We start from the raw sequence: 265,179 nt of genomic DNA, 5'->3' as shown, positions 1-265,179 counted from the left end.
GTTTGGATAGTTTGGTAATCTGGAAGTAATGAAAAGTTTTAGTTAAAAACCCTCCAGAGGACAGATGATCTGTTTTTACAATTTGTTCAATGATTGTCACCAGAAAAACGCATATTTGAGACTATCATTTAATATATTGCGATCCTATAATAATTTCAAAACTCTTGATAGAGTTACATATTGCAACTGAATTACAAATAAATTACTTCATTGGAATTGTTCATTCCATATTGGTTGATTGTGACGTTGTGAATCGTCTAATATCAAGTAGGTGCTGTATCTAGTGGCCAATTATTATACTAAGCTTCTGAGATAATTCTTCCTCAAGCTTAAAAAAAAGCGTAGCCGAGCGGTTAGAGGCGAGACCTGCGAAGCTAATATGTATTGAGGTACTGGGTTCGATTCCCGGTTTTAGGCCTTGGAATTTATTTAATGGTTAATAAAAGAAATTCGCAGTAAAGTATGTTTGCTAGTCGCCTCCGTCCACGACACCTAATTGGTAGTTGGACGTTAAGCCCCGCCTGAAAAAAATAGGCGGTTACTTTACTTTACTTACTTTAGAAGATTATTTTTAAGCATGAGCAGCAAGCCCGAGTGCCAGATCTGATCAAAGACCCGAGCCCCATGAGAAAGAAACCCGAACAGTATTGTTTGCACTCCAAGGGAGAGGATATAGTATCTTAAACACGGTGCAACTGTAGTGTTGTTGAGTGAAATGCGCGGAAACGCAGTTGATGTTCACTATTGTATAGGTATTAGAAATCAATGTGAAATGATACTTTTCTTAAAAGTAATATCAATTTCTTTTTTTCAGAATTACTTTCTCGAGTTTAATTTCACTTTTTGGAATTCATAGAGTTAAGAATCAATAGTAGGATTCGGTAGAGAAATAAAGCAATTAATTACGTTTATTGAAACTCAATAAAACTTGCTCAATTACACTTTAATAATAACCAAGAAGTAATATATTACCTTTTTCGGAGAGAAATCCATTTTTCAGACATCCTTAACTTAGACAAGGTGTGGGAAATCCCAAAATCTCTGGGGAGCTAGATGATTCAGCTGCATCTAAATATCTAAAGGAGAACTACCTCCTGCATCCTCTTTTGTTCTATTTCTTTAGTCCAATAAAAAGCACTTCCCTCTTCAATTGTCTTAAACAAGTTTCCAGCATCCGACGACTATATATACCATCAATCACCAGATATTAGTTCTTGCTTTATCATCAGAATCGTTCGACATAAACACTATGACATTTATAATGTCTGGTATTTAAGCTTAGCTCGTATTTGTAATTTATAAGATTGTATTACAAATGTTATAAAGGACATAGTTGATAAATACTTCATCAAAACAATCGCGAGAAAAAAACATAATTGCAAAGCCGCATCTATTTTCATTCTGAAATAACGTATAACCAAAACCATGTGAGCCTGGCATTAATAACCAAGTTGAAATTGCAGTGATACGGTGACATCGGAGTATGAATCAATATTTCCTTGAATAAGTTAATATAATTCTATCTTTTTCACTAACTTCACACAATTCTCTTTCAAACGAAGGCAGATAATACAAACTGATTGCATTTGGGAAATGTTCAGTATCTAAATCCAATAAAAGGCTTACTCCATTATTAGCGGCATTAACATTAAATAAAAATTTGTTTTTATTAATAGTGACTATTAAAGTGAGAAGTTTTATCCAAGCTAGGCTGTAAATTCATCTTTATTTCTGACTTCTTTATCCTGATGCTTTATTTTAGTAAACAAGCATACAATATCTTGTTTTTGTACCTCTAGAATATCGAACATTGCAGAAGTATAAAAAACGACCTTTAATGTTGCTTTTCTAGCCAGCACTGTACGAGGTACCTGTGTACATACACTTACATTTATATGTATTTGTTCCCTTGCTTTATCGTTAACTAGTTTATTTGCATTTAGGTCACCCACACAAACTACTTTATCTGATCTAAATAAAATATTTTTTTAGACCTACTGAGTCATTCGAAAAGTGATGAAATATTAATTTGAGTTACATTTTTATAGTGTGGTGGTTATGAATAATTATGTTTGTGTAAATTTTCTCTGTACACATCTTTCTTTATGACCTGCCTTTTTTTACTAATTCCGATGACAATTGACTCATTTAAATTTTACTTCTCAATAGACCTATTTACATAAGAATACTGTAACAATAAAGCATCGTCAGAAGCAGTAATCATAATAAAATAGTTATCATACCTTAAATGTAAATTTCTTCAATTACTATTTTATATTCAAATCAGTTTTGTTACATTTCTTTTGATATTAACTTAGAATAATAATCTTCTTAGTTCATCTACAGAGCATTGCAAAAGTAAGAGGTATCGGGTCAAATGACAGTTCATGACAAATTCTATCAATTCATTTTTAGTAATCAATTCACTCTCTTGGTTACACAGAAATAGTGTAGTAAAACTTCCTCCGGCTGCCAAGAGAGGAAGAATCGCTCAATTTTCGATTTTTGGATTCTTCAAAAAAGATCCTCTAAAAGTAAGATTGGTCTGTCCCTTTCTGTTTAACCCTTTGTGTGTATGATTGATGAAATCTACTACAATGGATGATTTGCTGGGTTAATAATGGATGAAGTCACATTGGAAGCCGTCTCAATCAAATTATTTGGTATACTCTCAATTTTTGGTAAAACTCATTCCCAAACATTTTGATGATGCACCACTACTCATTATATTGTACTCACATATATGAGAGACTTACCCTACCCACAATTTGGGAACAGTCATTCCACATTTATGTCGTCAATTAAATATTTAACCATATGAATTATTTCCTACAGCCTTATGTAAGGCTGATCCAAATCTGTCATGGACTAAGAATGCATTCTAAAGAAATAAGAAAGTTCCAAAGAATTTATTTTATTTAATTTTTTTATAAGTTTGTAAATATTATCCATTCTATGCCAATGAAGTGCCCCGAACAGAAGTTACTATGTATCTTTTTCATCAGAGTTTCTAATGTAGAGTACGTTTAGGCTGAAGTGTATGGCGGTCGTTGAGAACGATCTGGGCATATCCCTAATGTTTGGACCGCTAAGCTCCGCGGCTGTTCCGGGAGATTGTCATTTACAATCTCTTTTAACCAGACTTTTTATGCTGGACGTAGATAATTAGGGCCAGCATGCGATGTAAGATTCTGTTCTACTAGCCTCTACTCGAAAAAATGGCACAGCTTCAAAGCGATTAAGCTGGTTAATTGAAGCGTACCTCTATTTCAATCAGGATTGGTGCCCTGCCAACTCAATCTTCACACTGGATTGGACAATGAAAACTTGAAGACCTTTATAGATTATCAAAAGAAGAAGAAGATGCGACCTCTTCTTTCTTTTTTAATCCTAAGGGATTACAAAGTTCTTGTAAGTTTCTTATAGCTGATGTTCGTCGCGGTAAGGTTCCCTTCTTGTGTTTCAATCTATGTCAGTATGATATGTAGTGCTTACACATTTATATTAATACGTACACATGTATTAGAACATTATATCTTCACAATGCATTGCATAGTTCTTTTAAGGGAATTTCCCTAAATAAGCTAGTGGCTGAATCAATCAGTGGCTTCGTTTTGAACATTTGTATCTGAGGATATTTATGTAAACTCGGAAAGAGATAGCCTAATTTGTCAACAATGCAATTTAGTCGAGAACTATAGGAAAATCGTCATGGAATGTCCGAATTACGAAGAAGAAAGAAGAAACATGTTCGATATATCCTATCTTGAAGAGTCATTTAATTAAGAAGTTATAATATTCGAGGATAATTTTTTTTCTGAAAAAGTAAAGTGATCGCCTATTTTTTCAGACGAGACTTAACACCCAAACTACCAATTAGAAATCGTGGACGGGATTTTTTGTTCATTAATCTTTATTGGATTTTTATGTAGTGACAAGTTGTTCTTAGCTGACAAGAGTAGGAAGAAGGTAGTTGCCCTTGCGTACCTCTGACCTTAGGGAAGGAGACTTGGGTTAGCGCTTCCTTGGTTGTGCAGTTGTTAAATTAATTAGCAATACTATTTCTTGAATACTAATTTGCGCTGAGTCTCTTTTAAAAGTCAAAAATAGTCAGCTGGTTAAATTATAAAAAGCTTGGGAGAAAAGGCTTGTTGTGTTCATGAAAAAAAGTTCCAGTCAACTTTTTTTAAAGGACAACGATAACTTGCATAGTTCTTAGTGACAAATGAGCGATACTCTTTGATTTTTTGCCTCCAAATGTTTACTTTATTTGAATAAATTTCTTTAATTAATAAAACCTAATTATACAGAGAATCAACTGTACTGTTTGAGAATTCTAATAAAAGGAAGGAACACTTACATTACTTATTATTTATAAACAGGATACATAAAAAACTAATTTTCAAATAAAACGTTAAACAACCCTGAAAGTAATCGCCTATGATTTTCACAACCAGCTCGATAATATCTATTCTATAATATTTTACTCCTGTTAAATTTAAGTTTGCAGATTAAGTATAAAATAAAAGATCTCGCTACTACTTTCCTGTCTCCAGTTGTTACAATATCCCAGTTACAGCTCACGATCGTGCTCCATATTACTTTTGCCCCTAATACATTGCTCACTGTTGCTTCATCTTAAAACAGATTGTCGATTGCACTTTCAACAGCTAATGTATATAGAATTTAGTACCCCAAAAAATATTGTTTCCAACATAGCTGAATAATCGACAGAATCGACTGAATAATCAATGAGATTCTTTTTTCTTAATCTTTAACTTTCTCTTGCTGTGCTAAGAAAGTACTTCAATTGTCCTTTGTGTACACTCACGCAAAGGTAGGATAATTCCAAAACTGGGGCTTGCAAACTTTGACGGGTCAAGTAAAACTGAAGGAATAGTCTCGCAGCCTCCGTTATACAATTATTATTTAAGTCTCTGAACCTCACGCTAAAAGAATACACTAAACAATCAACCATTTCACTTAACATAATTTCTGGACGAAGTAATAAAAAAGTATTAGTAATAATATAATCAGAGAGGGCGCTATCGAAGTTTTTCAAGTAACCTGCAATCTGTAGCAGAAATGGATCAGATACTTCTTTAACTGCTGATAACTGTGGGCATCCCTGCACCAATCAGAATAATTGTATAATTACAAAATTCTCGCACTCTAATTACACAATTCACAAAATGCCGCCCAAAAGTTGCATGAAACCTCTTTGGTTAGCGGCTACACAGGTAAGCTGTAACTTGTCATTACACCTAAGTGCATTTATTTTCGGGGTAGAACATTTATCTGGCTCTTCATCTATGCAATGAGCACTTTCATTCAAACCATAATAGATATGTAGCAATGCAATACGTGGTCTTTATGTACTAACTCTGCGTAAATCATCACCGGTAGGTTTTTGAAACATTATAAAGACACTACTCTGTTCATTCTAGTACATACTATTAGCCAATGTAGTTTCAGTTTCTAAATTTTATCATACCATATTGAGAATCAGGATGATAAACTAATCTGAACCTTAAACCAGATTTCAAAACTACTCCTTATTGAGATAGTGCCGAGACGCAAATTGCAGAAGTTTGATCTAGAACAGAGAATGGAGAAAAGAAAGTTAGGAAAAAAACAAAAAGTTAAAATTTAATAAGGAAAATTATTAAAGATTTGTTATTGAAAAACAGATTTTTCTTTAAAAAAAATATAATTGTTTAGAATTCTTATGGAAAGGGAGAGGAGAAAATAAAATAAAATATGAGAATCAGAATAAAGAGGCACCCTGTGATAATGTTGGAAGCCAACAACTTTCGAAAATCCCCACTCTACATTGAGGTGTTTGAATCATAGGGAGCTTGATTCAAATCAAAATCTAAATAAAATTTAAATCTCAAAACGACTTACAGATCTTATTAAAGATATTTGCTGAATGTGAGGTAATTATATAAAACTTCGTTGAAATAAAAATCCGCAATAAGTGTTAATTACAATATTTATGTTTCTGTCATAATATTTGTTTCAGCCAATCAAATGTTATCAAAATACAAGCATTACTGTTAGTGCAAGTAATTGCGGTTGATTATAATTTTTTTCTATTTGTTATTTCGTTAGTGTTTATAGTTAGTTTTTATCTTTGATCAGTCAATAAAGTCCGGAGAAGGGTAGCCTATTGCTTTAAACTGTGGTCCGGTTAATTGGTGTAGTTGCAATTGCATTCCAACCTATTTCATCAAAAATAGATGTAAATAAAAAAAGTGGTAAAAAGATATTTTATTTCAAAATGTTGTAAATTTTTTCCAGTGAAACCAAGGACGTTCAATATTCTGTAAACAAAATTGCAATACTAACCCTTTCCCCATATAATATCATTTTCTCTATAAAGACAAAAAACAAAACAATAAATCTGTTATGAACACTTTTAGAATTTATATCTACAATTTGAATTAAATGCTCGTTAAATAAATAAATAGATAGGTGACTTCAATAAGTATACATCATTTGTTCACTGTAATAAAATGATATACATTGGAGAAATAGTGATGTCAAAGCTCCCAACAAAAATATGTAAGACTTAGATATTATTCCGTAAGAAAAAACTTCAAAGCAAAGTGATGATGGTCTGACAGGATAGTTATAGAAAAATAGAAAAAAATCTTACTTTCGTGGGTCAGACATTATTCCAACTTGCGTATTTCACTACAAACTTGTGACTATTATATCTTTGGAAATGGAATTATAATAGAGAGTATTGTGGATTATATTGATGAGGGATCGGTCAATAAAACAATTCCAATTTTTCAAAAAGTTTTGACAAATTTAGTGTCTCCTACATGACTCTATTTTGAGTTGGATGTGAGTTACAATACTTATTTACGACAGTTTCTATCCTAAATTGAATTTCTTATATCTCATATTAATAGAATCCTGACTACCTTGTTTTGACTCTGAAATAAGAACAAGTTCACAGTTGAAATAATTATTTTTTAAAAAAAGCAAGCATTAATATTTTTCTTTCGATCTCTTACCCCGTAAGATCTTTATTACATCTAAATATGAATCCATTACATATCTAAATCCATTTTTAGTTTCGCATTTTATTTCATAAATTTGAATGAAAAAAAAATTTACTGTCTAAAATTCAGGCAGTAATTTTTTTAGTTTTAGATTTTTAGTTCGACTTTATAAAAAATTGCTTCATATTACGTAATACTAAAACTGAGCCAACTAAAGTGAAGACTAATAGATGAATGTAAGTTAAGTATGAATAATGGAATAAAGCAATCTTAGTGTAGCCAAGTAGTGGGTGAATTTTGCTTGAACCTTGTTTGTAAATAAGTACATTCTGCTACTGTCAGTATCTACAGGATGTAAGTGGTATTCTTACTGCTCCTCCTAGACTGTGCACAACTGATTAATGTTATTTATACAATATAATTAAAAAAAAATGTAAAATGATTATATGTATATCTCATTTAAGAATGGAAAAATTTTAAAATAATAATTTCTTTCTTTTGCATTATATTACCTAGTTTAAAATATTCTCTAAAATGAATACAAATTTTGCTAAAACACTAGGTGACATTTTAAAAATATTCATAGTTTTTTTTTAAATATATTTTAGCCATTTATATTTCCGGTCATTTATTCACAAATTCGATGTCCTTCAAAAATATTCCTTTCATTTGAAATAAATCGAGCATGGTGAATGTCTGGCTCTTCATTTGTCTTCATTAGTGGTGAAATCTCGGTCACACGTTTTCTGTCCGACTAGTGATCTTTAATTTGGTATTATTAAAAGAAAGTGACCGCATTTTGATGATAAATTTTTTAGTCAATTTAATTAAAGAATAATTAACTTAAAAAAATTATTCTACTCTTTTAATGTTTCAATTTTAAACTCAGAATTAGTTAATTAGTCCTTTTCATAAATAAATATATATATAATGAACTTTTAAATAAACTTAGTAATTTATTTGGGTACTATTACAATCGTCACATGGACTTTGCACCAAAGCAGTTCCCAACGACGGCGAAATATACTAAGGGTTTAGCAATCTCTAGCTCAGCTATCCAGTATCATACGACTCGTGCCGAAGACTTAAGGCAACAGCGTCCCTTCAGAGCAAGTAGAATTATGGGAAGGCCTAGTTAGAGCTCATTCCGTTTTGATATTCCTCGTTCGCTCCACTCAACGAGTCAACGTTCTTGGTCGACCTCCTCAGTTTTGTAACTTAATCCTGCCGAAACCTCGGAAATCACTTAACAGTAGCGTTCAGAACTTGAAGGCACCTATGCATCCTACCCGAATTCATCTCCTCGATCTCTAAACCCAATCCTAACGCTGCTACCGAAAGTAATGCCTTATCTAGCGAGACCTCATAAAACTATCTACTCTAACAAAAAAAAAATTTTTTTGTTAAAAAAAAATAATTCAACAATAGCTTTTCCTGATTAAAGTGGTCTCAGGATGGCACTGTAACCTTCCTCAGAAAGTGTGGGTGTTGAAACGGAAAGAAGTATCTGACAACCAGAAGTTGGTGCTCCAACCCGCTGGTGCACCAATCCAGATTTTTTCCAGAGAAATTGCGTGGTTTTCAGGTTAAGATGGATGTATAAATTTTATAATTCATGATCTTTAAAATATCTGCAGACATTTTGATAATGGTTGCATATGGCAATTGGGAGTGGTTGAATATACACAACCATACGAAGAAGATTAAAGAATTTCATTAATTTCGGAAAGAGGATGCACTTAATTGGCAAAACCGAATGTAATTAAAATTCTCAAAGTGTACCAGGAAACAAAAAGTGCCGTCCAATCAAGTGAAAGGACTTCCTGCAATCCCGTAGGAAATTTGTTTATCGTTGCAGAGCTATTAGTAGCTTCTGGGGTCTGGCTGAAAATGAAAAGAAGTCATTCCCATCACAAACATTGGAACTCATGTCTATTTTAGTATTTTTTTTTTTATTGTTAATTATAAATACGGAAATATTTCACTACTTTCTTAGCGACCATACTCTCTGTGATGTTCTAAATCAGAAACCTCAAGAAATTTTGATTGTTCACAGACATAAATCAATTGGTTTCCTTCTTTAGCTAAAAATACTTATCTGTTTTCAGATGCCTTAAATATTTTTTTATTCGTGGATAAAGAGGTGTTCCCTGATTTCAACAGAATTAAAAGTGAACTGTAAGAATTTGACCTTGCTTTTTGGTAAAATGTGATACATATTGATAGGGTTTATTGCAAATATTGATCTATTTCACTTTGTTCTATAAAACATTAAATGTAACAATTTAGTTGTTTTTTTTTTTTTGTAATTTATTACATCTCATGATGTATTAGAACAAACTTTACTAAATCCAAAGAAGCGATAAGAAATAATTACCTGTTTTTGCAATGAGCAAACTGTAGCAATAAATAACCCAAACTAACCTTGAGTGAACCTTTTTTTAGATCAAGAAAGGTATATCTATAATAAAATGTGAAGCAAGGAAAACTAGAAGTAATATTACCTTTAACTTTCACAGCATACTTTTGAAAAATAGTTTAAGATAATAAAAACTAATTTAAACAACTAATTAACTTTGTTATGACGGTTAATCATTAATACTTAAAACATGATTCCCTGTTAAATTAAGTGCATGATCTATCTTGTTAACTTCTTATTTCTTTATAACTAACATCTTAAAAAAAATATACAGCAAACTTGTAAGTTCTGGAGATTATACAAAGCAGAAAGTCAATTGTTAATACACACAAAGTAAAAAGGAGAACGTAACAAAAGAAAAAAGCCGAACTTATCGGCGGTGTCTTGGTGCTTTAAAGGGGCGAACACTTGCCCACTGCCCTTGAACTAATCACTCTGAATCCCTGAAAGAGAGAAGGGGCCTTTAACTTTAATTAGAGCTATTGCTAGTCTAATGGTTACGTCAGTCCATCAGAACAAAGTTACTTTGCTCCATTCTTTATAGTTTAAAGGAAGTGAAAGGATAAGGATCAATATAATTATCAACTGTCATCCTTAACGAATTTGTGGAAAATATATCTCGCCTAAAGAAATTACCTAAAACAAAAAGCTCCTTGAACATGTCAATCTCTGCCTTACTTATTTATTTTCAAAAACTGTAATTTTGCAACAATCGTTGAGGTAGCACTGCCACTGATCCAATTTCTTTGGAATAAAAAGAAGGCTGTCAAAATAACTTCACAAAATCTGGTCTAACTTACGAGGAAATCGTATAAGGAAAACATTTTGTAACAAGGGATACCCTAAAAGAAGCGAGAGATGGTTAGAAAAGAAAAAAATTGCACAAATAACACATGGGCTGAAAAGTCCCGGAAACACGTTTTTTTTGTTCAAAATTAGCTTAATTCATCAACGTAATTTCCATCAAGAACAACGCAATCATTCCAGCGCCGCTCTAACATTTCAATACCACTTTTGTAGAACGATTTATCTTTTGCCTCAAAATAGGCCTAAGTTTCAGCGATAACCTCTTCATTCGAGCAAAATTTCTTACCGGCGAGCATTTTTTTTTAGGTCTGCGAACAGCCAGTAGTCGCTGGGAGCCAAATCTGGCGAATACGGTGGATTTCGGAGCAATTCGAAGTTCAATTCATGTAGTTTTGCCATTGTTTTGATTGACTTGTGACACGGTGCGTTGTCTTGATGAAACAAAATTTTTTTCTTTGCCATATGCGGTCGTTTCTTTGCAATTTCGGCCTTCAAACGCTCCAATAACGCTATATAATATTCACTGTTGATGGTATTTCCCTTCTCAAGATAGTCGATGAATATTACACCACGCACATCCCAAAATACCGAGGCCATAACCTTTCCAGCCGATTATTGTGCTTTCGGCCGCTTTGGACGAGTTTCACCAGATGCTGTCCACTCAGATGACTATCGTTTTGTTATATTTCTCAAATACAGAAATATACTTCTTGCATAAGGACTTGCTGGAAAATATTATTCGAAGAGGCAAAAAGGCTGTGCTGAATCTCTCGACAACTGCTCGGAGTCTTAGAGACTTAGAAGTTGCTTATAGTAAGAAGCATTCATCATCGACAAACTGACAGAGTACTACGTATTTTCAATGGTAAATGATTTTCGACATGAAATTAATAATAACAAAGTATTAATTACGTTTTATTTCAATTACAATTTACATATTATAATGAGTAATAAAATAAGAGCTCCAGCTGTATCATAAATAATTTTATAATCCGCAATTCCAAACAGATAATTTACAAATGAAATATACACATTGGGAAAAGGACGAAAGCACCCCAATGAAGTCGTTTCCAAATGTGAGAAAATGAAAAAAAAACAGTTTCTTTATTGTATTTTCTTTATGTTTATAACTACTTCGTTATAACTACTTCGTATCTTAATGGGCAGTACTTTTGAGGAGATATCCAGATTCTTTATCAAAAAACCGTTAACTAAGTTTGAACAACATGCCATGAACATATGAAAGATATAGCTCCCATATTTGCTAATTACAATAATACCCCGTACCTCAAATTAATTCACTTAACAATTATACTCAGACCATTACTATTTGTCTCATAAGCATGGACTCCCTGCAATAAGTAAGCTATAATTTTTCAAAAGTAAAGTGGTGCTATCGCCTTGGGAATGCTGTGGTTACTCCCAACAAAAGAACTAGGCAGCACACATACTTCTACAGAGGCTGAACACCACCTAATCGGAGGGAAACAGATCGACGACGGCTAAACCCTAAACCGCAAGAGGTACTTCCAAATTTAACAAATAAATATTTTTAGTACGGCATAGTTTATAATAGAATAGTACAATAAAGCTTTTAGTGAAGAATGAGCCAATCGACTAATTCTTCAGAACGTATGTTACGTTATACATTATTGTCAACATCCTTTCAACAAAACAAATATACCAGGCAGTTTGAAAATATTTTTCTATAATTTATATTTATGAAATTTCACTTTTAGCATTCTGCGTATGTATTTGGCTCTTTTCGATTTCTGCCAATTATGGGTGCTGGGGGTCTGTATCTTCAGAACGAATTGTTGTTAAGCCTATAATTAGTTCAATAATTCAAAAGCTTAATTCTGCTTTAGGCTGCAACCCCGACATTTTTAAGCAACAGTCGACATTATTCTCTATGATGAATTCCATTCTACATCCAACTGAAGCTGCCACACCAGAAATGCATTCATTCATCAATAAAAAAAAATGCATAAAACACAAAGAGGGTATAGCTCAGTGGTAGAGCATTCGATTGCACATGCATAAGATACAAAGAAAGCCTGTACTTTTAATAGTGTTAATAACCTCATTTACAAATACGAGCAGACTTTTACTTGGAGTGGCTGTTCATTTGGAACGCAGCAGAATAATAGTAACAAATGTGAGTTATGAATAATGTAACAAACTACAGGTATCTGTAAAACATCCTAGAACACACCTCATAGATACGTCTTTATTTCTATCAGAAGAGGAACAAAGTAAAACAACTGTAAAACTTCTAATATATGCTGGCAAATACACTAACGGAATATTAAAACTGGTGTTATATATAATGTGCCCTCCTAAGCTGTTCACTCTAGTTCTTACGTCATTTCAAGAAATTCTTGTGTTTTAACAATACGCTTTATTTGTTTACTTTCCTTTAAATCTCTTTCGGACCTTGCAGGAGGGTTAGAGACGTAGCATTTACTACTTTTTGAAAGAACCATTCATCTAGGGAAAATCGTCGCTTTAAAAGATTTTCGACGTAGATGTGTAAATTATTTTTGGATCGCCTTAACAAAGGAAATGTGAAACTTTAAACAGTACCACAATTCAGCAGATTAACCTATTCAAGGAGGCTCTTAAATATTTTAAATTTGATTACAAACTCACAACTATTTTTGAGCTTGCAGGGCAAGCCCTAAAAATTCAACTTTGATAATCCTTGCCTGGCGTAAAATTCGACTAAAAAGTGTACATGCACATAAACACACTTCCATTTTACAGACACAAAGGTACCATTCACAAAACTCTAAGGCATCTATAGTCCAAAATTCAGGTTACTGCCCCTAATAACCGTAAAAGTGGGCTCTAAAGAGGCATCATCTCCACCAAATTTGGGTGCTGAGGGCTAATCACTTCCAAACCCTAAATTTAATTAATTAGAACCTCGAAAGGTTAGATTACTGAAGAGATCCCCTCGAAACTTCTGGGTGAAACACAGAAGGAACTGGAATTCCTAGGTTGTGATGTCAGGAAGGATTGCCTAAAATGAAAACATTATCTTTAGAAGCCGCAACTAGTTGACACTGCAAAAGAGGGTCGACTTTAGCAATGAACGACGAAGGTACCATAGAAGCCAACACAAATACTTAGGATTGAAGCGCTAGAAAGGAAAAGACAAAGTAAAACTCTAATTTTTTTTACATTAGCATTATTTTTTCAAAGAATACATTAAAAATTGCATAAATACCCACATTCAGATAAGTTAAATTAAGTTAAGATTAAAGTTAAGTAATTAAAGATTAAGATTAAAGTAAGTAAAGATTAAGATAAGTTTAGATTAAAAAGAAGTAATACTGCACTCAATATGTTTATGAGCTGAGAAATGATTACTTTTGTACCAAAAAAGTAATCTAAATGAAGTAATTCCAAGGCCTAATTCAAAAATTGAAATAGGTAAAAATTAAGAAGGAAAAATTGGATTGCGTCGTTTACTTGAACAATAATCTAACTCTGAGAATTCTGCGGCTTTCTTAAGGAGTTTCCATTAGACTCTGAAGCTATCAAGACTTCGCTATTTGAGGAATATTGGATGAAATAGGAGAAGGGATGAACTTTTCCTGATCTTGTACAAAGTTCAGTTATAAGAAATATCAGAGAGGAAATTTCAGAAAGTTGATATTTATTCAGAAATAATATCTGACTAATTATAATTTAGTCGTACTTAATTAGATACAGTTCTGGGCTACATTTTTAGATCTACCGTGGGAGTGAAAACATGGCTAACTAATTAGACCATACGACTTCCATTTTGGCTTTTGGGTAATAGCATTAGCTCGCAGAAAATAGTCGAAAAGTAATAAGTCAAGATGAAATGTCTACACCGGATGGTGGGCCAAATAAAACTACCATTAACTCAAAGGCGTAATCACTGTTTATCTAGAACCGAAGCAGTGACGTACTAGGTATAACATCTGTTTGATGAACGAATACCTGTTACGTAAGAAATTGACCCTGCTAAATACTTAAAAGAAAGAAATTATAATTTTGGAAAACAGAATAATAATATGATGAGGTAGTAAAGTTAGCGTATCTCAATAATGATTACTTAGATAATTGCCAGGGTTATTTCCTGATTGTAGTAGATGCTCCAATAATTATTATTACGCGCGATATATGAATGTGTAAGTGTTGAAGGTCGTAGACATTGATAGTGAAAGGTATAGGTTGGAATTTAGTTCATTTTGGTTTTGACGGCTAAAACGATAACGAATCAATCGTAGAAGTATTTTATTTTTTCTTCCTTAGATATGTACTTCGCGTGGTACTTTACTATTGAGGCGTAAATAATAATAATGGGCTTAGAATATTGAAGCAGTATGTGTATAGCTTATTTTCTAACATTATCACGCGATACTAATTGATTTCCTTAAAGCAGAAAATTTATGAAAAGAACATATAATTATATAATTTAGCATTAAGTGTTCCTTTGCAAGAAAATGCCTTTTACTCCCTCGAAAAGTATCAGGCGAAGAGAAACCTCATAGTTATAAATAGTCGAACCATTGCAACCCTGTATTGTTAGAATTTGATGTATCACAGGGTTCCGATTCCTCCCGTTTCTTTTATTCATAATAATCTGAAGCTGACACTCAAATGTACCACTTTTTCCTCTTCTTCTATAACATTTTTCTGTATTTCCTCTTCCTCATAATGTTTCTTTGACTCCTTAAATCAACTGCTGTTGTTGACAGTATTTTTTAAATTGTGCACGGACAATGTATCGAAATAAACGTTGTTTAGTGCTGTGCAATTAGATTTACCAGGACTCATTCGCTTATAAATTAGCGATTAACTGAGCTAAAACGAGCCTCCATTACTTAATTACCTGGAATTAAATGTGATCGGAAACTTTATTTTTTTAGGGTATGTATATAGAGGAACTGAGGTCCCATTTACTTCACTCAGTGACTAACGCTTTAAGTAATCGAGAAAAAAGAGATTTTGTAACATTGGTAACGATGAGCGGCAGTTCTTAGCTAATCAAGATGGTCGAATAAACTGTACAGTTTTGTGGAAACTCCGAACTTGGTCAAAATAGTAGTTAAAATTGACACCGCAGTAATTGTGTGGCTAGACTACTTTACTAAGATGTATTGAGGAACAACTTCGATTGCTGGAGTTTGCCTTTCGTTTCACGATTCTATTTGGTAGTTGAAAATTACTAATCCTATATTTTGCATAACTCTTCGGCAGAACATGAGATTTTGTAATTCTAGATCTTCACCGTTTCGCACTTATTAATAATAATGCAAAAGGTACGTGAAAACTTGATCAGCCGTTAATTATTCTAATTTGGGATTTTTTTTTAACAAAATTCACTTTCACTTGTAGTCAAATTATGCAAGCTTTAAGCCAAATAATTTAAAGGTTTCACTGTTTTGATTATACTATGTCATAGCGTATATTTATCCTTAAATACTTTTAAGAGCATTGAGATTTTATATCTTCTGAGAAGGGTATTCATCAAGTTTAGATAGAAATCAGGACTCCCATTTACAACATCATTGCTGTCAAATTCAATATTACGGGAGACAGAAATTACAATGAATAGTTGTAGTTCCTTCTTATTTCTGTTGCAGATGTTGCGGACATTAAGTTGAGATCAATAACTAATTTAAAGATTATAACTCAAGTCACCGGGCGATTTCAGAGATATGATTGGAAAGAAGAAAACAGATAGTAAAAATAAGAGAGAAATAAAAACCCTGTTCCAGTTATGTTCAATGAACCTAAAGAAGTTGGCAACCTTGAAATCTTCTTTTCCTTGTTTTATTGAAATGTATTATGTATATGAATCACTAAATACAAACTTGAATGGAATTAGAATTCATTAATATTCATAAAGTCGACAAAATGTGTAAGTAGGTTTGTTTGAATTACTACATTTTATGAAGAGTAACTCTAGTGGTAGTAGGTAGACGCAGCGTCCTACGCTCAAGTATCACCCTTAGTTTTTAGTTCCGTGTCGTGATTTCTCGCAGTTGCTCTTCTTATTTAAGTAACTAACATTAACCAAATGTTATATTTCTTTTAATGCTTTAAAAAAAAACATATGAAAAACGTTTTTCAAAGACTTAATTATAGTTTGGATTACTACAAAATTTACGTTGCCTGTTATCCCAAATCGAAGAGGATAACTTTACCAGTTGGACGAAATATCTGTAGAGATAGAGCTTAATAATAACTTTTAGAAGTTTGTTTTCTTTCAAGAATAAATAATATGATAATGATGATAAAATGATATTTACATATGTAGGTTAATTCCAAAAGAGATTAAAAAGATTATGTGCTTTTTATTTATATCAACCCAAGTAAGAAAAAGCGCAGAGAGCTTTAATATTATGTTCATTTTAGGTACCATCAAATTCCGACCCGACGTCATCGGTTATCTCAGAACCGGATTTTCTAATTTATTTTTTTTTCGGAAATAGCTCTTAATATTTCTTTTTAACTTTGACTGCTCATTACATGTATTTACTTCTGTCCTAACTGGTACAATTTTTTTTCAGAAATGATCTGAAGGAGGGTGAAATTTTCAGTGATTTAAGTGATTGTCAGCACAATGTTTGTGAATTGTAAAACGTGCTAGATTTCCGAGTTTAAAATAAAAAACGAATGATTGGAAGTGCAAACTCCAGGTACTCCATTTTGTTTGGGGTTCCCAGGTTTCCTCGAACATGTTTCTTTGTGCCACGTAATGTGGTTTGTTCCAAGTAGGCTGTGAGGAGGAAGTGTTTCAAGAAACCAACTTCAGTTGCACTCTTTATAACAAAATAGGTTCTTCCAACTTATAATAATCAATGCTACTTTAGATAATACATAAAGTCTGAAGTCACTTAAGTCATTGAAGATTATGAAAATTGTAATAATTCAAATATCTTGGAGGTTTTCTCTCTAGAATGTTTGTTGTAAAGAAAGGAATTCAGATATATACAAACCAGAACTTAAGCTGAATAGGGCTCCTAAGTTATTGATCAAGCTCAATGTATCTGCTAATTTTGCTTTTATAATTTGGCTATTTACTTTTGTTTTTTATGCGATTATTAAACTATACCTTTTGAATTGGAAATGATGTTCATTGAAAAAAAAATGTCATGATTAAGGGAAAGATAAGTACATTTTAAAGGAATCGTAAAGTATGTTAATAACTGTGAGTGTTTTATATTACTGACATAATACTGTAACATTACAAATTGAGTCACTCTATAATTCCCACGATGTGATTCAGGATATTTATTATTCTTTATTTTATTACAATGAATTCATTAAAGATACTTAAAAAAAGAAAAACATAATTTATTAAAATCTATCAAAAAAAAAGAGAAAAATAATTACAGCTATTTAATAACAGAAGCTGCTATTATAAAAAATTCTATCTTATGACCATTAGCAAGATCAAAATTATACAGAATTGGCTGTATACGTAACAAGTGAGAGGTCAATGCTGAATGTCAAGGTCCTGGCGGCCTACAAAGGGCGAAAGTTTAGAACAGATTCCAAACTCAGAAAAGAAGAATTTGAATCTTTTCAAGGTGGAACAATTTAAAAATTATACCATCGAATGGTCGATACATTAATCAGCAATTGATTCCGGAAAATCATAAATTAGTTTCTTTCTTTTCTTCGTTAAGCATAAAGTTTCAAATTCTATTTTTCCCTGAAAAATAATGTTTACTTTTTCTTATTCCAATAAGAGGTAGTTGCATTGTGATTGAGAAGGTTTCACCAGCTTTAGTGGCCCTGTAGGTTCGAAAAAATGAGCGAAAGAAAATTTTATAGAGAAAACATCAAATGATCTTTGAATTGCTACAATTTTCACGGTCCCATGTGACTTCAGACTTAATGTATTGACTAAAGATTAAGGTGCTTTGATTATTATAAGTTGTCTTTCAAAGTTTCACAACAGTGTAATGTGTAATACTTCTTGTTTGATAAATATTATTACAAATACAACCTGCAATTGTATCTGCTAGGGTTACACCTAGGCAGAACAGTACTCAATTTACGGAAACAGCCCCTAGTGCCCATTGTTGCTTTGAAGAATCAGTCCCTCCAATGTACTGCGAGCTGTGTACCGATAACCCATTTCCATAAATTATTATATCATCTTTCTAGCTTATAAAGGTGAACTGATTCAATGGACAAGTGAAGTCTGCACAAGCAACCAAATAATTAAGAACAAAATCTAATAAATAGTAAAGAACTTGGTCAAGCAAGAACAAAAGTACCCTATTTCCCCATAAAAGGTCCCATTAGACAACTTGAACAGCGCCTGACGTCTTACTTCGAACTAAATTGATCATATACTAACAAAGCGTTTGACAATAAACATCATATGCTGGACGTGAGATTGTCCAGAGGGCTAAAGTAGTTTCAGGCCACTATTCATAGATTGATGAGTTGAGGGTCAGAATTGCTAACAAAGAAATTGAATCGGCCGAAAATGAAAAATGACGAAATCCCAGAGAGATTTCATGAACAAGTTGTGGATTGAGTTGATAATCAATAAGTAAGATGATTTAACGCTATCATTTAGGCAGCTCTTTGATACGTTTGTACATATTTATACGATTATTCAACAAAGTCGTTGGTTTGATGAAGATCTTAAGAATAGTAGAATAAAACAAACTATCAAATAGCAAAAAAAAGCTTCCGAGCCATCTAGGAAGAAATTACTAAAATGTTTTAGAAACTATTAAACATCTATTTTCTAGTTTGTTAAGATTGTATAGTTTTAAACACTGGCTAAGTAAATTTTTGGAAATAGAAAGTGCTAAATTTTGCATCTTAAAATGGTTGATTTCATTTTTATTAGTTATTAAATCATTCTGTAGCATTTAGTATTAAAGCAACCTTTTATTAACATGAGAATGGATCTACTTTGAACAAATTTATTATGCTATGATTAATGATTTTAACTATATATAAATAATAAAAATTTGATTCTTATTAGTAATGTTTGATGTAAGCTATGTGCGAAGTTATAAATTAAAGTATGAATCACCAAAATATCAAAATTGTAAGAACAATAACAGCCAGATAAAATTAGAAGCATCATATAACTCTAAGCTGTTCTTTTCTTTAATACAGATTATAAATTATCCATTGAAACATTAGATATAAAATTTATTGAGATTTATTTGAAAAAGATTGACCTATTGCATAATAGTACCTTTCCCTGATAAAGGGGAAAAACTGCTGCCGAACTATTAGAAACAGAAAAAACGTCATGCTGACTGTTCATCATCTGATTTAACTGATCATGAATTCTTTTTAAACCAATTTATTTATTGTTTATATGAGGAAAATGTTGAAGATGATTTGTTGTTAATATTTCCATAATTTATAGAAAGATCACTTCAAAGTTGAATTATTTTCTACTATCAACGGAACATGATAATTTTCATTGTTTAATAATAATAATAATAATAAAGTCTTTTATTTTTAGAACAAAACAATAAATACAAAAGTAATTTCATTCTAAACATAATAAATAAAAGACATTCTCTGGGTCCAAAGGACCATCCGTGGAATTGTTGCCTACAATAATATAGTTAAACATCACAAAAATTGCTTCAAACTTTGATTATAATAATACAGAATAAAAATTAATAAACATTAACAGAATTTTCATTGTTTATTCTAAGTATTAAATTAAAATTAAACTAAGGAATAAAAAGTCTGTTTAAACCAAATCTACGCACAAAGCAATGTCTTAGACCTCATATCAAGACCTCAAAATTGGAGGCATTTCAAGACGTCCACCTTCCCCAAAAAGTTATTTTAGCTATAGTCAATCTATATTGAAGCTAACATTTAGTTAAACTAAATGAAGTAAACTACGAGAAATAGAAAAGTAAGAAAAAGTCATGTTTGTATAAATACCAGATTTCGTATTAGTTTTATTATCTGCTTTAAGGATAACTACTTCTAGTAAAACTGAAAATAAATTGAAAATAAAAAGCAGTGAATTAGAATTGTGAATTTGTTTCGATATATCCACTTATCTTCTGAAGTTTACTACAGTAGATACTTTAATGATAATAGGTATAATGCAGATCTTTGTGGATTTCAATACCACCATTGGAAGATAAAATTACAATGACTTCCATTAATCTGGAATTATCTATCTATCTAATAGACCCAATCGCTACTGCATTAAAAACGTACTTAACGTTACCAACTGTTACTACATTATCGTTACAGATATATTACAATTTTATGAAGGTAATAAAAAAGTAGTATCTAGTTTTGCGCATTATCTTAATCACCAGCCCATTACGAGGCAAGGTTAAAGGACTGCAATTTGACAAATAACTATGCCACTTTTCAGTCGATCAGGAAAAAAAAAACGAAATATAGGTCTATTTTTAGAATGTTTCTATATATGTAATTAACTTATTAAATATTATTTTTTAGCGAATTTCAAATCAATTTATTTCAAAACTAATGTCAACAAATTAAAGATTATGCTCATAATTTTTATTACTTTGGACAAAAATTTTTCTTCTTTTTGTTTGTTTTTTTTCTCTCTAAATATTTATGTTGTGAAACTTCTGATACAATTCGTTTCAATAAGACGATTTTAGAACTTATCAGAATGCATCTCCATTTATTTATTTTTTATTTGTTTATTTATTTTGCAACTGCAATAGATACAACAAGCAAAAGAGATGAATGATAAGGATAGCTCAAATACACATGCACGTATATATATGTCCATATATATACGCGCACATGCATGTGCGCCAAGGGATTGAGTGGAGTGAACGACGACCATCCAGTGATGGAAGCCGTTAGTTCGCCAGATTCGCAAGCTTACGCAGCAACCATCCTAGGAGGTCGGCGTTAAATGATGAGATGATCGCGTGGCCACCGCCGCTTTAGTCTGCGCTGTGGATTTGAAGGAAGTGTTGTGGTAGACATGTTGTGAATCAGAGGGTTGTAGTGACTGTTTTGATTTGAGTGGAGTTTTGTGTAACGAGATTGTGCTATTTCAGAGACGAGAGGAATATTGAGATCAGAGTGTATAGTATGATTGGAGACATAGAAGGGAGCGTTAACTATTGTTCTTAGAATTTTTGATTGTAAGGTCTGAAGTTGGTTGATGTTCGATTTTTTAGCGCTTCCGTAGAGTTGTATTCCGTACGTCCATATTGGGGCAAGTAGAGCGGTATATAAAGTTCGTTTGTTCGTCAGGGTCAGTTTTGATCGTTTGTCGAGTAGTCTTTTCAATATTTTGTACCTCAGATTGAGGTCAGTTTGTTTGAGTCTCTTAAATAGAACATTATCTTTTTATATTTTTAAATGCATCAAAGCACTGGCACTTGTACATTTATTATATAAATATAAGAAAGTGCATTGGATTCTGAATTCGTAAATACAGATAATTTTACACTTTTAACTTTAGAAATAGTTTCAAAATCTTTACCCATAAAGCTTCGTTTATCAGTCTCGAGAAGACATATTCTTAAAAGAAGACTACCTTAAAAAATATTTTTAAAATGAGATTCCTGTTGACTTCTTTATCTGGAATTCCAACTTCCTTTCTAAACGAAAAACGCTTTCTTAAAAAGATTCAGTTTCAACATATCATTCTTATGAGATATAAAAATTCTTTTCATAACCAATTCTCTGTTGGGATTGTTGAATTGCCACCTGCAAAAATCCCGTTTGGGGGGTTCAGCTCATAGTTGTGTCGAAGTTTTGCCAAGTTCCTTGTTTTTAAAATTAAATAAGTTGTTTACTTTCACGAGCGCAATATTTCTCACATCTTCAATTTGTAAAGGTGTTATCCTACTTAAATGTCAGATATATAAGTTTCAACTAAATTAACCATTTATGTGGTACATATGTGCATATAATTTAAAGCATGAAAATTACTAATATTACACTGTTCGCTATTTTATTTTCTGCAGTTCTCTTTTGATAAGTAGGAAACGTGCAATTGTATTAGCAGTAACTATGTGGATAGTCACGTACTTTACATCCAGGAAAAAGAGTTAATGTAACAATATCGAGGAGGAAAAAAATGGGATCAACTGAAAGAGGAAATGGACACTCTTGCACTCTCAATGTCACGACCTTTTGTTTGGGCGCGCCTACTTCCCGTAGCTGTTCTCTTAGGGAATGCCTGAAATATAACGGTTTTTCAGTCTTGGAAATACAAATCCAACATGCATTATAATTATTGTACAATACATGCGCGTGTATATCAACTTTAAAAAATTGTAAATTCTAATTTGCATGATTTTTAGCGCAATGGTATCTGACTCAAATATTAACAATTATTTTGTTACATAAATGGCCGAGAAGTTAGAGGAAGGACCGCAATCTAAGATGCGTTTAGTATTTGGCGCCCTGTATATAAGGAAATTTAATTGAAATATGCTTGGAAATATGCCATCGTCGTCCGTGATCAGTAGTTGGACGTAAAGTCGTCGCGAACTTTGGAATGCCGCGATGCAATCTCTAGGCTGTGGTATCAAATCTGTGGCACTGTGTGACCAGAGGAGATCATATTGTAAAAACTACTAGTAGGAATCTCAAAGAGGGAGGTTATATCTACTATATCTTTCAAAGGAATGGTACAATGATCCTCTTTGGCAGCACTGTTCTGAGGGACAGGACCCGTCCCGTGTTCCAATAATGGTTGAAAAGAACTTTATGGTAAAGTTACGAAATGTTTCTTGTTACACCATTCATGACTGCTACCCCATCGTATCGCCGACTACTTGAATGTTCCCTAACTCCAAACTTTACAGAGATATAAATCCAACCTGAGGCCCTCTTTAACAACAGGTCTCAAGATTGCGTGCATCTAGTATTTGATTGTTATATTTGACGTTTCATCCAACACTATCGAGCCAAAAAAGCTGAATCAATTTAGTTTTTCATGGAATCTGTTAAATATTACATGGAATTGTTACCTTCTCTTACGGCTGCTTTACACTCGCCTGGTTCAAAGATGGGATGTTCTGGTTTAAGACAGTTTATTTTTTTTCTTCTGGATCTTGTCCGTATAATTTAATTATATGTATATATGTGTGCTAGTATAAGTTAATAAGGCAGAAATAACCACCTCTTCTTAATATAATTCCTAACCAATCAGTGCAATTTGGCGTTGAATAGAACTGAAAGGAATGCAAAACTTCATTTGAAATATAGAATAACGCTTATCCATGGTTCTACGAATATGCTTTGTCATTAAAGATATTTAAAGTGGAATGACAAAGGCAGAAATAATATATACTACAGTTATTTATGATTAGTTTCACGACCGTAATGATATGTAAGTGCAGGCACATTAATGTTTGTGACATGCCAAGGTTCTAGCCCATTGTCAAATTTAATCTCTATATACTCCATTTAACTTTATGCTCGTCATCAAGTGTAAATATGGCTTAATAACCTTAAACTTAGTCGAAAGACGTTAACATTCTGCTCTTATAATAATATATTTTCAATCAGCTTTTTAGGCTTCTAAGAAAACATGATCTTTGTTGAATAAATATGCGGTGGGATCCACAACGTTATCATTGTTGATTTTTAACCGTTACCACTTTATTTCTAACAAGTTACGGATAACATTATTTCAGAAAATGATTTAGAGGATTCAAGTAAAACTACCCTGAAAAGAATCCCTACAACTGCACTTGACGGTCGCATGCAGCAAACTAGGCTTTTTTATGCATCACAAACGCCTAGTTATGTATTTAGGATTTTAAAAAACTTGTAAAATGAGAATTTAATGCGCTTACCGGAGTTTCTAGATGAAAGAAGTAGATACCATGACAATACCACTTCATCAAAAACATGAATTAATTCGAATTTTAATGTATTTGAAAAGTAATGACACAGATGTTATTGTATGGCTGAAGAAATTGGTACGTTGTCTTAACAACTATGATTGCGCAAAAGAAATAGGTAATATCATAGTGCGATCTATTTGACAATACAAACAATGTACGGGACTAAAAAATAAAAAAGGTTAAGTTACGGAAGATCTAATTTAGGAGGATCTTTACAGTAATCGGATGGACGAATCACTGAAGATTGACAAAAAACCAGTCATTATTAAAGAACAAACGTATGACAAGATGAATTAAAATGCACTATAAAATAATAAGTTATAGGAATGTGATATGACTTCTTATAATTTTCTCACAATAAAATATGGTACCCTAGATTAGAGAAATAGAAGGCAGAATTACTGTAGCATAAAAACTGGAACAGAACATAGTTTGAAGAAGTGATAGTGAATCGTGACTTTGGTAGACATTTCAGAATTATAAAATGTTGTTGGGAATGCAACAATGTAAAACTGCATTTATAGTAAAATTGAATTATGTTTATTATTGGTTTCAGATAAACTCTTGTACTTTCCGTTATGTAAGATTTTTTTATTAACAGAGAGGGAGCAAATTATAATAATATACATGAAAGAAGATCTACCAGAAACTTTTTTTCTTCTTGCTGTGCTGTAGAGGCTTCAGTGCTGAATCGAAGAGTCTATTTGTGGGGCACAAATCTACTAAGCGAGGATTCTGTATGAGACGGTAACTGATCCGATTGATGATAATGGAGTACTGATGAACAGACAGAAGTATTGATGATTTGACGGCAATTTGATCTGAGAAAACCTAATTATTATCATTTTAATTTAAGGCGCGTCAACATGTGAGGTCATTGGCAAGACAACATTGTTCATCACCAGTAAGCTGTAAGAAGCTCCAAGAGAGAGAAATCTTATCAGCATACCTGAAAGTCAATCTGGGTTTCGCAAAAATAGAGGCTGTATAGATAATGTTTTTACATGTAACTCTGTGATTCAAATGCAAGTTGGTATTAAAAAGAAACCTTTATATGCCCTATTCGTAGATTTTGAGCGAGCTTTTGACTCGGTGAATCACGATTACCTGTGGTATAAGCTGGCAAACCTGGGTGTTTATGGAAAAGTATTTAGATTTATTAAGAAATTGTATGAATCCGCTAACATTAAAATTAAATGTGGTTACAATGTTACGTCAGAATTTAATTTAACTCAAGGCATAATACAGGGCGAAATTTTAAGCCCATGGGCGTTTAACCACTATATTAGTGATATAGAAATTTTTTTTATTAGTCATGGTGCGAATAATATTAGAATTAATAAAGAAAATGATATTTTAATGTTGGCATATGCGGATGATTTGACGATATTTGCTGATAGTTATACGGACTTAAACCATAAATTGCAAATTTTAGATAAATATTGTGATCAAAATTTTTTAAAAGTAAACGTCAAAAAAACAAAAACAAAAATTATGAAATTTAAATTGAATGGCAGACATTCTGTGTTAAAAAGAACTTTTATTTATAGAGGTGAGCCAATCGAGGTAGTCAACAATTATGTTTATTTAGGTGTAACTTTTTCATCTTCATGCATGTTTAGAGAAAACCTTGTGTCAGCCATCAGCAAAGCCAACATGGCTACCGGTAGTGTCTTTGATATTCTTAGTAAAGGAAAATCTAAGTCTTGGAGTTCGAGAATATACCTGTTCAAGTCAATAATTGGTAACATCCTTTTGTATGCGTCTCCAGTCTGGGCATTGAAGTATTTAAATGAAACTGACGCGGTTCAATTACGGTTTTTTAAGAGACTATTATGTCTTCCAAGAAATACCGCTAATCACTTGCTTAGGCTTGAAACTGGAGAATTGCATGTGAGTTTTTCTGTTTTAAAACAAGCTTTTAATTGGATCTCAAAAATAGAAACTATGGAGGAACATAGGTTGCCAAAAATCTGTTTCAATCAGTTAATTAACTATGACCAAAACAGTAATAATAAGAAAAACTCTTTGAAATACAATTGGTTTTCTCAAATTAAAAGTATTATTTCAAAAACATGTATTGATCATTTAGGTATTCTGACGGATCTTCTACGTACTAGTGACAACTTTAAAAATATTTTAAATTTAATTAAATTTTCCTTAGTAACAGCTGATTTGAACCGTTTGTACAAATCAAGCTTTTCCCAGCAGTTATACTCAATCCATACTCTTAAAGATTTTCTTACGTGTCATACATATCTCGAACTAAATGTACCTCTGAAATTTATTAAATTTTTTGCAGAATTTAGGCTATGTAATAATTATTTTATGAAATTTAATATTAATAATATAATTTACAAAATAGACCCTACAAAAACATGTATGTTGTGTAATCTGAATGAAAAGGAAGATCTTACACACATTCTATTAAATTGCACTTTGTACAATAATATGAGAGATGTAATAAATATTAACAGTAGTGACTCACCTCATCAAATTATAGTTAACTTCAAAAACAATTATTCTAAAGCTAATATTTTTAATTTATACAAATACTTCTCTGCCATTCTAAAAGTCCGCTCTTCTTCTATTTTAAACGATTAAAATAGAAAAAAAAAATTACTTTATACTTTCTATGAACTATTTTCTTTATTTGATGGTAAAAAATTATTTACAAGAAGTATTTTTTATTTTTTGTGTGATTATGTATTGTACTCATGTCAGCAATCAACTCACTTGTAACAAGCTATATGCTTAAATACAATAAAGTTTATCTATCTATCTATCTATCTTATCAGCAGCTGCATTCGTAAGCGGAATCTCCGTCTTATCATATTATTGACGCAATAAAACAGATTGATAGTTATAGGAGTCACAGGAGCAGCCTGACCCCGATGAAGGTTATTTGCAAGACCATCCTCTGAAATCTCATTTTCTTACTTTTTCTTGTAGGAGAGAAGAGGAATTGAGATCACAATTTCCTTGTTCACCTTATTTACAATATTTGAGGTTCTTGATTTCGAAAAAATGTTAATGGTTGAAATTTTTGGTTCAGTCGCTACATAAAATAAAACAATATTGTTACTGATTACCTTAAGGAGTAATAGCAGAACCATGTCCTTACGGCTCCGTACAGCCTCATACAAGACTGGCTGCTCAACATGACTGTCAAAATGAGAAACTCGCAAACTATGAGCCCGTCATATCAGTAATCAGAGGTCTTCATAAGAAACAACTAGCTTCTATTATCAGCAAAGTTTGGTGAAGATGGATAGAACAATGCATTGTGGATGCAACAAAAGAGTGATTTTGGCAAGTAAAACGGCACGCACCCGACTTGTTTATTCACCTCCGTCTCACAAAACGCTGAGCGAGCACTATTGAACCAGACTAAAGCTTATACAAGTTTTTGACGATCAACGCTTATACAACTGTTCTGCCGGACAGTTTAAATTCATTACACCGAGCCACATAATCCAAATTTATTGTTTCTTTAATTTAATTAATAATCTGTCATGGTTGCATTAAGGAAGATGTATTTGGAACATTGAATTCTTGGAGAAAGTATATAGTGCAACTGATCTTCTTTTGAACGGTGAGATTATCTAACAGCTAACATTATTTTCTTTTTTTACTTGATTATGATCGATTCAATTAGAGAGAATTTTCTCTTAAGTAACAGTTATTAATAATAAACGATTTTTGCAACCGCTAAAGCAATATTTCAAAATCACTTTGCTAATTGCATGTAGTGTTATTGAAGTTGCTGTCGAATTTCCACTTAAGAAACTCTAAAAATTAATTTACTGTTATAATTGAATGTAATAGTTATTTAAAAAAAAAGAAGAAAAATAATTAAACAGACCATAAACAGACTTTCTAGCAGGTGCATCATTCATCTAATTTCAAACAAAAGTGCTGCTCCACTTTAAAGTAAATTTAGAAGACAGACAAGATCATCGTGACAAGATCTATCAGTAGACCAGTGATTCTCGATAGCATCAGCTAAAAGGATTATTAACCTCTATCACGAACTTCTATTGTCTAACTGAGGAGGAGGCACTTGATAATGTTTTGGTAATAAAGTGTCTATTGTTTTCCAACAAGTGCATTAATTAAATATATGTTTACTTACAATACAGGAAATTTAAGTAAATCACTTTTCTTTTTTTTCAGAACGCTATCGAATACAGTGATGCTGAAATCTAGAAGTAGGAGCGTTAACTATAGAGCGAAGAATTTTATACTGCAAGGATTGGATCCTTTGGAGATTTAAGCGTTTGGTTAACCCTTCAGTTCGATTGCGTAGTCCCAGATGGGACATGAATAAATAAATAAATAAATCTTTTGTTGCCTAGAGAGAGTTTTGATCTGAGGACTGGTAGCGCTCCGTCACTTAACACAAGAGAAAGAAAGAAATCATTTCCTAAATTTAGCAGTACAAGCTTGAAATAATGAAAGTGATAGCAGCAGATTATAGCATCCGAAAAATCGGAAAAAAGTTGTTGCAGAAAAAAGAAATCTCATCTATACAAGACCATTATTATTACTATTATTATTAGTAACGCTTATTTAGATTTTTTGTTTTGTTTTGTGACGACTTCCTGAATATTGTTAGATTTAAGAATATTGGTAGATTTAAAATATTGATTTTTAATATTTTGTATTAAATAAGATACTTTTCTATGATCAAAGCGGACGGGGTTGCCTAGATTTTAATTAAGTAACATTGTCTTTGATAGTACTATGACAGAGAATAGAATGCACTCATACTATTGAATCAAAATCAATGCAATCATACTGCAAATACCGTAACCATATCTGCTGTTTTATATAATTGAATTGCTTCTTTTGAATGCAGTCATTAAATATGTTTACATTCCAATATACCTACTATTAAAATAAAAATTGAAAATGACATAATTAAAGCTACCTTGGGCTTACATAATAATGAAATCGCTATTTCAATGAACAATAAGATTGATTTTTAAAATATTATCTTATTATTTTATTTATTTATTTTTGTATAAAAGATTATTTTAATGGTTATTTAGGATTGTTTTATTTTATTTTTTTTTTTAATTTGTTACTATTATTTAATCGATATAAATTTGAGGAGTTATTTTATTTAATTAAAGACGCATCAAAATGTGAGGTCATAGTCGGTCATTGAGCTTTTTTCAGTGCACTGCTAGCTTCCAGGCAGGATTCTCTGTTGCAGGCTGTAAGAAACTCTTAGGTAGAGAAAATCGAAAGACTGGCTGGATTCGAACCTGGGATCTCCACATGGGAACCTAGTGTGCTACCTACTTAGCAATCCTTTCCCTGGCAATGATTACAATTATGAATATAATCTAGGCGCTAACGTCATTGAAATTGCTGAAAAAAATAATGGTTTAAGGTCACTTTTTAATATTAATTTAATCTGATTTTTTCTTTGAAGACGTTAGCTAATAGAAGACAATGGCATTTGACCCTTCTCAGGGCACCGAACTGGTCCCCTGGTTGCAGATAACTCTCTAGCAATAGCAATCTGATAGCGGTCAGTTGGGCCCTGCACGTTCTAGTGCACTAATAACTCCTTGGCTGTTGCTAACGCTTCAACGGGTACTTTAAGAAGAAGACAGATTGTTTCTGTTAGTAAAAAGTTCTGAATTTTTTAAAATAAGACTTGGTTTTCTGTAGCTTCACCTACTAAGTAAAGGGCGTGTAGCTAATTTTCTCGGTGTTCTGTAGTCTCCATTAAGTTTGGCTTCGATCACTTTTTTTTCAATTCGTTATTTTACAAATATTACTGTTTTTTGTTTTGTTTTGTTTTTTAATATGGCGGAAGTTAACGTAGATTTGATAATTTAAGCAACTAAACAAGCTAAATGGTCAATTTTTTTTGTTATCTAAATTCTTTAAGACTATGTGCCCAGAAAAGAATATCAGTTTTCTTCTGACCTAATACATTTCCTATACTAGCTTTGATTATTTCTTTCTTTGGACTTTTCTGGAACATAGTTGCAAATTGAAACATGTACAACTAAGACATTTTTTCGAACTGAGAGCAATGTTTACAGAAACTTTTCGCAAATTTGGATAATATTGCTGTTTTAGATATAATCAAATAAAACATTTTTACTAGGCTGTCGTACAAATTCTCTTTGCCATCTAGATTAATACTCACACCAATGATCAGAAGAAAATTAACTTATTTTTGCCTCTTTTTACAAGTTTGTTCAGTAAGTGGCACAGAAATTTATGTGTTTTGAATAGTTTAACGGATTTCTACATAATTTTACAAGGTAGCATTCTAATTGAATGTTCTATGCGCCAAGTGACGTTGAACAACTTTCTTGCATGAATAAATGATAAAACTGCAATATTTTTAGTATTTGCAAAGTAACTCTATAGCGGAAAGGTGGACCAAAATTTCTTTAAAGTAAAGAGCACATCCTCGCTTGTAAGTTTAAATTTTTACAAAAGCCCAGATTAAATAGAGAAAAAGTATGTTCAGAAATTAAACAATGTAGCGAGTAAAGGTTTAAACCAGATTTCATGAAAGAGGTGTCATTTGATTTACATTTAATAAGCTGTATAAGTATACAAATGTGATGCGAAGGCTTAGAGTATTGCAATTTATTTAGCCCGTTTATGAAAAAATGAAAATCAATTCTTTAGTTCCTAACAGTAAACAGTGTAATTGCATAGGTTTTAAAATTGAGAAAATTGTTATAAAAAGAAAAAGAAACTTTGCCCTCATTTTTTCCGTAATGTCCTTTATGAATCCAAGAAGTTTAATTTATACACCTGCTAATAGAAAGCAGTAAACAAAAATATATGTAAGTTTAAATTCACACTAAACACTAACACTCTGAAGTTCTTTCATGACGGACGTATCTTTGCAATCTGTGAAGCTGTTTATTCAGCTTCTAAAACTTCTAAAATAGCAGTACAAATTTTACATCGAACATTTCTGCATTCCTCACTTTCAAGAAACAAAATAAGAAAGTCTGTGGAACTGATGATTGGAACCGCATTCCTAAAAAAAAAAAATAATAATAATTTCATCTGTCAAGAAAATAACACGAATTGAATCATTGATTCTTCCTTCTATTCGTCCACCTATCTAATTTTTTATCCTCTATTATCGTAATACTACTGTAACTAATCAAACCAGTTCGGAAGATTTTGCGGAACTTGAACATTAGCCAATTGTAGCTAAATTCAACTAGAAAGAAATGTGAGTTAGATCTAAAATAATTTTGCTTTTATTTTGTTTTTAAATCTTTTCTGTTATGATGGCTTATCTTTTTTCTTCAGGAGGTCAAGGCACTCCTCCACTTCTGTCTGATTTTATAGTCATTATCCCGAATTATCCCGTATCATCCACAATTTTCCTCCTACTGCAGAGTTCAATCTTCCCACAATCACCCTCCTCACTTTTCTTACCTATCTATATATTTTGAAAGCTTCAATCCTTCTTAAGTGGCTATATCAGGTGTTTTTTTTCCTTATCACTTATTTGGTCATGTTCTCTTGAAGTTCCTTCACCTCACTTTTTTTTATTGCCTGTTTTTGTCCACCCTTATCGGCTCAAAGACCATCTCCAAAAAATAATCTCAACTTTCTTTATCCCTAAGATCCCCAGGTTTTCAGCGTCTGCTTTTGAAAGAAAGAAAATGCTTTAGAATTTTCGATTCGCTTGAAATTCTTGAAAGTTTCAGTAATTCGCAGTGGAGCAACCGACCGCAAGTACAGTTTTGCCAGATTTTAAGAAAATTATTTCATTTTTTTTAAAAATATGTTTATTACATAATTTTTTTAACCTAATTCTAAATTGGGAAAAGTACTTTATATTCAAATTTCTAGTTATATCACTTATATAAATATAAAATTAAAATTTATTTTTAATTATTTATTTGCCTAATGAATCCTGGCAGAAGAATATTCGCTATTGATCCTTCAAGGTCCTTAAGGACCTTCAAGTCCTTAATTTGTTTCTCTCCAATTCCCCTGATAATGTTGTGTTAGTTCCAGGTAGTGTTACGGCGGTCTCAGGGACCAGGAAGGTTGTTCAATTGATTTTTTGAATCAAGCTATTGTGTTTAAGGTAAGTTACCTTAACCTTAGTAACCCCTAAAAAAAATTGCTTAAAAAAAATTTGTTGTATAAACTCTCAAACTTTCCCTTACAATGATTATAATATAAGCCCTGAATTGTTTCTCAAATAAATGATTTACAATGACTTTTTAAATAATTATATCCATCTTAACTTATTACCTACAAATTTACATTTTAGACATTGTACAAAAATAGTTGGCAATTACCTACTGAATTCTGTAAAATAAAAATCAAAATATTCAATGTGAAATAAAGCTTGACATTTATATTTGGTCCATAAACAAGTAAGTAAAAAGGGGCGTCGTCCTTCAGTAAACGGAAGATATTCAAATCTCCGAATGAAGCAACTGTGGTTCAAAAAAACTTGTAACTTCTACAAAAAAAAAATTGCGACGTTACCCCACAATTTCACTGCAGTATTTAATTATTTACTTAATTACTAACTCTTAGTATCTAGGTTTTCATTTAAAAAGATAATAAATTCAATAATTTCTGCATAATTACATTCAAAAAATTATAAAATATTGTACAATTTGCATGATTTTTTTTTTTTTGGTAATTTATTGAAATTAAAACTGCAAGTCCAATACAATAAGCTAAATTGAATATGTGCTACTAATTACAAGCGTAGTATAAGATTTAGATAATGTAGATTCTATGCTCGTTTATTTATAATTATATTCAGTAAATTACCAAATTTCGCTTAATCATGGCGATGTTTAACTTCTATAATTACATTTTAATTCTGAATTGTTAGCTTGTTAAGCATTGCAAACAAGAGAAATATTTGCCTGAGGATTTGTATTACTATTGTCTGATCATTCTTAGGTAATTTTTAGATTATTTAGTAGATCGTTAGTCATTTTATTATTTTATTTTAATTTATTATTACATTTATTTATTTTCTTTTATTTATTTAACAAGAATTCGATAATCTTTGCTTGATTTCACTAACTCTGTTGATTTTAAAAGTGCAAGAATAATATATTATTCAAGGCTCCTTTGATCAACCGTTAAGCAGAATGTTTTCAACTTTGCTTAAATGTGCGATCTAATGGCAGAGGTTGGGTTTCGAGAAGCGGGATGAAAAAATCAGTACTTTCAGGAGCTAGTAGAACGCCTAGAATGAAGACTGAAGGGTGCTGAAGGACTCTACAGGGATGTGAGACCTACAGGTACCGGTGAGGTGGACCACTATCTTACTCAATTCCTTAATGAACATGGTTATTTTAGGTCGTACTTTATCGTATCGGCGCAATGTCTTTACTGCTTGTGCGCATGAGAACATCTTCTATTTTGTGTGATATGAGAGATGGGCTCGTAGATGGACGCACCCACTTGAATTTTCAGAAGAGAAGATAGAGGATTTTTCCTATAACTCCATCACCGAGAAGATACTCGGCTCAGGAGCCCCAGCGCAAACAATGCACACCATGTGCTCCGTGCGCAGAAGGATACCTGGTTCGGCTTCATTTAGTAGATCATTTTTTCAGCAATAGTTTTTACTTACGCACAAAGTGCTGTTTTTTGTATTATTTATTCGATCTGTAAGGATCTCTATACGTGAATTTCCCGTCTCAATATCATTTTTTAAAACTTCAATAGTATTTGATCGGATCGCAATACCCCCCTCTTGCCAGGAGAAAGAGAAAGTAGAAAGCAAGTTCAAATGTCATAAAAAGTTTACTCAAACATCGGTTTGCTAATAAATATAGAGTGACAGCGGTGAATACGATTATTGCTACATCAGCTACTGATCAAGTTTTATTCATTTGCAAGTCCTTGATATTATCTGACAATGAATAATAATTGAATCTGCAGGAAATTACAAATAAAAATATAATAACTACTGCTGAACGATCAATTTACGGTTTCTTAAAGTTCGGAAATAGGTCATTATAAATATATATGTATATATATATGTTGGTTTTATATTTTTCACAGAATAATTTGTTTAAAGAACTCCGTAACTAAATACTAGTTTTAAAAGTAATTATAAAATACCTTTATTTACGTCTTCTTTTCTACTTAGCCTTCAAGTCATGTCGGTCTTGACAGCTGGAGTTTTATCTAGTTTAATAAATACAAAATTAACAACTACTTTCTCTATGAAGTGCTATAAGTAGATCCAGGCGCCACCTGAGTGATTGGATGCGTGGGTCGCCAAGATAAGGTATGGAACTGGGTTCCATTGCTGGTATTGTCCTTCGATTGTATTTTATATATAAAAATGAGCAATACACTTTGGCTGGCTACCCACATTCGCCTTCTAATTCGGTTGTTGGAAGTAAAGTCGACCTGAAGATACAGGTTTACTTTAGTTTTAGGGTTTTTTAAATTTATTTTTGTATCTCCTTGAAAGTATGTAAGTTATTTATTATTAATCCTGTGCAATCTTAATTTCATGTACATTCACTCAGCGTCACAACTACTATTACAAATTGAAAAAAATATCACCACTTCTCTTCGTAAATAGATATTTTAAGTTACACGAGAGGCCCTTTGCTTTCAACTCCAATCTTTCATGATTTCGCTCTTTTTGAGACTAGTTTCAGTAATTTTACTTTCCAACCTTAGTCCAACCTCAAGTTCCTTTTCCTTCCTGTGGCGTTGCGCCCCTGCCCAGAACCTTGCCCTCCTTTTATAGAAAAACCCATATCTGCCAGTCTCCTCTTCTTCATAAATCATGCTCGAATTTCTATTCGTCCGAATTCTCCTCCACATTACCTTAAAATTTAAGCGCAATTTATCTCAGAGCAATCGCCTTACATGTTTTACTGTCGCACTCCTAACCATCCAAATCTTCATCCACTGTCGTACTCACATCTGTCCCAAATCTTCCTCGAGATAAACCAACCTTCTCTTAGGTTCTTAGGCATGGCCTACCTCGCGTCCTTCTTTCGCTCCCTGGAAAGCTTTCTTCTGTAGTCTCGTTCTACTCAGTTTGTCTTCTTCTTGGACTTCCGTTTGGACTTCTTTATTTAGTAGGTAAGTAAGTAATCGCCTATTTTTTCAGACGGGGCTTAACGTCCAACTACCAATTAGGTAACTTCTCTATTTACTCTAACAAAAAAAGAATTTTGGACAAAAATACGAAGCAGTTTTTATTAAAGTACTATCAACTTTAATAAAACAACTATCAACTGGTGATTTCGAAACAAATTAATAGTTGAATAAATAATTAAAAAAACTATATTTTAGAAAAATTGATTTTGGAATTTTTGGAAGAAAATGCAAAAAGAAGAAATAATTCTAACAAACGATTCTGTTTCTTCACTTTTAGTTAGGTATGTAAGTTTTATATAAATTTGTAAAATACCGACCTGAAAATTTGTACCATTTAAAGCATATTTACGTTTTATAACCACATAATTTGTTAGTATGGATGATAGTAAACATTTGTAACCGCAGGGTGTGGTGGGTGCCCTCAACATTTGGAATTTGGCCAGCTAAGCCAGTTTAGGAATCAAAGTACTTCTAGAAAGAGGGAAATAATAATGTAAGGTGGGGCTCCATGAACTGGCGACAAATAGGTCACCTGTTGGCCTCCAAGATGGTATTTATTTTTATTATGTATCATGCAAATACACAATTCCTTTTTAGAGTTTCACAGTATCATCTAACATATGTTCGTTATGATAATTAATAAATTAGATCTATTATTACAATTAGTACAATAAAGATCCATTTTTATTTATTTATTTCATCTCGATTTATAGTTTTAGGATTATTCTCTTATCGACACTCAGAACCGACTCTTAATGGACATTCTTAAAGTTAAAAGCCAAGTAGGTTTTCTAATAAGTTCTAATTCTCAATACAGGAGGATTTAAAGAATGATTAAGTTGTAATGGCATAGCTGTCATTCAGTTTTAAATGCACATCTACCTATTTGTTATGTAAATTACAATTATTCAATTTTATTAAAAAATTAGTACTTATTATCTACTTTACAAGTTATTTTTATATTTTATAAGAGTGGTGATCTGTTGCAGATATTTTGGCAAATGTGTGTGAGCAGAGAAAGAATAGATGAAAAATTCTAGTCTGATTCTCGCCGTATCATTTTATAGCTATTCTTTATTTACACGATGATTTGTTTTTTAATATATATTATTTAATTGTTTTACTTATGAATTGTCCAGAGGTCTGAAGCGACATTTGCAATGTTTACATCACATTGACTCGCTGGCCTTTGAGTGGTAGTGTTTCATGGATCCATTGGCAGTTTTTGTGGCCCCTCTTTAGTCCATAAATTTTTCTGTGGCTCCCCGAAATAATCCAGTGTCCTCCTGGTTGGAGTATTTTGTGGATTGTTGTTAGCTAAGTTTTCTGTTGTCTGTTGGAGAAAGGATTATTTGCTTGGTCTTCTCTCAGAATTGAAAGTGGAGGATGCTGCCTACAGAAATCGCCTACAGTCTTCCATTCTTCTTGTGTAATTATTTCTAAAGCTTCTAAACCACATTAAAAAAAAAAAAAAAAAAAATCATGACGATATACTTTATCATAATTCTCTATTAATATAAATTTAATCTTATGTGGGAAGAGTGCTTGATGTTTACACTTTTCATCTTAAAGAATATTTATGCATGCATTCAATAACTGACGATTCCAAATTAATGCTATATTTCGTTAAATAAATTCAAGCTTTTTAAAGATGTTTACACTTTATTTCAGATTATTACTTGAGAGACGACTGTTTAGCAGGGTATTAAGAATTGGTTTCCACGTTTGACATCTGAATTTATAGTATTATATTATTTCAATCTCCTTTTTTGTTTTAAGTAATTTTTACATATACCTTGATGATGGGATCCCTGCGACCCAGACTTTTTGTTGAGCAAGGTGAATGTGTACAAAGTGCAGTGATTTTATTAACGCTTGCTAGTATCCCACCTGCTTTAAATTATTAGAACTGCACATCGGAGTTATGATTCGATTTTTAGAGACTTTGTCAGGCAACCGCAATGTGCACAAGAAAAAAAAAATACTCCTTTGAGATTTCAGGGTTCTTTAATCTTAGGAAAATGATCTCTTACCTGGAGCTTTGTTTTAAATGGTATTCTTAAATCTTTTTAGAGTTTTTAATTCTTATTAGTTTTCTACCTGCACAATGTTAATAAGCAATTACAGAGCTCTTTTATTTCCCCTATAGCTCATCTAAAGGCTCTGTACTAGGGTTTGTTTAGCTGTGCCTTAAGTACTGGTTAGTGGGTGAAGCCGCTACACATTTAACATCTGTAAGGCATAAAATTATATATAAAAATTTAAGAAAATATGGCATGATATGGAAATTGAATTCTTAGTTGTATTAATTATGAGACAAAATTTGCAGTAAATGATTTACGAATAAATCAGAAACAATGACAATCTAAATTAATAAAATAATTAAGGTCACATACTACACCTCCATTCTTTAAAAAAATTAATTTAAAAAATTGCTCGCCTATTTATTTTAAAATTGGATGCCAAAAAAAAAAGCATCAATCAATTATTTTAATCAATTATCTTACGTAAATTGATTACATAGTAAAACACCAGTTTATTATTTTAATAATTTGTTAATAATCAACCTTGACTTTGTTTAGAAAAGAACAGTACATTAGATTGGAAATTAGTATTTATTAATTAGTCAAAGTTCCCATATCCTTGTATTAGTTAATTCTTTTGCAAATATAACATTTCACATAAAGTTTACCAATTTGAGAGGGAAAGGGAATACTGTATCTAGTATATTACACTTTATTTATTGTGTAATAATAATGTAATGAAGTCATTAAAATCTAGCCTGCCACATTTTTATGAACTTACGCGTCTTTGCCGCGTCTAGATATATCTCTCTGAGAGAACTTCTCAAACTAAGCATCCAAAATGTGCTATATCTTAATCAAAAATCAGTAAAAGCCATTCTGCGAACGCAAGCAACCACAAAGCAGTAGGTATTCCTTAATCCTTTTTAGTAAAAATAATCTAAATTGCAATCTAGAATTTCTTCATTTGCAAGATAATTTTCAAAAACTACTAAATAACTGTTTTGTCACTAATTTCTACTGTAAGTATCTCCTTAAATCATTACTAAGCTCTCCAAATCATAAATGTGACAAAGTAATGAAGCCATCAATAGTTCATGAGATTCACCATCAGGCTGCCCGCATGTAAATTAAGTTAAAACGTTCATCCGTAATATTAGTGAAAAAATCTCATCAAAATTTGATAAAACTACATATGCTCAAATCGTTATTTTGGACTCCTGGAAGCTGAAATGACATAAAGGAATCTTTGGAAATCTCAACACCCCTGAATGGAAGCACGTTATTTTACTTGCATTGATTTAGTGCTTTGATATCCAGTTAAAAATATTTCAAAAATTCTCATCAAGAGGATCCGATCATTCTTCACTTACAGACATGTTGATTGTTTGCAACAAATGAGTCAAAGCTACAGAATCTTTTACCAAAAATACTAACCTATGGTCTAACCAACTAGTAGACTTAAATTACTTCGGATATCACCACTTACCGATACTAGCATGTTGTATTGGATTGAAAAGAAAAAATTAGTAATGTGTTAACAATTTAATTATGATAAATGAGCATAACTACATATATTAATAGTGCTACTATGAGGCGAACTAAACTTGTTCAAAATATTCTTTTTTAAGTAAACAGTGTTCCCATGCCTCACAGTATTTTACTATTTACAACATTCTAAATCAGAAATTTCAATCAGTCCAGTAGATAAAGACAATGCGCATTATTCTCTATCAACTTATGGTTGTAAGCATCTTACGGTTAGTTCTGAATCGTTTTCGCCGATTCAGTTATAATCCTTGCTTTACCCAATTTATAGGGAGATAAGCCCATTACGTTATTTATTATTTATTTTTTTTAAATGTATATGTAAAGTGTAGTACAAAATAATAAAAAAACACATAGTAGACCAATTAAGAATTTGCAAATACAACCACCTACAGTATTTTATAAGATTAAATATATGTTACATGTTATTGATTCTGCTATGAGATGTTAGTAATTTAAATGCAGATAATGATCTTTCCCACTTTTTGTTGACTGCCCCATCTCTGAGGCGCCAAGAGAGAGGAAGATACATAAGTGTCTTATTACTTTAATCCAAATCAGTGTAAACTGGAAAAGCTTGAACTACTACGATTCTCAAATGATTTGGATAAGATAAATAATAAATCTTATTTGGTAACAATATTATCATTATACTTATTTATTTTTTAACGAGGTTAAACCCCTGTTAGGGAAATTCCAGGCACCCTAGTGCCAGCTGATGGGGATATCCACTACCTCAATCCTTCCCCATTTCACCCAGGGAGTTATCCCGCTACAACACCTTGAAACCACCCATCCTTTCCAAGGAGTCCCCAAGAAGAGAGGGAAGCCGGCTGATTGATCTTTAAAGCTTAACACTTTCCAAAGTTACGATATATCTTTACATCCCTAAATTTGGGGTAGGTTTCCGAAGTCAAAAGACCTCCACAATTAACTTTAACTGTGGTTGGAGGCGCTACGGTAGCCGAGCGGTTAGAGGCGAGACCTGCGAAGCTAATGTGTATTGTGGTACTGGGTTCGATTCCCGGTCTTAGGCCTTGGATTTTATTTAATGGTTAATAAAAGAAATTTACAGTAAAGTATGTTTGCTAGTCGCCTCCGTCCACGACACCTAATTGGTAGTTGGTCGTTAAGACCTGCCTGAAAAAATAGGCGATTACTTCACTTTACTTTTAACTGTGGTTGGATACTTACCGCAAGAGAGACCGCCCTGAAACTCAGAGGTTTTTCGATACAGTCCATCATTCTTCCGCACAGGTTGCAATCGGCTTGAAGTGCTAGAAACAAGGGGAACATTAGTTTGGGATTCCTCTTTATTTAACGCCATATGGTCACTTTTCACAAAATCAGTCACTTCTAGAAGTAGTTATCCAGCTGTCACCACCAGGAGGAAGAGTTCTTTTTAGAGATAACATTATGTATAGAAAGTGACAACCAAAAGTTTTATGTACTAAAATATTGCAAAAAGCATTAATTGTGTACTATATAACATAAATCAACTCCGTTCGAACAGTTTTGTGAAGTCAGATTCGCTTTAATAGAGCGAAAGGGAGTACTCTAGATTCTGTTTTAGATGTTTTTGAAAAAAAAAAGGTCCTTTTAAAATTATGGATACAGAAGCTAATCTGCTTAATGAATTCATCATTGAAATATTAAATTTATATAAATAAAAAAGTGGGTAAACAAATTGTAGACTAAGCAGTAGGGTGGATACAGTACGGTGGTAATGTATGGCGGGGGAGACAGAACAAGTACATTCACTCTTCGGCATCTTCCTTCACATTACGGTGTTACTATTACTTTGTTCACTGTATGAGTGAGTGTCTGTGCTGTTGTCTGGAGAGAACTGCAACAACCAAGGTTAGAATCCCTTCAGTCTATCAGCGGCTTTCATGAGATATGGACTTCCTTCTGGTAAGTCTGTTGATTCTTCTTTCTATTCGCGGCTTTCTGAGCTTTCTTCTGTTCTGTCTCTGTTTTTAGAAAAAAAAAAAGCTAAATTTTAAATCTATAATCAGCCGAACTAACTTCAGATGAACCTCCTTTAAAGGAATCTGGATAGTCTAAATAGATAAAACTATTTATGAGCTCCCTAACTTTCCACCCACACCATAAAATTCATTTAATATGGACATGCTTTGCTCAAAGAATCCTTGCAGAACATTTGTTTGTTTTCTTTGACTTAAATGTTTTATTTTTCATTAGAAACAAAACATTTCATATTATGGAAACATTATTTTCTATAAAGACTAATTTTACCATAGATGCTCTAAGCGGTATTGTTCTTTTTTAATTTTTCTTTAAGAAACCGCAAAGACCCTTGCCAGTTAGACCTTGTTACATTTCACATTCTGCCGTGTCAGCGTCCTAAGTCTCCTCGGCTAGTTACGCAAATGAACAAAGCTCCCATTCCTTTGATAAACGGAGTTTATTTTGATACCGTTTACAAGTTAGCTTTTCTATGTACGAATTAGGGATTATCCCCGTAATTCCTGTACGAGGTTTTATTGCAATTATTTTTTTTAATTTTCTACACTTTTATCCCCAAAACTTAGTTATGAGATCTACTTAGAGAAAGAAAAATCTAACAGATCACACCCTGGCTTTCTTCTATTGATTTAGGCACTTGTATAACTCAATACTCGAAATGTTAATGACTTGCACTTGTCCAGCATGTAGCTTTTCCTAAATTCAAATTCAAAATTGAAAACAAATCCACAGGAGGCAGCAAAAATAAATGACTTAATAGAAACCACAACACACATGTTTATTGAGAACCTAAATACTACTAAGGCTGAACCATATCACCGCTCAGCCTATCTATTTTTATCAAATAAGAAAATGACACATTGGCCAGGACGCCGGGACCGTACCGTCATACCGGGACGTATAATATGCTTGCCTATCTACGCACACCCACTGCTTCCCAATTATTTGGAGGAAATAATCATTTAAGAAAATTGTTCACTTATAATTGTAACAGTAATTGTATGTGTGCAATCTGGATTTTTTTTATTTATTTTTTACTAGTTTCTGTGAGTTTCAAAAATGCGTAATCTCTAGTCACTTTTTAGAACTATTTTTTATACATATTACCAAACAATCCAATCACTCTTGTAAAATAAAATAAAAATACAACCCTAACGTAAATATGATTACCACGTTTGGCCACTTGTCTTTAATTTCTTTGTGAAAATTCTGTAACTTAAATGTTCACCTTGTTCCTGATATTGCGAACCAAGAGAATAAATATTGAAGGAAAGTTCATAACTAACATTAAAATAATTATTCTTAAAAGCCCTCTAAGAATTTCATTCGCAAAATGAATTATTTAAAAGCTTTAAGTTTATCCTTAACACTTGACGTAGCTTGTATGTAAACCATGATTTTAAAATGGCATAAAAGTAAACCAGGTGCGTTAAATCACATCTATGGTGTAAACTGAATCATCTGAAAAGCAGATCTAAGTATAATAAATTGATTGTGTAAATAAATTTTACCCGCTATTCCATTATACCTCTAGGAAGTCCCCAAGAACAATGCCGTTACCAAACCAGTTATAAGTTTTACTTTTATTTGTGATGCTACTCTAATCTGGTAGTAATTTAAACTACAACGTAAGATACCTAGTCCCGCTATACCGGTTGTATGTGCGTGATTCACATATTACCAATTTAAGAAGACTTTCTGATATTCAAATATACATATACATCTGAATTATATATATACGTACAAAACCCTGAACTCCTAAGTGAAACTGCTTCACAACAGGAGTCACATAAAACCCGCATTTTGTCTCCAGACTTAGGTATTATACCTAGGTATTACCAAACAGCTCTCTAGGTTTGAAGTTCCACCAATCGATCTGATTACACCATAGGTATGTCCACGAAAGCCATTTTGCTTTGTAAATCATGTTCATCTTTAATGTACTGTACTTGTCAGACAACTTCTGTTTATATAACTATCCGAGACAAAGTCTACATTTCTTGTTTTTATGCGACGGGGTTGTTAATTTATATTTAATTCAATTTTTATTTTAAAAAAGTTTGCAAATGTATTGAATAAATACTATATTTGATGCATGACATACGCATGTTATCATATAATACCAGCTATAAGGAAAGAATTTTGATTCGATAATTGATTACGAAATGTAGCATAATCTTGGGATTATTTCCAGTCCTTTTAAGTAATCTGACGATCCTGCTATATAGCATCCAATTGCAACCAAAATTTATTATTGCAACTGCTCTAAAGAGTTTATTTTATGACTGAAAGTCTAGTTTAACAAATATAGTTGGTGAATAAATAATGTTTTCTACGTTCTCGTAGCGATGTTATAAATATTTTTTAAGATTATTCATTCTTAAAACTATCTTTATTTATTTAACTATCTTAAAATAAAAGATTCTATAAAGCTTCAAAATTTGCTTAAGGTGCGATATTTGTCCGCCTCACGATGCAATTTTTGAATCCGGAAAAATAATTTGGATATACACATCGCTCCCATGTACATATTTTTTTAGTATATAGATATTCTTCATTATTCTTTATTTAGTTTAAAAACAGTAGACGTTACGTAGAATCTGAATGTACCTACTTATAAACTTAATTTTAATTTTCGTTCTTTTTTTCTCCATTTATTTTAAATAAAATCATCATTCACCCAAATCACTTATTGTTCTTAAAATTGTTTTTCCTGAATTTGTTATAAGATTTGGACTGACTGTAATTTTAATAACTAAATAAAGAATGCTGGAGAATGATCTAAAGAAAAGCAATCTTTTCAGGGAAAGAGACCCATAAATTATACTCTGGATCCTTCGAATGCTAAAGGACTGTAAGGATAACTTTTCCAGCAAAATTTTAGTAATCTTCTGGGGAAGAGTATTTACACTTGTCTTTAAAATGTCATTAAAGAGTTATGCAAGATTTTATCTCATAAAGGGGATGATCCAACATACTAAATAATATTATAATAGAGAGTGTTAAGCACAAAAACTTCCGAGTTTGACGTATAAGGCGAGCAAAAGCCAATTTCTTAATTTTATGTTTTAGTTCTCTGTATATTTCTCTAAAACGTACCAGCCTACTTAGGAACCTCTTTTCCAAAGCAACCTCTTCCTAAAGAGACTTGTTGAGCTCTTGTATGGCCTCGAGACGGGACTTGTACACCAAGGCACAGCAATAATAAAGGCTTGGGTACCAATTTTTGAAAAGTCTAGAACACAGCATCCCCACTGTTTACGAGGTCCAGGATTTTTTACCCACCATACCTGAGATGGTCTTCTCTAGTCTCAAAAAGCCAGAGACCCATGCCGCTGCATGGCGAGATTGCATCATCGCCATAGCGAAAAGATTTCTAGCTTTTCCTTAAACTGTCTAGAGAACTAGTAGAAATACCTCGCCTTTTTACAAGGCCTATTATTTCTCTTCAGTAGTTTTGGTAAATTGTTTCCTTTGTAGAGACGTTTCTGCTCTTGTTATAGTTTACACAGGATCGTGTGTTTAGAAGAAAGTATAAACCAGGTTAAGTTGGCACGGAAATCGTGAACCAGTTACCAGCGAACCACTAGGATTAGTGCCTTCTTCCTTAGCTATCACAGGCTGGTGGCATGAACATGTTTGACGCATGCTGGTCCTAAGTAACAACCTCTCCAGCTCAAAAGCTAACAGGTGGAACTGGATCCGTCTCTCAAAATAGACGTTAGGTCCTCAACATCGGGCTGAATGCAGGATTGAAATCTATCTGCTCTAAATACTATTCCTGTTACATCTTCGTGACATATCAAGGTTACTTAAATAAAGGAAGGAACTCGAACATCGGAAAGAGCGTTCTCGGGTATCCAAAAATATGAAGCGTCTTCAATCAAATGTGTCTGCTCTGGAACTTAAGGACATCTCCTCATTTACTTATTTCTCTGAATCAAATTCCTACCTGTCATACCGATACTTCTGTGTTCCAGTCGCTACATCATGGTCTTCTACCCGCAGAGGCAAAGCGAGCAGGAAGTATCCTTTTCCTCTTAATTCTGTTTTTAGGAGAGGTATCCTTAATTTTCCTTTCCAAGTAGTAAAAGTTTCTTGCACAGAACACGGTTTCCTGGTTAAAGAACCTGTTTTCACGTTGAATTTCTGGCTTATCATTCTGTTGCTTATTTTTCTTTTTATGGCTTATGCATGAGAAATTACCCTGACTTCGCCCACAGCTTGTCAACATCTTCAGAATCAAGACAGCTACAAAAAAAAAAAAGAAGAAGTATATGTATCCTTAATGACTGGCCAAATTATTTTAAAAACACCCTCCTACAACAAAGATATTTATATCGGTTTTTCTGCAATTTATTGTGCAGAATAATCACTAATTTGTGAAATAGCAAAGTTAAGTAAATTAAAAAGTAGGCTTTGAGAAAGAAACTAACATGTTATCTGTATAAGTGTGTGAAAGAGAATAGTAAAGTGTTCTAGTGGGTCTCCTAGTTAGTATTGTGCATGAACTCCACAATCTTTCACATAAAGTGTGTTTACATTCTAGTAATAGATTGAGAACAGAAATACGATGCTAGAACTATTTTTTTTTTTAGTTTAGTGCACTGTTCAGACAGTATAATCGTAGAAATTCAATTGTTTTTAAGGATATGTTCTTAGGATACTATTATTCTAATATTTAAGGAGCAACAGAAGAATTTATAGGCCCGTATGATGTCTAAGGGTGGCCGTGTGCGCGTCAGTAGCCTTGAAGTGCACATTTTCGTCCGTACACCAGATCCATACCTTTCACCAGCTAAATACTCTCTCTCACTTGCCATCTCATTCTATCTCCTATAAATAGTGAAGAAGGTTTGGTATTATTCTACAAGATCGCCATTAAATTTACCACAATTCGCCCACATAGATAATTCATCAAGTTATTGATAATCAACTGAACATTAATTAACAATGATTTTAGATGAAATGATTATAGAAGTTTATTGCTATTTCACATTCTGTCGGTGTACAACTTTTTTACTCTCTTAAGATGTTGATTGCTAATTGTATTCATTAATTTTATTATTTTAATTTTAATAATTATTTTTAATTAAATCAGTAGTCATTAAGATTTTAATTTGTTTCCTACCGTCTAATATATAGTTCAGTAAATTGTTGAGTTAATCTTTGAAGTTGTCGTTTTCATAATTTCTATGAATTAAAACACTTTATAATCCATTGAGTTTTTAGGAGAATAAATAAATATTCTGTAATTTTTTGTAGAAACGTTTTCAACGTTTCAAAAATAAGTAGTAAATTATTTATTGAAATGAGCTTGGTTTTGAAAATGTCAACTAATCAAGAGTTGCCGTCTGTCACAGTAAATACATCATTTTATAATTAGGTTAGTGTAATCAACATATATTTAAAGGAAATTTTTAATGGTGATCAAACATTACCCAGAACATCAAACATCTAGGTTTTTGGTGTTTTGCAAGCGGAATTTTTTTGTTCAAAAAGCAACACATCTAATTCATTTATAAAAATATAGAAAGAAACAATTACCAAATAATTACATAATCGCACAAAAAAGCGTAAATTGATGTCAGTAAAAATGAAAATAATAAATGAACACAATCTTAAATTTATAGATCTGATGAAAAAATGATATCGTTATTTAATTTCACCTTAATGGAACTCTGGCGTCCATACTCAGAGATAAATAAAATAATAATCGTATCTTATGGACAATTAACTAATTACCGCAAATATTGTAATTATTTACTTTTTCTTCAACTTCGTTATTTTCGACATAATATCAGAAATAAATTCAAAATTTTTAAAGTTATAAACCTGTTCTTAAATGTCCCGTTTTGCTCGAAGGAAATCCTCAAAGGCTGCTTTTATTTATTTTAATGATTTCTAAAAACTGAATTTTGACATGATCAGAGTGCTGACTATTATACGCAGAGAATGTTTTGAAAATTGTCTAGAAAAACTTTCAAGATGCTAGCATTCATGTGTCACTATAGTTAGCAGATACAGATCCAAGATAAAGAGGATATTCTGATGAAAGAAATGTGATACAGTGGAGGAGACCCAATGACACATATTATAATGGAAGCGCGCGTGCTGTATATGTTTAACCTTTATTTAACAATGTAGAAGTATTCGTCATGTTAATGAAAACACTTGTTAACTAGAGTTAACGTTTTGAAGAAAAATATCCAAAAAATTATTCGACCACTTTTACAGGAATTATAGATTATTTATTACATAAAAAACAACCGTTAACCGTTTTAATTATTGAACATTTTCAAACTTTTATATTCACTTTAGAGCTTCTCTAAACAAATTATCAACTTTGAACATTTTTCGCTTTAAGAGAGGAAGAGAATACCAAAGCACGCAAACATTGCTGAAGGTGACAACGATTAGAATAACTAAAAATTATTGCATTGTGACCTAGAGTGCAAGAGCAATAACATTTGAGTAGTGTAGGTAATGAAACTAACATTTAACTGTTTTCTACATTCTGCAAACTATATTGAGTAGTAATATTTGTTACTTTTGTATTAGTAATTGCATGCTACTACTAACAGTCACTGGGTGTTTCAAATAAAATTAGTTCGAGATCTAGGTAACCAAGAATATTTCACATCACGAATTGTGAATAAAATAGTCTTCATTGTCACTGAAAAAAAAAAATGTATGTTCCATTTCTGGAATAAATTTCAGCATTAACTATAATCGTACTAAAGGATTTAAAAAAGAAAATAACAACTCTACAGGCAGAGTTGCAGTTACTAAAATAATCTTATGTGATCGCCCACCCGACCACTCTCAAGGTAAAAGTTTCTTCGAGCTACGAAGATTTGAATCATGATCAATAAATCGAGCACTAATCAAAATGAAAGAACATGTTGCATTCGACTTAGAGGTAAAATATGCAATTCGTCCCTACCCTTATTTCTTTCAAGGAAGAAATTAGAAGAATTAGTAAGATGAATTGAGTAATTCGGAGACATTTCTGGGAACTGTAGATTGAAACCCTTTAAAAGAAGAGATAGATGTAGAAGAGATCAAGGAAGTAACGCCACTTGGAAAAGAAGAGATAGAGAAATGTAAACCAGGTGGCATAAACAAAGTACCACAGAAGTGTTGGAAATGCGGCACACGGTCTGTTTCTCGAAATCAAGTCAGCTGTGACAGGATCAACATTTGTCTTCGATTTGTCTTCGATGTAAATAGCTTTTACTAAATATATCGTTAAAATTCGATGAATAAAATATATTGTTAATAAAGATAATCTTTCTGAGAATATAAAAGTGGATAGCTCTATATTTTGACCAAGGATTTCGCCGTAAATTGCCATCAAAACCAACTCGCAGGGGTCGGAAAATTTAATTGTATTACTCAGCCATCTATCTACGAAGACAATATCTTACTGAAGAGAACGCCAGATATCACATTACAGGAATTAGAGATCGAGTTGGAAATTAATTGATTTAATAAAGATTTTGTGGAAGCTCTTTCTTCCTTTTAAGAAAAATTTTATTACAATAATAGAAGTGTACGTGTACATTGATATTCCTGTGAAACACATTTGTTATCATAACAAACGATTTATGAAAAGTCTTATTTTAGTTGAAGAAATCCAAGAAACTGAAAATAGAACTCAATGATTTTAATAAAGGTAGTCACATAATAGAAATAACGACAAAAAGTCGCAATTTCCTCTTTGTACACTAATTTCTAGACGGAAATCTAAATGCTTTAGATTAATTTTTATGATTTCCGTTCTTATTATATGCCCGCATCAATAAATTCTTCCAATTTATGCTTGAAAATGTTTTAATAGTTAGAAATAAATTGTAATATTCCTAAATTGGCATGTTCGTATTATTCAGTTAGACTGTTCTAGTTAAAATGTATTACATAGTCAGTTTAATTTCAGAGACAAAATTTGAACTTTAAATATTCTCCATATTAGTGATAATGTTTCCTATTTAACTATGTACCATAAATCTCTCTCAATGCTAATAATTCTTAAAAATGAGGTGGAGCATTATTTGCTTTCTTTAATACCTTATTTAACGATTCAGACATTTTCCTTTATTAAAATTATGAGATCGAAATAATAACAAATAATATTCAATATAATAAATAAAATTAAGGGCAAGGTTGAAAAAAATGGTTCTTTTAGTTTGTGTTAAAGACAATGTTTCGATATGTTTTTTAATATTTGTAAGTTCTCACAATCTCCATAATGTTGATATGAAAATTGTCAATGAATACTTTCTTAGTATAGAAAACAACTTTTATTGCAATTACCATCAACAATAATCATAATACAATGCTGCTATTAAAACATATGTTACCCTAACTAAAACATTGATAACTCAACTTCGATCCCTTACATCTCCCTCTTTTAATTCGCTACTTTAAAGTTAAGAACAATCGTAGTCTTTATATTTTTCTGGCCTTTTAACCTTCCTTACGAATCGTCTATTCCGCCATAGTTCTCCTCCCTTATTCATCTTTACATCGTAAGATTTCTTCCTATCACCATGGTTCCCTTTTACTTTGCCTGGCTCCCATCTTCCTTCCCTCTGTACCATCACCTCTTCACCCTCCTGTAACATTGGTAACTCCTTCTTCCCTCTGTTATAGTAAACCTTCTGCATCTCATGCCTCTTCTTAAGAGCTTCTCTGATTCCTTCAAAGTTCCTATTTATAGGATTGTAGGGCAAAAGCCCCCTAACTTTACGTCCAAATAGTATCTCTGCCGGTGACGGTAATTCCTCACTAATTGGTGTGTTTCTATATTCTAATAGACATAGTTCCATCTCTTTTTTGTCTTCGCTCGCCTTCTTCATCATTTTCTTTATTGTTTGAATGTGCCTTTCTACCATTCCGTTTGACTGAGCATTGGTCGGGCTAGAGCATCGGTGTTCAAAGCTCCATTCCTCTGCAAATCTTCCAAATTCTCTTGAATCAAATTGTTTTCCACCATCTGACCTTACAATTTTTGGGATACCGAAACGTGCAAACACAGTTTTCAATAAGTTGATTACTCCTTGACTGCTTAATGAATTCAATACGCTTACTTCCACGAATTTTGAAAAGTAATCCACTATTAATAAATATGATTTTTCGTTGAACGCAAATAAATCAACACCAATAAGCTCCCATGGTCCCTGAGGTATCTCCAGACTTTGTAACGGTTCTCTAATATGTGCCTTTTGGTACTTCATGCAGACTGTACATTGCCGTACGAAATTTTCAATATCATTATTTATGTGCAACCAAAACACACACTCTCGTGCCCTGTATTTACATTTTTCTATTCCCAAATGGCTGTAATGTATTTTTTGTAACGTATCCTTCTTGAGGCTTTCAGGAATTATGATCTTATTATTTTTTAGCAAAGTTCCATTTACTTCTGTTATGTCCTCTTTTAGATCCCAGTATGGCTGCATTTTATCATTGAGCTCCGTTTTTTCTTCTGGCCAGTTTCCTATGAGCCTTTTTAATTCCATCAAACATGGATCTTTGTTTGTCTCCTCTCTTATTTGGTGCCACCTTTTGTCTGATATTGGTATGAAGTTATTAATTAGATTCACTTGAGCCACTAAACTGTTCTCTATCCATTTAACAAAGACGTTGTCTTCTTTCGCTCTCGTTCTACTCAAGGCATCTGCTAGTAGAAGGTCTCTTCCTGGTGTATATATCACTTGTATATCATACTGCTGTAAGGCTATTCTCATCCTTTGCAATCTCAACGGGCACTTTATCAATGGTTTCCTAAAGATTGTTTCTAGAGGTTTGTGGTCTGTTTCAACCACTACTTCTGATTTTCCGTATATGTATTGGTGAAATCTGTGGCAGGCAAAGACGATGGCAAGCATCTCTTTCTCTATCTGGGCATAATTTTGTTGCGTTTCCGTCATTGATTTGGAGGCGTATATAACGGGCAAATTGTCTTGTAACAGCACCGCAGCGACTGTATCTCTGGAAGCATCAACTGTTAGTCTACAAGGTTTTTTCCTATGGTAATACTGCAGGACTGGCTGACTGGTCAACATGTTTTTGATCTCATTCAGGGCCTTCTCTTGATCCGAACCCCACTGCCACGCAACATCATTTTTTAGTAGTTCCCGTAATGGTGCCGTCACCTTTGCAACATTTGGCAAGAATTTTCCAACGTAAGTCACCATTCCCAGTATTCTTTGCAACTCTTTCTTGTTGTTGGGTGTCTCTATTTGTATGATCGCTGCAATTTTATCTGCATCCGGTTGTACTCCCTTAGCCGTTATGATGTGACCCAAAAATTTTACCATGTCCTTTGCGAAACAACATTTTTCTATGTTAAATTTTATGTTAGCGTCTTGTGCTCTTTGCAACACACTCATCAGAATTTCATCATGCTCCTTTGCCGATTTGGCATAAATTAACAAGTCATCAATATATGTTATTATCCCTTCAATTCCTCGAAAAATATTCTTAAATCTTTTGTGGAAAACTTCCGGTGCACAGGAAATGCCGAATGGTAATCGCTTGAATTTATATCTTCCATTTGGCGTAGCAAATGTGCATAATTCTGAACTTCGTTCGCTTAGTTTTACTTGATAAAATCCTTGTGAAGCATCCAGAGTGCTGAAAATATTTGCACCCGCTAGTCTGCTCAAAATCTCTTCTTCCGTTGGCAGATCAATGTACTCCCTTTCAATATATTTATTTAAATTCTGTGGATCCATGCATAATCTCACATTGCCATTAGGTTTCTTTACTATTACCACCGGATTTACCCATTCAGTGGGTCTGTCCACTTTCTCAATTATCTCCAGCTGTTCTAATCTGCCTAACTCTTCCTCTAATTTATCTATGAGGGCAAATGGTATCTTGCGCGCAGTATGAACTACAGGATTATAATCCTCTTTTAACTTTATGTCAAATACCTCTGACATGCAACCAATACCTTCGAATACTCTTTTATATCTATTTACAATCTGTGTGCAATTATCCTGTCTAATTGCGCTTATGCGACGATCTATAAGATTTAATTTTTCGGAAGTTTTCAATCCTATAATTGGTGAACTATTGTTATTTCTTGTTTGGACGACATAAAACTCTTCGTTAGCTACAAAATTATTTTTCGTCTTGAGCTGTAAGTAACATTTCCCTAGCACATCTAATTCCTCATCATTGTAAGTGGTTAACTTAGCTTCCGTCTTATACAGAACTCCGTTGTTTGGAATTTTCTCATAAATATGTTTAGGTAATACATTAACCTGAGCTCCTGTGTCTATCTTAAAATTGATGAACACATTTGGTTGAACCTCAAATGGAACTTTCCATTCCACCATATTAATCCCCTCAATCGTAATGGCCTCCAGCCACAGACGTTCAGTTTCACTTTTGTTCCTTTCTTTAAGTTCTTTTATGGCTTTTCCTTCTGACTCACAACACCTCGCAAAATGGTTCATTCTATTACACCGATTACAGGACTTGCCAAATGCTGGACACTTATTCGCCAAATGAGTTAGACCACAATATCTACAGTTACTAGTAGTTTTTTCTTTTCTGGCAATGAAACTATTTTTCTTATTATAATTGTTTAAAGCATCCACACATGCTAAATTTTCGAAATTTTTCATCTGAACAACTGTATTCTCATGTAATTTGCAAATGTCTATCACTCTCTGTAAAGTAATATCGCCTTCCTTTAAAAGTTTTTCTCTTAATTTATCATCTTTTAACCCACAAATTACCCGTCCTCTGATGAGCATGTCTTCCATTTGTCCAAATTCGCAGGATTGGGCCAAATTCCTCAATTCTGCGACATATTTTTCTATATTTTCCTTTTTATTTAAGATTTTGGTGACCGCAAGTTTCGAGTGCGAAGTATTTGGTAAGGAACCCGATTTATCTCAAAACTAACTCTCATCTGCTTTTTGGAGTGGTCGACTTAAAGGACTTACAGTAGATCATTATAGATTCCATAGAAGAAAGTCAACACCTCATTTAAGGAACCTCATATGAAATGTCATATTAAGTTCCTTAAAAGCATAATGATGCTTCCAATGAATTTATATATTTATCCTTTTAATGGTATACCTTTTGTTAAATGTACATATGTATATCGTGATGACTGGTGTGTTGTTTTCTACCAACCCAAACCATTTAGTCAGCACTCAGCACTTTTGCAATCGAGCTCGGGATTTCCTGGCGTCTAATAATTGTTAGAAACTCTTTTATTGGAAAATATGAATGCTTCCATGAGGATTATGAGGTAATGAATGCACCAGAAAGCACTTTTTGCACATTTTAAAATGACACGTAAACTACATCTCTTACATAATAATGTAGGTCTGATTTGTGTAAATTCTTTGTTGTACAAACTCCATTTACCTACTCTTCTATTTAAATATTTTTTCTCTAAGAAGCCCATCCTCTGAGGATGATTAAAATTGTTTGAGGCATCGATTTAATGCCTAGAAAGTACGAGTATGTTAACATTAACATAAAATTTCTGTTAAAAATATAATTATACAATGGTTCATCTAGTCTAGTTCAAGCCAATACAGACGTCGTTGTAAGCAATACATGCACATAAATGCCTTGTAATAGGATGTTTTATTATTAGATTTTAACGACGGAAACAAATTGAAATGAAATAATCTACAGCGCTATAAAATCTTTTTTAAATAGCCAATAAGAAGATGTTACTTTTGAAAGATTAACCAATTTCAATTTTATAATCCGAATTTTTTTATGTAATCGATAAGGATACTTGTACAAATTTAGAAATATGTACATTAACCTAAATACGAAGTTACACAGTGCCATCGAATGTTCAAACAATTATTATATCGACATGTTGCAATTCTAAAGTAATATTAGATATGCATTCTTCAAATCGGGCAGATAAAACGTTGGTAACCGGATTAGAAATATACAAATCATCTTGCCCCTTTAAGTTATTGATACATTAGTAACATTACTTCTCAGCAAATAATTCAAACTTTTTTTTTCTTGTTTGAAGAGTAGAACGTTAATGATGAAATGCATCAGTAACTAGAAATGATACCTCGTCATGTAACATAGTATTGGTAGTGAAGTTTTAATATTACCATTCTAACGGTCTGCCATTATAACTAACTCAACACCCGACAATCTTCTCTCAGTTAAATTTTTACTCTTCAAATAAAGCCCATCCCTTCACCATTGAGCTGTAGGCAACTTTTGTCACTCAAGAATATTGAGGTGTAGCAATCTCTTTCTTGCATATATAATAAATCATAAAATACCCCTTTATAATCTAATGTTAATATTTATTAAATCATCTGTGGAGGAAGAATGTGTGAAGAAGGTCTTGAGTGAGATGGCTCGACAACGTTGAGGCTGATTTAAAGATGTTGAAGAAGCACAGATGGAGAAGATCCGGCCTAAGATCGAGCAGAATGACAGAGTATTATTGAAGAGACGAACGGTTCTTAAATAGTTGGTACGCTAAACAAAGAGGAGAAGTAGAATAATAAATAACTATAGTCGTTTGTCGTACCTCACTAATCACTGAAAATCTATGTACTTCAATTTTAAACAATAGCCAAACTATGACAACTTGTACTACAAAATCTTATAAAGAGAAATACTGCAATGAGTATTTTAGATAGATTGAATGACATAAACTCCAATCGACAATGAAAAGCATATACCTCACCGCAGACTGTAAACAGCATTATCTGTTACGGGCTTTAATGATCGCCACATTTTTATGGGTACAATGATTCATGTTCCAACCAAGAATATAAACCAGAGTCAACCACACCTGTTAGTTTATTAAAATAAAAACTTTCAACTACATAGACATGGAGGGGAAATCCTTGACTTTTACTAATTGTTCTCTTGTATTAGTTTGACTAGACCTTAATTTATTATCTGTCTCCTCGGTGGATCAAGTACTCCAGGCAAGTCAAGTTTCTGATCGTTTTATACAACAATAATTAGGTATTTCTCTTGAAGATAACCTTCAGAAAAGAAAATGGATCAAACTGACTTATTGTTCTAACATTGTGTGGAATTTTATGGTCCATTTATTTTTAAGCCATAACTTTTACACTATGACTAATCATTATTGAAAACAAAGAAAGACATTTAAAACTTGAGAGTGACTAAGTGAGACTTTACAAAATCATGATTTACAAAGATAACTTATGTTCATGAATTTGGACGTCCTAACTTAATGCGTATAATTTATTAAAATTTGATTTGAGGAAAGGTTAGCGAGGAAAGGCCTGTGAATAGATTATTTTTGACCCGTGGATTGATATTTTGTGTGAATTTATATAAAGAGTCGATAAATTTGAACATTTATTTCCAAAATCAAAAGATAAGTGTATAAAATTTGTTAAAGGTACCAAAGATTTTTGATTTTGACAAATTTTGGATCAAACTCTTAACTTGTATTGGAAGAAAATCTTTCATCAACTTTGTGTACATGTTGCACGCAGATCTAACTTATTTTTCCTACATTAGAGCCTACCCTCAAGGTGGCCTTGGCTTCCAACCCTTATTCTGGAACCAGAGCACTCCTTTACAATACGGCACCCTTGCGACTTCCCGATCTATTTACCTAAGCTGCACTTGCGCGCTTTGGCGATGTGAATCCCAAACCTCCTCCATTCACTAAATATACTCATGCCCAGCCCATCTTAAACTTTCTAATTTAATCCTTCTTAACTAAGAGTCCCCAATACAATGAATCTTTCTCTTTCATTTCATGTTCCATTATTGGGGTATGGTTCTTCCTTAGTATTTTCCGCCATAGACATTTTGAGGTTTGCAAAGTAAAACCTCTTTTTAAGGACCACATCTCAGCTTCATACATTAAAACTTATGATGGTATTGGTTTTCTACCGTTCTTATTAGATAACAGTTAACCAGAACTCTTGAATGCTTCTTTCCCAGAATCAATAAGTAACTCGTAGTGTCCGGATTAATTCCCTCTATAAACCTCTGAATACCTCTAATCTCCATCCAGTTCCTTTAGTGCCCTCTGCCTCCACTCACATCGCTATATCGCTTCGACATTGCCAAGGCAGGTTTGGATTCACAGAATAATTTGCCCTTATCCACCACTTTCTGACAAAAACAAGCTATATAGATAGATAGCTTTAACATTGCATTTTTAGATCTACAAGACCGTTTCATTAACGTCAATTTCCGAATGTTCAGGGATCCAAAAAAAAGTCTAACCATCCTTATCTGTGCCAATTAGTCAAAGCATTACCTGAATTCTCGTACTAGCTTAAAATCCTGCAAGTGCTAAAATTGGAACAGGATCTCCCCAGTTGGTTTTAAAAGCTCTTTCAAAAGCCAGATAAAAAATCAAAGAGTATCTGGCCGGACGTTATCACGAATTTGTACGACAGATTGCTTTGAACTTTCAGCCTGCTGAGTAACGCTCTCCAGACAACCTAACGACAGTCGTTTCTTCCAATCTTCTAATAAAAGACAAGCCCTTTCTTCATAAAACTGACCTGCTTCTTTGCCTACAAATAGATAATAATATTCAGTGTGTATTATAAGTTTTCACCAACATTAGAAGTAAGTCAGTAAAGATGTTATCTGTCGACCCCCATTCTAAATCCGCTATTACAGTAGAGGGTACTTCGTCACGTTATTTGAACTAAGTTCTTTAGTATATTTATGGTTGTTAAATAACATTTCATGGCTCAGTTTTATAGCTGTGTTATCAATCTCTGATTAATTTCTTTAAAAATTACAGAGTTTAAATTATTTTATGAGAATTTAATGAATATTCAAGTATATGGGTTCATAGAATATTCTATTAGAATAAAAAAGTAGTTTGGCAATCAGTTTTATTTATATATTTTGTTAAAAGCAGATTTATTTATTTTACACAAGATTTGGAAAACCTAAGTAGCATTAAATATATTTTCTTTTATTTGTACATTAATTATTTAATAATTTACTCAACGGTTATTGATATGTCTTATTTGGACAAATTAGCTCAATTTTGAACTTATCATTAATTTTATATAATTTTGAAATGTTTTTTAATGATAATAATTTGTTTACGTACAAAAATGCAATGAATATTTTTGAAGGATTTTGAATTTATGACTGAGCATGGTATATTTGCCGAATAGTTTCAGCTGTAAAAATAATAAAATATACTTCATACTTGAAACTGATTTATTCAAATGTGATATTTTATTGGGAGAGAATAATATATTTAAATATTACCAACCATTATGTAGTTTTAAATTAATCTGTTGTCTAATTTACAATTTTGCACCTATATTTTCAATTTTTTACTACAATGCATTCGTCTACGTATTCTTTTACGAGAACTTCATTGCTTTAAAAGTTGTTGATATTTGGCATTATTAAATGCTTATAATGATCTCTACTGCTACTCTGTTCATCTTACAAAACAATAGTTGACCTCTCTATTGAGTTTTTTATTGTCTCTTAATCCTAATAGAAGATATTACGAACATTTTTACGCAGATTTATTATTTTGAGTTTTTATGTTAAACATCGGCTTTGAGTCCTCTGAGTTTGAACAAAATATTTGTAAAAATTGATCTGTCTGAGTATATCTGTGCCAGTATATTTTAAAAAATAATGGGAGAAATGAAAAATAGATGTTTCGATTCGTAGCCGCGGGGCACTCACTATAATGGAAAGGGTTTTAAGAAGATCTGTCTATTAGAAGTGCCACTGAATAGAGTGGAGATTTTTCAGAAATTAGATAGATTTTTTTTGTTGATTCTAACCTAATATTGCAAATGTGAAGCTCTAAAAATTTTATTTGAAACGCATTCCCGGAGAATCTGTTCTATGAGTAGATCTTAAGGAGAAATGAAGTAAATGCTTCGCTCAAAAGTACCATTCAAGTCTAATGGATGTCCACAGTGCCTCTATAATAATAAAAAAAAATAGGAATAAAAAACAGGAAACAGCGACCTTAAAAATATTATAAATATATAATAATAATATTACAAAAGAGTGAAATGAGTAAATATTCTCTGTGGAGCGACACATTTTGCACAAATCAACCTTGACTTTATTTAACGCATAATTTTTTTGTCATCCAACTATTAACAAATTAGTCTTGGAATTATAAGTTTTATGCAATTTTAGATAATTATTGGATTTTATGAATAAAATATTAAAATTTATGTGTGAGTTAATCCTCAAGTTTGGTTTTACATGGACAATTGATTAAGTTTGAATTAGTAATCAGTATTTTCACTTTCTCTTCCTGTTGGAAGAGGAAATTTTGGCAATTTCATAAAATGTATGTTCGAATTTTTTGAATGCTACAGACTTAAATTCTATTGTACTTACAGCAACTTTGATCCATTTTCACATTACAATGTGGACAGAAAAAACTACGGAAAGCCATTGAATTCTGATATTGACTTGATACATTTAAATTTTTAAAAAAAAAGTTCTAATCCCTCCCACGACTTTGATTTAAAATTTTGGAGGTTCAACATTTGACAATCTCCGATTTCGAACCATATTTATGTATTACCTACAACTAAATCATAAAACTGCACATTACACGGAAATGTGACATTATGAGGAACGTATTTCCGCCGTCATAAAAAGAAATTATTCGAATTATAGTTATCAATCTACATCTGCGTAAAGTAAGTTCGATGTACAGAACTCTTGGCCACTCACTCCCTTCACACTGGCAGGAAATTTGAATACGGTTAGCGCGGTTTCTTCTTACTTTAATCTTACTTGCACAGGCTATGTATTCGTTGCAGGGATTACTCACTACACTAATACCCATCAAGAAGGCTGTGATCCGAATAATCACCCGGTCTTGTTGGATTAATGATGTAGTAATAAAGAACTTTATCCTCTGCCTTTGACCACGATTATTTATTCGCTGGTTATTCTATTGCGGCATTTTACTACCATAAATGGATGAGGTCCTTTGAGAATAGGTAGCATTTCCATGCCAAGCAGACTGCGGTCTCATTACGTTTTTTGTCCTGAATACCTGGGCACCCACACAATACTCTTCAGATCCAGCCAATATCTTTGCCATGAATTGCTGCATTCTCTGAAAGCGTGTAACCTATTTCCTTAGACTTAGCGATTTCATACCTCGGATCAGCGCCGTACTCATAGCTCCCATCTTTTTCTCTATCCTAGAATAGTCCGAGATCCTTACAGAGTCATAAGCTTTAAATGATTATTTAATCAATAATGAGTGTTAATTATTAATGTACAGTTTATAGCTTAAAGGGAAATATTGTCTAAACTATTTTGTAAACGTATTCTCTCAAACATCTCATTAGGAAAGTGATAGAGTTGTATCTTAAATTAAAAGAGTTTTTAGAGAAATTGAAAAGAAATGTATTTACTTCTCAATCCCAAATTCGCCGAATGTAATTCTAGATACATCCAAAAAGAATTTTCTTAGAAAATTATTCAAATTTAAAGAGCATTCAAACTGCCGAATAACACTTAGTTTTCAAAAGATCAAAAAGGATCATTTGCTACAGGTGCCTCTCTTCTTGTAGTGCGTGGAACATTTCTACAAAATAATGTCGCTGGAAAGGATGTCAAGGTTGGAACGTTGGAAAGATGTCCTGTACGGATAGGTCAATGTTGGGATGGTTAGCAGCTAAAAAACTAACATCACGCTGTTGAAAGAGGGTTCTTTAAACAGCTGCTATTGCAGAGGTGTTTTACTTTTGAGTCTCTCTGGAAACGAAACAAAGTTGTTTAGAGTTCAGTAGATCAAAAATGCTATTTTGGAAGAAGTTCTGTTTCGTTTGTGGGCAGAAAAATTGAAAAGGCTGTCTGTCTGAATGAATTTATCACTTCCACCAATCCCAATCCCAGAAAGCTCAGGGTTGATATTCCTAAAAGTACTCCAAGATATGGAGTTTTAAACCAGAGATCAGTCGACAATGTACTGAATTTTGTTCAAATGTTGTCTTTGCGCTTTATTTTCTTTTATTTTTTTTAACTGGAAACATCTAAACGGAAATCTCCTGTCACTTTTGCTTAAATCATGATTTTAGAAAATTAGAACTTAAATTTATAATACATACTTTTCGGTAGCCGGGATGTTTTGCTTTTCTTTGGAAAATGGCATTTCAATACAACACCTTGCATTACCTTCAGCTATGAATTATTAAATATTTGATGCTCTTAGAAAATCTATTTGCAAGAAGCGTACTCTAATAACATCTTTTTTATTCTATGAAATCAGAATTAGATACAAAGCTTTTTAACTCCAAAAAAATTAAATTAACTTGTTGAATTGAATTTGAAAATGTTTATTTACACTTTAAATTTTTTTATACAAATATATTTAAAAGGAGGTTTCAGGCTGCATGCCTATATCCTCTCCACAACATATCAACATTTACATTGGATACAAGTCGAACTTAATGCTAAGGCAAAAACTTTTTTAAAAAACTTGTTGAAAAAAGTGCTGAATAATGTATTTGATTTTATCAATCAGTCATAGTACGCATTTTTATTTCTAATTGTTTTCAGATTTTCATCCATCTTAGATTAATAAGTTTGTTGCAAAGATTTCTATTTCACTTACGTTACTGTCTCGTACTACACTTTGTCATTGATGAAAGGCCAAAACCGGGCAGAGATGCAATAAACATGCGAGCTAAGATGGAGAAAATCAAAGACAAACTTTTTTCTTCAAATAATTCATATTTTATCTTATATTTTTAATTAATTTTAGATTGTTCCTTTAAGATCTGCGGCCTTTTATTATTCTCTTTTCTCATTTTATAAAAGTAAAATACTGCTGCATTGATTTTTACAAGATAGTCAATTTCAGAAATGTTCCGTTAAAACAAGAGGAACCGATGGTCATCCGGTCAAGAATCCTCTGTATCTGTACAATTACACTTATGCTCGCATTTTTATAGTACAATAGCCTCAATAAAACTTTTAGGTTGCAGTGGTTTTGTATACAATTTTTACAGACACCTAATATTGCCTGCAAACTTATAAAATGAAATCTTCAACGAGATAAAATTTGTGAGATATTTCGTTTTATTTTTCACTCGAACACTTCACTTTTTGTTACTTTAAAAGAGATATCAGGTATTATTTATAGTAATTGTCGGAGATCACACTAACTGAATACTTAACAAAAAGTATCAAGTTTACGAGCAGAAATAGTGATTAGTTTGATTGAATTCTTATGTCCATTCTTTTGCCTTGTTACTTCTCTGTTTTTAATCAACTACCTTCAATGTTTAATGTTAAATATCCTGTTTAAACGTCCCGTTAAACGTTTTTAGAATCGTTTAAAGTAATTTTTCTGTAAAAAATAAATAAATAAATAAAATCAATAATTTGTACAGAGAAGAACTAAAATCACTTTACACTAAAGCACTATGTTATTTGAAGAAATAAAAAGCTTTGTTGTGTACCTGCAGGTATTTTTATTTTTAAATAGTGTACAAAAAAAAAGCAAAACAGAAATCGCTTTTGTTTTTATGAAGTTATTTTGTTCCAGTGAATGTAACCTTGGAATCGTTCGATCAGGCCATTTACACTGTCCGTTACTTTCAGCCAACGGTATTACCAAATTACCGAGTGGTTTTTAAAAAAATCCATTTGATCAAAATCCATTGATTTCCTTTAATGTTTCAAAAAAACAGAAAAATAAATACTGGCGTTTTCTGATTAATATCGAATTCATAACCACATTTTCAACGGATAGCATTGCCACATATGTGTAGGATGAAATCAAAGATTTAGAATTAATTCAAACAACTTTTCACTTCTAAAAGAAATAGGTGTGTCAGCAACTGAAGTCAACCAGTTTAAATTAAATTTTTACTTAACCAAAAAGAACCTTCATTTTTCTAAAAATCATTAAGACCAACACTTGAAGATAAGCCCGTAGTAATAATTCAGATTCTAAATTCGACAGGTAGGGAACTGAATCGCTGCTCGCACCACTGAGCTCTACTTGTTTACACGCTGGTTACCACCAATATTTGAGACACTTATAGTTTGAACATCAAGAAAATAGGAAAATTCAGTGATTGAAGTGTTGGGAGATTTATTTTTTAATTAGGGGCATGAACAACGCTTTTCTAGATAATATTCTCTTGTAGAAGACATTATATAAGGAGCTGTAACACCAAAATGAAAAAGAAAATTTGATGTTAAGCAGATTTGGGGAAGGATTAGTTCAGAAGAATTGCAATGACAGCAGGTCGCTCGGCTTGTTGCCCATAGTTTCGTTTTCAGATAAGACTAAGTGCCTTACTGTGCAGAGATGGAGAGCTTATCTATCCTGAAATCGGCTGTGCTCTAACGATGTTCGCTGCAGGCGTTGATTTATTTTTTAAAAAAATTGGTCAAACATTGCCTACATTACATCTTTCCTTGTTTATTTTATAAAAATTTGTATCTTTAAAGGCAGAGCACTGGATTCCCATGCGGAGATTTCTGGTTCGAATCCAGCTGACTGTACCTAGATTTCCTTTTTCTAAAACCTTCTTGCAACAAAAATATTTAAAAAAGTGTTCGGATGTCAATGAACTCAAATGTTATCACATCTTAAATCAGGTTCCCAAAAGGTATGTGCTGCACTTTTCTATTTCTACCTGAATAAATTGTTAAAGAACCAACATGATATGATGTATTTCATAATTTTTACGAATGGATACAAAAATAATATAATCATTAATGAGGTTCATGCTACTTAAATAAAAATCTAGAATTAAATAAGAAGGGCTTGGCGTCACACTTTCTTTCTTTAAGCAAATCTATCTTCTCCTTGTAACTAGATAAGAATCAGTGCTGCAAACTGGATTTCGCTACAGAGGAGATCAGTTCAAAAATAATCTCCTAAGCGAATTGCAACCTGGCATTTCCAAATATGTGCCGCGAGATTCAATAAACCAGGTGCCTTAAACCAGCTCGTACATCCCACTGGCATTGCTGAACTTTAAAGTACTTGGATACTTGTTTATTTTCTATCTGGTTTCCATTTTTTCAACGAAATATCCTTTTTAAACTGACATAAAAGTGAATACTGTAATATATTCTTTGTTGCATCACTTTACTGTGTACTTTTGTTATGTGTAACTAGGTATATGGGTATCTGTAAATGTAACAATTACTGACATGTATTTACTAATGGTAAATATGTAGGTCCTTAAAATGGTATTTCTTTCAAGATGCCCGTATTTGGTGTAGCATGCATGCTAATTCTTTTTCTACTTCTGACTGGTACTAGTTGTATTATTTTCACCAGAGGTTGATTCACCAGTTTGATTTTGAGAATTTGACTTCATGTTTTTTTTGTACAATATATTTGCTGAAAGTGTGTAGCACTTAAATTCTTAACACTAAACTGATGAATTTAGTTTCCGGTACTGGATGGAAACCTGAAATTGATCAGAAATAATAGATAAAATCTGCGGTATTATCCAGCACTGCAGAGCTAACCACATGTCGTAGTGTTCTAATGCTTTTACGACTTTTATACACTATTTAAACAGGGAAGGCTTGTCCAAATTTTGGCAGCAGCGCCATAAAAAAGTTTTAAACAACAGCTTTAAATGTTACCCCTCAAAATAATAATAAATAAAATACAAACAAGTAAAAATAAAATATATCGGAATTATTTGACCTATCGTACGCGTGAGTAGTGAAGGACCTTGGTAGATTGGATGGAGTCTGTGACACAACAGTGTTCTTCACCTGAGCTATTCGGATTATTACAGTGCTAGCATTCTTTGATAATAACATTCATTCATAACAGTTTGCTCAAATATCAGTTTGAGCATCTCTGGTAATCACATCACATATTAAACACAATGCAATAATGACAGTAGTTTTGATCATATTGAGGATTTGATGTTGGTGAGCATGAGTTAAGTCACGATTGTGTCCATGATGTACAGAAATGAAACATATAAATTATTGCTTAAAATATGGTGTGAGACCAGTGTGCTTATAACTTTCAACGTAACTGCATATACAATATTATTTATGCAATTTAAGTTGATTCAAGAAAATTAACATCTACCACATTTCTAGGCTAAAAAAAAGTAGGGTTCTAACCGCTAACATCTCATTCCTTGCCTCTTCTCGAGTTGGCAACTTGACCCAATTTATAACCATCATTAATTGGTGGTTACGTACAAAACTACCAGATTCCCATCTTTTCTGGGGCTTTCTCATAGAGGACATTGAATTGGAATTAGCATCCATCCCGTTTCTTTTAATTTAAAGGAGTCTAATTCAGAATATTTTGGAAGGCATTGGTGAAGTTTTTAGATACAAGTAGGTGTGATCCCTGATTACCGGCTCCTGCTGCTATTCCTCGAACTTCTCTACAGAACTATAGTTAATCACCTGGTAGTTCTTGGATGTGTGCTCTTAGAGAATGAGGCTCAATAAATCTATTTTGTAAGTAATGTAAATTCCGAAGCTTGGATACAAAATCTCTGCTAGAGAAAAGCAATAGTATTCCCCGTCAATGGAAAGTAAATGTATTAATGCGTAAAAATATGTCCCTAAATTTTTGACAATGCGCATTTTCAGTAAAGTGAAAACTCTGTGCTGTGCCAGACGGAATAAAATGTAGAATTTTGTGTGCCTCAGGTCTAGAAAGATTCGAAACAAGGTTCTAGACCTTCGGTGTTTTAGAGGTGTCCGTCGGGTTATTGAAAGTCTTATTAGAAAGATTGGTAGACTTTTCATAATTGTAATTATGATAATTGAAAGTGTTGTACGAAGTACAGGATAGCCTTTTGTTGAATTTGAAGCCGAGATATTTTAAGATTTCGACTGTTCTTTTCCATTAAACTTTAATAAAATATTTGGATAGATTTTTTGGATATTGCAGCTAATCGATATCTTATCTTAAACTTAAACAAATAATCGTTTTACACATAAATGAATTTTGATGAAAAGAATTCATATATACGGTCAGGTAAGCCGTTGATATCACGAATTTGAACTGTGACCTTCAATCTCATACCGTAGAAGGGAGAACATCTTCATACATTGTTATCAGTGGAGACACAAAAATATTTTAGGGAGGGGATGAAACATATTTCATTCTGACATGTATCAAAGTTCTTGGAGAACCTCGCTGAAGATTCTGCATTATTTTAACCATAATTAATCTCTCTATGATTTCTAAACAAACTTAAGAATTCATTACTATCAACGATTTAGAATTATTTGCAGATATATGTCCAAACATTAAATTCTATTACTAGTAATAGTAAATTTTCGTTGAATAACCTTGGACCAGAATGCAGTCTGTTAATAGGTATTTTACTTGTTAGAGGTCACAAAACAACTAATCGTGATTTTACAGTTTAATTCCTGGCGCTAACTCGATTATATGGCCCTAGCCCTCCCACATTTCTAATGTTTTAATAAATTGCATTAAAATTTGTTGGCATTAAAAGGTGATTTCTCATCAATTTTTACATTATACCTTTATTATTAATTCATGTTCCCCTACAAGTTTTGACTCAATTCCTCTTCCCTTATTAATTTAGTTCGCTACCTTGGGATGTACATCGACAAAAGATTAACGTGGAATCCGCACACTAAACTGAAAAGACTTGAACTCAACCGACAAAACAAATTATTGTTACGACTAATCGGCAGACAATCAAAACTACCACTGGAACATAAATGACTAATATACAACAGCGTACTCAAACCGATCTGGACTTATGGACTCGAACTGTGGGGTTCAGCCAAACTTTCCAATTCACAAAAGATCCAGTCCTTCCAAACCAAAATACTCCGTCAGATTACGAATACTCCATTTTATGTCTCTAACTCCACCCTCCATAACGATCTCAAAATCTCATACGTAACTGACGAATCTAAATCTAAATATAGGAAATTCTTTTACTCTCTTTCATTCTCTAAAAATCCTCTTGTTCAAAATCTCGCCTCCAAAACGATTCCAGATCGTCCTTCACGACGATTGAAACGCTGTTAGCCTCGTGACCAGCTTCAGTAGTGCAAGAAACTCCAGCGAGAGTGTTGCCGGTGGGCAGCTTCTCTCCTCAAGCTAATCCAGTCATGAAGTCTTCTTTTATCATATTCCCTAATTACATTTTATTTTTTTTTTTGTAGATTGTGAATAACAAAAAAAAAAATTATCAGTAGTTTATTGCACTCTAATTTTTTTTTTAATTACATGTATTTACTTTCACTTACGATAGTTAAGAGTAAGCATTGCGATTGTATCAGTTATTTGGTAGTTTTTATGGGCGTGGAGTTTAAGATAGTTAATTGAATCTATACTAAAAATTTAAAAAGTTACCAATAGACCTGCATCCAGTACCGGAATAATAAAATAAATTCTAGAATAAAGGGCATATTGGTTTCTCAACTTATACTTTTTCTCAATAGAAACAAAAATCTTATTCCTGTTCACTACAGTCTGCATGTTAAGTTAGAATTTTTTTCTTATATATAGGTAATAAAGGAAAGCAATTTGGGTATTTGCTACTTAGAATACTTTGAATTTGGATAGTAATGGCAGGCAAATCTTTAAAGTTTGGTCTTATTTCACTGTTCTAGAAGCGGTGCGAGAGTAATGTGCGAGATAAATTAGTACGAAAGACGAGAGTGTTCGTGTCAGCCTGCTGCAGCACGATCCTGCTGTTCACCGTGCTCCAGTAAACTTTTCTGCTTTTACCCAATATTTGCGCAATATGCTTTGTTTACTTTTCTCATTAATATCTCTTCTAATTAATCAGATTTTTTTTTTTAAGAATTGCACGTTTTCTTTAAAAAATAATACGCAAATATTTATACCATAAAATTTGGTATAAATAGAATTGAAATGCCGTTGTAAGTACATTAGAAGCAAAATTTTGTTATAACATGATATGGTTTATTGAATATGTATATTCTGCGAATTTTGACATAGTCTCAAACTGAGATGGCGCGTGCTAAATAAACTATGTGACTTCCATTCGTAATACCTTCATCTGCAAGGTAGAAGACGTAGTCCTAGTTTGCAAACTTCTGATGTTATCTTATCAGCTGTTGTTTCTCACACCCTTATTTTTATAAAATATGGTGTTTAAAAGTATGTAAAAGAAATTATATATAATTGCTTTTGAACTAACTTATGAATGATTTTCACAGAATCTGAGTGCTTAAGTACACACAGCAAGACATTACTTTTTTATTTGAAACGTTCACCTGACAAAATAAACTTTTTGAGAGTTTTCGATAAAATTTGATCTCTAACAGCTTTTCTCCTACAAAAAAAAACTAAAAGCATCGCCAAAATCATTTAATAAAAAGTCGATACTTTCAACAGGTGTCTCTTATTTATGTATATTTCTCTAGTAAAGGTTCCAACGATTAATCATAAACTTCAAAAGCTAAGTGCTGATCCCTACGCCCAATACTGGGCAAAATTTTTAATAAATTATTGCTTGAATGACTGAAATTATAAGAAGTAAAAAGTAATCGCCTATTTTTTCAGGCGGGGCTTAACGTCCAACTACCATTTACTAGGACGGAGGCGACTAGCAAACGTACTTTACTATTTCTCATTTAACCATTAAATAAAATCCAAGGTCAAGACTGGGAATCGAGAGAGAAATTATATCAAGCAGTCGTTATACCATCTATTCTATACGGAGCCCAAATTTGGGGACATCCTCATATAGAGACTTTAGAAAAATGTCACTTAACTATTATAAAAGCCTTCTGCGTTTGCACACAAATACCTCGAATTATACTGTCCGTCTCGAGACCGACTCAGTCCACATTAGTTGGTACGTGCTAAAGTATAGTTTACTTTGGTACCTCAAATTACTCAATACTAGTAGTGATAGATACCCTAGAGCATGCCTAGATAAAATGTTGTCCTGCACGCAGGGAAGTGATACTGTGTGCTCCCGAAAGTCTGCTAAGTACAATTGGGTTGTACGGTTGAAGGCTTTATTAGATCAGTTTGATGAGTCTAGCCTGTTAGGAATATCTGACCCTGAAGTTTTTTCAGCAATGATTTCTCCAACTTTGAAAAAATATAGGCACTTTCTTGTAAATCAGGATTTGGATAGATTACATAGCTCCACTTGTAGTATTCTTTACCCTCAGCTATACAACAATAGCTCGATCCCGCAACAATATCTCCTTACTCAATTACCCATATCATACACACGTTTATTTGCTCAACTTAGGAAAATTAATAAATACACATTTTCATTAAAATTAAAATAGCACTTACAGAATAGATTTAAACAGTAATTGCCTTTTATGTGGCACTGTTCTAAAAGAGGATTTGGTCCATATATTCATGGTTTGTCCTGCATATTTTAGCATCCGTGAAAAGTATAAGAACAGGGCTTCTTTCAGTTTTAACTCAGTGCAGTAGAGTTGTAATGAAAACTGTATTCTGTTATCTGTGAGAACGTTTCTCATTAAGAGAGGAGTTAATAAGTTAAAAAATTTATTTATGTTTTGTATTTTATTTATTTTTTAATTATTTTGGCTTTATTTATCTTTTTACTTATTTTCAAGGACTTAAAAAATACCATGAAATACCAGAAAGGAGCTATTCCTTTGAGCTTATTTCAATGACATAATTCAAAGTGTTTCTTTCAGTTTTTTGTGTGCTTATGTTTGTATATATTTGTATTAATTTAATGCTGTACCCAACTGTATTTGAGACAGGACGTGAGTCCTATAAATCAAATAAATAAATACCTCATAATTTTCTCTTACAATTAAATTTTTTACTCCTTTCGTAGGGTCAACTATGTACGAATAAATATCCTTATAATACTAATTTTTCTGCGTGTCTTGTCTTTGACGAAATTATTGATTTCTAGAATGAATTCCTACGCCATACTATGTCATTTTTACCTTGCATAGAATTCTTACCAAGTAATAACTGTTATAACTTAATTTAACGTGCAATAAAACCAAATTCTAATAAACCGTAACAATGTAATTATGTTACTGTGTATTTCTTTTAAGGCTTACACTTAGAACATCTAGTAATAATAATAATACTACTAATAATAGTAATAAATATTATGTTGTTTTTATTGTTGCAAAAATTAGTTACTTGTGACTGAAATAATTTCATGTGACAGGTTGTTTGCTCAGTCTCGCTAGTTCTAATCCAGTCAACTTCAGGAGAGCCAAGAATAGTGCACTATCACCAAAAATTTCCAACTTTAAGCGCTAATAATGAGGTACCTAACTAATATTTAAATCAGTGTTTCTTTTAAAATTAATAGTTTATATATTCAAATACAATTTAAACTCTAGAAAATAGCTCACAAAATTAACTATTTTGATGGTAGAAAATATCAAAAATGTATTATAAAAATTTATTTAATTTCACTTATTTATGTTTAATAACAGGAGTAAAATTGCAGGTACATTATTCTTATGCTTATGCAATTGATGACAAGGCATCTGGAGTAGTTAGTGATCGCTGGGAAGAAAGAAGAGGAGAATATGTGAAAGGTGCTTACAGTTTATTGGAGCCAGGGGGCAAAGTGAGAACAGTGGACTACCAGGTTGATGGCGATGGAGGATTTCAAGCCATTGTAAAAACTGTGGTCCCGGGTAAATATCTATGAGAAAGAAATTATTTACTAATAAATTTTAGTTTAATTTTCCCCATATGGAAAAGGGACTTGCTACTTTTTGGCGAACCAGTAGATGAGCTAGAAAAGCAACACAAACAAATAAATAAAATTATTACAGTGCCTGCCCCAAAACTCGCGCAGTGCCCTTAGTATTAGGAGTTATTGTTGTTCACGACACAGATACCATCACACACACACATTCTCTGAGGAGGCTACTCAGCTTAGCCACACTACTTAGGTACCTACTTGAAGATAGCGTACAGTAAGGCCCTTCCTACAGACGATTAATGGTGGTTAATTTTTATTTAATTGCCACTATTAATTGTTTATTAAGCTACTTCTTCAGATTAAGTTTTTCTTTTTGTATAAATATAAAACTTAAGTAATGCTTTTTTTTCTGGAGGGCTTTACGTTACAATTTCTTTTTATGGACTTTTTTATGACGATGTATGTTAGTGGATAAGGGGTATAGAACATTGTAACCAACTCTATTGGACTGCAATGATCTAAAATTAGATCATTTATCCTCAGCAACTTATTTAAAATATCTAAAAGACCTCAAAAGATATCTACTGCTAGGTATGTGATCCTCCTCCAGTACCTAGTAAATGCCAAGATTTCCAAATCGTCTTTTTGTCTTTCCAAAAAAGAAATTGGCATCGAAGTCCTTAGGATTAAATTTGATTCCTTTACCTTCCCACAGAATCTGCAGCTTTTCTTTAACCCTCAAGTGAGAAAACCTAATGATATTGCGAATTCCATTCTTATCTGGACAGGAAGCTTCACTTCTCCTCTCAGACAATCTTCGTCTGCCTCATTCCAGAGCTTAGCTTAAGCCCTTTATATTCTAAGGCGATTGTATTTTGTTTTCGATATGTCCTGTAGAGTAACTAATTCGCAACTTTCCATTGTGTGAATTTCTGCTTGAAAGATTCTGGAAAATTTCCGCCAAGTCCTTTTTCCAAACAAGCTGTCCAGTCCTCTCAAGGATTCTCGGCCTAACATGAACCACCGGATGTTTAATGTCATAGAGTTTACTGCTCCTCACTTTCATGGTGTCAGAATCGAAAAAGCTTTGTATCTCATCATGTCAATTGTAAGGAAGCAGCGAACCATCAATCAATCAGGTGTTACCACTCCCTGGAAAATTTATCTTTCATAGAAAATGTTATACACTTATAAGGCATGTGTAAAAATAAATTTAGCGAATGCGAGAGGGCAACTGGGCGAGGGAAAATACTGCCTTCGTGTACAACATTAAACTTTTTTTTGCGATCTTATTCATTAGAAAAATGCTCTGAAATTAAGTTATAAAGACTACCTATTAGATTGGGTTATAAAAATGTTTCAATCACCAATGATTAAAAGTATTTTTGGTTATGAATAATTGATAATTAATTTCTTTCCCTAATTTGGAACAATAATAGGTCCATTATTTAGCTACTTCTAAAAAAAAAAACTATATTTTACAGTTCCAATGTAAACTAGAGTCTAAGAGAGGATTTTCCATTTCAATAGTTTACTTTTCATTTATTTATAAGGCCTTAGAATTTCTGTGTTTACACTGTTTAGTGGAATTCATATTGGGTAGAATTTTTTCATGCTTTCACGGTCTGAGAGCCCTGGAGTCCGGAGGTGAACTTTCGGAAGCCCAACTGTTACGTTTTGAAGATTAAAAAACCTGTCTTTAAAGATCAATAATTAGATAAATAAAAATTCATAAGTTAGGGAACTTACATAACATGAATTAGAAAATACAGAACATTTTTAAATAATAATACTAAAATGTATTTTTTGAAGGAGGAACGCAATTTTATTTAGGTATGGTAGTATAAAATAATATTAAACTCAAAGAATTCGCAAACATAACGAGACTCACCCATCACTCATAATGAAAAACTTTTCTTGTATGATAAAAGTATTTTGTCAACAAAGGAGATATATTTTTTTGTCTAAATTGAGGAGGAATGTATTATTTTTTGAATAAAAAAAATATATATGTTTTACAAATGAGTTATATATGTTAAGTAAACTAATACATAAACAAGTGATAGAATTGATGATAGAATGGTTCTTAAATTGAGAAGACACGTTATAAATTCTTAAGACTTTATTTAAGCAAAACACTAATCACATAAAAGGGCACAATACAAAATACAGAACGTATTACAATTTACACTTAGTTAGAATAAGACTCCATGTTACCGACGCTATGTTCTGGCGGCAATTACTAGAATTTCCCTCTAACATTAAAATTTCCCTTTAACACTCCTCCTAAATTTTAATTATTCTTTAAAATAACTTTATTCACTTATTCCTAAGCAACTTCTAAAGTATTCGAATTTTCTTCTTTGAAGTGGCTTGGTCAATAAATCTCCAAGTTGTTCATTTGTACTGATGTGTTCGATTTCAATTTCTTCTCCTAGTTTCTCCTTAATAAAATGATACTTGGTGTCAATATATTTAGTACGTTTTGACGCTTTTCCATCTTCTTGATTAATCATATAAATTGCGCTTTGATTGTCTACGTATAGTGGTATAGGAAAATCATTCACTGCTTCCAATTCTAAGCCGAACTTTTTTATAAATAACACATCTCGAATAGCTTCACTTGCTGAGACGAACTCTGCTTCTGCAGTCGAAAGTGCCACTGTTTTCTGCTTTCTGGATGCCCACGATATTGCTCCTCCTGAATACATCAAAACATATCCAGATGTTGATCTTCGATCTTCCACGCTGCCTGCAAAATCTGCATCGCTGTACAGGATTAATTCACTTGCGCCATTGTAGTTGATACCATAGTTAATAGTACCACGGAGATACCTTAATATCCTTTTTGCTTGAAGCCAATGTTCTGACTTTGGACTCTCTACATATCTACTGAGATAGTTTACTGCGAATGATATGTCTGGTCTAGTCATAGTTGACAAATACAACAGGCTTCCTATCAGCTCACGATACGGTTTTCCTTTAGCAATTGTATCGGATGTATTTTTCAAAGTTTCCATCGGAGTGTAGGTTGAGTTTGCATAATTCATGTTAAAAGTGTGAAGAATTTTCTTCGTATACTGACTTTGGTTGATGAGAATTGATCCATCCTTCCGCTGTTTTATTTCAATACCTAAGTATTTATTAGCTTCTCCCCAGGTAGCTTCAAACGTTTTGTTTAATTCCAACATTAGTTGTTCCATTTCATACAGATTTTCTCCTATTACCAATCCATCATCTACATACAGAGCAATTATAATTCCTGATGACTTGTTAAAAAATACGCATGAATCGGACTTTAATACTTTAAAATTTTTAGTTTCAAGAAAAGATTTAAATTTTTCTCCCCATTTCCTTGGAGCTTGTTTTAATCCATAAAGACTTTTCTTTAGTAGACATACTTTGTTTTCATTACATTTCTTAACGAAACCTTCGGGTTGTGTAATATATATCGTTTCATCTAATTCTCCATGTAAGAAGGCCGTTTTTATATCAAACTGAAGTATTTTAAATTTTTTCTTTACTGCATGAGCAATTAGAAATCTTATAGAATCATGTTGTGCAACAGGAGCATATGTTTCTTGAAAATCTAATCCTTTTACCTGCTGAAAACCTCGCACAACCAACCTTGCTTTATGCTTCTCTATGGTGCCATCTTTCTTGTATTTCTTTCGAAAAACCCACTTAGTTGTTAACGGTACTTTATCTTCAGGTAGATCCACAATTTGCCATGTTTTATTTTTATGTAGTGCATCGATTTCTTCTTGCATTGCTTGTTTCCAATTTGGGTTAATTAAAGCTTCTGATGTAGTTAAATTCTCACATTCTCCAATTAATAGATAATTTTCCAAATCTGGTGGTTTCTTTAATAACCTTCTGTCTCTCAGATTATACTGCTCGTTTTCCTTTTTCTGTTCATTTTCTTGGTTTGTTTTTCGTTTTTCTTTATCTTCTCTTTCAATTTGTATAGTTTCAGTTTCATTCGTTTCTTTATTTTCTCCTCCCTGCTTTTCACCATATATATCTTCTTTCTCTTCAGACAACAATGTTGATTCCTTTTGTTCTTCATAATTCTTATATTCATTACTAATTTGGTTATTACAAATATCAAGGGATATTGCTTTCTCATGTGTTGATCGAACAAAGATGACGTCTCGTTCTACTTCAACTTCATCTTTTTCTGGGAAATAGATTCTAAAGCCTTTCGAAGATTCACTGTAACCAATAAATAGTCCTTTTTTACTTTTAGGGTCCCATTTAAGTCGCTTCTGCTTCGGCACATGCACAAAGACAGTTTCACCAAAAACATGTAACTTACCAATGTCTATCTTTCCTCCAGACCAAACTTCTAATGGAGTTTTCTTTTCTATACTGCTTTTGCCAGTCATGTTTATAGTATATACTGCAGTGTTTACTGCTTCTGCCCAAAGTGATTTCGGCAAGCTTTTGGCATGAATCAGGGTCCTAGCGGCTTCAACAATTGTTCTCATTTCTCTCTCTATTCTGCCGTTTTGTTCTGGTGAATACTTACAAGAGACTTGATGTAAAATACCTTCTTTATTTGTTATATCTTTTACATAAGAATTGAGTATTTCTGTTCCGTTGTCAGATCTTATGATTTTAATGCGATGATTCACATTGTATTTTACAAAATTTACACACATTTTAATTTTTTCTTTTACTTCACTTTTATTTCTTAAAAAATAAACCATTCTGAAGTGACTAAGATCATCCTTAACGAGTAAAAAATATCGAGATCCTCCTAAAGAATCTTCTTCCATCGGTCCACAAAGATCTATATGTAAAATTTCTCCAGGTTTAGTTGCTCTTGAAGCACTTGCTTTAAAGGGTAATCTATGTTGTTTGCCAATCATACAGGATTCGCAAAAGAAATTTTTATCATCTATGAACTCTGTTCCAGTTAATTCCAAAATTTTTCTGACTTGAGTGACATTTTGATGTGCAAATTTTTCATGATAGGTTCTTAAGCATTCAATCTTTTTTGCGCTGTGACAGGTTATAGAACTTGTAGGTAACTTAAAATCCATATAAAATAATTTTTCCTTTTTATTTCCAATTGCATAGACCAAATTATTCTTTATAATTTTACAATCATTTTTCTCATAGATCATACTATAGCCCATTTCTGTAGCTGCACTGGTAGAAAATAAATTAAATTTTAAGTTGGGGACATACAGTACTTTGGTAAGATCAGTAGGAATATAAGTTTTACCATTGTATGCTAATATTTCAACTTTACCTTGTCCAAGAGCTTGGAGAAAAGAACCATCTCCAATTTTAATTGATAAGGGTTCATCAAATTTCTTGTATTCTTCAAACCATTCCTTTTTGATACACATATGATCACTTGCTCCGCTGTCCGCAATCCAGGAGTGTTCATCAGCTAAGATTTCAATCAAATTTAAACTAATAAAGGCTGCTTTCTTCTTATGTTCATAATTAGTATTTCTATTGTGTTTATATTCTTCTTTTTGAGACTTAATCGGGCAATCAGCAATAAAGTGTCCTATACGACCACAAAAATGGCAAGGAAATTTCTTATTTGCCGGCTTCTGAAAGGTATTTGATTGTTGATACTTTTCCTTTTGTTTAGAGTACCTGTTCATCCTCTTTGAAGTAAAGGCATTTACGTTATTAACATTTAAACTTTCATTTTCTTTCATTCTACCTTCTTCAATAAATAGACGAGAAGTTAGGTTACTTAACGTTCTTTGTTCTTCAGATACAGATTCCCAAGCTGACACAAAATGTTTATATTCTGGTGGTAACGAAGACAAAATCTTGGTCATTAACATTGTATCACTAATGCTCTCTTTTTGTGCTTTCAATTTAGCTACTAAAATTTCTAAATCTGATATATGTGTTCCCAAACCTCGATTTTTAAACTGATATTCAAAAAATTGCTTCTGTAAAAGATAATTTCCTACATTTGATTGTTGCTCAAATAAGCTACATAATTTATTCCACATTTCATATGACGTTTTGCAGTTCAGCAAATATGATATAATTCTGTCCTCAATAAGTGTTATAATAAGTCCCTGAGCTCTTTCATCATTACGAACTTTTTCAGTTTCTCTAGCTTCAATTTGTGGATTTACTATACACTCTAACCAGCCCTTTGATTTCAGCAAAATTTCCACTTGGAATTTCCATAAGTTCCAATTTTCATTGCCTCTTAATTTATTAATAGGTAATGTTCCTTTTACTACTTCCATTTTGCTTTGATTCGACTCAGTAAAAAATATCAACTTCCACTGATTATAAACTATAACTTTTAAGAGATATTTCTGGGCTCATAACCTGATAGAATTGATGATAGAATGGTTCTTAAATTGAGAAGACACGTTATAAATTCTTAAGACTTTATTTAAGCAAAACACTAATCACATAAAAGGGCACAATACAAAATACAGAACGTATTACAATTTACACTTAGTTAGAATAAGACTCCATGTTACCGACGCTATGTTCTGGCGGCAATTACTAGAATTTCCCTCTAACATTAAAATTTCCCTTTAACAACAAGTAAGTATAGTGTTAGGAATGCTAGATACGGCCTAGTCTCGATATAAAGCCAAAACAAGTGTTAAATAAGAACAAAGACTTGGATGGTTCGGCCACCTATTGCAATTGGTAAACCCTTGTCTGACAAAAAAAGAGCTACCAGACTAAAGTGGTAGGAAGAAAACCGTGAAGAAAGCTTAGAATATCTAGAAAGATCTTCTCATGAAATCGGAATTATGGAATCTAATCCATTTTGTTTTTAGGATTTCCTAATCTATCCATAATCAATTTCATTTCTTTCACACTTATACCCTCTTGAGCTATTCACTTGTGAACAGCTCAGAGTCAACAGTAATTTATGTATTTTATACACATTTGTGTAGGTTGATTGAGCATTGTTTTAAAGCAAAAATAGTACAATATGCACTGTAAATCGCCTTACTGTTTGCCTTGCTGCTTCTTCTTCCTCTTCTCCTCCTAGATACTCTTGTCGTTCTTTTTTTATGTTGGGTGTGACCTCGATTTGTACCACAAGTAGTATCAATTGAGCTTTTATACCAACATCGTGTGAAAATAATTGTCTATTAGCTACCGGTACAGATTATAATAAATAATATATATTCCTCACAATATATAAATTATCTTCTTAGGCCCAGGAGAGCTACTGGCATTTTCCCTTCCTTGTGACAAAAATTCCCCGCTAAATGTTTTTTTTTATTTTGTTAATTCTTAATTTTTTATGTGGGCTAAGAGAGGTTAGACCCAGGAGGGTTTGGAACTCCACCTCTGATGGTTTTATTTATTTACAATAAATAGAAAACAAAAATTTAAATGTAAAAAACTAGATTATTGAAATTAACAAAATATAAATTTTATAGGACAATATTTGTTAAGCACTCAACAGTTTATGAAGTCAAAAGAAATTCATCCTCAACCTGCACCTGAACTTGACTTAGGACCCGTTTTTCCAAATTTACCAAGAAATGATGAAACAGTTCCTGTTAACTACCATGCCTTAAATGCCCAACATATTGGCTACCAGAGTAAGTTTTCATAAAATATAAGTAGTCTAGTCATCGTAGAACTTACGTACATCAGCGACGGCGTACCATGATCAAAGAAATAGCATATAAAAATTAAACATTTATTTCGGTAATGTGTACATTGAAAATATGACTAAAAATAAGTGTAATTAATAGAATATGAGATGAGGCCAGAAGATTTAATTTGATATTAACAATTTTTTAAGCAAAAAAAGAAAAAAAAAAGCAGTTTGAACTCTTACTCTAACCCTCATTACTAGAAATATTAATATTTTGCAAATTTCCGATTTTAAGGTGAAATAGTTTTTAGGTGAAAGTGGTTTTTATTTACACAAAATGGTTTCACAAAATGAGTGAATACCCATACTATTTGGTCTATGGTCAACAAACTCAAAAAAAAATAGAGAAAAATCAAAGATATCCTAACTTTGACTGTTGTATCCAATAGACCTGCAACAAGCTTTCTGACAAAATCAATTTACCGGAATAGGATTTTTTCAATATTTTGGGATTTTCTGAAGGCAATACCAGACATAATGCAGGTTTTTTACACATTAGGCAGATGTAGTTGTAAATGCCTCCTATTTTATTCGAGAGAAATGAAGTTGATGGCGCATAAAAAAAAGTCATAATTGCAGAATACGAAAAGGTGCAAGTGTTTCAAATCAGAGCCTTTTTTTATTTCGTGCGCCATCTACTCTGATAAAGTCTATCAATCCGTTTTTCTTTTCTTTTCAAGCAAACAGATAGATTTCATGAAAATGCTTTATTTGAATTTCATCAAAAGTTTCTCAAGAGTACCGTGTAAGAGAATATTGTATTGTACAAGAGAATATTGTATTGGAGCAACTAAAGCTTAGTCAAATTTTAAGTTTGGAGAAAATAAATTAATAACAACCACGAGAATATGAAAGTTGTGAGAGCGTTCACGCCTTTCTTAAACAAAAATAAAAATAATTCAAATTTAACTTTATGTTACCCAGAGAACATACGAGAATAAAATTAATTACATTTCTTTTATTTTCAGGATTATTTGGTTCTTCATTAAATAGGGTACATGCTCCATCAAGAAGTAATCTATACAAAAAACGAATTGCCCTGCGCCGATTTTGAAACCAGATTTAATTTAAGTTTTCTATTACGTTTTGTGAAAAACAAAAATTACTTAAATAAAAAATATGTAACAAGGAGACTGTAAAATAATTGTGTAAATATTTTGAAAATGGTAGAAGGACAAAGTACAAAAAACAATGCAATTTATAGGAAGAGAAGACGAGATAATGAGAGAATATTCAGCAGAGTAGTTTTTTTTTTGTGTGTGAGTTATAACTAGATTTTATAAGAAGTGACAGTAACAACATTAATAGGTCACCATAACTACATTAATTCCTAAAATGTAATAGCACCACACGTACCTATCGATTCATTTATAGATGTATAGTTTGAAAAATATTTATTTATGAATAAAATATATTTTTAAGAGTCAAAAATAATGAAGACGTAAATTAGATACACTTGATGCATAACTCCAATATTTGCATCAAATTTTGTTTTCTACATTTTTTTTTCTTTCTTTCTTTTGTATATAACACTTAAAGCCTAGTCTTCATGTATCATTTTGTAAATGTGAATTTCTTTAAATTAATTTTTTTTTTTTTTGTAAAAAAATTTCGTACATTTAAATTATATTACGTTATTTTAAATGATAAAGGGTTTTCTCACAATCAGTTAACATAACCAATTATTCCTTTTACAACTGAACATATTTTTATATACAAAACGTTTTTTTTAATTTGAAGTTACCAGAAATAAAATGTATGTAGATATGTACCAATGAAACCTCTAATTTCCAGAATATTTCTTGTATGATACATAAAATATTAAGATTAAAATAATGTTTTAATTATAAGAAATCAAGATTGAAATAAATTGATACTATAATAATTAAGTAAAAGAAATAATAAAACCTAATGACCGAATCCGAAAATAAATCAATTTCTTCATTTAATTTGTAACAAGCTAATCATTATAATCATTAAGTTTAGCAGTATGTCCATTGTTGTTATACTTAAAACTAAAGTTCAAAAACCTTTTTTACAATTAATCAGTGGGAACATCTTGAGTCGATACCAGTTCTAAAATAAATAATTATGAGATCCCAGGTTCGAATCCAGCTGCTGACCCTTAGATTTTCTATTCCTAGGAGCTTCTTACAGCTCACTGTCCGGTGATAAGACCACGTTGCTTCTAACGAGAGAACATAGTCTGAGGGCCGGCAGTGCACTGGAAAAAGCTTCTAGCGTCAATAACCTCAATTGCTGACGCGACTTAAATTAAATTATGATGTACAATGGAAAAATTATTATATATTTAACCTATCATAAATATATGTAATGCAAAAATATGGCTAATATCTTGTAACGATTTTACCGACGCTTTTAAAACTCACAGTTCAAGAAAATTGTAAGTATACTTATTTATAATAAGTGTAGGAACTGCGATAGTTAAAATTTCGAAATACAAAATTAATTTCAGATTTTGAGAATGGGCAACTTTTAAAGGGGTTAGTGGAATTCACGTCCCCAATGAATGCATCAGTTCTTAATTGTCGCTAACTACAAAGTCTCAAAACAAAGATCAGATAATAATTTATATAAAATATATATAGTTTGAACTTTTTCATACATTAGTAAAGAGTATACAAAACATTGGATATGTGAAAACTCCCTCTACAAAGGCATTCGTTATGAATTAAATAGAACATGTCAAATATCTCCATGAAAGAGCAAGGAAAGAAGCAATGCTGCCCTAAAGAAAAAATTAATTTAAGTAATTACCAACTTTATTTTACGAACCACACTCAATACAATGATCGATTCGTACTTTCACTGTTTAGTTTCGAAAAATAATAATAATAATAATAAATTCCAAATTATTTAAGACACGGTTTTTGAAGATAGTTAAATTCAATGTACTGCCAGGCTAAGTAGAATGTTCTCTCGTTAGGATAACATTGTCTGTTACCAGATAAATGGCTGATAAAACGATGAATCTAAAAATAATCAGCACTGAGCCATTCCCTTCCCTTTTTTAACTTAATACAATTATGCAGGGCAATGTTTAAGCGAATTAAGGATGATTAAACTGATAAAGCTCCTTATAGCAGCAATCTTTAACTGAAAAAAAAAAACAGTGGACTTAAAAAAAAATCTAACAATATTAGTCAGAATATTTTTCAAAATCTGGAATGTATTTTAAACATTGTACGGAATTAATAATTTCAAAAAGTAGTAATTAAGCTGCGATGAATAGTTTTATTATAGATACAATTATAATTGTTCATCAGTGGCTATTTCTCCAAATAATTTATTTTTTTAATTAAGAGTTATCATAATAATATTTCCAGTACAATTTATACAATATCGTTTTTCTTTCTTAAAATCACTGTAATAGATTAGTAATTCACATTAATTATTAACTAAGTACCAATAAACCATTACGAAAAGACTTTAGAGGATTAAACATGATCAGAAAATCATCTATTTTTTTTTGTTTAATTTATTTGTAAAAGAAGAAACCATAAATGAGTCAAAGTTTTGTTGAATAGTAGTAATAACAGATCGAAAATAAAAAAGTATTAATTTTTTATTTTTTTCAAATCGCCAGAGCGAAATTAAAATTATTGAGTATGATCAAGAATATACCCTTCGTTAGTTTTAATAAGAATTTGTTTTGTGAAAGATTGGTCTAACTCTTTACGTTGTGTACTGCACTGTCTTTGTGTTGGGGCAGTATTCTACGTGCTTGTTTCGTGTTATTTTGATGAATGCATGGTACACCTAGATATGGAAACCAGTGGGTCGCTATTCCAAAGGTTGTAGCATGTCTCCACCCTTTGGGAAGGAGGAAAGTTTCGAGGGCATATGAAGCTAAAGGTAAAAGGGGAAGGCCAAAAGGTAAAGGTAGAAGGGGCACAACTTGGAAGGAATGCATGGGAAAATTTCAGTGCTACGGGTTTGTAATAGAGCCATTGCAAGATATATACGGATATTAGGAAGTATGACTATCCAAAAAAGCTTCAGAGCTCTTAGCATCAGAACTACAAGAGAAAAAAGGGAGATGGATTTGTGTATTTCCATAACGTACGTGGTTTAATGAAAGAGATGGGAATTTCAGCTTATAACGAAACTGAATGGCGACTGTTTATCGACAGCTCAAAGCGGAGCTTTAAGAGTGCCTCCACACTGGAAATTTATTTGGTTCAGTTCGTTTGAGTAAAGAATATGAAGACATAAAGAGAGTCATTGATTTGTTGCAATATCACATGCACCAATGGATCATTTGTGTTTACCTTAAAATGGTCTGTTTCCTTTTTAGTCAGTAACGCGGATATTCCAAGAATCTCTGCTTTATGTGTATGTGGGACAGGAGAGTTCGTAAGAAGCATTGAGTGCAGTCGAATTGGCCGCTATGATCTGACCTGAAACCTGGTGATCCAAACATTCTACATCAGCCACTTGTCGACAGAAGGAACATTATATTTCCACCTCTGCAAGTAAAATTGGGTCTCAAGAAGCAATTCGTTAAAGCTTTGCCAATTGAAGAAGACGGTTTTAATCTCATTTCGGCATTTCCTAGCCTGTCATTTGAAAAGATAATGACCGGTGTTCTTGTAGGTCCACAGATTCGGCAGCTTGTTAAAAACATTGTTACAGACTTTCTTGGAAACACACAAGCACAGAATTACCCCAAAATTGTCCATCAAACTCTTAGAGAGCTTCAAACTGCTAGGTTGCAACATGAGCATCAAATTGCATTTTTTTACATAGCCACCAAGCTAACTTTCTGGAAAATCTTGGTGCAGCCAGTGATGAGCAGGGTGAGCGATTCCACCAAGATGTAACTTGCAGGGTATCATGGAGGCACGGTATCAAGGTAGATAAGATGTACGTACATAAGATAGATGACTAATGTTGAAGCATCAAGAATGTCCACAAAATAAACACTCCAGATAAGCTATAAGCGAAAATTTTTACCTTTCGATAAAGAAACAATTATTTTAATGATCATTATGTAACTTGCAGAAACTAATTTAGCCTTTGTATGAATAAAATGATTCTTTGTAAACGGTATATTTAGTACTTTTTGCTTTATTTTCCTTTATATGCACAATTTGTATTACTTGTGAGGGTATCCGGTAGCTTATAAAGTTGACGTGATAGACGAAATCTGCGGTTATTTCTGGATTCAAAGGCCACAAGTTAGTTGAAAACAATTCACAGATTTAAGACAACAAAATTGATGTTCCCTAGTGTAATTATAAAAAAAAGACCTCTGCACACGAGTTAGAGAGAGGAGAAGATTAAGAAAAAGAATGGTAAGGAATACTTTTCAAGAGACTATAAACATTAATTTAAAAAATGCAAATTTTAACACAAAATAACAAAAATAGAAGTAATAAAAAGAGAAATGCCTTTTTAAAGACGTTCTGTCTGCCAGCCTTCAATACACATCAGTCTAAGATGGCATTAGAACTAACAAAAATAATCACTAACGACAAAATAAAGTTCTTAAATAATAATAAAGCTTACTTAATCGATATATTAAGAAGAACCTCGAAATCTTTAAAAAACAAGGAACATTATCTTTAATTTTACTCATATTTTACTTTCCTTTTATACAAACACACATAAATTTAACAATCGATGATCGAAATTTGGTTAATAACAGTCACTTTTCTGTGTCATAATAATAATAATCTGTAATTTCTAGTAATGTTGCTACGATTTATCGTCGTTCAGTGCAAATGAATTTGAACTAATTGAATTAGAATGGTGCTTATACATATGTCTTTTTAATGTCGTACTTGAACGATAACTTTTAGAACATAAAAAACAAGTAAATGGCAATTCTCCCGTATGAACAGTGGCGTGTAACTGCAGTTCTCTTAATGTAACATATGATTTGGTACACTGATTGCAGGGATAAGGTTTGTTATCACAATGATATCTTTGGTTATGCTTATTTAAGTCAGATTGTTTTTTGAAACCTCTGTTACAAGTTATACACTTATATTCATGCAAGCCTTCATGGGATGAACGATGAGTTGATAAATCTAATTCAGTCTTGAACATTCTATCACAAATTTCACATTGAAACATTCTTAACCCACCCATATGCATCTCTTCGTGACTTTTAGCTGTAGAATATTGTGCAAAAGTCCTCGGACAATAGTTACACATGTAAGGGCGCTCCCCTGTGTGAACTCTTTCGTGAGCCATAAGGCTATTGAGATGAGCAAAACTTTTACTGCACATTTTGCAATCAAATGGTTTTTCTCCTGTATGGCTGCGCATGTGCGTCTTAAGCCCTGATCGTCTAGAAAATCTTCTTTTGCAAATATTACAACAGAAATCTTCTATGTCTTCATGTAACCGCTGATGATATTTTAACTCATATTTATCAAAAAACTTTCTAGGGCAATGTGGGCAAGTATATGGCCTAACGCAAACATGTTTTACTTGAATATGACGTTTCAAAAGTAATAACTGTTTAAAAACCTGGCCACAAGATTCGCAACAAAATTCTCTACCAGATGAACGTTTCTTTGATTTATTTTCTTCGTTCTCAATAACCTGTTTCTCTTCAACTGTTTCATTGACAGCGAGATCCTCATAACACACTTCATCTGAAAATTGGTTAGGTACAAAATCCTGGTTAAGAATTTTCATTGCATTATCTGCTTTTACATTTTCACATACATCCCAATGACTATCTAATTCTGATAACGATGCATAAACATGTTTACAATTCATACATTTAAATCGTCTATGCAATAAATCAGTATCTTTTGCGTTGGCACGCTGAGTATCCTCCCCATCTATTACAGGAATGTAGCATCCTACTTGAAACTGTCTAGAAGAATCTTCATTTATTTCAATTTGCTCGTGTAATTCTCCTTTAGGAGAGCTTGTACTAACAACTTTGTTTGCTCTTTTATCTACATCCACTGATTCAATTTCAACAGAACGTTCACTAAATATTTCCACTTCTGCAGTAGCTCTTATACCTTCATCTTTTTCCACATTTTCCTAAACAATGAACAAAATTAACTGCAACATAGAAGACCAATAATAAAATAATAAACATAAAGGGTGAGGAAATCATAAATTGGTTCTTACTTGGTCTGAGAGATTATATTTTGATGGAGGTATTCCATGTATCACATTGTACATTGAAATGTGGGTTTTCAAGCATGTATTTCGGAATTCGTAAAACAATTCAATCATTTGAACACAATTATGGCAAATATATTCCGAATATAAATCTTCTTGGGCCATCTGTAAACAAAAATAAATGTAATATATATAAAAAGACAACCACTGCTTTATTAAAATGTGAGAGATGCGAGATAGATAAATGAATTCAGTTTTCATATGTAACACACATCATTTTTTGAGCTTTACCTAGCTTTATCTAGTTACTGGGTTGCTTAAGTGATTAACAATCTTATGAGGAACCTGCATTTTATGTTACATGCTAGCAGTAGCATTTAACATATGTGCACGAAAGTAAATCATAAGTTAGAAGAATGTTTATTTAAAGCAAATTAGTACCGACTTTTTTTTTATTAATTCAAAGTTTTTTTTGGCCTTCTTGATCCCTTTAGCTCCAAGCTAAACAAATTTTAAAATGAATTTAAATTTCTACGCTAACCTTGTGATCAGTAATGAAACTGCATAATGAAAAATATGTCATATTCTAATTTCATTTTTTAAAATAGAAATTTTTTAGCTACCATAAGAGATGTGCATAAAACTATCTTCGTGCTGAGTGGAATTCCATTATCATCAACCATTTGAAATAAGGAATGTTCATTAACTTCTTCGCTGAAACACAATCTGCAATGACGAATATTGCACTCCATAAAGAAAATGCACAATCCAACTCAAAAGATAAATACATAAATCATGGAAGGTTCCAATTTTTAAGTAAACAACTAACAAATCGAACTAGTAGGTGTGAATACGATCACGAAATAAATCGAATCACAAAATTTTCGATTTGGTGTAGTAGCAGTTTGCTAGAAGTAAGGATTTGCAATTGAAAGTCGGAGATCTCCAGTTTGGTTACCGCGTGTGGCTACTTTTTAGTTGGTATAAAAAATGTTGGATGCCAGCAGCAAAAATGGGCGGTTTTTTTTGCTTAAATACAGGGTGATATATTTAAAACGCATCAATTGCCAATAACTTTTTAGGAAAGCGGAAATCCGGAAAAACCCACTATGCGTTTTTTTGGTCGTTTTCAAATTTTCCACCCCCCGATGCTGTATCTTCATTTTTGGCGGAGTTACGGCCAAAAAACTGGTCGGGGTTTCAAGGACCACTGGTTTTGACAATAATTATGAATACTGCATAAAAAATTGTGAAAAATGACGTTGGCCCCTTTTCGATATCCCTAATATTTGTTGAGATATTTCTGTACCTCGGAGGGAAAAAGCACCATGTCACAAAAATTAAATTTTACAGGGGAGCCAAATGAAGATATTTTTCCAAATTCATTTTTTGTTCCACTTTTCCGGTTATACTCTTTCCTGTACTTCTCACCATAATTATTATAGTTGGTATGGCCACTTTAACTCCCATATTTTAAAATATTTTATTTTGATCTCCATTGTGAAAAAAATGTATGCCCATGTAGTGCCTTTTACCCTTAAGTAATGAAGTATCATAGCGCTTTTTAAAAATACATAAATCGCTTAATAGTAAACATAGGTCATAATGCTTTACACCTGTGGAAAGAGCAACAAAAAATTTGTAGAATGATGCCAAAATCTGAAAATCGAAAAAATGGACATGGTGCCTTTTCCTTCCGAGGTACAGATTTAAGATCAAATTTACAATTTTATCTATTCGTGATAGGTTTTCAATATTAAATACACGTTTGGGAGGTTCTCTAACTGCAAAAAATGTTATTTGTGACGCAAAGAACAAAAATAATAATAATTGAAGATTTTAAAGATGTAGTGTAATGTAATGGTTGTGGGAAAACCAGGATAAATTTGTTTTATCATCTTATAAAAGCAACCATCACATCACTTTAATGTACCCCGTATGTAATACTTCTTGACCTATGATTGCGGGAAGATTATCATGCCAGGGTGTTGGTCTAGTGGTCATGAGCGTGGCTTTGTAAGTGGGAGATCCCCAGTTCGAATCCCGCTATGCAGTCATTCATAATACTTATACATATGACTACATTTTATTTAAAAAAAAGTGTTATGATTTATTACAAGCATTTCATTCGCTTTGCAACCTCGCTTATTTAAAAACCTGTTATTATTCTTCACCAGATGATCGTTAGAATTGGTTGGTCTTTAATAATTTTGAACTACTAAAAGGGCAATTTTCTTAATTTTTCAATATTTAATAAATAATTTAATTTACACTGATCTCTTGTTTGCAAAGAACTTTGTTCTTTAGTCTTGCTGCTATACAACACGGTACTTCGACGAAATTTCTTATCTGAACAGAAATTCTTGTATTACGCTAAAATCCCTACCAAAAGGGCATAAAGAGCATTACGGTATTAATTTGTAAAAAAAATGAATACAAGGGGCCTAGATCCTAAGCAATTGTTGAATAATAAATTTGCAATAATGAATTTTTTAAGCAATATTTTCATGATACAGATAAATGCAGTAGCGACGCGAGAAATTATGAATTGAGTAACAACTCCCTTCCGAATACAAATTTCTTTTATCCTTTTATTAAAAACCAGGAGACTGAATGTCATTGAATCAGTCGAAACGTCGGGAGAAACACACAGATAGTAACTAAACAAAAATAACATCAAATAGTAATACAAAATTTAAATGCGGTTCTAAAAAAATATTTACAAAATCTGATGTGATGGCAGACGAGTAATTAAAGTAATTTTGAATTACATTTCTTGAAGTTGTTTGCTCTATTGTGGTGAAATATGGCCATCTGAAGAGATAACAAAAGAGTTTGGTTAAAACAAATTAACAAAAATGTAAAAAAAGTTTTAATACAACCAACAGAGTTGACAAAATATTTCTTCTATTATCAACAGTTAAATTTAACATATTTTATTTTTAAGAGGCAAGAAATTAACTGAATACAAGTGTATTTTCTCTAGTCATTATTCAATTCGATTCATTCATAACTGTATTGAAAAACCCATCTTCATGAGGTGGGTGTAAATGGATGTCAGTTATCCATACATCATACATTAAATTGTATTCATTTGCTCTGTGATTATACGAATGTAAATCTATTTTATATTTCTACTTTATGGTAAATAAATTATCTCAGCGCTTTTCAGTAAAAAAAATATTTTCAAAAAGTAATAGAGGCAAATACAAACTGATTTTTTAAGTTGCCTATTGACAAAAAAGTTACAAGTTGATTAAATGAACATTTCTTAGAGGTGTCATGAATACTCTGAGCTTAAATTAATTCAAAAATTAGTTTTTAATTTTAAAATAAAGAGTGAATTCTTTAAACACCTGCCGCAAAGAATATACCAGCTATGATACCAAAACGTTTAATACCAAGTATTTTGCCTCAGCTCTATCACAACTTTTAAAGTCAAGAAGCCAGTACAGGTTAATAATTTTGGCCTGGCAGACTTCTTTGATATTTAATACATTTTTGTCTTTATCCTCGTGGCCCCGCTTAAAAATTAGTACATATAAGATTTACATTCAGTTTATAAAGAAGCAGGATATATTTAGATTCATGTTTTCTTAGGAAAGAGGAGTAGGCCAGCCAAGAACAAATCAAAATCGCCCCTACCATTTTGTACAAACATGAATTAACTGTAACCAACAGTTTACAATTAGCTAAAATTAGCCAAACCTGCTCTTACTAAAAAATATTCTGGTTTTGTTAACTCCTGTCAAAGAGAATTAATAATTTAATAACAAAAGCTTTGCTTATTTTGTAACTATTATAAAAAATATATGTTTAATAAATAAATAATTTACAAATAAATTATTTGAAGTTTCAAATAAAAGTAGAACATAATACGAAATCAAAATAGCATCCAAAGATTAAACTGATTTTAGATCACAGTCAGATACATGATTCTCTTCTATGTATGCACTCAGAATAGGCCTGCAAAAGTAAAGATAATTAGATTTTTAATATTTTACATATTTAAAGACATTTTCTATCATTTTATTTCTTTCTTACTTAAACTAGTATCTGTTTTTTGTTTTATTTTTTTAAATAAAAATTAGGAAAAGTAATTATTCTTCAAGCAAAAGTTATTTGGCAACGGCTTGTTTTATTGTGAGGATAGCAAAACATGTATTCAAATAAAATTTGTCAGAGAGTTTTGTTCTCAAGTGAACAGTATACTTTTACAAAACTTTAACTTAAAATCGAGAATTCTCTGGTAAGGAAAATGAGTTGCCCATTTCTTGATGAATACTGTTAGTAATTGATAAACCACAATGTCCTGTGAAACAATCACACGACTCTCTCTTATAGAACTATTGGCTGCAACTGACGAAAGTCTTCAAATTGATAAGGAGTGGGTATTTACATTAAGACTAGAGTGAGTTTGTTTAGAAATCCTGACGGAAATTGGTGGTAAAAAAAAATTAATCTTTTTTTCTCTGGGTACCCGTGCATTCGGGTTACAAGGGCAATGAGGCAGCGGATCACAAGGCCTAGGAAGAGTTTGTGCAGCTCTCACCGTCCCTGAACCCTTTTGCGAGGCGGGAAAATGCCTCCTCAGTACAACTATCAAAGAACTGAAGCATAATGTAGAGTCGCAAAAATCCCTGGCCAGAGATGGTAGAAAAAGTTGTTTTTAAAAGTTGAAAAAGTCGAGAAGTTTAGCTCTTTGCCTAACTTTATCACAGAATTATTCCAACAAAGAGTAATATGAATAATCGTACATCTTTTAAGTGGCCATTGTAACTTGAATAAATACTTGTATCGCACAAGCCTGGCGGAGAACACAGTCTGTAGTATATGTAAAGAAAAACATAAAACATCACTGTATGTTTTGTGCCAGTTTGAATCAAGGTTACGCTTCCAAATTAAGTAAGAAACCTTTTGTCTGAAAATTTTCCTACAAAATTTAATACAAAATCTACAGCAATATACATGAAGGCATCAGTTCTTTAAATAGCAAGTAGTACCAAATTGTTTTGATAAGTTCAATGGTTACATGAGGAAAATAGTCGAGTTAAAATTCGTTATTTGTCCCATAAAAAAATGTGTTTTGAAAAATACTGCACGTCACCATAGAAAAAAGCAAGACAGATCAATTTTTAATTTTTCCCTAGCTCAACAAAATAAAAAAAAAAATATCTTCCCTAAAATTTTTTGCAGAGTGACTTCTTAGAAGAACTTTATTTATCTCTGCTTTAAGACCCTTGCTTAAATTGAAATTCATAGCCTAAGCGAAATAGTTTAATCATTGTTAAATAGTCGTTTTATTTTACCTGGGATACCTTAATCTGTTTAATATTTTGGGTTAATTTATCTGATGTTGCATCTGTCATTGAAGGCATGCTTTTATTCCTTCATTCTGACATATCAGATTTTCCTCGAGCACCATAGCGTTGTAGATCTAGTTTGTGAAATTATGTTGAATAGTACTTCTGTCACTATTTTTCGTGATTTCCGACACCCAAGTATTGGGTGGGTATTTGATTAACACATTACAATGTGTGATAAAAATATTAACAATGAAAATCAAACGACTATTCACAAACAATATTTTGTTTGATAAAATGTGAAACAAAAAAAAATCAGAATTAAGGTATGTAATAGAAGAATGCTGACCGAGGCAATCTAGGATATTATCTAATATCGTGAATTTAATCGTTATTCGAATAATTTACCTGCGTAAGAAGAGCTTGGCGGTTTGCTGCTAAATGATTTGTAACCAGTTGCATAGGAAGGAGGGCGGCTGCTATAACTAATCTTCGTTCCGCTGTATGCTGGTCTCGAAGAACTATATTTACCTGGATATCTGGGATACCTTGGACTTTCACTAACGTATTTATAAGGTGGGCTAGGATATGACTCGAAGCTGTTTGGGGATTTATAACCTGCATAAGGTGAATGAGGCCTAGAGCTGTAGTAAAGGCTGGGACCACCTTTATAGTCTGAATAGTAGGGAGATTTATAACTTAAAGGGCCACCAATATGTGAAGTCGGTCCTGATGAGCTGCTTATGTAAGATGGAGGGCTAGAACTATACAAGCCAGGATGTCTGGGTGGTTTACTGCTGAGCCCACCATCGAAAGCACTATATGAGCTTAAACCACCCTTGTAGTTACTTATATATTGTGGTGAGCCTATTGGTTTCTCAAATGGATAAGGTGGACGATGAGGCAAAGAGGCTGGGATATTCTGTCCATGATGGCCTTCATAACTGCCGGCAGCAATATGAGTAGATGTACCACCGACAATAGAAGTTGGATAAGCAGCAGGACTTGAGCTGCCGTAGACACTATCTCCAGAGAAACCAGAGAAGCTATGAGGAGAATTAACATGTTTGACAGGTGTAGCTGCGTAAGGTACTGGATTTGTTCCATGTGCAACTATCGGAGTTGCAGCGAAAGTTGAATATGGAGGACTGCCATAGCCTGCGAAACCAACAGGATTGCCACTGTACGCTTGATAGTTACTAAAGCTGTTAGGTCCTTGCGCTCCACTGTAATCAACAACGCTAGCTTGTGAAGCGCCATAGGCCTGATTGTAATTTGCAACGGGGGAACTGTACGCTGAGCTAGTTGGAACACTGCTCACTGGTGACTTTTGTGCGAAAGTAAAAGGTGTACTGCTAGCTTTATATCGGTCTGGACTAGAACTCTGCCCTTGGTAGGTGTTGCCATAACCATAGGTAACACCTTTACTATTTACTCCTGCTGCCGTTTGATCATCGTCTAAGAAACTACTGATACTGTTAATATCAAATTCATCAGAAGATGAGCCATAAGCTGAAACAAAAAAGATGCTTTCTAAATATTTTAATAACAAAATTAAAAGAAAAATCTGTTACTTGTGACTGAAATCGTCAATATTTTTTCTTCCTTTTGGATTAATGAATCAGTCACCAAAATGATACCAAAATAAAGTAATGCCTATTTTCTGGGGCGGAGCTTAACGTCTAACTACCAAATTAGGGGTCCAGACGGGAACGGAATGCACAAAATTTACTATGAACTTTTTTTTTTTTTCTAACAAACAAAAAACTTATTTACACCGGGTCCCACACTGTGTACTTAATAAATTATCAGAAGCATTTAGAGAACAGTTTAACGTGTAAGTTCCCCAATACAACCTATAATGACTTTTAAAAGAAAATGTTTAGACATTTTGAGAAAATCTAAAAAGAAAAGTTGTTCTTTCAGTTCACCTATTTTTACCAAACTGTAACTGTCATCACCTTGTAGAAATATCAAATTTGAATTTTCTTTTCTTAATTTATGCTGGCCACACTCACCAAATTTAAAAAAAAAAAGTCAGGAAACCTCAAAATAGCAGTCTTTTTTAAACACAAAATCGAAAATTGCACTATTGTAACACATCCTTTTGCGGAAGGATAAGAAAAACTCTGGTATGAACGCTCACATGAAATTACCAAGGATCTACTCTGAGTACCAAGAACAAGTACACTGACGGTAACGTGAGTCTCTGATTTAATATCAGTTTTCATGAAAATTATTTCAAGCAAGGAATATACGTATGTATATACTCGTATGTATAAAGTAAGTTATAGTAAAAGTATGTGAAAATACGAACAATAAAGAGAAAGTAAATAATTCTCAAAATTGTAGCCATAAATCTTCGTATTTTAACAATATGTTAAAGATAATAAATGTTAAATGTTTGGATAAAACCATATTTGAGGGAACAGTGACTTTCAATCGTGTGATTACTCATTTAAATCTGTTTTCATGGAATGGTCTTTGACTGCCAGACGACATCTCCGGTCAAACAACTTTCAATAAACTACGAAGCTCTGTCTCATTTCAATTCTCACTGTTGTTTGGGTGATAAAATCATTTACTGACTTAAGACTTTACAGGGAAGTTAGATGCATCCCCTTCGGCTGGTTACCTCCTAAAAATAATTCATGGAAAAAAGTTTCGCCTAAAAATTAATAGCCTCCAGAGTCTAATGATTAGTATCTCAAATTTAAAGCAATCAGTTTAAGTGGTTTTCGAAAAAAAAATCGTGAAACATAAAAATTTCTTCAAGAAATTCGCATTTTTGGCCACGCCAGTTTCTTCAAAGTTGGAATTTTAGCAATAGATTTAAGAATCAACATTATTGTACAAGTAACAGGAGCACATAAGCAAATAATTCTGAAACCGGAAGTTTACATAAATATCTTTCCTCAAAACGACCATAAAATTTTCATTGGAAAATGTTTAAAAAAAAAAGTCGACACTGCAAGTGCGCAATAAGTTTAGAAAAAAAACAAAACTTCAAAAAATGCATTCAATAAAGTTTATTTCCAAGTTTTAATAGCAATTCTGCTTTTAGTTAGCTGAAATGCTGATCATACACTGACGGGAGGGTACTCATACAACTAACGAATTTGCATAAGATATTACATTAACGCTGCTTTATTCGTCAAAGAACGCGTTTTTGTACCATCGACCGGTTTTGGATTTTCATCTAACGTCACAACTTGATTAATCAGTTAGTTTTTTTTACTTCTAGAGAATTTTATTTTATGTTTTTGTCTCACCCTACACATACTAAGAGTGGGAACTCCATCTACAGATCTCAATAAATGACATTCTAGGCTACCAATAGATAAAAGACAAGATCAAGTATTGAGCAGGTGAGCGATTTCAAGTATCTAGTATGTCCGATTTCCCGATTAATTGTTAGACATAATTGACAACTGAGAAAAACTGTAGACAACCCACTTGATGTGTGGAACCATCAGAAGGAATGTAATTCCTAAGGTATGTGGCACATTCTTCATTTCTGGACTACAGGCAGATTGAAAACATTACAAGAGCAATGCGGATAGATCTGCTAATTCAGATAAGTTAACTCCTGAAGCAGGGCAGGGCCACATAGAAAGGATGAGCGAGGATTATATCCCACAAAGGATGTTGGGTTATCCTGTAGTTGCCACAGGAATTTGAGGCTGCTCTAGGACCCAGATGGCAAAATTAATTTAAGATTTTATTTTTTGTTCTAATTTAATCTATGGTTTTTTTCTCATTATTAAACTGTACATTGGCTTTTATAGTCTTTTTAGAACAAGTTTAAATTAATAGCAATGAATTGTTATTGAATGTTTCTGTAAATTATGGAAATACTTAACACTGTTCTTAGACGAACTTTTTAATTTTTCACGGGACATCAACTTATATATAATTTACATTACACTGCAAACAAAAAAAAAATAGCCTTATATGATTAAATTGACAAAACAGGGGAAAGTTATTGTGATAGAAGAAAGAAGACTAACAAGCGTCCGGCTGTCCGGTAAAAGGAGCCCCAATGGAAAGTAAACACTTTCTCCGATGTACGTTTTTTCCTGGCTACCATGATACGATGCAGTAGTTTAAAGTTAATTACTATAAACTAGACAATACATGTAGTAAACGAAATAAATATAAAAATAATTTAGAGCATATTACCTGGAGGTTCAGCCACTGTTTGTAATGCCAATAAAGCCAATACAGTCGCACTAAATATGCTCTGCAATTAAAAAAAAATAAAATAAAAAAAATAGTTTTCTTGTTTAGTTGAGTGCTGAGCCTTGTTAATTTGACAAAAAAAAAGTAAAAGAAATTTCAAATGGGTCAGATGAAAGTCTTTCTATCCAGCGGGTTATTGACATTGAAATGGTTACTAACTCAACCTTAACCTTGCCTTATTAGTGAAATCTACTTTATTTTGGTTGGCTATTGCATTCCTAATGTTTTTTATGCATGTATGGATTTCTTCATGTGATATCTAATTTTATCTAAAACTATATTTTATCAACTATATTTACTTTCACTTTCCCCGTAAGTATTTTCCTTTGTTTGAAGATATCCTTTTTACCTTACAAAATTGATATATGTAAAAATAACAGAAATAATTACAAAGAATCTTGTCTAAATAAGCAGGAAGTTGTTAAAAAATTACATGCTAACTTTTTTTTAAGGAAATTATAAATTTTCAGCTCATAACTAGTATTGCGATTATAACGGATTTTCGAAAATAATTTGTCTGGAAATTTATAAACTAAAGTCACCTAAGGTAGAAAATATATTAAAACTAACATTATGGATGTGAACAAAACCTTTCATAAATTGGAACTCGCAGGGTGCTGGACTCGATACTCGTTAAAAATAAGGTGGCACACTTAAAATGTGAATGTACGAGTATTTATCATAATTAATCAATCGGAAGTTATGCTTTCTTTTTTTTTTTTCTAGTCAAGAAAAAACTTGAAACATCAATTTTGAGATCTTTCTATGGCGTATAATCGAACGTATGTTACACACCATTGGATGCTGGTACCGCAGATGGAAGAAATCTTCACCGTTAAACAGAAAAAAAAAAAGCCTGTAGAAAATGAATTGAACAAATGACAGCATTTAAAACATTTATGCAATTCTCAGAAAGATAATCAAAGATCCAAGAGGTAAGAGAAAATATTAATTCATTCAAAATAAAAATTCCGAATAAGCTACCACAACACCAGTGGCTTTTGGCTCTTCACTTGAGTAGCTTGCTCTCTTATGGCCAAACTAAACCGCGATCAGTACTTCTTTTTTAGGTTTTCGCATTTGTGTAAAATAGATTTTTGCAGCTTTGTACACTAACTTCTACCAAAAAGCTAATAGCTTTTAATTAAAAGTTTCCAAAATAAATTAATTTTGGGTCTGTTCTCATGGAACCGACACGCTAAGGTTTCCTCTAAAGGGCATTTAGTGTTCCACTACTGTTTTGCAGTAGAGAAAAGTACAAGCATTATTCCAAATTTAATAACAATCGGTAAACCTTCTGAGCTAAGAATCTTCGATAACGACTTCACCTAATTTCATTAAACATGTGCTTTAATTCTGCCATTAGTCTTTTAAACATTTTAAATAAAATAATTGTAGAGGAGTTCAGGAAAATGTACAAACAAAGTGCAAGTTGCTGGCTGATCTCTGTCTCATATAATTACAATCAGACGAAAGTACTGCAAAAAAATCTCTATCCTCCATAACTTTCCACTTGCATATTGAAATTAAACCAGCTAAGTCCGCAGTAAAACTTAGTCAACTGTTAGAGTATAATTGCAGCAAAAGAAAGTTGTGCTAATAAAGTAATCAGTGTTTGTGACCGGAAGTGAGTGGTGAGCTAACTTAACTTTGATTTCTACAAATAAAATCCAGAGCCTTGAACCAAGAAATTAAACTACAACTACATCCGAAATTATCTATTTTCTGCAATACCACCACTCAGCATGGCTCTCCAGTTGTTTCAAAATTCCCTTAAGCGTTAAAGAATTATTTTGAATGAATGAGCATCTAGCAAAAAAAAAAATCGTAATTACCCTAACAAAGCTTGTAAGAGCATGTTCTTCATTTTAGCTATCGTCTGATGTAAACTGTTAATAATGAGAAAGTCTTGAAATTTTTGCAAAAAATCAATTATAGTGTAAGAATAGGTACAATATGTTACCGGTTCAACAATAGTTGGTAAACATTAAAACTTGTGGCAGCTTAAAAGAATATTAAACAAATAGTAGAGATTGCCTCTTCATAAATTTTTTTAATATCTTGCAGGATTATTGTAAAGTAAAAATGGCGCTTTACAGTGTGAGAGAAAAGCATTTTTAATGTGAAAAATGCAGTTAGTTCAAACTGGACAATAATTGTTCTTAGTTCATTAACCCGGAAGTGATTCTATTAAAGTTTCATGCTCTTCCATGCTTTTATAAAAAGTTATTGGAACTATTTTTCTTTAAACATCGCATTACTTTCTTATGCACGGCTCTTAAATGAGAATTAAATATGTTTAATGTCTCACATTTGAAAGTACCTCAAATGCGGCTCTACAGAATAGGGCTTTGTATTAGTATGGGTTTACATTAAACTTGTACTTCCGGGCACCACAAAGGGGATCGCCAAGCTAAGGTGAGTTTTGGAACTGAGCTTGATTTCCGGTCATTGACATTATTGAATGTGAAATAAGAATTATGTACATCAAGTATGTTTGTTATCCACCTCCGTCCATGATGTTATTTGATCGGTGGTTAAATATAAAAGCCCGCATAAATGATTAAGCATTACGTTATCTTTATTTTATCTCTAATAAAAACCTACCACACTCGTTCATATATGAAACATTCTTCTAAAAACGTTAAGTTTGGAGATTCTTGGGCTGATTGGTTCAACAGTTCCATCACTCAACGGGAGATACGCAGTTAAACATTTCGATTTTGTTTGAACTACAGAAAGAAGTCGTATGATAGTCACTCCAGATCATTCAAGTAGCTGATTACACCAGTTGCTTACCACTTTGGCAACACAATATCCAAAAATGCACATAATCCATTTGGAAAGAACGTAATGGAAAATTCTCTTGATTAGATATTCGTCCACTTATACACTTACCGAGAGTATAAATAAAACACTTTATTTTTTACAATATTTATTTATCTAAACGAAAATCTCCTTATGCCTTCTTCCTTTTTTAGGTTTCCCTAAAGAATTATTTTTCTCTGGTCTCTGCGTGATCAAAGTGCTAAGATATAAAATATATATGTAAGTATAAAATTATATGTATTTCAGAAAAGAAAAAAAAGTGCTCACCTGTTGCATGATGTATAGAGACTGGTTGCCAATAGCGAGGTGTATAGCTACTTATAGCGGGCATCCGCATCCGCAGGGTTGTGCTGAACAGGGAAAGTCTGATGTACCCCACTCCATTTCGCTTTTAGCGAGAGGATCGTTGGTATGCTTTTTGTGTATAATCTTTTGGTCATTTCTTTTTTGTTACTGTTATGATTTTTTGATTGCGTAAGACCTCAGAAATGCAAATATAAATAAAATTTAGATTTGATTTGGGATATCCGATGACTTTTTGATTTGTGTTAAATATATTTAGTTCTATTTTCAAAATAATGTGTGACTATTTGGCACATTTTGTGATTCATTTCCATTAGTAAGAGAGAGAATTTCTAGATATAGATGATATTCTATGAATTATAGTCTGTCGACACTATTCTCTTTCAGAAGGGAACTTAATCAGGCTTGATTCTTTATAATTATTTAGCTTTTATTTCTTTTAATTATTTGATTTTTCATTAATAAAGACGTGATTTTGCAGAGACTAAATTCAGACACATTTGTAATCTGCTTCATGATATTCTATGCAAAACTTGGAAATGGTTGTTAGTGCCACAAATAACGAAAGTTCATAGATGAAGAGATGAAAATAAAAGAATATAACTATGAAAATCGTTAAGTCAGGAATTAACTCAGTTTGTAGAGTTACAAGCTAGTGGTTATGGTTTAACACTTCCTTTATGAGCCTGAAAAGCTCACTGCCCAAGATAGAAAATGTGGTCTTAAGCGAGAGAACACTGCCACAAAGTCGGCATTGCATTGAGAAGACTTACGGAGACAGTAGCCTTAGCGGTGACGAACCTTAAAAAAAAATATAAAATTCTAAAAATTCAAAAATTCTAATTGCTTCAGTAAGTCGGTTTTAGTGTATAAACATTTCGAACTTTGACTAAAGAGTATTAAATTCATTTTGGCCGAAAGGTCGGTCTGATTTATAAGTGATGAACAACCAATGTGATGGGTCCACATTTTGGGATGCTTTTGAATCTAAGCTTACTATCAATAGTACGTTTACAATCTCCCTTAGAACTATTTAAGATCAGATTGAGATCATCGAATTTCACTTTGAAGTCCGTTTTTTTCTTTTTGTTTCTTAAATTAGTTATTAAGTGACCTAAAGTTTCACGGCAGTGGAGTTGCCAAAAAACATTGAGAATTTGAATAATTGTTCTGGGGAAATTCGTTTCAGTCATTTTGAGGTGTGTTTCTCTTAGTCAACAACCTGCAAATTTTAGTTAGAGAAAGTCTCTCACAGTTTGTGAAACTTCAGCCATCCTTATGGCTAATAGATGATAAATTTTGCTTTGTGGATATCATTATCTTTGAACAATCCACCTACATCCTCCAGGTATATGAATTCATTAGAATCTCTACCACCATGCTGCATAGTTCAGATGTTAGGTTATCTTTGACCCCCCGATACGATGCAGGTATATCCTGACCAGTAATTAACCTGAAAGTATCAGCAGCCTCACTTCCTTGAAGGTCATGATTATGCGAATCTCATTCCATCACTTTGCTTAGCTTGCAATGGACTAACCACAATTTTTTTGGGGCTCTTTTTTTCCGCTGTGGCATTGGGATCTCTGCAACTTGGCTTGTCAGTCTATGCACAGCTTTCCTTTCGTCTGCGATCGCATCGCTGGTTTCTGAATTGAGCAGAGATTAATGGCTGCTTGCAACTCTAAGAAAAATTCAGTATTTTTTAAAATTTCTACTCAGATGTTCTTTGGCTACCAACTTGCTCCATCGAAATTTAAGACAATCTTATTTTAGGTGCTAACATCTGAGATAAAGTGGTTTAGACTTCAGCAATATGGTTTTTTAATGTTATATTACATAATGAGTATATTACTAGAGCTTCAATGAAGATGGTGTGGGAAGACCCAGTTGTGAACTTCCATAACTTCTCAGAACACTTTAATGTCACCATAGAATTACGAACATTGTTCATTAAAGTAAAGTTCCAAACTGAAACTTGTGATTTCAAGTACAATTTTAATATGATAAAAAATGTATTGAAATTAAATTAAGTAAAATTAACATTGAATGCAATTCACCCATAAACAGTTTATTAATTTTTAATTTCAATTAAATTTTTAATCATTTTAAAATCGTACTTGAAATCACAAGTTTTAGTTTGAAACTTTACTTTTTTGTAAAGACAGCGAATTCATGTAAGCAATATTCATTAAGTTTACTTATTAAATTCGTAAAGAATTGTCGTACTTAATGCTGAAGTATCAATTGTTGCTAATAAAACTTGGTAAATCATTTTTAAAAAAACTTCTTGATATAAGTAATTGGTTGAATGAATTCATCACCAGTTTAATAATATTAATCTATATTGTCTTCAATTTTATTTACTTTCTACTTTAGCTGAAAAAAAAATCTGATACCTTGCAGTACTAAATGATTACATTCATTGTGATATGGTTGTTAAATTTTGTTTAACTTTTACTTTCATATAGCGAAGCAGCAGAGCAAATATACCTGAACACGAATAAACATAGACGCACTTTTACTTTTTTCTTTCATTCGGTTATACACATCTGCTGACCACTAGATGAGGAATTAAAAAACCAAACAAAAATCTTGCCCATTGAACTTTCATACCGCTGTATTAATATAATTTCACAGGATAGATTGTCAACAGAAAGTTAAATCTTATTTCCGTTGCTTAAAAATTATTATTTGAAGTTTATTTACTAGTGAAAGGGTTGAAATGAACGCTGGCATTCAACCAGAAAACATCTAACTACAATTATGTCAATTAATGAACAAAACAATATTTAAGGATTTAAACAATAGAAGATCAAAGGTCTTACGTGGGACTTGTATTAAAACATTTTAACAAAAAAAAAACCTAGGTTAGCTAAAGTTTGTATGTCAATTAATTATGTGATATGTGGTCTTTACATCTTTAGATACTGATTTGAAAGGATTGTCACAAACTTGCGCGAAATAGAATATCTGAGAGCTTTAAGTTTATATTACCAAATGGGGTTTATATCATTAATATAGCAAAACACAGGTGAAAGTTATTGTGTGTAGCAATTATTAAAAATTTGTCATTTGCTTTTATTTCTTATTAGCTTAGTTGAATACTTCACATAGTTCTAGTTCCCTCGTGAAAGAAAATAGCACTTTCGAAATGTCAAATCTTGAAGTCATTTCTTTCCCAAATCCAGAGAACTGAGCCCTCATTAAATTACCTCATTGAGACTACTGAATAATAAGTATCCCTCAATATTCCTTAGTCTATTTTTGGCACGCAGGCATAACGTCCATCTACCAGTCAATTGTAGAGTCTTTTTAGAAAATGAATGGTCGCTGGAAGTATATGTTTAAAGAAAACTATGTTTACGTACGGCCATCTGAGATTGCGGTGGGGGCAATGTGTATGTACACTAAGACCCGGGTAGGTCCTAAGATGGAGAAGGACCCAAAACATGTGCAACTGCATGAAAGAAATTATGTATAGGATAATTCATTCTACAAAGTTTGCTCTTAAAGATGAAATCACTGAGATTTACAGACATTCCCATATGCATGTAAACACATTTTAAAGTCAGCGGGAAGGGCGCTATTTAAAAGTACAAAAAATATTGCTACCATTTTTACACTGAGGAACGACTTGTGGAACTTTTGTTTAAAAAAAGGAAAAAAACTTAACACATTTTAAAGTTTTTTTTTTTTTTAATTTAAGGTCGGCCTTCAGGCAGTATTCTCTTGTTACTGACCATTACCGGACAGGATGAACTCTGTAAGAAACTAGTAGGAATAGAAAAATCATCATCTAAGGGCTAGTAACTGGATTCGAAGCCATGATCTCCGCGTTGGAATCTAGAATACGTTAACCACTGATCTAATCCCTTCCATAATTGAAAGTAATAAACCTAAAATTTTGTTTACAATTGGTTTTCTACTTTAGAGCATTTTGAGAAATGATTTTTTGTAGTTGTACTATTGCTGACGTATTCAGAGGGGATGATAATGTAGATACAGTCTTATGTCTTCTGGAAAAATAAGAAAATTGGTCAAACAGAATTACTCATATCTGCGCTAAGAACTAGTAAGAGAGAGTTTCCCATCTGTTCTTTTATTTGGTTTCAAGTTCGAATCGCCTTAATGAATTTAGACCCTGATTCAAAATTTTAAAATTGCCCAATTTATTTTCATTCAGTAAACTTTTAATTCCATTCAGTAAAAATGAAATATATTATTGGAGAAAGTAGGAACAAAAAGTACAATACTGAAAATAAGATAATGGTTTTATTTAAATGCGGGTCCCATTCGCTGACAGAGAATCCCATAGTGAATAGTATATTATTAACTTAATCGTTCTTTGCGGAAAGTAGAGGGAAAATGGCGGTTCTGGCGCACCTAAATTGTGCCAGGTCCAAACACCTCCAAATCTGACCGGGAAATCATCGAGTTCAACGAAGCTGTAAGCCATACCCATTAGCACCAAAAATTTTAAAGTATTTCACTGACCCGGTGATTGACATACCGAATATTCGGTGGTACCAGTGTTTGACATGGAGTGGGACCAGTGATTGACAACAAGTATATTCCTGAAACGAACTAAAAAATTCAAAATACCTAAATCACTTTTCCACTTAGATTTTTAACAAAAAAATCAGTCTTATTCTTAATTAATAACAATCGGTTTTTAAATTGGCCTACCTAAATAATGTAATATTTTTCAACATTACGCTTTTTCATGCAGTTATTGACGATCAACCCTTATACAACTATCCTACCGGAGAGTTTTAATTTCGTTTAAACCTTCTAGGGCATCTGCGTCATTCAATTATCGAGAAACTTCATTATACAAAACCTTCAAACTAGTATTGGTTACTTTGGCTCAAGAAACAGTTCACTTATCCTTCTTGCAATGATAGGATGACGGTTCCGGAATGCATTCTACCAAGATTTACCTGGAAGGTTATTATTGAAAGAGTTCGGTATATCTAGTTTATTAATAAGTTGCCACACACTCATCAGTAGATGGCTTTAAGTGATGGGAAACCCAGCTCTGGCAACGAACGTGAACCACAAAACTAAAAAAAATCCTCTTCCGCAGAGGAGAGTACTGTACTTGGCTCCATACGTCTGCTGACTGTAGATTTACCTTTCACTTTGTACAGTAGAGTAACTCGAGCGACTAGGTGCTTTTTAGCAGCTTTACTAATTGATGTTCCTTGACCTACAACTACCATTAACAACACATTATTAGCATGAAATTTTGTTCACTTACATACTACACTTTACTGAGTTATAAGTTATACGCTGTAGTTTCCTTGAGTACAGATCCATGAGTAGAGAAGATATTGAGAGTTGAAATTTTTTTGGGTCATGGTTTTGCTGTGAAATGGGGCCCTTGTAACTCCCTCAGTAAACAACATATTATTCGTATGAAATTTTGTGCTCTTACACACACTGTTTTACTGAGTAGTATGCTGTAGTTTTGTTGAGTACAGATCCATTAGTTGAGAAGATATTGAGAGTTGAAATTTTTTTGGGTCATGGTTTTGCTGTGAAATGGGGCCCTTGTAACTCCTTCAGTAAACAACAGATTATTCGTATGAAATTTTGTGCTCTTACACACACTGTTTTACTGAGTAGTATGCTATAGTTTTCTTGAGTACAGATCCATTAGTTGAGAAGATATTGAGAGTTGAAATTTTTTTGGGTCATGGTTTTGCTGTGAAATGAGGCCCTTGTAACTCCCTCAGTAAACAACAGATTATTCGTATGAAATTTTGTGCTCTTACACACACTGCTTTACTGAGTACTATGCTATAGTTTTCGTGAGTACAGATCCATTAGTTGAGAAGATATTGAGAGTTGAAATATTTTTGGGTCATGGTTTTGCTGTGAAATGGGGCCCTTGAAACTCCTTCAGTAAACAACAGATTATTCGTATAAAATTTTGTGCTCTTACACACACTGTTTTACTGAGTAGTATGCTATAGTTTTATTGAGTACAGATCCATTAATTGAGAAGATATTGAGAGTTGAAATTTTTTTGGGTCATGGTTTTGCTGTGAAATGGGGCCCTTGTAACTCCCACAGTAAACAACAGATTATTCGTATGAAATTTTGTGCTCTTAAACACACTGTTTTACTGAGTACTATGCTATAGTTTTGTTGAGTACAGATCCATTAGTTGAGAAGATATTAAGTGTTGAAATTTTTTTGGGTCATGGTTTTGTTGTAAAATGGGGCCCTTGTAACTCCCACAATAAACAACATATTATTCGTATAAAATTTTGTGCTCTTACACACACTGTTTTACTGAGCAGTATGCTGTAGTTTTGAAGAGTACAGATCCATTAGTTGAGAAGATATTGAGAGTTGAAATTTTTTTGGGTCATGGTTTTGCTGTGAAATGGGTCCCTTGTAACTCCCTCAGTAAACAACAGATTATTCGTATGAAATTTTGTGCTCTTACACACACTGTTTTACTGAGTAGTATGCTATAGTTTTCTTGAGTACAGATCCATGAGTAGAGAAGATATTGAGAGTTGAAATTTTTTTGGGTCATGGTTTTGCTGTGAAATGGGGCCCTTGTAACTCCCTCAGTAAACAACATATTATTCGTATGAAATTTTGTGCTCTTACACACACTGTTTTACTGAGTAGTATGCTATAGTTTTATTGAGTACAGATCCATTACTTGAGAAGATATTGAGATTTAAAATTTTTTTTGGTCATAGTTTTGCTGTGAAATGGGCCCTTGTAACTCCCACAATAAACAACAGATTATTCGTATGAAATTTTGTGCTCTTACACACACTATTTTACTGAGTAGTATGCTATAGTTTTGTTGAGTACAGATCCATTAGTTGAGAAGATATTGAGAGTTGAAATTTTTTTGGGTCATGGTTTTGTTGTGAAATGGGGCCCTTGTAACTCCCACAATAAACAACATATTATTCGTATAAAATTTTGTGCTCTTACACACACTGTTTTACTGAACAGTATGCTGTAGTTTTGAAGAGTACAGATCCATTAGTTGAGAAGATATTGAGAGTTGAAATTTTTTTAGGTCATGGTTTTGCTGTGAAATGGGGCCCTTGTAACTCCCTCAGTAAACAACAGATTATTCGTATGAAATTTTGTGCTCTTACACACACTGTTTTACTGAGTAGTATGCTATAGTTTTCTTGAGTACAGATCCATTAGTAGAGAAGATATTGAGAGTTGAAATTTTTTTGGGTCATGGTTTTGCTGTGAAATGGGGCCCTTGTAACTCCCTCAGTAAACAACATATTATTCGTATGAAATTTTGTGCTCTTACACACACTGTTTTACTGAGTAGTATGCTGTAGTTTTGTTGAGTACAGATCCATTAGTTGAGAAGATATTGAGAGTTGAAATTTTTTTGGGTCATGGTTTTGCTGTGAAATGGGGCCCTTGTAACTCCTTCAGTAAACAACAGATTATTCGTATGAAATTTTGTGCTCTTACACACACTGTTTTACTGAGTAGTATGCTATAGTTTTCTTGAGTACAGATCCATTAGTTGAGAAGATATTGAGAGTTGAAATTTTTTTGGGTCATGGTTTTGCTGTGAAATGAGGCCCTTGTAACTCCCTCAGTAAACAACAGATTATTCGTATGAAATTTTGTGCTCTTACACACACTGCTTTACTGAGTACTATGCTATAGTTTTCGTGAGTACAGATCCATTAGTTGAGAAGATATTGAGAGTTGAAATATTTTTGGGTCATGGTTTTGCTGTGAAATGGGGCCCTTGAAACTCCTTCAGTAAACAACAGATTATTCGTATAAAATTTTGTGCTCTTACACACACTGTTTTACTGAGTAGTATGCTATAGTTTTATTGAGTACAGATCCATTAATTGAGAAGATATTGAGAGTTGAAATTTTTTTGGGTCATGGTTTTGCTGTGAAATGGGGCCCTTGTAACTCCCACAGTAAACAACAGATTATTCGTATGAAATTTTGTGCTCTTAAACACACTGTTTTACTGAGTACTATGCTATAGTTTTGTTGAGTACAGATCCATTAGTTGAGAAGATATTAAGTGTTGAAATTTTTTTGGGTCATGGTTTTGTTGTGAAATGGGGCCCTTGTAACTCCCACAATAAACAACATATTATTCGTATAAAATTTTGTGCTCTTACACACACTGTTTTACTGAGCAGTATGCTGTAGTTTTGAAGAGTACAGATCCATTAGTTGAGAAGATATTGAGAGTTGAAATTTTTTTAGGTCATGGTTTTGCTGTGAAATGGGGCCCTTGTAACTCCCTCAGTAAACAACAGATTATTCGTATGAAATTTTGTGCTCTTACACACACTGTTTTACTGAGTAGTATGCTATAGTTTTCTTGAGTACAGATCCATTAGTAGAGAAGATATTGAGAGTTGAAATTTTTTTGGGTCATGGTTTTGCTGTGAAATGGGGCCCTTGTAACTCCCTCAGTAAACAACATATTATTCGTATGAAATTTTGTGCTCTTACACACACTGTTTTACTGAGTAGTATACTGTAGTTTTGTTGAGTACAGATCCATTAGTTGAGAAGATATTGAGAGTTGAAATTTTTTTGGGTCATGGTTTTGCTGTGAAATGGGGCCCTTGTAACTCCTTCAGTAAACAACAGATTATTCGTATGAAATTTTGTGCTCTTACACACACTGTTTTACTGAGTAGTATGCTATAGTTTTATTGAGTACAGATCCATTACTTGAGAAGGTTTTGAGATTTATAATTTTTTTTGGTCATAGTTTTGCTGTGAAATGGGCCCTTGTAACTCCCACAATAAACAACAGATTATTCGTATGAAATTTTGTGCTCTTACACACACTGTTTTACTGAGTAGTATGCTACAGTTTTGTTGAGTACAGATCCACTACTTGAAAAGATATTGAGAGTTGAAATTTTTTTGGGTCATGGTTTTGCTGTGAAATGGGGCCCTTGTAACTCCATCAGTAAACAACAGATTATTCGTATGAAATTTTGTGCTCTTACACACACTGTTTTACTGAGTACTATGCTATAGTTTTCTTGAGTACAGATCCATTAGTTGAGAAGATATTAAGTGTTGTAATTTTTTTGGGTCATGGTTTTGGTGTGAAATGGGGCCCTTGTAACTCCCTCAGTAAACAACAGATTCTTCGTATGAAATTTTGTGCTCTTAAACACACTGTTTTACTGAGTACTATGCTATAGTTTTCTTGAGTAGAGATCCATTAGTTGAGAAGATATTGAGAGTTGAAAGTTTTTTGGGTCATGGTTTTGCTGTGAAATGGGTCCCTTGTAACTCCCTCAGTAAACAACAGATTATTCGTATGAAATTTTGTGCTCCTACACACACTGTTTTACTGAGTACTATGCTATAGTTTTCTTGAGTACAGATCCATTACTTGAGATGATATTGAGAGTTGAAATTTTTTTGGGTCATGGTTTTGCTGTGAAATGGGGCCTTTGTAACTCCCTCAGTAAACAACAGATTATTCGTATGAAATTTTGTTCTCTTACAAACACTGTTTTACTGAGTAGTATGCTATAGTTTTCTTGAGTACAGATCCATTAGTTGAGAAGATATTGACAGTTGAAATTTTTTTGGGTCATGGTTTTGCTGTGAAATGGGCCTTTGTAACTCCCACAATAAACAACAGATTATTCGTATGAAATTTTGTGCTCTTACACACACTGTTTAACTATGCTATAGTTTTCTTGAGTACAGATCCATTAGTTGAGAAGATATTGAGAGTTGAAATTTTTTTGGGTCATGGTTTTGCTGTGAAATGGGGCCCTTGTAACTCCATCAGTAAACAACAGATTATTCGTATGAAATTTTGTGCTCTTACACACACTGTTTTACTGAGTAGTATGCTATAGTTTTCTTGAGTACAGATCCATTAGTTGAGAAGATATTGAGAGTTGAAATTTTTTTGGGTCATAGTTTTGCTGTGAAATGGGGCCCTTGTAACTCCCACAATAAACAACAGATTATTCGTATGAAATTTTGTGCTCCTACACACACTGTTTTACTGAGTACTATGCTATAGTTTTCTTGAGTACAGATCCATTAGTTGAGAAGATATTGAGAGTTGAAATTTTTTTGGGTCATGTTTTTGCTGTGAAATGGGGCCTTTGTAACTCCCTCAGTAAACAACAGATTATTCGTATGAAATTTTGTGCTCTTACACACACTGTTTTACTGAGTAGTATGCTATAGTTTTCTTGAGTACAGATCCATTAGTTGAGAAGATATTGAGAGTTGAAATTTTTTTAGGTCATAGTTTTGCTGTGAAATGGGGCCCTTGTATCTCCCTCAGTAATCAACAGATTATTCGTATGAAATTTTGTGCTCTTAAACACACTGTTTTACTGAGTACTATGCTATAGTTTTCTTGAGTACAGATCTATTAGTTGAGAAAATATTGAGATTTAAAATTTTTTTGGGTCATGGTTTTGCTGTGAAATGGGGCCCTTGTAACTCCCACAGTAAACAACAGATTATTCGTATGAAATTTTGTGCTCTTAAACACACTGTTTTACTCAGTACTGTGCTATAGTTTTCTTGAGTACAGATCCATTAGTTGAGAAGATATTGAGATTTAAAATTTTTTTTGGTCATGGTTTTGCTGTGAAATGGGCCCTTGTAACTCCCGCAATATTCAACAGATTATTCGTATGAAATTTTGTGCTCTTACACCCACTGTTTTACTGAGTGTTAGTAGAGAGAAAATTCTCTCTTTTAATTGGTGAAATTTTTCATAGTTTATTTTTTATTCATTTAATTTTGTTACTTTTTACGCGTATAATATCTTATTACCTATACCACAAAGTTGATAAATGTGATAGTGTGATGGCTATATGTTCGGACTTGGAGCATGTACAGGCAAATTAACGATTAAATAAAAACAGAAATAATATGAGTCATCCTATTGAGCAGGCAATAACGACATGTTAATACAGGTTTGCTTGGTTGGTAAATAGAAATAGCAAGAGTCACGCAGGTTGCGACAAATTTTGAATGTTATGAGTTCTTTATTTTTCTATATTTATTCAAAAATATAAATTAAACGGAAGTAATATGAGTCATCCTACTGAGACTACAACGTCATGTTCAGGTTTGTATAGTTGGTAAAGTGAAATAGTAAGCGATATGGAAATTAGTTAAGGTTGCAACAAGTTGCGTCATCAAGTTCTTATTTTATTTAATTTTTCAAAATATTAATAAGTGCAGCGCATATGAGTTTGAGTATAAAAATTATATTACTTATAGATTGTAGGGCGCCAATAACCTTAGATGTTGACGCGCCTTAAATCATTTAAACAAACTTATAGATTGTATCGATATTAATCAATACACATAACAATGTGGTAATCGATAGGAATAATCGATATTGCATCTGCCTTCTGTATAAATGTTTTAAGTTCAAAGTTCAGTTTACTTTTAACTTCATGATAACAAAATAAAATAATAATTAAAGAGAAAAAAGGAATATAACTACATGTCTAGACTTCTTGGAGCATGTACAGGCAAATTAACTATTAAATAAAAACGGAAATAATATGAGTTTTCCTATTGGAAAACACAGTAAACAGAAATAATAAGAGATATGCTAATTAGTTAAGGTTACTACAAGTTGCGTCATAATAAGTTCTGTTATTTAGTTTTTCAAAAATATTAATAAATGCAGCGCATATGTATTTGGGTGCAATTGCTTTCTGTATTAAGGTCTCACACTTCTGACTGGAGTTTACGCATGCGCAGTTGATTAAGTTATCAGTGTAAATCATTTTCCTATTTAAAAAACAGCTGTTGGCACATGTATGAATTAACAGAAAATATAAAAGCTGTGGAAAGAAGGGGGGGGCTTGCTACAGAGACATGTCCAGAGAGGTAATCATTTGGAAAAAAGACGCAATTCTATTGGCTAGTTAGAGTGTGACGTAATTGTGGTGGGGGGAGCATGCTAGAAGCTAGCTGGTAGGATAACCCAAGTGTTAGTTGGCGTTTACTTTTCAGTGAGTGTAGGTAGCCGCATCAGCAGAGGAAGCAGTCCAGGTGAAGCGGTAAGTAAATAATTTCCTTATAACCATTAGTTATACCATTTTTGTTTAAGTTGAATATTTTTGTGATAGGGGGGGGGGGCAATTTTAATTAAATAAAATGTTTTGGTAAGGGGGTAAAAATTTTTAAAAATAATTCCAATATAAGAGAACATTCAAAACTAGAGTAAGCGAGACTATGTGGTCTACTGGTTAAGATAACGTAATATCCAACACGAAGGTTGTAGGATCGACCCTCACGTGAGAAAGCCTTCCCATCGGGGGTGAGGGGGTGGAGGTTAAAGAAGAGATCGTTCATAACTAGAGTATGCTACTGTAGCCGACTGGTGAAGATGACGTGTCTTCCAACACGAAGGTTGTAGGATCGAATCTCAGGTAAGGAAAAAAAAAATGCACCCTCCCGTCTATCAATGGGCGAGGTGGTGGAGGTATGTTTTATCAACTGGTATGTGGTCCGCCATATTCTGTATTACAGGTGGTATGAAGCCCGCCATATTGACGTCATCAGCTGGTACGAGGTCCGCCATCTTGTGTACTACAGCGGTTAAGCCATCTTGTAGGAGGTTGATAGGCCAATGAATATGACGACTGATAGGTGGGGTAAAGGTAGGTGTCATGTAATAGAAGTATGGTTGGGTGGGTGAAGGTGGTGTCGTCGAATTCGCTGATTGGTCGATTAGGAAGGGGTGGGGGTAAAGGTGATGTCGTCGAAATCGATGATTGCCTGGGAGGGCGGCCATTTTGCACATTTTAGGTGTGTCGATGATTGATTGGAGGGGGTAGGGACGTGGCTTAAACCCTCGTCCAATTCGATGATCAGTCAATAAGGAGGGAGGGCGTGGCTTAAACCCTCGTCCAATTCGATGATTAGTCAATAAGGATTGGTGGGGTAGGTGTGGGCGGAGTGGGGATGGCGGCCATCTTGCACAAAAAAGGTGCACAGTTTTGGAATAGTCAATACTGGCAATCCATTGATTACTTATTTTTATTAGTAATGGTGCTTTAGTTAAAATTTACTATTGAGAGGACAGCTGAAAGTTAGTGGTTAAGTATGGATTTTCAATTTTGAGGTGATTTCAAAATGTATTCAGCCAGAACCTGGTCAACTGCAGAACTTCACGTAGAGCAAGCATGCTTTTTTCAAATGTGAATTTATAGTCCTGGTTTTTGCTTTTCATTAAGTTTTCCTTCTTTTTTAATATCTTTATAGACCAAGAATCGAATAACGTTAAAATTATTAATCTTTAACAATATATATAACATTACTTCAATTATAGTTGAAAAGATGGCTAATAAAAGCCGTATCATAATAGAAAAATAATAATAAGAAGAAGATTAAAACCAGAAAAATTAGTGACCATAATCGTTTTTACTCTATCGTTACATAAGCGTACTAATTATCATAGCTTAGAGTACTTTGACCACCTTGTCATTTTAAGTACATTCTTTGCAAAAGCTTTTTATACTTTGTTTTGTTTTGTTTTAGATATAGGTTTAGATATAGTGTGGAATGTAAATTAAATATTAAAATACAAAAATTAGAAAGGATATAATTTATTTATTAATTATTCAGAGGAGCACAACCAATGTACACCTAATAAGATCATGAAATCATTAATGAGACAGCAGTAAGGAGAAAGGAAAGGGTCTATTGTAGGATAGAAATGTTGAGGAGAATGGACAGGCGATGCATGAGCCTGGCAGAGGACATCCTGTGCTGGTTTTGTCAGGAAGAGAAGAGCTACTAAGACTCAGTGTACGGCTATTCGGAAAAATCTCCTTTCTTTCTATTCTTTGTCCAGAGATCCTACACTAGACTCCTAAGATTAATTAAATAAACAGGAATGGTAGAGGAACTCTTAAATCTATTTTGGGTGTCACAATAGATCTTTTAAGTCTCAGAGACGTAGTCTTACTTCTAACATTCACTGAATCTAGGTAAGGCGATGTAACAGAAGCTACAGAAGTAATATTAGTATCTACTAAAGAACAAAGATTTATTTGGTTTGATCATGGATGCAGAGAAGATGATACTGGGTTATGGTTCGAAAGCATTATATGCAAGAAAATAGATAGTTGGGAGGGAGGCTGGGAGAATAAAAATTCACTGAAAAAAAAGAACCTAGGAAAAGGAGAAACTATGATGCGTTAAAGTTCAATGTCCTCAAATAGTCAATTATTAGGTCGGAAGAAAAATTTTACGGATTTTGAAATGTGTACTATTCAAAACTTTTTAAGAACGAAATATTTATTTAATCTCTTATGGTTGGTTGACCATTTTCCTTTTTTAAAATGCGCCATTATTGCCAACATTACTGCGGCATCTCGACAACTTTCAGTAGCTTGTTCTTCATGGCACTTGCGCAACTAGTCACCCGAATTTTGAACCGAATCGGGACTTGAGATGAAAAGTGGGAATTTTACGACAGCAGGGAAGGTTACGCCTTATAGGCCAAAAATGATGGGGAAAAAAGGTAGGACATTTGTGTCATGCACTATACATGTTTAAAAGCGCGTAAAAGCTCGATATAGGATTATATTTTTTAAAGAAATCGACAAAATGTTCTGGAAATCACGGCAATGGTCAACAGAAAACACAATGCTCGCCCTAATGTTTCACAAATCACCATCTGAAAATTGAATGAGTTGGAGGTCCAAGTTCTGCTTCATCCATCGTACTCCCCATATCTATCGCCATCTGGTTGCCATCTTTTCAAGCGACTGGATAACTTTTTTAACCACTGAGGAATAGGCAATACGGTATTTATTGATTTTTTAAAATAAATTCCATGGACTCATTTATTGCAGTGAGTTTTATTAATGGGTTAAGTCGTTTGATGAAAATTGAGCTTGTTTTAATTAAATTGAAGGATAATTAGTTAGAATTATACAATTTTAAAGTGCACCTCTGAAATCCGCAAAACTTTCTTTTCAATTTTTTTGAAATGTTAATCGCAAGATCGGAAAGCCATCAAATTAAGCACTAAAATTTTATTTCCTTATTTACTTAAACTAGTAATAAATTTAGAGTAAAAATTAAAGAGATACTTCAGAAAAACAGGAATATAAACATAAGACTCAGAAATCAATTTGCTTTGGAAAACAATTTAAAATAAAAATGGTAGGCATTACGTCAAATAAATAGCATATGAAATTTTAAAAAATTGTTGAAGCCATTTTCGTTGGTGTAAAAGTAAAGTTGCATCTTTGATTTGATTCTAAGCCAAACCTTGGTGTCGAAAGCATGAAGAGGAACAATCCAGAAAACAAAGTTTAAGCTTTCTAAAACGTTTTATTTTTAAGATTCTTCATTCGAACTAACATTAAAAAATAATTGTTTTCTAGTGGACCCCAAAACTCATATTTCTGGTGAATGAATACTTAATTTCGGAGACTTGACACATTGGCTCAAAGAAATAATGTGTGAGAAATTTCTTGTAAAGAGTAGGAGAAATTAAATAGATGGTAACGGGTGGTTTTATAAATTTAACAACTAGCATAACATTAGTAGCTTGAACAAAATAACATTTATAATTGTAACATGAATAAAATTGTGTTGTATGTGAAAAGTGACAATAGCTACTAGCTACTTTCGCCCTTATAACTTTCGTTATCTCGTGAAATCGACTTCACCATTTGATGTAAACCGTTTAGTCCCCCTGTATTATCTTATTCAACTAACTATGAACTATTTCGAAATAAAAATTTAAAAGAATAGAAACAAAATTTATCGTTCTATGTACACAGTTTACTATTTTTGACAAAAATATTAAGAAATTCTAGTTTAAGGTACTCCTTGTGCTTAGAAACGCTTCCAAGTTTTTCGGTTGATTTGACCCAAGTACCCTCAATCATTTTTTTTTTAAGTGGCCGACACGTGTAGACACAGTTTAAATTTATCTAAACCGGAAGATATACAATTTATTGATGATATTTATTCAAGGGATACAAAATTTTTCACGGTGGTAAGAGAAACCTGGACGTAAAAATTGTTGACAAATGCTCAGTGATCAACTTTAGCAGAAGTCACTCGCCTTTAGTGTTTACGTTTAGCTTCAATGTTACTATTTAAATAAATCAAATGCTATTCCAGGTCTTGGAGTTTTATTTGAAAGTAATCCGCCTTTTAACAACCGTTTCTAATATTGTTAGGATGCTTATTGAGTATTTGGATTTCAATATGGTCTCATCAGTACAAAAAATATATTAATATAATTGCAAGAGAACAAAGTAAATTTCTAAAAATAGTTCATTACAGGTTAATAATTCATACGACATAAGTAAAAGGCAAAATTTTGACATTTTTCTTGTGAAGCTCGTAGAAACAGACGCACTTAATGTTACTTTAAGGCTTCTTAAACAATATAAATATTATATTACTTTAATTCCGACTATTTAATTTTGTGTACCATTGAAGAACGTTCTTGTTTATGAATGTTCTTAGTTCTAGCACATAAATAGTTATTATCACAACTTTGCTTTACGCTTAAGCAGTTCAGTTCTCTTTACGAGGATTTAGACACAACTTAAGTCTTTGAAAAAGCTTTGATACTTCTATTTGGCGATAGATTTTAAATATAAATATGAATTTCATTTTTTAAAAATTATGTATATTTTTATGTTTATGTAAGTGAGCAAATGTAAGTAAAGTAATCAGCAATTTTTTCAGGCTGGATTTGAATCCTACGTACAAATTATGTGAAAGGAATTTCTAATAATTGAAAAGTAGACATCGTGGATTTCGAACCAGAGACCATCCACTTATAAATCCACACTTTGTAACTACTACAGACAACATTAATAAATCGTGAATGATCTTCACAAACAATTTCGTGAATTCTCGAATGAACAAGTCAAGTTCATTGCCACTTCCGCTCACTAATTTAAAACTAATATTTACTAATAATTAGTTAATCTTTATTTATAACGTGGACTGTATCAATTGAGATTAACCAATTGATTTAGGGCACATCATTGTTCTATTTGTACATGTACTATATATCTTTTTGGAGCACAAAATGAAAGCAACGAATTCTCTTAAATAAATTATTCTAGATACATGCACATAATAATGAATGCCTAATAGAAATTAATGATTAATTAATTTTATTTTTTTTAAGAGTAAGCACTGAAGCAAAACATTCATTTTAGAATTATGAATGAATTATTAAATAAAATTTGTAGAAAAATAATTTCCACATTTTCTTTTACTATTTTGTTAATTTCAATTGATCAATTTACAATTTTTACCTCAATTTACAATTTTTTTCCCAATTTACAATTTTTATTTCAATTTGTTCATCCTTATAAAGGGCAGCAATCAGATTCCGGAAGTGGCCCCTGAAGAAAAGTGAAATGTATATCTGATGAAACACACCCTTATATTTCTATAGTACATTATTATAATATGTAATATTAGAACTATATACTAATATATATTTCTAAGTGTATACTATATCTATTTAAATTCAAATAATTTATATATTTAAATCTCGTCAACATATAAGTTCTTTACACTACTAAGAGCCTTCTTAATGATCTGGCAGCCTCCAGCATGAGATCTGCCTTTATATGAAACACTTTCCTTAGTCGGGCAGTGAGTTTAGTGGTTGATTCGGAGAGAAATTCTAAAGGTTACAACTTTCTCTTATTGCAGCGATTAATCTATAATTCTATTAAACAGAATTTTGCCCTACATACAATTTTTGGTAATCGTAGAAATCTGCGTTTTGGAAAGATCACAGCTGCTGTTTTTGGTTAACTCTGACCTAAAGGACCAGTTGGCAGCACCCTGTGCATTTCATCAGATCTCTGCGGACGTTAAAAAAAGTAAAGTAGGCAATGCGTATTTTTTATTTTTTACGTCCAACCATATTAGATGTCGTGAACGCCGGTAACCTTTCGCTACCGTGGCGCCTTGTGGAATAATACACTCTCCGTGGCCTTGCAGTAGAATTGATGACGTTTCGGTGTAACAGCTATATCATACGGTGCACCCGGTATATTAGTTCACATTAGTTACAATTTCACATCACACCGAATTAGGAAATTACTTTCGGATGCGAAAACTGCCTTTTCACACATACATTATTATATAAAGTGATTATTACTTTATGATTGCCAGACCACTTTACAATAGTTAATTTTAGTTGAATAATGAAGCACAGCGAGGTGACTTGGTTCTTTGTCATAACCAAGTCACAGAACAAATTTTACTTTAAAACTATAGTTTATAGAGATGAGTTTGTTTTTATCTCCCATTATGCTAACAAGTCTTATGCTGTTGCAGCGTCAAGCGAAATTACAAAAATTTGTTTGTAAATGTGTGACTTCATGTTGAATAAACTGAATAATAAACTATAAATAAAACATTAAGATAGATTGCAATTTTTCAGTTCTATTTTGAAAATTATGAAAACAAATCTGGGAAATTTGAAGTTAAAATTATTGTTCTTATGGTATTTAACTATTTAAAGTTGGGTATTGGGCTAAAACGATTCTCATTATTCAGTCTTGGTTTGCTGAACACACTCTAATTGCAGCAATTTGCTGCGAGAATAGTCGTGAAATTAGATTAAAGCGTTCTCTTTCCTAATGCTTACATTAAGTCTTCCTTTCAATTTAGTTAGTGCAATATACTGAAGGTAATGGTCTGGTACTATTAATGTATTCATTAATAAAGTGAGTCATATTTGTAACTTTGTTTTAGTCTCACTTCCAAGAATCATATTATCATATTATCTTTTAACCATATTGGGGGTGGAATTAGTTCACAGTGCGTTGAGTGTATGTATACATACCTTATTTATATACATACCTTATTTATGTACTTATATATATAATATGTAAGGTATGGATTGTGTGTATGTATGTGGTGAGAGTGAAGTAGCGTGAGAGTGAAAGAGAGGGATTGAATATCTCAAAACGAAAGATGCAGAAAAGTCAAACGCGATTAATTTTGACACAACTCTTCCTAAGATTTCAGCAAAAAGTGCAACTTTACTGATGCGATTTTTCAGTTTTTTTGCAATTTTCTCTAAGACGTACCTAATTATTTTCATTTAACCTTATATCTATTCACGCAATAGCCTTAGCATTTTTTGAAAATTTATTTTTTTGCGGTTCTTAACAAACTTTAAGCACTCCCCTAAAATACTGCTTTAGAACAAGATTTTGTTCGTCACCTTTATATTATTCGAGTAATATTAGAAGCATTACTAGAATTGGAGTTAACCAAAAAAAATCAGTTGGCAAAAGTGCAGTCCTAAGCTTAAATTTTTGAAAATAGATTTTGTTTAAAATTTAAAAGAATTATGTCTACATTGGTCACACAAAACATTTACGAGAAAAATTAATTTTAAACGGGTTTTAAGCAGGAGTTCTATGTCTTTTTTATTTCTATGTTTTGGTGGAGTTCTGACTGGTGAATACAGTTTTTCAGACTTGGGCTGTAATTATAAATGCAAGAGCCGCTACTGCATCGGCCTAATCTAAACTAAAGAAATATTATCTGTTATAATTAAAATATGTGCAGTGAGAGAATGTCGTCCAAGCGTTTCAGTCAAATTTTACTTCCTTAATAATGAACAAAAACTACTGGAATTCTGAAGATTCGTCTAATTCTGTTATCTATCACTATGGGCGAATAGAAAAGTTAAATATTAATATTTTATGAATAAAATATAAAGAATATGTGGGAATTAGTCTGCTTTGTTCTTTGGCTCTCTGAAACGGAAATTGTTATTTATGATTGAGTCATGTGCATCACCCACACACCCCCAAACATCACTGAGTCGCGAGTGTATTTTTCCTATGTTACCAGATCTTATCTCAAAATGGGTACACCTTTTTTTCACCCGACTAAAATAGGACATCGCGGACCCATGCCATGTCTATCATTCTGAAAAAATCCTCACCCGCATTAAATCCATTAAATCTCCTATCAGCAAAATCAAACACGCGATAATTATCCCAAAAGACTGAGGTTTTATGAAATTAGTTGGTACTCACATTTAAATTATTGCAAGCCTTTCTAGTTTTTAACATCATCTTTAATTATTATGTTGGCCGACATCGTGGCATAATTTTCATTATAATTTATTATCTTTATTCACCTAGATTATTGTGTTTGTGGGTCAAATTACTTTTTATAAACCATTCTGTTTAAATTTTTTCAAGAGGCCTCTCTGAATTTTCGGAGCCCATTGCTTCTACAATTCAACGAACTTCTTTCCCAAAAATTATGATAGTTTTCTTTCATTTATATTTTTCAATTTTGGGTGTGATTACATGTGAATCTTTGTTTGGAATTATATTTAGATTTAATGCCTTTCTAAAATGAACAATATCCTTTAGCCGGCGATTACATTTATAAAAACTCACTATACTTTTTAACTTGACTCATTATGGTCAAAAATGAAACTAAGAGAAGAATTACAAAATGAATTGGATACAGCTGCTTTAATTAACCGAAGAAAGCATTTAATTAACATGCTTTATGCTCTGTTAGATAATGTCACTTTTTCTAATACTGGTTTGCATACAAAATATTTTATTTGTAAGAGTTTTGCTTTTGGTAGTTGTTAAATAAATATAAATTTACGTTGATTTAGATCCACAATTGAAGCCAAAATTAAATCACCCTTATAATCTAAATATACAACACAGAAAATATTCATTTTTTTGCTTACACAGAGTTCCCCGTGAAATTTTAGTCCTACAGTGTCGTGAAAGGGGTTATCATTCTAATAAATTTAATAAAATATGACTTAAGGACAGAAATTTTAACAATGATCAGTTATTTGTTTTTGCCCTATTTTTAATTTCTAATTTTTTGTTAGAATTATCCCACAGTAAGAATAATAAACACACAGAAACATTTTTTAAATTGAACATTATAATTCATTCAAATGGAATGAAAGTTCACAAAATATTTACGTTTTTGGTAATTATGTAATTCAACAGTGATTATTTTAGGAAAAGATTTGTATATTTATCTTGTATGTTTTCTCCGAACGGACCGGTCTAATCAACTCTCCCTAGCAAGGTCAACAATCTCTGCTTTATAATAAAGTTATAATTTCTGTTTTTATCAATGAGTGTACTCTCTTAAGCGCGATGCTGAAGTAATCTACGTTATTCTTATTTGCTTCAGTGCTATTTGTTAAATCTAATGAATAAAAACTTGTAATAATTGATTTTAAAATTTCGTTCAAACTAATTTACATATAAAGTGTACGGAAAAAAGGTTTTCAGAAAATGGCTGTGTGTATAAGAACGTTTTAGTTCAAAAACTAAAAATCACAATCATTGAGCGCTGACACTCCATATTATGATTGGGTAACGCCATTGGCCTCGATGGCAAATTAGGATTAAAATCCTTCAACCGAAATAACCACTTTACTGAAAGAATTCTTTCGTTTTGTTGAGATTTGCTTCTTGAGAATAGCTTTTAGAATTTAGTTTAAAAACCTATTGCATATCTGTAGACCTTAAATTTTTATTCAAAATATTTTTCAATGAAATTCCTTTAAGGCTTTTTAAGGGATGGAAAAGGTTAGGCCTCCCTCTAAAATGTATTTCAATAATCGAACAAGCGTAACATCTGTACAATACTAACGAAAAAAATTTGTTCCTGTAATCCCGACTTTTATTGTCTACTAGAAGCGATTGTCCATAAATTTAAGCGAGTGGCTGATAATGAAATTTTTGCCCACCTATCGCTTGGGATTGTATCCACCATTGACTACTATTTGTGCATCTACACTTTTCTCCAGCACTAATTTTGTTTGTAAATTTTTTTTTGTAAGTTGATCAGATCCTTTCAAGTATCATGAGAAATCTCCTGATCTGCCAGTCCAGGTGGGCTGACGTCTCATAATGCTTTTGTCCTGGGCACAAATAAAAAGAACCTAGAGAGGACTTTAAAGCACATTCTAAGATCTACTTTGGCTTGGTCATTGGTCAGAATTAAGAATATTACAAACAATGCGTAATTTTGTTAAAAAAAGAAAAAAAAATCAAGTTTATCTATAAGAGAGAATTAATTTTTTTATGAAAATAATTTCTATCCTTTGTGCACATTATTATAAGTAAATAAACCACTGCGGTTACCTTTACCAAATCATTTTTTTGTTGTGTATAAACTTGTGGTAATAAATAATAATTCATGACATTACCAGCTCAAATAATATAACGGTTGTTCAGTGGTATACATAAAGTAGAGAGAGAGATCTCCTATACTTTCCCTAACTTTATATAAACATTTAAAATTATTTAATCTTGTAAAGAAAAAAACATTTTTCGTTGTGACCAACACTTTTTCAATAAGGTTCTACCAAACTAGTCATTAATCACCACAGTTAAACTAAGTAAATAAATGGTAGATATTTATCCATTGGTTTTTAATGGTTTCGCAGGTTTTCATCCTACAGTTTTGAGAAAAATTACGGATAAAATTTGAGATTTTAAGATTAAGATTTTTCTTCTTTTTTTTTTATTTTCAATAATTGATTAATTTCAGTCTACCCTCATTTTGAGTCTTATTAGCATGAATCCACTGCAAACTAAAAAAATTCTAAGTTACCTTTTGTATTTTATACAGACATTTCTCAAGTGTACAGAATAAATTATTAGAGGTGTCATTAGAAAATTATCAATATAAACTTCCCAGATGGAATGATTAGACCACTGCACAAGGTAACTGCTCGATAGATATGTCTGTCTGGAAAAATAGATCCACATTTATTTTTAGAAAATATTTTTGGATTAAAGGATACTCACATTTCACTTCTACATTTTTTTCAACAATTTATACTTTTACACAGAAAATAACTTGAAATTCGAATGGAGATAATGGACGGTTAACATTATCTAACTTATGATTGGTAAAAAATTGATTGTTTTCTTTTTTTCTCTTCTTTCTTGGATTTGTGGTGGTTATCACTTTTTGCTGATAATGATATTGCCAACTTTTTATCAATGTTTTTTATTCGTTTATTGTTATTTGAATATGTATACCGACTTATCAAATCTTGAACTTGCGAGTTTTTCTGAAAAACGATTATAAGAATTTCTTATAAGTAATATGTGCAGTTTTCCAGAAAGGTAGAATGGATAAAGGAACGGAGATCTAAATTCTCACAGAAGCTCTCTTTTCAAAAAATAAAAATTATGAAGGGATTTATCCCTCACTCCCTCTTAAATTGATTCTGAAGAAGTTAACTATATTAGGATTAAATATTTTTTCGCAAAAGTGTTTTCAGAAGTAATTATTATTATTTAATAAAACCATGCTATTGACAAACTTGTTAATAAGCTATCTCAGATACGACTACAAGTTTTAAGATGTCACGAAAATTATAAGTTAGTTATCATGGGTATTCAGATTCAAAATGTAGACTATTACTTAATCTTTAATTAAACAAACAGTATAACAACTGTAATAGTAATTTCATATAGAATTTAACTTTCAGTTAAAACGTTAACATTTAAAAATCACATAATTTGTATTAAAATGAGGCTATATTTATAAATTCAGTACCATCGTCACAACTAGTACCGTCAATAATCGCACTTAGAATGTCTCTAATGTATGGAAGTACTTGAATCGGAATTGTTATTTAATCTTCCTAAGAAAGGTATGTTAAGACTCAAATCAGGAGGTGTCAAACTCATTCTATCACTTTTTAAAGCATTAAATTTCCTTCGAAGTTCATCACTCACAATAGATGAAGAAGAAATTGGTTCAACAGTCTTCTTTGGTGTCGAATGAGAATGTCCTGTACTTCCTTTTAACTTACCAGTAGATTTGGACCGGCAACGTTCTATGATATGATTATTATTTTCATTACTGGTAGACGTAGTAGATGTACTATCTCGTTGTCGAGACTGTCTAGTTTTTTTAAAAGTAGATAAAGCCCAACCTACGCCTAAACTTCTAAATACTTCTTCAATATATTCAGACGGTGATTCCAAAAAACTATTTATGTCTTTTTCGGAAACATCTGTTCCTATTTCGATAAGAGATTCATTTGACATATGAGATAAAATTGATAAGCTAGAGTTGTCTGAAGGTATACAAAACTCACTGGTTCCAGCAACTGGTTCTTCTAATTGAGTTTTCTTCTTGCCCTTTTTTTGTACTATAGTTTTAGGCGTTCCAGGGTAAATAGAAGAAATATCTGACATTTCTGAATCCTGATCCTCCCGAAAATGAAGCTTATTATTCTCTTGTTTTAAATTTCTGGATTGTAATATTTCTGGTTCTGTGTGGCAAATGTGGGAAGATACTTCTGGAATAGCCGAAAGTTCATGCGGAAGAAGGTCTTGCATTCTGAAATAATTATTCAAGATATTAATAAAAATTTTGATCAGATGTAATTCTATATCTGGTCGAACTAAGAACTAAGTTTATTTAACATAATGACTTCTCCCAACGAATCCCTGAAGTTTTTTTACATTCACTATGAAGTAACCAAAATTTTTACTTTTATTGTTCTGGGACAATTATACATTGCTTTAACATAGTCATCTTTTATAAGTTTTCCAACTTTATTTTGACTTAATTGTGGTGTATGAGGAGCGATATGCTCCAGTATCCCTCAGCTCCATAATACTTCCGAGTGGAAGCTGTAAAGGACATAGCGAGGGAAGAAGAGGTGTCATCCCAAGTTTGTTCTTTTCTCTTTTGCTTGCCCTACTTCTAACCGTAGCACAAGTATGATCAAAAAGTTCAGTTGGAAGTAAATTTAAGTCAACTCGAGAGTGCTACCAACGGCAAGATTTTTTAAAAATAAATTCCAAGGTTCGTATGATTTACTTATTGTGTAGTTAACTAAACAGATTGTAAATTTCTACATAAATTAAAAAAAAATATATATAGGTATATACGTGAACAAAAAAGCGTGCGTTCTTAAGTCACTTATTTTGCGAACCAAGGATTGCTAGTTCGATCATCGAAAACACTTGCAATTGTTTTTTATTTATTTTGATTAACCATATTAACCTCATTCCCTAAAGTTATTTAGCTCTTTAGATTCTAATTTACTTACTTCTTACTTTCATTCTCCTTTACTGTCCTAATTTACCCCTTATTTTTAATAAATAATTCCTGGCTGTCTGAAACCCTCTTACTCAATTTCAATACCTCGAATATATTTTGTTCTATATATATAATGTATATACGAATAACTATACATAAGATTCTATATTATTATATAAATATAGAATATACATATATTTATATGTTTTCTTCTTCTCTTCGTATTTTTACATTTATAATTTATAGTATATAATATACCTGTATTTATTACTGGATACTGGTGGCTTATGCTTAGGCGGTGGTTCTCTTTCTGTAGCAGCTTCAGCTAAAGAAAATGGTTTCGGCAATAATTCAAAAGGAAGGCCTAGGGATGTAATATTATTCCTCACAAATGATGAATTTCCTACGTCTTCGAAATTAGAAATAGTTACTCTTTTTTTATTTAAACTGTCTGTAACTGTCCACCCATCACTTGCTGTTACACTTGCGTTGTAACACTCAAAATCCGCTATATCTGAATTAGTCTCTAACCTCTCGGATAAAGTGGGATATGCATAAGAAGATGTTGATTCATTGCACCTTAATTCTTCTCCATACCTTGGAGAAGCCTGATTTAACATTTCAATTAATTGCTGTAGACGAATTGAATATTCATCTGCTAGGTTGGATTGTAGAGAATCGTTACTTTTGACAGAGGCTTTCAAATTGGGAGTTCTTTCACCATTGGTTGATTCTTCTGAACTTGTGTTTAAATGAACGACTTTTTTCAATGGTTTCATTTCTGCGCTAGTGATTCCAGTTCGAGATTTAGATTCAGTAAAGACAATTTTTTTTTTAGATTTTGCTCTATTATCTTCGAGATAGTATGTACCAGTTATTTGATCCAATCTAATTTCTGAAAATATATCACTGTGAATAGAAATTTCACTGGAACTAGAAACAGGAAGGTTGTCAATATTTGCTTTGTTCATCAATAACAAACGTTTTATGTATTTATGCAGCTCTGGGTTGTTGTTCTTGAGGCACATTTTCAAAAGAATGGAGTTTAATACAGCTTCCTGAGCAGAAGTAAGTTTGCTTGGTGGGCTATAAAAAGATGAGCTGGAGTTTGTAAGGTCATTATCATTTTTTAAACGTCCATACCAAGGAATGTCGTTTCCTCCAATTTCACTAACCCGTTTAGGATTTATAGACTCCTGATCGTCTACTTTATTTGGACTAGAGTTCCTTTCTCTCACTGTAACTGTGACTTTTATTCCATTTTCAGAATTTCCAGATCCTGTTACTGGTTTAAAGCAACTATTTTGCTTTGCTTTTACACGAATCGATGAAATTTTATCTAACGAACATCTGTTCTTTTGTGTCACAATTACTTCTTGCTTGTCAGTTTTTGATTGATCTCTGGGATCTTCTATAGTATCGTCAGTAATACTTGGTTGCTGGCACTTTACATCATCATTCAAAACTGAAACTTTTAGAACAGAAGAAAGGCTATCCTTTTTCTGCGGTTTTTCAACGTTCTCAGAACTAATTAGATTCTTTTGCTGCTGTTGTGTGCAATTACAAGCCTCACAGCAATCACATAAAGGTTTGGTGATAACATTAACTTCTATTGGATGTGGAGCCTTCTCTTTACGCGAAGCATTTTTTGATGTTTCAAGTGAATCAATATTTTCTTCATTTTCCCTTTGAAGAAAAGAAGTTTTATGCGATGACAGTTCAATTTGTTTTTTAACTTTGACGGCAGCAATATTTTTTTCCGAAGTGCTAGCTTTATTTAAAGATTTATGTTTTGCCTTTTGAGAAAATTCCTGAGCATTAGAGTCGTGAAGACTTTGCCCTCTCTCACAACTTTCATCAAAATTTTTAGATGGTGAATTTTCTAGAGTAGAATTCAATAAAAGATCTCGTTCCTTCTCTAAATTTTCAATTAAATTCTTCAAAGTAAACGGCTTTTCACTCATCACATTTTTTTTTGTGTGTTTCTGCTCTTTCTGAATTTTTTTGGGACCGGAGAGTGATCCAATTTCGAAACATTTTTTCATATCTTTGTCTAAACAAAAGAAAAGTAAATAAAAATTACTTTATTTTAAAAACTAAAAAATATTTCTAATAACTTAAAATATGACTTTACAACAAGCAAAGGAAAAAATATAATAAAATCATAAGTTCCAGGATATTTTAGTAATTTGTTATAAAGCTTTAGTTAAAAGGTTTTATTATAGTGAATATGTAAGTGAATTTAGGATCTCAAATAGAAGGATTCTATAAGGTTGGGACGTTTATTTGCAGCAGATTTTATAGCGAGCTCACAGAATCGTTTTAATATTAATGAGAGATTCCATTTCTACTGCTCTATCAGATCTCTAAATTAGACTTATGCGCCTAGTTAAATGGTCTGCCCCAACTCTCACGTTAGCAAACTTTCTTACATCTCTGCTTCACTAAATAGATAAGTACACCTTAAAGAAAACTAATGTAATAAGGCGTAAAATGTCTTTTAAATGTAATAAACTCTTCCAAAAAATTGAGGAATGTAGGTTTGACAAACGATGAAAAATTAAACAATATTCAATTTCAATCGTCCTTAGAAAGAATTTTTTGTCACACACAGATACTTGCCGTTTCTACTTGTTATTATAATAATTTGAGTGTTTGAATGATATAAACTTGAAAATACTTTACATTTAGTAGAGTTAACTGTAATAATACTCACACACATCAACTTCTGGTTCTTTACTAGTAGATGGTCTCTTAAGTAAAGGCGACTTTTCAGGTTCTTTGCCTTTTGATGACTTAGGCGCCGTTATCTTAAAAAAAAATAGATAAATAAAATAAATAAAAAATAAGATAAAATTATATTATTCATACAAGATATCATCGAAACAAAAAGAAAATGAAGGAAACTATCAAAACTAAAAAAAAAATCTTAAAGGAATATATGTAAATAATGGACATATTACTTATTAAGATAATTACTGGATATGGAAATTCAAAAATTCTTGCTATTCGCTGTTGCTTATCTATTTCTGATAACTGGCTTGCCATGGATTTAAATTCTCTTTCTAGACGCTCCTTACTTAACGCTTTCTGTCCCCTAGAGGCACTTCTCTTTTTTACAGCCGCGTCAAATTCTGCCCTTTTAATAACTTCTTCCTCTTCTTTTTCCACATACTTTTCCATTGCCTTTATGAAATCGAAATAAAATTATTAAAAGGTCGTTAAATAGTAATAAATAAATAAAAAACCTCCAGAAAGTACCTACGTCACTGAACTTTGTTTCTAAATGTGTGACACTCTTCGCAGGTTTCACATATTCTTTAGAGATCCTTTCGTCATGGTTGTAGAATCTAACTTTTTGGGGAGATATATTTGTTTTTCTAACTCTTGCTGAACGTGGTGGCCAAGTAGCATTTGAATAATCGGTGCCATCAGATCCACAAATGGTAACTTGTTTTAAGTTTCCACTCTTACTTTAAACCAAACAAAAAATTTTAATTATAATTAAGGAAAAGATACTGAAGAATAGCACAACTGCAAGAAAAACGAATGCATAAAAATCTTTATCCAAGTATAATTATTGACGAATAGCTTAGCAGAAAGAAAGAAAGAAATAATTCCAAAAATTACCTACATCAATGAATTGTGGAAATATATGTACTTTATTTATTTATACTACATTATTATATTTATTTATGCTACAAATACTTAAAACCCATCCAACGGTGGTATTCAAACGAAATAAAACGTTGCAGCTTCTTGTGATTCATCGTTATTGTTGGATTGAAATACACCAAGCGAGGGGAGGGTGGTTTATAATAAAAAACAACATTTTCTGACTCAGGGAACCTCAACTGAAATAATCGCAATACTTCCTCTTAACAATTTCTGGAAATGAACGTTTGTAAAACTTCAAAAATATTAAATTTGAACACAATTATTATAATCTAATACTCTTAAAACAGTTATTTCCAGCTAACCGTAGGATCCATCATTAATGGATTGAAAAGCCGTCATTGATGACATAAGACAGGCGTGTAATTACAAAAAAAAAGGGCTCTCCTTTTTTTTATGAGCAACAGATTGCATTTGATATTTCTCGCATCGCAGACAATCAGCAAGCACTACCGTAATGAAATCAGATTATCATTCGACATCGCCAGAAAATTAATATTACTCTGAATTAGATTAAAGCTCACGCAGGAATTTAAGGAAACAAAGAAACAGATAAGTTAGCATCCTTTTTGTAGTGTTAATAAATATATTATATTTACGAATCACCAATCACAGCTAAATAAATTGCTATTAAAATTTATAAATGTATTAATCCAATACTCAGAAATGTTTATTTTTCATCCAAACCATTAGTTTGGGCGATCTGCCAGAGCCTGCAGTACTAACAGAGCAGTTAGTACACTTAGAACTCCTTTCTAAATTATGTTACTTTAAGTAGGCGGAGGAACAGTAAATAGTTCTACTAGAATATTTTGAGGAAAGTTTAACATCTCACTTCCACTGGTATCAATAAGAAATCAGTTTTTCTGGTGAGAATAATTCTTATAAAAGGGATATGAATTAAGATTCATAAACAGTGAGCGAACTTTTAACAAAATCATCAATGCAGTTTGTGAATAAATAGTTAAAACCTAAAAATCCATTCAGTAAAGGGCCAATCTCGATGGACTTACTTAGCTAAATCTCAGTATCTGAAAGACAATAATGTCAAAATGTAATTCCAAATTTGAGTTTTCTCAATCTTTTCGTTTTTTAAACATTCCGTTCACAGAAAAGCATATTGATCATGCCTAAACATTTTGCTCTTAATTAGAGGAACTTAAAACATGTATTAACTAACAACCCTTATAAAGAAAGGTAAATTCGAAAATTTGATATTAATCTACTTCTATCAAGCAATCATCCTGTAAGAATTAAAACTTTAAAACTAAGAAAGAATGCATAAGAAACTAACCTTGGTGAAGAAAAATTTTGCTGACGCATATTTGTGGCCTGCTTCTGCTGCAGTACAGGAATTCCAGGGCCCGTAACAATGCATTCGGTTGGATAATTTGTTTTTAAATCGATGGTAACTTGATTCCTATTTTCCTTAGATGAGAAAGGATTACTTTCAGAAGACTTAACTGGCGTTTTTTCTTTAATTTTATTTTTCTGAAAGCATTTTCGAGATTTATTCCTGAAAAAAAAGAAGCGAATAGAAATAAAAAAGCGCAACTCTTGGAAATGCTGAAACCTATTTTAGTGTAGCATTTATTTTTGGACTCAGACTTAAAAACTCAAGTTTATCCCCTTAATATGTTATGTTCTACGCAGTCAAATTTTATGAGAAATTCAGCAAAGCAAGCGTTTTATGAGGCACGACTATAAATTAACGATTTACCTCAATGCTCATATACTGTCAACACACCTCTTCCCTCTCGTAAACCCGACAGGGATTTAGAAGCTTTAAGGCGGGTTGTTAAAATCCACATAATTTTTAAATACTTTAATCATGCAGTAACCCTACAATTATACGACTTTTTCATCTCTCTTTAAGAACAACCTAAAAAAGTGGCACTTGATCGAATATTTAGAATTTTTGAACGAATTTTACTAAAAAAAAGAAGATACTATAAACTATACATAACCATAAATTTTGGGGCTTATTTTTTAGAAAAAAAAAGGCTCATCTGGACGGGGGACTGTCAATATCCTTGATTCATTTTCTGAAATAGAGTCATCAAACTGGGTATGGAACTCCAATCTAATGTTAACATTAAAATGAAAGAGATAAAAGTGATGGAAAAAATCTTCCACTAATTCTGTCCAATGTACTATAACGTAATTCTGCAATAGTTGGTCCAAACAATTAAGAATTACGAGATAATTGCATTAATTTACTCGAAAGTAGGTTTCCTTAACTTCTGTAGAGAAACATTTTAAGAACTAGAATAAAATTATTAGATTAAATACCTTTCATTCTGTTGACACATTTCTATTCTTTTGGCGGGAGAACGTTTGTTAGCCACACTGGTTGGTTTCGCTTGAACAGCACTTAATTTAGCTCTTTCGCGTGCTAAATCTCCTCTGGCTTTCGCTAGTGCTTCTCTGAGTTCTGCCTTCTCTTTTGCAATTTTTTCGTCTTCAACCTAAATAACAGTAATCAACGTGTTTATTTGTTTTCTAGCGTCTAGTAATAAAATATGGTACTCTAAGACTAGAACGGATAAAACTAGAAGTTTAAAATAATCTGTACGCATAAAAGCATTGGCCACTAAGACCTAATTAGATTGTTACAAACGGTAAATTTATTGCCGAGGAGAAAGTGAACTGGAAAAGTCGTAGTCACTTCTTCAGAGATCTTGGCGCTCCCTGCGTTCACATCTTAAACACGCGAACAACACTTTCAGAGACTTCATCGCGCCTAAGGCCTTCAGAGGTGTTTGTTGATGAGACGAACTACTTGGGTTTGCGAACCCAAGGCCAACTATAATCACTTTTTAAACTTATACATTTATACGTACAATTTACAGACACGTACATCTACGAATAAGAACTGACACCCAGCGGTCAGTTATATGGCCAATTCCGGCAAGCGGTGGTAAAAAAAAAGAAGTGAGGTACAGAATACTTTCAAAATAAACTTCAAATGACCATGACCTGAGCATGATAAGGACGAATGAGCTAGCTTAAACCAGTCCCTAATGTAAAATCCTAGAAGGCGTCTGGCAGGCGATTGTAGAATACCATTGCTCCTGTCAGTTGAACCTGGATGAGAGAATGCATGCCTATGAATCGATATGGAAAATTTGTAAAGCTTACTCTTCCTAAGAGCCTCTACAACTCACTATTCGGTGATGGACAAAGCTATTAGTAGCGAAAGAACACAATCCGAAAACTACATCTAGACATAAAATACCGCATTAATGTTACAAAAATTAATAAATACTGTGATTTTTATGACATTTAACCCTATATCTTTAAAGTCTTGGACTAATTCTGTATCTGGCTTATATTTTCTTACATACTTGACAAATGGCTGTTCTATGGCCAGTTCCAATTGCAGCAATACAATTATCGTATTCCTTTTGTAATTTCTGCAATCGTTTTGCCTGCCACTCCTTGAGCTCCTGCTCATTTTCTTCACATTCTTGTTTATGATTAAGTTCTTTCTCGGCGTCACATTTCTTTCGGAGATTTGAAGCTAAATCCCTCGCCTGTTGTCTTACCTATTCAAATAAAGTAACACATATCAAAGTTTATAAGCACTAAGAAGACGTCGCTCTAAATTACGTAGTAAGAAAAAGTATAAATGAAAGTGATGCAGGTATTAACGATTGCTGCAGTCAAGAGAGAAATATTTGTCACCAAAGGAAAGATATGCGTTCATTGGTCATACCTAAAAGATTTAGTTTTATTAATGGTCACGATTTTCTGAATTCTTACTGAATTGGTGTCGTTGGTTCACCGATAGCCTGATGGTGGCAAAGAAGAAATAAGTCACGTAGGCTCATGTTCTGCTTTACGGGGTTTAAAAAATAATTTGACACAACACAATAATGTAAGTAAAAGAAAATGTAAAAAAAATTCGTATAAACTGTACGTAAAAATAGTAAAACCTGTTGTAAACGTAGCTTTCTTCTTCGATTCCATTCGTTTTTCTTTGCTAATTCTAAATCACTTAATAAAACTTTACTTCGGTTTATGCAAAGTGGATTGCTGTTTACAGTAACATGAATAGACATAATTTGCAAGCATTTCTGTATCAGTACAAATACCCAGCCACTTTTCAGGATTTCCAATCTAGATTATCCAAATATAATCACTATCAAAATGAAAACGGAGAAAACCGCAAAGTTCAGACTTCCTACTTATTTCAAATTTGTGTCGTGAAATTGATCGCTCGTAACCTACAAAACATTGCCGTAAAAATAATCAATAAATAATGTCATGTTATACAAAATGATCTAAAGGCAAATTTACTAATGCAAAAAGAAATAAATTATGAAAAATGATAATTGCACAAAAACATAACCAAAACGAGTGCCGAAAACCGCTCGCGGGAATTGTATTCGAGGACGAACTCTATGAAGTAACTATTGCGACGAAAATTCAAATGGCATTGATAACTACTTACAAGCCCAATTTTCTAAAAATCGTCTTAAGATTATGTATAGGGGGGAATTTTGTACTAGTAATATTTTTAATCATGAAACAAATTTCTGATAATCGCAAATCTTTCACACTTACCAAAATAACTCCCGCAATTGACTTATTTTTACCACGCCATCTATCTTTGAGGGAATCAAATACCGTTATCTACGTTATGGCTGTTCAGTTACCTATCTTTTAAATTGTCGAGTACAGATTTTAGTCTACGAATTTCTAAAAGCTTTTACCATAATTGATATTATTGAAAAAGTTTGATAAACAGTAACTTAATTAAAACAGCAAAAACAAACTTAATAAATATATTCAGAAATTGAAACATCTGTTCCTGTTTATTCAATGGCGGGAAACTGGAGGATCTTCACCTAACCTTAGCCGTTACGTTACTTTAGTGTTTAAATCAAGTTTAAAAGTCTTTAAAGGGAAGGGATTTTTATGTTGCATAATAATTGTTGATTATGTTAATTATTCTTCTGACAGTGTGAGATTCCAGTTGTCTACGTATTCTAACGTAATTAAAGTGTTGATCTTGTTATGTATTACATTAGCTTGAAATAATTTTAGCAATGTTGACATTGGGTGAAAATGACCTACTTGCTGATTTTGTAGATTCTCTTAAATCACGCTACAGCAACAGAGTAAAAGAAATAAAACGTATTTTGGACGTACTTAATATAAAGTCGGATTGTTTTCATGAAAATGAAGTCATTCAGAATTGCATTGATGTGTTAAGCAGAAATGGTGCTGTTAATGTGGATCGTTTGTGTCTATTGTGTATGCATACCAAGAATATGCTAGAACATACAGCGAAGGTTGATTTATTGAAAAAACTACATTTAATGATTAAAGATCTATTCCTTTTATTGCATAATTGTTCAAACATATCACGGCAATTTCGAAGTGATACAAGGCATTATAAAAGTACAGTAGGAATGTTAGCAACTTTCACAGAAGAAGGAAACCCAAAAGATGAACAAGATACTCTTGAGCAACTTGAAAACTGCTGTATACCCAGCGCTCACAGTAAAGTATTGCAACTGCAACAAAAAATAAACCTAATAAGAACTGAAATAGAAAAATTGCAAACATGTGTGTCTAAATATGAGGATCTTCCTCCAGATTTAAATTTAGCTAAAAAATTAGTTGAAGAAAAAAAAATCAAATTAGACAAGATAAGTTACGATATAGAATGTGAAAGTGCCAACTCAATTTGTGATAGTTCATTATCTTCTTCATTTATCTAATGATTTTTTTTTTTTTTGGAAACACTTCAATGAGATTGTGTGCTCATTTTGATTTATAGTGTACTAATTAATTTTTTATTGATAATTTATGTGAGATGCTTAAGACAATACCAGTAAGTTCGGTATCTGTTATGTACAAGAAATAAATTATGTATAATATCGGGTTCAATATTATATTGTTATGCTTAAATAAATTAGCTTATGAAAAAAAATAAATAAATGAAAAGATTTTTGTAAGAATCAATAAGTAAGGAGTGGTAATAAATTGTAATTTAATAATTCGGCATTCATCTATTAATAAGTTAATTCTTTATTTTACCCAGAATGCTCTTCATTGAGATCTTTACATTTAAACCAGTAATTGTATTTTTATGGAGATTGTTTTGTTATTTAAAATATTTTCATGTCATGAAAAAAATTAAAATGAAATGTAACAAACCAATTTCTTTGCAAAGGGCTTAGCCGATGAAAGGAATAAAATAAATAAATAATACTGAAAATAAAAAATTATAATTGTATAATTACACTATTTCAATTATGTACAATGTAACTTTTGTTTTAAAAATTTCATTTTTTTTATAACTTTTTTCTTTTCATTTTGAGTATTAATTGCTGTTGATTTCGAAATAAGTGGTTTGGACAATAAATTGGCCAATTGCTTTTTATTAATCAGTAATTGATGTTTCGCGGATGAAACTTCTTTGTTGCTGACTTTTGGGCTGCAAAGAAAAAAAAAAAAAAAAACCATTTAAATGGAAAAATTAAACAAAATAAACCTCGTGAGTATAACACCACTAAATCTCTAAATTTCAACTTCCACAAGTATTTTATGAAATAGTTTTTTTAATAAATAAATGAATTTCTTGCGGAGTTCACCATTGCACAAAATCAATTTTGTGACACTTTAAACCGAAAAACCAGCGTTATTTTTAGCAAACTATTAGTTTGCAGTCTGGTAAGTCTGGAAGAATATACGCAAAGTATTCACACAGAAAATGGAAAAAATTACTTGAAGCAGGCTGTAGATCTACAGTTTCAAATCAGATAGATGAGAAGTTATTGTAATGTTATTAATTGTAATGAAGCTGGAGTAATTGCATGATTCTTCAAAGATACTTTAACATGAACTTCCCAGTCTAAATGTTTCAAGAGACATACATTTACGTTAGAGTGTACTTATCAAGCTAAAACTGGTAAAAACATTCGGTTAAGATATCGACTAGTCGATAATAGCAAAACCTCCGTCTCGGATGCTCTAGCAAGCGCTAAATTCTTTCTAATTTAAAATTTTTACAGATTTATATGGACAAAAATATAATTACGAGAAATTAAATTTAAAAAAAATTACATTTGTTCATCATCCAATACAAGATCCAATTCTTCAGCAGACTTCTCCAGCCAAGAGATGTTACTATTAAATTTAATTAATTTCCTCTCCAAAATATCCACATCTCTAGCAATTTTCACTCGTGATTTTGCCTCAAGCAGTAAATTTTGTTCGACCGGAAATTCATCCACATCTTTTTCTATCAAATTATTGTTTTTATCATTTGAAAGCAAATATAATTTTAAATAAAATATATTGATAATCATACCCTAAACTTTAAAAAAATATAATTGTATATCATGCTAAATATATATAAAAAACAAAACGAAATTAAAATAACCTCTGCCAAGTGTATTACAGATTTTTATGTAACTCTTGACTTCATTTGGTTCAATCAGAAGAATTGTAAGTCCTGTTTTGTTTGCTCTCGCGGTTCTTCCAGACCTATGGATGTACCCCTAAGAGTTGAAAAGCAATTTTATTGTGTAACTATTATGAAAAGACATTAAAGAGAAGATAGGAATTGAATTTCATACTTCTGAAGTCCTAGGAACTTGATAATGAATAACATGGTCTATATTAGGTATATCCAAACCTCTTGCTGCCACATCAGTTGATAACAGAACAGAGTTATCTTCTTTTTTAAACCTGTAAAGTTATTATGTTGAATTCATTAGCTGATTTCAGGAGCAACGAGATTTCTAGAACTTTACTAATCAGAGAAATTTAAATTTATTTTTTCACAAATACATAAAAATACAGTATCAAGAGAGGCCAATTGCTTATATAAACTAACCAAAAAAATTATAGAATTTTTGTTAAGTTAAATATTAAGCATATTCACAGGTAAAAGAAAAAATAAAACCATAAACGTGACAGTAACTTTATAGCAAGTCTTATATATGACTGTAAAACTGAATGCAAGTGGCTGCGCTGAGAAATATTTCTAAGACACTAAACAATGGACTGATTTGGCTGAAGCTTCAGAAAAAGATCCAATAATATCGAATTGAATTCGAAAGCACAGAATTTAATCGATGAAATATTGAAAGCTGATATGCTAGACAAATTACACACAGGGCATCCAGTATCAGAAGATAGTATGTACTGGCTGGGCATCACTCAAGACATTAAAACAATTATAAAAGCTTGCAGAACCTGATAAAAAAAATCGGAAAAATAAAATAAAGAAAGCGTTTACATCAAGAAAATTACCTCAGTGACCTCTGACGGAAGTTGGTTTTCACATATTAGAGTTCAAGCAAAAGCATTAACTAGAGAAATGAAAGCAATCTAAGAAGAATCCTGCTGAACCCGCCAGAGGATATACCTCGAGGTCTTGGCGTAAAGATATTTCAAGGTCTACAATATAGGATTAGAAATAGCGCGATCAAAGCCACTTGCGAGGCAAGATGTATGAATTCATATAAGATAAAAATCATATAAATATATAAATGTACAATTTTTTATTTATTTAAGGCGAGTCAACATCTGATGTTATTGGCACCCGGAGTTTTTTTTAAAGCACTGACGAGTATGATTTCTTTTTTGTTTATTCCCACAAGTTTATAACTTATAAATTCTTTATATTCTTTTCATGTTTATGTTTAATTGAATAATAAACTAATTGTTTTAATTTTATTCTACTTTTTGATTACTTAAATATAACCATGTGTACGGAATCGCTGAATACATGACAAGTTCTAGCTCATGCACAATAGGTCGTCCATGAAGAAATAGTGATGCTTAACGACTTTTTATTTTTTATTTTAATTAAGAAACATAACAACATTTGAGGCCACTCAATCTCAAAGATTTAGCCTTTCTCAAGGAAGTTTTAATATTTACTTACTTTTTTTTTAGCAATGGACAGAATCCCTAAACTGAGGGCTGAATAGCTTATAAAAAGAGAAAATATAGGGCATCATCACAGACCAGAATGTGCAGGTTATCGTTTTACAGGTGCAGCCTAGCATCACTGATTTAATTCCTTACCACTTCCATTATTTCACTAACTTAAAGATAAAAAATTACTAATTTATTATTTACCTATCCAAATTTTTTAATCGCTGCCTTTGTTGCATGTTTGCGTGAAGTGGGAGCGGTGAACATGACAATAAACTCAGCAACGAAGCCAGGCGTCTTACGCATGAAATACTGTTACAGAAAATAACTGTCCTTCCGTTATAAGCTTTTAGTAGATAGTAAATATAATAATCTTTTTCATCAAATGTGCAGCTTATTTTTGCTTCCTTCAGTGCTGCTGCGGTTCCTGAAAATGACAATTTTTGTTTCTGTTTTAGTAGTAAACTGAGAAATAATGAGAAGGAGGTGTTATAATCTACTTAAATGGAAGGTATTAATAAAAAATGAAAATATTAAAGTAATTAAAACTGTCCAGCAGGACAGTTGTATAAGTGTTGATAATCAGAAAGTGTTAAATATGTGCTAATGGTATTAGAAAGCAATTCAACTGTAGACGTGCATGTTACCCAAAACGGGTCCAGTCCACATTCTTGGGTTATACTGAACAACCTCCCTCCGGCTTTTTTAAGAATTTTTCATATGTAACGAGAAAATTAGAAAACAGGTAATAACAGGTCTCCTGTAATACTTATTTTAAATTAACAAACTCCAGTACACTTATAATTAGGCAAAGTTTTACATTTTAGACAAGAGGACCGCCAAGATTACTTCAATTTCTTCACTTTGTGGCTGAGAAAGGGCAAAGGAAGTCAACCTCAGAACAAGAGCCCTTAAGTTACATTTTCATTGAAGAAGATAATAGAAAAAGAGCTCACGTAACAATTTGTTGTCAAACACATTCAATAAGTTAGGAAGTTAAGAACGAAGAATCAAAAGGGTCTTATCCTCACCGTAAAATTTGAACTTTCCATAGAAGGTCTTGTTAACAAACCAATCAGACAGAGAGTGAGACGTCTAAGCCCCTATCTTTTCTTTGCAATAAGTCATAGAACACTAAGGGAACATGAGTTTCACGAAGGACACAGAAAGTAATACAATTTAGTACTTGCTAACAACCTAGTTAGTTGGTTTTGTTATAACTCTGGACCTACAATTTTCGCAGACAGAATTACAAACATAAATTACAATAATGGGTTATTGACCCATTATTAATAGCCCCGGCTATTATACGGCTATTGGCAAACAATAATATAGGATAAAGGCAAGAAAGTGTACGAGTAACACATTTTAACACCATATCTCGGAGCCTTCGACTAAGCTTTATCGATACGAGAAAAATGGATTAATGCTGTGCAAATATGTTCAGTGCTATTAAAGATTTCCTTAGAAGTGAGTTCTCCAAATAGATAAACACATTGATACTCTCTATGCCACAAATGACATCAATGAAGTATTAATGAAATGTTGGGTACTCGCTGATTTATGTACCTTTTAAAGTTTAATAAACCTTATACTTAACTTTTTAAACTGTGTTTGTTAAAGAGATTTTTGTGCTTTTTGGATAGATTTTTGTTTTGTCTAATCGGCAGAGTTACATACCTACTTTACAAATTTTCTTAACATTTGGAATAAGCAATACTTTAAGATCTTTTAAAAGAATGCTTATAGCTACGGCCCACAAAGAATCCACAAAAACAATTTTCTTAGGAAAACGTTTCAAAAAAAAATAGGAAGGTATTTTTACGTGAATATCAAAATTAAAGTGCGAATTCAGTACTTTCTCTCAAGAGAAGTAAAAAAAAAAAATTATTCACTACTTCCCTTAGTAGGAGTAAGAGCAAAATAACACTTCAATGTCACGTAAAGGTAATAATGACAAAATTTATCAAAATCGGGCTAAGATTCACAGAATATTAGTATTAAAAGTTTTAGAGGGGGGGGGACCACAGCCGTATCTTTTATTTAAAATTTAACCATCTATATCTCATTACCTATAATAACTACAAAATTGCAGCTTATACCAGTTACTAGAAACGGCACTACATGTGTTGTGTTATTGCGAAGGGCTTGTCTGGCTAACGGTGTTACTTCTCGGGGAGGAAATAACCAAGGCCTGAGAACTTTACCCAGGAACTGCTCTCCAGAATTAGGAGTCTGATTGAAAGGACGGGTCTGGAGAGTAAGCTCTAGAGTGGGGGAGCTACAAAAGATCCCAACGGGTCGCAGTGGCGTAGGCCTTGGGCCACCCTAATAGAATGTTATCTTATCTCTTAACGATGCCACTTGCCAGAGATAGTAATATTACGTTAGTTCGTGGGACAGATACTTCACGAAGAACCTTCGATCCAGTTCGGCAAGAGACTAAAGTGTAGTAAGCTTGAGCAAGAGCGATGAGATACATTACAAGGTGTAGTAGGTGAGATAATAATATGATGGGCTGAGATTTGGTTAGCAGGGTCGAAAATGGACGAGAATAGAGTAATGGAAAATTCTAACATCATCTAAATAGAGGGAGAAGGAATAGACGATCTTTCTCATAGATCCTTATTCCACCAGCAATTACAGCAGAAAGAAAGATTGCAAGACTTGTTTCGAACTGACAAGACATATTTTTTCTTACGTTTATCTTACCTGTTTTCTTCGTGATGTCAACAACTTTGTAATCTTTCATTCCAACTGCTTTGATCAATTTTTTGAGTTTATCATTTTGTGTTAACTGGGCTTTGTTATGTCTTTCTAAAAAAAAAATATTAAAAAGAAACTTTAAAAGGAAAATCATAACTATCAATAAACATAATAATAAAGCCTAAATTAGTGAACTATACTTCGCTTTATATATGATGGCGGTTCATGAACAAGTGTCAGTGTAGCTGAAAAAACAAAATTTTGTCGCTTAACTTTTTTGTGTTCTTGAAGAATTTCCAAAATTGAACGTAGTTCAGGAAAATGATCTCTTTCCAGCATTCTATCTGTTTCATCTATTGTGAAAAATCTATAACAAATATTCATAGTCAATTTAAAGGGAACGTGATGTACAAGTTATGAGTTCAGACTGGTAAGTGGGTGATAGCCAGATCAATCCTAGCAAGTCAAGTTCAGCTAATTTTTATATATTGGTAAAATATTAATAGTAAAATATATATTTTACCAGATTTGTTTATTTAACTTTGTTTCTGGTATTCATTAGGTTTTTATTTTTGCGTTCGATATAATTCTATTTTTTGATTATGAAGTACTAAAATAAATAGCAACAACCCCTCAGATGTTCAATGGCTATGAGTATGTCTTGTTGAATTAAGTATAGTGAAAACAAAATGTAACTCAAAATTTAAATAAAAACTGTTATTATTATTACCATATTATTAATAGTAAAGAACTTATGAGCTTCCGCCCTCCTTCACGACATAATTTGGAAGGTGGACTTTAAGCCACCTTTATTTTTTTATCATTTAATTCCAACCCATACCATAAATTTTAAAACTAATTAAAGGTTCATTTTATTTCATGACAAAATAATTAATATATCATTTATGCAAATTATAAAGAATTTAGGCTTGTTTTTAATTACTCGCTCTTATTAACAAATCTGCCAACTCTTTAAAAACAAAGCAACAGGGATTCTAAAAATATGTTCAAAGGACAATTTTTTTTTTGTACCTGAAAATCTTCAGACGAAGACCATAGCATGAATAGGTCAACTAAGAAGGCAAACGCATGTGTTTTTTCGCTCATTTTTACCCCAATTACTATTACTAATATAATTCATTCAAGAATGCAATAAGTTTTTCGGAACCTCGTTTGAAAGTGTTCCAACCCACATCGTTTCGCTCAAATACATATTAATCTGGTGAATAAAATCGCTTATTTTTAATATGGTGAATGCACCTTATTTTTTAATACGATTTTCAGCTTTAAAGGTTCAAACTATGAATTTTTAACACTTAATTCATTCTTCCCAACATAACACGGTTCGCGGAACTATATTCGTAGAAGGTCGCTAAACCCTCACTTCCCCAAAAGTATCCTAAATCTAAATTATTTGTTTTATTAATTACTATTTTAAAGTAAAATAATTGCAATTAAAGTTACTCAACTGAATGTTCATTAAATTTAGAGAAAATCATAAAGCTTTTCCAATTAAATCGCAAATAAAAGAAAAATCCATTTGTAAAGTAGTTCTTCCCTTAGTAAAGTAAATTTGGACTGTCTCTAAACAAATTAAATACTTTAAATTTTTATGATTTGAATTAAAGCATGTAATGTTTTATTCTGGGACCAATCAGAAACCAATTGAAGAACGCATTGCGACTGGGCTATTGTCTTGCGTTCTTCTTAAATGTCAGGAATAATTCAATGAAGTAAGAATAATGGAAAGATAAACGAGAGTTAGTTACATAACAAAGGCGTTGAAATTGCCCTCGGACAAAAATATTCTAGGGCACAAATGTAACGCAAGGTTTGATTTCCTTTGTTAAAAAGAAACCTTACCTTATATTATTTAAATTAACTAAATTTGGTTCTTGTGTCATTAATTCCCACAACCTTCCTGGAGTCGCAACTAGCAGATGAGGTTTTTTTTTTAATATTCTGATCTGCTTTTCCACTGACATGCCACCCACCACTACTGCTACCTAGAAAAAAATATATCACCTTCAAGCAAGTACTCATAAATTTAAAACTAAATTGTCATTAGAAAAATATAATTAATAAAAATATAATACCTTTACGGCAGTATACTTCGCAGTTATATCAAGATGATTCTTGATTTGCAGTGCTAGTTCCCTGGTGGGTGTCAACACAAGTCCTAACAAACTGCCAATTTTTTTTTCTGAACTTAAATGAATTACTCGAACACATTTTTTATTCTTAATAGGGGGTTCAAAATCTTCCTCTTCTGAATCGACCTCAACTGGCAATTCTAAAGAAATTAATATAATTTTACAAGTTTTGCAAAAAAAAAAACCAAGAAAAGCAAGTGTAAATTGAAGCATTTATTCTAACCATTTTCTAAGCACTTCAGAATTCCGTATAGCATCGGGATTCCAAATGCTAGTGTTTTACCGCTTCCGGTTTCCGCCGCACCGAGAATATCCCTTCTTCCTTTAATTGCTGCTGGAATACATTGTCTCTGTGACAAAAAAGAAAAGAAAAAAAACTTATTATATCTACAGCGCTTTAAGTCATCTGGAAAAAACAGCCATTTGAGACTGTCCCTTTTAACAAATTGTAACTTCAAAATGAACTCGGGTTATATATATATATATATGTGTGTGTGTGTGTGTGAGTATATATATATATTTGGGTTTAGGGAATCCATAGGCAAATCCTAGCTCAACGTCACACCCTCGAGCTCGTACTAACTGTAGGAGTCTAGGGGGAGCGAAATAAACCGTACCAAATTTAATGCAACATTTCTGCTTGAACAAATCTTTTCTATAGGCAAATGATAGGGACTATTTACTGTTATGTCACTTTATCCGTTAAAGACCATCACTAAAGATAATGATCGAGAAAATAACAAACCTAAGCAATTTTAAGTAAGAAAGTACCTGAATTTCAGTGGGATTTGAAAATCCTTGTTTAACCAAAGAGTTGGCTATTTCTTCAGGAACAAAAATATTTGTCCAAGGAAGAATATCACTTGGTTCAATTTCTAGATCTTGTACAACTTCGGTAGGTTCATTTTTCTGGTCCAAATTCTTTATTTTCTTATGCTTCTTCTTTAATTTCGATTTCCCTACATTATCTTTAAATTTATGCTTAGTCTCTTTAATTTCATAATCTGTTAATTCTTCAATTCCTACCAAGCCATCAAAATTCCCTATCCCTTCGATTTGAACATTTCCCCAGTTACTACCTTTTTTAGTTTGCACTATTCTCATCGTTAACATAAAAATGAGGTACCATAAACTAGTTGGTAGAAACGCAAATGCTGATGTAAGTGTAACCTTCCTCCTTCATTAACCTACACATATACAACCATTTGCTAAATAAAATATGGTTTCAAATAGTCACCAGAAGCGCCAACTTACTCAAAATAATGGGAGGGCCGATTAAATCATACCAATTTTTTTTTCTACGAGAAGTGACCGTTACGCTCCAATACTGGTGCCCCATTTACAGATCCCATTTATAGAAGAAATTCCACGATCTTCCGGAGAGATCCAGGGAGAGTGTGCCCCTCTCTCTGGCTATAACATTTTATTACAATTGATATTTAAGTATTTTTACTGCATTAAATTTTCATTAACTTCGTTTAGAATTTATTAAATGTCACAGACCCATATGCTGGCCATTTTCATATACAAAATATTTGTTCGGTAAAGAGTAAGTCCTCATATATTACCGCTAATTGGCATTCTACCGGGCTACCTAACCACCCCTCCCCCAAAAGTGCCCTTAATCGAATTATTTTAGAAAAATGTTTCTAATAAAAGTTTATAGAACTATGTGATAAAATTATACCGAATTTAGGTGAAGCTATATTGTAAAAAAATTTTATTGTTGTTTCCCATGTTGTCATTTAAACTTGAATTTAGTGCATGGAGTTTACAAATCGCTTTTTCAAACAAGTACTTGCCCATTTTCTAGCATACTTGGGGTAATCGAATCAAAGCAGTCGCTGTGTACATCATATCTATAGAGTACCAAATTTTGTGTTAACTCAACTTTCATTTAGAGATATTATATTCAACAATCACTCACTTGTAGGGCTAATCTCTTGTTTCCTGGGAAAACAAGAGTTTGGAAAACTTTAAATGATCGTGTCTTACTTTACAGAGAAAGTAAAAAAATGAAACTGTTCGAGGAATGCTATGCAAAACAATGTGAACGTAAATGTGTTCGTTCTTTTTCATTCTAGAGGTTCGGATTTTCTAGTCAAATATTTAAAATGAACAGTAAGGGAAGGGATTAGCTATGAGGTTAGCATACTGGACTCCCACGCGGAGGTCCCGGGTTCGAATCCAGCAGCTGACCCTTAGATTTTCTCTTCCTAGGAGCTTCTTACAGCTCACTGTCCGGTGATGGACAGTGTTGTCTGTAACGAGAGAACACTGTCCGGAGGCCGGCAGTGCACTGGAAAAAGCTCCGGGCGCTAATGACCTCAGCTGTTGATGCGCCAAAAAAAAAAAAAAAAAAAAAAAAAAAAAAAAAAATGAACAGTATTTTCCAATGAAAATTGAGACAAGAAAAAAAATTCATTATTACATTTAGTAAATAAAAATGGAATCACGATAAGGTTATAGACTGAAACAGATAATCTTAATGTAGATTTCTTTTTATATTTACATTACTTTCCAAAAACTAAAATACATCACCCAAGCATGTAATGAAAATGAAATTAATAATTACTTTAATTAATATTAAGTTCTAAATTTCTTGAATAAAGGATGTTTAATAGAGGAATTTGATTTTTTGTATTCCATATAAACAGCATCATCAGCTCCAGACATTGATCCTATAGAGCCTTGGGCTCTGCGTACACCTCCCCACTGCTTTGGACCTTCACCTGGAACCTTCTCTTCATCTGCATCAACCTCAGAAGCAGCTAATACTTGTTGAAGAAGGGCACCCTGTTCATCACGATCCGAATACATAATATCTGGATCCTAAAAAAGTAGTATGTTAGAACAAGAATACAAATTCGGTAACGCAATCCAAAACACTTAATCTAAGTGAAAACTCAATTTAAAATCGAATTGAAATCAAAAGTTCCAATCAGTATTTACTAACTGCTGAGAATAAGTTCCGCGATAACGACAGATTATTTGTATCAAACTAATTCACTAAAAGGGACAAAGAAAAAATAAAATTTTATAACTTATAATAGAAACTTGAAAAGAAAATGATGCTATTACATACACAAAAATAAAATACACATTAAAATCTCTATAATTAATAATTTCTGTAAAAACAAAAGTAATGTTATTCACTAAGAAACGAAAAAAGTGATAATATTTCATCAACAATTACATTTTTTAATGAAACTGAATCAGAAACTGTACTTTTGATCAAAACTGAGTTGAAACAAATTTTTCGCCAGACATCAGTTGAAATTCAAACAAAATGGGACATTCATTCAGAAAATTATACAAATGCATATGGCACATTATTCTTTGTCATTGCTATGTGCATTTTGTACATAATATACCTTTCAGATCAGTTAGTTTTAAATGAGAGACGTTTATGCATACACTGAGCTTACCACTCCGTCTCTAACAATGTCCTATAAAGAACGAAATGCTCAAAGTTCACGGTGCGATTCCTTTCAATCTTTTGCCTCAGCATCGAAAATTTGGACTCTACATATTAACTATTGGAAAAAAATTAAGACTAATTTTAGAGAATGTTAAAACATTCTTTGAATCGAAATTTGTTTTTGCTTGCATTTCACAAGCTACAATTTTAGAGAGGCGATTATTATCAGTGAAAGACAAAATCTTTACACAGAATTTAAAATGAGGGAGAGAAATGTAGACATTATCTAATTGAACAAGTTGAAACTTTTACCAATTTGTCAAAATAAATATTAAAAGAATGGGTGACCAACTAATTTCATGTTTAAATTAGGCGCACACCACAATTTTGTAGATGACATACTTTAAAAAAGGACTGGAATTCACTGATTCAGATCCTGACCACAAGTCAAAAAATAATATGTACCATTAAAATTAATTATGACCGACCTCAAACCTCACATCAAAATAAAAAAGTAAAAACTGACCTCATCAAGACCGGCAAGTTTTGTGATCACTTTGTAGCTGTATCCTTGGTTAATCAAAAATCTTTGTCTTTTTCTTGAGTATGCCATTTCTATTGTATCTTGAGAGACAAGTGTGTAAAAAAAAGCATTGTATTCTTCAGCTACAGCTCCTGCAAAGAAAAAAGTTCAGTTTCTTGAATGGTTCAGAGTTTCAAGGCAATTCTGTTAATGTAAACTAAAAAATGACGACAAAAATAAGGAATCAGAAAGGATGGAATACTGGATGTACTGTGATTGACTCATTAGACGGATATCCAAGGTAGAATATCTAGAAGAAGCCTCTAAAGCTCAAGGTCCGGTGATATACTAATTGTCTACAAATAGAACACCGTCAATGGACTATGTGTGGTGCACTGAAATGGATTCGAACTCCAATCCTTATCGAACCTTATCTCTAGACTTTCAACATGAACACATCCAAATAACAATGTTCCGCATTGATTTGTAGTCGTTTTTTGGTATGCAAACAAATCATTTTCAATCGAATTCTCCCGTTACTTACTGACAAGACATTCTATTACTCTTCAGTAGCAGTTACACTGGTTTGCCAGCCATTCTCTGTGAGGCTGGCGGCAGTGTATTACCCTCCTAAAGAGTGATTAAATCTCCAGAATTTAAAAGAAATGTTACTTCTCTAGGTGTCAGAGTAAAGAGGTCGTCAGAAAAAGCGTAAGCTTTAGAACTGCTCTTGAAGAGAAAAATAAAATTTAAAGCTTGTTGAAGATGCTTTGTCTCTTTGAAACTGACACCTCTTTAGAAACAAGCTGCATCTAAAGTAATGAAGAATAGAAACTATTTCACCTTACTGAAAATGAAGCTCATAGGTTTTTCGTCTTTTTGGAAGTGAAATTGTTGGTCTTAGGTTTACGTTATACATAACCGACAGATAATCACTCATTTTTTAAATTTAATTAAACCGTTAAATAGTTTTAATAATCTTACCTTTCTTTGCTCTGAGAATTCGCCCAAGTCTCTGGGCTTCCTGTCTTCGTGAACCTCCATGCGATGAAATTTGAATTAACACATTTGCTTCAGGTAAATCAAATGAAGTATCCGCTACTTTGCTAACAAAAATAGTGTTCACTTTTGGATTGAATTTGAAATTTTGCAAAATCTGAATACGTTCGTTCTATAATTTAAAAAACAAATTAATTCGTCAAAGTTAAATATTTCTAATTTCCATTAAATACAATTCACTAACAACTAGACATTACTTACCTGTAAAGTTGGTCCGTAAATGAAAGGTTTGTTCATTTTAATAGCGTAGTGACGGAGGGCAAAAACGTTGTCAGAAAAAACTATCGTTTTATCACCTCTTCTTTCATGGTACTTGATAAGAAACTGGGTCGCTCGAAATTTGTTTGGATTCATGACATATAGTAACTGTTGAACAAATAGTAACATGTTTTAATAATGTGTAAAATGAATATTCTCTCTGGACAGTCTCTTTGATGGTAAGTTAATATTATGTTCACTGTCTGTGTATTAACCAAACAGTAACTGTTGCTCTTTATTATTCTTTATCTTTATTTTCGAGAACGAAATTGCGGGGAGTTTAAAAATATTCAAGTAAAAGTGGTACCTTTAAAACTAACAGCTAGCCATAAAAAATTATAAAACTGCATATAGCGCCAAAATGGCACTTTAGGAGAGACAATCTTAGAAAAGTGGAAAATTCATTCAGTAAGGTACCGACTGTCAATTTTCTTCAAACTCAACAAATTTATTGCAGTTTTATAATGCACAACCAACTCAGGTTATTCATTATACAGAAATTGTTTATTTACGGAAAGGCTAGCGACCAGAATGACCGTTAAACGATTTTTTTAGGGAAAATGTTTGCGATAGAAGTTGTAGACTACCATGAGTACAAAGTGTTCATATAGTTTATAATTTTAAAGAAAATCAGGTAGCTATTTTCAAGAAAATCTCAAAAAGGTGAAAAATCTATTCAGTAAAGAGATTACTTCCGGCAGATAGATTCTGAACTCTAGGTTGCATTCAAATCCCTGGTAGGCTTATTCTAAAGTTTCAGCTCTTTTCGATTTTTAGTTTTTGAGATATTTTCTACACTCACTCACACAAATCATTTTAGAAAAGCTACTTCTTCGGACTTAAAAATACCTCAAATTGGATATTTCAAGTAAAAACTCTTAATCGAAAATTTGACATGACAGAAATGCTTTTCTTACTTAGTTAAGAGAAAAAAAATGTTCGAGATTGTACCCGTTCAATAACACAACTTACTAATTTTTTGGACGTTTTGCAGCTGAGATATTCTCGGTAGAATTCTGGAGTCATCGGACACCAAACCTCAGCACACTGTACTCGAGCAATGAATCCTCGCGACTGAAGCTCTAACCAATTGGCTTCGTAGAGCTTAGGCCCTGAAATGAATAATCTCATTTTCAATAAAATAATCTTAATAATAAGGAGTAACTTAAAGATTTTTCTTTCCTTTTTTTTTTTATCTTTCAATTAGATTATTGAACTCTTCATATAATCATAGTGTTGATATTGTATTTTTTTTCTCTTAATACTGTACTGTCACTTAATTTACCACCACCAAATTATTAGCTACAAATAATCTTACATTCGAGGTTCAAGGCAAAAGTACGATCTAGTAAATTACTTTTAAGGTAATTATTTATAACAAAGAAAAATAAATAAAAAAATATTTAACGCAAGAATTTAACAAAACATTAAATCATGAAAAATTATACCAACCGATGAGGAAGTTAAGATCTGCAATCTTGTCATCTTCCCTAAGAAGAGTTGCCGTAAGTCCTAGCTTACAATGTGATTGCACTATAGTTAAGACTCGACGAAACATCTTAGCCGGAATTGTGTGCACTTCTGAAGCAGTTAAATAATATAAATGATATAACTGATATACTTGGAAATTTCCAATGAATTCAAAATAATAATAAAAACCAACTATTTATAATCTGTTTCGCTTAAAAGAAAGGAGAGTTTTGTTCCTTAATTAAGAATCTAGCGAATTCACAGATCTTCATAAACTTGAAGTAAATTTAAAATAGATGAAATTCCGATTCCGATCAGAACAATAAATAAAACTAGCACTTAGAAGAATAAACTATGTAAGGTGGATTACAAAAATCTAACCAGCTACCAAGTAAAAGTAATAAATTTAAAGATAGACATGGACCATGGTAAAAGAAAGGAAGAAGGAGATTTTTTAACAGAAAAAAACAAATTAATATATCTTTCTCTAAAATGGCTCAATCGATTTTCTTTAAACTTAGTATACTAATTGTAAACGTAGAGATCTTTAACTTATATTTAAAACATTTTCTGAAGAAAATTCATTTAAGTGGATTCTAGTTGCAAGAGAAGAGGCAAGGTTTCCTCCAACAAGCTATTTCAGAGTAATGCACCATCTAATTAAATAGATAAAAATTAATGTGTAAGAGCAATTTCAAATCTAAAGCAAATCAGTTGATTGGTAGTGGCATTTTTCTTAATACTTTTAGCGATTTACTCGCTGATAAAATTCAGACAGTAGGTCTACATTTATTTGTGATATTTTTCATATAAACTTTAATCAAGTGGGCTTTTAAGGGAAAGTGAAATAAAAGGGCCATCCAGAATATCGAACATTTCTAACACTTGATGATATTTAATTACAAAATATTTAACATGAACTCTTAGAAGAATAACAATCCACCGGAAGTTCAACTGAACAGAGTACATGTTTCAATTTTCCTATAATTTTCTAAATATGAACTCGGACATATGATATGCCTATCACTTAAATCCCCATCTTTTACTAAGGAATAGTGATTTTAATAGAGTCCCGGAGGACCTGAACTTGACAATTCCTTCAACAGTACCATTACATCATAGTGAACAAAGGTATAAATACTGATATGTACATCTGTTTAAATTCAAGATGACTTTTTAGTACGAATTCAATAACCTTATGTAATATTGTAAATTATGCTAAGAGAAAAGCTTGTCGGTATTCATATAAGATTTTTAAATTTTCAAAATAATCGTCGCTCATTAAAGTCATACCATCTAACACCATTATACCCCATTCTTGAGTCTGTAACCATTTCATAGTTTGTTCAGCTTCCCAGGATCTTTTCTGTGTATGTGTAATCATTGAGTATGTAGTTATTAAAATGCCACAACCCATGGGTTTGTCCTTTGCATCTGAAGTAAATCGACATATCATGCTATCGTCAGCTGCACATAACAAAATTTAATATATAACATGTGTAACAATAAATTGAGATGTAATATAATAAAGTAAAAAGTACAAATCAAATCTGCAAAATCTTCAGAAACAGAAAATTCAAATAAAATGCAATTTCCATTAAACAAAATGTTTCAAAATTAAAGTGTCATTAGATAAATCATTCCATATTAGATCATCAGAAAAAAAAAATGATGGATCTGTTATCAAGATGATAATAATAATATAAAATAAATCTACTTTTTTAAATGCATTTTCTCTTTATAAATGCAAATATTTTTCCTTACTTTCTCTACGTGAGAAATCGCTTCAAATTATTGGAACAGATTTTTAATCGCAAATAATTAATTTAAAATGAATGAATCAATTCCACTCACATTCCCCTTAACAACTGCATACTCTCCTCTGTTTTGATGAGTATGATAGAGGGAGAGAAAAAACAAAATATCTCTATAACGAAATGCAGTACAAAACGCCAAAGAAAGTCTGAAAATCTCTGACAAAATTTACAAACTTTAATTTTCAATCTCAGAGTTCAATTTTCCGATCGCAACTTGGTACATGCAGACCAGTTTTTAACTGGCCTTCTGCAAAAATTTAATTAAAATTTAATAATTTATTTTTTTTTAATAATTTAAAAATTTAATTTAATTATTCGTTCTAAGGACAAAGAAAAGAAAAAAACAAAAAAAAACAGAGTACTACAATACTTGGTAGTTACCTGTCGACCACATTTTAAACTGCTGTTTCCACTGCTCCACTGAAACTCCTGAGTTGCATAATACTAAGGCTCTTTTCCTGACAGTGCAACATGCAGTTACTCCTACTAAAGATTTACCAGCACCTTAAAAGCGAAATCACAAGATCTTTTTAAATTTTAGTTGCTTATTATTGGAATTTTATACTAGCAGCCTGTTTGTATGGTGCAATGAGCACTTTTCTTACAATACTGATACATTCTTTAACCTGAAGAAGAGCCAACTGACAATAAGCATGAGCTATTCACAATAAGTAGCCTTTTCTCGTTAAAGCGGACTTGGAACGGCATTTGATCTCCCTAGAGAGACTTTGTAAATGTGGTTGTGGAAGAGGGGGGTTATACTCTGTCAGAAAGAAGGTTATTTAGGATTCATAGAGAGATCATGGTCATCCCAATACGACAGTTCTTCTCTTCCTAGGAATACCCTGGAAAGTTGGGTGTTTACTAAACGTTAGGGTAGGGAAATTAGAAGATAGGTCTATCGCCAAGAAGTGGTTATCCCAATTTCGGAGATTTCCTAACGGAGCCTAGGCGGTCTCCAGAGTTGGATGGTGTATACCCTGCTTACGAGTATATCTCACTCTACATTTAGATATAGAGAAAAAAAAGTGGGACACCTAAGACATTACAAGTGACTACTGAAACTTAGAAACTGAAATTTAGAGTACTGGGTGAATTAATTCATTACTAGAGGTGCTGTAGGTAGGGATACTATTTAAAATTAGTATTGCAAAATACCCCCACTCACACGGAAAAAAAATCGTGGAAGGAAGCGGATATCTAAATGTTTTTTTTTAATTCTAAATTTCTTGTATTAGTGTATAAAATAAAATCCAAGGACGTAGCGAGAAATCGAAAAACTTGTTTTGTGATTAACCACTTTTCTAAAAAATGCAATATTTCTTAGTAGCACTGAAGTGTGTTTGTGTTTTGATGTGCTTACAGTGTGAACCATTTTTAAATTTAAATAATTTTTAATGTAAATTTATTAAATTTAACCTTGTATAAAAGCTATTTTGTTTCTGCATTAAGTAGCAGCAGGAACGTTAAAAATTTATCAGTCAATGTTTCCCATAGAACGGACTCTTAGGTACTACAACATCAGAGTTTCGTTTACTCCTCTTTAGTGAAACCTGTGTGTTGCATGAAAACTGTACAGATGCGTCAGAAAATATTACTTTCCGTTTAACTTTTCTAAACTTCATGAATTATCATTTTCTCAAGAAATTATTATATAAACAGGCTCACCACACGGTAAAACGATCACGCCCGATCTTGCTCTTCCATTACCAAACATTTTTCTTAAACTTTTTTCTTGATAAGGTCTCAGAACAGCTGAAGGTTTCAAATCAATACTGTACAAAAAAAAATAATAATAGTAATAAAATAAATCAAATTATTTCTTAAATTTTTTACTGTTCAAATTAATTATTTACTTAATATCTTGATTAACAGTATCATTTCGGAAATCGTATTCTGCTAATAAAGGGTACTCCAATTCAATACAGCGCTTTTGTATAACTTCAATTTTCTCCTAAAAAATAAATAAATGAAAAGTTAATCAAGTAAAGTTTTCTTTGTAAATAAAAGTTTTGTTCTAACTGCACAGCATTTCGATCATAGATTTAAAGGTATAATCTGATTAAAGAAAATGTTTTACTTCAAAGTTTTTTTGAAATCAATCACTCTTGTTGTTCTAAGTTTGGGACACCATCATGAGCTGTTTAGGATTGTGGATTATGTAAGTGAACTGTAAAGTAGGCGTTCATCGCGTCTCTGCGCAATAATAACAAACATAACTCTCTCTAAAGAGCTCTAGACGAAAGTCACTAATTGAACCAAAATCCTTAGCAAATTAATCATTATTATTAATTTTACAATTCAAACATCTCCTTACAATTTAGGTGCAGTCTATTAAGAAACCAGTTATAACCTGATTAACTTCGAATGACACAGTATTGGTATTAGTCTCTTCTTCGTCTTCTTCATCTGCTTTGTCCATTTTTGAATAGAAATCAGTAATATCTTCTGGAACGGTGGTCTCTTCACTTAATTGCACTTCTCCTGTCTCTCCAACTGAACTTTTGGTATTAAACTGGAAGAGGATATTACAAGGTATATACAAAACACACACAATTATATATATATAATCTACTTGTGAATATTCAATGATTTAATTAATATCGTTCTGGCAACGATTTCGAACCGAAATCTGCTTTAAGGAAAAATGTAATTTATTTACTTCTTTAAAATGAAGAAATACAATTTAGAAAACTTTTGAAATTACGCAGTTTTAGGAAAAAGAAAATTTTGTTTTAAAAATAATTTAATGTATAATTGTTGATTTTTTTAATAGACTTTAAAGAATGAAATTTTGCTGAGATTGAAAATTCTATTCCGTTTTGAGATCCAAGATTAAGACGTAAATTAAAATAGACGAACCTGAGGTACTCCTCTTTTTGTTTCAACATTCGTGATAAGTGTATCAACATCTCTACGCAATCTACATTCTTGTATTACTGGATCTTTAAGAAGTTTCTGAAGTACTTCGGGAAAAGGTGATTCAATGAAATATTTGTTGTGCTTTAGAACTAACTTCACCTACAATTAACAAATCATTCAAATACATTCTTGTATTATAAGTGTTGTTGGGAAGGCAGATGTGAAAATGGCATCTCTCATTTACTTAACGTCTATCAGCTATCAGTTCTATCTTTACCTAGTCATTATTTGATTAATAAAGTGACAAACTAGGCTATAGCCTAAAAACTTTCAATCTACCTCAGATACTGTTGTCACTGAGTGTAGTAAATTAAATATTTAAAACTAAACTTTTACCTTGCCATAAGAAAGAGTACAAAGCTTAATGAACTCAATAATTCCTTCAGGAATGGACGTTTTGCTCAATCTTCTAAGGTATTCTATTATATCATTTGTTTCAAGACCTACACTTACAGCTGCATAAAGAGAGTAAGCCGTCAATTTATACTGGAAAAATTACTCATTTTACTTATATTTTCAAATATGATACATAAATATTATATTTAAACATGATCAATTTATTTATAAAAATTTCATAATTTTATCCACATTAAGGTGAATTCAAAGGTATAATCCAATAAATTCTTAACATCAAATATTGAAAAAAAAATCAAACCTCTTGTATGTGTTCAGGTCGGCAAACCGGTTCAGATATTGCTATTAGGAAATCATGAGCATGTTTGTATACAGGAGAAAATGATTCCAGAAATATGTGTCCATTAGGGGCCTAAAAAAAAAATTACTTTTCATGAAAAATGCAATTGTGACTTTTCTATTAAATTTAAAGTTGAGTAAATAGTACTACTAAAGATCAAAACAATTCATTTAAACACTCTAAATGTTAAGAAAAATATTGCGTTCATGTCAAATTTTGTATTTCAAGTTTTAACCAGAAATATCCATTTTAAGATTTCCTGAAACTTATATTTCAATTTGGTCCCTATAGATTACCTTCTGTAACTTATAGGTCAAAAGCCCTCAATCGGAGGTAGCATATTAAGGACTGAATTGTCCATTTTTGAGATTATATTAAAACTTCTACATGCTTCAAAAAATTATAATTCACTACCTGCAATAATTACTAACTTAACTTAATATTACACGAAGTTTAGTGTACGTTTTAAAGGAAGATGGCAGATGACAAAATAAAAGATAACAAAGAAAATTAGAACTGTTGAAAAAATGTCAATTTAACAAAAAAAAAATTATCAAGCGTATGTCAATAGTCTGTCTCCAACAATCGCTAGACCAGGAGGCACAGGGAGATAATCACGTCCGTCACAATCTTTCCAAAATTTATTAGCAAAATAATAATTAAAATTTATGAATTAATTCATGTTTTTTTATAACTTAATATGAAACTCCATTTTTGTATTAATTTCACGTTACTATTTTGTTATTCCTTCAAGAGAGAAGTGACTTAGCCAAATCAGCAAAGATTGTACGTCTTCAGCTCAAACCCGAATTGCATTTAGCTGCCTTCCCCAATGCTCAGTCAATCCATTTGGGTCTGTAGTTGAATAAATTCTGAATATAAACACTAAAGATCCATAGAATCTCTTAGGTCGCTAAGGATATAAGGCTCTAGCAAAGATGTTGACGTCTTCAGCTCAAACCCAAATTGCATTTAGCTGCCTTCCCCAATGCTCAGTCAATTACTAAGGACCTCGAGAGACAGGAATCCCTTTCAAGGTAAACATTTCGCCAACAATCTCGTGAATATATTTCTACTCATTGGTTCAAGATCATTAATTAAATGTTAAGTTTTAAATTGGACTCTAGACCTACTAAATAAATTAATTTTTCTTTTAATTAAGGAATAAAATAATATTTTGACATGAGTTCGTTCCTTTCTGAAGACAATAGTCCCCTTATACTTGAGACTAAAAGCTGGCCAGCTTTGTAGTAGGGGTTTCTTAAACTTTTCATTTCACTAAATTCGTTAACTCAATGAACATTTTCTTACCACCCATAAAGGTCTAGATTCGTGATCAGCTTTCAATGTAACTTGTTTTCTATAATCCTTTGCTCCAAATTCATCCTCTTCTACACTTTGATCTGTAGATTCAACATTTTTTTTTGCAGCATCAGGGACCCCATCTAAAGAGATAAATTCTGATCAATAGCTTTTAAACCAGCATAACAAAGCTTTATGAGTACATTTATTAGATAACGAAAGATAGACACGAAAAACTTTGTATACTCGTATTTTTTGTACATAACCAAATTATTACTTTCTGTAAGAGGGAAAATGTTCGCAAACACTTATATTTGAAACTGTTCTTGGGATTAATATGTGAAATGTGCCGTAGGTATTTATTACTAAGGCCCTTGAGAGACAGGAATCCCTTTCAAGGTAAACATTTCGCCAACAAGGGAAGGGATTAGCTATGCGGTTAGCGTACTGGACTCCCACGCGGAGGTCCCGGGTTCGAATCCAGCTGCTGACCCTTAGATTTTCTCTTCCTAGAAGCTTCTTACAGCTCACTGTCCGATGATGGACATTGTTGTCTGTAACAAGAGAACACCGATCGGAGGCCGGCAGTGCACTGAAAAAAGCTCAGGGCGCCAATAACCTAAGATGTTGACGCGCCTTAAATCATAAAAAAAAAAAAAAAAAAATCGGCAACAATCTCGTGAATCTGACGCTTTATTCGCTAACAAAAGACGCGGTTTCATTGTCCTCTCATTGGGAGCAGTTGCTTATAATCGACTAAACAACTCGTTTTCAGAGAGCCAGAGGTCTCAAGCCAAATATTCTTGATAAAAACCCTAACTACAAACTTAAGAGAACATATTATTTGTAACCTTCTTCATTAACGTCCCCTATGTCTTCGTAGACATCCTCTTCTTCCTCTTTTCTTTTCTTCTTGCCTTTCCTCTCTTTAAAAAATAAAAAAATTATATGAAAAATTTCAATTCAGTAAGTCAGCAAGCTAATCTTTACTAATTCCAAATTTTACCATAGTTATCTTTTTTGGTCCTTTTTGTTCCACTCGTATAATTAACGTTTGGCATTTTTTCTACCAGTTTTTACTGGAAAATATAATAGCACGACTTGAACAACATTATAAAAAGTGATTAAATGGTCCAAGATCGTAAGCAATAATTCCAATTTATCTTCAGAATCTATCGCAGAAACAAGGAAAACTAAGAAAACATGGCTTTATTAGTTTACTTGACTCTGCCAGTACCGGAGCATTTAACATAAACTTATCCGTAAAACATTGAATAACGTATTTAACCTTCCACACCTGTAACTATGGTCATCAAAATGTTACCAACATATTTTTAACTAAAATAAAAAGTAAATTTGCTTCAAGTATTTTACTTCATAAAATTGATGAAAACAAATGTATTCCATTTTTCGAAATAAGACGATAGAAAACAAAATATTAACTGCAGTATAGCAAAAAATCAAAAGAAACAATACTTACTAATTCTGAAAGTAACAACAAAAAGTTTTGAATTCTAAACGGAATCCAAAACCCAAAACTCTAAAAAAAATTAAAAATGTCGAACACTATTGTTTAGATTACCTTTATACGAATATAATGACAAATGACTAAATTTTTTAAGATCTCTTCACTTCACAGCACTTGAGACGAAGCCGCCTCCATTCAAGTCTAATTGTGGCGTATGGCTATCACTGGCCCACAAATACGGGATTCTGATAGTGCAAGTCACTTTTTATTTGTTATACTTTACCTAGGTTATAGACCTGCAGTAGGTTTTTTAATTTGATGTTATTTTTCATCTTAATTTTCACTATTTTATTTTGCATGGGAAAAATCCATTTATCTAATGTCATTTAGAGGTGTTACTTTGTTCTGTCATTTTTAATTGTGCATCTATTTTAATGATTTTAAAGTTTGCAATTGAATAATATTAGTTCGAACTGGATTTGATGGTTTAACATTCAGATCATCTTGGTAAACGTAAGAAAAATTCTTTTTTGATCTAATAAGATTTTCAGTTCTGCAATAACATTTGCAGTAAATGTTGTAGTGTTCTGGTCTGGAAGTGTAACACAATGTTAAGTACTAAAGTTAATATTGGTTCTAGTTTGTTTTTTGTTACAGTTGTAAATCTAAGTTGCGGATTAAATGGTAAAATAATCAATAAAGAAGAAACGTCAGAAAAATATTAAACACTACTAATTAAGCTTTCGTTATGGATTTATCACAATATGAAATATCACAGGTAAATTGAGTACTGTTTATTTCAACCCAATTCCATAAATAACATTAACGGTACTTTACAGTCTTGACAAGTAGGTGTCGAAAACTGTATATTGAATTTGCCGTTTTCAAATAGTTACTAAACTGTTTAAAAATATTGCAAGGGTTTTGTTCTCATTTGAATTTTGATTATTATATCCTACTTCTCTCTAAGGGCGCGTCAACTTCTAGAGTAATTTTTAGAGCACTGCCTTTTTGAAAGAGAGTATTACTCTCCTACAGGGTAACCTGTTTCTGTAAGCTGTAAATTATAGCTACATTCTGCACATAAGAATTATGCACTTTAAATGTAAAAACATTCAATGTGCTAACACTTATCAAACGGAGCCACCAAAGGTCCCTTTGACTTTGATGATATACTCTGCAGAGTTTTCACTTCTTTACTGCTGTTATTGAATATTGCTGCTAGGATGTTGTCGTTCTCTCAAATCCGAAATCAAAATTTTATCAATATTTTATTTTTAGGCTCCTCCAAAAATACTCTATATTCCGGATTTCATAACAGAATTTGAAGAAGACTATATTATCAATAAAGTAAATAACGCACCTAAACCTAAATGGACGCAGTTACGCAATAGAAGATTGCAAAATTGGGGTGGTAGTCCCCAACCAAATGGAATGATTGTAGAAGCTATTCCTCAGGTAAATTTTTCATTCTTTTCTTTCCTAGGGTTCAGTTGAATTACGTTATGTATGTACTAGGCACCCTCCTACTTAAGACGGGGTTTGGAACTTTTACACCTTCTCTAATCGAAAGTATCGTAAGTGTAAGAATGCCTGAAGTTGTGCGACTAAGGAAATTAATTTGTTTGCAAATTATGTCCTTTAAAGGGATGTATAGTCAAGTAATTCTGGTATTTAATCATTGCGTGCATACATATATATAAATTTCTTACATAGGCCCTCTCTAAATTTTAGCTCTAATTGCAGTGGTTGCAAGTATTCATAAATAAAGTTAATGACCTAAAGTTATACGACGAAGGAAATTTGAAAGCAAATCATGTCCTTATCAACGAATATTTACCTGGACAAGGAATAATGGTATTAATAATCATTTTCTATAATTATTTCACCTGAAGTATTTGAGAGGAGTAAATCTTTTTCTTTTTTTTTTAGCCGCATGTGGATGGCCCATTGTTTTATCCTGCAATTTTAACAATCACATGTGGTTCTCATACAATATTAAACTTTCAAAAACAAATGAAAGATGACGAGGTACTAGTAGTGTGGACTAGAAATTCTCTTAAACTGAATGTTTGCATAACATATCATTCTCATTTCAGGAAGCCGCATTAGCAGAAGCAAATTCAGTGTCATTTCTTTTAGAACGGAGAAGTATGGTAGCTGTAATGGGTTCAATGTATACAGATTACTTCCATTCCATTGAGGAGAAGGTTGAAGATAAATTAGATCATTCTGTATCAAACATTAATAAAACCAAATTTAACATTGGTGACGTCCTAAAGCGCGATACTCGGATTTCTTTAACAATAAGACATGTGTTAAAAACGAGTAAAATTAAATTAAATATTTTTTTTAAGAAATAAAACTATGGTATTCTTTGGTTACCCAACCTATTCATTTGTGCTGTATTTGGTACCATGACAAATCCTTCAGAAATACATGGTTGCTAACCTCTCCTTAGTGTGAAATTCTGAAACTTTTGATTACCAGAAGTACGAATTCTCAAGGCAATTTTCCGATTTATGTAAAAAGTAAAGCATACATCAATAACTTTATATTAAACTTAAATTTGTTATAATCGAGATGAATTGTTCTCTCAGATTATGAGAAAATCTAAAATTGATCAACATTTAAGAGTATTCATTCTGTAATGTCGACATTTTTCCCCTTCTATTATTTTTAGCAGTTTATCTCCTTGCGAATTCATTAGTTAAAAAGATGTTGATAGCACTACAGCCATCGCTAACGTAATCTTCGCTTCTTCCACCTTCCTACGTACCTTCTGCTTTCTAAGGATCCTTATGTTCGCATTCACACTACACATCCTCATAATTCTCTTTTACCATAGAAGAAATGTTTATACACGCTGCCACATCTGAGTTCTTGAATTTACTTTTTTTATATTGTCTGTTTAATCATGAACAAAACCTTTTGTAGTAGCGAAAAGTAAGAATTACTAAATAAATTCATTTTATGCTAATGAAAGACAGAAAAAATAAATCCTTAAAATAATTCAAAGCTGCTCCTTCTCAGAAATCGTTCAGCAAAAAATAAAAACGTATGTTTTTAATTAAATTTGCAGTAATACTACCCTAATATAAAACTGTCCGGCAGGACAGATATGTAAAGTTTGATCGTCAAAAACTGCATAACACCCAACTTAAACAATTTAGAAGGTCTCTAGTGTTATATAGTACAAGAAAACCCATAACTAATGTTAGACTTTTGATAGGTGAAAGTATTTTATGTTTGTTATAAAATATAAATTCTTTCGTTTTATTGCCAAATTTAATTGTTGTGTTAACTCATTGATTGTAAATCTGCGAATGGCTCGCATAAAGTAAATAATAAACAGTCTCCTAAACAAAACAAAAAATTTTATTTCATCGGTTTAAAAACTATTATGGCTTTTAGAGTCGTACAATTTTGAATAATATAGAGCTGCTAATATTAAAAAAGATAATTTTTTGGAATTCGAGCTAGTAAGATGTCATTCCAATTACATTTACAATACAAAAAAGGTAGGACAGTTGTATAAGGGTTGATCGTCAAAAACGGCTCGGAAAAGCGTCACGTTGAAAAACTTATGATTAAGTTTCTCTACATCAATCAAATATAGAGTACAAACGCCTAATTATCCTATCGTTGACCGTTTCAATATCGCTTATATTAGGTGAATTCGTACTTGCTTCCAGGGATAATTTTAAAATTGATGTATATTTTATTAAAATATTACGTACTATATATAAAAACAAAAACAAAAATCGCAGATTCTTGACTACCTCATTGGAGTTCTGTTTCTTTCAAGGAAGGTATTTTTTCAGGTACAGGTAAGTGACTGTTGAGAATAACATTTTTAGAATAGTGAAGTTTTAATTGCAGTGAGTCTTAGAATCATCTTGAACCAAGTGTCTATTTTATATTAGTCTATTTTGCTTAATTTGTTACATGTAAGTATTTAAAATTAATATTTTAAGTAACTGTTGTTCATCTGATTCGTGATATGAATAATGGACTGTTGAATTTTTATGAGATACTTGTACTTCTCTAATTCATAGCAAATATCCTTTGATAGTAAATTTCTAAAAAATAATAAAAAATTTAAAATAAATTATATGTTGGCTTATACGGTAATTAAACCAATACTTACTCGTTTTTAGAATTATTCATTGTGTTGATAATATGTCCTGCCATATCATTTATATCTTTAGCAATTCTTCCTTGGAAGTATTCAGCTGTAAATTGAAATCATATTATTTTTTTTCATTTTTCTATTTCCGTAATAAAATGGCCCATTGTGTTAATAATACGTCCTACATATCATTTATACATTTTGCAATACTTCAAAATTTACTTACTTATTTCAGAAATTATAATTTCTTGAGAAGAACTCAAGCCGTTTTCATTTTCAGAAACGTTTTCAGCGACACCGCCGGAACTGTTACTGAAAATTTTTATAGTATATTTTTTTAGATGTACATGTGAAATAATGTTAAGCAAAGCCGAGAGATATTTAAGAAAACAATTTTTTGAATATTTTCATCCTAGAAAGCAATTATTTAACAGCATCTCGTTTTATTATTTATATTTAGCAACCCACGTGGGGTGAAAGGATTAGAAAATCATTGGAATGACTAATAAAAGAGTACCCATTTCTTTATTCTCATTCCCTTTTGCACTTAGTTTACCGAAAAATAGTATTAAGTGAAAACTTTTAAGGGATATAAGAACGAAAAATTGGTTAGGGCTCGTTCTGTAATAAGTAAATAAAATAAAACAATTTTATTTTTTAAGAGATCAAGCATGGACTTTTAATTTTGTCTTCCCATACATCAAAATTTAATTTTTATATCTTGCCTTCGAAGAATAATGAGGCAGATTGCTATAGGTAGTGAATCTAACCCACTAAAGAATCCACATTTAAAGAAAATTTTGTATACACGTACTTTTTTGTGGGTGTGTGATTCATTCTCCCTTTTTCATTTGGAAAGAAGGTCTCACAAAATTTGTGACAAAAATTCTGCAAAAAGCTGAGTATATAGGTTGCACTTTCTTGAAATTTAAAAAAAGTAAATTTGTAAATGTATATTTCTTTTAATACTTAATTATTTCAGAATTCAAGTTGTTTTCGTTTTCAGCGACTCCACCGGAAGTGTTACTGAAAATTTTATTAATTTTTTAGATGTACACGTGAAATAATGTTTAGCAAAGCCGAGAAATATAGTTTAAAGATTTATACTTTTTTTTAATATTATAAATTAAATAAAATACTTTCATACATATTAAATCTATTTTCTTACAAATTAAAATAATTTTTTTGCTATTATCATGTTATTGTCAATTGTGAAGTTTAGAAGAGGTCGAATGAATGGTTAACCTCACACTTTAGTGCGAATGTAAAAATTACCTTACCCTAATCTTCGAGCGAACTTTCAAAGACAAATGACACTTATCTGCCTATACTGCCTTATAATAGTATAGTAATTAGTTCAGTTTCTTCATAGGTGTGGTAAAAGTTTTACTAGGTAGTGTTTAGAAATATCTGATTATATAAAATATTCTTTAATTGCCCGACATGAATGATGGTAAGCTTTATTTATAACATGTTTTGTGTAAAATATTTATTTTTATATCATCATTATGAATAAGTAGTTTGTATTCAATATTTTATTTTAGAAGACATAATTCGAAAGAGGTTACTAGTCGATGGTGATGGAACTGGTGACGATCGAAGAATTAATATATTATTAAAAAAATTTTTGAAATGGTACAGTTCAGATGAGTCTGTTGACAAGTAAGTTTTACAATATAAGGTTCTATTTTAATAAGTTATTATGATAATATGATCACCGTGAAGGTTAGTGTTAATTACTCCAGCTAGCATCACATTATTAGCATTTTTCAAACTTGTTAAACTCAGTGCAAGCGTAAGCTCTATATTTAAAACTATTTTACTGTTCAAATAAAATTTCGAAAATATCCTAAAAAGAAGAATACTTCCTTTATCACTAGCATTATTCTATTTGTGCATCTCTTGCACTGCTTCGGTAGCTGTTCTAAAACAACATAATTCTTCTTTGTATTCGTCCGGACCTCCATAGTTGCTGTGAAGACAGTTAATAACGTGCTAGGTTTGAATGTGAGCCAGTTAATATTGTTAATAAATTCTAAATCAGAGCCACGACTTTTCTGGCTTGTAACGGTTTTCCACGCGGAGATTTCTGGGTTCGAATCTAGCTGCCTTGTCATAAATTTGTTTTTCCTGAGAGTCTATTCCAGCTGTAACGACATATTACTGTGGAGGCCAGCAAAAAAGGCTTCGAGCACCAGTTTCTCAGGTGTCGCGCCTTAATTTAGATTAGTTAAGAAAGGTGTTGCTCGAAAGAGATGTTAAAATTGTTAAATTCAGAGAGGATAACTGGTTTTGCGGAGTAAAAATTATTTTTACATTTACTCTTGATACAGAATTATTTAATTTAATACCATAAAATCATAAACTTTCTGATGTTTTTAAACAGAATTCTGATGATTACTTTCTTTTTTTTAATAGAAAATCTTCAGCATTAGATCAATTACTATCCCAGGTAAGTCAGTGTGAGTATGCATACACAAAATCTCGACTTACAGCTCAGATGGCTTCATCTGAGTTGAATAACTATGAAAACATCAGCAAGCAGATTGAAGATACCATTCAGTCAGTTAAAGAAGAAATAGTAGGAACTAAGGAAGATTTCAAGGAGGCAAAAATTATAAGAAAAAATAGATTAGAATATGAAGTTTTATCTAAAGTTATTAATGAACAACCAGACAGGAAGGAAACAAACGAAAAACTAGGAAAACTGAAAAAAGAACTTGAAAATCTGGAAGTAAGTATTTATTATCTCTGTCATATAGGAATTAAGTGACTTTTAATGGGCCTTATATTGTTTAATCTTTTTGTGTTATAAAAACCACACATAATAATGAGGGAAGGGATTAGCTATGAGGTTAGCATACTGGACTCCCACGCGGAGGTCCCGGGTTCGAATCCAGCAGCTGACCCTTAGATTTTCTCTTCCTAGGAGCTTCTTACAGCTCACTGTCCGGTGATGGACAGTGTTGTCTGTAACGAGAGAACACTGTCCGGTGGCCGGCAGTGCACTGGAAAAAGCTCCGGGCGCTAATAACCTCAGCTGTTGATGCGCCAAAAAAAAAATAAAAATAAAAATAATAATAATAATGAGCCCTTTTAAAAAGAGCTAATAATTTTTTTACCATTTCGAAATAGTATGTTGATAGTATAAATTACTTGAGTAGGCCTTTAATTTACCAAAATTATTTTTATATTTATAGGATCAAAGCCTTCGTTTGTAGTAAGGCTACTGATTAAACATTATAAACTTTTTTTACAAAAGCATTTTTAACATATTGTTTTATTCTCACACCTAAATTTTCATTTCTAAATTCCTAATAGCAATTTATCTTAAACAACAACATCCTAGACTAAAGTTGTTAATGCTATGCTCGAGACTTTTTAAATTTTCATCTTCGCTTTATTTGAAGTTATTCCTTTCCCTAATATTATAATTACCTTAACCAGAAACAGTAAAAGTACCATTACTGGTAATCATAGATACGTTTTGCACAAAGCTACGTTGTTTGGATCAGCTCTGACATTTAAGGGAACTTTAGATCTTTAGGGCACATTAGATTTTGCTTCATAGTGTCCCTAAATAAACTAGTACGTTCAATAAATTATTCGTGAAATTTGTATTACTTTTGTAAAATAATTACTTTGTATTACTCTTCCATTTTTTTTTAGGAGAAGTATACACAATTAGAAGAGAAATTAGACATGAGAAGAAAGCAATTTCACGTATTATTTTCATCGTTGCATCAACTTCAAGCACTGTTGGATGTTGATAATCAAGATACGAAGGACATTATTGATATATCACTTGAAGGATTTGACGATGATGATGATGACATTCAAATCTTAACTAATAAATGTGACGTTGAACTGATGAATACTGATTAGATAATCTGCATTATTATGGGTTGAAATTATCTAAGGAGTTCACAAAACTTGTAATATGAAAAAAAGATATTTTTTAACATTTTCAGTGTTTTTTTTGGCAAAATTGATATACTAAATCTTTATTTGAAGCTAAGAAAGTATTTATGTCTGACCTCATGGTCCCAACGTTACTTTAAAGTTAATATAATTCTAGAAGAGGATCATTTCAGTTTAGAATCCAGCAGTGCTCTCCCACCCTGTGAAATAGTAGACACGTTTACGATGTACCCACTAAATGTCAGGTTACATTTTTCCTCTCCAGGCCGTTGAATAAAAACCGTTTTAACAGTCTTCTTTGGAGATTTGATTTATTTTCTTTCTACTTCTCTTAAAATTTTTTGATAAACATTTCTTAATTCGAGAGCTTATATTTATCACTGATGGGACTTCTGCCAAAAACAAAATAATAATAAACTCCGACAATTTTTAGTTCTTTTTCACTCCGTTTTCAAGTTCTTGCTTGGGTTCATTGGTTCTACCTCTGTGTCTTTAGAAATATCTACACCAATTGTAAAGAATAAGAGTGGAAGGAATTTAGAATAACATAATACTTCGAAAACTAAATAAGTGACGGAGATTCCAAACAAGCGTACCTTTAATAATACATTATTTTTATTTTCCTCAAGTATAAAGAGATTACATAACAGATAATTATGTAATAAATTTCGTTTAAGCTTTAGCAATAAATTTTACAATTTGTAGAAATTTGGTGGTTCTGCGCTGATTGGATTTTGTTCTCAACACATTTTCCTTTTCCTATAATGTTAGAAATTTACAAGAGAGTTAAGGCAAAGATTTGTCGATATGATTTCATGTTAGGTTTCAGGATATTTTTTTTCTTTCATAACTGGATGTTTGGAATAAAAAAAAAAATACTTTTAATTTTACCAACTCTCAGAGTTTGTATTATGATTGGTTATAAACAAATATGTACTTTCAAACGTGACTTGAAATTTGTAAAGTTGTATTCTCACTCTCTTTTCGATGGCGACTTTCAAAAAAGAACTGATAATTAATTTAGGAAATTAAATCAGTAACTAAGTCCTTCCAAATATTTTTGGCCAACATTATACTCTCTATTTATAATTGCATGAAATAATTGATTAAAGTAAATAAATCTCAGGGCTAACAATGGTCTAATTACTATTATGCTATTTCAAAATATTTTTCACAATCTTAATGATAGGAAATGAATTGCCCACATTCTCATATTCATTGCAGTTATTTAGAATACCTCTTGTCCTTTCATGAAGTTTTATATAAGAGAGTTGGAAATTATCTCTAATAAATTAGCGAAACTAAATGTGAAATTATTTGAAACAACAAAAAATGAAAATAACCCGTTTTCACTTTATATACATAACACTTCTTGCACCTAGCACCTTCATCCTATCAACTTGGGCACACTTCCCACTACTTTTATCACATTCCTCATCTCTAGACCTGCACCTTATCAATTGGGCCCACTTCCCTACAACTTTTATTACACCTTGGACCTTCTTTTTATCAACTAGAGTCTACCTCCTCATAACTGTAATTATTTGCATTCAAGTACCAAGTCGATGGAAATTATATTCTGCGTGTGAAAAAAGTGATGAAAGTTTTAAAGAAACATAATATGGTACGGATTACGAGATTTAAGTTATGAGTGGGTCGGGCTTAGTTGACAGGATGTGGGTACAGGATATGATTAAAGTTACGAAGAAGTGGGCCGAAGTTAATAAGGTTCAGGTCCAGAGTGTGAAGAATGAGGTAAAAGTTACTATTAAAAGAATTAGTTTTCGTATATTTATTTATTTTCAAAATTAACAAATTGAAATAAATTATTTCAAATAATGTTATTTCAAATAATTTTTTTCTAATAAACGTGTGCCCAATGCTAGTACACACATGTTGGTGCGAATATTCTGGGATTTTTGTCTCGGAAGCTCAAACATTGATAACTAAAGTGCAGAGAAAAATTGGGAAACTGCAGTTGTTAAAGAAGATAAGAAGTAATGAGGTTGATACCTGAGTTCTTACCTATCGTCCTTTGATAAGCAAAAGTGGCCTGTACCAGTTTTATTTCTTCAAGAGGGTAATTCTTTAATTCTATATAATTAGATAAAATTAAGTACTGCTCTAAACACTGAACTAATTTCTTACCTGTGCGGCATTCTGTTCAGCAGATTCTCCAAAGCGCGGTCCGAAGTTTTTATTTCTAAGATCCAACGGAATTGACAGAACAAATTTAAGTTTTTATTTCTAAGATCTAACGGAATTGACAGATCAAATTATATTTTATTACAAATGGCTGCAAATTACTGGTCAAATGTCTAACTCGGGTTTTTGTTCTATACTTTTAATAGAAGTAATATTTTTGTTAATTTTATTTTTTTTTTAACTGCAACCCCTTCAACTAGTAGACCAATTGGCGACCCTTACTAATGCCAATTACCTAGCATTTATAAAAATAAGAAATTACGCAAATTTCCAGGCCTACTGTTTTGTTATACTCGTTATACAAATACGAAGTCTATTGGGAATGAAGAAGAACACGTTGAATAACCTTCTCAATGAAACCTTATTTGAATGTTAAAGCGGTAACCGTTTGGCAATAACTGCCTTAAATTGTTCTTATTTTTGACATGTTTTACCATGTAAGACTTGGCTTGTTTGAGTACTGAAAATAATATTTGTGATTCCGCCTGAATGATGAATTTATGCATATACACTAAATTACTTCTTATGCAGTCTGTACATGTTTATGTTATGATTACAGATTTCATTAGAACATGATATATTACTACATCCAAGGTATTTTGGACCTCACTTGCATGATATAGTTAAACAGAAACTCTACACGGAAGTGGAAGGTACATGTACTGGGAAGTAAGTTTTACCCTGAAAATTTATCTCTAAAGCAAAAGACGTATGAAATTCTCAATGGACATTTCTTTCTTTCTTTTATTTTTTATTTTTTTTTTTGGCACATTATTTATAATACTCTCTTCATGAAGTCGCTAAATTTGGTTTTGTTATACCTTACCTAATTAGTCATCATTTCACATTCAAGGTTTTTTTTCAGATATGGTTTTGTAATAGCTGTTACCAATATTGACAATATTGGAGCTGGATTAATCCAACCAGGTCAGGGCTTTGTAGTTTATCCAGTGAAGTACAAAGCTATAGTTTTTAGACCATTTAAAGGAGAAGTTGTGGATGCTGTAGTCACACAAGTTAATAAGGTAATCAATGCTCTGCATAAAACTGTTTTTTAACTGATGATTTTTTAAGGGATCAAATTAATGATTCTAGCCTAAGCATCTAACTTGGTTGTTTATTAAAAGTACTAGATTGCTAAATCCATCTACCTATATTTTTGAATAGGTAGTTAAGTTTGTTTTTAGTCTGAGATTGCCAGTCTTTTGTTTGACATTTGTAATCTTTTTTTTAATATTTGTAAATGTACACCATAGATTATTTTTAGGCATTTTTAAGAACAATACTAAACTACTATTTTTTTATTTTTTTAATCTTTCATTCAAAATTTTAGGTGGGAATGTTTGCTGAGATTGGACCTCTTTCATGTTTTATTTCACATCATGTAAGTTAAAATTAAGAAACTACGATCAGTCCTCAATTAGAATAAAAAAAAAATTACAATCAAATTACTGTTAATTTTCTGGAAAAAGCTGGGGCGCCAATATTCTCAGATTTTGATGCTCCGCAAATGAAAAATAAAAATTACTGACACTAAAAACTACTAAAGTTATATACATATTTTACAGTCAATCCCAGCCGACATGGAACACTGCCCTAATGAATCACCTGCTTGTTATAAATCTAAAGATGAGGTACGAAGGAAAATTATAAATTATTGAATTTCTTTGCAAAGAATATTGTAGATATGTTTGTTATCGAGCTTTAGTAGTTCTCTGATTTTTTTTTCTACATGTATATATATTACATTAATTATGTATACATATATATATATATGTGAAAAACAAATTTTGGTAGCTTATTTAATTAAGGTAACAGTTTATTGTACCAGTATGCATTCTTCCAGTAAATACTAAGTGCTTATGCTAATGCCATCATATTAAATGAAGTTCTTATTTATTTTTTTTATTACAGGATATTGTAATTGCAGTAGACGATGTCATTCGGTGTAAAATAGTTGGAACAAGAGTTGACGCCTCCGGTATTGTACGTATTCTAATTTTATAATTTTAATTATGATAGGATAAACTCGAAGATTCACTTGGCGAAGAAAAGTACAATCATCAGTTCTAAATGTTATTGGTCTATAGATTTTAGTAAGGTCTGTCAATTTGTATCCTTAATTTAGAGGGGTTTGTATTTGGATTAGGTGCATCAGCAGTCGCAGGAGGCATTAATTTTCTTTCAGCTTACATTTTGCCCTGTAATAGAAGTGTTTCTTGTTACTTTTCTGATTTTTTTCTCTCTCTTAGGCTGACCATGAGGCTTAACTAAGGATTAGCTACGAAAGCTTAGCTACGGAACTGGAAATGTTGGAATATAAGAAATGAAAAATTAGGTTTTGTGCGGTGATCTTTTATGTTGTTTTCTGTGCTTTTGGTGAGAATTTTGATTGTTTATGTTGATAGGTGTTGTATATGGTATTACCTTCTGGGTGTTACTTAATTTTAATTGGCTAAGGACTATGCCACAATATAATTTATTGTCTTTGTTCTGGTATCATTTAGTGCTTGGCACTGTAACGGTTAGAGATTACCTGTTAATGTAGGATGAATGCCGCATAAGAAAATACTAAGTGTGCGTGTAATTGTCTCGTTACTACGTCAGAAATTCGGACCATTTTGTATCTAGTAATTAAGACTGTCCCTTTTACGTCTAAAGGTACAGGAATTCCATGGGGATCCCGCGGAGTTTCGATCCCTTACAATGATTTTTGAAAAAAGTTCTGATACAGATCAAAGTTTTTGCGGGGAGCTATAACTTCCCCTATAGTATAACCTTTGTTATTATATATTATAATTTCAGGAGTCTAAAGCAGTTTTTAAGAGTAACCAATGGTTTGCTCTCTTTCAGCTGTATTTGTTTTACAATAAGTATTGAAAAGATCCTCAAATACACTTATTTATTTATTAAGACATTTTATTTATTTATTTTTCGCCAAATTCATTTTATTTATTTATTTTATTAAACCAAATTCATGACCAGCCGGGAATCGGACTCAGTTAAACAATATATCTTAGTTTCTCCGTTGCTCTTGCCCTAAATGCATGTGTTAATTCGTGTTTCTAGGAATCTCACAATTTCTAGTAACTAATTCTGACATCAATTCTTAGCCAAGAATTGGAATAGTGCCGCAACAGTCTCGCTTGGTCGCGATGGCGTAGGTTTTTGCCAACCCTCACAGAATGTTATTTGTACTAAGCATTGGAAGTTTATTTTAAATAAGTTACTTATATCTGAACTAAGCAATGGGATTATAGTTTGTTTTAATTAAATTACTTTTAATTGCAGTTCGCAATTGGAACATTAATGGACGACTATCTTGGTAAGTACCTAGGACTTAAAATGATATATTAATTAGACTAATTTGGAGCAAAAATAATTTGTAAATTGTTTTTATTTTTAGGTCTTATTAGCAACTAAAAAGATAATTCAACTCTATTCTTTAAATTACTATTTTCAGAAGGACTCATTTTGGTCCTTACGTTATTAAAATTTGTACTAAATTATAATTTTTGTAAATACATTTTTTTTAACTTGTAGAGAAAGACCAGTAATTTTGTAAATTCCTGAACCTCCATGCTCTGTTAAAAATTCACTTTTTATGTAAGCTGCGGAATTACCAATCTTAAGAAATTTTGACATTAGCAATTATTTTATTAACGATAACACAGGATCAAAAATAACTATTTGTACTTCACTATACTTCAAAGTGCGATTTATTGCGTTATAAAGATGTTCGATGTAAAGTGAAATAGGTAGCAGTGAAAAAGGTTAAATTATTAAGCAAGTTAGCTTTTAAAAGAAAAAATATTTTTCTTTCCTCTTTTCTTAAGATAGTCAAATCCAGCATGTAAGAAATGCATGCAAATTTAATTTACAATTATTCGCCTTTAAGAAAGAAGATTCTTAAGGAAAAGGCTTGATTATCCAACTTATTTAAAATAAATTAAGTAAATGCTGTTTCTCGCCAACTCATTTTATTGTATACTTTAACGTTGCTCTCAGAGGATAGAATAACAAGTATGCTGATCGAAAACTAGGCTTAAAATTCAATAAAGCGAAGATTTTGTCCATGTCGAATGGAGACCAACTAGAAAGAAAAAAATAAGAGCATTGAAATAGTGGAACAATTTAAAGACAAAGAAGAAGGCAGGAATGAGTGAGTCTTCCAAGAAGGAAGTCGAGAGAAGAATCTGTGAGGATAAAAATGGTACAAAATACCTTTGCACAAATCCCAAACCAAGAAGCTGACTTCAATCTTCCAGAGGATTATTCCAAACAGTGCGGAACTACAAAAAAAAATTAATAATAAACTTTTGGTGGGAAAATCAGCAACCTTAGGGCAGTGAGATGCATTCACCATTGTTGAATTATAAAACTAATGTTTATTTTCTAACGTACCTACTCTATTGACAAAAAAGTGATAATAATAACTCAGGATTATAATGTATGCAGAATTTGAATGTCAGTAGGAGGGTTTGTAATTTGAATAAACCACTTGTAACTTTATGAAGAATTTCACACACTTTCCTAATGTTGTTTCGTTCCTTTGCCTGAGGCTCCCTCCGCAACATGAAAAAAAAATGATCCCTAATTAGACCAGGGATTCTATGCTAATATCAACTATCAAAGAGAGCTACCTATCCTCTTAATTAGGGCGTAATTGTGTTAATTGAATCTCTTCCAATGCTTTCAAGAATGAAGTTAAAAGACTGATAGGTCTAATTGCCTTAAGAGATCCCTCCGTTTTGTAATTAAACCTCTACCTTCTCTTCATGAGTCAACATGACATTAAATGGAAGCATAAATGAAACCTCTGCCCGTGCTCACCCTCCCACCATTCTGTAGAAAACTTGTTCAGATCTTTGCGAAGGATTGTGAAAAACTTTGTGCTACCTTAACCAAAAACCATACTCTCTCCATGACAACTAAATGAGAAGTGATTGGTATTTCTTTCGTTGTCGCAAACTTTGGAATGATTTTTTTTTTTGTAAATTAAAATTTCCCAAAATTAAAGGTAATTTTCCTATTACAGGTAACAACGTTGGTCACTGGAAGTGAGTTGCAGAGGCTTTTAGGGAGATAATCTAATGGTGGTAGCTGGTAGGTAGCTCCTACTTAAGTGATCAGATCTACAACACTTAAAAGGCTTCGACTCTTCTACGAATCTATTAATATTTTAAGGCCATATTAATTTAAGGGTCGTGGAAGCAGATCTAAAGTAAAAAGTGTAATTGGGTGACAAATGGGTTAGAAAAGCCTGATATTGATATCAAGGACTACTGTGTTCCTCCTTATGTAAGTGATCTGTCAGGTCATCTAGAAGTGATAAGTAATACAAATTCAGCAATATCTTAAAGTTACCATTGTTTTACTTGCTTCAAAAGATTTTAAGCAACAATACAATTTAGGCTACTTTTTATAATACTTCAGGTAATTTAGGCTGCCTTAAACATAAGTTGAGTTCATTGGCACTAATTACTGTCTACACATCAAAACAGTACATATTGCACTTATAGGATTTACGAGGCAAAATTTCTGCATTTTATTACGTAAAACACATTGCATTAACATTATTTTGCATGCCACGAAACTCGTTGTATCAGACTTTAAAAACAAAATCGTGGAATTTTGAATTTTTGAAATTATACCACTTCCTTCTATTTTATGCTGTGCCACAACTGCATTTACAATCTGTAAGCATATTTGTGTAAAGAGCAATCTTCTTAATTGTAGTTTAAATATTTGCATTAAAAAAACATACAATTTCTGGGGAAAGATTCCGCTGTTAATTCTGGTAGGACTTTGCTTGGAATATAAAATTGGCGAGAATGAAAAGACTAGTTTCGTTCAAACGAAGAAGTTATTAAATATCTTCAAAAGTCAATAATCCTTAAAATTTGACTTTTTTTTAGAAATAGGGCTCCAACCATTTTTCTGAATTGCCAGATTTAAAATAAATTACTCAAAAATTAAATATTAGAGGTTTAGAAAAAAAATGGACATACCCCTTAATTACTTAATTTACCGTATTTACTATTCTTCGTTCATATTGTATGTTTGAACCTTCATTTAATATTAGAAACTAGAAACCCCCATTGTCCCAAAAACAACAGCTGGCATTAGCCTTTCCCGCGTGTTTTATGTTTGGTTGGTCATCATGGAATTCATCAACAGTTCAACACAACTGCAACGGAGATGTGTGTCCTTGTTCTAGTAGTTTTGTTTTTATTATGCACGTCTTTTATATTTGCATTTGACACTCCATACTGACCATTAACACTTAATTCTAATATCATGGTTAAAGCTAAATTTCCAGGAAAACCAAGTAAACATTTTCATCGGCGAAAAGTTTCACCTGGTATAAACATAGAAGATTTTGAAGGGCTTAGAGCTGCGGAAGAAATTTATTGTAGACTTTCTTTGTTTGATTTGCTATTTAGAGAAGAGGACGAAGTAAGTCATTCGTTTTTCTAATTGTATTTACTCTTTTATAACTTGTAGCTTCACTTGCACAACATAACCTGTCTTGCTGTTGACTTATTGGTTATCAAAAAAAAATTATTTTTTTTAGGTCTCTTCATTTCATGGTTTTAGTCCACATGAAATAAATTTAAACAGTACATCTGTTGAGCAAAATAAATCAGAGAGAGAAAAGATAAAGGGAAAGAAAATTTGTACTGGTGCAAATGGAAATTCACTATCCAAAAATCTTGAAAGGAACGTGTTAAAAGAGGATAACTTGAATGGTGCTTCATCAGCTCAGATTTCAGACAGTGCAAGTACTAAAAATGGATTGTATACAAGTGATAATGAATCAAGCGAGGAAAATTTAGAAAAAGTTGAAAAAAAAGCCGATAGTGCAGCCATACCACTTTCTGGAAAATTTATCCTTCCTTCTCGCAGTGCCCATTCTTCTAGAGTAATTAAACCGAACAAAAGATTTATTCAGAGTGAAGGAATTAGTTTCCCTAATAAGAAACAACGTCTGAAAAGTGATAATAATGATGAGATTATACAATCAGAAAATGTACCTGACGACCGTTCGGTAAACTCTTCCCGTGATAAATGTCATTCAAATAATGTTAATGATAAATCAGACAATTCAAATTGTTCTCCTGTGAAATTTGTTTTGCGTAAGCCAAAACTGAAAATTAAATCACAATCATTTTCAACTGTAGAAGGGCCTTTTTCTTCACCAAGTAATAGAAGTGCGACATGTGAGGGTAAGTTTTATTTTTTATTTGAGATTTGAGAATGTTTGATCTTAGAGCATTTTTTGATAATAATGAAAAATAGTATGTACACTATTTCTGATGTGTAGGAGGACTAGGTGATTTCTTTGCTTCTCTCTTGAAACGCTTATTTAGAAATCTGTTACTTTAAACCTAGTTGGAAGCGTCATTGGAATTGATCATTTGTAAGAAAAAACTAGCAAATGGTTTCTCTTTACATTAAACATCTTTTTTTATTTTATTTTTATGTGTTAATGATTTTACACTTAAATGATGAAAGATAATTTTTGGTGTTGTTTATGTTCTCTTATACTCTTTTAAGGAAGATTGAATTTGTAGCTGGAATTCTGATTGTAAACAAACTTGCTTAACTGGTAGGAGCACATCGAATGGATTTATTCACTATTCCATAAGTTTTCTTAAAATTCACCTCACAACTCCCTCTAAACTTTTCATATAGATCATACACGTACAGGTTTCAACTTATTTCAATTTTTTTTTTTAAATTTTTTGTTATTAGTTAAGCAATTATTTCAAGAATTTGGTGTTAGAGGGAAATGTACGAATTAAAACATTGAGCACTGTGGTAAGGGAAAGTGGTGTAATCGTTTGCAAATTATTTAAATTTTAGGTCAGTGGCTGAATTCTAATGCGACATCCCTTTCTAATTTCTTTAGAATTTTTCCCGTTATAGTTTGTCAATTTGTAATCTGCCAAATGATGTTCCTGAGCAGAAGAAATACAAATGTCTCCCTAATTAAGCTAATTGTCCAAATTATTTTCTCTTTAAAGAAATATTTTACAAAAAATATGTTTTGTTATCCCCCATTTCACATATAACTCGCCTTTTTTCTCCAGAATATATATAGATCGTTTTGAGTTTATTGTACCAACTTGCAAACTCTAGTTGTTCACCATCTTTGTTCTGCCAAAAGCATCTCACTTGCAAGAGAGTTATCTGCGAACAAATTGAAAACCATGAGATTAAAGTAAAAAAAACTATTTAATTTGGCTTTTTCACTTACATTAATAGCGTTAAGAACGTTTCACGAAAACTTAATAGTGAATCTCTTCTGAAATACCTGTTTTTAGAAATGTGTTTCAAGAATATATTTTTTAAATGTCTTTTTCTTTTTTTGAGATTCGTTTCCGCTACTTATTTTTTTGTTGTTATTCGACAGTAATTCACACGACGGACTTTTTGCCTTAAAGTGAATTTCCTTAGCAATATACTGGATTTAATTTTTGTGAAAATGCTTATGCTTTTGCAGGTTTGCTTACTATTATCTGTTATTTTCTAGGATCAAAATATAGATCTTGTCCAACTACAAAAGTAGTATGTGGTGTCTGCTGGACTGTGAGATCTTACAAATTCCTCAAACAGGCTCGTAAATTCGGAATATTTGCTTGCGAACCGTGCCGTCGTTTTATATTAAAAGTGTTGAAAACGGAAAGAGAAGGTTTATTGAAACCGATCACTTGTCTTAGTGGTACAGGTACGGAAGTATTAAAATGTTATTGTGAGAAAGTTTTTTTTACTCATTTTAGTTTTCAAACCAAATATGTATGTATGTTAATATATTTTTTTTTTAATTATTGTAAATCTTCTATTCATTTATTGTTTTTTCACTCTTAACTTTAATTATTTTTTAGGTAATTGTCAAATTAGAAATTCATCTTTTGTAAACCATCAGCCATTTGCGACTCCACCGAAAAAATTCACTGGAGATGGCCCTCGCCGCTGTCAAGGTTGCTGGCTACATTTGTGCGTTAAATCTTTTAAAATGCCGATTGAACTTTCAAAACGACTAGCATCGTATCTTCCAACCGAAATCTTACAAAAATATCCCATCAGCTCACTGGTTTGTGATGTTTTTATTTCTATTTTTATGCATAACAAAATATTAGCAACTTATAGCAAAAGAAATATCATATGTTAAATGATGATGCATGTATCAAATATATGTGGAATTATTATTATTTCAAAATCAATTATTCCAATTTTTCTATCATTTCTTTTTCAAGTTCAAGAAACTAATAGTCTTTTTAAAATGCGGTTACTTTTCCTTGAATTTTTAAACAAGAATAAAAAGATCAAAGCAGGTTTCAATGCTACTAATTAAATTAATTTTTTTACCTCTGATTTATTTATTGAAGCTATGTTTAAAAATGTTATTCATTAATACTGGCACAAAGTGCAGCGGCGATTGACTTTAATAATAACCCCTTAGAAACTTTACAAATATACAAGATTTTTATTTTTTTATCTCCACCTTACCTCCATTTTTCAGAAATTATCCTCGACATTTTTGGCTAATTTATACTAGTTTTTCCCGGTTCCTAGGCCTCCAGGCTGTATTTTTTTTTCTGCCATCCACTCTGCATGCCTGAGGCGCCTCAGAGCCTTCGTGGTATTCATCTTCACCGTTAAAGAGAGATTGAAAAGTACATTTGTTCAGATTTTCCAATCTCTGCTCAATTCGCCATGAAAACTTTTCCCAATTTTCTTCTGAAGATAGCTGGATCCCTTATATCATCTTTTATGTTCATGCAAGTTTTATTGGTATAACCCACTGTCTTAATTACTGATTTTAATTTACTATCTTGAAGTTTCTGGACAGAGTTTTTGGTTTGAATGTTTCTCCTAGAGCATTCACATATCTGTGGCCAGCGGCAACTCTTATTTTTAATTTCAGCTAGGATTTTAATGGGGTTATTAATTAATGACCTCAGATATAAAACTCGCGTCCTCCCTGGAATTTCAATTTCATCGATATCGATTCGATTGGAATCGAATTTCATCGATATCTTAGACTGGAGGGGTTTTGTAGGGTTTCGCCTGCACCACAGTTAGTGGGGAACAATGAACAGTGCGCGATCACTTCCCGAAAAAGCAATAGGTGGGTGCGATAAAATGGTACTTTGGTCCTAATATTTTGAGTGAATTGGCTCCATTAATGATATTATTTGAAATCTAATTTATGTAGCAAAAGGTAGGTTGCTATTAAAATGTTGCATTGAAACTATTTTGTGTTTATTTATTTTATTGTTTTTTTAGTAGCTCTGTTAGTTATTTTATTACTAAGTCTAATGATAGGTTAGGTACTTAAAAAAATTATAATAAGAAGTAATTGATAACATAATATATAAATTATAATATATTTATTCAACTTACAGGTAAACAACTGGAATGAATTAGCAAATAGATCAGCTGAAGGAAAAAAGGAAATTGTAAAAGTGGTTAATAAAAGGAAGCCAGGTAATTTCGTAATATATTATTATTAAACATTTTTTTATTTAGTTATTTATTTATATTGAAAATTTAACAAAATGTATAGCCTTGGTCATAGACCGTCAGGCGAATTTCGTAACATATAGTTACATACACCTTCGCTCATTATATATTCACTTATTACTCGTGAGAAGAAAGTATTGTGACCGTACAGATTTGTTTTGAGAATGTGAGGATATACCCTCCGACAACCAAAATCGAAAAATCGCTAAAAGTTAAAATTTGATATGCAAATTCATAAACGAAAAGAGACAGTCGTGTGAGTTATCATGCCAGGTTTTTAGTTGACAACACCAATTTACTGCTGCAACAACAACTTTTATCTTATATAAATTTACAATTAGATGGAGTTTGAAGGTATCTTTATTTGTTTCAGGAGATGATACTAGAAAAGGTCGTAACAGGCAAAAATTGCTTTTAGCTGGTCCGAGAGTGAAACATGTATGTCGAAGTGCATCTTTAGTACTTGGTCAGCCTACTGCTACTTTCTTAGGAAATTCAAACAAAGGTATTTATTACTTTGGCTTTTTTGGTAGGCCAACTTTCTTTACTAGGAAGGGATATAGGATTTAAAAGATCAGTAAGAATCATGTACAAAAGTATGTAAGGTTCATATAAGAGAATTTAATATTTCACATCAATTTGAAAATACGTAGGTAAATTACGTATTAAAGTTAAATACGTAGGTAATTTAAAATGAAATCAGTAAAAAATCTTATTTTTCTGATCAGGTGATGTAAACATCCAGTCAACTGATGATGATGTGTTCTCAACGAAAAGCAGTTCAAGGTATTTATTATTATTTTTTTTTTTCACTGTATCTTTCAACCATATCGAATCTTTGTTTTAATATATTTATTTATTACAAATTTATATTGTATCTTTGGACGGTGTACGCTGTAATAGCTAAAGCAACGCTGGCTTCTTTGTCTTAATTTGCTGCTCCTTGAGACTTGGTATTTATTACATTCTTGTAGACACATTTAACTATTTTCCAATAGTTTATTTATTCTTGAAAAACTTATTTCTTTCAACCATATATATTTCTTAATCTGATAACATAATTATTACAAATATCTACATGCTATTAACGCTACATTTTTACAGTGCATATCTCCTAAACATGCACTATAATTGCTGCTATTGTTGTCGAAATAAGCGCCTATGCTTTTAGAAGTACTACAATCTATTCATTTTGTCGTGTAATACTCGCTTAGGAATAATTTGTCACTCTATCAATAGTACCCTTGCAAAGGCTTTATTTTTCTCAATTACTGGCAAGTAGCTAAGTACTCTCCTTTAGCATCTGAATGCTTACAATTGTAATATATTAAAAAGTTCATGTTATTATATTTTTCAAAGTTCAAAAGTTGGAAACCTGTTCTTTCTCAATGGCTTTCTGGAGCATCTTTCATTTGTATCTCTGTAATATAAGGCTAAATTGATAGGCATACCATTGAACAGAACAGAATAGCTTTATTGTAAAAATGTATATACAATACAATTTTGTAAAGAAAAAAGTTATAGAAAAAAAGAAGCATTTTCGTAATAAAGTGTCGTAACGTGGGAGACAGTCATTGCTTTTATTACTGATTTACTAATGAAGCGCTTTGTGATACCTGTATTTTTGTTTAATGTTTCTCTGTTAAATTATGTTATGTGTAATTGCACCTATAACAGAACAAGTTTAAAGTGTACAAAGAGGAATAAAAATTTTGGGAAACCCATACAAATTTGACTGTTTGACTAATACTGACTATACACACAAATTTGAACAGACGTTCATTGCTACCACCATTATTACAAAGTCACAGGCAGTTGGAGAAAAACATTGTTTCTAAAGATAGAGAATGTATATTTCTATGTTTTGGGAGTACAAAATATGTTTGTTTACATTTTGCTCTAAGACTTTCCGCACTAGGTAGAACGGGTTTTATGAATCTAGCACAACTCTATCGGCTGAATCAGAACCTTTACGCTATCCACTCTTGCTTTTGGTCCTAAGCCATTTGCCGAGATAGAGGGGATCTCAGCGGAATACAGCTTACATGTTTGTTTTAGTTTTCAGAATAGTTTCTTGTATAGTAAACTGTAAATTATTCTGTATTAAACTCTAAAACACTAATGGGAATCCACAAAATCGATTTTCGAACAGCTTATTTTCCAGATCCAGCTGCTAAATTTCGATTTTAGTATAAGTTTAAGCTCACTTTTTGGCACATCTCAATAAATCATTATTTGGATTATTATTATTGTCTTACACAGTAAATGCTTAGTTTAATTTTATTTGTGAAATTTTAGCTTTTCTGAAACTAATGGTGAAATCTATTCTGAAAATGATGGATTAAAGAAACAGGATTTTTCAACATCAGACAGTCATAATCTAATTAAGGACAAATGTTCATCTATCGAGAAACCAGTGGTAAATTCTAATAACTTATTTTTAAAAATTAAATATATACGAATTTTGTGCTTAAAAATAATAAATAATTTTTTTTGGAGATTAAATTTCATACAGAAGAGTTTTGTTTACATTAGACAGTAAAAGTAAAACTTTTCTTAATTAAAAAATACAAATAAAAAGTAAAAATAACTTGATTTACAGGCATAAAACAGAAAAAAAAAATCTTTTAACGTTTGAACTTATTTAACATATATTATATAACTAACACATTAATCTGTGACATTAACATATTAATATGTGATTGAGAATTTCCCAGAGGAGGAAAAAAGAACTCCCAGATAATTCTAAACTGGTGCAGATCTCTTATTTCATCTCCGTATAATACAAAGGCTTATAATTTTTTACGCGAATACTCTTTTTTGAGATTGTATAATTTCAGTTTTTCACTATTTACAATCAGGGAATTTATGTCACAATATTCCACGAAATTTTTTTATTTGTTCCTGCCCATGTATTATCAAGTAATACCAAATCATCTGCATAGAGTAACCCATTCAGCATCCTATTTACACTGATTTTCAAACCTTTGCAGATGACATTAATTTTGAAATTAAATAAAAACAAACAAAAAGGGCCTCGACTAGGCCTTGAACCAAATTTGGTCTGGAAGAATTTTATTTTGGCTAGCTTAACACATAATCCTAACTACTAGTATTGTAAGAAACTTAATAGTAGAATTCAGTGACGTAATCAAGTAACAACTGCGGTCTTTTTTAAATAAGTGAAATATTAGAATCTCTCCCCAATTTGTCCGGAACTGTTTCGTTTCGCCAATACAATTGTATAAATTTAAGATGAAATGTTTCTAAGCAGGTAGGAGCCATTAATTTAAATATTTCATTAGATAAACAACTAGACTAGAGGCTTTTCTTTGTTTATTATTTCGTATAGCCCATCAACATTTACTATCAACATTTTCAAATTTATAATCAATATCATTAGAATTATTTAAAAACTTCAACAAATCTCTAAAGAATATAAATGAAAAATAATGAGAGTATTTAATATGTAACTTAATATTCTTAAAAAATAAAGTTTTTTCATTTCGTAATTTCTCTAAGTAATGTCGCCGAATCAGTATGTTGTAAAATTAATGAAGAGATAATTATGTTTTCGTTCAGGCTAGAATGCTCCAAGATTTAGGACGTGCCAATTGTGAATTACTTGATGGCATTGAATTGCATGAAACCGAAAAGAAATATGCTAAAATTTCTATAGATTTTTGGGAAAGCTATGATCCGGAAGAGGTTTTGCAAAGTGGATTTCCATTATTAGGTTTTAATCCATTCAGCCTCAGAGCTATATGTTTTTTATGTGGTAGTGCAGGATTTGAAAAGGTATTCTATTCTTTTTACTTTCGTTTTTTTTTTTTTTTTTTTTTATTTTTGTTAAAATTTTTCTAATTTTTCAGTTGGTTCATTGTGCTTGTTGTTGCGAGCCATATCATACATTTTGTGTTTCCTCCAATCTTCACTTCTCTTCTAAAGATAAAAATTGGTGGAAATTGGACTGGCTATGTCCGAAATGTACTCATTGTGAAAAATGTTTTAAAGCAGGAGGTGTTCAATTGACATGTTCAAAATGTTCAAAATCTTACCATAGTAATTGTATACCTCCAGGTAGAGCTCACATATCTGATAACAGTTGGGTTAGTACCTTCTTATCTCTTTTCGAGTAACTCTGTTTGTAAAAAAAAAAAACCATAGTGTAATTATTGTTTCAGCATATTCTTTCATTATTTTCAATCAGTCGTTTACAGATAATTAATTGAAATTCTTCTAAAAACAGATTTCAACAAATTATGCTAGAATGACAAATGCATTAATTCGTAATCAGAAAACATTCTCTTCTCACGATTTTTTTTTTTTTTTTTTTTGCCGTTCAGAATATTCTGTTTCTTTCTACATCTCTGGCGTAGCAGGCCTATTTTGTATTATAAATCGAAGCTAGCTCATTTAAAAATCGGATCTCTAGTTTCTTTGAATCTAATTTAGTTACAACTCCAGGAAAATCCAAGTATTGTTAGAATAAATAAATAATTCAGTACCTCGGAGGTACACAACACTATGTCACATTTTTAATTTTTTACAGGAGAGCAAATGAAAGGTTTTTCGCGGTTTTTTCTTACTTATAAGTCCACGGAAGTTATTTTGCTTAAATCTTTGTTTACTAATAAGTAACATAGATGCACGTTAACAGATGGTTGTTTTATAAAAATCAATAATTTTGTATTAGAGATCAAAAAAATAAAGTTTGAAAAATGGACTTAATGTTGTATTTCTTCGAGGTTCTGAATTGGTACAGTTTCAAACACTCTCTCTACTCCTTTACCAAATTGAAATAATTCCATAAACTCGCCCTCGTATTCCTCTTCATCTAATTCTTCAAATTACTCTCTCTTGCGAATCAGAAGACTTTCTAAGCGACATCACGCATAATCTTCCTTAAACTCATAGCAATTAATAGAACATTTTACGCAATTTAAGTTTATGAAAATGAAGGTCTCATTTAAGTTAAAATCTACTCTTTTTTATTAAATTATCCTATTAATTTGTAAGACTTATTTAAAATTAGACATCATAATTAATAAAAAACATTTATTTTCAGGTTTGCCCATCCTGTTTATTTTGCAAAAGCTGTAATGATACTGAAGTATATGTATTTATAGGTAATGTACCTCTTTGTAAAAACTGCTTTAAGCAGAGGAAGAAAGGCAATTTTTGTCCACTTTGTCAGCGCTGCTACGATGAAAATGACTATAGCACTAAGGTTGATTATTTAATTCTTAACTATATAGAAGAACTATAATTATTTATATTTCTGAATTAACAGCTGAAATTATCACTAGTACATTCTATTATGCATTTGAACGATTAAATCATGCGGATCTCTTTGCAGCCGATTCTATTTAGTTTTCAAATGAAGTGTATGGATACAATGTGATAATTTCAAGCAAATTTAAGAAAATTCTAACAGTCAACAATTTTACAATAATTATTTTAATTAAATAATACGTTATTTTTAGTAGCGTGAAGAAAATCCTGTTTAATTCTAATTATTGTTGTTACTGATTGTTAATTGTAAAATTAAATAAACAAGTTGACCTTTAAACCAATATTTGTCTGCAATCTGTTTATCTGTATATGTTAACAAACGTTACTCATAGAAATAATAATAATAGTAATGATAAAGTTTATTTAAAGAAAAAATATTATTAAAAAACACATCTTTTTATAGAAGAAAAGAGAATAAACTTAATAAATTAAGTTAGGAAAGCTAGGTTTATTTGATTTAAATAAGATGCTTTAAGGCTACAAAATAAAAATAAATAAAATATAAAAATGAAAACATATCAGAGATTCAGAGATATATGTATCTGTCTAGAAGGGACCAATTTCTTCTAGTCCCTTTCTGGTTTTGAGTTTTTCTGTAAACACACCTCACTATCTAATGTGTAAAAAGTGCTTTTTCGGACTCAGAGGGACATATAACATTTTTTGATGAATACTCGAAAACAAAAATCTGTCCCGATCTCAATACATATCTTACCAGTAGTAATTGCTAAGAAGTCAATTTACAACTATTGATAGTCAACTATAACTTGAGACTTTTAAAGTAACGATCATCCGGCTTTTTAGTTATACTTTATGTATATAATATATATACATATATATATATATAATACAAATAACAACATTATAAGTTAATTATGTACTGCAAGTTAGATTTTTCGTTTGTTTTTTTTACGAAGAAGTGTTAGAAAATATTCTGGATGTTGAATGAACTGTTGGACTATTTTTTTTTTGTAGATGATGGAATGTTCTGATTGCAAATGTTGGATACATGCAAAATGTGAAGGCCTTTCAGATGAAAAGTATCAAGTTTTAAGTAATTTACCCTCGACAATAGAGTTTGTTTGCAGGTAAAATAATTTTAATTACGGACAAGTGTGCATTTTTTTTTAATATTAAAAGAAATAAAATAGCTACAATTCGAAAGAAACTATATTTGTATCATGTTACTTATGTTTTAGGGATTGTTGTAAAGATCCTCCAGCTTTATGGTCAGTCGCCGTAAATGCAGAATTAAAAGCTGGATATTTAAACGTAATAAGATCTCTCAGCAAAAACAGAAGCATATGTTCTTACCTTAAAGGAAGTCCAAGTAAACGGGTGTGTGTTTGTCAGGATACACAAAGAAAACCGATTCATTTGAAAAATTTATCTGGTCAGTCAGAAATTTCGTTTCCAAACAACAGTAATAAAACTTCAGGTGGCAGCCCTGTTACAATAATTGATGAAAAAAGTGCGGATTTAGGTCTTTTGACCCCTAAGTTAACTAAGGATGATGAAGAAAGTTTGCAAACTGTAAAAACAGGATTTCTAAATTTAGTTACTAATAAGGAGGTTGATACGCCTAAAGAAATTACTGTATATTCTTTGTGCGAAGAAAGTGCTATACAAATCGATGATGCAAATAAATTTAGTTCTAAAAGTTCACAGTTATTGAGTATAGCATACAATAATTCAGAAGAAAATCTTGGTAAACAGGATCTCCCTGCAGTACTTAGCCCAGTAAGTGTTGAAAAAGAAAATCGTGAAACTACTGATAGAATTTGCAACTGTCTAAATGATTCAATTTCAACGCAACCAATGAGCTTAATGGTGATAAAAAATAAAGTCCTTTGTGATGATTATGCATCAGTTTTAGAATTCAATAGAGACGTAGAGAAAGTAATTAAAGAAATAGAAAGGCCTGATATTTTGAAAATATATTACAAGTCACTCAGACAAATTTTTCCTTGGTTTGATCCAAGAGATTCTGCAAATAGTAATACTTCGTCAGATGATTTAGATTCAGTTTCAGAAAGAAAATTGAAGGAATGTAGGCAAAGTAAGGAAGGAGGAGAACTGGAACCTTTAAAAACCAATAAATTAGAGAATATAACGAACGGTCTTCTCCATCATGATCAAGATTATTACTATATTGGTGGGCAACTGCAAGATTGTAGAGTGTGCATGCTTTGTAAATTAAGTGGTGAAGGTCTTCCAACTCTAGAAGGGAGATTACTATATTGTGGGTTGAATGAATGGGTTCATGTGAATTGCGCTCTTTGGTCCAGCGAAGTATTTGAAGAAATTGATGGCTCGCTGCAAAATGTACACAGTGCAATTTCAAGAGCCAGGTTGATACGGTGTTTTGGTTGTGATAAAAAAGGTGCAAGTGTAGGCTGCTGTGCAAGAAGCTGTCCATCTGCTTATCATTTTTCATGTGCAATCGGTGCCAGCTGCGTATTTCTTGAAAATAAAGAAGTATTTTGTAAAGTGCATAAAAATTTAAGCTCAGCTAAAGAAATTCAAAAGGAGGAAGACTTTTTGATTGCAAGATCAGTATATGTAGAATTGGATCATAAGAAAAAAAAAGATGTAGTGCGAAACGAAGTTCGGTTGTATGTGGGGGCACTTTGTATTTCTAGTATTGGTGAAATAGTTCCAGAATTATCAGATTTGAGCGACATATTAGTACCATGCGAATTTAAATGTTCAAGACTGTATTGGTCTATGAAGGAACCATGGAGATTAGTGCGTTATCATATAAGAACTGTTGTAACTACTACATATCATGAACAGTTGTTGGAAAGTGACACCAATTTTACTGTTGATCATTCTTTAGAGTTTACTCCACCACCTTCTCCGATTGAAGAAATAGGTCTGTATGACAATGTTAATAGGCTTACTGTGGATGAAAAAGATATTAAAGTAATTGTAAATCACATTATTGATACCATATGTAGTCGAGAAGAAGATAATAATATATCTGAACACTCAACTACCGATTTATTACCTCCAGAATTGAAAGAAGCGATTTTTGAAGATTTGCCACATGATTTGCTTGATGATATTTCAATGCATGATATTTTTACAAAAATGAACTTCGATGATATTCTTTCTGAGGTTAGGAATGATAAAATGGAAACCATGTTTGGAGAAAGTTCTAGTGTTGATAGTAGCAAAAGAAGTTTTAAAGAAGAAAATAAAAGACAGGGCCTGCTGAATAAAAGTAAATTTCTAAAACATAATTCTGTGAAAAATTCCAAAAATTTTGTCAAACCAAATAACAATTTTTTTAGAGATAAGAGAACAAATTCAAACAGTATTAAACAAGAACAGTTCCTGAGTAAAGTAAAAGAAAATTCTTGGAAACCATGCAGATTACTTCAAGTCGATGGCGCTGTAGACTTTAGTGAAAGCGATCAATCTGACGACTCTTGTGATGTGAGTCCGAAAAATATAAGTATGCAGGCTGCAGTGGCTTGTGCTATTGATGAGCGTGTTGCTGAAGATAAACCTGTGAAATGTGCGAGATGTCACAGGACCTATAGAACTAGTGTTGGTTATGATAGACATTTACCAACTTGTAACTCGCAATTTTTATCATCCACCGAAAGCGATTCGAGCGAAGAGGAAAGAGAAAAACCTTCTAATAACTTAATAAACAATGAAGTTATTTTAGAAAATAACTTGGTGAATGGAGGGCAAGGTACAATCAAACCTAATTATGCTAGCCATACTATCCCAAAGGTTCCGACAGAAGCTATCGGATCCCAGAGTACGCTTATTACTACACCTAATTCTAGATCCTCCATGTATACAGTTGAAAATTCTTCAGAAGTTTGTGTTTCGTCATCACTTAATAATGTTACTAATTGCCCAGTAAATGGTAACATCAACCACCTGAACAATGTTGCGCAAATAGATCTCAATTATAAGCATATTAGGCCTTCAACTTCTATTCAAGAAGGAAGTAAATCAGAAAATCACCTTAATCACCTCACTCCTGGGCCGTTAGGTAATTTCGTGAATCATGCGTCAGAGCAACAATCTATTGTAGAAATAGACAGTACTGTGCCTACACCACCTACTATAATATTGCAGCAAGTAGCCTCTGAAAATGTAATACCAACTTACATCCCTTCTTACCCTCAACATTCACAACAAAATGTGCAGTATATTACTTCTATTGAGAATCATGATAAATTTATTTCACCCTCCCATTTAAATCCTGCAACTTTCCACATACAATCAGCTCAATCCATTCATCAACCAGTTGTTCAAAATGTGCCTACGGTAGTTGGAACGATAATTCAAACAAATGGAGTAGAACAAATAGTTTTAAATAATCCTAATCCCTCTCTCGAAATGTATACACCTCAGCAAAGTAATGTTTATATTGCAAACACACCAATGATTGTAGGAATGGAAACGGTAGTCAGTAATACAGTTATGTCGTCTAGTCAGTTCATTTCTGCCTCTGTTCCAGGCATGCTTGCTGCTAGTAGTTACTCTGCTACCACAACTCAAGTATTTCAAGCCACAAAGCCTGTTATTGATATTCCTCAAAGTTATGTAGTTGTTAATACGAATCCACCAATAATAGAAAGTAATGCATCTTGTGTGCAGCCAAGCATTTTGCAAAACAATTTGGTCCCGCAAGGAACCCCATGGAATAACTTTATTAATTGCCAAGACCCTTACAAAGTGAATAAAAATGTATCTTATCAAACAGTAACACGTCAAATCATTCATGAACAAAAAGAAATTGACGGAGTTAAAATGATAAACTCCACACAAGAAACCATTGTAATTGAACCGATATCTGCTCCATCTACGAATGGTCAAATAGAAGAGCTTCCAAAAGTTGAATCTAATATTATTAAAGAACAATCCCTTCCGTATCGGATAATTCAAAATAATGTAAAACAAAATGGACAAATAAAATCTAATCAAGTAAAAATAGTGGAGTTACCTAATTCATCCTCTGTATGTAAAGAAAAACCACAACAAGCTGTGGCGCCAGTTGTTGTGAAGAATATTTTTGAAAATGGTTTAAGAAACATTTCTACTAAGAAACTTGTTAAGAAAAGTGAAGTTGGAGTTCCAGATACACTTTGCAAACCAAAATTAGAAGAAACTACCGAGAAAGCAAATGAAACTGTAACTTTATCCAATGCTCAACCACTTCCAAAACCTCCAGAAGTAAAGACGGTTGAACCCAAAATTCACCCCTTAAAACCTAGTGAAGAAACTAAAACACAAGTTGGTGATCAATCACATCCGATCACAAAAATCGCTAACCCTGGCGCAGCTGCAAAAATTAAGAAAAACAATACCAACATCCGAAAAATAGTCCAAGAAGAACCAAAAATAACATATGAAATTACTTCTGACGATGGATTTTCATTTACTACAAGTGATATCAAAATGGCGTGGGAAAAAGTTTTTGAAACTGTTCAGAAAGCAAGAGAAGCCAAAGGCTTACCTCTTTTAACTGAAAATCCCTTTTCGTCTCCGTCAACTATGCTGAAAAAAATGATGGGTTTGGGAAATAACAGTATGAAGTACATCTTAGAACAGCTTCCTGGTGCAAGTGGTTGTTCTAAATACAAACCTACTTATCACCAAAAAAAATTGTCGGCCCTTGAGCAAGAAATGTCTAAAGACAAGAATGGGAACTTAACTGGTTGTGCTAGGACTGAACAATTTAAATATACCCATAACAGATATGATATGTTTAGTTGGTTGGCATCTAGACATCGAAGGCCACCAAAACTGTTGTCTCCAGACAGTGATTGGATAAATGGTAGCAGGTATGTGATAGATCTTAAAACTTTAAAGTTCTGTAGTTTTGTGCTGGTTATGTAACACCTAACTCGATCTTACATGATGAAACGTACCAAAACGTTTGGCAATTCTGAAAGGCGTGTTTTAAAGACATACACCATAAACCAATGTCCAAACATTAAAGAATATTTAATGTATTCAGAAAACATTTAGATCTTTTTCCAGCATATTTCTTCTTTCTACGTATTATTACCCACATAACAGTATTCTCCCACAAAAGACCCCATCTTTTTCCTACATCTCTACGTTGTATTTTCGTCATGTTATGTAACCCTCTCTGAAGACGACAACGGCTGTCGTATCGTTAGGTAAAATTAAAACACTAATAAATTTTAATTTGAATAAATATTTAACATCATAGCCGATACCTACCATTTTTAAATAGTTTTCTTTCCAACGACTGACAATAACTTGACTTTTAACTGAAGCTCACTAATTTTTTGAGAACCAAAAATAAATTAATTTTTCATTTAATTTCAGTCGGAGGGCAAATATGAACCTTCCAATGGCAATGAGATTCAGACATTTGAAAGAAACTTCAAATGCTGTAGGAGTTTTCCGCTCAGACATACATGGACGTGGCTTATTTTGCCTTCGAGATATTGATAGTGGTGAAATGGTCATAGAATACGCCGGTGAGGTAGGTAATATGTTAAAGCACTGCTAAATAAATAGTTTAAAAATAGATTTAAGGCATTATTTCTACTGGTCTTGTAAGTTTTGTTTCTTCTGAAAACTCAAACTTGGTATGTGGAATAATATAATTTATTTAAAATATTGCTTTTGATTTTGTCAAAATTTAGGAAAACCAAAAAAAAATCTACATGCTTTAAAAATAAATAAGTAAATGAATATTTTCAATAAATGTTCATTAAAAGTTGCAATTTGATAATGTTTTAAATAGGTGATACGTTCTGCCTTAACTGATAAGAGAGAGCGATACTACACAGCTAAAGGTATTGGATGTTATATGTTCAGAATCGATGATAAGTTTGTTGTTGACGCTACCATGAAAGGGAACGCAGCAAGATTCATAAATCATTCTTGTGAGGTAATTAATCAAGTCGTTTGGATGCAAAATAATTTAGGAATTTTATTTTAGTTGATTTAATCATTTATAAAATGTAATAATGGTTTGTTTTTTTCAGCCTAATTGCTATTCAAAAGTAGTCGATATCCTAGGCAAAAAGCACATACTTATATTCGCTATGAGACGAATTTTACAAGGTGAAGAGTTAACTTATGATTATAAATTTCCTCTGGAAGAAGAAAAAATAAACTGCCATTGTTTATCTCGACGATGTAGGAAATATTTGAATTAAGTAAACCAGCTGTGAACTTAATTGTTCACAAAATTACATTCCCTTCGCTGCCTTAAATATATACTTTATTTACATATATAAAACAAGAAAAAAGTGAAACATTTTTGACAAATGATATTATCAGATATGCCAAAGAAAATTAGTTCTTAGAAATTTGTGTATTATATATTTATAAGTAATATGTAAATAAGGATCTGCAGTTACCAGACTTTCCCTTCTGCAAGCTTTGTGTTGTGTCTTGGGGGTTTACTTTGTGCCTTAAGTAAACTGAATCGGATTATCCTAAATGGCAATAAGAGGCACTAAATTGTGGACTTCTCGGACCTAAAAAATTAGAGGTGAGCATTCACAAAAGTTGTAAATTTTTTTATTGTCAATGTGTACATACCTCAATTAATTTGTTTTTTAATACTTAAGGTATTCAAAAAAATTAAATATGTAAAAAATGTAATTAATTTGTATCGAGCAACATCTTTTTAATAGTAATATGTATATAAGGATTGTAAATTAAATACAATTTCCAGAAAGACTTATTTATAGTAAAATTAGTATTTCAACTTTTGTATCTTTTGCATCTTAAAATTTTTTGCTTGTTTGTGATTTAATCCTTGCCACCAGTATTTTTAGATCTTGTATTTCTTTTCAATTAGAATTGATTACCATCTCTTATTTGATCGAAGCTTAAATGAACTTTTTAAAACGTTGCATGTTAAGGCTAAGCATAGCAATTTTTGTAAATGTGTAAAATAGAAGTATATATATATTTTTCATAATATTAGAAAAAAATGTAATTAGTTTCCTACAAGGAATAATTGAAAGTTAAATTTTGTCTATCTCTTGTCCCCAAAAATTACACACTATTTTTGTAATAACAGAGTTTTAAAATTAAAAAGGCTAAGCCAGTTCTGTAATTTATAATCTATTTTGTAGACTGTGATAATTGTCATAGATTGAAAACTGTGATGAAGTTATGTAAACTTGTCATTAACATGTAAATATTTTTTTGAAAAAAAATATCTTTAATGAAAAATACTTTATTGTTGCTATAATATGGTGTGCCTCTTAAAATTAATGTACTAATTTTATACTCATAATATTAAATACCTACTTTAATTTGTGTAAAATTCACAAATTTACTAAATAAAGAGCACGGTTTTCATTGTGAATATTTTTGGCTTATTACCTGATCTTAAATATAAGTACGAAAAGGTACTAGATTTCAGGAAGAAAGAAAATATTTTGTTACTTTTTATTATTTTTTTATTTTTTTTCACTACTTAACTGAAGAATCGAGACAGTTCTTGACATTTTAAAATTATTTCACTGTTGTGATTTTAATAAATGCAATTTTTAGTTGTGAAGTTCTTTATATTTATTTGAAACATCAAGGTAGATGGAATAATCACCAAGTAAGGAAAAGCGAGGAACTGAATTTGGGAAGTAGGCGGAAAAGTAAATAGTCCATCAAACAAAAATGAAAACAAAAAAAAAAGAACATATTTGTTGAAAGGGGTATATCTCTACCTAGTTGAGGCCTTAAGAATGTAATACTTTATCTGGAGTAGCTATTTATGTTGTAAGAGTTATGGGTTAGTACTTGGACAATTAACTATTAAAGAATGGGTCCTAGAGATGGTATGTTACTTATTGCAATGCTAACCTGGGAAGATAAGTTATTAACATTTGAACTCCAGTTTAAACAAAAACTTTGGAATTTTAGGGAAAATTGGTTTTAGATATTTTTGGAGGAACTACTGAAATAGTTTTCAAAGTATTTCGTACTATTTCATATTAACTCTTCAGTGTTGACGAACTTCTTAAACTTAGTCTTAAAATATTTAATCTTTTATTTTTGTAGATATAAGTACATTTAGCAGCAGCTTGCAATGCGCACAATTTTTTCCAGTGGTTACGAATTTATAGTGTAAATTTAGTTGAGAATTTCAAATAAGCTTACAACTGAATTAATCATTTGAAGAGAAATTAATAAGACATTTTACAGAGCGTAAAGAAGCATTTTATTTTATTTTTTTAGAAAGGTGAAAAAACTAAGGTTCACCAACGAAGATTTCTATAAATAATATTTATTTGTTAAACGATTTGTGGTGGTAACCTTATGCCATCCAAAGTCATATAAGTAACGCTGTGAAAGTGTGAAGAGCTAGAGTTTGCCATGTTTACTAACAGTAAATACTTTTGCATAACAAAAAGTGTTTATTACAATCTTTTATATGCGACATGGGCATGGACGTCACGACTTCCTAAGAAACTGTCGATCCACTTTCTCTTATGGAGTGTCTGAAGATTAAAAGTAGTGTATGTAAATTTCAGACTGAGGAATTGGCTTTCAAAACTAGGGAGGAATTCCATAAATTAAAAATGGTCAATATATATCTTTTTTCATCTTAATAGTCAATCCATCCCTTTACAATATCGGGAAAAGGAAAGGGAAATACAAACAAAAAATGTACTTTCAAACTACTTTTTACAATATATCTGTGTTCAATAAAGGATGAATAATTGATTGGTATTTTTATTTTAGCGGATTAACTTGGCTTGTTATTAGAAGCAGACTATGGCGAGGAACAGATATTCTCACATTTGAATATACCATATTCATCTGAATTAAATGTATAATAGGAGGCCATTGACAATTCTAAGAAAGAAATTAAAAGCTTTGCTTAAAATACTTGTATTTTTATATGTTCATGTTACAACTCTTGATTTAAGTTTATTATGAACATTGAACATATTCTCAGGGGACCGGAAGTACTCACTTTACATACAGGACTGCCCACACATTTCTAGAGACCGTACGAACTGCAGAAGCTAGGGAAAAAAGACGTTTTTCTTCCCTTCTTACTTTTATTTATAATAATGGTATAAATAACTGACCTTCACAGTTAAACTCATCAAGATCTCTTTTGAATTGACTATTTCTCTTGAGTAGAAAATGAAATATATTAGCAGCTGGCTGTTGTACATATATTCTAATTACTTAAGCAGTTTTCATACACTTTTCTTGCAATTTACGGTTAAACTAACACTTGCCTATATTTCGAAGAAAGAAACATGATAGATAAAAGGAAGAAAACATTCAAAACTTTCATTAATAAACAATCCACTGTATTTTTTTAATATTTAAATTAAAGCTATATTTCCATGATGATATTACTTTTCTAATTTTTCTAGTTTTTAATCTTGATCAAAGTACTTAGTAAATGAAATTGGATTACCCAAATTGTTGCAATATCAATTCGTTATCAGTTTAATTTGAACTGTTATTTATTTTAAGTATGGTACGTGGTATAATTTGATTTGTTCCTTTAAAGTTTATAAGTAAACTCTAATTTTTCTGAAACTCTCTAATTTCAAACTGTTCTGGTACAATTAATTTCAAATTGTTAAAGGATTTTAGTACCTGAAAGATATGAATAATATTAACTAAAACTATAAATAATAGTTATAAAATTAATGTATTAATTCCGTCATTATCGATAACCTTTGTGTTTGTGTGTGTGATCTACCCCTCTACTCTTATTACCCCACAACAGAACTCATCCACTGATTTGCTTAACTACACTTACACCCAGTTTACCCGTATGCCATAGCGTAGCGGTAGCGGTTGATGTTCAAGTAGTTCAGGTGACGTGCGTTTCGTTTTCGTATTGAAAGTGGCATACCTATCTAATTTGTTACTACCAATATAAGGTTGCTTTGAAAAAAGAAACAAAAACTTTCTTATGCTGTGTGATCCTCAAAGAAGTATCAGTTTTGTTTAATGATTTGTTGTTAGTAAATTCTGCCATAGATTGATTCATATGGAATTTAATATCATCAACATTAAACGCAGTTTTTGGTTCAAACGAGATATTTATTAAGTTTATGTATGAGCTAGAATTTCAGAGAGTTTATCACTATCTTATGTTGTAAATCTGAAAATACCCCAGGGTATTTAATGGTTCGAATAACTGGTTAATATTTTAAAATAGCTGACCGATTATCTTTTTAGGAGATGTACATATCTGTTAAATTTAATCGTGATGAGGTTTGTTTATGTGAAAATAACTTGTTCCTTTAGTATCAAGTTCCTTTTAGTATTAATTATTGTATTAGATTACTGTCGTTTATCTTATGAAGATCAATTGGAAGCAGGGGATCATTGCTTTTGTAAGGTAATTACTTTTTTTTTAATTTATAGTGTGCTCTTTATTTACTTTCAAAATATTAATTAATTTTTTTGTTACAGTTGAAAGGACAAATTGGTGATTGTAGCTGTAATGTTGACACAGTTGATCATTTTAATAATATTAAGATCTATCCCAGGCTTAAGAGCATTCTAAATAAGGATTATTTTAGATTTTATAAGGTAAAATTTGTCAAATCCATTATCAAAAATATTTTATTAAAGCAAAGAAAGTAAAACTATAATAAAATAGTAAATTTATCTATATTATGTTTTTGGATAAAAACATAATTTGTAGCTTTTTGGAAATTCTAATATTTTAGTTCTTTAAGTCAAAGTGTGTAATGTTAAAAAATAGTTAAACTATATTCCGAAGTAGGGCCTACCTTTTTCATTTGAGGATTGTGCACAGCCATTAACCATATAGAAGTACCTAATTTGTTGTTGTTCTGTTTTTACAGGTTAATTTGAAAAAGGAATGCCCTTTTTGGTCTGATGACAGCCGATGTGCTATGAGATACTGCCATGTGAAACCGTGTTTAGAGGTCAGCACCTTTATACATTTTCAATTTATATTGTCAGTAAATTAATATGAAAAAATATGGGAAATGTTCTAATTTCGCGAAAAAATTCAGCAATTTAGAGATTGCTCTTCCATGCGCCACACTAGCCGAGCGTTTAGAGGCGAGACCTGTAAAACTAATATGTATTGTGGTGCTGGGTTCGTTTCGCGGTTTTAGGCCTTAGATTTTATTTAATGGTTAATAAAAGAAATTTACAGTAAAGTATGTTTGCTAGTCGCTCCGTTCACGACACCTAATTGGTAGTTGGACGTAGTAAAGCCTGCCTGAAAAAATAGGCAATTACTTTTTTACTTCTCTGTTATTTTTTTCCCATGTTCATGTGTAACAATTGCGACGAGAGAACATTACAATTTAACTTGAGCTCATGAACCAATTCTTGGCTTCATTGCAAATTATGCTAGATGGTTACATTTCCTTTGTTCTCTCGCAAGGCAAAGCTGTTTACAGAGAATAATCTGCTTATGATATTGGTTAGACTGACATGCGTGACGCTTCTGAGGCTTGCATTTCAATCTAATGTCACCTATAGGTGATGCAGATTATGATTCCCAAATTAGTGATCTCATATCTTCCACATACCCGGGTCATTGATTCACATGTTGCTTCAGAATTACGAATATTAATCTCATTAAGAATAAAAGTCTTACTAATCTAAAATTATTAAAATATAGAAGTCAAAGAAGGAATTAAGTAAAAACTTAATTTCTCTTACTAAACTAATATCTACATAAAGATTATTCAAACGGCCAAATATAAAAATTAACACCTGTTATGATTCATGACAATCAATGACGACACTTTTCTTTTGAATTGTTTATCAGTGTAATCAAGCTTTATGATTACTCATTAGTAAAAATAACTTATTCTTAATTTTTATTGATTAGAAGGTAAAGTGGTCTCTATACACTTAAAATCTTGTACGACCGGAAAGTGATGACTCAGGTCTGTGTGACTCTAGTAGACTTTCGCTATCCCTGTCACGTAGGCTCACTTTCTTATCTATGGCTGTTAGTTCATGCATTAGTCCCTACCAATACTTGATGAAATTATAATATGGCAACTTAAGCCATTTGCTGGGAAAGCCTATAATAAATATTCCTTCTTGGCTTTACGATTTTCTTCATAATACTTTCATTAGCAATATTAAACAAAGTAGAAGCTGTAGGTTTATCCTGTCTATCCCTGGTTTATTACGAATTCCTTGGCCAATATGTTATGAACTTGAATTAGCATTCTGTACTTTAGAGACTTAGATAAATGTATTCGAATCCAGCTGCGGGCCCTTAGGTTTTCTCTTCGTAAGAGCTTCTTATAGCTCACTGTCTGGTAACGGGCAGTTTGTTGATGGACGGTCTATAACTTGAGAACACTGCCTGAAAAAGCTCTGGCGCCAATGGCCTTAGATATTGAGGCGTCTTTTTTAAGAAGACTTTTTTTTAAAAAGAAGTATTGCAATAAAAATTAATTAAAACATTATGTATCCAAATATTTCATTGGAAATATCCGTTGTGGGGTCCCCAGAGTATTTAAAATTGTTTATTACAAATTATTCTGAATGTGGGTCTGCCTATAAAGTGTATGCTCGGCGTATCTCAAAAAGGAAAAATATCTGTTTAGATGCCACTTTCGGACCTGATAATAATCTTTTGGACAGAATCAGCCAATGGACTGTATCTTTATTCCAGTTTGCTTTAGGATTTTCTCGATAATGTGATTTTTATTAAGCTTGGTATCTGATTTCTTATACCTAGTTCCACAATTTTTATAATAACACTTCCCGAAACAAAAAAACAAAAAAAAGATAAGGATACTAGAGAAGTGGTTGGGCTTTCGTAGGACATACCATTTCAGTAAATGTTTGAATATATTACATGAGTATTTATGCAAACATGGAACCCCCACAAAAGACTTAAACGAATTAACCTCAGTCTTAGGAATAAAATGTTACAAAGACTAATCGACAAACGTTCAAAACTGACTCTGACAAAAGAAAACTATATACCTACTTGCCCCAATATGGACGTACGGAATACAGCTCTACAGAAGCGCCAAAAAATCGAACATCAACCGACTTCAGACCTTACAATCAAAAATTCTAAGAACAATAGTTAACGCTCCCTTCTACGTCTCCAATCATACTATACACTCTGATCTAAATATTCCTCTCGACTCTGAAATAGCCCATTCTCGATAAACAAAACTCCATTCAAAGCTACACAGTCATTACAACCCTTTGATCCGTAACATGTCTACTACAACACTTCCTTCAAATCCACAGCGCAGACTAAAGCGGCGGTGGCCACGCGACCATTTCAATACATAATGCCGACCTCCTAGGATGTTGAAGTGTAAGCTTGCCAACATGGCGAACTAACGGCTTCCATCACTGTCTTCGTTCACTCCACTCATGTCTCTGGGTGCAGTTGCAAGTGCGCGTGTGTGTTGTATGTGCATATACATATATGCGTGTACATGTATTTACATCATCTCCTTACCCTCATCTCTTTTACTTATTGTAAAATTAAAGTTGCAAAATAAATAAACAAATTAAAAAAAAGTCTTTATAAGGATGAGATACCCAAAATTCAAAGAAAATTGGCTATCGGAAATGCTATTTCATACATTGTCATATTAGTAGATTTTTGTTTTGTATACAAATGAGTAATGAAGTTGATATCTGATAAGAAGTTCAAACTAGTAAGGGAAACCACAAATACTGATATAAACTAGTGGGAACTATATTTTTTTGTTTTTTCGTGTTATCCTTCGTTTTGATAATGTTTAACTTCCTTTAACAACATCAGCCCTCAGAACTTAAAAGTTGTTACTGTAGTTTAGGATGATCCTTATTCCCATCATCCCTTCATTTTTTCAGGAAAAATGTATCAAATGGAAGTGATTGGTTACCATCAATTAAGTAGAGAATTATATTAAGGATTCAAATTAGCGAGGAATCGGTCCAAATAAAAACAACAATCGTTTGGACAGATTCCTCGCTAATTTGAATCATTAATATATTTTTACGGTCACTAAAACCAATATAAATTCAAATTAAGTAGAGAATCCTATTCACAAACTAAATTATAGAATATAAGATTTAGCGCTTTGAAATAAAGAGAGGATGTACACGGAAGATTCAAGGCAAGGTAAAATATGGAGTGGATAATAAGACTTTTGGGGCTTGAGCTGAACAAAAAGATATTAAAATTAAGAAGGAAAATAAATAGTGGGCGCACGAATAAGCTTATGGCACATAATAATTATGTGCTCCTCTGAAAAGTGGAACAAAAATATAAATGTGTAATAATAACAAGTGATTAATGAAGGAAATAATTATGTTTAATCAGTGAGGGAAAAAATGGTTGTGTGGAGGACAGCCATACGTGACACACTCTAACAGAAAATTAAAAAAATACATATATATTTTTTTATCAAAATAATATTTTTTTTTTTTTACTAAAAAGTTATATTGTAAACAATTGTTTATTTAGTTTGTTTCAATTTTTTTTATTTCTTTTGTACACTAAGAAACATGTATTATTTTAGGATGAAATTCCACCTGGGTTGAAAGGAGAAAGTATTAACCATCATGATCATGAAATTGAAGACATGGCAGTGAAGGTATTTTGCATAATATATTTATATTGAGTTACATGTAAGTTTTAAATGTTTTATATACTTATATAATTATTGCGTGACACTAGAGATATAGAATGAAACAAACAATTTACTTTAATCAATATTCATTTTGTTCTGATATATGTGAATTTGTTAAAATGTACGATATTGTTTTACTATTACTTTACCATTCAGAGAACTTTTTATGATTTGTGATTTATAAAAGTTGGAGAATCTGAAGTTGGGAATAATTTTTTTCTCAATCATTTATTTTTTAAGGCATGTTTAAAAGAATTTCATGAAACTTAGTTGATTATTATAGTAAATTTTTCTTTAAAGAATTTCTAATCATAATTATTTTCTTTAAGAGTATAAGCTATATTATTCAGTATTATTTAGCTTTAGTCCAATCACAGTAATATTACTATAAAGATAAGCTTGATCCTGGCCCCAATTTTGGATTGCTAATCAAAGAGATGAACGGGTTTTAAAATTTAAAAACATGAAGTAATATCTAAATATTTGTCTAGTATCTGGAGAAAGCCCAACATACTGATTGTGAAGCTGAAGCAGATGATGAATTGGGCTACCTCAATACGACTATAAGGTGTGTATCAACGACGAATGGTTGTAAAGGCTTTAATAATCTGTACCTGTTTCAGTAAAATTTTATGAATGCAATGGTTTTTCATATACATAAATGGCCGCAAGTCGCGACCCATTGTTAAACTTCCATGATCCAAAGTTGGGTCCCGCCCTAGTGGTTGCGATCCGTTGATAGACTATCTTTTTTGCATAACTCGAGCGTGGCTACCTTATGAAGTTGGGTCTATAGTTGCATATTGACGTCAAAGCCCATGGTAAACTGTTTCGGTTGATAACCTTAGTCTAGAGTCGTTAGCCAAAAGCTGAAGGGAAAAGCCTCTTCCTAAATTTATTTATCAGAGGAACTGGTTCGTATTGTTGTCATTCTAAGAACTTTCATTCCCAGAAATTTTTCTTTAGGTCATCATCTTCTTGCACGACGATCGATTTAATACTTGCTTCATTCAAACCGCTAATTTTCGAAGTGGTTTATCTAACGTCTGCATACAATTTAATACCAAAGATTGATTATTTTATTGAATGAAATCTTTTCAAAACTTAGTTTGTTTACTATAAAACCTTTGTTCTGCAGACTTTTTTAGTAATCATCTATCCCGTATTTGAATGTTTCAAGATTGTAACTTTAATTGTTCTAAGTGATACTTTTTTTCTGTTCACGTAATTAAGAAAATTTAGTCAGTGTAAAAAGCTGATATATTTTCGTAGATGTGTATTTACTCGCATTTTTCGGCTGACCAGTCTCTTTTCATGCATTGAATTAGTAAAGAAAAAGCCTGTTTTTTCAGGCGAGCTACAGATCCGATGTGGTTGGAGACGGATACTTTACTTGAAATTTCTCGTATTAATAAAATCGAAGATCCTGGAACCCACAACATGTTTGTGCTTTTTTCGTAGATTCTCCATTTTCTTTTTATTTTCACATTATTATTCTAATAATGTGGACTCCAATGGATGCTTATCCTGTTAAGTTTGAAACTTATCTAAACAGATTAACGGAAGAAAGAGAATTCCTTTCACAACCTTATAATTCATTGATGACAAATAAGTAATTCTGAACAACGCTACTTACCATTCACTATGTACTTAAGTTTTTGGAAGTATAAATGAGAAAAATAAGTTTTGTTTAAATTATCCACAAAAACAATGCATGTCATTATTCGAAAAAAAAAGGCTTTAATGATATTAAGTTTTTGATGAGACCATTCTCGTGAGGTGAGTAATTCTGCAAGAAGGGTGAAAGAAAAACAAATTTGTAAACAGCATAGACATTTGCGTGTTTGTTTAGCCAGAAATTTTAGAAAATTCAATAAATGTGTCAAAATGTGAATTTCAAAAGGTTAATTACCATAGTTTGGTGAAAACAAAATTATTGTAATGTGCTAGACTAGCCTCCCTAATCACCATTAGATAAATTCCATTTAATTTTTACTTCCATTAAAAAGGCATTAAAATACTTACGCAGCCAATTAAAACTAGCTTTGATAGAGTTAAAAAAATAACCAACAAATATATTTGAAGAATGGGTTCAGAATATAGTAGGGATGAGATTACATAGAACAGTGTAAAAATACTTTGTTAATAATAGTCCGCGAAGCGGGGTGAAAGCAATTTTGGAGATGCTAGATGTACTTACAAACTAAACTTCGAAAAAATCGAAGTCTCAATATTGATCAAATAATAGACATTACGTAAAAACACGTTTAGTCAAAGGAAAATCGAGAAAATGACAAAAAATCGCTTTTATATAGTTTTTAATAGTTTCGGACTTATCTCTAAATGAAATCTCAAGTTAGGTTTTCTAAACTTTTTGACGTTCAGTTAAAATCCATGGTATTCCATTGTGAACATTTTCCTCTCTGCAAGTAAATTACCAAAATAAATTTGATTCATCATGCGTTTAGAAATATTTTTGTTTAATTTCTTTATGTATCTTACATTACAAAAAGTCTGGTGGAAGTATGAATCGGGTTTTGCTATTAAATACGCAAATACGTATACAAATACTGCAATAAATATAGAATGGTAATCGTAGAAAATGATTTTTTTTTTTTTTTAATTTTTTTACAGCGCTTCAGCTTATAAAGATTTTGAGTTATGGAAAGCTTATGATGATGCCCAAGACAATTTCTGTACTCTTCCCGACGAAGATGGAGGCGCACAATATGTTGACTTACTTCTTAATCCTGAGCGTTACACTGGATATAAAGGATACTCAGCTCACAGAATATGGCGAAGTATTTATATGGAAAATTGTTTTAGGTAAACATTGTTATGTCTCAGACTACCGCTCTCTATCTCTCATACAACTCTTTCATCATAAACCCAAAGATTGTCATAAGTTTTAAATAATTGTAACAGAATGAGAAATTCTATTAATATATTAATAATAATCATCATCATCTATAGAACAGTTGTTAAATGAATAATGAATTTTTTTCAATGTTCATTTCATATTTTCAGACCAAAGAATATTTATTATGAGTACATTCCATCTTCAAAATTAAATGGTTAGTAACTCATTATAAAGTAACTTTCTCTAAAAATATGTACGTAGGCCTTCTAAATGAGTTTAACTTATATGTTAACTTTTTGTTTTTCTCTTGTAGGCTTATGTTTAGAAAAGAGAGCATTCTATCGAGTTATTTCTGGCCTGCATGCAAGTATAAATATTCATCTTAGTTCACAATACTTATTTGCAGGTAATTAATTCTTTAGAAAATCAGTTAAATCAGAAAATCAGCTTTCCTTTGAAATTAAATCATAACTTTTCAAATTCTAAAAGTTTTTGCAAACTTTTACAACTGAATGAAAGCGCTTGATATTTAATGCATTTTTCTAGTAGAATATCCCTTTGATACTCTTTGGCGAGGCAACAGAACTAGTGTAAATCACTACTTCCATTATGAATTTTTGTAATACAATGTATTTTGCGTTAGCTTTTTGGTTTATTTTATTTATAATATAATATTTATTTTATTTGTTATATTTGAGTTTAAACAATGAGTTAAATTTAAAAATATATATATTTTTAGATAAAATGCAATTTGGAGCGTTATCTAAAGATAGTAATGAGGCAGGAAATTGGGGCCACAATTTAATTGAGTTCAAGCAACGATTTAGTCCTGAAGAAACTTATGGAGAGGGACCAGAATGGATAAGGAATCTGTACTTTCTATATTTACTTGAGTTGAGAGCTGTTGCAAAAGCAGCCCCCTTCCTTAAAAATGAACTGTATTATACAGGAAATGAATCTGAAGATGCTGACACCCGAGCTGCAGTGCAAGACTTCTTAATAGTTGTCAGGTAGATTTTATGTGCATATCTGCGAACGTGAATGGTTATAGGCGTAGACCTCAAGCTAAGATCTATGGTGACATATAGTTCTGTTTTCTGACGTGGCCATGGATTTTATTTAATGTGATAGTAAAGTAAATGTATAATGAAGTATATTAGCAGCTATGCGCTTACGTCCACAACAACTGATCGGTACTTGGACGTAAAGTCCGCCTGTAAAAATGGCAATAATAGGCATACTTTATATATACGTATAAATATTTACTTGAATATAAACATTTTTAACTACTTCCTAGATATTTTCTAGTCGATTAACTACGCAATATTTATTCTAGCTCTTTCTCTGATCATTTTAACGAAAGCAGCATGTTTTCTGGTGGAAGGGAAGCGAAAAAATTAAAAGAAGATTTTCGACAGCATTTTAGAAATATATCACGAATAATGGATTGTGTTGGATGTGAAAAATGTAAACTTTGGGGAAAATTACAGGTAAAAAAAATTTAACTATTAAACTTACTTTTATTTTTATTTCGTTTTAACTTCTTTTAAAGCAAGACCAGTACAAATACATATATTGATACCCACTTATAATAGCCTTGATTGGTTATTAGGACCCTTCAAATTTTGTTGTGAAGTTTTGTGAAAGTGACGGATTATCTGCATTGGCTTTTCCCTTTTTATAAATTATAGCACTAGAGAGTAGCCATTAGATTGGCCAGTCGTAAATTTATGGTTTAAACCTCATTTCTTTTCATAATTAAACATTGAGGGCTATTAAAATGCCTATTTTAAATGAAACTAATTTTTTTCAACAAATTTACTACAGCACATGTTGCATTGATCTTCAGTTTATGATTTACAAAAATTAAAGGAACCACATTTTCTTTTTAGGCACAATATGCATCATATTAAGCAAAATTATAAAGCTTCGTGTGTTTATTATGATAAAATGAAAAATATTTTCATTTTTTGTAATTTAGTAGGCATTAGTTGCCTTATGTGCTGCACACTGTACTGTTCTCCTCATGAACTAAAATGGGTAACTTTCGAGCTATAATCTTTCTCTAGTTCGTAATCACTCGCATCTTAGCTTTAATTCGTGCTTAAGCTGATATTTATAACAATATTTTTTGTATTACACTGGGAGGCCTTAAATGACAGTTTATTCACTAAGTAATAATTATCACTTTGACAAGTGCCTCTAGAGTAATGACTTTAGCACCTGAGTGCTGATTGTTAAGGAATTTAGGTTGAACCTCTTAAATGGGTAACCTTAGATTTATCATTCTCTTCCACCATCACCTTAGTCTGATACGCCTTCCTAATATCGGGTTATTAGTTGAGACATAGGAACTAAGACAGTAATTATCAGATGTTGATAGTCAGCGGCTGTTGAAATGCGGGTAATTTTAGTTTCTGGGAGAGTCAGAACTAGAAGGTCTCTAGTATTTCATACTTGAAGTTACGCACCACTCTTTTATGGCAAACATTTTAAAATTGCTGAATATTGTTAATTAAAACTATAAGAAACAATTAGAGTATTGAATTTGTCGCCCAGAAAATATGAAAATGGTTAAGAAAAATTGATTTAACAAATAATTGTAAGTTATTAAAGACTAACACAAACTATTTTAACTTTTAGATTCAAGGATTGGGCACTGCTTTAAAAATTTTATTTTCTGGGAAATTTGACCAATTAGAATCAAAGGATGATTATATGTTTATTACTAAGAATAATAAGCATTTTAGACTACGAAGAAGTGAAATAGTCGCATTATTTAACGCTCTCGGAAGGTAGGTTTTCTTTTAACACATGGTGATATGTGCGCAATATATTATATAAACTACTATATATTTGTCTTCTCTTCTCCCGCAGATTATCAACAAGCATTTATGAAATTGAAAATTTCCGGCAAATGATGAGGTAACGAACACACATGTGTTTTAATTAACGAAGACGTATTTGGTCACATCACAGGCGATATTTTAGTGTGCAGTAGCAATTAATAGCCATTGTTGCTGATATTGTATTATGATGGTAATTATAATAGTTTTATTCGTACATTTGTTTCCTTCTTCAATGTTGGCTATTTTTTTAATAACGATTACATAAGGTTGTGATTTCTATTATGTATATATTATAATTTTGTGATTTGTGATTAATATCTTCATTTATTTGTTACTGTTATAAATTAGATTGAGCTGATAAAAAATTATTTTTAAATGAAAATATTAAAATTTTTATAAAATTCTAGCAGGCGTAACAACCTCTGAAAGCGGGCCCATTTTTAAAATTCTCCCTCCTTTCTTTTTTTTTTTTTTGCTGATTCTAAAACTGTCCTACAGTTTTTGTATATGGTTGATCGTCAAAACTGCATGAAAAAGCGTAATGTTGAGAAACATCCTAATTTGACCTAAAATTAAAATTCCCAATTTTCCATTAAAATATTTCATGGAAGTTTTGATTTACTTTTTTTTTTTCAATATCTTTTGAAAATTATTTGGTAGTAATAAGTAACTTTCCTTCAGCAGAAAATAGTTATTTTCAGCTTTGTTATAAGTGTGGAAAGTATTTTGCGACATAAACTTACTTTCCGCATTTATATCAAATTCGCTAAATTTTACAACTTATAAATTTTGATAACCAAGTTTTATTTTTCATTCATCGGTTTGGTTTAATTCAGCTTATTTTTTTTTCTACAAATCATTCATTATCATTTGTTGCGAAACTTCACATTTTTCATTTTAATTTAATGCTGAAATAATTATTAACAGTTTAATCTGGACTCCCTGTCAATTAATGCTGTGGTTAAAATTAGAATCGTTTATTTTTTTACATGATATATCTGGAAAGAAGAAAATAAAATGGAAATGAAGCACAGAAAATATCATTCATTTACTCGCATTCAAACGATTCCATTATTAAAATTAGTTATTTAACAAATTTTAAAAATATCGGTTTTCTTTTCATTTCTATTTCTTGGTTTTGGGTGCCACACAAGGCTGTGATAATCTAATTATTTATTATTTATTTTTAATTATTACTACGATTATCATTAAGACCAGAGTGATCATGAATACTAAGAAATTGTTTACAATGCTACTATTTTCATTAACAATTCAAACTTAATTGTATTAAATTTTATTATATTCGTATTATTATTTTTTATCCTTTTGAGGGGCACAGTTTTGTGCTCAAAAATTACTAAGAAAAATTAATCATATTTGGTACTTAATGCAGTTGTTACGCCTGTGATAATTAATACTATTTTGGGGGTGTGCAATACCAATTTGTAATAAAATATTAAAATATATGTTAACACTGAAAAAAATATATATATCTTTATTAAAAAGGTCAACTAAGTTTTTTTTTTATAGCATGAGCAATGAAGGAAATGTGATTGTTACGATTAATCACTTATTAAGAGAAATGTATAAAACCTAATTTTTCGTTCTGCTAAACTTAAAACTAGAACAAACTGTAAGAGTAAATGATTATTACTAATATTATAACAAAACTATAATACCTCTATCAGAATTTTTATACAAATAATGTCAACTGAGAATCTTTGGAAGGATATGTTTGCGCAAATCTTTGGTTAAACTTACTAAAAAATAAAATGGTGCACCAAAGATTATAAAACAAAACATTGAGAGATTTGGTGCAAAAGTGTACAAATGTACATCTTATATCAACAAATTCAGTCATTTTCATTAACTCAGCGCTGCTTGGCCTTGGCTCGCTGGAATCAAAACGCTGAGATACATTACTAGCTGAATTCCATCCTAGAAAGCCTTTCAGCTCATATTGTGACCGTAACCATAAATAATGAGCCATAAATTAATATAATATACTAATTAATTTTATAGCCGAAAGATTGTTATAAAATAGAAATGGATATAAAATTTTGTTTGGGCAGTTAAAATGTACTTAAATGAATCCAATATTTTAAAACAAATCTGAAAAAGTTTTGATTCTCTTTAGGTTAACCGAATGATAAAAACGACAAATATTTGTTCTGAGATTTGAAAAAATTTACTGAAAAATGCTTATTTTTCAGGCAGTTGAAATTAAGAAGCTATGCAATGAAAGATTTTCATGAGTGGTTTAAGAAACTAAGCAAGAATGCGGATCTTCACGAATTTTCTTATAAATGCTTATTAAGCGAAAGCTGCTTCGATAATTGGTTCGATGGGCAGTACTTATACGGGAATTACAAGAAATGATTTTCATTTTTAACAGAACAACGAAAAAAATTATATATATACATCGATATGATACGTATGAAAAGATTACAATTTTAATAAAATATAATCTGGTATGAACGATATTTTTGTACTGAGATTTAACTTACATTTCTTAAAACTCTGAATTTTGGAACATTTTCAATTCTTATCATTATTTAGTTTTTAAAACTAAATTACATCGAAAAATTTTAGGTGGAAGCCTCGTCCCATCCGTCTCAGAACTGCCCTAGTATAATTATCATAGAAAATTATTAAAATATAAGTTTTAGAGTTACGCATTACATTACATAATGAACAAAGTTTTCAAAAAATAATTGAAACTGATTTTGAACTACTTGCAGTTGAAGGATCTTGATTGTTAAATTACAATTTCAAAATATTTTCCGAAACTAGGAGCCGCAATTACATGAAAACTGAAAAACGGCTCAAGCCCTGATTTATTAAAAGTTGAAACTTGCTGAAAATGAATTTTTTTTCATTGTAGTTTCGCTAGTTAGATTTTGGAAGTTACCCTGAAGCAAATAACTATTGCAATTTTTTGTTAACTTAGTTGTTTTGTCTTTTATTTTAGAGAACCGCATTTACCTTGAATTTGTAATTGGAAAAACTTTGAAGTGCTTACTTACTTGTGTAGAGAGATTCCTAATTTATAATTTATTAATATTTATAATATTTATTAATTTTATAATTGGTTTATATTTAATTTACTTATTAGATAAACGTCAATACCGTTCGTATTAAGTTTATATTACATTCTTATGGTAACATAATAATTTCTTTGTTGGGCGCCGCGGTAGCCGAGCGGTTAGAGGCGAGACCTGCGAAGCTAGGATCTGTAAATTAAGTAATGAGTCTGATTTTTTAATTTTTTTTATTCAAAAAGAATTACAATTCTATATTGTCACCTTCAAAATAATTTCCTTCTGAAGACACAGCGCTGGAGCGTTTCTTCCACTCCTCATAGCAGTGCTCGAACTCCCGTACTGGAATAGCCTTCAGCTGGTCGGTTACAGCCGTTTGAATGTTTTCGGCTGTCCCAAAATGAGTTCCCTTGAGGTGATTTTTCAACTTCGGGAAGAGAAAAAAGTCACAAGTACTCAAATCCAGGCGAATAAGCAGGCTGAGGAGCCACAGGAATGTTTTTACTGGCCAAAAACTAGTTTATTGAAATTGCTGTGTGACAAGGAGCTTTATCGTAATGCAACACCCACTTGTTTTTTATGTTTGGTCTCACACGAACGACCCTTTTTCGAAGTTTTTCAAGAACCCCTCGGTAAAAGTGTCTGTATTGTGGTACTGGGTTCGATTCTCCGTCTTAGGCCTTGGATTTTATTTAATGGTTAATAAAAGAAATTTACAGTAAAGTATGTTTGCAAGTCGCCTCCGTCCACGACAATTGGTAGTTGGACGTTAAGCCCACCTGAAGATATAGGCGATTACTTTACTACTACTTTTTTATTTCTCTTGTTATTTTTTTCCCATGTGTACACAATTGCGACGAGAGAACATTACAATTTAACTTGAGCTCATGAACCAATTCTTGGCTTCATTGCAAATTATGCTAGATGGTTACATTTCCTTTTTTTCTCAGGAACTCTAATTTCGCAAAAATCAACCATTTTTTTTGGGGGGGGGAGGAATCTGCTTCTAGCAAACACATAAATAAGAGGCGTCAAAATTAACAATGTTAAGACGAGACATGGATTGACCTTAAGGAAGTCTGAAATCCTGGAACTGGAAAAAAACTGAGTTCAATAGTATTACCTCAAAAGAAGGAAGAAGAGAAAAAGCGTTGATAACAATCTAGATACCATCATTAATCACCAAAACGTTTTCAGCTGCCATCCCTTTTATTTAGGTAAAGCCTCATTTAAGTTAAATTTAAGAGAATTTGTAAATTAGAGAATTAATTGCAGTAAGAGGAAGCGGATGAGTTTTTCGCGCCTGAATTCAAGAAAAGAAATGGAATTTTTGACAGATTACGTACATGCAGTAAGGGCATTCCCTAAACTCATCAAACACCCTTCTTAGTATCATCCATCATCGTCATCATACATCAACAAACCCTGATAACGAACACTTACCAAGCAAATTCAGTAATTATTATATTAAAGTGATGGATACAAAGACAATGGTTAAATTCAATCATCTAATGATTTACTTATTTTGAATTTACGTCATCAACTAAGGACATTGGCCCTCTAAGCTTTTTTCAGTATACCGTCGACCTACGGATACTGTTCTCTCGTTACAAACAACACTGACCACCACCTGACAGTGAGCCACAAAAAGCTCCTGGAAAAAAAAAACAACTCCTTAGCAAATTATTTGTAACGTTATTTTAAGGCGATTCTACTCCATCATTCAAAACTCTCGAGTCTCATCCAGATCATCAATTTTGATGTCAAAATACATCAATGCCACCGACTAACTGACGAAATATTCATTACTATAGAAACTGGAGAATACTTTACAGCAGCCTACTTAGAATGCCACAAACGTTCCATAAAATATTACACCCAAACCTTCTTTATATTTATATATTAAAACGATTTTTCTATCTATTTACATTCTAATATATTTTGATGTGAGTAAAGGAACTGCTGACCGATATGTATTCATCAATGCTGGCCTCCTACAAAGAAGCCTCGTTCTGTTCTTAATCTACTCACATGACTTCTTTTTTCAAGACAAAGGCATTTCTGGACGTCACTACAATCGTTTTAAAACATGAAAACCTAGTAACAGAAGCTAACTTACAAAGACATCTTAAATTATCCTGCAATAGTGCAAAAAATCAATAAAAATTAATAATTTGAAATCTAAAATCATGATATTCACTCTACGAAAGATAATGTAAACTGTCTGCTTCTACCGGACAACACTGTCGGGAAAAACCACTCTCTTGAAATTTATTTATATCGCCGACTAACCTGAAAACCTGTTAGGAGATTTAAAGTAAGGCTTCGGATAACTTATTTCGAGTGTTACAACTTTTATTGGAGGAAAAAGACAACTTATAAAACAATAAATTGATCTGCAAGACCATGTAGCCAACCATACAGCTGCGAAGTTTTTGGTTCCTCGAATCCTTCCAGACTGTACAGAAAAAACAATTTTCATTCTGAACTACAACGACATATTACTGATGCACCAATTCATGTCTCAAATCACTGATCATATTATTCATGACCGGACACAATTAAAATCAAATGAATGTTCTGCGACACACTAGCAAAACACTGCAATCTTCACATCTCAATCTTAAGCACAACCTTCACTCGGAGTCTGTGGCTCAGGGATACTCTGAAAACTGTAATTAGGAGCAAATCAGGAGTGCCTTCGCTTTATGGTTTCTTCATTCGTGCATAATTGTCAACAAATGCTCAACAGCAATTATTTTATGGTACGTAAAAGATGTTGCTTATCCAATAATAATGTAAAATAAAACAAGAGTTTTTTACAAAAACAAGGCAATCTAGTTTCGGTAGCGATTAATAACAATTAAAAACAAGATTTAATGAAAATTACAATATTTACAAAAAATACAATATCTACATATTATATTTGCAATTAAATAGAAAAAATAATAGACTTCCTTTAAATGATAAAGGAATACTACTTCAAGGCTGATTGCCATAGTAAATTAAGCAAAGTAATATTAATAAGTTCTTCATCTCAGAATTCTACACATCTATAGAGTTAGCAACAATAATATTTGTATTTAATTATACTGATTCTCTGTCAGATGAATCGGCTATCACTACTTCATTACCAGAAATCTTTTCAAGTACATTGACATTTTTATTTTTAAAGCATCTTGCAAATACAGTTTTAATTAGCAGCAAAGAATCATCCTTATTAATGTCATTTGAACTAGTACCACCACTTTTATCGGCCACTTTAGTACTTGAATTCTTATTAAAAGTATTTGAATTAAAAGAATACATTGATTCAATGCCATCACTTAGTGAGAAAGAATGAGAGTCATCAGTATGTTTCCTCTTCTTACTGTTTTTTACACTTGCATTATCACTATTAATTAATTGTTCTTGATAGACCTCAATTTGCGAATTTTTAGAATTAATGTCTAAAACGTTAACATTATCTGATGTTGGTATTGATTCTTCTACAACTAAATTTTGATCTACGGCGTTTGGTTCAGTTTCATCAATGAAGCTGTAAACTGAAGGCCGGTGCTGAAGAGATGTGTTAAAAGCCTCTGGATGCTTCTGATGATTCGTTACTTTAGACTGTCGAGTTAAATTCATTTCCAAATTTGCTGCATTCGCATTCAGTGTTGACACAACATAATTCGCTTCATACGCTGGTTGATTAGATACTTGAAAAATTATAGGCCTGAATATAAAAACATTCTAATTTTTACTTAGCTTGAAATAATATTCATAATAATAAAGTAAGTTTTATAAAGTAGGTAAGGGATTAGCTGAGCGGGTTTACCAGATTCCAACGCGGAGATCCCGAGTTGGAATCCAGTTGCTGGCCCTTAGATTTTCTCTTCCTAGGAGCTTCTTTCAGCTCACTGTCCGGTGATGGACAGTGTTGTTTGTAACGAGTACACTCGTTAAAAAACTCTATGGGCTCCAATAACCTCACATAATGACGCGCCTTAAGAACAAAAAAATTAAATAAAGTTTCGGCGCTAATGATCTTAGCTATCGATATACGTATACTCACATTCCAGGAGAACTAAAAGAAACTGACACAGACAAATTAGACGGTTCTGCAAACAATAAAACTGCTCGTAACTCCTTAAAACAAAATGTTACACATGACGGTTGAAATACTGAATATGTTTCAAATTCTGATGGATGGAAACAAAGTTCAGTACGCATTGAATGGGTATCTGGAAACAGGTAAGATTTATTAAATATGCCCCGTCGCTAATCCCTTGTGACTAGTATAATCAAACATAATAATATACCTTTCTTTATTTCAATATGATTTTTAATATAAGTTTTATCTTTCTCCGTGGTAATAGTAATTTCATCTTCGGAATACCTAAAATTTTTAACTGTTGACATCAACATTTTTGAAGAAGCAGTTAAACGGTTCAATATCTCTGTTGGCACACTCGCCTAAAAAGAAAGAATTCGTAGGTGTATTATATATCTATATACATTTAATTTACATTGTATACAGTTCAATTTGAATCTATATATAAATGCATAGCTTTTAATTTACAAAATTAAAAGAGTTGGTTATATAAACACACTTCACTAAAGAATAAGAAATTTAAGTGATCTTATATTAAAAGTAAACCAATGTAAACTATTTTTTGTAACAAGTCCAATAAAAAACAAAAATCCAGGTTCACTTTCAGTTATATACAGATTTTCGGATGATAAAATTTAATAATAAAATATTGCTATTGTCCGATACTTCTGGGTTCTTAACATTCATTACTGAGTTATTATAAAGTTTCTTAATCATTCTAATATACTTAGGCTAAATCCCAATTGGAACAGTCTTAACCTAAAGGTAAATTATGTGCAAAAACAAATAATTTAGACGCGTATTTTCAGAAATGATCAAAATGACTTCCTTAACGACAAATAAATGCAAGTAAAAGCTGTCAAACATCATTAAAACCTATTTGGTGAACTCACGAGGAATAACTAAAAATAATTAAAGAACTAATTTAAGCAACTTTGAATATATTTTTTATTTTCAATTTAAGACGTATCAAGATTGGCGTTTTTTTCAGTGCATTGCCGATTACCAGACATTGATCTCGTTGCAGATAACACTGTGCTCTACTAGATAATGAGCTGTAAGAGAAATGAAAGAGCTGAAAAAGAAAATTTAAGCACAGGCAGGGAGGGATCTCAGCGTGGGAGACCAATGCAACAACAACTGATCTCTTTTTTTTTGTGTCTTATTAAATAAGGACATAGTATTTTCGGATAATGCAAATGTGTCGATCGGGTTGTGAGAGCCAATCAAACAGTATGCCTGCGGTTAATATGAGAAGTTGTCTGTATGAAAGGTGAGTGAATGAGATAGGTCTAGGTTCTTCGGGTTGGTTGGAATGTCAGGTGCGCTAAGCCATCTAGTATTACTCTGTTTATATTCTGTTTTTAGCGTGGATGCATCTTGGGTTTACGTTTTGGGTTGGGTAGGACATATAAGCGAAAAGTAACTTAATGATACTTACTTCAAGCTTCTCACTTTCAATGATAGGGAGAGAATATTTCTTGATGGGAGCGTTTGTAAACTTTATTTGAAAAATAACTACTGTTGCATCAGGTTTCATTCGAATTTCACAATTTTCCACTTGTTTATCCAAATTGTGTACATTTTTAAATACATTAATGCAAGACTGGAAGTTACAATAAAAAAAAATTACAATTATTTTAAGAAAATATGTATGTATCAATAACTTTATCCTATAAAGAACTTATCTATTACTCCAGAATTTTCAAGTTTATATCAATTAAATTACCCTCATTGTGACTTTGCATAGAGAATCGCAATCCTCGGGATCAGAGAAGATAAAAGAAGAGAAAAAACACTGAGCCATTTTAAATTCTGCAAAAGCGGATTGTGCCATATTTACAGACCTAAATACCATTTCATTAACCTTTGGCTCTATAAACAACTCATCGCCTATTTTTGACAAAGAATGAATTGCCCTAGCAATAACTGAAAAGAAAAATGAAAATAACTCTTGTGCTAAATATAAACCATTAGAAAAATATATTTACTCACTTTTCACATTTTGATTTGGTACAACACACTTCATTTTAACAATTCCGTGAATTCATCACAAGAAAATCAAACAGTAATAAATGCGTAATTATGAGAAGGCAAGAAGAATCCTCTCGATCTCATAAGTGTAAAATAAACTAAACCAAAAAACAACGTTCGATAAGTTATGCTACAGAATAAACAATTAACAGAAAACTGAAACATATTCCTCACAATGTTACTGATGGGCAATCATTTGTGTAACAATTCACATTTCGCGGGTGCGATATAACCTTCCCTACCAAAAAATCGATTTAGTGACTTTTTACATGCCTTTTTGCCCACCCCAAAATCTTCAAGTAATAAAGCAAATCATCACCCTTCCAGAGAAAATTAAATGTTAAAAGAGCAAGGACGACACGCAAGAGGGCGTGCAAAAGATTTGAATCCAACACTCGTCGTCAGGCGGCTCTATTTCCCTCTAGATATGCAGGTGAAGTACAAGTTGTGTGGAGAGGCACTTCCATGGAGTTTTCCAGAAATGTTGAGAGTTTGAGAACTCTCATTATTGCAGAAGCTGAGAGAGTGGCTGAGAATCATTGCTCTCAGATGAAGGTGAAAATTTATTGTATACTTCCTGCCGGGGTACTGTGCTGCACTTGGCAAATCAGCAATTTGCGGACTGGCTGATACTAAGTATGTGGACCAGGGAGAAACGGATGGGGCGCTCAGGAGAAGTCATCCCGAAGGTGCCTAATATTTTCTTTCCTCGAAGCGAAAACAGAAGCGTGGAAAAGTTGCTGGCCCTAATAGATACGAAATGCTTAACTTATAGAAGGGTATCGTAATTCTTGTCTTGATTTCTGTCGACATTAATTTTGCATTTGAAGAGATAAAAAAGAAGGCTTTTAATCCGCTAACAATAGGAGAACTTGTTAAAAGTTTTCACTTTTCAGTTCTAATATTTGGGTTTTTTTGAGGACCTTTCGTGCCATGTTTGGTATACCACTCCCTCTTTTTCAAGCTCACAGAACGTTTAACAAGAAGGAGGAATCCATCTGGAGTGAAAGTGCCCTATGACGCTAAGGTATGAACCTTAAATGATTAAGGGCAGGTTGAGATTCGCTTACAAGCGTGATCATCCCAAAATAATCACTTCATTGCCAGAAGCTGAGGAAGGCGCCCTAAAAGGCTCTAGAGATCCAACACACAGTAGCAAGGGCACTTCCAATTCTAGGCATAGGGGTGAATTTTTACCGGTCTTCTTCCGCACAACTCATAACCGTAGTCATTGCAGTTATTATTCAAGCCACCATAACTGCGAAACCTACCTCAATAGCAGGCAATTGGACTCGAAGACTTGGAGCCGTAGTGCAGTAATTTACTATTCTGGGATAGCGGCATGACTGATCGCACGCCCGATGGTCTTGATTATGGACTGCGCGCATCTAGCAAGTGCAATACCTGTCGATGCCAAAGATAGCGCCTGATCCGGTGAAGATGATGAGCTTATATAAAGGCATGGATAGTCAATGACCAGACGAAAGAATGCCACAAACACCCTTATGGGAAGTTTAGGTGAGTAGTTGGCCATTCTCAAAATAGACCACTCGATGGGAGTGCCCATTCTCCACTACTGTTTTGAAACTCGAATGGCACTTTATTGATGGTCAATCAATTTATATAAAATAGAACATTTGTTGTAATTATTTTTTAAGAAGGCGAACTTTCTCCAAATCTATACACATCTTTAACCACTAAAATTGCGTAAACATTGGATTTGGATCAGTGCAATTGGAATTCTTTGCACTGAAAAGAATGAAATATTTTGAAAACATTTTTTAAGTTTAGGGGAAAAAAATACTCTAGAGTCAAAATTCTGAAGATGAAAAGTTCACTTTGTCTAATCTTAATGAAACGCAGGTTGTAATCAAACACGTTTTGTTACGAGAATTTTTTATTTAAACTTAATTTATTAATTATTTTAACTATTTTTTATTTATTTAAACTAAATTAGCAATCTTTAATAATTTGTTCTTGTTTTTTTTAAATTAAACGATATGCACATTGAGCCTAACCTGAGCCTGCGTTCTTACTGTATGTAAAAACACTAATTGTAAAACAGTTAAATGGCAAAGTTCCCTTATATTTAGTTTACTGCTATTTCATCGCCACTCTTATCCACCTTGCCTCCTTCATGACCAATCCACTACTCCATGAGCTGACAGACTCCAATGGGTAAGGCAGTACAGGTTAATCTTATCTTCTTAGACAAAATAACTGCTTATCGCAGAGAAAGTTCACTCCTGCGACCATGACTACTGTTCTTGATGTACTCGTTGGGTCGCTACGCTCCATTGAAAAAGAAAATCGAAGAAAACGGCAATTTTAGCAACTTGAGGCAGGATGAGATTCCCTGGTTTTCAGATATGGACGCCCCATGTGTAGAGTTTAGATCAATTCTAATTTTAATCCAGAGTGAATTATTATCCATTCTATTAAAAAAACCGTATACTGTACTGATACTTCAGGAAGGGAGCCTTTTGTGTTTCTGCCCCGATGTATCCTCATAGCACCAAGGGTATAAAGGCGTTAGCCATCCTAACATTTTTACCGGTTTTTAAGATTTATTTTGATTTTGTAAAAGAAAGATTTTGTATACTTTTTGCTTATTTCTTCTCTTTATATGAATTTTTATTTTTGAATTCCCCAACAAAAGCATAGATTGTCCTCATACAGCATTAATATGCAAATTTTGGATGTTTTTCCCGAAGTAACCCAATAGAACCTCATAAGTTAGTCCGACATAAAATCACCTATTCCACTCTTTTATTTCAGTTTTCCTTAAAATTTTGTGGAACCATAGTTAATTTCTGGTACATGGTGTCTTAAACTGCCAAAATTTGCAAAGTTTCTTAAAAAACTGAAACTACTTAAACTGGAGAAATGTTAATAGATTCACTTTAATCTCGTCGAATATTATAAAGCATTTTTGCTGCATTAAACGTATTCCTAAATTTGCATTCAGATAAATATAATTTTAAAATTCCTTCAGTTCCTTTAAGAGAATTAGCAGAAGGTAACATCCAAATATCATAAATTGTTATCAGTAAATCAGCGTTCGTCTAACTGTTTATCTTTTGCTATTACACTCTCTTCAAAAGTAACCATATAAGTGGTGCCTTTATGCCAATGTGCGGTAACTTTGGCTGTCTGGAAAGTTAAATAAGTTCATTTTATTAGACAAAAGATCATTAAAATACAATTATTATTACTACATCAGATATTACTTACAAATCCAGCAGCATTTAATACAGCTTCAATTATACCAGCAATAAACATTGCGCAATTTAGACTGCCCTTATCTTTTGGAACAGAAATAAATTTATTAACTAAAGGCTCTTTTTCAATTAAGTAATATATGCGCTCATCATCGTTTGCATGTTCGAGCTTATCGGCTTCTTTACCAAATAAACCCTGGGGAAAAAACAATAATGAAGCAGCTTATCGTTAGGGTTCTTAGATAAATTATTACTAGAATACAAAAGGAGATATCTTGAGTACAAAATTATTTAACTGATTGCAAAAAGAGTATCGTAATTACAAAAAATTTAATCTGAGGCCCCAAGTCACTCCAAGATATCTGATATTATTATTTCAAATCAGTTAGTTTTGATAACGGTTTTGAGAGCTAACTGAATTCACGTAAACGAACTTGCACCAATAGCAGATGCATCATTCTGGAACACGCGAGGGTGTGCCCCGTTATATTTTACAAAAAAATTGTAACCAACTTCTTAAAAATTTTGAAAGTTGTTCTAAATAAACCTAACTCATGGATAGCATAAAAGGGCTACATTTTGATTTGTATTATACAGAAAATGTCAAAAAGGCCAAATGAGCTCATTTGAATGTGACCCGCTTACAAATAAAATCGAATTCTTAATTTTATAATCTTAAAAGATTCTCATTTTTTTTATTTATCATTATTTCATATAGGTTTTAGAATTTCATCCACATCAGAGGTTGATTAATAAGTTTTGTGTAAAAGTTTTCACTTACAGCAAAGTATTTTTGTGGAGTATGATAACGTACTCAGTACCAGGAAAAAATGATTAGAAAACAAATAGAAAACCCATGAAAGCTAGAATGGGTAAAATCAGCGATATTATCTGGCAATAAAATTTTCATCATTTTTTTATCAAATTTATTTAGTCTATTCCGCAACCAAACGTTTTTGAATGTGAGGTTGGGGCCTTCAAATATGGTGAATTCGCGCGGTAAATAATATCCAATATTCAGGGAAGGAGCATAATAACAACCATCATTCTTTTGTTTTCCTAATGTGACTTTTTATAAATGCCCAAGATCTCTTAACTAAGGAATAGTTATCATAAAATAATCAGAATAATTTATTTTAAATACCAACCTTCCATAAAGTAGATCTGATAAAAAGTAACATATTTAAAAGTTTTATTTCTCTTTTGCCATTTTTTTCTCTCATATAGTAAAGGTCAATCAATTTTATTCCAACTTCTTGTCCCATTTCGCACAACCTAAAATTATAAAACCATTATTTTAACCTTAATTTTTAATATTATTAATGTTAATTAAGTAATTACTGTTTAATTTTTTAATATTAGTAATGTACACATCACTTTCATGTTTACACAGGGCATCTTGGAGTGGAAGCATTATCTGGTTTTATGGCGACTATTCGAACGTAACGAATCCCTTTTACTTACTCAAGATAAACTGTATGATAAAATGCATTAGGGATGAAACACATATTTTTATCCTAATAGCATTTATTAAAATTTTATTTGAAAAATATTGTTTGATGTTTGGTAAAAATACAGTTCAAACTAATTTAATCGAGAACCAAGTCCATGAAATAAATAAAGGAGTTGATATTTTTTTTCTCAACAATGTAGAAGTTATTGAAAGTGAAGGAAAATATTCAAAAAATCCCTATTAATCAGATCTTGGGGAATTGTTTTAAATAAAAGTGTTAGTTAAAGTAGGGGTGATTGTTAAAGCTTTAAGTTCAAATTTGTCTTAGTAATGATTTATTACCCTCACTACAGATAAAATTGTGAAACCTTAACGGACTATCAGAACAACAAACAAATTTTATGAGAAAAATTAATTTCGAAAAATGCAAAGAATCTCTTTCCCAATTCACATTTTGCACACAGCAAGGTATTCCTTTATTAAGCAAGGTATTTTTTTGACGGGGTATTTCTGCAATAAAAATTAATCAAATTATTCCTTTTATATATATAAACTTCTTTAACAATTGAAACTTACTTATTTTGAAGTTCTGGTACGGTATGAACTTTATTCTGACAGTACTGAACTAATTCGCTAAAAAGTAGTGCAAAACAGCTTAAGCTTACTTCTCCTTTTCCTTTGCTCAGCGTTTTATCAAGAATGCTAGTTTTTGGTCTAACTTGTGATATAACCATAGAAGGGATCGGGGCAATATTCCCTTGCAGCGAAAATTTCTCGGCAAACATTTTGTTTAAATTATTCATGTTTCAGTTTCAAAGAGGCAGAACTATTAAGAGAAGAGTAACGTAAAATTTAACTAGTCTTATTTATATATTATTTCTTAAAGTTAAATTGCATTTAAAACAAATTGAATAATGGGACGTTACATACACGAAGCTAAACGACACATTTTTGCCCTGAACTTGAGATTCAACAACTGTGCTAAAACTTGAAACCTCCTCTATATTGTGTTTTGTCTGTGACTCTGAAATAGGTTAAAAGCAACAACCATTCGGCTCATTCGACAACTCAAATTTTTGGACTCATTGTTTAAGTAATCCAAAAGTTAATTCCTTTGTTTTATTTGATAAATTCCTATTGGAAAAACTTAAACAAAGAATATACATATATATCGATATAAGGCATGTAGTGTAGATTACAACAGGTTATAATTATTGTAAATGATAAAACGGTTTCATGCAAAAATAGAATAGTACTGTCAGGGGTTCAGGAATAATTTTTTGATTGAAATAATTGACAACCAATACATAATTTAAAAAATGATAAAATCAGTGTTTTTGAAAACTAATGTCACGAGTATAAAGTTTTTTGGAAATTACTTGTTAGCAGGTAACATTTAATTTATTTGTAAATATTTGCCATTATAGTTTGAGAACCATTTCTTTTGTTAAGGTATTGGAGATGAACTACACGTTTATACTGAAAATGCGAAGAGTATTTGTTGGAAAGAAGTTTGCAGTATTAAAGTTTTTCCTCCACAAAATATTTATGGAATTTTTCCAAAAAATGATAGAATTTTATTATTCGGTGGACGAAAACTAGCTAATGTTAAATATTGCTGGGAACCTTTAAAGTGAGTGATATTTTAATTTACAGCGTTACGATGAGTTGTCATCCCCATATTTCAGTTTTGTGAGATATATCAATAAACACTCACAAGACTGCTTTTTTTATCATTATAATATTGACTGGAACCCTAATTCTGAAGAAGATTATTAAGAGAATCCATATTAAAGACTAGATTTTTTTACCCTAGACGCTGCAAAACTTAATGGATCTTTCATGCCTAACGTGCTGAATGTTATTCACTGTGGAAATGTTAATTTCTAAATTAGTAGGACTATTTTAGTTTAAATAGCAGATCAATATGTGTTATACAGACCCTCAGTTCGGTGACAAAGTTTAACTGAACCTAAAAACTGCTGTTAAAAAAACGTTAAATTGCAAACACACACACACACACAAACCTTCGCTCCTTTAAAAGTGTCTTCCATTTTACTTCAATTATTTTTAGTCAATTTGCCCTGCAATTCAGTTACTAAATATTAGAAGTTTAAAGATATGGGAAGTTAAAGGTGCATCAAATAAATAAAAACATGCATCATTTGATAAAAAAGTACCAGCATAAGTAAACCTGTTTTTAAGAAAATAAGTATTTTCATTTCTATGTGAGGCGTCGTGGTAGCTGAGTGGTTCGAGACATGACCCGTAAAGCTAAGAAGTGTAGCATTGTGATAGATTCCCGGACTAAGCATTGCATCTTATTTAATGGTTAATATGAGTAATTTATAGTACAGTACGTTGGCTAGTCGCCTAAATTGGTAACTGGACGGGAAGAAACCTTCAAAATTAGGCATTACTTTTGTGTGGGTGTGTGCAAAGCGTCGATCGTACGAATTTTTGTTTTACATCTTTCTTTTTTAACACCGAATTTTAAGCTTTTTCTGTCATTAAATCTCGTAACAGTCCAGTTGGAAGTAAATATTAACATTATTTCCATTCGGGCTACTATCAGTTACCACCCAAGACACACCAGGGAATGAACCTCTTCACAAAAAGGGTACATGGGTAAATTAATCGTCTACGGTGCAGGTAATCATGTTTAGCATTTAGCTGGGAATGTCGGTTACTGCTTAAATCTTACCACTGCTTCTCTTGGGCCTAGCATTTTTGAAAGGATTTCAGTTTTTTATTGAATCGTGCTTTGATGATCAAACATTTTATCTAATAAGTAAGTACTAGTCAACTGCATGGTGAACGAGAGATTCAACACAGCGTGAAATGTGGTACCTACCCTTTCTCGTCAGGGTTTAAGACTACATTTAAATTTTCTGTTGAAAATTTTTTTAATAAATTTCAAAACACTTTTATCTTTAAATTTGGGAAAATCATTAAAAGCAGTTTTATAGAATTGATTCTCTATCTCTTTGCAGATCAATTTATACCTTGCAGATCTATGAACACGTAATTATTGTTTCTTAGGAAAAACATTAGTGAATTTTTTTTTCTAAACAATTTCAGCATAGCAAATGAGCATATACGTCTTTTCTAACAAACCGTTGGTAGCATTCTCTTTACATTCACACTTTAAAAAACAAGGCCGACTCTCTAATTATATTCAGTAACATTGCAAATGTTCCCAGATTTCTTCTCAGTTTTTTTTATTTTTGTCTTCCATTTTACTTCAAGCTACAATAGTTACAGCTGTAGTTACTTAACTCTACCATCATCAAAAAAGATAATTAATTAGTCTGTACTTTTGCTTTTGAAAAACAGTAGACTAAAACATACAAATTTAGGTATTCTAATTATAACTGCGCATATCTAACCTTTATCCTTCTAGAAGACAAAGAGAAAATTACAAACAGAAATGCTCACGGATCTTTATAATGAGGCTAGTGGAAACAGTTATTCACTCTGATGTACAAAATGAAATAATGTATATTAAGCTAGTTCTCATAAAGTTTTGTAATATTGCCAAAACTGTAATATATTTTTTTTATTTTTTGTTTAAGGTTAGTTATAGAAAAGAATTGTTCGTTTCCTGACTGGATATTGGACGCAATTTGGTTAGAAAATGAAGTAGATGCTGTGGCAATCTTATCAGCAAACAATGTAGTTTATAAATTTAATATTTTACTGGAGACAGTCACATGTAAATTTAAATGCGAAGAATTATGTGTTCTGTATCCTTTAGTGCTAGTGTGTACTGCTTTTAGAATTTAATAATTGTATTTCATTTTGTATTCAATTTCAGTTAATTTCAAATTTTTTGTTTGATTTGTTCTGAACTTTTCATCTCTTGACTTTGCCAGCAGAGCTGCTTTCATTTCATTAAATTAGATCTTCGTCGTCTTTATCTGAATGGAGATTATCTTCTTAGCTTAGTTTCAATCATGCTTAAAATAGAGGAGCGAGAAATTTTTTTTCTACTTTACTGCTTTTATCTTAAGCGTTTTAACTTTGAAAATATTTATTTGCGAGATGTAAGCTGGTGTAAATGTTTTTGATTATGGTGGATGCTTATGAAGCTATGAATGTCTACATTTGTAGGTTAAAGTATGACTATTCCAAAAAAGAGTTAAATTACAGGTCACTTTATTCTTGTGTCCATGTAGATTATTAGAAGGGATGAAGAATTAGCGCCGTCTTTTGGTGCTAGCAAATCGTAAAACGAGAATTGCTTTAAATGAGAGAGAAGTGAATAGATATTTTTCGCAGTCCCAACTCTCTTCATTATCTCAGATATTCTCCACTAGGATCTTTAGTACTTTCAGTTATTCGCAGCCTTCATTTTGCAATTCTGCACTTAACACGGTCAAAAGTTTTAATTATTCGGCACATATTTTCTTCTTAAATTCATTCTTCCTAATTCCTCTTGTGCTTTTCTCTCACAGGGGTTTGCAATTAAAAATTTCCTGTACCACAACCTTTACTCTTCTATTTTCGCAATTTACAATTCCATTATTCATTTCTTTTATTTATTTATTTTCTGCCCTCCTCACTTCTTGCAAATCCTTAGTCTAAACACCGTTTTAAAGAAACCATATAACTTAATGTTTAATAAGCTATAATTTAATTATTTATTTCACTAAGAAAACATATATTCTGGAAAAATTATAAACACTGAATGGAATGATATAGTTGTCCTCGCTGGCACAGTTTTCCAAGAAATTGTTGTTTGGAATTACTGCCCAGAAAGTGGCAAGACTCGTATTTTACACCGGCTTAAAGGACATAAGGTATGCTATATTGAATCTGATACCTAATTCAGTTCATCCATTCATATTTCAGTTGGAATTAAAGATTAGGCTAAAGGAAAGAGACGTTTTCTCTTAATAATACATCTATCAAAATCACACATCAGTTGAGCTCCTTGTCTCCATATCTTTGAACATTGCCTTAGAATGGATGAGTTAATTATATCAGCCTAAAAATATTTATAATTTATTTTTGGGTTTCTATCAAACATACATACCTAAACTATAGCGAAAAATTTTAATTATTTAAACAAAGATTTCATTATTTAATTTGTGTTAATTCTGTTCTAGGGAGTTATATTTTCTGTTAACTATGATTCCCGGTCCAATCTAATCTGTTCTACCTCTGACGATAGAACCGTTAGAATTTGGAAAGTTGAATCTGCAGCCATTAAAAATAGAAACGATTGGAATAATAATACTATATCATTAAAAGTTAGCATATTTTCTCATATTGCGAGAGTGTGGAAAAGCCAGATAATTTCCAAGAATAAGGTCATTAGTATAGGAGAGGTGTGTAAGAATATAATTGTTTTTTAAATGAAGTTAAGATTCAGACTTGAATGATTTTTCACCGACAAGACTTTTTGAAATTTTAGGATTCTCTTATATCAATGTGGAATGAAAATGGAGACTGCTTAAACAAGTGGTACGGTCACCAAGGAGGTGCAGTATGGAGCATAGATTGTTCTGAAGAATTAGGATTAATAGCCACCGGTGGAAGTGATGGAGGGATAAATATGTGGCCATTGTGTGAAAGAGTCAGCCCTTCTGTTGTATACCATAGCAATTTTTCGTAAGGATTCTTTGTTAGAAAAGTATTAATGCTCATGTCATTTAACTAATTAAAGGCACTAACCTAAATTGAAATGAATACAGATAAATTTTCGCAACTTTTTTTAATTAAAAATTAATTTAATTGTTTAACTTTTTTGTTTATCAACCGTTATTCAACTGTGATATTGGTCAGTTTTAATTTGTTTTTAGTTGCTGTGAAACTGTGAACTTAAGAAATATTTGTCCCTTATAAATGTGGACTTATTTATGACAATAATCTATTTGAAGTATTAATCTATGCTTGCTTAGAATTGTTTTCAAACAAAATTTCTCAAAAATATAAATAAATGAAATAATAATAAGTTATTCAATACCCATGTCAAGAGAAAGTGTCTCTTGTATTTATTAAAATAGAAAAATCAACAATAATGAACTTTACGTTCGAGCTATTTTTTTTTTTTTTTTTAAGCGCATCAACAGCTGAGGTTATTAGCGCTCGGAGCTTTTTTCAGTGCACTGCCGGCCTCCGGACAGTGTTCTCTCGTTACAGACAACACTGTCCATCACCGGACAGTGAGCTGTAAGAAGCTCCTAGGAAGAGAAAATCTAAGGGTTAGCAGCTGGATTCGAACCCGGGACCTCCGCGTGGGAATCGAGTACGCTAACCACATAGCTAATCCCTCCCCTCGTTCGAGCTATTATTATTATTATTATTATACTCAAGCATAAAGACCAGAGAAAAGCTTGATATTCTCTGTATACTGGATTTCGACCTCTACCTCTCATAATGGATGAATATCCTAAACCGGTCAGGGATGTAATAAATATGCGTGCTACGACGGATATAATCTAAGATATTATCTAGCAGTGGGGACCTAACCAAATTTTCAATCTTTTTATAATTTTTTTAAATTTTAGGGACTTAAAAAGTATCCCTCGAAGTATTGTATTAGCATTCAATGGAAATATCATTCTAATGACTAACCATGGTAAACTAATGTATTACACACAATCAACTTGGATTAACTGCGAAGAAGATGACAGATTTGCAAGCTACTGTTTACTAAAAATGTCTCCAAATCGGAAGATCATTGCTATGGGAAGCATTTGTGGGCACTTAAAGATTTTAAAGGGTAAGTGTAACTTTCTAATTCTTTCCTCTCTTAAATAATTATTTACATAATTTGCAGGAACCTTGTGATGTTTTTTTTACTCAGTTAACATTTTCTTTCCCGTATAAGAAGTAGCCATATAAGTCTCTAGATGTTCTATTCCTTACTGTAGTCCTTGATACTGGTAATGGCATAAAAGATTTAAAAGTGAAAACCTATTATGAAATAACGCGTTCATATTAATAGAATTAATTTTTTTTTTTTGGCGCATCAACAGCTGAGGTTATTAGCGCCCGGAGCTTTTTCCAGTGCACTGCCGGCCTCCGGACAGTGTTCTTTCGTTACAGACAACACTGTCCATCACCGGACAGTGAGCTGTAAGAAGCTCCTAGGAAGAGAAAATCTAAGGGTCAGCAGCTGGATTCGAACCCGGGACCTCCGCGTGGGAGTCCAATATGCTAACCTCGTAGCTAATCCCTTCCCTATTAAAGTATTATTAATATTATTAGTATTATAGATATTATTCTATTTATTATAAGTACAGATTACAATACCGAAGGTAAACAGTTTAGAAAAAATGACCTTAGAATTAAGAAAGAGCTTAAGCGCAGGGAGTAGACAACCTAACTGGTATCTAACGGCATTACCCAAAATTGTCTAGAATTATTATATTATTGTCGTAAGTAGTTACTATGTAGAACTATATTTCAGCCTACATGCACTTCGCCGTATATACTGATATTCCTCCCTGGAGAAAGGATGATTGTTTCCTTTTCTTCTCACACTATCTTTCTTTATAGGGCTACTGAAGTATTATTTTTTACTATTACTTCTTTTGGACTTTTGTCCTTGGTTTTAGGCTGAGACCAAAAATCACTATAAACATGAATAAATAGATCTTTTTTGTCACAGTGACTTAGCTTTGTAGACATTTCATAGACAAATCTAATCTTTCCTCAACTGTTATACATTTTGTAGTCTTTGTAAAATACTTTTTAATATAAAGTAATTATGTTTTTTCAGCCGAAAAGAATGGTATCTCAAAAATATGGGTTGGTCGTGTAATAGAAGGAAGAATATACTCTTTAATGTGGTTATCAGACTCCTTAATAATAACTTGCGGAAGTGATGGAGAATTAATTTTATGGGAACTTTTAAAAAATCCTGGTAAATAAATTTAATATATTTATTACATTTTGAAAATATGAACTTTAACTAACAACAACTAATGATGATTGATAGCAATAGGTCATTTCTTATTCAATCAAACTCGATGTTTAGACAGGTCTTGACACAACTAATTGACAATGACTACTGTATGTATATGTATATTTGTATCATAGCCAATGAATCTTCGTTGTCATAAGGGGCGCTATGAGAGTTATAGACGCCTGCTGCAAGGCAGGTTTGCTTAAACAATAAAAAAACAATATATATTCGTTAGTATTTCTTAAATTTGCAGTCACAAATTAGAAACAAATTAGTTGAATATGCAAAAGCAAACAACCAAATAAATTTGCTTTGCAATAAAATAATACATTTTAAATTTTGGGCATGGGAACTCTGAACACCTTGAAAATACCCTGTGATATGTATATGTACCCAGTGTTGCATTCAGAATTAAATTGATTTTGAGGTCCTCTAATAACAAAAATAATGTATTTATTAGTGCTTAAGTAGTTAATGTTTTATCAATGATTACAGAACCAGATTTGAAACGATTAGGACAATATACCCTTCCGCTTTGTAAAGAACGATGGATTACTTCAGCGCTTCGTATTGCAGATTATATTTTATGTGGTGACAGATGTGGTTCCATTCATCTTTATGAATTAAATTCTACTCAAAAAGTTAGTAAACTGGAGCTTTAGCTTTAGTATTAAAAGACATTTTCTATTAAGCTTTTTCAATCAGATATTTCCTGCCTTGAGAAATAGTTGATAAAGAAGTGTTAATTTTAAATGTTAAATGATCCCTGAAAGCGGAAAAAACTATCGTTAATAGAAAGGAAGTAAAAACTGAGTGACTCACTCGACTTTCTTTCCATTTTTCTTCACACTTCTGGAATTCGTCTGTGTAAGCTGGCTTCAGTGTGTGCTGGCCCACAGTAGTAATGAATATTTGCAAGAGAATGTTTCCAGTAAAAATCACATTTTATTTATTTTATATCTAAATCGTAGGAGCTCTATACGAGAAAATCTATAAATTATAACTTCTATTTAGTAATGCAGTTTTCGGTTAGTCGATTTCGCTTCAAATCTTCGTTAGGACTATTCGGGCCGGTTTTTTGTTTTGTTTTTTGATTTATGGTAAACATTTTTTTTTAGGGACCATTGCATACTATTAAAAAATTACACGGATGCAAAGGAGTTACCTCCATTCAATTAATTGGTGACACAATAATATCAACAGGTAGAGATGGATTTTATAGGCAATTGTCTGTGAATGAGGAATCCATAAAAGTTTTAGATTCGAACAAATTGCAGTTGGATTGGATTGCCAAGATTGAAGAAACACATTCACTTGGAGCGGTTCTTGTTGGTTTTCATGACGTAAGCGGAATAATGATTTTTATGCTTATACTATACTTATTTCATATAAAATGTGGCACATATTTAAAAATTCTAAAAATATTGTTAAAAAGATCATTAATTGCTGTCGATTAGGTTAACCTTATTATATGGAGTTACTCAGAAGGGAGGCCGTTATTAAAACTGGATTGTGGGGGAGGACACAGATCGTGGGATTGTCACATAGATGAAGCTTCAGAATCCTTAGTAGTTGCATTTATAAAAAGTAAAAGCGTGAATATTTACAGAAGAAATTTAAAATTAATTTATTATAAAACCGCAGAGGTAAGTTTTTACTCTAATAAGTTTTTAAGTCTTAATTGCCCAAAACGTTTGGAAGCAATAAATATTCTGTTGCATAAATTTGTAGATACAGGATCTATATATTACTATTTACAGCAATTCATTCATTCACTGTACTATTTTACTTTAAGAGTGCAATCCATATTCTTAAAGTATACATTTATAACAATTGGCAAACAAATAAATAAACAATTAGAAATATATAAATTAAATAAAGATATTTCTCCTATAGAGAGTGCTACCACTGGGTAGCTTCTCTCCTCCTGCCCTTCTCCCGCACCAGTTCACCATATTCAGTCTTCATATTTACTTATTGTATACTGAGAATAACAAAATAAATAAAAAAAAAATTAAATAAAAAATAAAGATATAATTATAATGTACATATATTGCAATGTTTTAGGCGGGTTTCCATAGTAAAAGCATAAATGCAGCTTTTTTACTTGATACTCAGTCTGATTCCAATAATTTTATTGTAACTGGTGGAGAAGATAACACTTTGAGATTATTTTGTTGGAATGGCAAAACATTTAATTCTAAAATAACACTTAATCGGCACATTTCCAGTATAAGAGCTATTCACGCTATAAAAGATAGATCAAGTAATTCTTCTTTTGTTGCTTCTTGTGGAGGACGAGGACAGCTAATTATGTGGCAAGCATTGGAATGCAAAGGTTGGTATATAGATCGTTTTGAAATAGAAGTCAAGTCGGAAGCTTGGCATTTTCAGGACCCCTACATGTTAAGTCAATGGACTGTAATAACATTGCTTATCTTGCACATGAACTTGTTAAAAATTAATTCAAACATTGCAACAAAATTTGTAAATTACCTACTTAATTGTTAATCTTTTTTCTTTAGGTAATGTAAAATTAGTAGAAGTAGCATCCCACATGGTACGTGAAGGAAACCATAAGAGACAATCAAAACGTATTGAACCTTTATCTGATGCCGAAACAAGATATATGGATGTAAATATTGTACAATTGACGGAAACAGATTTCCTTATTTTAGGCGGTTGTTCTGATGGATTATTGAGGTTACCAATTTCATTTTATATTTTTCTTTCTTATTATTTCAAAAATGAGGTGATCATTTAGCTCCTGCTACTTATTAACCAATTGTTTTTTCTCTTTTTAGGTTGTTAAATTTTAACGCGGCTACTAATAATATTACCCTTGTAAAAGTTTGTTCTTTTCATGATCATTGCATTTTAAAAGTTACACAAATTTTATGGAATCACATTGTCTTTGTAATAACTTTGACAACTGACGGAATAGTGGCGTTCTGGAATTTAGATGATTTATTGAAACAAACAGATACAGATAATAGCCCTGTCACATATAGAATACATAGTCTCGGTGTAAATAGCTGTAGTTTAGTGCAACAAGAAGACTTCCTTATATTAGCCACTGGAAGCGATGATTCAGCTCTTAGAATCACTGTTTTTGAGTTGAAGAAAAATAATAAACACTTAACACTTACGTTTTGGATAGAAAAAACATTACACACTTGTCAGATAACGGGTAAGCTGTTAAAATAATTTTCTTAACGTAATTTAATTATCTAAATTCAATGTAAATTTGAATCCAATCTTACTTAGCATAGTTCAAGTGAGTGTTTAATTCATTAGGCTAATCTGATAATTATAACTATAATAGTTTATGAAAAAATAACTGTTAAAAACAATTTCAACACTTTGAGTTGTTAAAGTAATTGCGTTTGTACGAAGTCTGTTATTAATGGATAGCTTTCTTCTTATTTTTGAGAAGCTTTGTCTTATTAAACTAAATTTTAGATACAAATTTTCTTAAAGTAAAAGCCTAGCAGTTAGTATTTATTGGGAGAGGAGTGTTTCCAACCTATTTAGTGACTTTGGCAACCAGATACAGTGGAACCTCGCATAACGAGCACCTCTCTTAACGAGTAATTCGCATAACGAGTAAAACAAATTGATTCTTATAGCGAGCGATGTTTCGCATAACGATAGTTTTCCAATGACATTTCGCTGACTGCGCAGTTTTCGCTGACTCATCGAAAACTGCGCATTCTTCGATTAGTCATTCCTGTTTACGCATATGCGTTTCATATTCTCCACGTATCTAATGCATTGATACAGTCGAAACCGAACTTCACCGAATGAGTGGTGTATAGGGGAAGTCCATATAATGATATTTGTGTTTAAATATTATTGTGTTTATTTTGTTATCCCTCTAACAAAATGGCTTCGAAAAGAATTAAAATAACGTTAGAAGTGAAACGTAAAATCATTGAGAAACGAGAAAATGGTGTAAGTGTGGCTGATCTAGCAATTATCCCCTTTTATTTTAATTTATATAAAAAAATTGTTTCGCTTAACGAGTATTTCGCATAACGAGTAAGGTTCTGGAACGAATTATGCTCGTTAAGCGAGGTTCGACTGTACATATATTGCTCGTACTTTTACTAACAAAAGTGACTTCAACTTTTTGAAGTTTAGCATCCATCAGAATGTATGCACTTAAATCTTTATTCCATTAATAATCAATGGTTTATTTTTCAGGAGTCAAAATATTAGATGATTTTATTATATCAGTAGCCCTAGATCAAAGAGTCTCATTATTAAGATGGAAATATAATAGTGGAATTTTAGCAGTTAATGTGGTTATGCAATTTGCAACTTCTATTCCAGATATTCATGGTCTGCAAGCATGGCTAACTCCTCAGTTAGTACTTAACGTTTATTTATTTATTTATTTATTATTATTGTTTTGTAAAGGAAATTGTAAGAGAAAGATTGCTCTTATCTCTTCCCCTTGTTTTAAAAATACTATTTATTGAAAACAAGTGCGTCTTATTTTTCGCTGCAACATGAAGCTTAAACCGTTCGGAAGATGTGATTCTTCAAGAGTTGATCGTAAAAACTGTAAGAAAAAAAAATACTGTTTCGTAATTCTAAAAAACCCAACTTTGATAATTTTTTTAAAATTTTCTTTAAAAGTAAGTGTTTGTCCTAGTTTATAACAGTAATTTATCACAACAGATCAGATAATGTCTGTAGAAAACATGGGCTCAAAGACGTTTTCATAAATATTTTTTGTTACGTTACTACACCAAGCGATAAATTTGCTTCCATTATATAATTTAGTGTTTTACAAGATTTGATTACATCAACAACTCATTGTTATTAAACACTTGAGTATGCTGATAAAATTACATGTTACTTCTTGAATTTACTCGAACATTCTTTTAACATAAACTCTTTTTTTTTTTTTTACAAATTTTTGAGTATTAGTTATTGTTCCAGGAAGAAGATTAATATTTGCGTCCACGGATTGGGAATTGAATTGTTTAAACAGATTTGCGATATTACAAGCTAATTAATTACTACTTTAAGGTTAAGAGAAGATGTCGGATATAAAAAGACTAGAAGGGAATTAAATTGTACTTTTAATTGACAGGTTTTAAAATGTTTATGCATGTGATCAAGTTCAAATCACGTGTGTAGCTACTTTTTTTTGTTAGAAAATAAATTTAATAGTTAAGTATGCGCTGCTGGCACCGTCCACAACATCTAATCAGTAGTTGGACGTTAAGTCCCGCCTGAAAAAATTGGCGATAACTTTTCTTTATAAGTAAACAAAATATGTTCTTTGTATGTATATATGTATATAGATATTTTTTAAGAAAACAAAACTTTCCCTTTGTTCCCCCTCTTTTTTTTTGTTGCTAATTTATGTTTTGAAGTGCACTCACTAGAAATGTACATTTTAAGTTGCAGTACCTGCAAGCTCATATCTACTCGATTGCTACACCCATCGATATTGATACCCAATTTAGATTACTTAGTGTAAAATTTCATGCCAAATTTCGGGATTGAGCAGAATGTCTAATAACACACGTGCATTTCTCACACATTCAACAATAAAACCTCATACATGCCTCACTCATGCATTTCATGCCGACTAAAAACCAAACCTAACACATTTTATTACAGCTTTTCTAAATTAATGTGTTTCAATTTTCTTCCTTGCCGCAACGACATAACCACTTTTTTTTTCTAAACACATCCCTTTTCATTTGCTGTTTCATACCACTGTTTTCATTTATTTTTTACATAATTTAATTTTTTCCAATACTTTTTATCTAACAAGTAAAATATTTTGCTTTCACATACTCAATGCCGGCTATCCAAAAAAATTGTTTGTTAATCTAAGAGCCTCAAACCTTCTAGAACCTCAAGAACCTCTCAGGTGATGAAAAGTGAATTCTTACCAGAGACAAAGCGGGCCTTGAGGCTACAGAAAAGCCTGAGTGCAAAATAAACGGAATTAGGAACACTTGTACATACTTGGCGCTCTAGACACAATATCTCAGGTTTAGCGGCTTAAAAAAATCAAGTGTGAACGCTCTCACGTCTGTCTTACACTAGTAAATGTAATCAAGATACAACAAATATTTACTTGATACTTCGAATATTTGATACATAATTAAAAACAATGTTACTAAAATTATGAAACAAAAATTAAATTATGACTAAAATTATAGAGTTATATAGTTTTAAAAACGTGTATACACCAATTGAATCTTACCTGTTCAACTAGAGATGTTGATTGAAATAAAAGAAGCAGATCTACATATGCAATGAGTAATCCCAGTTTAAACAAAATCGTTAAACGATTTTGAGAAAACCGCAAAATTAAAACAAAAACACAGAATTAGAGTGGGCTTTAGCTGTAGAAGTTCAGATTCCTTTGTCGGTGATAATAGTGATGGAAGAGGAAGTGGTTTAGGCGCTAAAGGAATCTAGGAAGATTAAAAAAAAAAAGAAAAAGCGCATCAACATCCCAGGATATTGGCGGCTGGAGCTTTTTCAGTGTACTTCCGGCCCGTGAGCTGTAAGAAGCTTCTAGAAAGAAAAAAAATCTAAGAAGCAGCAGCTGGGTTCGAACCTGGAAATATATTTTGTATTATTTTTTCTTTGAATAAACTTTTATTAGTATTGGTATTACTATTATGAAATGATCACATTGAATGTGCCCCCTTATTCTTCTTCCTTAATATTCCTCGCTAAAATATTTCAGAGGAAGTAATTAAGTAAACTATGACAAAAATACATTTATTATTTAAAAAACTGATAGAAAAGTACATTATCTTTAAGATAATTTTATGTAGCTCTCATTATTGCTTACTAGCTGTCAAAGCTGGTCGAACAAATTGTGGCAAATTTGCAGTTATAGCTGTTTCACTTTTGTTAAATAAATGAAATTCCTTTCATAATTAGTAATATTTCTTCTAACTTCTGTTTAAAAGTAAAAATTAACTTTTTCTGTTAGGCAGTTTTTCAAGATAAAATTATTTTATGAATAATTTAAACTGGTATTAGATAGCTGTTATATCCTTCCATATATTTACGATAAAAAAAAAAAAATCCTCGGAAAAATTACTTTCTTTTACTTATTGTAAAGGAGAAAAGTATAAATAACACATCAAATATTAACAACGAATGGATTCAGTTGGATGATGGAAATGTTATCATTATGGTATTTATTCTAACTTTTGAATTATCATTTAATTGAAACTGCTAAGATAACTAAAATTTACATTACATTAAGATTACTAAAATTACTTTTTACAGGGGTGCAAAAAATAATTTGATGGTCTTTGTGTTCATAATTATTCAGTTAGTAGGAGCATTCACTGAAAAAAATTGCCCTCCAGAGGTATCACCGTATAAAATAGTAGAAGGTTCTGTAAGTATTTTTATAACATAGAACTCGTCAGCGTTTTGCTTAGTATTTTTGAAAATGGGGTTAGGTCTGCAGTTCTGGATAATATTGTTGATTTTATCCGTCGCAGCATGACAGATGAAATATACTAAATAGAATTGCAAATTTTAACTTTTTCATGTCGTAATGGCTGTGTTACGATCCTGTGGAACTTCCGAAATTGAATTTTTTTTAATCAAAATACATGTTTTGAGTTAGCCCTAATTAAAAAAAAAGTTTTTAGTGCTTGTTCCACAAAATAAAATCATTAGAATATCTAATAGCAGGGACTGACACGAGGAGATTCCAACCTCAAGTTAGCTGTCTGTCTGCTCATTCTATTGAGTGAATGAAGATAGACACAATGGAAAGTGTAGAGAGAGAACAAGTCCGGAGGCCAGAAATGCCCCAAAAAATTCTTCCAGCGTTATTTAATTTTGCTTTGTAATGTTTTTATTTATTGTATATAATAATAAATTCATTTATTATCTATCAAAAGTGAGAATAATGATTCATTGCACAAATAATGTTTTTACATGAACTATATAATCAAAAGGTGATCTCAAATGTAAAAAAAAGTGGTGTAACTTATTAATCACTCCGAAAACTGATGGAACGAAGAGAATATAGGACATTTAGCGACAATATCAAAGTTGTGTCCACACTTGTTTAGAATTTGCTGAATTCTCTCCTCATTACGAGTTGATGGTCTGGCTTTTAAGAAAGTTTCAGTAAATTCCCTCATTTTTACCGTGTAATTACTGTAATACCCTCCACGCCATCCATTCGAGTTACATCAGCTCTGATATTGTGATCAAGTAGTTTATAAGTACGTGCCTTGAGAGGGATAAACTTCGCTATAAGATTGCTTCTAAAACTCGCCTTCAACCTAGAAAAGTGCATTTTATCTGCGAGCTAATATATCTAAATTTTCGAACTTATAGTTTTTTCAAACAACTTCCAAATAGAATACCAGAAGTATTCTTCTATTTATTTTTTTACTTTCTTGTAAAAATATGAAAGAACCCATGTTTTAAAATTTATTTGAAATCTGTGACGTATAGAAAAAGACAGGTTCTGGAGTTGTGTTCATATGAAGAGTATAGGGCGGTTTTGGCTTTATTTAAGCAATTTTTTCATTTCTCGAGATTTTCTCAAAAATGATTTCGATTATCCATAAACTTATTTTTTTAATACAAAATTTCAGTTTGCTGCATTTTTCGATTTGGAGATATTTTGTTTAAACAAACAAACCATATTTTAAAAACATTTTTTCTGTCCAAGGGCACTTCAAAACCTTGAGTATAAAATTCCTGAAGAAGATATTACAAGCAGAAAAAAAATCAAGTATTTAATAAGTAAGACAGATGTTAGTTCATCAAAAATTCATGCTATGAAACATTAAAAATAGAAATAAAAGTATGGTATTAACATTGGCAACATATAAGTAACTTAAACAAATTGTTATTTACAATAACGAACAAAATATCGCTTAATTGTTAGAGTTTAAAAACAGTAGATTCCAGTGAACTACAATTAATTTTCAAGTACTTTTGATACAATCAATTCTGAATGAAAATAATGGACATTGTAGCAGGCACTGATAAACGTCGTAAATTTAGTTATTTTCATATTTAAAGCTTTCAATAAAGTTCTCGTTTATTTTATTCTTCTAAGTTTAATGTGCGTCAAAATGTGAGTCATTGCCGCCCGCTGCTAATAATATATAATATTTATTATTTCTTAAGTGAAACAATTGAGTAAAAAGGAGTTTTCTCGGTTAATTGAAACACCCAATCCAAATGCCAGAAATCATCAATTGTCCTACTTCTCAATTAAACGCCAATTCTTATGCGTCCAAAATTTTGTTTTCATGTATTTAAAAAAAAAACTACTTTCTATTTTTAAAATGGATGATTTTTATAACTCGGCCTTAAAGAGTATATTTTTTTTTTTAGGCAGTAGGAACTTGGTTTTTAATGTTTGGTCCTAGGTTAGGAGACCATGTACTCAGCAGAAGGAATTCCTGTGGATTTTTTAGTGAGTACTATAGAATTTATTATAAACGATAAATTAATATTAAGATTTTATGAGAATTCAGTTTTTTAATTTTTTTATTCTTAATTGTTAATATCTCAGCAATAAAATGATATCAGTACTCCTCTATGCACTGCCAGACTCCAGACAGTTTCCCTCGCTACAACATTAACCATCACCGTACTGTAAGAAAGAGAAAATTCCAAGAAAATCTTTCTTAAGGTAGTACTGGTGAAAAGGTAGGGTTAAACTTCCTTTTGGAGTGTCTTTGCAGTATAATGTACATTTGCATTTACTATTCTCATTTCAGAAAATCGATCATCCTGAAGTGCCGTTTATTAAATTAACTTAGTAATTTTAAAGCGATTTTTCCTTAAAAATGTCATTACTAAATTACGATAAAAGAGGAAGACCAAAATGTTTTATTGTGATGACGATGCGTTAAAACAAAAATAAATTCATTCTAAATCGTAAACTAAATAGTATAAATCAGAATCCTTTGACTGATTTTGGCACCTGGGACAGCCAACCTTTTCACTCAATTCTAGCTTTCAACATGAGTAGTTGAGAGGTGTTGTTGAATTCGTGGTAACTGTAATTTAAATTTAAGTTATTTTGAGTTACATTGATTGTGTCTTCTTGGCCTTCTTAATATTTGTTCTAATTTTTTGTCCAATTTTGTTTTTCGATTTTTAGCTATTTCCCAATCTCCAGTTTGTCATTAATTACCTCATAATTATCCTCATTCGTGGTTCAAAGTAACTCTAGCGTGGAGTTTCATGGGTGTACCTGGGACCCGCTCATTTGATCAAAAAATCGTTAGTTTAATCAGTGGTATCAATATGTTAACATATTACAAGAAGCTGTAGGTGATGAATTACGACTTGCTAAAAAGAATCGTTTTACCTATTTTTAGTGTAAGAAACACTAAGGTAATGTCTTTAATTACACCAATTCCCTACATCCTTCTTTCTGGGCCCCGTTCTAATTCAGATTTTGTTTATTGAATTTATAAACTCTGTTCCATTCCAGAATTGTTCATTTCGCTTTATCTTGTGATAGTGTTGCCGTCCCACCATTATCTAGAGTATCCAACAGACCCAAAAAAATGTCAAAAAAAGCGTAAAACAAAATTTGTGGACGCTTAAAAGAAATTTTTAAAACACCGCAGTAAAAATAAGTTGTGTACTTACTAACCTTACTAGAATTAAACACCACAGCACAACATATCCACATAACTTCAGGGAACCCCGCAGGATAAAGTGGAGTGATTGGAACTTTACTACTCTTAAAAGACAACAAGTTTCTCTTTTCACTCCCTTCTTGTGACTCTGAACTGTCCATTAACAATAAACTAATCCACTAAATTGAGATAAATTATGCATTAAAATTATGTAGTTCTGTCTGAAATTATACCTTGTTTTTCCAAACTCCAGACTACGGAAACAACTCCATTTTGCTACCAGTTTGCCTCTCTATGCAAGAATTTCTCACATACTCTTGTGTACTAAACTTCTTGTTTAGTATTAGGAAGCTCAATATTAATACACAATATTCTACAACGTAAAAACAGTTATGCACAATGTAATTTGCAGATACTATTGAGCCATGCAAATGTATTGGTGTAAATGTGGAGAGCGAATATCCCCCTCCTTATGTACCCAAATATTCTTTACGCAATTATGGATACCATGACAGGTAAAATATTTTAAAACTAACTTTTATTTCAGCCCTTTTCGTTCTCTACTATTTTTGTTGTGTACTTTCAGATATGAGGCATACGCAACATCTCAACTTGAACTTAATCTAATATCAAAAACTCATTCTATATTCAACGTATTTGTACCATTAGGTATGATTAATTTTTACATATTCAATATTTTGTGCCAATAGATTGTAATATTAACTTGTCGCTGGTAAAAATTCACATTGTAAAATAAGAAATGGAATGTTTTCAAGCTCATTCCAACTCAGAATATACATATATTTTTTCTTTTTCTCAACTCCTTATTATTCATCCACGTATTTGTCGTCCCCTGTGTAAGTGAACAATGTTCATATCAAAACAGTGATTTTCTTGATATATGATTACTACCTTATATTTAGAAATCACATGTGGCTGGTTAATATTAAGAAATCTTTACCTTAAAAGAGGATAATTAGTAGTCCAGTGCTTATTGAAACAGCCGGTGGAATTAAACCAATTGAGTTTTGTATCGAGATTTTTTAAATAAAAGAGGATTCAAGCTATAACCCCTTATTATTAAAATTCATTTAGAAGGTACTTGCATTGAATAATTACTATCCAGAAAATGTTAATTTTAAATCTTAAATAGGGGGAAGCCTGTCTATTATACGCAATACGTACGAGAAAAGAAATAGACTCAGCTGAAGCACTGAGGCTGCTGGCTTCTGTAGACTATATTACCTCCTTTTTTTTATATTATCTTCTTTTCTTTAGAAGACATTTCCCATAGATTGCTGATTTTAGTAATGTAATAACTAAATGGCAGGATTGTGCTACTAATAAAGTGTGACCCCTATTAATTTTAGAGGTTTCTTACCATATTACTTTGATATTTATTCAAATAGGAGTCCACTTGCAAATGTACTCTAAATGCAAATCATTGCAAGATTTTAACCCATATCTGGCATCATAAATTTCACTATTTATCATAGCATTCCTCCAAAACCAAGAAGTTATGTAAATGATCCAAATGAATGTCTACTTTTTATTTTAATTTATTTTATTTTTTATTTTTGCAGCCAATCTTAACTTTACAATTTCAATCATAGGCACCGATAATTTTGAAAACTGGATAACAATAACTATGTGTGATGAACTTCTAGACCATAATGGTAATTTAATCCAATATGTACAAACACACAAAGTAAACATTTAAATATTTTTCTTAAATTCCAAGGTTTGCTGACTCTTATAGGAGAATGTCTTAAGTATTCTTTTATTCAATTCATTCCATTTTTTCTCATAACATTTTTTTCGTGCTTAAAGAGTAAATATTAACATTTTACAAGTAAATACTTCGTTTTGCCACTATTTTCTGAACGCATCTCTTGAACGAGTTGTCACGATCCATGGATGTCGGCTGGAGGACAATCCTATTTTGGGCCTGCCTTCGGATTCTATGACTCCCAAATATAACTTCGACAAGCCTTTCAAAGTCTGTATCGGAGACCGGGAGGCTTGGAGACGTGGAGCCCAAGTGGTGGGAGATTCGATGTGGTACACTGAAGGCTCCAAGATGGAGGAAGGTGTGGGAGCGGGAGTGTACGGGGTGAAGCCGAAATGTGGGTTTTCGGTTAACCTAGGGAAACTAGCTACAGTTTTTCAGGCTGAGCTAGCTGAAATTAGGTTCTGTGCTGCCGAGATTAACGGGCGAGGAATTATTGATTCTAAGGTCGTAATTTTCTCGGATAGTCAGGCTGCTCTACGAGCTGTTAGATCCTACCAGGTCAACTCAAAACTGGTTTGGGACTGTCTGGGCGTCCTGAAGGAAATTAGTGACCATAATAAGGTCTTTCTGGTTTGGGTACCTGGTCTTTCAGGTCATAAGGGAAACGAAGCGGCAGTTTTATGGGCCCGCGAAGGCTCTGCGGGACACTTCGTTGGCCCGGAGCCCTGTTTTGGGGTTCCGAAGTGTGTGAAGACTGTGGCCATTAACTTATGAGTGCAGAGTAGGTCTCAAGAGTGGTGGCTTGCCTCCACTGGGCAGAGATAGGCGAAGGAGTTCATAACCGGCTATTCGCCAAGGCTGACTGCAGAATTAATCGGCTAAGGCCGTAGGGCTATAAGGATAATTGTAGACCTATTAACTTGTTAACTGCAGGCTCAGGAAACACATGCATCGCATGGGCCTGGCAGATGATAGCCTTTGCAGGTTCTGTCAGGAAGAGCAGGAAACGGCACTGCACGTGTTGTGTCAGTGCGAGGGGCTCGTATGGCTAAGGATGTTTCTACTCGGGGAGGAAAAACCAAGGCCTGTGAGCTTTACCCAAGAGCCGCTCTCCAGCATCAAGAGTCTGATTAAAAGGAGTCTGGAGGGTGAGCTTTAGAGTGAGGGGAGCCACAATAGATCCAAAGGGGTCGCAGTGACGTAGGCCTTGAGGCCGCCATAGTTTAATCTATCTATGGATGTCTATCATGGGTAATAGCCATCAACTGCGTTTTTCTGTTTATGAAGGTCCCAATTGTCTGTATGCGTGATTTTCAATTACCCATTCTAGTATCATATTAAAGAAAAGGCACTCAAATCATCTTCCTGTTCTAGGATAAAATTCGAACTATAAGATTCTGATAACTTGTAGAACTAGACCTCACAAATCACTTCCTTCGTCTTCACTTTAATCAGGCGTACCAACTTTAGGAGGATGTCTTGCTCCACACTATCATCTATGAAAAGATAACATGTACTAAGCCTGTATTCTTTATTTTTTCTATGATTCCTTAGAGAACGATAGTGGGCAGATGCTTCTATAATTACTGCATTCCACAATTGTCCACGATTCGTTTCGAGAAAGTAAAAACTACGCTTGATTTTAAATATTTATAAAGGTTTAATAAGCTATTTTAAGTAGCATTGCTTACATAATAAAGTAACCTAATTTTATTTGACTAGGTCATGCGGGAAAATTAACATGGATTCTTTCAAGAAGATATGAAGCAGAACCAAGAACGCTGGGTGCTGCCTTGTACTCGGCATATGTGAATGGCTATTCTTCAGAATACTTTGTAAAAGTAAATCATTCAGCATGTCCACCAGTTCAAGACAAAGTTTTATATTAATAATAATCTAATAAAATGCATTTTGAAAACATCCTTAGGCACTTTTTATTTGTTATCAAGTTTAACTTTCGATTTGTGCTGACTTATTTTATATTTTCCTCATTTTTCCTATTATTAAATTCCTCCGAGACATCCACTTTATATATTATTTTAATAGTGAGTTAAAAGTCTGAACGTTACAGATACGTTTGGTTTGAAGTAAATATTGTTCGCAACGTTTTATTATTATTATTTTTCTAAGGTTCTTTCAAAGTAAAAGAAATTTTGCCAATTAAAATTTAGAATAAAGAAAAACATTTAAATTGACTTATACATTTGTCTGTATGTTTGTTTAATAGTGGAATAACCATGCTTATACATAAATTATATAATAATAATAATAATAATAATAATAATATCTTTATTAAGCCAAATTAGAAAGAGATGAAAACAAAACAATCACTGACAATATAAAGATAATACTCTTGGTTTAATAAACCATCAGAGGGACATAAATTATATATATATGTAGCTCTCTGTTATTTTTTTTAGATGTCACATGATAACAATTATTGTATTGTGCTTCTTATAAACACATGCTAATATTTCAGATGCAGAATTTTTGTTTAATAAATATTATTAGAAAAGGAATTGAGGACTTTAGACCCTAAAAACATGTTTTTGATTCTGAACAAATTTTAATTTATTAAACAATAATCTACTCAATAATAATGTTGAAACAGTATTTAATAGCTACGAAACGTCATTAATTTTTATGCAACATAAAATGTCATCCACACATTAAATTCATTATTGGTAAAGCTTCATGAGTGAGTAACACTTTAATTAAATCATTAATGTTTTCTTTATGTGATGGATGCTGTCAATATAATTTCAAAACTTCTCCAAATATCCAGGAAATCCCAGATGTATTCAATAGAACAGGTATCGATTGGACCTTTGGGTCATGGTGCAAGTCCTTTTTGGGATAATAAAACTTGTGCATTATATGTATCAGATTTGCAAACGGGAAATATTTTTAAACATGATACTGTAACAAAAGAAAATCTTCAAATTTCACTCGGTAATTAGTTATAAACATAGCATTTTTGTATTTCTTATTTTTAGAAAACTTGTTTACTTGTTTTAGTTCTGAAGAAATTGCTTTAGGGAATTAATTTCTACTTTCTGTTTAAAACAATAAAAGTAAAAACATAAAAAATGAGTAGGTATATCCAGAATTAAAACTGTCCGGTAGGACAGTTGTATAAGGGTTGATCGTCAAAAACTGCCCGAAAAAGCGTAACATTGAAAAGCACCCAACTTTGACAATTTTTTTCTCTTTTTCTACAAAAGATAAAATTCCCAAATTTTCTTTAAAATAAAGGGCAAACCCTCCTTTATAGCTGTAATTTTTTTGCAACAACCCAGATCTAATAGGTTTCGAGAAAAAAGTTGCCTATTCTATACTTAACGACCCAAAAATTCCGCAAATCTTACTGTTTTTAGCGATACACTGACCTTTAAAAACATTCAGATAATTTTTTTTTTAATTTTTTGGTATTTAAGGCGCATCAACATCTAAGGCTATTGGTGCCTAGACCTTTTTTTACTGTACATCACCGCAAAGTAAGCTGTAAGAAGCCCTTAGAAAGAGAAAATCTAAGGGAACAGCAGCTGGATTTGAACCCGTGGTCTCCGCGTTGGAATCCAGTATTCGCTACCCATTCAGCTAGGAAATATTGGACCCTTTTTTTAATTTTTCGTTCCCAAATCGCCTTTTTTTTTGTGTGTGTGTGTGCTAGCCAACTCCTGCAGATGGTAATAAGCCATGCATTTCCTATTAAGTAAGAATTTTCTATTTTTTACTTATTAAAAAATGAATAAAGGAATAGAATGAGAAGTAACGTAGGGTGCATATAATTTTGACATGGCTTTTTGAACAGAACCAAACCACCCAACCACTAAAAATAAACACACAAAATTTTCTTTTTTTACAATTCGTAAAACTAGTCATTAGTTTATATTTGTAATCAATTTATAAGTTATTATTAAAATTAAAAAAGTATAGTAATCACCTATTTTTTTCAGGCGAGGCTTAACGTCCAACTACTAATTTGGTATCGTGGACGGGGGCGGAAGCACATACTTTACTATTAACATTTTTTCTAACAAATACAAAGTAGCTATTCGTGGGATTCGAATTGGGAATCTTCCACTTTCAAAACCACGCTTCATAACGACTAGACCAATATCCCCCCCCCCCAAAGATATTATAATGACACAATACTGAAGTGTGACTTTACTAATAAATATAACAAACCTACCTAGAGATAAAAAAATAACACTGTTAAATGGAACGTCCCCTGTATAGCAAGAGAGTGTTAAGGAAGTGTAATTCTTCCCTAAGGAGTGATAATCTATTCAATAAAACTCAGAAAATTATGTACAGTCATATCTTTAAGGGCATAAGCAGCAGAGACAGTCACTGCTAATTCTGGGCGACATTCACTTTCTATCCGGGAGGACTTCTAGAGAGACGAAGATAAAAAAAGGATTGAAGAAACATTGTATGTACAAATGGAATTTGAAGAAACCCATTTTAAATCTAACAGTCACTCTTTTGGTCCGCTGATTTTATTCTCAAGTCGCTAATTTCAACAAATCGCTAGTCTTTGAAGTCAAACAATGAAGTGCAGATCAGCCCACTGAAAAAAAAACCTCTATTAATCTATTTTTTTTTTTTTTTAATGGATAATCTCTTTTAAGAGAATTCTTTTTTGCTTTCTCTTTCTGGTTTACACCGGATTGTTTTTGTAGGAAAAATAAACGGCATTTTTTTAACCAACTTAGAAAGAATTTATTTCAGAAAAGCTACCTGTGGCTTTTGTGATACCTATTTTTGGGCAACCAAACAGTTTTATATGTGGTGAAGGAAATTGTATTAAAAAATTTGATTGGGATTTTCAGTCCAATACTGCAAATAATGTAAACATTTTAGAATGCTTGTCAGAAAGTGATAATCAGTTTATATTTGGGAAATGTGATGCCTGTGGACGACTATGGGCAGGTTTGTTATAAAACATATATGTATACCTATAAATGTTCACTTCAATGAACATTATTAATTTTTTTGCTACTTACTTATCTCTTCAGTTCTCAACTTCATTTGAAATTTTATACCAAACGATTTACATTAAATTTTATAGGAACTGCTTCTTCAATTAACTTTCAAAGTACTGATGGTTGTATACATAGTTTCTCAAACAGGACAGGATTAGTAAAACAAGCTAGTGAAATTTATATATCTAGTGGGATTGCTTGGAATTTACAGAACAATAAAATGTTCCATAGCGATCCCATACAAAATTCAATTGAGGTTTTTAACTATGATGTCACCAGCGGACTCTTAAGTAAGTTATATACATTTAAACTGCTTTTTTAAAACACCTTATTTAAACAACCAACATATTTATTTTAATTTAGCTATCTACTTCTGAATCTCATTTATTGAAACTAACATAATTTTTAATTATTTATTCATGGCATTACATTTATGAGACCGTCTTCTACAAATATACTCTCAGGGAAATTGAATAATTCGTTTTATTACAAACAAACTAGACAATTGTTTTTGTTTCTGCAAAATTACTAGTGATAATTTTAAAGAATTTTGCAAAAGTATTTGCTTTTTTTTTTGCAAAAAATACGAATTACTTATTGTTCTTTGATATAAACGTACATTCTACATACATTTTTATTTGATCCACCTAAGAAAAGTACATGGTCTGTGTAGGGTTGAGTATGAAGTTGTTTTTTTTAAACAGAGGAATTAAAAATATTATATCCTTTCTTCTACTTTCTTGGGAGCTACTTTTTTTTCCACATTAAAGTATGAATATTAACTGAAGCAAACCCCCTTTGAAATCTTAGAAAGAAACTTAAAAAAAAAAATCTCATTCAAATGGTGAGTTTTAATGAGTGAAGTAAAGAAATATTTATTGTTATTGTGCTTGTCAATGCCAATTGATTCAATTTCAACTACCTCGGTATTTAACTTTCCAAAATCGTAATTAATATCACAGAAAACAGACAAGAAGTTTTTGATTTTAAGAAACACAACGTTAGAGGACATCCAAATGGAATGACGACAGACGAAAACGGAAATTTATGGATTGCGTGTTATGAAGGATCTCAGGTATTAAATAGATAAACTCATTTTTATGCAGACAAACATTTACTTAATTACTGCTAATAATTTAAACTAAGATTTGGATATACTGACTAATACAATGTTTAAGTGACTTTATAATATTAAAAGTTCGACATTTTTACTTCAGGTAATTAACATAAATCCTGAAACTGGTGTAATGCTGTCTACCATTCAATTTCCAACTAATCAACTGACTTATATTGCTTTTGGTGGTCGTTTTTTAAATGAACTTTATGTGACATCTGCTGGGTACTATTTCACTAATTTTGATAAACAGCGATATAACGATGCTGGGTCAATTTATAGAGTCAAGAATCTACATACAAAAGGGCTAAATATGAATGAATACTTATTTTATTAAAATAGCGAAAAGAAATTTTAACATAAAAAATATAAAAAGAAAAAGGTTACTTCTTTAAATGAAAAGCTAATTTCTCTAATTTACTACAAATAAAGAAAAAATTTAAATTTAAATACCGACTAACGAATGCAAATTGTACTTAAGTTCTATTTTTGCTGAACAAAATATTTGAATTCATAATGTATTATATACATTACGTTCAGCAACTGTTGATAGTAATAAAACTGTAATCATAAGTATTTTAACAAAAACAACATTTTTTATCAACATTTTTATTATTTTATAGCTATTTGTAAAATAATCTTTCAATTTCTTAGGAGTAATCGAAATAGGAAGTAGTATTAACTATTAGTCTAAAATTCCATATTCAGTATCATACTATAATTATTTTTCTTTGACAGTTAAACCTTACAAGAAAATTTAAAAAAAAAACTAGTGACTAACTTTTCTATTGTTGGATTACCTAAAACAATTATCCATGAACAGTACTTCAATTTTGAAGTAGCCATTTTGTTATATTCATTATAAAAGGCTAGTTATCTTGTAAAATGGGGCCAAAAAGATAATATTTAATTATTTCATTTCATTCAAATAATATTTACATTATTATTCAAAGTAATCAAGAGATCATTACATTAATATAGGATATAATTTTCATTTTATGAAAGTTAATCTCTCTTAATCGTATAAAAGTAGCAAAATCGTACATATGTCATAAGATTACAAAGGAGGCGTAGTAGAAACTATTCCAGGTGGAAGAATATGCTGATAAACCACACCTTCAGGTGTGATGTATGAAGAAGGAGGAAAATTATGAGGAGGCGCATAAACCGGAGAATAATCGTATACATTGTAGTCTACATACGGCATCGTCATACAATAGGGTTCACATTCCATAGCTGGATAATATGCTGGAGATACTGGCACACTTATTCCATTATTATTTGTACTTGATACTTCACATTGTTGGATTAATGGCATACCTTCATAGACATTATTCTTTTTCATACCTGTAATTAGGAGATGATAAATTATCCTTGGACAATCTAGTGCACTATGATCTTGCAACGTTTATTGATTAGAAGTAATTTATTATGCAAATGTAGATAATAATATTACTATATGGATTATAATATTTCTAGATAGATAATAATATAGTTATAATGCAAATAAATTAATATTAAATATGTAATTTAATATATAGACCTAAGCGCATTTTCATCAGAAAGTTAATTTAGAGGCTAAGAAATCAGCAGTATACTCACTTTTCTTGAAGATGTTACTTCAGATGTTATAAATGGCTACTTGGACAATCAAAATGTTGATAAGTCCACTAACATGTTGATGTATGTGCGACTTATAATTGCAGTAATTTTCTGAAAATAGTTGTTAGAATGAATTTATTATTAGAACTTACCAGACAATGGCTGTGGTGTGTTGGCATCTAGATGTTGTGAAGGAACATTTTCTACCGATACAAATCCTTGAGGTATCCCACTGGAATTCACATAACAAGGTGGTCCTGGTCGTAGATAACAATTCATACGCATATGCTAAAATAATGTAATGAAATATAAAAAATATTAATGAAAAAATAAAAAATTATTGAGTGAAACCATAATGTTTCGCTCACAATATTTATTAGTCCTTCCAAACTCCATATTTCCCAGGAAGGATCGTACAATAAATTGAAAACATCATTTTAGAGATAACTAAAATGATGAAATTCCTCATGCCTCGGGCAACATCTTTGTAGAAAAGACCTAAAAACAAAATAAGAAAACTGAAGAGGATTGGGAACTTCTGCTTCTGACGGAGGTGAGGCGATCATTCCAGTTTGGTTTGAGGAATGGCGGGAAAGTTCTTCATAAACCTTACCATTAAGATAAACCTCACGGTCTTTTACCGCAGAATGATTCCATAGAGTGTCCTCAAATTAAGGGAGCTCTGTGATTCTATTTAGAAAGAGCTACAAGAGGTTGCCGCAGTTAGCTTTTTCAAAACTTGGAAACTTGGACCACTTCGGATTGTTCAGCACAACAAGATTTCAAACAACAATAAACACAGGGCATCATACTGTCTTAGTTCTTCATAGATTAGTGTTAGGTGTAATTAGCTACTTACTGAAACCAGAGTTTCGCTTCAAAAACCGTGGCAAACCGCATAAACAAGCAAACCTAAAGCCTTTTTAAAGAAATAAAATTACTCCTTGAAAAAAAGATTGCGCGAGTAGAATACTATACTTTATATAGTTATTAGTTAATATAATGTATATATATTTATAAATAAAGCAATAGTACAATAAATGGACGAATATCCTACAAAAGGAATAGATAAATAAACAGTAAGAAACAAATAAAAAATGTAGCATAGCAAATAAGAAAAACTTACGTCCAAGCCTAAGTTGTAGAAAAAACGTAGAGTAGCAACATCTGAAAAAGCAAAAATGTTTACTTAGTGTTTTGATTCCATCCAACGTCAAGTTAAAGTCGGCAAACATATCCAGCTTGTCTTGTTTCCGAATGAAAAATTAACCATGTTCAGAAGAAATGCAAGTTCATTGACGCCCAGAGCTTTTTTCAGTTCGATGACACTGGCTTCCAGGCAGTCAAGGTATCCAGCAGGAAATGTTTAATATAATAATAATAATTTTGCAATTTTCTAACAGCCGACTAAGAGAATAATTGTTTCAATGCAATAAATAGCTTTAACGAATAATTTATAAATAAATAAATAAAATTATAAATAATAAATAAATAATTTTACCTGAATGTGGAAGATCTGAACCGTCAACGTTCATTGATTTGGAAGCCATTAGGTTAATGGCTACGGGACTACAAGGAAATGAATGGGTATTCACATCGGCCAGAGGCAAAGTCATGGGAGGAATTGGATGACTAGTTTGGGGATATGTTTGGTAGCGATAGGGCTCTACTGTTGGCACAATAATTGGAACTCCGCTGTAGGGCTTTGTACTATCTGGAGTTGCCGCTTGATCTTCAGAATCATTCGTGCTCTGTAATAAGATTATTAAAAAAAATACCAATACTTTTTATAAATTGTTATTGTAATTCAATATCTTATCGTACAAGATCAATACGTTTACGTTGTTGCAAAACACTTACATGAGACATATAGTTTTGTGGATGATAATTACTTTTTTCTTCCCCTGAATATTCTATTTCTTGATCATAACAGTCGGAACTGAAATCGAATAAACATAAATAATGAATTTATTGAGTCAAGTCTAAACTGAATTAATGTAAATAATTCTACCTAGAAACTACTGGAATGTCTTCATTTTCCATTTCTTTAGAATTTTCCTTACACTGCTTTTCATGATTTTCTTTTGCTTTTTGACGCATAACAATGCTTTTCAAAATTCTTTTCCCTTTTTGCCAAACTTCTTCTAAAATATTTTTGGATTAACAATTAGTTCTTTAGAAATAATTATTTAGTCATTGTGGATAGTGTACCTGACTTTAATTCTGACAGCTGTAACTGTGCCAGTTTGAAGGGAAGAAGATTTCTTGAAGAGGCTGCTGGCTGAGGAGTTGGAGGAAGTAGTTCCAGCGACTCGTATGGTACAAACATCCTTTTAAAAGCAAATAACGTTTTATTAATATAAGCACTTGAGAGTTTTACTAGTTTATTTGCACCTCTCGGGGCAAGTGTTTTACTTTCCTTTTTTTAACTAAATAATATCTTGAGAAACATCTATAAACAAAATGAAAAATAGATTATCGGTCCTTAAAGAGTATATTAGTTAGATTACAATAATTTTTCTGTAGTCTCTTTTATTGAAATATGTGGCACTTTTAATTATATTCTTACTAGAAAAAAGATATAGTCGATCAATTTGATTTTGGCGTAACAAATCCACCTTATCATTCGTTTGGATGACTTTGGATAAAGCAGGAATCTTGCAGGGTTTTTTGAGGTGGGGCCAGAAACAAAAAATAAGATAACGTTAAGCGAAAGAGACCATACACGAAATTAATTATTCTTTTTAGATTCTGAAGAGTCCAGTGAAGTGGACATGGTGTAAAGTGAAGTGTGATATCAACGGACTCATTCATCCGATTTCAGAAAAAGAAAAATCATTGAGACGTCTTATAAAATTATGTGACTCAGTGAAACAGTTCACAGCATCGATTACTTAAAAGAGATGCAAATACTTGGATCCATAAAAACGTAGTTACATAATCGGATTGGGAGGATAGAGAGTACTAGCGATTAATTCTGTTGGGGTTCGGCATATGACCAAAGGTTGTTAAAAGCCGAATAAATAATAATAATAAAATAAATAATATAACATAATCGGAAAATCAACGCTACAAAGAATAACGTTTCGAGTAGGATAGGTGAATTTGACAAGACCTTAAGACTTCATGCAGCAGTACGGTCTCCTAGTAATTAACTACTCACATTGTCTTAAATTTACATTTCTAGGTTGTCAGTGGCGGACAGTTGTGAGCATCTTCAGTAGCTCATCAGAAGGGTATTAGATTACAGACGGTTAATTACTCATTTAATTTTGAAAATCTATAATAAAACTTAAACAATTTGTCGCAAAAACAGATTAAATAATAGAAATAAGAAGTTGGTAACTGAAACTCTAATTATATACTTATGTATTTTTTCTTTTTAAAATTCTTATTTATCTACATATCTAAAAAGAGATAGTAACTAAATGTGTAATCATTATCATATCACATACTTTTCACCCAATTCTTCAATGAAAACCTTAACTGGTCCTTTATTTGCCTGCATTTCTTGAATATGACCATGATAAACATTGTCCTCAAGCTTCACTTGACATTTTACTCCGACCTGTAAATCTCTGCAGTTCCATGCACAAAATCCGTATCGCAATCCTAAAAAAATTGATAATCCTAATAAATAGAATTCTTTAATGACAAACCTAGATCTAATAATTTGGCGAAAAAAGATTTAGTGAAGTCTTTTCATTAAATGATCACAGTATAGTGTAAAGCAAAGTAGCATTTAAACGCAGTAGTTGACTACAATTGTTTGTGCAATTTATTTTAATGACATAATGGAGGCTTTTTTGATCAAAGTTAATTAATAATAATTCAAAAATAAAATGGTTATTTTCTTTTTCTTCCTTCTCCAAAAATTGATTAGTTTTGAATTATTGTTACTAAACTTTGATGAAAAAAAAACCTCCATTATGTCGTTATAATAATATGTTGCACGAACACTTGTAGTCAAGAAACTAAAAATTTGCCACAATTCTTTCCCACTTTCTTGTTTGAATAGTTCGAATAATTTTTGTAGCAATTTTAGCTAGGCAACTGTACTTTTTTTACTAATGTGTTTAATTGCTACTTTATTTTTTACTTCCGTTTTATTAAATAATAATTGTTAAAATCTAAAATGGTTACTTTTCTATTTATACCTTCACCAAAAATTGACATTTGAGTAAATTAGTAGTGAAAAGTCGGTTAAGCAAAATCCCACTTTTCTGCATTTACACCCCTCAGTTCGGGGTAGGGTTTTATTAAAAACCAAAAAAATACATATGGTCTTGAAGTTCAATAAATGCGCAACTTTTTCTGAAATTATGTGACTCCTTGATTCATTAATCATTGAATAAATACAGTTGAAAATTTTAACAAAAATCATCGAGAACGAATTTTTTAGACATTAAAGTAAAAATTTCATTGTTATAAGAAACGTTTTGTGGCTCTGCATTGAGCAAACTTATAGGAAATTTAATGCTCTTTCGTTTGGAATAAGCAGATTTGTTGTAGATTAAAGGATAGAAAAGTTACGGCTGTTTTTATGGTGAAAAACGCGAATATCGACGGAAAAGTAAAAAATGCAAATATCTTGGACACTATTGAGAACGGGCCATAGTGAATAAATATTTTTTGTTGCATTTGAGCTGCTGAATCACCTCCCGAAGTTTCGACCACTCCTCCGTATACACCCTGTGTAGAGAAGGAACTGATGATTCGAGAGATTCCAAATTATTCTGGAACATTTTAAGGAGTAAGTAAAAAGGAGGAAGCGGCTAAATGAATTCAATCAAATAAATTTCAAGAAGCTAGAGGGGCAAGTGACCGATGCAATCCGGGTTACAGTTGGTAGTTATAATTCCACATAATTGAAAACAGATGAGCTGTTAGAACTTAAGTGGTTTGTTCATTTTAATTTATTTGCATTTGAAATTTACAGTACAAGTAATAAATGAATGATATTATTAATTTATTTTATTAAGATCTGTCTATTCGAATCTGCTTGTGAACAGTAGCAGTCTCTTGTTAAAAAAGCTACAATTTTGATTTAATCATATTACTTCTTCGAGGAGATTCCAATGTTCGGCTAATGTTTGAGTAAAGCTTTTATTATTGTTTTTTTTTATTTATAACTTTTTTTAAATGATTATAGACCTCTGAGATATGACATCTAAGGTTATTGGCGCTCGAAGCTTTTTCCAGTGCACTGCCGGCCCCCGTACGGTGTTCTCTTGTTACAGACAACACTGCCCATCACCGGAAAGTGAGCTATAAGAAGCTCTTAGGAAGAGAAAATCTAAGGGCCAGCTGCTGGATTCGAATGCGGGATCTCCACTTCCCTTCTTTATTATAATTATATTTAATGTTTTACTTCACTAACTTTCATACACACCTTTTCGATACTCATTCCACGTATCATATTCAACATTGCGATATACCTCTGGATCCAATGATTTTGCCACTTTATAAGGAAAAGGCGTTATCCCAAAATCTAACAGGTCTTTAACGTTTAAGCAGCTGTCACGCATTTCTAGCCTTAGAGCAAATCTGTAATAAATAAAATAATATATTTTAATTAAATATATTTATTCGTTTCTGAGTAAAATATTTCGTAGATGCATACATACCCACTACTCAGAAATGGAAAGTGTTCTCTTTGGTAACGAGAAGTTTTATCATGAAGCATCTTTCTAACGGCATAATCCACCTCTTTAAGTGCAAAAACTTTTTTGTACAAAAGTTCATATATCACGGCTGGAAAGTAATAGAACGTTTAAGTTCACTTGTTCACTCTGATACTTCTCTTATTAATCTATATTTACAAACTTACATTTATTCTGAAAGAAAACCTACTTATCCTTTCCTAGAATAGACCTAATACTAATTAGTTCTCGAGGGATTAACAAAAAATCGCTCTTTATAAATCGTCTGATTCAGAAAAAGCATCTATTTATCCGGGCCATTCTGTTCTTGATCTCTACGAAGATATCGCAATCTTCGTAAAGATTAAGTCTAAATAGGTAAAAGGTTTCAATATTTAGGCCCCCGAATTTACAGACTAGTTTATATTTTGTAATGGATTTATTAGCCAATAATCTTACGTTCTCAACAGCTCGGGCCGTTTAATGAATGTTTTTTCAATTTCATTAAAGGACCTCCATTTGATATTGACGTCATCTACAAAGGCCAGAATTTGTGTCGAATTGTGGACAATGGTGCCTGTACGCAGGATATCTGCTTCACTAACTATTTGCTTTAGACTTTTGTTTAACAGTTTGTAACCTTGCTGACACTAAATTCAATGGGAAGATTACCTTCACATCCTTTACATCGAACGAGGTAGCTATAATGACAATATCAATTTACCTTAAAGCCATTTCTAGATCTAGAGACTAAAGTCACTTATCTTATCTTTAAGTTTCCAACTGACAACTAATTCCCCAGGTAAAGGAGCTTTTCTTGACAGGTGTAATAAATACGATTACAACAGACTCTTTTTCCAGAACTTTTTACGCTACATTTATATTCTTAAATTTCTGCTAGATCAATTTTATGTTGATTCAAAACAATAAGTTTGCACATGAAATGTACCAGGTCAATAAAATGTTATATCCCGAAATTTAAATTTATTATTCTTAAATTATTCTGAATCGCTGTTGTAATTTTGGTCTAGTTTCAAAGTTTATTGATTTCGAAATTGTTTATTTAAGCAGAGTGGACTCTCAACTCCCAAAAGATGCACTTTCACACTTGCTTATGAGTCCGGAGTATCTTCCAAGGAAGGTCCTTGTGTTCTGTTAATGACTTTTATGAGTTTCATTCAAGAGAGTGTGCCTTGTATTCTACTCGGGATTTCGGGAAGTCACGATAACTGCGCCTAACCACTATCCTATCCATTAATCTACCCCATTAACTCAAAAATAGTAATAGGAATTCAATGTGTAAGTAAAATTCTAAATTAAAAAAAGGTCATCCAGCTACAACTTTTTTGAAATGATTTTTTATTAGTTTGTAAAGGTTTTTTTTCGAAAATAGTTCTATTATAAAGATTAAAGTACAATATTTCAGTCAACAGTATTTTTACTTCAAATGCTAACTGAGAAACTTTAATTAAGAAAGCAATCTTGTCTGAATCAGATGCATCCTGCTTCTATGGTTAGAATAAAATGCAAAATTATTAACCTGCATATATGCAGCTAATAAAGCAATTTATTAAAGAAAATCGTCTATTTGAGAAAAACTCAAAAACATTCCTTACTGTGAAGTGGATCACTCTTGAAATTAGACTAAAAATCTAAAAACAAAAATTCAAGTTTCTTATAATTTGTATTTTTTAATTACTTAAGTTAGTTTAACGAAAATAATTAAAAATAAGAGATATCGTCCCAAGAAATGTAGAAATATATTCTTTGGTGTACACTGAATCATAATGTTTATCTTAATAACACAGAGTAATTATTTTTGGATGTCTATAATGCGTCACAGCTTCAGCTGGTTTTCCGATTTCTTTATATAACATTAAGTCATTGATGCCCAGAGCCTTTTTTAGTGTCTACAGACAGTGTTCTGTCACTAGACACAACAGAGTCCATCATTGGACAGTAAGCTGTTAAAAGCTCCTAGCAAGAGAAAATCTAAGAGACAGCAGTTGGATTCGTTCCCGGCATCTCCGCATTGGAATCCAATGCGCTAACATTAATAAAAAAATTCGCATGTCAAGGGGTTGAGCATGCAAAAATAAAAAATAACCTACACTGACAATACGATGCAGTAGAAATATATTCTTTGGTGTACACTGAATCATAATGTTTATCTTGGGTATAACACAGAGTAATTATTTTTGGATGTCCATAATGCGTCACTGCTTCAGCTGGTTTTCCAATTTCTTTGTATAGTTTAAAGTCGTGTCTGTAAAGGGTGCATTCTTTAGAATATTAAATTAAGATTAGAATAGATAAAATCCTCACGAAATAATTTCAAAATAATATTTGTGGCCAATAGCATAGTAACTTGCCTTATTTTATAAATTATTGGTGGCAACATGTTATTGATACGAATGGAAGTAAAAATAAATTGAAGTTATTTCGGAGTATTTAAAACGTTTTTCGAAAAAAGTATTTAAAATTTAAAAATATTTACTTCTTTGTATAGCATATAATGCAAATAATTTTGTTCACAACTTATTTGGGACTTCAATTTGAAAAAATTCCGTTCCCTTAAAATTTCAAAATTACCCTTTTTTTAATTAAAAGAATTATTTCTATTTTATGTAAAATAGCAGTTTGTAAAAAAGAAAAACTATTTCTTTTTTGAAAAATAAATATTGAATTTAAAAATATTTAATAAATAATATTTGTGAAATCATCTCCTTCACAGACTGATCCTTAATTAATAATTGGGTGTCCTTCTGAACCAATAAATTTAATAATGCCGTCTTAACAAAAATTCTAGGTATAAACAAAAAAAAAAATGTTTTTTTCTAGTTTCTACTTACTTATACATTTGAGCCAAAGCTTCAATTTCAACTTGTCCTCCCCATTCCCATGGATTTCGCATTTTTTCTACGTATTCTACAAGTGGGCAAATTATGAGCTAAAAAATAATAAATAATATTTCCCAGCAATAATTAAATAAATAAAATGCAACGCTATTGTTAACTATTTCATTTCAGATATTTCTACAATAATACCTTTTGAAAAAATTCTGAGTGCCTCAATTCATATTCAGTTACCAATTTCCTAACTTCTTGGTGAACAGCTTGCGTTAAGAACAGCTAAAATAATCAAATAATCATGATATTAAACATTCACAATAATAAATAAATATTGCAAAGAATAGGTGTTCATTATTTTAGGTGACTGATTCATAGTTTTAATAGGGTGAAAAAATAAATGCCAGTTTTCAGTCGTGAAACATTTATTCTGCCGAGCTTTCGACCTAGGGACTAGGTCATCTTCAGGGCTGTGGAATTTCATTCATTCATATTCATTTTAATAGAATTATTGTTAAATTATTAATTTAACTCCTCCCCAATTCCCCTCCAAGAACTAGGAAACTAGAGTTAGATCTGGCGATTAATTTAATTTTTGCCTATAATACCCATACATCTCTACCATCTCTACTTTACTAATGGTTGTCTTTCAGGCTTAATTGATAGCAAATTTTAAATAAATAAATAAAAGTACTTGTTCTGATACTGCACGGAAAAGGCATGTCCCATCTTTGGCAGTGTGTTTTCTGTATAATCCTTCAGAATCCAGCCAAACATCCATTTGGTCAACAGGTTTTATCCACACCTTATTTCTAAGTGCACCTTCTTTATTCGTTTCCGTCGACACTGTAATTCAAAAAGTAATGTATAATCATTTTTTAAAAAATTGTAATTCACATTACAATAATAAATAATGAGAACTAGTTACGTTTCACTTACTTTTAAATTTATAAAATTCTTAACAAAAATAAAAATAAAAAGTTCAAGCAACAATCAACAAAAACAAGCCCTTTTTGGGCCAAAGTCTATTCTGACTTATAAACAAATGGTTAAAATGGATTATTGAGAATATGTTTTTTTACGTTCTTAGTAAGTTTGTTTACAACAGAGGATTATATCACTACAATGCACAAGATTTGTTTATTTATATCTTTTTGTGTGTGTGTGTGTGTTGACTAAAAAATAAAATCTCTCTTATACTTCTTTTGTAGTCAATATTTATCGCTTAGCTGAGAACTTGAAAAAAAAAGTTAATACCAATTTTATACAAGAAGTAACAGTGCTACGAACCATTTTGACCTGTTTATAACAAGTAACGCTGACTTTGATTCAATAATTACATTCTTGAAGTGCCTTATTTAAGAAATTATAGTTCTCCGACTCTCAGAATTAAAACAAAAAAATGAGAGAGCCCTATTTCTCCTAATGATGACTGCAATTAGTTTAGACTATCCAATATAAATTTTATAAAACAAGAGAATAACCAAGTGGTTAGTGCACTGAGCTTCTCGCGAATTTCCAGGGTTCGTTACAGGGGTGTGCAAGGAAAGAAGTGATTTGCCTAATGCGTAAGTAATAGCATGGAGCTTTTGTTTGATGGTCATTAATAGGCGCAGACGTACAGAAGAAAGGAAAAGCATGCATTTTAATTCCAGAGAGAACCTAGAAAGCCAATCTTAGATTACATTTTAATCAATAAGTGTTTTAAAATTTGAGTTAGGATGGATACATCCATACACACACAAACACAGTGAAATATCAATTTCTGCAAATCCACTTTTTTGGACTAGGGGAACTACCAAATAATTCTGCTGAAAACTCTAAATCGAAAATTTGAATGATTTCAACGCCTTCTCTTACTTTACTAGTAAGGGGGGAAAAATTGGCTTAGATCGTATGGGATATAAATTTAATCGTAAAACTTTTGGCTCAATTAACAGACTGAATAAGGAGTTTTTAATATCAATATTAAGCACATGATTCTGAGTAAAATCTGTTGTCTTTGAGCTGATCGATGGTGAGTTATGCAAATTCTAAGAAAACTATCGGTTTTAGAGACTAGAGTTAAAATAAAACCGTGATTTCATAATGTATTTCTACAATAACAGTTTAATTTTCATTTTAGTATATATTTATGAAGTGCCACCAACCTGAGTGTGTCAACATAATTTTACGAAATTTCTTGGTTTTATTATAGGAGCCTTGCCTGTAGAAACACAAAGCCGAGATGCGTAGACAAGTTTCTGCCTGCAAAGTAAAGTGCTTTTTTTCTTTGGGACCTTATCTCCATTTTTCATGTACTTCTACATTTTAACTGTTTATAACAGCGATTTAAGAAAGTTTTTAAAGAAATAAGACATCACCTGTAACAACAGAATGATATGAAGTAACTTAGTTCAAAGCTAATGCTATTTTTAAGTTAAAAAAAGATATATTTGATTTCAAATATCGTAGCTCGCAGGTTTAGGGGTTCTGCATCAGTGTAGCGCGAGACGGAAACATATTCGAAATCTCTACACCAAACTGATTTATCTACTTCAGATGATTGATTAAAGACCAAACCGACAGGGATAAGATTAACATGCGTGCAAACATCGGATAAAATAAAACATTTCCAGCACTGCAGACCGAACCACATTAAAAAAAAAAAAAAGATTCTTTTAAATGACAGTATTCAAAACTTCTGTTCGGGAAATGTTCCTTATTCTCTAGGTAGGTACAACCAAATACTGCGATTTTGTTAATTCACGTTTAATTCAAGCCTCGAATGTAGTCGGTCCGGTTCTAACTTACACTTTATTGCACGCTTGGCAAGTGACTGTTCTGGGTCCTGTTATACAATTAGCATATTTTTGTAATTTTTTAGCCTGATATTCTTTAATTCTAGTTGATTTTCTTCACATTCACGCATATAATTAAGCTTATTCTCGGACTTAATTGTGTGCAAGAATGTGTAGCAAAATTTATTGTATGATGTCTTACCTGTAGCACAGTAGCTTTCTTTTCATTTCCATTTGTTTTTATTAGTAAATTCTAAGTCAGTTAACAAAACTGTACTTCGGTTTATGCAAAGAAGATGCTGATTACAGCAACTTGAATAAGACGATCAAATAGCCCAGCTAGTTTTCAAGATTCTCAAAATAGCTTATTCAAATTCTATCACTACAAAAAAAAAAAAAAAAATGGCGGCTAAAGAAATTTATTAGAAACTTTAAATTAGTATTTAAAAAAATCGTTGAAAACAAAAAAAAAAATTTAGTAAAGTGACATTCAGGTCAGGACCAATCGATTTTCATCACATTTACCATTCTACTTACACAATTGATTCCTATTAGTATTACATAGAGAAAAAAAGCTGAGCGCTACCTGCATAAACTTATAGATCTACATCTAAACAATGAATATATGAAACATAAAGTAACTCAGTGGGCTGTTTTCGAAAATATATAAAAAAAATATAAATTCTATTCAGAAAAGAGGCACATCTGTCATACCGTTTACTTCAAAAGAGATAGCAAAGTTACAAACTTATTGCAGTATAAATTAATAACAATATTACATAAGCAGTCTATCGATGATAGGAGGAAGAGAAAAGAAGCAAGTAGTTGCTCGAGGTAGATGTGAAAACGTGGAAGATATTTTAAAGAAGTACAATGAGAAACTGAATTCTCATGTTACAGTAGAGCAACAGTGCCAAGCATGAAGTGATAGGAATATAAAGTTGGTGGGTTAACGCTAACGGAGAATCTGAGGATTTCAAGAGATAGGAATGGGTCATTTTATATATTTTTTCAAATAAGTTGCTGAGAAGGAGAAAGCAGAGTGATGGGTCGGCAAGATGTACGCAGATATTTTGGCTTTCCAATTTTGTGAGATAGAATTATTACGGCGATCTTCCTGTCGACTGGAAAGTAAACAAGACCAAGATTTTATCGTTGCAATAATATGAATAAAAATGCAATTTTCGTGAATGAAGTTAAACCCGGAGATTTTTGGAGAAGTATACTGACACCAAATTTTGTGAAGGTGGAAATCTTGAGGTGGTAGACTCAGTTATTATGGATTGTCCAAAATTCTTGGAGAACTATACAATTCTTGTGTTTCGTGATGAGGCTCAAATACTTTGGGCAGATATCTGGCAAACAATTGTAATAATTAATTCTTCATAAGTTTTTGCCGAACTGCCTTTTTTTTTTTTTTTAGCAAATTGGCACTTGAAGAGTAATTTTTTTATGTGCCTACTATAGTGATTTTTCATCTACCCAAGTAGTTCTGGAATTTGAGGCTTCGTAGTAGGCAGGTTTGTTTCAATGGAGAATTGACGTGATTTAATGTAGTTGACTTGTCTAAAGGATAGTGATTTTTTTTTTTTTATTGTCTCTGAGTTGAATGCTCTAACTTGATGTTTTATTTATTACGGTAGGTGGCCTTGCAGCATTAGTAGAAATAAAGCGAAGGAGACCAGGCGGCAAACAGAATTATATGATAGAATTCAACTACCGTGTCTATTATGTGAGCTGAAAAAAGCCGCAAATTTTAATTGATTATTCGTCCATTTCCATTTGTTTCTGACGACATATCTAGGTGTTTAGAGTAAGATGAAAACTGGAATGCTAATAAGCATACTGCGTTAGGTTAAAAACTTTAATTTCCAGTAACTTTCGCTAGAATGGTTTAGATATTCGTCAAACACCTTTGGTTTTGATAACTACTTTCCATTAATCTTTGAAAAAAGAAAGTATTTTAAAAGCATATAAAGAAAGTAAGTAGTAGTAAATTTAACTGAGATCGATTTTTAGATTTATAGGCCGTTGTATACGAAAAATGATTTTCACAAATAGCTGTGTGTAAGTACTGATCCCTGGAACTCAAAAACAATAAATCATATTAAGTTCAAATTTTATATTTTTTTTAGGTGACGCTAGAAAGTTGTGAACAAAATATGTCAGCCAGATGTACCACTACGTCTATAAATGGTTTTTTATTTTCTTGAGAATGGCTTTACTGACTTCTATAAACTGGGCATACTTATTCCCACAAGTAGTTCTATAACTCTCGTTAGTAAAATTTTCGTGAAAGTTCTATTAAGGGCAATCCTGAGCAAGGGGTGTGGTTGGTAGCCTTAAAGGGTCATATCAGAGTAACATAAGAACTAATCACCTATTAAATCAATATAAATAAGATGCCTTTAACAAAATATCTTGAAATTTTTAAAGATTTTTTGTGAAATTAGTTCTTCCTTAAAGTGAAATTAAACATAATGAATTCATTAACTCTTTTGGTTCAACATCTGATTCACTTTTTTGCCATTGTTAAATATTGCGCAAGATTCCACATTTAGATTAAGTGAAGAAGAAAAAACACTTACATTCCCTGGCAATTAATTCCTGGCTTTAAAAGGCTAACAACATTTTATGGGTTAAAATACGAGTAAACCCAAGTAAGGTAATCACCTATTTTTTCAGGCTGGGCTTAATGCCTAACTAAAGTAAAGTAATCACCTATTTTTTCAGGCTGGGCGTAACGTCCAAATACCAATTAGATGTCGAGGACGGAGCGGAACCACTTTACTATTAAACTTTTTTCAAACAAATAAGTAGCTCTCGGCGGGATTCGAACTGGGGATCCCTCACTAATAAAGCCACGCTTCATAATCACCTGAGGAATAAAATATATTTGTTTACCTTTCATATCTGAACAACAAGGAAATTTTAGGTTCGTTTGATTTCTGTACTTACATAGAAGGATTCATTGTTTCCAATTACTGTGGTTATATTGTTATTGTGGTTATACTGTGATCAATTTGGATAGTTTTTAACTCATGAATGTAAAACGCTAACAAAGGGAAGCATCTGAGAAAAAAAATTACTAAGTTCAAAAGTTTGTAAAAAAAAAAAGAAGCTATTAATACCTTCCTGTCTAAGAAATAAGAAAGACAAAAAAAATGTTCCAAAATTTCAGTAGGTTTATTTTGTTAGAAATTAAGCAAAGCTACAACTTATTATGTAGATAAAGGTTACTATTACAATTTTGTGTGTAAGACTAGCAACCAATTCCAGGATATAAATAAGAAAAAATACGATTCAGCCTTTTTTATATAATCTTTTCTATTAAATACAAATCTAAAAGCAATGATTTTTTTAATTTTATAAATTAATATAACTAAATAATAATTAACGCAATTTATTGGAATGAAATGAGAAGATTACAATATAACCTTTTGATGAATGTGTAAAATTTATCTTTTCTTCGTTCAAATAAGTTTGAAACGTGTTTCTTATTTTTTATTAAACCCATTGGGTTTCAATAATACTAATATGTATTATAAATATATATAATATATATGCTTTATTCGTATATAAAATTTAATGGAAAATATAAAATGTAAAAAAATAAAATAAAAATCAAGGTTGATCCCTTTTCACACGGAATGCATATCACACCTACGCCTTTTTTTCTTGATCGATAGCTAAAAAACAAAAACAAGAAATTAATGAATCTATAAATTATAATAAAATGGAGGTTAAATTCATTATATTATTTATTTGCACGAAGTTGAGAACTAGTACACCACTAGATTCCCTACGAATAAGAATAATTCCATCAACTTTATTAAGTGAAAATCGAGAATTGTTAAACTCAATTTCAACTTTACTTTTTTTTTTAAATTGAGCAGACGTTAATTAAAAATATTTAATTCTGCCAACCTTCTTTTGTAGGGAGAGGATTTTTCTCTTGCGTTTCAGTGTGTTTCAACCTCTTAGGATCAAAGTTTTCAATTCCAGCAATTAATTTCTGCTGGCCCTTTTCCGCCTCGATAGCTACAAAATAATATTAAAATAAATAATATTGTCTAGTCTACATTAATACACATAGATCGCTTAGATCCTGGACCAAGATCGTCGCCCCTAATCCTTTCTTTGCTTAATTAAAATTAATATTTAATAATTTCATTTATAAATTAGATACATGGTTTATAAGAAGAGTTTGGGATCCACACAATCCTCCGGAGTGAAAAATTAAATTTAAGGGTGCTTCCACAAAATTGCAGTCTTCGCAAAAATTAAAAATCTATGCTCTCGATTGCGGAGCATCTTTATGATTAGCTGCTACAATACATCTCTATTAGTCAAGGAATGGATTTGATGATCTAGGAAGACTAGAAGAAATTATAGAATGACTCACCTTAACCAAAAAATTCAGAAAATTTATTTAGAAAACCTCTAGTTAATACTAGCTCCAAAAGGCTCATTTAGCCTTTTATATCAGGATTCGCAGAATAGGGGTAATGAAAAGAAGAGCAAATTGGCGACCTGATAAAGTTCTTATGAACTTTTAAGGATCCAACACATTCTGCGGCGTGCTAGAGCTAAAGCAAACTCAATTAGGTTAATTAGCACATGTGGACGGGGATGACATGACAATAAAACTTTTTCGGTTGCGGTAATAAGGGGCGCACACGTTTTATTCACGAATATTTTAAAAGAGCTGAATACTGGGAAAAAAACAAAATGAGTTCGTAATTATTGGATAGTTAAAGTTAGGTAAAATTGTGGAATGTTTTGAACCATATTTTTCAATATTCTATAAACAAACAAAGATGCATGCAAACAAACTATTTAACAACAGATAATAATAATAATAATAATAATAATAAAAATAATAATGCAACATGTGGCAACAAATTACTAAGCACAGAATTCAAGCAATGATATAATTTTTGCAATTTCAAAATTCTTAAATTAATTTAGCAGAAAAATTCGTTTATACGGAGTAATTATTGCAAATTTGGAACTTGTAAGACTAGACTTCTCAGTCAATAATAAATAATTAATGCACAATATATTTTGAAATTAGGTCGATTTCAATGCTTTTAGAGAAGTTAGTCAAAATTATGAATAACAATTATTGAGAAGATTGTTTTCAAAATGGGTGTCAAGTTCATTACTTGGTGTCACTAACTGGATGGCTGCCGCACAAAATAGGGATGATGCCTGGTGGAAGCTTATTGAGGAGGCGCAGTGGGTTGTTGCGCCATTTAATTGGGGTATTTTGTTTTCAAAAATTCTGACAAGATAAAATAAGATTTGAAGAAAGAAGTATAATTCAGCATAAACAAATTTTAAACAAAACTTTTTTTGTTTTGTTTTAATACAGCCATTACTTTTTAATGGAAACTATAGTTTGTTGTTCAGAAAAATTAATAATAAATCATAAAACTCTAAACAGAAAAGTCATGATCAAGAGAGTTTAGATTATGCTGTAGCATATCTTACAAGGTTGTTTCAGAACTTTGGGGTCGGGCTTCTCAGGTGTTTAAAAAATTTTCTTTCCTGTCAACGTTATTATTAAAATTAAAGTCTTTATGAAATTGTTTCGAGATGTAATATTGCTGTGTGCTCTACTCCTCATTTGAATTTTCACGAAGCGCTTCACCTTGAAAACTAAACTGAAAATGACTATAGTTTCATAAATTTTAAAATGTTGCAGTAATAAAAAAATTATTGAACTCTTAGGCCTATCTTCAATCAACTTTTCTATATACGGTACATAATGTTCTTTTAATTCCAAGATTTACTTTAAAATTTGTAAAGTACATTTATAGTCGCCAAATATTATTTATCATAAGAATACTATACGACTATTACTACTTTTTTATAGTATTAATTTTACCTTCAGGATCTGGCAATATGTTCTTCTCTTGAGTAAGGGTATGTTTCATTGCAGCTTTGTTAAAGCCTTCTACACCGGAGATTAGGTTCTGGTGAACCTTCTCCTGCATAACAGCTACACATGCAAAGCAATTTCATTGCATAAAATATAATTTTTTTTTTTGAAAAATATTCGATAATTTTAATTGCACAACAAACATTAAAACATAAAAAAAAACAATAATTAAAATAGTCTCATAAGCCTTCTCAAGACTTATTTTTCAAAAGCTAAAGCACATGCACTTATGAAACCCCCCACAAAAATTGTTGTAAATGACGTGCATATTAAATTTAGTGTAATATAATTTAATGTGAGCAAAACGGCTTAAATTCGCCAGGCCCCAGAACATTCACAATAAAATAGCAGTCCATCAAATTAACGTTTAACAATTTAGAACACAATTTATTAACAACTGCATAAATTTGAACTACTAATATTTTAAAATTCTTCAACATACACACAATTTGAATGTAATCTTCAGTTCATCATTCAACATGCATTTATTTATTTAATTTTTTTTTAATTTTCTAAGACATACCATCTTTATCAGGGAGAGGGTTCTTTTCTTGGGTTTCTGTATGCTTTAATTTTCCCGTATCGAATGCTTCTACACCTTCAAGTAAAGCTTTTTGGGTCTTTTCTGTTGCAACATCTAAAAAAAAAAGGTATTATTTATGAAATGAGAAAACATGGTATGTTATGTTTAAAATAATACATACAAGAACGACTAGTTAACAATTATAAATTCAAGAAGCATCCAGAGGATGCTCACTTGGAAGGAGCATTCACCTGACACATCCTGTCCATTCTCACACAGCCATACTTTATTTTATTGTTCATTAAATCTTATCCTACATTATTATTATTAGTGTATGTATGCAAATAACATAAATCTCCAGCAACCATAATAAATTTATTATAGATTCAACCGCAATACATTTTACAATTTAGTAATTAGATATCTATTAAAATATTAATTAAACTGTTCAAGCAATTAAAAGGGCAGCATAGGGGGTATTTTAAACATTAACTTTTCTTTAATATCTTTTTTTTTAAGATAAAAAACAATGATTTTATCGGATTTTGTAATTTATATGTTAAGGAATTGCAAGTTTTTTAAACTATTTAAAGTGCGCGAACAACAAAAGTTAAAAAATAAAAATTTTGCACCTCATATTTGATATTCCGTTCGTTGGGTTCTTTCAAAAGAGTCAGATTCAGTTAATATCAGATAATTGCGTCACTTTTTTTTTTATTTGTCTTCTAGTAAGGACAAACATTTTTCTTCCCAGGTGCCTCCACAGCGACTTACTGTCGGGCGATGAAGAGGCGATGATGTTTGTAATGAGAGAGTACTACCCGTAAGTCAGCATTGAACTGAGAAGGCTGCGGGCGCCAAGAACACTGATGTTGGCGCGCCTTAAAGAAAGATGGGAATTAAAACTAAGAGAATTTCAAAAAAGATGATTTCATGTGACTACTACTCAAATTAATTTCGATAATAGTTTTAGGTTAATTTAAATTCTGAAATTGAAATAAACTTATGGGTAATTTATGTATACATGAAGTTATTCTTTCGACTTTTAGTTAACTAAATCTGTTTCAACAGAAATTATTTTTTAGTAACCCAATAATGATTTATTAATTCTTTCAGTTAGTAACAATTAAAATGAAGTAAAACATATTTTTGAAAGCATCAAGTTAGATATTATGTTAATTTTTACAGGCTTCTTAAAAAATTTGATGTTAAAAATGTATTAGTAAATATTGATAGGAACTGTATCTCAGATGCTGGGATACCTTGGGCATTTGGCAACACAATTTTTTCTGTTGTATTTGTTCTCTTCAGTCTATCAGGTTTAAAATTTTCAACACCATGGATCAGTTCATTATGCTGTCTCTCTTGTTGTACATCTGTTCATGTTTAGCTTTATTATGTAAATTTTCAAATTTTATATTTTGCTGAAATCCTTAACAACGTATAGCATTTATTTATTAAATTCGTAATGGAAAAAAAAAAATAACAGCTACTGTACCTTCTGCACTAGGAAGAATATTTTTTTCATTAGTAGAAGCTTTCTTCATATTGTCATGATTAAATCCTTCCAATTGGGATTTGAGATCAACTGCAACTTTAGGTAGATCTTTTAGGGATGGACTTACTGGGGCGGTAGACATTTTGAACTAAAAATGATTAATAAAACAGAAATAATTCATAAAGCTATAATTTTGGTAAATTACAACATAAATTTACAAATCTATCGCAAAAATGCATATATTGTACACATATTTTGAATAAAATCTGAAAATTTATGTATAGATGCAGCATTAAATTCAATAGTTTTCTCCTGTTTCATTAAAGGATGGAGACCAAACTTTTATTGTCTTTTAATAATAATTAAGAAACATTATTTTTAAACATTAGGATAATGTAATTTTATTTAAGTTAATGAAGAAAACAAAATTAATAGTGCATTAGAAAATAAAGTTCAATGACCAATAAATTGCATTGGCTACAAGTAACACCTCACGAATGAATTACTGTGTGCATACAGCTTTCTATGAATAAATAACTGTGTTGTCTTAAATATATTGCATTCTTCTATGCGCTAGTAATAGTAATTTTATTTTTAAGACTTTCTGGAATCTCAGAGCAGAGACATAGATTTATCTTTCCACTTGTGGAATAGAATTTCACATAGAATTGTGAATTCACCTTAAAAATGTTTCTCGTAACATGCCATAAAGGCAAGCAAAGCCTATCTATCCGGCCCCCACTCCTATAATTCCTCTGCTGCCATGTCAAGAGTTCTACATCAGCACTTTTACTGAATTCTCTAGTTTACTTGATTGATATAGGTACCGATTTTTTTTTTTTTAAATATTATTTTATATACTTCAAATAAGAATTGGCTGTTAAAAAGTGAAATCATTTAGTACATATATTTATTAACTACAAATTTTCATATCACCTTCTGCTATAAAAAATATTTTGGGATTTGCTTATTATTAGCTAATTAATTATTTATAAATTTAATTTTAAACGGACATATAAGACCAAGATAACTGAACTTATCTTGTTTTAATTTTTTTTTAAAAAAAAAAAAGCAAACCTGTACTGGCAACAAACAGATTTTTCTGACCAAAACAATTGTTATAACTTAATTTAAGCTAAAATGCCTTCATGAGTCCGAAATATATGTATAATCATAGAAAACATTATATATTATATAGAAAATAATTCATAAAGTGATTTAAAGGAAAAAAAAATTCAGAATGAAAACTGGCTTGGCAACAGCCGCACGTCTGTCTGAAGTGCGAATAGAACAACTACAAAAAATAGAATTCTTGCTATATATGTATAATTTTGCAAAAAGTTGTGTTTCCTGCACAAGGGAAATGAATGAGTGTTTAAAAAAAAAAAATCAAGATTTTTGAGAAAAATAGTGTAAATATTTCACTTATTTTTTTGCATAACTCTTTGCGGCTAGGTGGGTTAAAAACTGTCCCATCTTTTGCTTAGCTTTTGCTGCATGGTGGGATATATTTTAACCCACCTCGAAAAGTTGAAGTTATTCATACATACAGCTTAATACGAAAGTTTTTCATTCAGTTGGCAGTGCTATGCACCAATGGTAAATGCGAAAATAAGTGAAATAATTTTTATATTTATTATAAACTTGACCGATAGTAAAAAATGGTGGCACCGCATACTGTTCTATTATTTGGATGCAGCTGTTGTTAATTCATATATTGTTTATAAAAAATTGGGTCAAAACATGGAACTTAAACATTTCAAGGAACAGTACGCTGAAGGACAGTGCTGTACTGTCTGCAAAGTTCCGCTTTGTTTTGGTAAAACGTTGTGTTTGAATGAACATCATATAAAAGCATTAGTTGCATAGTGGTATTATACAATACCAGTGTCCCACACTAAAAAAGGACTATTGAAATGTTATTAATTTTTTCTTTTCTTTTTTTCGTATTTTGAGAGTAATGATTGTTTGAGAGGGATGATTACGTATGTAAAATAATGGAAATGAATGTTTATTTGCATTATTTTATAATAAAAGAAATTCTGTGCAACTAGGGCTTTTATTTTCTTTAAAATCGTGTGCCTCAAAGAGTTAAAGCAGATCAGCAGTTATTCACTTTAATTGAAAGAAAGAACATCGTTGTAGGAAGTGGAATAGTCACTTTTTTTATGCAAACTTCCTGCATTCTATCTCTGGTTTCAACACTAACATCAAAAGCGTTCTCATTTGGTATAGTCAAGTATATTTGAAAAATGACATCTAATTTATTTTATAACAAGCCCATAGATAAAGAGGTTTTTTTTCTTTACTTTCTCTTCCAAATTGGTAAGGAAAGTAAGAAAGGGCTACTTTAAACGTACTTTTTTATATAATTCTCGAACATGGAATGATCGATATTTAGTAATT

At 31.8% G+C, this 265,179-nt stretch overlaps 19 protein-coding genes and 3 long non-coding RNA genes across 35 annotated transcripts; 10 read left to right on the top strand and 12 right to left on the bottom strand.

Moving 5' to 3' along the window:
• Nucleotides 1–40,541: 40,541 nt before the first annotated feature.
• Nucleotides 40,542–80,913, top strand: LOC141457732 (uncharacterized). Of its 2 annotated transcripts, none has more exons than XM_074134971.1 (5): nt 40,542–40,699; nt 68,920–69,025; nt 69,212–69,400; nt 76,815–76,979; nt 78,007–80,913. In XM_074134971.1, the coding sequence occupies exons 1-5, from the start codon at nt 40,685–40,687 to the stop codon at nt 78,090–78,092; spliced, it is 561 nt and encodes a 186-aa protein (XP_073991072.1). In that variant the 5' UTR covers nt 40,542–40,684; the 3' UTR covers nt 78,093–80,913. The 2 variants fall into 2 exon arrangements, with proteins under 2 accessions (XP_073991072.1, XP_073991066.1); XM_074134965.1 differs by having other exon boundaries at nt 40,583–40,645.
• A 1,478-nt stretch (nt 80,914–82,391) lies between these two features.
• On the bottom strand, nt 82,392–84,982 carry LOC141457720 (uncharacterized). 2 transcript variants are annotated; one of them, XM_074134947.1, is made up of 3 exons: nt 84,778–84,982; nt 84,161–84,319; nt 82,392–84,070 (listed from the first exon to the last, which is right to left on the bottom strand). In XM_074134947.1, the coding sequence occupies exons 1-3, from the start codon at nt 84,904–84,906 to the stop codon at nt 82,760–82,762; spliced, it is 1,599 nt and encodes a 532-aa protein (XP_073991048.1). In that variant the 5' UTR covers nt 84,907–84,982; the 3' UTR covers nt 82,392–82,759. The 2 variants fall into 2 exon arrangements, with proteins under 2 accessions (XP_073991048.1, XP_073991057.1); XM_074134956.1 differs by lacking the exon at nt 84,778–84,982 and adding an exon at nt 84,446–84,606.
• A 2,063-nt stretch (nt 84,983–87,045) lies between these two features.
• Nucleotides 87,046–94,049, bottom strand: LOC141457714 (uncharacterized; the record flags this gene model as incomplete). Its single annotated transcript, XM_074134934.1, has 4 exons — nt 87,046–88,120; nt 89,866–90,969; nt 93,640–93,700; nt 93,999–94,049. Coding segments are annotated over 4 exons (1,227 nt in total), but the record flags the coding sequence as incomplete, so codon positions are not given.
• A 25,628-nt stretch (nt 94,050–119,677) lies between these two features.
• On the bottom strand, nt 119,678–129,820 carry LOC141457698 (uncharacterized). 2 transcript variants are annotated; one of them, XM_074134909.1, is made up of 10 exons: nt 129,552–129,820; nt 128,961–129,161; nt 127,906–128,081; nt 126,908–127,129; nt 125,204–125,411; nt 124,918–125,124; nt 124,655–124,748; nt 122,197–123,991; nt 120,986–121,230; nt 119,678–119,947 (listed from the first exon to the last, which is right to left on the bottom strand). In XM_074134909.1, exons 1-10 carry the CDS (start codon nt 129,675–129,677, stop codon nt 119,898–119,900), a joined length of 3,324 nt encoding a protein of 1,107 aa, XP_073991010.1. In that variant the 5' UTR covers nt 129,678–129,820; the 3' UTR covers nt 119,678–119,897. The 2 variants fall into 2 exon arrangements, with proteins under 2 accessions (XP_073991010.1, XP_073991003.1); XM_074134902.1 differs by lacking the exon at nt 119,678–119,947 and having other exon boundaries at nt 120,293–121,230.
• A 2,018-nt stretch (nt 129,821–131,838) lies between these two features.
• Nucleotides 131,839–140,584, bottom strand: LOC141457707 (ATP-dependent RNA helicase DDX24). Its single transcript, XM_074134922.1, has 11 exons — nt 140,148–140,584; nt 139,600–139,726; nt 139,320–139,516; nt 139,087–139,229; nt 137,424–137,590; nt 137,230–137,334; nt 134,722–134,944; nt 133,209–133,320; nt 133,013–133,130; nt 132,694–132,871; nt 131,839–132,064 (listed from the first exon to the last, which is right to left on the bottom strand). Exons 1-11 carry the CDS (start codon nt 140,487–140,489, stop codon nt 131,881–131,883), a joined length of 1,896 nt encoding a protein of 631 aa, XP_073991023.1. The 5' UTR covers nt 140,490–140,584; the 3' UTR covers nt 131,839–131,880.
• A 1,277-nt stretch (nt 140,585–141,861) lies between these two features.
• hay (ATP-dependent DNA helicase hay) lies at nt 141,862–154,462 on the bottom strand. 2 transcript variants are annotated; one of them, XM_074134696.1, is made up of 18 exons: nt 154,323–154,462; nt 153,849–154,145; nt 153,694–153,768; nt 152,852–152,985; nt 151,502–151,612; nt 151,183–151,332; nt 150,787–150,945; nt 150,278–150,439; nt 149,781–149,878; nt 149,593–149,699; nt 148,306–148,428; nt 147,401–147,574; nt 146,090–146,218; nt 145,610–145,749; nt 144,581–144,745; nt 144,305–144,491; nt 143,324–143,472; nt 141,862–142,208 (listed from the first exon to the last, which is right to left on the bottom strand). In XM_074134696.1, the coding sequence occupies exons 2-18, from the start codon at nt 153,901–153,903 to the stop codon at nt 141,963–141,965; spliced, it is 2,364 nt and encodes a 787-aa protein (XP_073990797.1). In that variant the 5' UTR covers nt 153,904–154,145; nt 154,323–154,462; the 3' UTR covers nt 141,862–141,962. The 2 variants fall into 2 exon arrangements, with proteins under 2 accessions (XP_073990797.1, XP_073990806.1); XM_074134705.1 differs by having other exon boundaries at nt 154,425–154,445.
• Nucleotides 154,425–156,694, top strand: LOC141457587 (alpha-ketoglutarate-dependent dioxygenase alkB homolog 6). Of its 3 annotated transcripts, none has more exons than XM_074134796.1 (6): nt 154,425–154,563; nt 154,968–155,088; nt 155,592–155,768; nt 156,057–156,167; nt 156,243–156,341; nt 156,410–156,694. In XM_074134796.1, exons 2-6 carry the CDS (start codon nt 155,059–155,061, stop codon nt 156,671–156,673), a joined length of 681 nt encoding a protein of 226 aa, XP_073990897.1. In that variant the 5' UTR covers nt 154,425–154,563; nt 154,968–155,058; the 3' UTR covers nt 156,674–156,694. The 3 variants fall into 3 exon arrangements, with proteins under 3 accessions (XP_073990897.1, XP_073990888.1, XP_073990878.1); XM_074134787.1 differs by having other exon boundaries at nt 154,478–154,611; XM_074134777.1 differs by having other exon boundaries at nt 154,492–154,823.
• A 1,006-nt stretch (nt 156,695–157,700) lies between these two features.
• Nucleotides 157,701–164,842, bottom strand: LOC141457644 (uncharacterized). 3 transcript variants are annotated; one of them, XM_074134851.1, is made up of 5 exons: nt 159,611–159,729; nt 159,257–159,468; nt 158,669–158,754; nt 158,461–158,545; nt 157,701–158,392 (listed from the first exon to the last, which is right to left on the bottom strand). In XM_074134851.1, exons 2-5 carry the CDS (start codon nt 159,277–159,279, stop codon nt 158,275–158,277), a joined length of 312 nt encoding a protein of 103 aa, XP_073990952.1. In that variant the 5' UTR covers nt 159,280–159,468; nt 159,611–159,729; the 3' UTR covers nt 157,701–158,274. The 3 variants fall into 3 exon arrangements, with proteins under 3 accessions (XP_073990952.1, XP_073990961.1, XP_073990955.1); XM_074134860.1 differs by lacking the exons at nt 159,257–159,468; nt 159,611–159,729 and adding an exon at nt 164,512–164,842; XM_074134854.1 differs by lacking the exon at nt 159,611–159,729 and having other exon boundaries at nt 159,257–159,544.
• On the top strand, nt 159,683–162,408 carry thoc7 (THO complex subunit 7). Its single transcript, XM_074134810.1, has 4 exons — nt 159,683–159,895; nt 159,987–160,104; nt 160,861–161,176; nt 162,112–162,408. Exons 1-4 carry the CDS (start codon nt 159,886–159,888, stop codon nt 162,325–162,327), a joined length of 660 nt encoding a protein of 219 aa, XP_073990911.1. The 5' UTR covers nt 159,683–159,885; the 3' UTR covers nt 162,328–162,408.
• A 12-nt stretch (nt 164,843–164,854) lies between the features above and the next one.
• Nucleotides 164,855–168,116, top strand: Polr2G (DNA-directed RNA polymerase II subunit Rpb7). The gene is made up of 8 exons (XM_074134844.1): nt 164,855–165,005; nt 165,128–165,237; nt 165,434–165,593; nt 165,902–165,952; nt 166,137–166,202; nt 166,483–166,554; nt 167,860–167,893; nt 167,975–168,116. Exons 1-8 carry the CDS (start codon nt 164,994–164,996, stop codon nt 167,989–167,991), a joined length of 522 nt encoding a protein of 173 aa, XP_073990945.1. The 5' UTR covers nt 164,855–164,993; the 3' UTR covers nt 167,992–168,116.
• Nucleotides 168,117–168,235: 119 nt separating this feature from the next.
• On the bottom strand, nt 168,236–170,692 carry LOC141457682 (uncharacterized). Its single transcript, XR_012460451.1, has 3 exons — nt 170,580–170,692; nt 168,793–168,860; nt 168,236–168,661 (listed from the first exon to the last, which is right to left on the bottom strand). It is a non-coding gene; the product is annotated as an uncharacterized lncRNA (long non-coding RNA).
• Nucleotides 170,693–170,732: 40 nt separating this feature from the next.
• trx (histone lysine N-methyltransferase trithorax) lies at nt 170,733–188,731 on the top strand. Its single transcript, XM_074134673.1, has 16 exons — nt 170,733–171,027; nt 171,146–171,797; nt 173,108–173,302; nt 173,460–173,668; nt 174,984–175,065; nt 175,475–175,606; nt 175,830–175,887; nt 177,400–177,520; nt 178,684–178,899; nt 178,974–179,210; nt 180,170–180,331; nt 181,372–181,484; nt 181,596–186,209; nt 186,724–186,883; nt 187,148–187,294; nt 187,392–188,731. Exons 1-16 carry the CDS (start codon nt 170,869–170,871, stop codon nt 187,563–187,565), a joined length of 7,431 nt encoding a protein of 2,476 aa, XP_073990774.1. The 5' UTR covers nt 170,733–170,868; the 3' UTR covers nt 187,566–188,731.
• Nucleotides 187,681–191,202, bottom strand: LOC141457680 (uncharacterized). Its single transcript, XR_012460438.1, has 4 exons — nt 191,068–191,202; nt 190,802–190,986; nt 190,461–190,616; nt 187,681–187,889 (listed from the first exon to the last, which is right to left on the bottom strand). It is a non-coding gene; the product is annotated as an uncharacterized lncRNA (long non-coding RNA).
• Nucleotides 191,163–203,212, top strand: Ero1L (endoplasmic reticulum oxidoreductin-1-like protein). Its single transcript, XM_074134740.1, has 12 exons — nt 191,163–191,740; nt 191,815–191,934; nt 192,213–192,296; nt 195,882–195,956; nt 196,484–196,560; nt 198,627–198,818; nt 199,020–199,066; nt 199,166–199,258; nt 199,592–199,862; nt 200,189–200,342; nt 201,496–201,647; nt 201,730–203,212. Exons 1-12 carry the CDS (start codon nt 191,609–191,611, stop codon nt 201,779–201,781), a joined length of 1,449 nt encoding a protein of 482 aa, XP_073990841.1. The 5' UTR covers nt 191,163–191,608; the 3' UTR covers nt 201,782–203,212.
• Nucleotides 203,213–207,599: 4,387 nt separating this feature from the next.
• Rad9 (cell cycle checkpoint control protein Rad9) lies at nt 207,600–211,185 on the bottom strand. The gene is made up of 7 exons (XM_074134754.1): nt 211,047–211,185; nt 210,834–210,970; nt 210,568–210,767; nt 210,280–210,444; nt 209,047–209,200; nt 208,800–208,968; nt 207,600–208,460 (listed from the first exon to the last, which is right to left on the bottom strand). Exons 2-7 carry the CDS (start codon nt 210,865–210,867, stop codon nt 207,830–207,832), a joined length of 1,353 nt encoding a protein of 450 aa, XP_073990855.1. The 5' UTR covers nt 210,868–210,970; nt 211,047–211,185; the 3' UTR covers nt 207,600–207,829.
• A 1,566-nt stretch (nt 211,186–212,751) lies between these two features.
• Trs31 (trafficking protein particle complex subunit 31) lies at nt 212,752–216,608 on the bottom strand. Its single transcript, XM_074134817.1, has 5 exons — nt 216,477–216,608; nt 216,123–216,372; nt 215,242–215,368; nt 214,107–214,289; nt 212,752–214,025 (listed from the first exon to the last, which is right to left on the bottom strand). The coding sequence occupies exons 2-5, from the start codon at nt 216,347–216,349 to the stop codon at nt 213,927–213,929; spliced, it is 636 nt and encodes a 211-aa protein (XP_073990918.1). The 5' UTR covers nt 216,350–216,372; nt 216,477–216,608; the 3' UTR covers nt 212,752–213,926.
• A 138-nt stretch (nt 216,609–216,746) lies between these two features.
• On the top strand, nt 216,747–230,115 carry LOC141457538 (tRNA (34-2'-O)-methyltransferase regulator WDR6). The gene is made up of 16 exons (XM_074134682.1): nt 216,747–216,935; nt 216,999–217,179; nt 219,122–219,290; nt 220,208–220,348; nt 220,658–220,879; nt 220,966–221,162; nt 222,062–222,276; nt 223,279–223,422; nt 223,960–224,105; nt 224,583–224,807; nt 224,922–225,110; nt 225,532–225,802; nt 225,990–226,167; nt 226,269–226,654; nt 227,671–227,833; nt 228,415–230,115. The coding sequence occupies exons 1-16, from the start codon at nt 216,866–216,868 to the stop codon at nt 228,485–228,487; spliced, it is 2,970 nt and encodes a 989-aa protein (XP_073990783.1). The 5' UTR covers nt 216,747–216,865; the 3' UTR covers nt 228,488–230,115.
• A 136-nt stretch (nt 230,116–230,251) lies between these two features.
• Nucleotides 230,252–238,130, top strand: LOC141457596 (uncharacterized). Its single transcript, XM_074134804.1, has 7 exons — nt 230,252–230,650; nt 230,746–230,860; nt 232,834–232,915; nt 234,508–234,610; nt 234,682–234,764; nt 235,679–235,771; nt 237,550–238,130. Exons 1-7 carry the CDS (start codon nt 230,628–230,630, stop codon nt 237,714–237,716), a joined length of 666 nt encoding a protein of 221 aa, XP_073990905.1. The 5' UTR covers nt 230,252–230,627; the 3' UTR covers nt 237,717–238,130.
• A 181-nt stretch (nt 238,131–238,311) lies between these two features.
• On the top strand, nt 238,312–242,382 carry LOC141457582 (regucalcin-like). The gene is made up of 6 exons (XM_074134766.1): nt 238,312–238,525; nt 238,613–238,779; nt 240,565–240,765; nt 240,905–241,108; nt 241,781–241,893; nt 242,036–242,382. Exons 2-6 carry the CDS (start codon nt 238,623–238,625, stop codon nt 242,267–242,269), a joined length of 909 nt encoding a protein of 302 aa, XP_073990867.1. The 5' UTR covers nt 238,312–238,525; nt 238,613–238,622; the 3' UTR covers nt 242,270–242,382.
• Nucleotides 242,383–242,951: 569 nt separating this feature from the next.
• otu (ovarian tumor) lies at nt 242,952–255,182 on the bottom strand. 3 transcript variants are annotated; one of them, XM_074134714.1, is made up of 16 exons: nt 255,008–255,182; nt 254,176–254,388; nt 252,720–252,871; nt 252,224–252,307; nt 252,029–252,126; nt 251,288–251,442; nt 249,162–249,288; nt 248,927–249,081; nt 246,990–247,146; nt 245,746–245,864; nt 245,546–245,678; nt 245,395–245,473; nt 245,036–245,285; nt 244,661–244,701; nt 243,687–243,822; nt 242,952–243,279 (listed from the first exon to the last, which is right to left on the bottom strand). In XM_074134714.1, exons 2-16 carry the CDS (start codon nt 254,189–254,191, stop codon nt 242,990–242,992), a joined length of 1,992 nt encoding a protein of 663 aa, XP_073990815.1. In that variant the 5' UTR covers nt 254,192–254,388; nt 255,008–255,182; the 3' UTR covers nt 242,952–242,989. The 3 variants fall into 3 exon arrangements, with proteins under 3 accessions (XP_073990815.1, XP_073990822.1, XP_073990832.1); XM_074134721.1 differs by lacking the exon at nt 255,008–255,182 and having other exon boundaries at nt 254,176–254,805; XM_074134731.1 differs by lacking the exons at nt 254,176–254,388; nt 255,008–255,182 and adding an exon at nt 252,965–253,106.
• LOC141457695 (uncharacterized) lies at nt 253,153–262,908 on the top strand. Its single transcript, XR_012460486.1, has 4 exons — nt 253,153–253,593; nt 256,941–257,470; nt 257,539–257,740; nt 262,030–262,908. It is a non-coding gene; the product is annotated as an uncharacterized lncRNA (long non-coding RNA).
• cib (thymosin beta cib) lies at nt 257,971–262,915 on the bottom strand. Of its 4 annotated transcripts, XM_074134830.1 has the most exons (6): nt 262,774–262,915; nt 262,538–262,651; nt 261,276–261,389; nt 260,699–260,812; nt 258,733–258,846; nt 257,971–258,494 (listed from the first exon to the last, which is right to left on the bottom strand). In XM_074134830.1, exons 1-6 carry the CDS (start codon nt 262,913–262,915, stop codon nt 258,469–258,471), a joined length of 624 nt encoding a protein of 207 aa, XP_073990931.1. In that variant the 3' UTR covers nt 257,971–258,468. The 4 variants fall into 4 exon arrangements, with proteins under 4 accessions (XP_073990931.1, XP_073990937.1, XP_073990933.1 ...); XM_074134836.1 differs by lacking the exon at nt 260,699–260,812; XM_074134832.1 differs by lacking the exon at nt 262,538–262,651.
• Between the last annotated feature and the right edge of the window lie 2,264 nt (nt 262,916–265,179).

The sequence above is a fragment of the Rhodnius prolixus genome, unplaced genomic scaffold (assembly GCF_049639745.1).
Source record: "Rhodnius prolixus isolate KJV_2025 unplaced genomic scaffold, Rpr scaffold_1, whole genome shotgun sequence".
In the NCBI taxonomy this organism is placed as follows: Eukaryota; Metazoa; Arthropoda; class Insecta; order Hemiptera; family Reduviidae; genus Rhodnius; species Rhodnius prolixus.
The sequence above is the reverse complement of the archived record's forward strand: the minus strand, read 5'-3'. Positions and strand labels throughout refer to the sequence as shown.

What these genes read in the sequence shown, in the direction of transcription:
- LOC141457732 (XM_074134965.1), top strand. Translation starts at nt 40,598, where the DNA reads ATGAGTGAGTGTCTGTGCTGTTGTCTGGAGAGAACTGCAACAACCAAG. An exon ending in AGAGAACTGCAACAACCAAG is followed by an intron (nt 40,646 to 68,919) that starts GTTAGAATCCCT and finishes TTCATGTGACAG; the next exon opens with GTTGTTTGCTCAGTCTCGCT. An exon ending in AAGCGCTAATAATGAGGTAC is followed by an intron (nt 69,026 to 69,211) that starts CTAACTAATATT and finishes AATTGCAGGTAC; the next exon opens with ATTATTCTTATGCTTATGCA.
- LOC141457720 (XM_074134947.1), bottom strand. Translation starts at nt 84,906, where the DNA reads ATGGAGTGCAATATTCGTCATTGCAGATTGTGTTTCAGCGAAGAAGTT. An exon ending in TTTTATGCACATCTCTTATG is followed by an intron (nt 84,320 to 84,777) that starts GTAGCTAAAAAA and finishes TTTTGTTTACAG; the next exon opens with ATGGCCCAAGAAGATTTATA. An exon ending in AATATAATCTCTCAGACCAA is followed by an intron (nt 84,071 to 84,160) that starts GTAAGAACCAAT and finishes TTCATTGTTTAG; the next exon opens with GAAAATGTGGAAAAAGATGA.
- LOC141457698 (XM_074134902.1), bottom strand. Translation starts at nt 129,677, where the DNA reads ATGTCTATTCATGTTACTGTAAACAGCAATCCACTTTGCATAAACCGA. An exon ending in TTTTTGAATTTCCATATCCA is followed by an intron (nt 124,749 to 124,917) that starts GTAATTATCTTA and finishes TTTTTTTTTAAG; the next exon opens with ATAACGGCGCCTAAGTCATC. An exon ending in AGAACCAGAAGTTGATGTGT is followed by an intron (nt 123,992 to 124,654) that starts GTGAGTATTATT and finishes TCTTTTGTTTAG; the next exon opens with ACAAAGATATGAAAAAATGT.
- LOC141457707 (XM_074134922.1), bottom strand. Translation starts at nt 140,489, where the DNA reads ATGTTAACGATGAGAATAGTGCAAACTAAAAAAGGTAGTAACTGGGGA. An exon ending in CTGTAATACACTTGGCAGAG is followed by an intron (nt 132,872 to 133,012) that starts GTTATTTTAATT and finishes ATAATTTGATAG; the next exon opens with AAAAAGATGTGGATGAATTT. An exon ending in GTATTGGATGATGAACAAAT is followed by an intron (nt 132,065 to 132,693) that starts GTAATTTTTTTT and finishes TTTTCTTTGCAG; the next exon opens with CCCAAAAGTCAGCAACAAAG.
- hay (XM_074134696.1), bottom strand. Translation starts at nt 153,903, where the DNA reads ATGCCAAACGTTAATTATACGAGTGGAACAAAAAGGACCAAAAAAGAT. An exon ending in AGGGGACGTTAATGAAGAAG is followed by an intron (nt 152,986 to 153,693) that starts GTTACAAATAAT and finishes TTATCTCTTTAG; the next exon opens with ATGGGGTCCCTGATGCTGCA. An exon ending in ACTGTTAATCAAGATATTAA is followed by an intron (nt 149,700 to 149,780) that starts GTAAATAATTAA and finishes TTTTTTGTACAG; the next exon opens with TATTGATTTGAAACCTTCAG.
- LOC141457587 (XM_074134796.1), top strand. Translation starts at nt 155,059, where the DNA reads ATGGATTTATCACAATATGAAATATCACAG. An exon ending in CACAATATGAAATATCACAG is followed by an intron (nt 155,089 to 155,591) that starts GTAAATTGAGTA and finishes TTTTATTTTTAG; the next exon opens with GCTCCTCCAAAAATACTCTA. An exon ending in TTGTAGAAGCTATTCCTCAG is followed by an intron (nt 155,769 to 156,056) that starts GTAAATTTTTCA and finishes CTCTAATTGCAG; the next exon opens with TGGTTGCAAGTATTCATAAA.
- LOC141457644 (XM_074134851.1), bottom strand. Translation starts at nt 159,279, where the DNA reads ATGAATCACACACCCACAAAAAA. An exon ending in AATTATAATTTCTGAAATAA is followed by an intron (nt 158,546 to 158,668) that starts GTAAGTAAATTT and finishes TTCAATTTACAG; the next exon opens with CTGAATACTTCCAAGGAAGA. An exon ending in ATGAATAATTCTAAAAACGA is followed by an intron (nt 158,393 to 158,460) that starts GTAAGTATTGGT and finishes ATTATTTTTTAG; the next exon opens with AAATTTACTATCAAAGGATA.
- thoc7 (XM_074134810.1), top strand. An exon ending in TCAGATGAGTCTGTTGACAA is followed by an intron (nt 160,105 to 160,860) that starts GTAAGTTTTACA and finishes TTTTTTTAATAG; the next exon opens with AAAATCTTCAGCATTAGATC. An exon ending in AAGAACTTGAAAATCTGGAA is followed by an intron (nt 161,177 to 162,111) that starts GTAAGTATTTAT and finishes ATTTTTTTTTAG; the next exon opens with GAGAAGTATACACAATTAGA.
- Polr2G (XM_074134844.1), top strand. An exon ending in TAGTCACACAAGTTAATAAG is followed by an intron (nt 165,594 to 165,901) that starts GTAATCAATGCT and finishes TCAAAATTTTAG; the next exon opens with GTGGGAATGTTTGCTGAGAT. An exon ending in GAGTTGACGCCTCCGGTATT is followed by an intron (nt 166,555 to 167,859) that starts GTACGTATTCTA and finishes TTTTAATTGCAG; the next exon opens with TTCGCAATTGGAACATTAAT.
- trx (XM_074134673.1), top strand. Translation starts at nt 170,869, where the DNA reads ATGGTTAAAGCTAAATTTCCAGGAAAACCAAGTAAACATTTTCATCGG. An exon ending in CTTAGGAAATTCAAACAAAG is followed by an intron (nt 175,607 to 175,829) that starts GTATTTATTACT and finishes TTTTCTGATCAG; the next exon opens with GTGATGTAAACATCCAGTCA. An exon ending in TCATAAATCATTCTTGTGAG is followed by an intron (nt 187,295 to 187,391) that starts GTAATTAATCAA and finishes TGTTTTTTTCAG; the next exon opens with CCTAATTGCTATTCAAAAGT.
- Ero1L (XM_074134740.1), top strand. Translation starts at nt 191,609, where the DNA reads ATGAGGTTTGTTTATGTGAAAATAACTTGTTCCTTTAGTATCAAGTTC. An exon ending in TATATGGAAAATTGTTTTAG is followed by an intron (nt 198,819 to 199,019) that starts GTAAACATTGTT and finishes TCATATTTTCAG; the next exon opens with ACCAAAGAATATTTATTATG. An exon ending in GACTTCTTAATAGTTGTCAG is followed by an intron (nt 199,863 to 200,188) that starts GTAGATTTTATG and finishes TATTTATTCTAG; the next exon opens with CTCTTTCTCTGATCATTTTA.
- Rad9 (XM_074134754.1), bottom strand. Translation starts at nt 210,867, where the DNA reads ATGAAGTGTGTTGTACCAAATCAAAATGTGAAAA. An exon ending in TTGAAAGTGAGAAGCTTGAA is followed by an intron (nt 209,201 to 210,279) that starts GTAAGTATCATT and finishes CTTTCTTTTTAG; the next exon opens with GCGAGTGTGCCAACAGAGAT. An exon ending in TCATATTGAAATAAAGAAAG is followed by an intron (nt 208,969 to 209,046) that starts GTATATTATTAT and finishes ACCTGTTTCCAG; the next exon opens with ATACCCATTCAATGCGTACT.
- Trs31 (XM_074134817.1), bottom strand. Translation starts at nt 216,349, where the DNA reads ATGAATAATTTAAACAAAATGTTTGCCGAGAAATTTTCGCTGCAAGGG. An exon ending in GTACCAGAACTTCAAAATAA is followed by an intron (nt 215,369 to 216,122) that starts GTAAGTTTCAAT and finishes TTATAATTTTAG; the next exon opens with GTTGTGCGAAATGGGACAAG. An exon ending in TATTAAATGCTGCTGGATTT is followed by an intron (nt 214,026 to 214,106) that starts GTAAGTAATATC and finishes TTAACTTTCCAG; the next exon opens with ACAGCCAAAGTTACCGCACA.
- LOC141457538 (XM_074134682.1), top strand. Translation starts at nt 216,866, where the DNA reads ATGATAAAATCAGTGTTTTTGAAAACTAATGTCACGAGTATAAAGTTT. An exon ending in AATGCGAAGAATTATGTGTT is followed by an intron (nt 219,291 to 220,207) that starts CTGTATCCTTTA and finishes CACTAAGAAAAC; the next exon opens with ATATATTCTGGAAAAATTAT. An exon ending in ACCGGCTTAAAGGACATAAG is followed by an intron (nt 220,349 to 220,657) that starts GTATGCTATATT and finishes ATTCTGTTCTAG; the next exon opens with GGAGTTATATTTTCTGTTAA.
- LOC141457596 (XM_074134804.1), top strand. Translation starts at nt 230,628, where the DNA reads ATGATGGAAATGTTATCATTATG. An exon ending in ATGGAAATGTTATCATTATG is followed by an intron (nt 230,651 to 230,745) that starts GTATTTATTCTA and finishes TACTTTTTACAG; the next exon opens with GGGTGCAAAAAATAATTTGA. An exon ending in ATAAAATAGTAGAAGGTTCT is followed by an intron (nt 230,861 to 232,833) that starts GTAAGTATTTTT and finishes TTTTTTTTTTAG; the next exon opens with GCAGTAGGAACTTGGTTTTT.
- LOC141457582 (XM_074134766.1), top strand. Translation starts at nt 238,623, where the DNA reads ATGTATTCAATAGAACAGGTATCGATTGGACCTTTGGGTCATGGTGCA. An exon ending in AAATCTTCAAATTTCACTCG is followed by an intron (nt 238,780 to 240,564) that starts GTAATTAGTTAT and finishes AATTTATTTCAG; the next exon opens with AAAAGCTACCTGTGGCTTTT. An exon ending in CTGTGGACGACTATGGGCAG is followed by an intron (nt 240,766 to 240,904) that starts GTTTGTTATAAA and finishes TAAATTTTATAG; the next exon opens with GAACTGCTTCTTCAATTAAC.
- otu (XM_074134714.1), bottom strand. An exon ending in GCTTTGGCTCAAATGTATAA is followed by an intron (nt 251,443 to 252,028) that starts GTAAGTAGAAAC and finishes CACCCTTTACAG; the next exon opens with ACACGACTTTAAACTATACA. An exon ending in CACAAAACTATATGTCTCAT is followed by an intron (nt 245,286 to 245,394) that starts GTAAGTGTTTTG and finishes ATCTTATTACAG; the next exon opens with AGCACGAATGATTCTGAAGA.
- cib (XM_074134830.1), bottom strand. Translation starts at nt 262,915, where the DNA reads ATGTCTACCGCCCCAGTAAGTCCATCCCTAAAAGATCTACCTAAAGTT. An exon ending in CCCTCTCCCTGATAAAGATG is followed by an intron (nt 260,813 to 261,275) that starts GTATGTCTTAGA and finishes TTGCATGTGTAG; the next exon opens with CTGTTATGCAGGAGAAGGTT. An exon ending in CATATTGCCAGATCCTGAAG is followed by an intron (nt 258,847 to 260,698) that starts GTAAAATTAATA and finishes ATTATTTTGTAG; the next exon opens with CTATCGAGGCGGAAAAGGGC.